The sequence below is a fragment of the Heteronotia binoei genome, chromosome 3, assembly GCF_032191835.1.
Source record: "Heteronotia binoei isolate CCM8104 ecotype False Entrance Well chromosome 3, APGP_CSIRO_Hbin_v1, whole genome shotgun sequence".
In the NCBI taxonomy this organism is placed as follows: Eukaryota; Metazoa; Chordata; class Lepidosauria; order Squamata; family Gekkonidae; genus Heteronotia; species Heteronotia binoei.
The window spans coordinates 43,746,077-44,034,434 of NC_083225.1; the positions used below are offsets into that span (position 1 = coordinate 43,746,077).

Below are 288,358 nucleotides of genomic sequence, written 5' to 3' on the forward strand. Positions count from 1 at the left end.
ATGAGTAAGACGCTAACAAAAAATTACATTTTGGATTGTCAGGGGAGGAGAGAAGGCTAACTGAAAATCAGCTCTTTAAACAGACATTAGAAAAAAATACAATCGTTTACATTTAGGAAAGAGCCCCATGGCACAGAGTGGTACAAGCTGCAGTACTGCAGTCGGAGCCCTCTGTTCACGACATGAGTTTGATCCCAGAGGAAGCTGGTTCAGGTAGCCAGCTCCAGGTTGACTCAGCCTTCCATCTTTCCGAGGTCGGTAATATGAGTACCCAGCTTGCTGGGGGGAAAGTGTAGATGACTGGGGAAGGCAATGACAAACCACCCCATAAAAAGTCTGCTGTGAAAACTTGTGAAAGCAATGTCACCCCAGAGTTGAAAACGACTGGCACTTGCACAGGGGACTACCTTTACCTTTTTACATTTAAGAAGACATGGTTGCATTTGCTTCTTTTACTAGAAATAAATTTGTTAGAGGAGAGATCCTGCAAAATACCACTCCCTAGGCTTTTGCTGTATATAAGCCTTCCTTTCACAATCCCCCATCCATCATAAAGGTGGGCATTTTACTAGTTGCTAATAAAGCTTGACCTTGTCTGGAGCCACTAGCCATACCCATCTAAAGGGCCAACTCCAGTTATTTTGCCACCCGAGCAGGCCTGAACCTGCTAAGGCTCACCTTTTCTCATGGGTAGTGTGGTTCTGCCACTTGCCCGACACTGCCATTGGCCGCTGGAAGTGGCAGTGCCAGGGCTGAAGCGGTAGGACATGTTTTGATGTGTACAATCCATCCCTGATGTGCACAAGCCATTCCACTTGGAACCTTTGTGAGATGAACCAGCTCAACCTGTCTGCTATGGAGCCAAAGAAATGAGTTTGCATCTGAGGAGCTCATCTGTGGTCTCTTGGCTTCAGTGACCTCCTGGACAACTGTCTGACTAACCTGTACTTTGATACATTCTGATATCTCTACCGACATTAAAAATCCAGAAAAAAATCCCATCATCTCTATTGGCCTCATTCCAACTCCATAATCAGATTAGTATTCATGCTTGATGTTGGGGTTTTAGCTGTTATAATTCATCATCTTGTAAATGTACGGATACCTAACATCCCTGTCTCTATGTATTATTTAGATTTTTCGTTCCATGCTGAAGGGACAATGCAAAAGATTAATTAAGTCCAGCACTTTGGGGTCTGTTTACTTATTGATGTGAAGGGAGATTTACATGCATAACTCAATGTTCATGGTAATTGACAGTTCTGGCATAAATAGCTTCAGTCATAAAGTAAGTATTTTGGTGAACTCCTTGTTAGTCACTTTCCTCTTGCTCAAAGGGCAGGGAATGATTTTTTATTTATGATGTCTTCTTAAGGTATTGCCTAGGAGTAATGGCAACTGAGATATTTTCAGGGAGAAAAAAACTGAAGTGGTGATATAGGTGGCTACACCTGAAATTCTTTTCTAAGTCTCTAAAAAACTACGTTAAGCATTAAGTATCACAAATGGCTTTCAAGCTCAGGAAACTCCTTCCAAATTATACCCTATATTTTTGGCCCAAATTAACCGCTTTTAAGTTTCTTTTTGTTTCACTGTAGAATATTGAATGTGTCCTTAATTCTCTACTTGCACAGGTTTGACAGGATTGTGCCAACAAATTTTATTCAAGGTTACTTTCCAAAACGAAGCTGGACATTTTGATTAAAGCATTTTCTCAGTAATCCTTACTTGGGTCCTTGAAACTGGGTTAACATTATGCTTATATTGCGTAGAGTAGAGTAAGGCATGAAGAAGTGGCCTCCTATGAGATATGAACTAACAACTTCTCAAATTAGACTCTGAGGTACTGTGGTACACTAACAGTTCCATGGAACTGGAAGCCATGTCCTCTGACCTGCCTCTTAAAGTAGGATGTCATTCCTCAGTGATAGTAGAAATTCCCTTTTTATATTTCTTTTTTACTTCCCCATGCTCCAGAACTCCATGATTATTTCTTAAAAGATGTATGTTCTGAGGCTAAGCCTTGGCATCAAGTCCTGGGGATGTCAAAGATATTGGGTGGGAGCCTGTGGATTTATTCCCCTAATGCAAGAGGCAAAGAAAGGCTTCTGGCACTGAGTGTCAAGCATGCAGTTTCAAAGTGCGTGTCAAGTGGATACAAAACTACGTTTATTGATAGACCAATATGCTCTCCTGGTACAGGTCGTTGAGAGTGATACTAGAAATACATTGATACAATTCTTTTAAGACATACTTCAAAGGATTCCCAAGGGAGGGGGCCAGGGATGCTCTCTAACACATAAACTATCATAAATGTCTACATTCTCACAATGTTATCAGTGTTTTGTCCTTGCTTTCCCCAGATGTCTCACACTCCCAGGCAGGAATGTAGATTAGATTAGATTAGATTAGATAATTTTATTTATATCCCGCCCTCCCCGCCGGAGCAGGCTCAGGGCGGCTAACAACATCATTCAATTTCCCTTATACAAAAGACAAGGTTACATTAACATTAAACATTAAAAATTCTGATAAGTTTAAAATCACTTAATTAAATTGATAAAAGTGCTAATGCTAATTGTGCTTTTATAATGGCGGTAATCATTAGCAATTTCTTTCTTCGTCAGCGAAAGCCAGTCGGAAGAGGAAGGTTTTGCAGGCCCTGCGGAATTGTTCAAGGTCCCGCAGGGCCCGCATTTCCTCTGGAAGTTGGTTCCATAGGTTCGGGGCTACAGAGGAGAAGGCCCGGTTACGGGTGCATTGCAGCTTCACCTCTTTCGGTCCGGGGGTGGTCAACAAGTTTTTTCCAGCTGACCTCAGTGCTCTCTGGGGTTCGTATGGGGAGAGACGGTCCCTAAGGTAGACAGGTCCTCGACCATGTATGGGAAGGTGTTGATTATTCTTTCTCTTACTAGTTTCATTTCTCACTACTCTACTTGACAAGCAATAAAGCAGGAAGGGAGAGGGGGAAAGAATAACAGAGCTAAAGTACTTTGGCCCTCCATGATGTTTCACAGACCAGCTTTATGGAGGACCCTAAAACAATTAATTACCATTGGAATTTTACCATGCTTGACACTGAGGAAAGGAACCTTGCACCAGAGGAAGGTGCTACTATTAGCAGAACAAATCCATGTGATCCAACCAATTATGAAATCACCACATAATATCTCAGGCAATCACCACAATACAAGCAGGAATGGGATTCAGTTCACATTTGAAGCAGAACTACACTCTTCTAAAAACATGTACTTCAATGAATTTAGAAGGGTGTAATTTAAAAGTTTCAGGAGAAAGCAGGTGGAAATTTAGTAGAAAGGTACAATACCATCCACTCTTGTTACCTGTTAATATCCTGGGCTTTAGAGCCATTTTAGTTATTTTAGTTCATGACATGCTCCATATTGGAAGAAAGCTCATGCATAATGCTGAGTTTAAAGTGATGTTTTGTCTGAAGGACTTAAGCATACATTGCTATGATAGCTTCTGTCATTCCTTTTCTTCTGAAGACATCTCTCTATGAAAGGTAACAGGAGCAGAATAGGAATGTATGTTTTCTGTTTAACTTATTAAATAAAAAACAGTGGAAAGAACACAGCTTTTTCCTCAGACAATATAAGACAGTTAGTTTTCAGTGTGGAATGTGTTAGCTTAGTCAATGTTTTTTTTCACAATCATCCAGCCAACTGTACTGTGAAAATCTCACAGCAGAAGGGTAGAATCTGATGTAATGAAAAATATGGAATCTTTTTGAGAGCATCTTGGAATCACAGATCATGATATAATACAAATAAAGGAAAGGGACAGGCAGCCCTAACCAGCAAAGCTCTGTTTATCATAAAACTGGAACCTTTAGGCTCACTTTAGTAGCAATATTTGAGAGAGGTTCTCGTCCAGTAAGCTAGAAGTCTTGGTTTACCAGTGTTGAGTGGGGAATCCACATTCTGTCTCGGACCAGAGTTATTTATTTGATTTGTATCCCGCCCTCCCCACCAAAGCAGGCTCAAGTAATTTTAATAGTTCAGAAGTAATTGATACAATTGTTTGATAGTTGACAAGTAATGATAGAAACTAACCCCCATCTCTGCTATATTGGGTAGAAGGCATGCATATACTTCCATCCCATTTTCCTCCTTCTGTTTTACAAATACAAATTTAAGTCATTTCTAGGAACTGGAACAAGTTCCTCCAAGAGTGCACTTGGTTGAAGGCTCAGAGGCTTCACAGACAGCCATTTACCTTGTTGTTGTTGTATGTATATATGAACCTTGAATCCAGAAGATACAGTCACCATTTATTTGCACAGTAAACAATGTTATTGTACAATAAATATTAAAGAGAAGGTAAATATCTCCAAATTGTTGGGAGGATATTATGGATACATGCTACTTATTGCTTCCTGGAGTGTGTTTGCCAATTGCCATGTGTCCCTCAATATTGGATTGATGCATTTCTCACCTTTACACTTCATGAGCTTTAGCATTGCAAATACTGGCATGTACAACATATGAATATTGTTTTGTTAGATGAGGTAAATCATCCAATGATAACATCTAATGAGATGAAATGACATTTATGGCACCTAATATTGTGCTATTGTTCCACGATAGGGCATTGTAATTAATATATATATATAATATATATAATTCATTCAAATCTGTGTCTGTGCATGTGCAGATATTTGTTTACAATTTATCATAGCATTTTTGAAATTATGAACTTTTTTACAAAGTGTTATCGTGGAGTCTGAAGTGATAATCTATTCTGATCACCATATATTTTCACTGAAGCAGAAATTCGCGGGAAGGTTCTAATTATACCCTTTATTAAGCTGCAAGAGAGAGGTCACTGCAAATAGCAAGCCCCGCATAGAAATAATATAAAATCAAGAACAAATTATAGCTCTAGGTTCACATACAGCGAGGCACTTCTTAATTTCCCTTAATTTCATTCTTTCCATCATTTTCTCCCAGGTATCACTGTTAGGTCTAAGAACCTACACAAATGAGTGTAATGAGTTTCCACTTCCCAGTGACTAATTCTAAGTAAAGTCAGCTTGGGGAGGGGACAGCTCAAGAAGCAGTGGGAAGGGGAGTAGTTAACACTTTCCCACAGCTGTTTTTACATACAGGGATCCAAAGAATTAGATCTTTAAAGCATCACTCACATGTGTCCAAATCCTCCTTTTTAGCCATTACTTTTTCAGGGCTTTTTTTGTAGCAGGAACACCTTTGCATATTGGGCCACACCTCCATGATGTAGCCAATCCTCCAAGAGCTTACAGGGCTCTTAGTACAGGGTCTACTGTAAGTTCCAGAAGGATTGGCTACATCAGGGTTATGTGGCCTAATATGCAAAGGAGCACCTGCTACAAAAAAAGCCCAGCTTTTGATCTTGATTTTATTAGTGTTGCGGTGCAATTGTGGAAGACCACTGTCATCTCAAGGTCTCTGCTGTTGTGCCACAATTTCTCCATTTGTGCCTGAGTTGCCTTGCAGCCCCAAACACTTGTATCTGCTTTGCACATAGCTTTAGTTGGTATACTGAACTCAAAATCATGTTGTTTGTATCTCTGTTCCCCTCATATGGGGTTAAAGGAAGTAGCAGACAGATGGAACTATCACTTATATTGGACACTTGCCATATACTACTGTGTCAAGGAAAGTTATGTATTGTTATAAGAAAAAGTGAAATTAATAAATCTTGGTGGTGGAAAGTGCCATCAAGTCACAGCCCACTTATGGAGATCCCATAGAGTTTTCAAGGCAAGAGAAGTTTGGAGGAAGTGTGCCATCACCTACCTCTGAGTTGTAACCCTGGACTTCTTTGATGGGTTCCCATCCAAATACTAACCAGGGCCAACACTACTTAGTTTCCAAGATCTGAGAGAATTGAGCTAGTTTGAATATCCAGGTCAGGGCTAATAAATATTAAAATAGTATATAAAACCTCAGAACCTCAGCACAGACTAAAACTACTGAACAGTGCTATGTAGTTTCCCAATTCCAGGGGATCTATCTGTCATCGTTTTGCAGGGGTTCTGAACAACTGAATGGACATAAGTATATTATTTTCTCGCATTGATTCTTCAATGCATGTTATTTTCTTCTGTAGACTACTTAAGCTACTTCATAAAATCTATTTCTCTTCACCATTGTTGTGTTCATTTGCTTCATATCCCTTAGAGCAGGGGTGGCCAACGGTAGCTCTCCAGATGTTTTTTGCCTACAACTCCCATCAGCCCCAGCCAGCATGGCCAATGGCTGGGGCTGATGGGAGTTGTAGGCAAAAACATCTGGAGAGCTACCGTTGGCCACTCCTGCCTTAGAGGAAAAGGACTATTGGCCCTTGGCAATACACAATGACCTCTAAGGATGTTGCATTGTTTGGGGAATGTCAAATGTAAGGAGAGTCAACAAGGAAGGGTCTGTTAAGGTAGGTAAAATTTACCAGATCTACTGACTCCCGATGTTCTCCTGTCTTTTGCTTATTGAAATTTCTGCCTAAGTTCTGGGTAAATGTTCCAGTTCTAAAGCTATATCCAGTTCTAAAGCTATATCTAAAGCTTATTGAAATTTCTGCCTAAGTTCTGGGTAAATGTTCCAGTTCTAAAGCTATATCCACACAGTTGCATCAAGATGAAGGTCTCTGGTCCTCCTTATTGATTGCTTGTGTGTTAGACCAAGATCAGGACACAAATGCTATCAATTTCATGATAAATATGTTCAGAAGTCAATGTTGCCATGTTTAGAAGAGCATGCTTACGGGCAGGAGAATTACTCCCCCCCCCCCCAAAAAAAAACATGGTTTTTTAGCCATAGCCATTGATTCCTGTTATTAATTTTCTTATCTCTTTTCAAAGAGATATTTATCTTCTATCCCTTTTAAAAGGAAATCAATGCACTTTTTTGTAACTGAAGCCTTATAATTGTATAAAGTTGCACACTGCAGCAGGTTTGCCAGTTCTGGGTTGGGAAATTCCTAGAGATTTGGGAAGATATAGGGAGAACAGGGTTTGGGGAGCGGAGGGATCTCAGTGGGGTATAAATAAAAATTCCACCCTCCAAAGCAGCCATTTTCTCCAGGGGAGCTGATCTCTGTAGCTTGGAGATCAGTTGTAATTCTGGGAAATCACCAGGCCCCATCTGAAGGCTGGCAATCCTACACCACAGTATCCTACCACTAAAGGGTGATGAAGTAGGAGGATAGAAAGGTTTAGGCAGACACAACCTGCCTCCAAAGTTCTACAGAGTGAAATTCTGATTTTTTTCCCCCCAAAATCTCCCCCCCCCCTTATCTCATGAAGTTTCTCTTTTATTAAAATGGAATTGATTAGAAAAAGACTCCAAATTCCTAAAAAGGGGAATGGAAACAGATTATTGGATGTCAGGAAGAAACTGAGTAAGGAGGAATTCAGAGAATTTCTCTTAACAGCCAATCACCCATCCTATTCAGCTCAAGTTGAAAAGCCATGAATGTCTGCCAAACAGGTTTATATCAGGTTTTTGCAAAATTGTGCATATGCAAAAATGCTGCCAATTCAAACCAATCAGCAGCCATTATCATCATTAAGAACTACTCGACAAACACCAAAGGCCCATTTATTTCTGACTGATTTATATGATCTGTGACTGATCTGCCTGTTTAAAAAATTGCTTGTTACACCGTATCACAACTCAGTTGAGCTGTATGAGAACGTGCATGTGTGAAACACCAGTTGTGCATTACTGCATGGCCAAGAAAGCATACAGTGAAAGCACTCATCAAACAAACACAAACAGGTAAATAAACAGTGAAAGCATTTACTGAAAAATCAGCTCCCTGTTCACAACTAATAGAGGATGTAAGGTGAACTAAAGGGATTCGCATTTCCACTTTGCCATGAAGCTATAATGACCTGATAAGGTTGTAGAGCAAGATGGGTAGCTGTGATAGTCTGTCTGTAGCAGTAGAAAACATAAGAACAGAATGACATAAGAGAAGCCATGTTGGATCAGGCCAATGGTCCATCCCATCCAACGCTGTCACACAGTGGCAAAACCCCCCAAAACCAGGTGCCATCAAGAGGTCCTCCAGTGGGGCCAGGACACTAGAAGCCCTCCCACTGTTGCCCCCCCTCCCCAAGCACCAAGAATGCAGAGCATCACTTGCCATAGACAGAGATCCATTTTATACCTTATGACTAATAGCCACAAATGAACCTCTGCTCCATATGTTTATCCAATCGACTCTTGAAGCCTCTTGTAGCTGCCACCACCTCCTATGGCAGTGAATTTCATGTGTCAATCACTCTTTGCATGAAGAAGTACTTCCTTTTATCCATTCTAACCCAACTGCTCAGCAATTTCATTGAGTGCCCATCAGTTCTGGTATTGTGAGAAAGGCAGAAAAGTACTTATTTCTCCACCTTCTCTATCCCATGCATAATCTTGTAATTCCATGTCACACCCTCATTTGTCATTTCTTCAGGCTAAAGAGCCCCAAGCGCTTTAACCTTTCTTCATAGGGAAAGTGTTCCAATCAATCAATCAATCAATCACACCTTTATTGGCATAACAAAAAAAGATATACAGAGACTTGTAAACCAAACAACAATCAGATATATCTGTTCAAAGCATAAAAGGCTAAACTAATATTAAGATCACAATAAAACCTGTTTAGAATAATTTTTAACAATTTCAGCCAAGAATTTGGCAACAGCTTTTGTGACATCTATTATGTTGTCATTTAATAGGAAACGGCAATCAATCCTATTTTCTTGAATGTAGGACGGTAAGGAAAGACTATCTAACAGAACCTTCCGGAGATTAGTATACAGTTGGCAGTTCAATAAAATATGCTGGATGGAATCCGGTGAGCTTGACCTACATGGACAATGTCTCTCGCTAAAGGGGGACTTAAAGAAATCTCCCATAGAGAACATTGGAGGGAAATGCATTCATCCTAGCCAGCATAAAAGCACTCCGAAGTTGCGGATTATCTAGTTCAGATAAATATTTGGCCATTTTCCTGGCTGTCTGATCAAGTCCAAGTGAGGCAGGAAAACAGGTATAAAATTGGACAGTTTATGAGATTCTAGATCTAAGACTCTCTGTTTGATAAATCTAAAATTATAAGATTCATCAGATAAAAATAGATCGTCAATTGCAATTCCCATGTGTTTGAGATTCAACATGATTCCATCTTGCCAAGAAGCATTATAAGGGTCTCTTTTTAGGTAGTTGAGCAAGCTAGCTGGTTCAGCCCTATAAAATATCCGTAACCAATATTTAAAAGTTAGAGTCCAAACTTTTGTTTCAATCAGAGATTGGCCTGTTTCTGAACAGATCACAAAATAAAGAACACAGTTGGGGATTCCTAAAAGTTGTCGCAGAAATACAGCCTGGATATTTTCTATTTTTTAGTTCAGAGCATTAATCCACAGAGGGATACCATACAAAATTTGTGATAGTGTTTTAGCATTAAAAGCTCTGATTGCAGCAGGCAAACTTGGTTACCCTTTTTATAATAAAACTGTTTAATCTGAGATGAAGAACAACTAGCTATATTTATTATTCTGTCATGGTGAACTGCCCATTTGAGATTGTAATTAAAGGTTATGCCCAAATATTTAAAGCATTTGGATTGCTGAATTTCCTGCTTGCCTTTATACCATTTTTGTGGTCGCCAACTTTTAGAAAAGACCACAACCTTAGATTTGGAATAGTTTATAGCAAGTGAGTTCAGCTGGCAGTAATTGTTAAAAGCTTTCAGGTATCACTGCAGGCCAACTCTTGTGCAGGAAAGTATAGTTGTATCATCAGCATACAATACTATTGGGACTGAGAGATTATTTAATTTAGGTGGGTGCCCATTTATGGAACTAAGATATTGTGCCATATCATTTAAGAAAAGATTAAAAATATGTGGGGCTAACACACACCCTTGTTTAACTCCTTTACAAACTGGTATTTTTTTCAGTTAGGTGTCCTATAGATGAGAATTTTATGTATGTAAATTCATTTAATATTTGTATGTTGTATTTGTATGTAAATTCTTTAATAGATTTAACAGATGAGGATCTATATTGAGATCCTTTAGTTTATTCCCTAGTTTGTTTCTGTCCACAGAGTCGAATGCACTATAAAAGCTACATAGATCTTCCCCTTTCTTGTATTCATGTATTTGTCGGTCAGAAAAGCCAATGTGACACAATGATCAATAATAGATTTTTTTTTTTGGAAAAACTTATTTGCTCTAGACCAATAATGTTTTCCGAATGTATTCAATCTGTCAGCCGATGTTCTAAATGTTTTGCATATAGTTTGCCCATAATGGATAATAACCTAATGGGGTGAAAATTCTCTGGAAGATTTAAATTACCTTTTTTATAGATGGGAACAATTATGGAGTTAAGCCAGGAATTTGGGACAGTTCCATAATGGTCAATTAATGTAAATAAGTTGGCCAAAGGTTCAGACCACCAGACTGCAATTTTTTAAAAAATCTCAGCAGGAAGACCATCAGGACCTGGTGCTTTGCCAACTTTTAAACCATCAATTAACTCAATAATTTCGTCAGGTTCAACAGGAGGCCAAACAGGAAGATCAGAAAATACAGAAGCGTCTATAACAGTAGTAGAAGGATGACTTGATCTTCAAAAATCTTAGAATAATGGTCAACCCATGTTTGTGGAGAAATGTTAGGGTTGGCAAATGCTCTAGGCTTCATGCTGTCTGCAACTAATCTCCAAAAGGATTTACTATCATTAAATTTTATGGCATAAAGGAGTTGGTCCCAATTATGTTGAAAATACTTTTTCTTCTTATTTGCAATTACCTCTAAGAAGGATTTCTTACATTTGAAATAGTCATATAGCTTCTGTGGATCTCTACCATAATGGGCTTCCTTAAATAAGGCTTTTAATTTCTTTTTCCAAGAATAGCAGTCCTGGTCAAACCATTTGGACATATTAGGACTACCTAATTTCACCACCTCATCTTTAGAGCTGCAAAGATTAATCAGCAAGGCAAGTTCAAATAGGGCTTCAGCAACTGTATTTGAATTTGTAATTGGCATTCCTAATTTTTTAAACCTCCCAGACTTAAAAAGAGCAATGAAATCTCTTTCTTGAGATAAAGACCACTTTATCCTTTTCATGACCTAACAAGAAACATTTTCATTTTGAAATGGTATAGAGTTAACTCCCTTTGGGTTCATCTTTAAGGAAAAAAACTAAGGGAAGATGGTCACTTTCAGAATGTGGTTCTATGGAAATGTTGTTAACACATGGGAATAGATTTGGTGAGCATAGACAATAATCTATCACACTGCAACCACAAGAAGATACAAATGTAAACTCACTGGCAGCTGGAAATTGGGGGAGTCCATTAACTATTTGGACATCATGTTTGATACAAAATTTTAGTAGGCTTAAACCAGCTTTAAGTAGTGTATCCTTGGAATGGTACGTTAGCCCAAGCTGTAGAGGTAAGATCTCTATGTCCTTGTAGCCCAAGGAGGAGTTCCATTTTTTATTATCAGAGCCAGTTCGGGCATTCAGATCACCCACAATCATAATCTGGGCTAAAGAATACTGCCTGGATATAGACAAAATGTATTCAGAAAGTTTCTCCCAATAAGCAGTTAACTCTAGTTCATCATTAGAGGATGGAATGTACCCATTAACCATGATTAGATAAAGTGCAGTAAATGACAACAACAATGCATGAGCTACAGGTGGACAGGGACTAAAAGCAGATACCTTGACTTGTAAATGGGATTTCACCAAAATTGCTAGACCCGATTTACATTGGCCTTTTGAGTGAATTCTGTAAGCAGGAAGATTAAAAACTCTAAAATCTGCAAAGTTTAGCATTTCTGTAGACCATGTTGCCTATAAAAAGATACAATCAAAAGATTTTAGGAAATTAATAAAATCTAAATCAGACAGTTTGTTTCTCCAGCCTGCTATGTTCCAGGAAACACATCATAAATTCCCAGTTCCTGTTTCCTTTGTTAGTCACTCTATCCTTGTTATCTGATCTAATGACTTCTACGAATCATTGAAGATACAGCCGTTGCATTGCAAGGACTGTGTCTCAGGCTGGGCCATCATTGTGTCCATGTTGAATGAGTCAGAAAAAGATGGTCGGGGTGAGGCATTTAAAAAATCTGGTTGCTCTGAATGTTCCTGTGCCTGCTCACTGGGAGGCTGAGTTAAATTTGTCTCAGTAAGGGAGTTTCCCATAGTAAAACTTTCATGTTCATTTTGGATTGGATTATCCTTAGAGATAAATGGGGCAAGTTGCTGTCTCTATAAGTGATTGGAAACAGTTTTTAGTAAGTTTCAATCTCCCAATAACTCCATAGTTGGTAGCTTTCCAAAAGAGTGTAGAAGATCAATACCAATAGAGTTTTCCAATGGGTCACAGTTGAGAGATAGAAGGGAAAGTGTTCCAACCCTTTAATCATTCTAGTTGCCCTTTTCTGGACTATTTCCAGTGCTATAATGTCTTTTTTGAGGTGTGGTGACCAGAATTGTACACAGCACTCCAAATGAGGCCTCACCATCGATTTATACAGGGGCGTATGATACTGGCTGATTTGTTTTCAATTCCCTTCCTCATAACCCCCAGCATAGTGTTGGCCTTTTTAATTGCAATCTGTCTTGACATTTTCAGTGACTTATCTACCATGACCCCAAGATCTCTCTCTTGATCAGTCTCCACCAATTCACACCCCATCTATAGTTAGAATTTTTTTGGCCCCAATGTGCATTACTTTGAACCTGGTCATGTTGAACCTCATTTGCCATGTTGATGCTCACTCGCCCAGCCTTGACAGATCCCTTTGGAGTGCCTCACAATCCTCTCTGGTTCTCATCACCCTGAACAATTTAGTGCCATCCGCAAACTTAGCCACTTCACTGCTTACTCCCAATTCCAAATCATTAATGAACAAGTTAAAAAGCACTGGACCCAGTACTGAGCTCTGCTGTACCCTACTGCTTACCACCCTCCACTGAGAAAATTGCCCATTTATTTTCACTCTCTGTTTCCTATTAATTAGCCAGTTTTTGATCCACAAGAGGACTTGTCCTTTTACCCCATGACTCTTGAGCTTACTTAGGAGCCTTTGATGAGGAACTTTATTAAAAGCTTTCTGGAAGTCAAGGTAAACAACACTTATTGGATCCCCCTTGTCCACATGTTTGTTCACCTTTTCAAAGAATGCTAACAGGTTAGTGAGACACGATCTTCCCTTACAGAACCTATGCGAAGTCTTGCTCAATACCTTTTGTTCATTAATATGCCTACTAATTCTCTCATTAATTTCCTCCAATGAATTAATTATCTCATCATTTCCTCCAACGAATCCAGTATTGAAGTCAGACTGACTGGCCTGTAATTTCCCTAATCTCCTCTGGAACCCCTTCTAAAGATGAGGGTGATATTAGCTAACTTTCAGTCCTCAGGAATGGAGGCAGATTTTAATGAAAATTACAGATTTTTGTCAGAATATCCACAAGTTCTCCTTTGAGTTCTTTCAGAACTCTTCGATTTATGGCATCCAGGCCAGGTGACTTATCAGTTTTTAATTTGTCTAGCAGTTGTAGGACCTCCTTCCTCATCACCTCAATCTGACTCAGGTCTTTCAACACCCCTCCCAAAATTAGCAGTTCTGGAGTGGGCAAGCACTTCTTATCTTCCACAGTGAAGATGGAGGCAAAAAATGCATTCAGCTTCTCAGCCATTTCCCTATTGTCCTTCAGTAAGAAGAGTAAGAGTCAAGTAACATCTTAAAAACTAACAAAATTTGTGGCATTATATGAGCTTTCACTGATCACTTCTTCAGATTCTTCAGGTACCTGAAGTGAGCAGTGAATTGCAAAAGCTCATATCCTACCACAAATTTTGTTAGTCTAAGGACTGGATTCTTGATCTTTTCTATTGATAATGCTGGGCTTGAAGATAAAATTTAGGGAGAGGAACCAGGTTTGTTTCTCTGAGCTCCTCAAAGAGCAGGATCATAGAATAAAAATACAATAGAATTGACATCTTTCTGGAATTCAATAGGACACAGTAGATCTTCTAGAAAAGAAAGATTTGAGGGACAGATGCTGCAATACTCATGTGGAACTATCACATGGAGGTATTCCCTGCTAACTCTCAGGAAAAGCTCCATGTGTGATTTTCTAATCATACCCCTAAATCATGTTTGAAGAGGATATTATGTTTTCAAGAGCAATACCCTGAGTTTCATTTCTGAATTCTAATTCAAAGTAATCAAAGTGGAATGTATATTTTTTTACTATGTTTATCTTTTCATTCTATCACAAGGGCACCTTTGGTACATATGTATCTTTACCACAGAATCACTGTCAGCAAGTAACACTAAAGATAATTTTCACACATCTCTCCCACAGCATCTTCCATACACAATTGATTTAGAGAAAGGATCAAATGTGGGGGAAAATGACATTTTTAGACTGATTTTCTAGCCAACAGAAGGTGGGTTTCAGAGCTGGATCATAGAAGGTAGAAAGGCAAAAAAGTGTTTTGAGTGTCATGTGTGAAGATGTTTTAAGTGTTCTAATTTTGTTCAAGCCATTTTTCTCTTCTCTTTTTATCCAAACATAAGTTCCAAGAAAGAAAAAATATATTTTGGTGCCTTAGTCAACTCAAATTGTTTCTGGATTTTATTAATTTTCATCCCCCCTCCAGTTTTCCAGTCCTTACTTCTATTTTGTCTACCATTCAGTTTTCTAATTATCTGTTGATAAAACATCCATTTTTCCCATAATACAGATACTTGTTACTATCCGACTATAGCACTCATTTTTTTAAAAAAAATCACAATATTTGTTCATTTTGGCTTTCTGCTTAGAAAGTGAAGCCTCTGAAACAGATGATCAATAACAATGTACATTACAATCTTTGCAGAAAGTGACATGGTCTCTGTTTCTTATGCTTAAAGGAACCATTTTGTATTCACTTATGATTTCTTCACTATATAACCAAATTCTTTGGCTATAGTCAAGTATAGTTTCACTATGGGACATCTCTTCAAACAAAACAATGGGTTTGATTTGGCCACCTACCTTTATTTAAGAATCCCAGTTGCCTCAGAGTATACTTGCAGACACTGGCTGAAGGAATTGGTTTAAAATACAGTCCAAGAGAAACCTGGACTGTCCCAAGCACTGCACATTCTTGAACTCCAGAAGGGAATAAAAGCAAAAGAGGGCTGGGGGAGCCCAACTAAAGTGGTCATCAGAAGCCACACAGGGGAGGACTGGATCCTGTCTACTAGGGCTGGAAGGGGGGACAGAACTTCAGGTGCCCCAGAGGAAAGGTATCCTTTAAATGCTTTGGGAGTGAGGGTTGGCACACACCTGCAATCCAAGCAGCAAAACTGCAGCTTGGAGTACAAATAAGCAAGCCCTCCACTCCCCTACATGAAGATGTCAGTTCTGCATGATGTCATCATATTTGGGCTGTCCTCACCCTCTCCCAGACCACCCCTCCAAGTCCTTTGAGGGAACTTTGAGGGATCTGGCACCCCTATATTAGTTCTAGCCTTGTAGCCTAACACAGTGAAGCACATTTGGCCCTTCAATACTGAGGGGTGGTAAGAAACAACTAGAAACATGTGATATTGGAAAGCAGGTGTCAGTAGATCGTTTATACAGCAAGAACAGGCTCTCTGAGCATGGAGAATTTGAAATTTCTCCAATGGTATTTATTGTGGAGGATGCATACTATTCTTACTTTGCTTGATGCTGGGAAGTTGGGGGAAGGGATTGAGAGATGTTGTTGTTGTTGTTACATGCAAGAGTATTTTGTGTCAATGACTTTAGTCCTATTTGTAATCTTTTTTTTTTTTTAAATGTTATTTTTATCATTGCAAGTATCATTCTCAGCAAGTAAATAGTTCTGCTAGTTCTACACATGACTTTAAAATAGTGTTGCTTTCATAATAATAAAAAAAAACCACAACTGGCTAGTTGTAACTCATTCAGTGATGTATTTCTTAAACATCCTAGGTTCTTTAATGCTGGAGAAATACACACACACACACACACACACACACACACACTGTTCACAACATATCAGCAATGAAAACATGGGCTGTTTGAAGTTAATAATATGGAATTACGAATTGCTGAGTTAATTGGTTCCAGTCTACTGCAATGTTTAACAAGATCAGATATAAGTACCCTAATCTTTGAAAATTAGTCTAATAATTTCTGGTAAAAATAAAAAAAAATCCACTGTACTAAACTAAGTCCTGGGGCTCTAATATTTTACCACCTTTTGCACTCAGCTGCTTTATAAATCTTGTTTTAGTTAAACATAAAAAAAAAACCTTGAGGATCTGCAGCAGACTTCTGAAGAACAGCAGATGGCTTCAATGACTAGAGTAAGCCAGTCAGCATCACAGAAGTTAACAAAATGTGATAGTTCTCCAACATGTGTCTTGCTAGGTTATGTTAGTATGAAAGTATACTTGAAGCCATGTTCACATAAGTATATACTTTTTAAAAAATGTGATAAAAGGAAATGTGATAAAAGATTTGCACTGATTTTATGAAACAGATTTGCACCCATTCTCCTGAAAGTACAGGCTTTCACACTTTCATAAGGTGTAATGTGAATATGTCTAGAGGGAGAATGGGAATGTGGTGATAGGTCCATCCTTGATCTGCTTGTGTTCATTGTAAGATTTATATATACTTTTTCAGTATGTGTACAATTTTTGCAGACAAGATTGATCAGGCTTCTTTCAGGTGGCTAATATGGTTGTCAGGTCTTCTGGTACAGTGGAAGGCCTCCTGCTTGCACCTCTTGTTGCTTGCCACCACTCTGAGAGGCAGGAGATAAAAAAAAAAAATTAGAAGCAGGTGTTGCATACAATGTGACATCACTTCTGGAGAAAAACCAGAAGTTACATCATGTAGCTTTAGCTTAACCATAGACTATCTGGCGATTCCTAGAGTGACATTGCATCTCTTCCCCAGAAGTGACATCCCATCATTAGGCTTGCATTGCTCTTAACAAACATAATAGGACTTACTTCTGAGTAAACATGCTGTAACTTTGCCAAACAACAGGTTTATTATTTATTTATTATTTATTAATTTCATTTATATCCCGCCCTCCCCCACCTTGGCAGGCTCAGGGCGGCTAACAACATTCCATAAAAACATACAATAATAAATAAAGCATTAGATTTACAATATAGAACAATAAAACATTAAAACATTAAATTAAAACCAGTCTAATAGATACAATTATACTGCGGTATAGATCTTTAGACCGCATTGGCGGATCTTTGATTACCATTTTTCTTAGCAGTCCGAATATGCTGATTTAAAAAGGGTGGTCTTGCAGGCCCTGCGGAACTGTTCAAGGTTCCGTAGGGCCCGCACCTCCTCGGGGAGTCGGTTCCATAGGGTAGGGGCCGCGATCGAAAAGGCCCGTGCTCTGGTGCTCTGATATTTAATTTCCTTCGGCCCAGGGATAGTCATTAGGTTTTTCCCCGTTGACCTCAGTGCTCTCTGGGGTTCATATGGGGAAAGACGGTCCCTCAGGTAGGCAGGCCCTCGGCCATATAAGGTTTAAAGGTAACGACCAACACTTTGTACTGGACCCGGTATATAATCGGCAGCCAGTGCAGTTCACGTAGCCCCGGCCGTATATGTTCCCGTTTCGGGAGTCCCAACAACAGCCTGGCCGCCGCGTTCTGCACTAGCTGCAATTTCCGGGTCTGGCACAGAGGTAGCCCCAAGTAGAGGGCATTACAGTAGTCTAGTCTTGAGGTGACCGTTGCGTGGATCACTGTTGCGAGGTCCCGGCGCTCAAGGAAAGGGGCCAACTGCCTTGCCCACTTCAGATGGAAGAATGCTGACTTGGCAGTGGCTGCTATCTGGGCCTCCATCGATAATGAAGGCTCCAGTAAAACACCCAGACTCTTTACCTGGTGCGCTGCTTTCAATGGCGCACCATCGAAGGCCGGGAGAGCTATTTCCCTTCCCAGAGCGCTGCGACCCACGCATAGGACCTCTGTCTTCGCTGGGTTCAACTTCAGCCCACTCAGCCTGAGCCATGTCGCAACAGCCTGTAATGCCCGGTCGAGATTCCCTGGAGCGGGGTCGGGCCATCCATCCATTAGTAGATAGAGCTGGGTGTCATCTGCATATTGATAACAACCCAGCCCAAACCGCCGGGCAATCTGGGCAAGGGGGCGCATATAGATGTTAAACAGCATCGGGGAGAGAACTGCTCCCTGGGGCACCCCACAATGTAGTTTGCGCCTCCGGGACCGCTCGCTCCCGATAGCCACCCTCTGTCCCCGACCTAGGAGAAAGGAGGAAAGCCATTGCAAGGCCAACCCCTCAACCCCAATGTCGGCGAGGCGGCGCGTCAGTAGCCGATGGTCGACTGTATCAAATGCAGCCGACAGATCTAACAACATCAGTACCGCAACGCCGCCCCGATCCAGTTGCCATTGGAGGTCATCCACTAAGGCGACCAGCACCGTCTCCGTCCCATGGCCCGGCCGGAAGCCAGACTGACATGGGTCTAGGACAGAAGCATCATCCAGAAACCCCTGTAGCTGCAACGCCACGGCCCTCTCAATAATTTTACCTAAAAACGGTAAATTGGACACCGGCCGGTAGTTCGCCAATTCGGCCGGGTCTGCTGTAGCTTTTTTCAGGAGAGGGCGGACCAAAGCCTCTTTCAGAGGTGTTGGAAAATGCCCCTCTAAAAGGGATCTATTTATGATGTCCCGTAAAGGGCATCTAAGCTCCCCTTGGCAAGATTTAATCATGGGAGACCAGGTTTGTAGTTGCGGTTTGGCAGGGCATACCATGTTGAGACATTCAGTTTCTTTTAACTTGTTCTTCCAGCACCTTCTCTTCACCAAGAGACAGCCAGGAATAGAATACCATGTCCTGAGAAGACCCAAAAGCAACCAAGTGCAACCCTGAATGTGAGGCTGGACTGTCTTCACATCTACTTCCTACAGATCATCTCATGGAAGTTGGATCATAATTATGGGTTTGATGTCCAAAGGAGAAATAAAATCAACATGGTAATTTTTCTGTTGAAGCAGAATAGATGACAAAACCCTTCCCTTCCATCAAGAACTGGAGTACTGTTGGTGGCTAAGAGGGTATCCTGGTATAAATCAGGCCACAACTATTAATCCACTAGGTGCCTTAGTCAAGCCATTATTTTCTCACACAGTGCCTGCATTGGCAATATGAGGCTGTTACTGTGGAGTGTTGTAATAATGTGCTAAGACAATATCTATTCTGCTTTAAATGCTCTAAAATACTATATAAATCTAAGAAGTATTAGTTACAAATATATGAAGACTCACATAGAAGAGGAAATCCCATCCCCCCACTGGCCCCACTTCCTCCCCTCTTGATCTGCCTATGGTTTAGTAACTTCCCATTCCTAGCCACATAATTCCATAGTTTCCTCCTTTTGTTTCTCTTCCCTTTGACCAGTCACCAGGTTGATTCGCCTTCCAAAATCCCACATCTCCAGCCACCCATTTTCCGAAATGTCAGGTTTCCTCCTCATTTCTCGGTCTTCCTAATTGCCCATTTTTTTTATCTCGTCTCCTTAAGCAATCTCTTTTTTCAAAGTTTCCATGCTGTTTTCCTTCCATGATGCCTTTGTATGCACCAGCATTACAATTTACTGTTTAAAAAAACAGGAGATTATCTAAGGTTTGAAGGAACACATTGAGAATTGTTTTGATCTGTAACAGAGAGGCCACCCACAGATATGTTTACAAATAAAACAGGAATTTCAATTCAAAATCTTCATTGGCCTTTGCATTCTTTACAAATATCAAGTACTCCCTTCCTTCCACTTGCTTCTCCGGCATCCCATCCACCCACAGTTTTCAGTATTAGTTACACCACAGTTGTAGAGAAACTGTAAGCCTTTCTAAACCTATTGATCTGCAGGCCTTCTGAAATTAAACTGCCAGGTGTCATCATGTTCTTGATATGTTATTGATTTTCCTCAGAATGTTTTGGAAAAATGTGTAGCAGTGAGGAAGGGGGTAACTGGAGTTGCCTCATTTTATTAACGCCATAATTTTATTATGCACCAGTACTTTTGCCTTTTTCACCCACTCTCCCTATGTAAAGATATATTTAGAAAAACCCAGTTCAGCAAAGATGGTTTTAAGTGATGAAAGATACAACTAAATCTAAAAAGACCTGGAATGTTATGTGTTGTTTTCAAAATGTGTATAACCCTCATGGTTTTGAAATCATTTGCAGATTTTTCTGGGTCTATTCAGCCTGCCTTTGTACTATTAGAATGGTAACCATCTATGTGCATAGAGCATCTATGCACATAGATGATACAGATGTTTTCAGGATAGTAAAAAGACAGCTAAGAGGGAACATGATGGAGATGTATAAAATATGCATGGTATAAATAAATGGATAGAGTTTTTTTCTCCCTTTCTCACAATGCTAGAGCTCAGGGGTACCCCAGTGAAGTTTTTGAGAAATAGGTGTGAAGACAGAAAAAAAAATACTTTAATCAATGAGTAATTACACTAAGGAAACTGCTGGTGAATATAGTAATGGCTATGAGTGTACATACATATATACATGCTGATAAATTGCAACTGACTTACGGTGACCTCAGCAAGTGACTTTCAAGGTAAGTGAGAAGTATAAGTAGTCTGCCATTGCCTTCCTTTGCAGAGCCTTCCTTGGTGGTCTACCCTCCAAGTACAGACCATGCTTAGCCTTCTAGATCTGACAAGATTAGGTTTTATACCATGCTGCTTTTTCTCCCAGTCATGAGCATATATGGCTTTAAAAGAGGGTTAGACACATTCATGGAGAATAGCTCTATCAATATACCCAGAATTAAATTTTATTGGTCTTAAAGGTGCCAATGGACTAAAACTTAGTATATTAAAGTTGACCACTGGTCTGATTCAGCAGGCTTTATTTATATACTTAAGCGAGCAGCTTGCCCTATGGAGATGTGGAATCATGTGTCCGCTTACATAGTTTCCCTGCAGCTCTCTCCAGCCCCATCTGGAGAACCAGGTCTGATTCTATCATCCTCCACTTGAAGCCAAGTTGGGGACCTTGAGTCCATCACAACTTTCCCAGCCCCGCCCCCCCCCCCCTCCGTAAGCCTAGCTTGCTGCATAATACTAAAAAAGAGCTAGAGCTTCAGGCTGCCAGAAAATCCTAGGATCTCTGCCTATACCACACATAATGCCATATGATATATATGTATATATACATGTGTGTATGTATGTATGTGTGTGTGTGTGTATATATATATATATATATATATATATATATATATATATATATATATATATATATATATATATATATATATATATATATATATGTGTGTGTGTGTGTGTGTGTGTGTGTGTGTGTGTGTGTGTGTATGTGCTCTCTTCCTGACACCATAACATATGGCATTATGTGTGGTATAGGTATATCTTCATTTACATCATCTTGCACTGTAGTTTTTTCCATTAAGTTCTGAGCATGTACAAATGTGAGCAGAGCCACTGACTGATCAGTGCCACGAACTGCACAGGTGCAGAGATAGTGCATACACCCAGACACAGCTGATTTTAAGTGATACTTGAGTTTGCTCAAGGATGACCTGTGGACATTTGGACTCCAAGCAAGGCCATACAGTGCGTGCACATGTTAACAGTGACTAAATGCCACTGCTATGGAGACACAAAAATGGATTTAAAATGTGTTCCTTTCACACAGCAGGCAAATAATCAAACTGATTAAATTAGTTGCTCCACTTGACGGCTTACATGGATTGTGAACAAGGTAAGCTCAGTTTTTGAAAACCAGTTTTATGGTTATTGATTCACCCCTAATACTGTAAAGGGGGAAGAACAGAGTATGAAATAGAGGGATCTCAAAGATTCGGGAAGCTACATTTGCAAAATGTTCAGTACAAAATTCAAATCAACAGAGCGTTCATAAGGCATCTGTTCAACTTCAGAAACAAAACCAGGTAATTCAGAATTCCAAAATCCAGGGGCAAATTTTGATTAGCAGAATCTTGGGAGCATCTCTAAACTCAACATGAAAGTACTTCCCCCCCTTTTTCCGTTTTGGTTTTTTTTTTTTGTTGGCAGCCTCATGTCTTCAGGAATGTGTATTTCCATCCTTACAGTATGTGAGGTGTATATATTTTCTCGGCCTATTTCTTCTATGTTGACAGGAAACAGTCAAGTTGATATCTTCTTGATTAAGCGTAACAGTTCGCTATGGGACTACCTCATCTTAACACTGTTCTGCCCTCTTTACAAGGGTGCCAGTGCAATCCAAATAGTGAACATATAGGACTTGTGTCTGGTTCCTCCTCTGCTTTATGCTCCAGTGCTGTCTGGCTTTTCTGAGACAGTTGCAAACTCACTCTGTGACTCTGCTAAGGAAATAATGCTGTCTGGACACCCAGAAAATTCATTCCAGACTAAACAGAAAGAAATCTCAGGTTTTGAACAATTAAGCCATAAACGTTTGGCTGTTTGTCTGGATCAACAGCACTCGCCCTCCCTTTTTTGAATGTCTATATATTCCTTAATTAATTGTGACAGATGTCAGAACAGGCAGCTTGAGTTGGTGCCATTTTCCCACTCTGAAAGTGTCTGAGAAAGAGACAACTGCAAGTGGGTGGATGTATTGATATCTGGCAAATCTACTTCCACTGGCTCTTCAGTTGTCAACACTTCTAGTGATTTCTCTTTTCAGATTGCATGGTGGTGTGTGGTTGTTGTTTTTCTTTTGTGTGTGAAATACTGCTATTTTTTAAAGTATGTAACCATCTTTGAGTATGTAACCATCTTCCTTTTAATTGGTAGCTCATTTGCAGTTAGGAAATGAGTCTACTGTTGTGTCTCAATCAGATGAGATTGAAAGTAGCTTATGTTTCCACTTCATTTTTTTTTCTCTGCTATCTGATCCAAGAAGTAAAAGTCAGCAGGAACGAGGATTCTGATTCCTGCTGCAGTGTCCAAAAAGATGGCTGCAGCTTAGGTGTAATTGGAAGATGTCAGTTCTTACTGCAGTATCAGCTTGCTCAACTCAACTTAACTGCCCATAAGGACAAAGTTTGAAATACAGGAGAAGTTAGGGGAAAGTCTGTTTATCCAAACTTTGTCCAAATTATTCCTAATCTTTTCACCTGGAGATTGGCAACCAGAGGATTGTTGTTAGTATTTCCTTGCTGCACAGTCTCTGTGTAAATATAGGATAGAAAACTCTGAGGGGAATGGGAGTCTGTGGGCCTCTTCACATATTGTGCATATACCTAATATAGAGTTCAGTCATCACCACAAAATCTAATGTGGGGATGTTACAAATGAGTGTGTGGTATATTTATTTGTATGCATTACAATGGAATTGTCTGCTTCCTCCCCACCCCAATATTTGTGGAATTTGGTATAGTCTCATGAGGTTCAGTTGATTTAGTCATTGCTTAGTTCTGTATGTTAGATAGGAGGGCAGACTGCATGAGCTGCTTTGTCCTGATACCATTTTCTCCTAATGAGGGATGGGCATGATAGGCAGTTCAGTTCAGGGTTCTGGGCAGCTCATGGACCCAATCAAACTGAAATGGTTGACCAAGTTTGGTTCTCTCTTCCTCCCAACTGTGGTGAGCTGCAGCCATTAGAAAAATGGTGGAGATTGCCCTGGAAAGGACTTCCCTTCCACTTTCTCCTGGCTGCAGCTCGTCATGGCCAGGAGAAAGGGGGGGGGGATCACCTGGGAAAGGAATGCCTTTCCCCTTCTCTCTTGGTCAGGATGACTCACTGTGACAGGAGAAAGGGGGTGGGGATTGACTAGGAAGGAGCTTCATTTAACCTTTCAGTTTTGCTCCCCCCCGCAAACAGTGGAGAGCAACAGAAGGGTTAAATGCCTGCCAGCCATTTAAACCTGACAGCTGAGCGGTCAGCTGTGCCACTCAGCTGTTAGTTTTAAATAGCTGGCCCTGAACAGCCGAACTGGCCAAAAGTCTGGTAAATGTTAAGGGAATGCACCTTCCCTGAACATTAGCCCAAGTTTGGCCTAAATTTTGGCTCATGAGCCAATTTGTGCCCATTCGTATTCCTAACCCCTGTATTTTCTTGCTAATAAATGGATATTGCCTTGAGAGTACCTGATACTGCTATATGAACATAGAAGCAGGAACCTAAGTAAGTACTCTCTTACTGACTTAAAGCAAACAGGAACATTACAAGGTGTTTAACAATGTGTACCCTATTGATATGCTGATTCAAGACATGACAATACTGAGGGTCCTGATTCATTGGCAAACTTGGGTTTATTGCTTCTTCATATAGGAATCAGCCTTATACATAGCTAGGTAGGTAGTAAGAGCTCTTTTCTCACTTTCTATAGCAACACTTATCAGCCATTCACTGCCTCTTGTGTCAGTCTTCTTTCTCTCTCGCGTGCGCTCTTAGATCTTCAAATTGCAGGAAGTCTGTGCTGGGTTAAAAGAGTCCATTACAAGCTTCATGAACCCTGAAATTTCTTGTAATTCACAGTAGTACTGAGCTCGTACATGCTGTTCATCTTTCAGCTACTGATGGTTTGACAGCTGTGTTTTCTTGTGCATGTGATTTGGCTCAGTTATATCAACCCATGATGAAAAAGGGCCTGTGGAGAAGCAGGTATCCTCTCCTACCAGGACACCTGGGTGAGTAAAGGAAGCCAGCATAGTAGATTTACATCAGCCATGAAACTTGCTACGACTCTCAGGCAAGTTGTACATGGGACGTATCATGTGAATTGTGAGTTTGAGCTGATGGTGCATAAGTGGAGGGGAAGCCAAAGTATTATCTTGAATTGGGTGGGTGGGGGGTGTCCCACAAGGTATGATTCTGTCTCCAAAGTTATTGTTTATTTATTGGACTTTTATTTCACCCTTCCCTGCACACAGGACTGAGGGTGGCTCACAACATTAAAAACACAGATAAAACAATAAAAAACATTCTACAGTTCTACCATTTTTTCCAAAATTAAGTACACCGAGATGGCCCTTAAACCTGGCAACATGCTCCTATGGGTCTACAAAAGTGCCCCAAGATTCAAAAAGGACAGCGGGCAATCACCCCCAGCAGCTGTTGAACATTACAGATCAAGGGGGTGGGGCAGGGGAGACTAGAATAACAACCACCCCAACCAAAGCCCCTGTGGAACATCCCCATTTTACAAGCCATATGGAACTATATATCTGTACATCTATATAGCTATCTATTTACACACATGCCCCTCTATTCAGAGCTCATTAGGAGGTTCCAAGTTGGATGCCGCCAATATGCAGATGACACCCAGTTCTCTGCACTGACAGATCTCTGTTGCCTTGAGGCCATAGTTCATTGATTGAAGCAGAGCTGGTTGAAGTTAAATTCATTTAAGATGCAGATGGCTGGGAAAATCCAGACCTCTGGGGGGGGGGGTCTTTAATTCATTGGGGCAGACTTTCCACTTTTGAAAAGAAGCCTCTTTTACTTTTTATAGCTTCCTTGACTTGCATTGTTAACAAGCAGGCCTTCTTTTAGACTTGGCAGTGTCTATCCTAACATTCTTTTTGGGATTCAGTTAGAGTGGTTTTAAATTGCTTCCAAACATCTTCTAGGGATTTGACTGTTTTGTGTTTCCCTGTGCTTGCTGCAAAGAGACATTGCACTGTCATTCACTTCCAACAAAAAGGACTTCGGGTCTGCCTGGGGAGAATTTTGAAGGTTCCTTCCTTATAATCAAAGAACAGTTGAGACAGGAAGCACTCACCTTAGAGAGCAACAGCTGGATCCTATGTAAAGGGAAAGAGAAGCTGATGCTTTTTCCCTGTGTTATCGCTGGTATTTCCCAGCATGAAGGTAATTTTCCCTGCTCCTTCTCCCCTCCCCAACTGCTAGGGAAGATTAGTCACCATAGACAGAGATAACTGAAAAACTGCCCCACAACCCTTCTTTCATTATGAATAGGACTCAGCTGGGGTTCTCTGAGGTGAGCGATTCAAGCATCTTAGACTGACTTCACTTACTGGGAGGAAGCCTTTAAGACTGCCGACAGGCAGAGCCTGACTGATTATACCTTTCACATCTATTCCAGATCTTGTCTGAATTACAGAAAATAGAAGTGTTGCTCTGCACAGTCCATTCTTGGTCTCCTGAGTCAGAATTATCTGAAGATCTGCTGTTGGTGCCTCTGTGTTTTCCTCATGTATGAGAAGGGTCACCATCCAGAGTATTACTTGAAGTGTTATCCCCCCCCCACCCTATCTTTTTTCCTGTGTGTGCTTAATAAAGAAAATGCACACATTCTTGTGAATGCCTGTGTAGAAGCTTGAAAAAACTTAATGTAAAATTATTCCATGTCCTATGATTTTCCTGTCCTTTCTACATCACCTCAGAGGAGAAGAAGAAGTAGTAGTAGTTTTTAAATCCCACTTTTTTTCTGCTTTAATAAGTCTCAAAGTGGCTTATAATCAGGGGTCGTTTTGTAGAAAAATAGGTGGTGGAGCTCATCCAGGGATTGTTATGCAGCTGCACCTACTATTCAATGGGCAAGGTGGAAAGGAAGAGGGGGAACCCTCAGAAAGGTTCAGGAGCTGTGCTCCTGTGAGCTCCTGCTGAATCCGAGGCCTGCTTACAATCATCTTCTTTTCCTCTCCCCACAACAGGCACCTTGTGAGATGGGTGGGGGTGGGGGATTTCTGAAAGAATTATGACTGGACCCTGGTCACTCAGCAGGCTTCAAGTGGGGAATCAAACTTTGTTCTCCAGATTACAGTCCAGCACTCTTAACCACTACACCATCCCTTCCCTTAAACCTGAGGCAGTGGTAATAGCAAAGTCCCCTCTCTTCCTCCTTCCTCCTGTAGGGCTCCTGTGCTGAGTCACTGGACTTGTGAATCATGGAAAAATTCATTTCACACATGTTTCTTATAGATGGAAGGCTGTTGTTTCAGAATTTGGGAAGGGAGGTGATTTTATTCCTGTCATGGCTGGCCACTAAATAAATTAAAGAGATGATAAAGGTGCCATGGAAGGGTCTAAAGGTAGGAACATCCTAGAGGGAAGCTGCCTGACTGCCCAGTGGGAGCTCCAATGCCAGCTAATGACTGTTTTTGGAAAATCTTGGCATTGCCTTTTTTGGGGGCAAAATGTTTTGCACCCAAATGTCTTTACATTGCTACTTATTGCTTCAAATGTTGAATGTGGACTTCTGTGCACCATAGTGCACAGAAGGAGCACCATAGTGCACAGAAGGAGGAAGGAAGATGCCGCTCTTCCAGCTACCCCACACTCATAAGCAGGAATTAGCCTTACAGATCTTGGAAATGAGAATTCCTTCATGTTGCATGTACTGTGAGTGAGGATAGGCATGAACCACATTTTTGTGGTTTGTTTTGGTTCATGGTTTGTGGCTGAACCACAAGTCAAAACAAGAAACAATATGTTGGTTCATGACACCTGCTTTCTACTTGCCGCCGTTTTTGGCAGGAAGCAGAAAGCAGGGTTTAAATGGCTCTGAGCTATTTAAATCAAGCAGTGGGAAGCTGAAAGCAAGGGTTTAAATGGCTTCAAGCCATTTAAACCCCAGTTTTCTGCTCTTCTCAAACTGCCATGAACTGCCTTAAAATTCATGGAAGTTCATGGCAGTTCTTCAGTTCACGAACATTGCTTCATAAACCATGAACTGGCCAAAATTTATGACAGACTTTAGTTCATGAGCTGGTTCGTGTCCATTTCTGTCAGTCTGGTCAGGGAACACTTGACCTGACTCAGGTCACATGTAACATATAACCCTCTGTCTCCACCTGTGGTCTCATTGTATAATTGTAAATCAAGCAAATACTTTGAATACACCAATGCTTGCCCTCTTCTTTGAAGGGAAGCAACTGTTTGGATTCTTCGCTGGTCTGAAAAGTAGGATGAGCATAACACTATGATGACAGAAACATTAAAAACTTAAAAGAGTCATTTCTGAAAATATGGTATCGCAAAATGAAGATACTGTAGTGCTTTTATCATACTAGTGGAAGACACACATTGCTACAACCAATATTACCCCAGAGGCAAATATATAACATAACATGAGGCCTTTATTGTAAAATAAACATTTCCACAGATATATGATGAGAATTATCTTTTTGCAAGTTGATATAACAACATGACATTCTTCCTGCACCTTGTCTTTTTTATGATAGTTTATTGCTGTAGCTGTTGGTTAGCTCTCCAAATTTGTTTTCAGTATCATCACATCAGCAATTCCAATATGATTTAGCAGCAATGTTATTTACTCATAGTCGTCTGTTTAAAAATCTATTGGGATTTCTGTACTTTGCTGGCAAAATGAAATCCATGTGGTTTAGTACTTTAAGTCTTTTCCTTCAAATGACAGTCTTGCATTGGGAATGAACTATATCAGGTTAATGGGCATTTGTTTGCTGCCTCTGCCCTTCAAAGTACTTTTTTTTGCTGTTTGGACCAATTATCAGTTGTCTTATTATCAAAGTTTTTAAATTACATGTCAAAGCTGGCCGTAGTTAGGACTGTCAAGAGACAGCAAGAGCCACTGCCATCCATTCCAGACTTGACCTCTCCCACTCCACCCCACAAAAATGAATAGCATGACTGTTAGGATTCCCAAATAACCAGAAGAAATTCCTGTCCCCTTTCATAGAGGCTTAATTTGTGGAAATTGTGGAGGTTTTTCAAGCCATTGAGGTAATAACATCACATGATATTTGCTGCACATAAATTTTATATTAAAGGGAAAACCAGCTGCCCCCAACATTGAACAGAACCCTTGGAATTTTGCCCCCCACCTCCCTCCCTTTCAGAGTTTCTGACAACAGTTGGGTTACTATCTTTGGCTCAGGAAATCCCTAAAGTTCTTTGAGGAGGGACCAGAGCTTTACTGCACATGCAACACGATAGAACAAGAGTGTCAAACATGCGACCCAGGGGCCAGATCAGGCTCCCAGAGGGGTCCTATCAGGCCCACGAGCAAATAAAAAGTAAGTTAGCAACTTGCAGATACAACCTGAAGAACACCTGAACAGCATACTCAAGATTGCTACAGCACAAACATTGTCTCAAGTTTTTGATGCAATAATCCAGAACAACAGGTGTCAGTTATCAGAGACTGTTAAACAAAATATTGCAGGAGTGCTAATGTTTCAAGCACGTTTTATTTTAAGTTTTTTTAAAAAATTATTAATTGTGTTTGTCTGTGTCTGCTACCTGACATTACATTTTATGACACACATGGCCCGGCCCAACAAGGTCTCATTTATGGCAGGTCCAGCCCTCATAACAAATGAGTTTGACATTCCTGCCATAAAGTCTTCTCTCTGAACCTGGCATTTCTGCCTGGAGAATGGTTGTAATTCCAGAAGAATGCCAAGTCCTACCTGGAGGTTGGCTATCAACTCCTAAATTCAGAAAATGATGTATAAGATGGGGCAGGAAAGTGAAGAGTGAGAGTTCTGTTACGGAGGTGGCAAGGAGTCAACTCCCATCCTCATCTGATGACTGTGGAAGGGAGGCCTCCTTGTGAACAATTGCCTTCTCATGAGTAAAGGAGTGGCTCAGCCAAACAGGAAATGTGTAGAGCTTGACAGCAGCAGATAAACGGCAGAAGAGAAAGTATGGGTGAGATCTAGCTTTATTGCGTTGGGACAACACCTTAGGGAGGGTGACTGGGATAGTTAGTGTAGGATGAGTGGAGAAGCTATGTTGAGATAACATGAATAACTATACCCTTTGCTGTGAAAATGGGCAATGGCATGATGGGATTTTGGCATAGGCAAGGAGAGAGACTCTTCTTTATTTTGCAGGTAAAGGCTAGAAGACTAGGTGAAGAGAGCCATGGAATTTTTTGAAGAGCTCCCTGTGTTAGCCAGAGAGTTGTAGAAAACTTATAGCTAGTTAACAACAAGCAGAATACTATATCCAACAGGCTGTGTTACTTTCTTTGTCAGGCGTTTAGGCCCCCAATTACATTAAAGTGGAAGTCTTTTATTAAACTGAGAAAAACTTGCGTCAAATGTACTTTCCCTGACGTTTCTCTAGGCGAAGAGGCATGCTGTGGGCTTAATGCTTATGATATTTTAAAAGTTCTTAGTAGTTACAACAAAGGAAAGTCTTTCTGCATGGGAAAAATATGTAAGCAGCCATTTTCATAAATTATTGAGTAGGTTTCAATAGCACATAAATTCTCAAAGAGCTTCATACAAGGATTACTTATTTTAGTAATCTTTACAACAGTTATGTAAGGTAAACCTTTATTATCATGGGGGGACTGAAGAGAACAGTGCAATCCTAAAAATAAAATAAAAAAATTCCTGGGAGTAAGTGCCATTAAACAGACTTGAAAAGGATTCTGAGTAGACTTTTTGGCTGGAATTTTAATAGGTACTCCAATAAAGTCCCATAAATAAATTAATTTACATCAATTCCCTTTAGAAATGGAGTATTCTGGAATAAAGTGGGTTATGGATTGAAAGCTTTTGGTTTCTGCATCCTTCAGCTTCATGCTTCAAAAACATTTTGTAGCAATAGTTGTACTTGATATTTGCAATGGTGCAATGTCACTTCTGGGGGAAACCCAGAAATGGTATCCAATTTCTCTAGGAAACACTGGAAATGCTATGGTTTTACCATAGTTTCCTGTAATTTCTAGACAGACATGGTCAGATCCAGTTTTTTTTTTTGCCCGGAAATGATGTCACAGCAATGGTCTGATGCCATTCTGAGCATGGCAGAAAACAAGAGCTGGGGTGTGGAGAATCCCCCTTTGGGACACTGACAACCTTAGTTTTTACTTTAGATTTTTGTTCTTGTCTTCAGCAATGTAATTAATCAGTCTGCTGAGCTGACAATATGTTTTGCTACTTCTGTGAGTAAAAATCTTAAAGAAATGAATCAACATTGAGAACTCATATACTTTCCACCAAAATAGAAAGTCTAGTCAAAACAATTCATTGTCTTGAAGTATTATATTGCCCTAGGATGTGTGACTATAAAATGACTACAGTTCTTAAGAGCAAAAACAGAAACAAAAAATGAAACAAAAAAACCCCATAATCATTCTAAAATTCCATTAGATTTGCTGTGGTGCTATATAGAAGATGGATTGAATACAGGGCTATATACTGTGTTGACTACATGGATTTGGTTTTTAAACCCTTTAACACTTATTTATCTCAACTGGAACTTGCTATATCTTTTTTTAAAAAAATAGAAAGCCAGTCACCTGGGTGGTTGTCGTACATTACACAATGGGGCAAGAAATGTGATTTGAGGAAAGACAGATGAAGATAAAGGGAGCATTCATAGAATTCTATCAGACAGAATTAGGGGTGCCATTCAATTTCAGAAGTTTCATCGTTCAATTTGAATGTCTCCTATTTTGTTTTGCTTCTTTCTCATGAGAACTGAATGATTGTCACATCATTTTTCTTTGGGGTCACATTGAATTGTGTGTGTGTGTGTGTGTAAAACCTACTGTCAAGAAGTTCTATGAGCGCTCAGGGCAGTTGCACATAAGTAACCTGACTGTTGATTATTCTTAAAAAAATCTTATAAAGTTTATTTCAGCTTCCATTAATACAATAATTAATTCTATAGCCAACACATTTCTCTAGAAAAATAAGAGAGAAAATTACAAGAAGAAAAAATAAGAAAAAACTAGCTTAACAATCTAACACTCTTTGTACTAGCATTAGACAGCACAAACCTTAGCTTCTTAAGTCAAAGGTGTTCTCTATGTTGCTAGCAACTGCAATTCAAGCAAGTCATAGTTTAGGCCTTTAGTCCATCAGTATCTCAACTAGTCACCCTTCTTCTGGGCCTTAACTGAATTAACTGGGCTAGGGTGAGGCTCTGATAACATGGGAGTCCTCAAGTTGCTTGGGGGTCAACCAAGACTCCATTATTCCAGATAGAGGAAGAAGGCATGGTAATTGCTGTGTGTAAAGTGCAGTCAAATCACAGCTGATTTATAGCAACCTGATCAAGGGGTTTTCCAAGTTATTGAGAAACAGAAGTGGTTTACCATTGTCTGCCTCTGCAGAGTCTTCCTTGGTGGTCTCCCAACAGTCCCAGAGGCATACCTTTACTCTTCAGCACCATGGATATGGCTAGCTAGCTGCATCCAATGTCATGTTTGCAGCTGCTTAGATTTAGAATTTCTTAATCTTGTGGGAGCTGAAATCAAGTAAACCCAGAAAAGAATCTTGGAAAAGAATAATACAGGTCTATATCTAAAGCCTGTGCGTGTGTTCCAGCAAATAGATTGTATCTGACAAAATAGTGGAATCCTTCTGGCACTCAGAAGCAAATTACTATGAGATTGCTAGGAGTAGAAATAAATGTTCTCTTTAGTCTCAAGGTTACTAAAATAGGCACCTATGAATCCTTCCCAGGGAATTCTCTGCTTCCATCTTTTCATCAGCTCTGTGGGAACACACCTGGATTTGTTTAGGTCATTGTACAGATTTGCTTTATTGACACAATAGGCCAATAATAGTGCAAGGAAAGACAAATGACAGGGTAAAATTCAATTGGGTAAACAATTTCATTTTTCAAAAATCTAGTCTTTTAGTGCCCTTTATTTGTGTAGCATTTCTCAAAGTCTGAGAAACAGAAACCCTTTTCTTCATATATTTGAAGGATAGTGTTAGAAAAAAAACTTCAGGAAGACATACAAAAGAAATAGCCCATGCTGGAATTTGAAATCTAATTTTGTCTTTAATTAAATGGCAAGTTATAAGTGTGATATTTCATACTACAGGGAGGGAAATACCAACTCAACTGCAGTATACAAGCCAACCTAAACATAATTAATGATCCTTGAGGGGATACGGATGGTAGAAGTGTAGAAAGTGATTATTTTTCATTCTGCTTATGCTGTTTCCGAAGGGCACACTAGTGCTCTTGAATAGCTCCCCTGCACTTGAGTGGACTTTGCACAGAAAATTCTCTGTGATGTTTACTTTGCTGAATAGGGTATTCAGTCAAGTTCTTGTTCTTAGGGTCACACTGCAAAGATGGGTTTATTCAAAATAACTTCCATTTATTAGCAAGAAGGTGGGAAGATGCAGGGATGGGAGTGACTGGTTCGGGACAAGGGAGCTCATCATGAAGTCTGAAATTCTAAGTAACAGAACTAACTGAGCAGGAATTTCAGTCTGTGAGGGCGTTTTCGCACTGACCTTCAAGTGGCGCGACCACCCTCTTCACACCGGAGGATCTACGCGGATTTTGCACAAGAAGCGCCGGTGCACCCAAAAGAGCCGGCGACTTCCGTCGCGAAACCCACTCAAACGGAAACCGCCAAGAAGCAGGAAAACGTTTGAGCGGCTTTTGCGACGGAAGTCGCCGGCTCTTTTGGGTGCGCCGGCACTTCTTGTGCGAAATCCGCGCAGATCCTCCGGTGTGAAGAGGGTGGTCGCGCCACTTGAAGGTCAGTGCGAAAACGCCCTGAGTCTAGACAATTGCCCCCCAAGTCGGAATAAAGAGACGGACACAATTAGATTGGTGAAACTATGGGCCACTTTTATTAAAATAAACAACAACAGCAAGGGCAACCGAACTGCGGCCAGGTCAGGGCCAGGGGTCTCCTCAGACCGCTCCCCTGCCTTTTCAGCGGGCGAGAGACCCGGCCCCCCAGCCGGAGCTGTGACCCACAGCTCCCGTCAGGCAGGCCCAGCAGGGAGGCTCGCACCGGAGGGCCCAAACACCAGACGCGAGTCTCAGCAAAAGGCACCCATCCAATCGAGTCTCCAGGACAGTCTGGATTCACCAACCTCAAGCCACACCCAAGGTTGATCCTGCCAGACCGCTAACTCCCCAAAAGGGGGAGGCTAACCGGTCCTCCCCAGGCCGCATGGTGCCATAAACCCCGTAGAACCTGCCACAACTAAGACCAAGTCTCTATTTAGGGCTTAGCACCCACAGAAAGCCCCAAAACCAACAAAAGCCCTTGCCGCAAATCTCTCAGGAAAAGCATATTACCCTTTTCCGAGAGATGCACGCCATCCCCTCTGTAGAGGTCGGGACATTCCTTAGAAATATCCGGATGGGGCAAATAATGGCCCAAGCCACCCTTCAAAACCTTGCTAATTTCTTTATTCGCTCGGTAACGAGCCTTTTCCAACCCCGCTGGATTCCAGGCACCGCTCCACACCAAGCGCGGAATCATGGCCGACCACACTATAATGGTCCCATGCCATCTGTTCCTTATGTACCTGAAATCATCCCGGGCCTGCAAGATCAACGCCTTGCCTTTAATCAGCCTGAGATCATTTCCTCCCAGGTGGATAATCAATACCTGCGGAGGAGGGGCCCCAGACCCCTGAAACAAGAAGGGGAGCAAGCCAGGCCACTGAAGACCCCGGCGCCCCCTCCAATTCTATCATGACATGTTTGCTGAGCCCCAGCTGAGAGCCAACAGCAGTTCTCCGAGCTTGATGTGCAGCCCAAAACACATAACTGTTCCCGCAGATGAGAACTCTGCTCCTCCGGCCAGGAACCACAGCATCTAAAAGGAAGAGACAGACCAGTTATACAAACCAAACGTCAAAGCACCCCCCAGCCCCTCACTAAAGCTCATTAGTGGAGCAAAGGGCGAATATAGCCTTTGTAAGCCTGGGAACGCCAACGGCCAAGGCGTTGGATGGCTGAAGCGGAATAACCCAAGGCAGCAGCCGCAGAAGCTGCCCCAATTCTAAAGGAATGGGTACCAAACCTCATTCCAGACAACCCAACAAGGCTAAAGCCTTCGAAGTCACAGCCCCAAATTAATGCTTTGTCAGGGGACTACTTCCGCATGACAAAACAGCAATCCCTCGCAGCGTTCCCGCACAGCCACATAGTCGGCCAATGCAACAACTGGGCAAAGCTCAGCTTCTGAACATGAACCCAACTCCAGCACAGTCCCCATGCCCTCCTGGCCCATTTTAGATAGCCGGATGGTAAGGACCACCTAACCCGCTGGCAACGTAACATCCCCCAACAACAACGCCCCACCTGAAACATCACCCTTGGAGCTTGCCACCAGCTCACTAACCCTCAGAGCGCCAAGAAAGGCCACTAGAAAGGCTGCGTGGAACAAAACTACTTCAAAATGAGATGCACACCCTGCGCTCCAAGCCCCTGTTAAACCCCGAAGGATCACAAGAGACACCGGGGCCCTAGTATCAAGCATAGGCCCGGCCTCCCTGGACCACCCCTCCAGCATCTTTCGAATACGAAAATCTGCTGTTTCCAACTTAAACCCCAAAGCCTTATGTAAGGGAATTAATAACATGAGCCACTGCCATGCTATCGCACCAAAATTAAACGGTGCAATCGACTATATCCTTCCCCCACAGCCAACCCGCAACTAAAATAGGAAAGAATTCCAAAAACGTAAGGTCCCTGCTCAAACCGGCCTGACCCACGACTCCGGCCACTCTTCCATGCGTCAATGTCCACGGAAGTAGACCCCCAAACCCAGTGACCCAACAGCCTCAGACATGACCAAAAGCCAGCCTCAAGCCTCATGTCCTCTCACCAAAAAGAAATCCCAATAAAGGATTCCAAGAACTCCTGCCACATCCGCAGGTCCTCCCTCATGCTGCTAGCAACCCTAGTCCTATGCTGCTGCGAGCGAGGGCCCGCCATAGCGTCACAAAACCTGCGTAGAAAAAGGCCTACCCGGGGCAACCACTTTGCGAGCAAAGTTAAGGTGCCCCACCAGCTGCTGCAGTTCAAGCAACATAACCTTCTTTCTACACAGAAAAGAATTAATTCTTACTTTCAACTCCAGCAGCTTGGCTCAGGAATCCTAGATGACTGTTCCAAAGTCTCTAGCTCAATCCTTAGAAAAACAAGGCATTGGGCCAGGCCCTCAGTTTTCTCCTTGGCCAATGGCACGCCCCACTCAGCGGCCAGCTCAACAAAGCCGGCTAACAACTGAGTGCAACGACCCACAGCCTAATCAAATGAGGCATACCTAACGGAGGAAAGCTCCTCATCTAGGATAAGAAAGGTGGTGAATCAAACGAAATTCACCAGATGCTTTCTTATGGCACAAACCCCCAACGGGTAAACCCTAAAATTACCAACCGGAGGACTGGCAAAAGGGGCCAAAATCCTGCCCTCAGCCAAATTCCTTAGCAATTTTCCTCACTATATGTTCCAAACCCACAACTGAACTAAGGTACTTGGACCAAGTTGGTCCCCAAGGACCTTGAAAAGGAATCCTAAACCTGAACGTGAAACCATTCAAAAGATAACGGCTGTCCTCCCTACGTGGGTAACTAGGAAGCCAATCACTAAGAGGCCCCACCCTTATCGGGCTGGGACCCTTTACCAGGCTGGAAAGAACCCTCGCCTGATTTTCTCTGACCCTTATAGGATCGAACTTTGGGGCAATCGTTGAAGGAGTGAGGGCCAGCACACAAGGGGCAATTGTGCTTAAAGTGGCAGTCCTTATGACTGCAAGCCCCCTGGGACCCAAACTCCCAGCAGAGCAAGCGGGGCTGAACCGCCTGCCCCGCAACACTGCGGGAGGAGGAAGACACACCAGAAAGAGAAGCGGAGCCCTTAGATACAAGGTGACCGCTGTCGGATCGGTCCCCCAAATTGGGCCGCGCTGGTGACATCACCTGCAGCCACAACTGCTGGTGGATCCGATCCCACGGGAGTGAAGGGTACAAAGCGGCCCTCATCCTAAACTCCTGGTTGTACTGGCTCCAGGCAGGGCCACTGAACATCGTATACCCTTTGTATATGATGTCCAAATATTGTATCAAGGCAGCAGCCCGCCAGGGCTGCGTCCGTGCAATCACTCCCGCATATATCAGAAACCCAGGAAGCCAATTGGCCCAGGTCCGGTCAACCTTCCTCTTCCTAAGCTTCTCTTTATCTTTGTCATCTAATTCCTCTTTATCCTTTTTTTCCAGCTCTCTATATAAAAGGGAGAATACGTCCACATATTCTCCCTTTAAGATTTTTTCTTTAGTGGCCGGCAGCAAGTGGTCGCCTAAAGGTAAGGCGACCTCACCAGAAGGCATGGCACTATATGGCACCGTCCCATAAGGAGAAGGTAAACCCCAGACGCCAGGCCAAGCCCCTCCCGGCCCCAGCTGCCCAGCCCCAGGCCAATGACCCAACATGCCCCACTGACCCTGAGGCCCAAACCAGTTACCTGGCTGCTCTGAGCCTGCCGAAGAGGCAGTCCCTACCGGAGAGCCAACCCCACCAGTGCCAACAGACCCCCAGGCACCCCACGGCCATGCAGGCCCCACATGAGGCAGGGAACCGTCCCCAGACTTACCGGAAGGCACAGCGGGCACCAAAGCAGACCCAGCACCACCGCCAGACGATGGTCCAGCACCGACATCAAGGCCAACAACCCCCGCAGCTCCACCAGCAGCCGCTGCTGATCTGTTCTCTAAAAGAGACAAGCGGGTCAATATATCAGCCTGTAACACCCTCTTGGAAACCTGCCCCTTACTGGGCATCTGGGAAGGTGGAAGGCCTGATGCCCGCTCTAATGCCTGCAGTCGCTGAAAAATGACTGCATTGACATCATCATCGCCTTCCTCATCTGAAGATGAGGGTGGCGGTGGACGTTTTGGTGGCGCCTTAGGGGCCCTAGGGGCCAGCTGCTTCCCCTTAGGTTTACCAGAACCCTTACGGCCCAACATGCTGTGCTGAAGAGCGCAGCATGAATCAAAAACCCCAAGGGAGAAATGCAAACTTCAAGGCAGCAAGCCCCAGAAAACAGCCAACCACAGAATAAAAAATGGGGGGGGGGGGGGGGTGGAGGGCAAACAGGCCGAATACCTACAATGGCTGCTGCTCCACACACCCTAAAATGGCCGCCACTCCACAACCTTCTAAAATGGCCACCACCTCACCCTAAAAAGATGGCCGCCAGGGATAATGAAGAAGGGAATCTAAAATGGCCGCCCAGCCACCCGAGGGAAGCAAAGAACAACCTCCCCAGTGCTAACATCAATGGCTGCCAATAAAAAAGGCCAACCACCCCTACTAGGCACCCAGCCCTTCTCAGCAGCCACCAAAACCTCAAGAACCTCAACTCTGCAATGATCCACACACACCCCAACCACGGGGAGGGGAGGGGGGGAGTAAAGCTCCCGCAGACAGGAGCCCCTGAAGGAGAAACCCCCCCGCCGCCCAGATGGCTCCCCGAATGCAATGAATGCGAAAGGGACAAATAATGTTCTTTTAAATGCCCCGGGAACCACAGGCCATCTCCGACGCTCCCCAGCGCACCAGCAATGATCAACCAAGTGCAGAAGCCACCAACAGCCCAGAAGGCACCACCGACCGCCAAAAGGCTTTTAGAGGAGCCCGATTAATAAGAACCCTTAGGACATAAAGCCCTGTCAAACTACAACGTCCCACGATGATCCAAGCCTCGAAAGACGATGCGCACAGCCTCCCGGCCCCAAAAACGGCCTCCAGGCACTCAGAGCGTGCAAGCACGCTCCGCACTTGCCGACAACGCCGTGAAGACTGACACGACGACGAGCGGGGCTTCAGCAACAGCGCTGAAGCCCCGCCCACTCAAAAACGCGCCACAGGAAGGCGCCGACGTTGCCGCTCTCCCTCCGAAGGGAGGCAAAAAGTTCCCTCAGCCACGCTGCGAAGCAGCGGGCTTGCGGAGACCTCAATCCACACAGATATCAGAGGAGGGAGCAAACTGTTTCATGGTCATGCCTACAATAAATACACGACAGTCCTGCTGGATTAGGCCCAATATTTTTATTCTGTCTTGGAAACATTTCTAGCGGATTAACACTGTGAAAACAGACAGATGCAAAATGCTTAGATTAGTGAGATGCAGCATAAGGTTGCCTTAAGCAGAAGTACAAATGAAAGGCATATATTTTATGGAACAGGAGAGGTACCTCAATCCAGCTTCTCTGCTTGTTCTGCTAGAGCCATATCCAATTTGAGTGACACAGTACTCTCCAGTGTGCTTCCTGGTGTCTGCTTGCTTCCCTCATCACACCATTTCCTGATCCCTTTTCTTTCTTATTTCTTTCTTATTCCTTTTCAGGTTTCCTTCTTCTCTTTATCCTCCATTCCTTCTATGATGGTCCCATTCTCTTCTCATCCTCAGAGGCAAGATTTTCCTTCCATTTCTCTTTCCGTTTACTGACTGAGCCACCCTAGTAATGTGTTTGCTGAAGAACATTAGCTGTTGGCTCATCCTGGCGACATGAGGGAAGGACCAGGAGCCCACTAACTTAAAAACTTAAATGGCACTTGAGGTGTTTTGAAATTAAATTTGACATTGAGGGGAAAGGTCAGATGAAATCAAAGGCTGAAATTTCTGAAGTAAAACCAGTACATGCACAGACTTTAGTTCTTATGCTTCAAGCTAATAAGAGTTTTTTGAACTATTCACAATGATTTAGATCTTTATGTTGAGAGGCTTTTGTTCCAGTGTATACTTTCTTTGAGTATTCTCTAACTCTTTTGGACCAATTCCTCATTAGCAGTTGTTCCACTCCTGGGCTTCCCCTGCTCAAGCGGTCGATTTCCCACCAGTTGCTGAGCAGATGCATTTTGACCTGCAGCTCTCTAAAAAACAAGACCAGGAAGCCATAAGGGAAATTAGAGTGAGCCACAAGTCAAAATGCACCTACTCAGCAACTGGTGGGGAAATCAACTGCTTGAGCTGGGGAAAGCAGAAGCCCAAATGCAGGGCAACTGCTAGTTACAAATTGGTATTTTGGTTTCCAGAAGGCAAGTACACTATTTTCAGTACCCAAACCACTTCTCTTGAAACACCAGCATTTGTATTAAGTTTCTAACGACTCTTAAGGTCTCCAAAGGCAGTTTCTAGCCACACCAGACCAGGGATCTGTTCACTCTTCAGAGCTGACTGCCTTTTTGTCTGGGTAGGAATTTTCTTCTCTCTTTAGAAGATCTGTCCCCTTTCCTTGGCCCAAATGGCCCAAACTTTCTTATCAACTTTCCCCAGTTCTCCTGTATGTGTTAAACTGCTCTCAGTCAGGGCTGAATTCTGAAACTGTCAGTACTCAACTCTTCTTAGCTAGCGCTGAAATCAGACTGAATTCAGTCAAGGCAGAACTCTGACTGAATCTCTCCTCAGCATGCAGCTCTCAAATCTTCCTCTGCTCAGTTGATGGTAACCAATCAGACTGCTTGGAGCAGCCTGCCACTCAAGGCTTTCCATTTCTGTGGAGAATTAACCCTTCACAGTCCTTCAGGTGTTTGTACAGTACTAAGCTTTTTAAAAGTGCACTCCATTGCAATCCTATTCACATCCTTATTCTCTACCCTGCCCACCACCCTTTAAAAAAAAGGGTGTGCAGACTCAACAAGGTTGAGGAACTTTGCTCTACTGACTCTAAACCTAAGCACATGTCACTGAACTGTACAGATATTTTCCCAATTTTTATATGCCTCTGCCTTGTCCTTTTGCTGTCTCTATTATGCCAATTTTTTGACTGTAAGCTCCTTTAGAGAGACTTGTCTGATTGCAGTCTATAAAGCACCATGCTGTGTTAATGACAAGAAAGGAAGAGAGACAGAAATATAAATGGAGCTCCGCCATGCCAAGGAGTTTCCCCCATTAATTTTAATATAGGGAGCATGTCAGAATGCACATCTCTTTCTTCATCCATTGAAGCAAATGATGAATGTTCACACAGGAGCTGCTAATAATGTAAATTTTAAGGCCTGCAGGTTTCTGACTCAAGTGCAGTTTGCATTGATGAACAGAAGAATGATTAGTACTTTGCAATACAGGTGCTTGAACATTGAACTTCGTTCACAATACCTGTTTGCTATCATGTATTCTTTTCCCTTATCAGCTCACAGTTCTGAATGAACAGCATTTCAAGCCATTTGTGTTTGCAGAGTGGTGGCATTCAATATGGGAATGATGAAGTAGCTGCTGTTGATAACAGGCCTACCATTTATTTGTTTTCTTTAAAAATGCTTATAACCTTTTCTCCCAGAAATAGGGCCCATGGTCTCTCTGGATTACTGAGATCCTAGGATTATCGTGAGCAAATGATGTGTTGCTTAAAATCAGTGTAGCTAGGAGAGGAGTCCTGCAAATTTCCAGCAGAGTGGGGGCCTCCAGAGGCTCAGCTGAAAAACTGAACAGCTGGGCTGATGTTGGTGGCCTGATGTCATTGGAGGGGTGGGGCCCATAGCCTGAGTGGAGAACTCTAAACTTACTGGCAAGGGGAAGGCTGTTACCAGAAAAGCTGGCGTCTCCTCTCTTTATGAAAGGGAATTAATAGAGAAAGAGACTTAGGAAGAGCGAATTTGGAGCAGTATCTAACCAGGTATCCACCAAGGTCCAGTTTCAGGAAAATATGTGTACAAATACAATCATGTGTACAAATACAATCACACTTGAAGTATTCAAAAATACACACAATCGAAAAACTAGGAAAATTAGGAGTGAGAAGTAGAGACTTTGAGGGATAGTTACAGAGGCAATATTACCTGTCCAGATGTGCAGACAACATATAGAAAAAATGGAGCTGGGGACATGCATGACCAGCATGACATGTCAAAGAGGTCCTAATTACACAGAGTAACAGGGGGTACAATTTAGCTTGGCGCCCACAGATTGCACGATGGAGCCAAGTTTGTCCTCATGTTTTATACTTTTTATATGGAGACCTGTAAGCTCTTGGAGGATTGACTACATCAGGGGTGTGTGGCCTAATATGCAAAGGTGCTCCTGCTAGATTTCCACCCTATGCACAATACTTACAATGTGGACCAAAAAACTGAACCAGCCACAAAGGTAGGCCAGAATAGAATCGACAGTTGTCACAAAGCTTCCTTCCCACTCCACCTGGAATAAAACACCTGGAATAAATCTATATTTTATAATTATTTTTAATGTGTAATGAAGATGATGGGTGGGAAATGGAGAAAGTAGTATTACAGTATTCATGTCCTGACCCAGATGTCCAGGTCTAATCTTATCAGATCTTGGAAGCTAAGCAGGGTTGGTCCTGGCTAGTATTTGGATGGGAAACCACCAAGGAAGTCCAGGATCCCTACATAGAGGCAGGCAATGGCAAACTACCCCTGAATGTCTCTTGCCTTGAAAATCCTACAGGGTAGATGTGTTACACTGGTCTGGGAAAATTAACTGAGAGGGGTTCATAAAGAATTCTGTTGACCTGAGGTAGTGTCAGTTAGGAGTGTCAGTTAGGAAGGAAGGTGGGGAGGGGAAGAAGAGAGAAGTGGAGGATTAAAGAGGGTCCTGAAATAGGGACATGGAAGTGGTAGTCCTTTACTGAAGGAAATAGTTCTGAGGAAAGATGCATGATCCCTATAAAGTGTTAAAGAAGAAAAATTGGAACTTGTATGTATATTTCTGCCTCCACAGACTTTAGAAATTCTTTTGTAAAATAAGTTTATGCCTGCTTACCTAAGGAGTGACAGCCAAGCGAACTCTCTCAACCGTTACAAGCACCTGTTGGTAGAACAAAATAGCTACAGTTTTGTGAGCAACTATTTTATACAGTTATACTAAGTTTTCCCTCACTCCTGTTGCCTTCTTACCTGCTGAGTTAAAAACTGTCACCTTTCTCACAGTTCCATAAAAATGAAACAAAACAGTTTATGTGTTGTGAATGTATACCAGCTCCTTGTGTGCTGTATTCAGACAAATACTTACAAAGGGTCTTTTGGTTCCTCAAAAACATACAAAGGGTTTTTCAGGTCCTCTCTCTTTAGTTACGGGGGGGGGAATCTAATGGTGGGGGGGAAGAAGACAAAAGAGGTGTTCAGTAAAGTGAAAAAAGGAATCAGGGAGCCATCATAGAAGCTAATCAGAAACTTCCATTTTAGGAAGGCTTTTAATGATTTGTTTGACAGGAAAAGACTCTCCCCTCCCCTCTCCTGCTGTTGTATCCTTTAATGTTTATTATTGTAGATTTTTAATTATTATTATTGTAAGCTGCTTCAGTTATGTTTTGTGGCTGAGAAGTGGTTGTATATATAATAGGTCAAAAATAACAGCAAACAAACAGAATCAGATTATGCAGTTTAGGAAAGAGTTGTTTAGTTTACTTCATTTATACCCATTTTTTTTTCTCCCCAAAAGGCACCCAAAGTGTCTTTCAGCATTCTCCTCTTTTGTATTTTTGTCGTGAGGTCGGTTAGGCTGTGTGACTGGCTCAAGGACACCCAGCAAGTGTCTATGGCAAAGACCTTTTCTGCATTCTCATTTTCCTCACTTGTGTGTACTCGTTGCTTTAGGGGATTTCTCTTCCCTGTTCTAAACATGTTTTGCTCCTTCTAGTAGTCGATTTGATATTACATGAAGCTTAAATCTACAGGGAGCTATGTCGGACATAGACTGATGTAATATCAAATGGACCACTAGAGGGAGCAAAATGACTGCAGAACTGACCTTTCCCCAAAGCAACAGGAACACACAAGTGAAGACAGTAAGAGTGGGAAAAAGTCCACAGTAGGGATTTGAATATGGGTATCCTAGATCCCGGTCCAACACTCTAATCACAAAGTGAATTAGAAGAAATTTCATTGTTCATTACCTCCTTTGTTTCCTCCCTTTTTATTGAGAGGTATGTGTTATTGTATTCTGTCTTCCACATTGTTGGCCCTATTGCTGTGTTTGTTTTATTATAGAGTTATGAAAAATGCAAGCAAAACATCTGGAGGAAAAAGTGATGTTCACTGCTTTGTATTCTTCATATATGATGTTCTGTCTAATTGCTTTTGCAATTAGACAGGACATCATATATGAATTTTGCAATTGAAAGTATTTTCCAGGTTAGGAATACAGTTCCTATCCTCAGGATATGTATTAGTCTGATTAAATATTTTGAAGGAAGATTAAATGATTATCTGTTCAGGTTTTGATTAGGCTTACTGACTTAGCCAAAAGGGGGGGGGGGGAGGGAAGCCCTCTGAAACAAAATAAAATCATCAGACACTTGTGTTTCAAGAACTTAAAGTGGCCTGACTGTGTGATTAAAACTATTTAATTTGCATTTCCTGAAATGAATATTAAGGAAGGAATCCAACTTACGCCAAGGGTGCCTGAATATTCTCAGAATAATTTTTGCCAACTTGATATGTGATGGATTTGTTTGATTGCATTTTGAAGGAACTAATTTTGAAGCTCCCCAGTTCGTATCTTTATAAAATAAAGCTATTCTTTAATGTCATTCTCCTGAAATACATCTCTTGGATTGTGACAGAGCTTATCCACAATCACAATTAACATATAATGATTGCAATACTCTGACTGTGTTGAACAAATACCCTGAGACATCTATGTAGGAGCTAGTCTTCCATTGTTTTGAGATTCTGGGAACACTTGAATACTGGCAAGGATCATGGATGATATCCTTGATGAGTATTATGTATCACATTCACTTTTTCAGGAAACTCAAAGGACCAAACTTGTTAACATTCAGAGGCAGGCGAGACCTGAAGAAGGAATTTCCCCCTGGCTAATTAGCATAGAGTGTTTTCACTACTGCTGCTTAAATTAATTGATTTTTGCTATTGTCTCATTGCTGTTATGAATTTTGCAAACCACTCTGAAGACGGTGTTTGGTGAAAGGGTGGAGCAGAATTTTTTTGCATAATTAAGTAAACAAATTATACTGATGAGAAGCTCCATCTGAAAGCCTTTCTTCTAGCTCATCAGCCTTCAGGAGCAAAAGCCAAGAATTGGTCTCTAGGTTGATTTAATTAACCAGGATCTCTGGCATGTCTCCCTCAAGGAAACAAATGATTCATACATTGTTCATTACTGTTCTCAAGAACTGCTTCCACATCTTGTTCAATCAAGCAATAACTGCAATGTCTGTTCACAGGGAAGATCAACCAATCCATGACTAGCAAGGCCTACTTGTATGGGGTATGCAAAAAAAAAAAAAAAAAGAGGGGGAATCAGTGTATTGACTTTAAAATGAGTTGGAAACTTCAATGTTATAATTAAAAATATCAGTATCAGAAACTCAAGCCAGTGTATAATGTGTCCTATAATGTGACCCATTGGTTTCAACTGGAAACACATTTTTAAGCTGAAACACGTTCACCATGTCAAATTGGGATGAAATTCTCCTGGATTGTATTGCTCACTCAAGGAAATCTCCCCCCAGATTTCAGGCAGACAGTTGTCACTAGGACTGCCAACTCCAGGTTTGGAAATTCCTGGAGATTTGGGGATGGAACCTGGGAAGAATAGGGTTTGGGCCCATCCTTCAAAGCAGCCATTTTATCCAGGGGAACTGATCTAGTTGTAATCTTGGGAACTTTCCAGGGTGCATCTTAAGGTTGGCAGCCCTAGCTGTCAGTGTTCTATAGCTGCTAATATCTTTATGTGAAAAATGGCCATAGGTAAGGCTTTAAAAAAAAAAAAAAAGCAGGAATGCACAGGAACACAGTTCCAGCTGGCTTGGCATCAGGCTGTGTGACCTAATATGAAAATGAGTTTTTGCTGAGCTGTTTCTACAAAAAGCCTTGTATGAAACAATATTGACATCAAGGGGTGTGGCCTAATATGCAAATGAGTTCCTGGTGGGCTTTTTCTACAAAAAAAGCCCTGCCCATAAGAAAGTATGTATATGAACAAGCTAAGAAGCACCATGCCTCTTTTGCACACATTCTAAGAGGACGAGCAAGAGGGGTAAACCAGCTTTCCAAGCAGTGGAGAGGGCTCTTTTTAGAATAGGTGGATCCCTTCTTGCACATGGAAGTTTTTTCTGGCCTTCTCAGCTGAGTTTGCATTGGCTATCTTAAGTCCTTTCTACACTAGCTGTTTGAACCTTTCTTCGTGCGTATTCCAAAGCAGCCTTCTACATTACCTGCAGCCTTCAGTTCTGTCTTGCCTCATGGTTTTTTCTAGGTCCTACATTTGTTTTATGCAAATGTGTACCAACACTGCTTCTACTCTGCTGTTGCCCCGCAGTTCTCAAAACTGGCTTTGGCCTGGACCTTTATCCAGATAAGGATCAATGGCTTCAGGCCTTTTTTTTTTTTTGTAGAAAAAGCTCAGCAGGAACTCATTGCATATTTGGTCACATCTCCTGATGGCAAGCCTGCCAGAACTGTGTTCCTGCTCAAAAATAAGGCCTGGAAGTCCTAATTGTAGAACTTTTCCTTCAGGCTTTCAAACTCCTCCCCAAAGCTCCGTCCCACTTTTCATTGTCTTTTCACCCTTTCACCTCCTGTTGATTATTTTCTCCAAATTTCCATAGTTTTCTTTATTTGAGAGTTGCTTTCTAACTCATTTTTGCTATTTTTTCCATCGCAGACATTTTCCTAGATAAAGTTATATGCTTTCTCTTTATTGTTTGGAGTGAAATCTCAAAACATTATAGAAATCAGTGTAACCAGCAATCCCACTATCCAGCTCATTCACACACACATCTTGTCCTGATGGCACTGGCTGGCACATCACTTTCTGATGATGAAAAGGGCTAGCACAGGCTCCCCCTCCCCCGCTACCACTCTCCCAATCATTAACACTCACATGCATCTTACCCTGATAGCGCTGACTGCCGTGCCAATTTCTGAGGGGGGGGGGAAAGACTCCCGCGGGCTCCTCTCCAGCTACCACTTTCCCAGTCATTCACACACACATCTTCTCCAGATGGCACTGGTTGGCATGACAATTTCTGATGGGAAAAAGGACTTGTGTGGGCTCCCCCCCCCCACTACCACTCTCCCAGCCATTCACACACACCTGCATTTTCTCTTCATGGCGATGGCTGGCACGCCAATTTCTGAGGGGGGAAAAGAACTTGTGTGGGCTCCCCTCTGCTAACATTCTCACACTCATTCACCCACACACATGCATCTTCTCCTGACAGTGCTGGATAGCTGGTTACTTGCTTAGGGGGAAAAGGACTCTCCCCTGAACTCTCACAATCCCAGAAGCATGTTAAACTACACAAATACAGAAGTAAAAATCCACAGACGTGTGTTAAAAACACAAATACAGAAGTAAAAATCCGCAGAGGTATGTTAAACAACACAAATACAGAAGTAAATATCCTGTGGGAAGTGCAAAGCAATATTTTAAATGCAGAATCAAGTTTAAGTGATGCAGATCTGAAGCAGACAGATTGAGCGCTCACAAAATCTGGAGCAGAACTTAAAGTAGAAAGAAGACGACTACAGATTTATACCTCACCCTTCTCTCTAAATCAGAGACTCAGGGCGTTTTACAATCTCCTATATCTTCTTCCCCCACAACAGACACCCTGTGAGGTGGGTGGGGCTGAGAGGGCTCTCACAGCAGCTGCCCTTTCAAGGAAAACTTCTGCAATAGCGATGGCTGACCCAAGACCATTCCAGCAGCTGTAAGTGGAGGAGTGGGGGATCAAACCCGGTTCTCCCAGATAAAAGTCTGCACACTTAACCACTACACCAAACTAGCTCTAGTCTGTAGTTGCCAATCTCCAGCAGGGGATCCCCTGGTTTGAAGGCCCTCCCCCTGCTTCAGGGTAATCAGAAAGTGGGGGAGGGAGGAAAATGGACTTCTGAGCACTTCATTATTCCCTATGTAGACTGATTCCCATAGGGTATAATGGAGAATTGATCCACGGGTATCTGGGGCTCTGGGAGGCTGTGTTTTGAGGTAGAGGCACCGAATTTTCAGCATAGCATCTTGTGCCTCTCCTCAAAACACCCTCCAAGTTTCAAAAAGAGTGGAACAGGGGGTCCAATTCTATGAACCTTAAAAAAAGGTGCCACTATCCTTCATTATTTCCAATGGAGGAAAGGCAAAAGGTGTACGGTCCCTTTAAATGTGATGGCCAAAACTTCCTTTGGAGTTCAATTATGGTTGTCACAACTTTGCTTTTGGCTCCACCCCAAAAGTCTCATGGCTCCACCCCCAAAGTCCCCAGATATTTCTTGAATTCGACTTGGCAACCCTATTAGTCTGTCAACGTGTGTTTTCAGTGCTGAGTTCCTCTTCCCACAAGGGAGATCATAATGCTGACTCCACATTTTCCTATAATGTGATTGTGATGCTGCTGCCTGATCATCAAAGATGGGTCCCAAGCCTGGAAAGGTTGAAAGCCATTGCCAAAGTCCTACGGATGAAGTCTCTGCACCTGCTGAATTCCTTGGAACTTGTTCTGATTGCATGAGAAGCAATTAAAATGGTTATTCCACTTCCTGATTTGTCAGCAAAGGGTTCATTGAAGTTCCAAAATGATCAGACTTGTCGTTGTTAAAAAACTAAGTTGCATTTATTGAAAACTACAATGTTACTCCTAGCATGGATTCATTGGAACTGATAACAGATAGCTTGAACCATTGGCATTTATGAGTACACTTCAAAGGATTTGGGCTTTAAACTATTTCCCATAATAAAACTACAGTTTGTCCCTGCAAGTCACACTTTCACATGCCCGCTTATCTTTTACAGTTGATGGTTACATCCCCCTCCTGGTGATGTCCTTGCTCTGCTCAGGAGGCGCCAGGAAGGTTCGCTGAGCATTTTGCACTTCAAAGGCCTCGCTAGCCTTTGGAACTTTGGTAACATCCATTCTCACCACCCCCACTTTACTATGCAGGGCACCTGGGTTAGTAGCATAGGAATTTATTAAGCATTCATGTTAGTAAGCAGTAATTAATAAGTTCAGAAAGCAAAGGTAACTTCAATGAAACATAGTCTGACGTGATTACTTAAAATTGAAAATCATCTGCTCTTTTTTATTTCTGTGTTGTTGCTATTAAGTAATAATTATGAAAAGCTAAGGAATTCAAAGGCAGTTTCCCATTTGTCAATACCTAAAAAGATGTACGGTTTCTTAAAAACTCTTTCCTCACTTTATTTGAAACAATGTCACAAAGCTTAACTATAGAGGCGCTATGCAGATTGCTGTAATAGGCCCATGGCACTTTTCTAAATGGGGTTTTGAAAATATACATACCTGTGTCAAAGCATTAAAATTAATGGCAGCGGATGAATGCTTCTAGTGAAGTGAAGGAGGCCTTTGAAATGGTAGAGCTATATTAAGAAAGATGAGGATAAGGGGCAGATGAATCTGAAATCTTACCAGTATTGTGAGATCAGAAACATACAGAGCTAAAAATAAGACAAAACTACATATAAAAATCAATGGCTGAATGAAGCTTTTTGGAAGCTTTTATTAAACACAGACAAAAACAAAGTCACTTGCCTTTTTTTAAAAAATGGCCATCTTTCATGTAGAATGATGGATAACTGAATATCATGTTTTTACTGTGTAAAATGAAAAAAAAAAAATGGAAGTCAGCATTAGGTAATGATAATCTCTGTGTACACAATAAACATATGCAAGCTAATTTCAATATATGATTATTGATGAAATGACTAATTTTGTACAGGCCATCATGTAAATAGAGATGAACTGTTACAGAGTTCAGTGTTTTCAGTTCTAACAGTGTCCAAATATACAGCAAATCCTATTGCGGCTGTATGAGTCTGTTTCTATCTGGATAATACACTTCTTTTTGTTTATTTCAAAATATGTACTTTATATTTTAAACTCCCCCTTTCTCTCAGCTGGTGAAAACAAAAAAATACATGTGCTAAGGCAGCACAAGATCTAGCAGTTTTGTATCTCTTTGTCGGGCCGTTTTTGCACTAGCGTTTGCTCCGGCGTAGCGCCCCATTTACCTCCGGATCTTCTCTTGGATTTTGCACATGTTGCTCCGGCGCTGCGCTTTGCTCCGGCGCTTCAGGGATTTTACGCCGGAGTATGTTTTTCAGCATGCTGCCGGAGTTTCCGAAAACCTCCGGATCCACTCCCGATCCGCTCAGCGGAGTTTGCTGTGCGAAATCCATCCACGCCGGATCGACTGCTTTGTGGGCGTCACCCTCTCCCTTTCCGTCCTCCCACCCCATCCACCCGCTTGGCCAATCATCAGCCTTTCGCGGCGCTTCCCCAAAGTGCCGGCACGGCCATTTTTTTTTTAAACTTCACAGTTTTGCGTAATAGCGATATTTCGAAATTAACAAATAGAAAAAAAAACCCCTCCTGGAATAGCCTTAATTGCCACTTCAATTGGTTTCGTTAGAATTTTTTATTATTATTATTGACTTTAGTTGCGTTATTTCGCTGTTGCGTTATCTCGATAATGCGAAAACGACCATTGTTGGGGGGGGGGGGAATCTAGTGCCGGTGCGGGCCAAAGCATTCATTTGTGTGTGTTTTAAAAAGGGAATGCCTCCCTCAGCTGTGCCACCAGGATTTCTGGACCTGCACAAAATCGCCATGTATAAAATGGGAAGTTGGAGTCCTGCATTCTTCTCCCTGGCTACATTCCGCTCGGTTAGAAAGTAGACGCGAGCGAGCTCTTCACACGCGCCACAGAAGGGGAAGGAGAGAATGGAGCGGGGGGGGGAGCTCTGGCAGCAGGAATCAGTCAGGTCCCCGTTGCAAGCGCCAGCCGGGGAGGGTAAAGAGAGCGGAGGAAATTTGGGGGGGGGGATCTAGTGCTTCAGAATTTGGGGGGGGGGAATCTAGTGCTAGGATTCTCCACTGTGAATGCTTCCGTTAATACATAAAGGGCTGTGGAGGATTCTACAGCTGCAGCCAATCCATAAGCAGCAGCAGCACACGTGATGCGGTTTGTCCAAGAAAAGAAGGGAAGGGAACAGCTCGATGTTACGTTAGTACGTTAGTACGTCATTACGCAACCAGACTTGCGCTTAAAAAAAAAATGATTGACAGGGCATCGAACTCAAGCCGATGCCAGTGGGAAAACGATTTGAGCCGGGGCTTCAGGGAAGGCGACTCCGCAAAGAGTCACTAGTGGGAAAACGAGAAAAATGATCCGGACATAATTGCGCCGCGGAATAAGGGGAGCAAACGCTAAGTGCGAAAACGGCCTCTCAGTATATTCACAATTTCCAGGAGGAAAATATCTTTTCATCAGTTCAAAATTTATGGAAATTTTAAAGCTAGCATAGGAGACCCTAAATATGCTCTATACAGGGGTGTCAAACTCATTTGTTATGAGGTCAAATCTGACATAAATGAGACTTTGACAGGCTGGGCCGTGTTGGGCTGGGCCATGTGCGTACCTATTCAAGACTAGGTAGCAGAGATATAAACTTTATAATGGACACAGACAAACACAATTAAAGATTTTTTTTTAATCAAACATGCTTAAAACATTAGCACTTGTTGGTCTTAAAGGTGCTTTATTTGTATTTCTCCCATGGGATCTGGGGAACTGGGCAAAGGAATCTCTGGCTCTTTCCCTCCTTTCCCAGGAGACCAGGAGGGGGAGGAGCCTCAGTAAATGGAGAAAATAGAGGTTTTGCTCTGCAGCTCCTGTGTGATGAGCAAGGCTTCCAAAGCAAGCAGCAATGCAGAATGAAGCAAGAGAGAGAGAGAAGGAAGCAGACAAGAGTTAGTTGCTTGGGAGCCTGATAGGAGCCTTCGGGGGCCTGATTTGGCCATTATTATCTCTACTCCATGATATGTACTCAACTCAGTAGGGATATCTCCTATATCATCTTTATGTGAAATGCTCTGATTTCAGACCATGACTAACTATAAGTCAGCCCTAACTCTGTGTGAAATGAAAGGAATCAAAAGCATCATTTAATCCACCACATAACACTTTCTGCTGTTTCAAACCCCAGCTCTAAAAGTTGAAGCCACTGTAGCTACCCTCAAGCTGATAGACTATTCTTCAGTTGTAAATTTGGGAAACATGGCAGGGAATTATGATAAAAAATGTATATGCCATTCTCAAAGACTGGTCTGAAAAGAGAATCTAATCCCCCACCCCCCCACCCCCCAAAAAACCTAGAGTGGCATAACCTTGAGCACTACAGGTTTAATAAAATGACACCAAAGTCTATCAGCTACCTATGAACTACCTGCGGTATTCTCAAGTAAATTAATCCAGTTTTACTTATATTCACAATGTATATTAAAAAAATGTGCCTTCAAATTAATTTAATGTTACAACACCCAGAAATTTAAAATTTGGTTCTCCTTTGTAAAACCCAACCAATGCTATTCACCCATTTCTTTTTAGACTAAATCACTCCTACTATTTTGACAAAGAAGATCTGTTTTGTTCTATTCCGCCCCCCTCCCCCCAACCACTTACTATTTCTAACTCTGTGCCATCAACTCTGTTGATTTTGGCTGTGGTATAATGTTGGCTCATCTCCTATTTCTTTGTTGATTTTAGATTATATTTTGTTGCAATTGTTGTTCGCCATTTTGAGAGTACTTGCACAATAAATTGCAAATTATCTAACTAACTCATCAGCACACAAAGTTACAGTAATTGAGTTCCTTGAATTCCTAACTCACTATAGGTGCTAATATCTCACCCTTTGCAACTGTTAATTTGTTCCACTATCTCATTTTGTTGTGCTTTAGAGTGTACTTTTATTTGTTGTTAGTTGGAAGAATCTTGCATAGGGCATGCACCTGGGGATAAAAGAGAGTATTTTTGATAGATTTCATGAAGGCCATAAATACCAGTATTTGCTAGTAGTATCATTTAGGGATTTGCATTCCTTTTTTTCTGGGATTCTGGAATTATTTGGGTTTCATTACTCCTCGCGGATGACTTTTGGGGAAAGGAGTGACTGTTTTTCAGGCAAGTGACACTAAAATTGCAGGGACGCTAATGCTGAAGATACACACCAAATTTCATGTGAATTGGACCAGGGGGTAGGGTTCCCAGGTCCAACTCAGGAGACATTGGGGGTCGAGTGAGCGGACGTTCACATTTCCTAAAATAAATAAATAAAAATACAGCAGTGCAGTTCCCCTGAATATGGTCTTCATTTCCTTGTCCTGCACCAGCTGCACTTCTGCTTAATGAAAACTCTCATAAAACAGCCAATATAAACACAGCATGCACACATTTTTGTAATCTCACTGAGGCATTTTACTCATGGGAGTTGCTGAATGTAATCATCTGCTGTATTTCAACCAACTTCTGCAGACTAACAAAAATTGATTTATGATTTATATCCCGCCACTTGGTGGGAAGGGCGGGATATAAATAATAAAATAAATAAAAACAGAGAAGCCCAGGAGGTGGAGTTTTCTTCCAAACAAACACAGGAACTGTGCTGGCTTCTCTTCCTTTCTTACATGCTTCACACACCAGGAAGATCCACATGGCTCTGCCTGCTCACCCTGCCCATTCAGCTTTCCTCTTGTTCAGATTTAAAGGCACATACAGAGTCCAAAACACAGGCAGTTTGCATGCTTCTTTTAAGTCTGCACAGATTTAATGGCACATGGTGGCTGTTGAGGTGGGGCTTCCTCCTTTCAGCCAGCTGGCTGGTGATGGGGAGGAGCCTTGAAAAGCAGGGATCCCCCACTGGCACGTGGGGGCTGGCAGGCCTACCGGGGGGTCCAATTTCAATTCTACAGGCTTTAAACTAGGTGCTTCTAGCCACCCTACTCCCAGAGGTGCAGACTGGGAGGAAAAAATGGCCTGGAAAATAGCCCCACCCTACAAAAGAGGGAGGAAAGGAGAAGAAGCCAGCTAGGCCCACAGCTCTGCTGGGCCCAATTGTGGCTCATGTTGGCCAGAAGTTACCTTCCCCAGGCTAAGTGAGACTTCTGCAGGAGCTACCTTCTCCAGGCTAAGTGAGACTTTCCATGGCCATGGAACCTTGGGGAAAAAACAGGGCTTGGACACTTAAAATGCCGCTCCCAGATATTCCTGAATATTTCTAGAAATGTACAAGACCTAAGTATCCCAAATACCACTTGAGATACTTAAACATACCCAAAGTGTATATTCATATTGGATATATCTGAACACATCCCTAGTCTCACAACTTATCTCCAGGCTATAGAGATCAGTTCCCCTGGAGAAAATGAGAGTTTCAGAGGGTGAAACCTATGGAAGTAAATCCCTGATCATTTCCCTGCCCTTTCCAAACTCTGCCCTTCCAAGTGCCATCCTCAAATTTACAAGATATCCAAAGCCAGAGTTGGGAGCTCTATCTTCAGCATACTCAGACACCATTTTCAGAATCCAATAAAGAAATATTAGGAATGAGTGGATGTTCCCTATTTTTTTTTTATGATTGCCCATGGCTTTTGTTCTCTACTTTCTGCTGATGTTTTTTGTAGATTCATGTACAGTAATTGTTTACATATACTATATTTTATACCCAGTACATAATACATGAAATGCACATCTAATATATACATAAAATGCATATCTTATATATCTAATAACATTGAATAATGAATACATTTTATGGGGAAAATTCAGTATAAAGCAATGGCATGAAACCAAGGTAATAATGGATTTAATTTGCTTAAGGATAAAAAATTTAAATGGAGATTTTTGAAGAAGAAGATGATGATGATATTGGATTTATATCCCACCCTCTACTCCGAATCTCAGAGTCTCAGACTGGTCACAATCTCCTTTACTTCCCCCTGTGAGGTAGGTGGGCCTGAGAGAGCTCTTACAGCAGCTGCCCTTTCAAGGACAACTCCTACAAGAGCTATGGCTGACCCAAGGTCATTCCAGAAGCTGCAAACAGAGGAGCGGGGAATCAAACCAAGTTCTCCCAGATAAGAGTCTGAGCACTTAACCACTATACCAAACTGGGTCTCTTTAGAAGAAGGGTTGGGTTTTGTTTTCCACTTTTTGCTACCGATAGGAGTATCAAAGTGAGTTACAATCACCTTCTTCTCCCCACAACAAGCACCCTGTGAGGTAGGTGGGGCTGAGAGAACATGACTGGCCCAGGGTCACCCAGCAGGTTTCGTGGGTGGGAGATGGGAATCGAACCCAGTTGCACCAGATCCGAGTCCGCTGCTCTTCTTCACTACACCACGCTAGCTTGAGGTTGAAACATTAGGGATGAGGTACTTGAATTTGTGACTGCCTATATGTAGCCGCCTCTATATATTCATTGTTACCCACATGTCATCACACATCAGTCTTCAGATGCATATGACCTCAGATACTGCATCTTTAGTAAAACATTTGGCGCTGCATTCAGCAGCTTCCTCCTAAACCACAACCTTATCATTATCCTTTCCATAACTTTTCTTATAGAAAATATTAAACATGAGTGAAAACTGAAGGGCAGTTGCCCAAGCTTTCCTACTGGGTTTATTACAACATGTTTCCATCCCTTTGGCAGTTTACCTGCCCTTCAAACAAAATTATATCAACACTCAACAGGCAACTGTCATCTCATTTAATAATAAACACAATCCTTTCCAGGAGCTGAATTTCTTCTTCAGAGTACATTGTTGCTCTTTTCCAATTCCACAAATTAAAATCTACATTAAACCACTTTGTTATCATAGGAAGCCCAAACATACAAAGCATTAGACTTAACATTTCTGTTTTTAGTCTGTAAATCTTCGCTCTGGTATTTTGCACACTGAATTATCAGTCAAAATGTCAGCCTTCTTAACAGCAGAAAGACCCAATCCATTACTGATGTTTACAAGGAAAGGAATAGAGCTCAATAGAGCTCAGTAGAGAGATCTCTGTTCCCCCTTTCTGTGCAATGGTGCCACTGATATTAAGGTTCTGTCTCTGGCACCTCCCATTAAAAAGGAACATGTAGTAGGCAATGAGGAAGGCCTCAACTTTAGATCTTGTACAGCTGTTGTCCATCAGAGGAAACAATACTGACCTTGATAGATCAGAAGTCTGACTTAATAAGGTGCTTTTGGGGGGGGGGGTATTTTTACATTGCGCGCGTGTGTGTGTGTGTCTGCACCTGGAAGTCATGTTGACCTTTGTTGACTGACTCCTACTGAGAGCCTGGAAGATATTCAGAGAGGTGACTGAATAAAACCTACCCCTGTCCTCCCAACTTGGTATTTCAAGGAGGTGTCCCATCCAAGTACTAACCAGAGTTGACCTTGCTTAGCTTCTGAACTCTGAGAAGATTAGGTTTGACGTTCTGGTCAGGGCAATTCAAGGTGCCTTTAATGTATTATTGTGCTGTTAACTGTATGTTACCTATGATGGTTGCAGGCCCGTAGCTATGAGGGGGCCTGTGGCGGCACAGCCCCCTGACTGCTATGCAGGGCCCCCTGACTTGGGGCCCCTAACCAGTCTCCAGTGCCTCGGCTGCATCCTTCTCCATTCTGTTGTCATCATACACCATTGCTTCTCCTTGCTTAGGGGACGTGATCATACACAGTTGCTTCTGCTTGCTTAGGGGTTGGAAGAATTCTCTGACCCCTCAGCAAGCAGAAACAATGGGGCACTTTTGGAGCCCAGGACTGAAACTTAAGCTCCGTGTTGCTTCTGCTTTTTAAGGAACTGGAAGAAACAATGGGGCACTTTCAACCCAGGACTGAAAATTAAGCTCCACCTTGCTTAGGGGCTGGAAGAAATCTCTGACCCCTCAGCAAGCAGAAACAACAGAGCACTTTCAGTGCCCAGGACTGAAAGTTAAGCTCCCTGTTGCTTCTGCTTGCTTAGGGGCTGGAAGAAATCTCTGACCCCTCAGCAAGCAGAAACAACGGGGCACTTTCAGCGCCCAGGACTGAAAGTTAAGCTCCACGTTGGGCTAGAGGGCGCCTGCAAGAAGAGGCCATTCTGGCCCTCATGTGGGGTGGTGGGGGTAGGGGACGGATGTCTCAATTGCAGACAGGGCAGGGTAGGGTAGGCTGGCGCACACAAGTGGAGGTCCCGGCTGCAGTCCGGGGCTGGGGATCAGTGGAGAGGTGATGTTCGCCTGCAGGGGTTTTCTGACCTGGTCTTGCTGGTCACCCAAGCGAGGGTGGGAGCTGCGCTTGGGCAGCCTCGGCTCACCCTCTAACAGGAAGAAATCCGAATTGGAGATTTTGTAGTCCCAGAAGTCAGTTGCAACTTGGTGGCGCCTTCCACCCCCCACCCCTTGTCCCTCCAGGCTTGCCTAGCTGGAGCATGCTACAGGTAAGGGCAGGAGACCATGCGGCACGTATCTAAACCTCTGAGTGGCTCCCAACCAGAGCTGCTGGAAGAGGGGTGGAAAGGGATCACCTTGGGGCAGCTGTGGGGAGGGGGGAGGCTGTATGGCAGTGAGCTGGCAGCTTTCCTCCTCAGTGGTGGTAGGAGAGAAGGCCATGGAGGTTGGGGTCACTATGTGCCCCCTGAAAAAAATCAGGACCCCCCAATTCTTTAAATCCTGGCTACAGGGCTTGATGGTTGCAACCCACCAAATGCCTTCAACACTTACCTCAAACCTTATCTGCATAAGCACTTTACTACCAGCCTGTTGCTGGTGTTCTCAGTTTGCCTGTTTCTTGCACAGTGCAGTACACATTATTTTCACTATTTAAAAGATAACATGTCATTTAAACGCCATGCATACACAGTTGTGTATTTTCCATATCAGTGTGAGAAAGAGAAACTCATGGGTTTGCTTCTCATGCAGGAGTCACAAAAAAACAAAATTGGGATTTTTCAGAAGAATGGACCATCCTTACTTTGTTGTCTTGACTCTTCAAGCCATTTGTTTTCTAATTTGCCTATGCAGTGGAGCTATATCTGCAGTAACCTACCCCAAAAAACTATTACCACCTCTCTCTTTTAACCCATCTAATAATCTGCTTGGGAAGGAAGCCTAGTATACCCGAAACCTGTGAAATCTCAGAAGCTGAGCAAGATCAGTAATGGGATGGGAGACCATTAAGGAAGACTTTACAGAGGAAAGCAACAGCAAACCATTACCATGTCTGCTTCTTACTTTTCTTGAAAGTCCCTTGCTGGGGTTAACCATACATTGGTTGTGACTTTCAGTCACACACTCACACACACACAATCCTATCAAATAAATTGCATCAATTATATTCCATGAAACCTTCCATATTCAATGCAATTGTATAAGTTCTCCAATTTATATAAATTCTTTGGGGAGGGCATATGACTGTGGCACTTATAGAATGTTGTGTAGAAGATACCATGTTTGTATTCCCTCCATTTCCCACACATTCAGGAATGCCTTGTTTGGTGCAGCTGCTCTGTGAGGAGTCATCTTCAGAGGACTAGAGAAACAAAACCAGTTTTTGTTGCTGTTAGAATTCAGGTCTAGCTCACAGCTAAGGGGCAAGATGAGTACTCAGAGCCCTTTGTCTTATTTGCCTATGTTTCAGTTTGGTGTAGTGATTAAGTGTGCGGACTCTTATCTGGGAGAAACAGGTTTGATTCCCCATTCCTCCACATGCGCCTGCTGGAATGGCCTTGGCTTAGTCATAGCCCTTGCACAGGTTGTCCTCGAAAGGGCAGCTGCTATGAGAGCCCTCTCAGCCCCACCCACCTCACAGTATGTCTTTTGTGGAGAGAAGATATAGGCGATTGTAAGCTGCTCTGAGTCTCTGATTCAGAGAGAAGGGCGGGGTATAAATCTGCAATTCTTCTTCATTGTATTACTGTAGGCAGCCATTTACAATACAGTGATATACCATCAAGAGCCCTGTGGCGCAGAGTGGTAAGCTGCAGTACTGCAGTCCAAGCTCTGCTCACAACCTGATTTTGATCCCAGCAGAAGCTGGGTTCAGGTAGCCAGCTTAAGGCTGACCCAGCCTTCCATCCTTCTAAGGTTGGTAAAAAATGAGTACCCAGCTTGCTGGGGGAAAAGTGTAAAAGACTGGGGAAGGCAATGGCAAACCACCCCGTAAAAAGTCTGCCATGAAAACATTGTGAAAGCAACGTCACCCCAGAGTTGAAAACGACTGGTGATTGCACAGGGGACTATCTTTACCTTTTTAAATTTACCATCATTAATGTCATGAGGAGAAGTCATTGGCGCCAATGACTATTTGATGATGATGCCTCTCACCCCACATAAATCTGCAACGAAACAGAAATCTGGGGAGCAGGAAGCAGAAGATTACTACTTGGTGATTCAGCCATGCATACAATCATGTCAAGATTGTATTTTTGCAGTACTTTATCAATGCACACATGCACATTGGTAATATACATGAGAAAGACAGGAACATACAAAGTTGTGGCAAACAAAGCACGCACAGTATTTTGTATAACACTTTGAAACAAAAATAGCAATGATGAATTCCACTGCATTTCTTCACTCTTGAGACTGGATAATTCTGAACTCCACAATCTAGGGAGCAATTAGGATGATGATAATTTCAGAAACAATCCTAAATAAAGCCAACTGTCTGCTTGGGTCATATACCCATTGTGATAAGTTATGCCTTTATTCATTACAGCCAGCACTTGCCTGCTACCATTTCACAGCAAGACCAAACCCTGATTGTTTCAGTAATTATGTAAGGAACACATGTGCTTTAATAATGTTTCAAGTGTGCCTAACTGTGCTCTAGCTTGTGATCATTCCAGTCAATCCACAAATTCTTTAAATATTATGACCAGGAGAATACATGAAATGAGAGCTAAGGATTGTTTTCTTTTGGATCAATGCCCTTGCGCATTGGGTTTCAGTATAAAGCAGTCTCACCACACAAGCATGCATACCCTACTGTGGTCAACAATAAAGTGACCTTATGATATTCAGAGTTCACAGTTTCAATGCAAGACATCAATCATGGCAATGTTCAAAGAGCAAAGTAAAGCAAATTGCATACTCAGGACTTAAGGCTATTTAGGATTAATTGTCGAGAACAGAATGGAGTATGAATGTATTTTAATCTTATTCTCAATATGTCATTTGTCAGATTTTCAAAGAGTCAATGTGATATTATAACGGTAAGAATTTTTCAGACTTGATATTGACATGCTGTGGACAAAAGTATATATACGCTAAGGCATAGTTTCCTTCTGATTGTATTTAAGGTGGGTTAACATTGATTTTATTCTTGGGTGGGTTAACATCGGAAACTCAGTCTTACAGAGTACCTTAACCTCTCCTCCAGAGAAAGAACAGCTAAGTACTTTATGACGAATACCCATGCAATGCAATGACATTAACCTGTTCAAGGCTAAAAATAAATCTACAAAACCCTAGGTAGGTAGTATTCCATACTGAAACAAGTTTCCTATACTGGTTACAAAACCGGTGGGGCACCCTAGAGCAGCCACCGCAGTTGCCTGCCTCCCACTTCCTCGGAGGAAATCACGGGGGTGGGATGAGCTATGCAGGCTCACCACAGGAAACCTGGCCAATCAGGAGGTGGCTGGCTGGCCAGGTCTAGTGTCGGCCGCCATCCTGTGAGCAATCTGGGCCAGTGCGAGCTCCCCATTTGCCCACCCTCTTGTTAAGACCAGGTGGGATTAGCTAGCTGCCAGTTACGGGGCTGAGCAGGAATTTTTTGGGCCTCGCTCAGATTGGCAGTAGAGGGGGCCTTTTTTCGCCTGCTCCACATGGTCAGAGGGGGTGAGGCATAAATAGACCTGTCACAGGGTAGGCCCTAACTGGATGGCGAAAAAGCATGGGTTAAAGGGGTTTTTGAACTGGCAAGGATCCGAGACAGCAGCAATGGGGGGGATAGTCCACAATAGGGCTACCTAGAGATTTGGCAGTGCGAGTGGCTTAGTTGGGGGCCCCTTCAGGGATGGGGAAGCATATTAATGGCCTTAAGGTTTCACAGTCATGGGCCAGGGTATGCAATCCCATCCCCTCTACGCACTACCATGCGGGACATGATGGAGCATTCCAGACCTTGCCCTGAGCTGGGGTGGGTTTGCCCTGTCGGGGAGCTTGCTTTGCACGCTCAATGCAACCCGTGCTTTATGATGTATGTTATGGTGCAAATAAGTGTAAATAAAGTCCCAGTTTAACCCATAACTTGTGTAGTGTTTTCATTCGAGGGGTGGGCAGACAAAAACCTTTGTCTCACCCTATTGGCTTGTCTGTCTTTCCAGCTGCAGGTGGAAATGGAGGGAAATGTTGGAGGGATGGAGGGATGCTGGAACACCCACTGGTTTGGTTCACATTCTGTTTGTAAGGAGGGAGTCACAAATCATGTATGGTTTAATAGCACTTACAAACACACGCACACTAACCTAGATGGCTCTGGCTAGCCCAGTCTCATTATATCTCAGAAGTTAAGCAGGGTCATCCCTGGTTAGTGCTTACATGGGAGACCACCAAGGACTCATTCCTTGGAAACTTTATGGGGTTGCCATAAGTCAGCTATGATTTGATGGCACCTTCCACTACCACCAAGAAAACAAAAATACATTTGGGCACAATCTTCATCTTAACAGTTGCTGTCCTGCCCAGCGCAGACAGCCAAAGTCGCAGTTTGGGAGCAACTTGAAGTCTGCTTCTTCTCACCTATCCAAACAGTAAAGTATAGAACAGTGCAGTTGACAACCTATAACAGTTCTAGTTTCCTCTTCCCCCACAGACCTGTTATTACCGCACCTCTCTCAGCAGCCAACTGTATAAATAAACAGTGAGCAAATCAATGAGGCAACTAGTCATTGTAAATAATGCTTTGCACATGGGCATTTTTACACCGTCTTATGGGAGATGTAGTTTCCCTACCATTAGTTAGTTGACCACCCACAACTCTGCTGAATACTGGGGATTTCGCCTCCTGCACAGATGCAAAAGCACCTGGCAAGGAAAATAAACTCTACCACCACAAGGAAATAAAACACCATTATAGCTTCTGTTCATCTGTGAAGCTGTTTGGTAACTGTTAATCTTGGGTGGCTGCAGAGTGAATGGATCTCAGGCTTATGAGTGATTGTGGCTATCGAACATGGTGTGTTCATCGCCCAAAAATAATTACAACACAGTTTGTGACATCCCTAGAAAAAATATTAACATAGTCACCATGTGTAGCTCCAACAATATTAAAGGCCTGGTACTCCGATAGGTATGGAAGAGCCTATAGATCTACATCTTGGGTCTGCATCTTGGGGAGGGATTCACCAGGCAGTTAGCCTACCCAAAAAGTGATCTTCAAGTGCCCCAGTCATTGGTTTGCCAACCTCTAGGAAGGACATGAAGGTGTTTTATTAGACTTGACAGCTCTGGGATGGGAAACACTTGGAGAATTTGGGGGTGGAGCCTGAGGAGGGTGGGGTTTGGGGAGGGACTTCAATGGGGTGTAATGTAATAGAGACTACCTTCAAAATGCTCATTGTTTCCAGGTGAACTGTTCTGTTGCCTGGAGATCTGATGTAATCCCAGGAGGTCTCCAGCCAGTACCTGGAGGTTATAGAAAAAAAAATACCATAGGTTTCATAACCTCAAAAAATGACATGATCTTCCACAGAAATTGTACGTTCAAAAATAAATTGTCCAAATTTTAGAATTTTATAAACTATACAATTATCATTCCAAAGAAACCCATGTGTCCATAACTCTTTCTTCAGTTTGTGCATAACTTGTAACAGGAATGCTGTAAAAAGGAAAATAATTTCACAGTCCAGTTCAATAATGTACAATAATGTATTTTCCTTCACTTTAAATGTACCATGTGCCCATCTGAAGAGAAGTCCAGAACAAGGAGTTGACTAAGAACTTGTTTTGAACAGCACTTTTCCCCAGAATTTTCCAAGAATTTGTATCCTATTTTCAAGCATGGCACATTTTTACAGCAATTTCCCATATGACTGTCATTTACAAACCAGCATCCACTCACTCCAGTCCTGGAAGTTGGCAACTCTATGTTTTAGGTTCTCATTTAGGATTCCAGTGTCCTGTGAAAGTGCACTGTTTTGGTACTTCTTGCCTCTTCATTTCCGCTCTAGTTCTTCAATTTCTGCATGACATATTCTTGTCAAAGGTTTGTGGGTTGATAAAAAACATTGGCAACCCTGCCTTCCAACAGCAAAGTGTTAGCAGGAAGTCTTCCCCCTGCCTCGAATGAATTATCTATTGTTTGGCAAGCATCCAAATCAAACCCGGTGTGTGTGGTACCTAAAAAACAGCACAAGACTTTTTTTTAAAAAAAAATCAGTTTTTGGCGTCTAATTCCAATTGCTAATTAAAACACCCTACAATGTGCAGTGAGCATTTTATTCTCAAAAAGATGCTAATGGGAGGAAAATCTCTCTATACCTCTTTGGCCTGCTGCCTTCTTGTTTTAACTCCTGTTTTCACAACCCTGACATGTAGCAGTGCATATTTTAACATTATAAAATAGCACGTCTGAAACCCTGCCATACTGCATATTTATTCTTGTGTGAAGCGAAAGATACAATAAATAAATAAATAAATAAGTAAATCCCATTTTCTTTTTAAGCACCAGGTTTATTTTCACACTCTTGGCTGCCAAAGAAGAAGGAAAGTGGAGAGCTGCGCATCAGAATTCAAATCCAGACATTATGCAATCATGATAACAAGGATTAATAAAGATGAATTTATGAACCACTTTAAAAGCCTTGGTGTTTCGGCACTACGACTCTCGAGCTGGTAAAAAGAAGACTTGCTGTAATTTTCTTTTGAAATTTGCCTCTCTGTTGTGGAGTTTATAAGAGGAGCTTCTCTTGATTGGAAACTTATTGTGCGCAGTTCTCTAGTGACTAAGTTAGCTCTCAAATAAGTTTCAGTCATTATCAAATGTACAATGAAGTTATGTAATAGGGAAAAGGAAAGGAAAGGTCCCCTGTGCAAGCACCAGTCATTTCCGACTCTGGGGTGACGTTGCTTTCACAATGTTTTCATGGCAGACTTTTTACGGGGTGGTTTGCCATTGCCTTCCCCAGTCTTTTACACTTTTTCCCCAGCAAGCTGGGTACTCATTTTACTGACCTCGGAAGGATGGAAGGCTGAGTCAACCTTGGGCCAGCTACCTGAACCACCTTTCTCTGGGATAGAACTCAGGTTGTGAGCAGAGAGTTCAGATCACAGTATTGCAGTAGTGCTGCTTTACCACTCTGCACCATGGGGTCACTTATGTAATAGGAGGGAAGCACAAAAGTTTTAGGGGAATCCAGGGACTTGATTAAGCTATTTCTTTTCCTAAAAGCTAGAATGGTTTTCTTTTTTAATATGCGGTACAAAGACACCCAGCAAAGAAATATGTGTTGTATGCTGTGACATACAGAATAGTGTGTTTTCCATATTAAATGCAGTGCATTGTTTCCATAAGTTTCCAACAGATGAGAAGGAGTTTTTGTGAATGAATATAACACTCAAATATTTGTTTTGAGATTGAGTAAAAATAAGAATGATTCCCATCCACACACCCATTGCTATGTGCGAGCCATGCATCAGGCAATATCATAAGTAGAAAGGTGTTTTGGATTGATAGGTATCATTATTATTTATTTATTTTCTATTTAATCAGTTATTCAGAGTCTTAAATGCCTTTTACTGCATCTTATTGCAAGACCAACCAATTATCTGTTAATTTTGATAAATCAGAAATTATGGTGTTTTCAAGGTCTGGGAGATGATTTGGCCGGCATGTTAAAGGTAACAACACTAAACATTAAAACATTGTAATGGACTGCCGTTTAAAATCAGTTGAGCAGAGAAAGACTTGAGAGTTTCTAGTGTGAGAAGAATTTCCCCTTTTCTGCCCTGATTGGGAGTCTTCACCTAACTACCACTCTTCCTACCAATCTTCCCAATACTCCATCTGTGTTAAACTGCTCTCAATCAAGACTAAGGACAAACCTGTCAGCACTAAATACTTCTCAGTCAAGGCTGAATTCAGACTCTGTCAGCACCAAACTCTTCTTCATCAGGGCTAGACTCAGACTTGTCAGCACTAGATTCTTCTCAGCAGGGCTTTTTTTGTAGACAAAGCCCAGCATGAACTAATTTGCATATTAGGCCACATCCCTGACATAGCCACTGTTTTGGGCAGGACTTTTCATATAGAAAAAGCCCAGCAGGAAATCATTTGCATATTAGGCCACACACCCCTGACACCAAGCCAGCCGCGTTCCTGTGTGTTCCTGCTCAAAAAAAGCCCTGCTTCTCAGTCAGGGCTGCATTCAGACTTAGTCAGCACTCAGTTCTTCTTTGCCGTGGCTAGACTCAGATTGAGTCTACAGGGAACTGATCTCTGCAGTCTAGAGATGAGCTGTAATTCCACAGGATTCCGAAGTTGAACCTGGAGGTGGAAATCCATATACCCCAATCATATATCTTTGGGAAGTTTTTGTCAAACAAAAAAATGGTTGACAAAAGATGATTAAAAAAAAAATCTTCTGCCACCCCCTTCCCTCTATGGAACATCATTCTATCTTGTCTGCAAGTTAGTATGTGATTATAATATTAGATGCTTTGAGAAATGACAATGAAAAAGTGGGATATAAATCACTTCAGAAATTATTCAAATGTGAAGACCAGATTTGTTAGCAAATAATTTTGACATTGTAAGGAGAGTTAACAGGTCACAGAAACTGACCTAATTAAAAACAAAACAATCCCATTTCCCTTTTTCTCCCACTTCAATTATCCATATCTATGAAGGTTTTTTTAAAATAAAACATTAACTCATTTTACAGAAAATGCACCCCAACTGTCCCCAATGATGACGCACTGAAGAAATGGACACACAATATGCAGAATATAGAATATATATACATGATAGGCAGAAGAAATGCATACATACAAAGCCAAACACCCACTCACAGTGCTTTGTGATAAATAAAGAGACTGTAGAGGCACACCCCACCCCCAGCAAGACAGTCCACTGAATTGGAAGTGGGTGAGATAATCTCACTGATAAAGCGGTAAAGGAGTATATGAACAGTTGCTGTCTGCCCTGTGATCAGATAGGAACTAGTGATTAATCATGGTCTCTGTACACGCTCAGTATAAATGAATAATTTTCATATATAATGTCACAATAATATTTCCCTCACAACTAGGGGGTTTTTTTGTAGCATGAACTCCTTTGCATATAAGGCCACCCACCCCTGATGTAGCCAATACTAAGAGCTTACAGTAGGCCCTGTAAGAAGAGCCCTGTAAGCTCTTGGAGGATTGGCTACATCAGGGGTGCATGGCCTTATATGCAAAGGAGTTCCTACTATAAAAAAAACCCCCTGCTCACATCTATCCCAGTCAGTCCAGTTGATAAGTTTAAAAGTTATTGAATTTTTGTAAGAATATTTGACCATATAGAATTTTCCTTCTTTTCCTTTTTTGTTCTGTATTTAGATAACTAATCTTCACAGTGTTGCAGTCCTATGTGTGTTCTGTCAGAATTAAGTCCCTTTAAAAAAAAGGGGAGACAACAAAAAGTATTTAAATGCTGAATCACCATGATAAATTTCAGAGAAAGCAAAATTTCAGTAATTGAGTCCATTTTATTTCATAGAGGCCAGTGGTTGGGAGGTTTGTTTCAAACCCCTGTTTGAAAATTTACTATTTGGGGGGATGGGGACGAGTCAGAATAAAGAGGCAAACAAAATGTTTGGGAATAAACAGGGCCACTTTATTAAACCTTTTAAATGGCACAGAGGTAACTAAGCCCGGGCAAGCAAAGGGGTGGACCCACCCCACCTTGCCTGGCATAGGGCGAGCCATCGTGCCCCAGGCATGAGCCATACTCGATGGCTAAGGCCTGGCAGCTGGGATAAGGGTATGTCCTCCCCCACCTAGGCCTTGCTTGCCCAGAAGGCTCACCGGTATGAATTCACATGCCCCAAAACTCCTGCCAAGTGACCGAATGTAGGCTCCACCCCTGAACATTCCACACCACTAACTAGTAGTGCAAGGTAGGCAAAAAACACCCTCAACATGGCCAATTAGTGAAGGTGAAAAAATTCCTACCTGGCCCCCAAAACAGGCGATCAGCAAAGCCTGCACTACCACAGAGTGGGAGGGTGAGCAAAAAACTCTGGAGCAACTGTGTGCTCTGTGGGCAGGGCCGGGGGCTTATAAAGCCCCATACCTCCGCCCTCCGCATATTCCCGGATGGCTGGGAAGGCTTGTTAGCCTCCCTTCCTTCTGGGGAGGCAAACCCGACCCCTGGCCTTAGCCGTGGAGGCAGCCAGGCTGGGGGGGGGGCAAATTAGTTCAGTAAGAGTTGCTCGTGTTTATAGCTTTTGCCTCCTTTTATGGGATCGACAATGAAGATATGCAGATCTGCTTTTCTTTCATGTTTATCTGCAATAATGTATGCATCTCCATTTCCACATCATGCCAGTGCCATCAAAAACTGGATCTGCCCCTAAATTCTGTATTACATTAAAGCTGTGTGTGGTGTGGTGTTGGGTTTTTTCTTCTACAACGTTTTCTATCTATAATGTGGCAGGGATCCTCTGGTGACTACATTATGTTTTTCTTTTCCATTCATTCCGGTATGTCATTGCTGATTTTTGTTTCATTTGATCTATGAGGTATTTGCTCAGGTGTTTCCCATTTTTCAGGCAGCATCAATTAAGCCCCCTTAAATTTGCCCCTGTAGCTCTCTGATTGTCTTGATATATCCTTTGAAGCTTTTCTGACCATTATGTCCCATTTTTTGGCATCAGGATTGACCTTTTCATGAGTGATGTTTCAGTCAATAAGCACTGCTCTCTTTGTAGATGTCTGCTCAAATGAAATAAGTAAAATTGCTAAAGGTCTTTGGTTGCATTCTCACACTATGTGGAACTCTAGGGTGCAGCAGACATCTCAGCTTGAATAGCAAACAAACAAATTAGAAGAGTAGAAAGAACCTCAAAAATAAACCATGAAGAATGCAGAAAAGACCATGAAAACAACCACTGAGCTAAATATAATGCAGTATGAAAGGGCAGTTAATATAAACATTAGGGATGAGCACAAACCAGGAAAATGTGGTTTGGTTCATGGTTTGTGGTACACCTGGATTCATGAACCACAAAGTGTCATGAACTTTTAGTCACAAAATGAACTGGTTTGGTTCATGAAGTTTGCGTCTCTCTAACCAGTTTGGTGTAGTGGTTAAGTGTGCGGACTCTTATCTGGGAGAACCGGGTTTGATTCCCCACTCCTCCACTTGCAGCTGCTGGAATGGCCTTGGGTCAGCCATAGCTCTGGCAGAGATTGTCCTTGAAAGGGCAGCTGCTGTGAGAGCCATCTCAGCCCCACCCACCTCACAGGGTGTCTGTTGTGGGTGGAGAAGATTTAGGAGATTGTAAGCCGCTCTGAGTCTCTGATTCAGAGAGAAGTGCGGGGTATAAATCTGCAGTCTTCTTTTCTACCTGCCCTCCAAGTTTGGTGAAGATTGGATTTATGGGGTTTGAGTTACAGCACCCCAAAGAATGTGCCCCAGGAAAGTGCCTCCTGAGGAAATGACAGGCACAGGTTCAGGTGTGTATTGAACAGATCCTGTGCAAGCTAGAGACATCAAAGTTGCAGAGGACTTCCCCCAGATGTTCCTCTGCATGCCCTCCAAATCGAGTCCCCCATTGCTTTGAAGTTTGGTAAACATTTATATTGAGCAGAGACGATCTGTCTGGAAATTTTTGTTCAAGGTACCAGCCATGAACCACTAGGATAACTTGAAAGTTCATGAAAAGTTCCTGCTGGTTGACATGCCATGAACTTCACTTCATGAACCACAACCTGGCCAAAATTCATTATGAACTTTCGTCTGTGACCAGGTTCATGTCAGTCCCTAATATATACATATAAGGTATCTGTCATCAATTTCTCCACTCTCTGATCACATTCCTCCCCCCCCCCCCCGAACAAAATAACAGATCAAAAGTTTGATCTGCAAAATGCTTAGAACCAGTTATTACTTGAAACAGACCTATGGTTGTCATGGAGGCCATGAAATCCTGAACTGAACCTGACAAGACAATTTTGACATTAGTGTTTAAGTCTCCTAAGGACAGCCAACTTAAGGGTCTTCAATGCCAATGGTAGCTCTCCAGATGTTTTTGCCTACAACTCCCATCAGTCCCAGTCAGCATGGCCAATGGCTGGGGCTGATGGGAGTTGTAGGCAAAAAACATCTGGAGAGCTACCATTGGCCACCCCTGGTGTATGACATAAGCTGCTGTACAAACATTATTATCAATGTGTAGCACTTGGGTATAATGGATGAGGCTTCCCTCCACAATCCAATAAATGTCCACATAGGTTCTGCATATGGATAAATTACATCGTTTATGAGACAAATGGAAGACCCTGTAAAAGATGAGTTCCAAACTGACATGCATTTTTTTTATAAGGGGTGTGTAATTCATAGCAAATGCTATTCATTTTGAACTTAGGAAAAATAAATGTATAAAATGCTCCTTAGAAATGTATGAAATGCTCCTTAGACAAGTTTTATTTAGCGCTCGTTACTTTTTCCCTCATGTATTCTTATCACAGAAAACTTCATAAAGGTGAAAATATGACATGTATACAGCCACATTTTCAAATGTTAATAGTTTAAATAGTCTTATAACACAAGATATAAACTAATGTGAATGTTTGAGAAGGTTTTTGTTTTTTTAAACCCACATAGAGGACTAAAAGGTGATTAGGAAAAATTGATCCTAAAAAGCTTTCTAGAGTGATGGGCTTTTGTCTGTAATAACTGCATTGTTGTAACTCAATTGTTGTGTAGGATTCAGATGTCTTTCCTAAAAGTAACTGTGCTGTTTTGAAACCACATATCACAGAACTCCAAAATGCTCTTTTGCTGCTTAGAAAACACAGTTCCCCTCTTATGCACATCAGACCTTGCTCTATTGCAATAATGTGGTGTGGTGTCTTGTGGCAACTCAAGTGCCATGAACATCTATCCATTACGCAGTGTATAGTTGACAAGTGACTCCTCCCCTGTGCTCATGCCATTTTATGAATTTTTAGAAACATTTGGGGGTGCCTCTCCAAAGTACAGATGCACTCATATAATCCTTTGAAATACTTTAAAATAAGTATCCCCTTTCTTCCACCCTTTCAGCAGCAATGTATCACAGTGTTTTGAATCTCTTGTTATTTACTTCCTTCTTTCCACCAACTCAATATTCTGTTTTAACTGTTTTAATCATTGCATATCTATTTTATTATTGAATGTGTAATTTTTAATACTCATTAATTTAATTGTTTGTGGAATTTTATGTTGTGAGCCGCCCTGAGCCTGCTTTGGCGGGGAGGGCGGGATATAAAATAAATAAATAAATAAATAAATAAATAAATAAATAAATAAATAAATAAATAAATGTTCAGTGCTCCGCATCTAATGTTGCAACATACAGTTCTGGCAGTGGCTTATTTGTTTAGATATTTAGACGCCACTTCTTTCCCCAATGAGGGCCCAAACTGACTTGCAACATTGTTCTTCACTCCTCAATTTTACTTGAGAACAGGTGAGGTCCAGAGCAACATTTGCCCTTGTGCTAGAGCTCTTGTGCAAATCGGCCCCTTCCCAGCCGCACTGGCAACACCAGTCATAGGCTGGGGGCCGCGCTTTGCCCTCCCGGAAGGAGGGAGGCTGACGTCAGCTTCCCGACCATCCGGGAGTTCGAGGAGTGGGCGTGGAGTCGAGGCTATAAAGCCCGGGCTCCCGCCCGTGTTGCGCAGTTCTCTCGTGGCTCTCGGCCTACCCACCCGCCCTATGCAGTACAGGTTTTACCGGTCGCCTTATTAGGGGCCAGGTAGGAATTTTTTCATATTCACGGAATTGTCCTGTGTGAATTTGTTTTTTGCCTACCTTGTACTGCATGATAGTGTAGGGAGTAGGGTGAGGTTAGGTAGATTTGGTCGCTTGGCAGGATGAGGTATTGGCTACAGCCTTTTCAGGGGAGCACCTATGGCTCTGCACCAGTGGGTGCAGGTGGTCTGTATGAACGGTAGATGGGCTTCACGGCTCAATGCTGAGAGTGCAGATCACAACAAAGCCTCACCTGGGTGGATCTTTCCTGAGTGATTGATGCCGACAGAGGTGGAGGTGGAGTTTGGGCCTGGCCGCTCAGCACCGGTCAGATGGTAGTGGCTGTGTGCTGGGGGCAGGGTGGCTTGCTCTTCTAGGACAAGGCGGGGTCCTGTGTTTTGACCCCAGGGCTTGTTCTTGTAGGCCTATACCTCTTGCCATTCTTATCGTTCAAGTTATGTTTAAATAAAGCGGCCCGGGTTTTTATCCAACATACTGTGTCAGTCTCTTCATTCCGACTGGGGGGGCAAATGGAAATCCAAAATAAAGAAATAACTAAAACCAAAGAAAATAAAGACAAAAGACTGTGATAGCCACTTGCACTAAGTCAAACATATTCTTGCTTGGATTTTTGCTTGCACACCATCTTGTACAACCTATTTCTGGGCACTGTAATATACAGGGAGGAAAGGGCTAGTATTGTACAAGATCTTGCATAAGCAGAACTGCACAAAGTCTGTGTTTCCACTTACATATTGATGGATTCAAGTCAACCCAAACCCTATGAGATAGGTTAGGCCAGAGCAGGATGAATGTGCTGGTGATTTGTTCTTTTTAAAACCAACCTGTAAATAAATAAACCTTCTTGTTATTTATATCCAACTCCTGCCTCAGTGATCTCTGTGTTCATTTTGTTCACAAAACGTACCTCTTTGCAGTGAACCCAAAACCTTTATATTTGCTACCCTAATAACATCTTGTAATTGACAGGAAGGTTTACAGTTCTAAATAAACCTGGTTCACCAATGTTTATAAGAGGTGGTGTCATTCCTCAGTTCCAAGAAAAGGCCCATCACTTAAAACAATGTAAGACAATAAACAGAACAACACCCAGAGTTTCTCCATCTATTTTCTGAGTTTTGTTTTTTGTTTTTTTGTTTTTAAAAAAGGAGAGACAACAAATGTGCTTGATACTATTTTTGTTCATGTTTTGCTGTTTATTTCCATTTTATTCCCCTGTTTTGGTACTATTGCCTTCTTGCCAAGACATTTCCCCTTCTTTCCTGGAATGTTGCTAACAATATCATGATAATGGCATGACATTTGGTAGCCCATCATATTGGAATACTTGACTATTTCACTGACAACAAGTAAACTACACAAATAATGAGGGCAGGCCTTCCTAGACTAGTCACAATTGGATCGCTCAACATGGATGATTAAATTGTATACCTTTTGACACAATCCCCCGTCTCCCTCCATCACCAAACTAAAGGGTACTTTTCAACACTGTCAAAACTGCTGTTAGATTCAGGTGGGTCGCGGTGTTGGTCTGAAGCAGCTGAACAAACTTTGAGTCCGGTGGCACCTTTAAGATCAACAAATTTTTGTTCAAGGTACAAGCTTTCATCCACACACACCCTTCTTCAGATACAATTAAATGGAAGTTACCAGTCCCCAAATGCTGTTAAAGAGCATTCATATATCCAGGGCTTTTTTTGTAGCAGGAACTCCTTTGCATATTAGGCCACGTGCCCCTGATGTAGCCAATCTTTCTGGAGCTTAGAGTAGCCAGTCTTTTTGGAGCCCTGAACTAAGAGCCCTACAAGCTCTTGGAGGATTGGCTACATCAGGAGTGTGTGGCCTAATATGCAAAGGAGTTCCTGCTACAAAAAAAAGCCCTGGATATATGAATGCTCTTTAACAGCATTTGGGGACTGGTAACTTCCATTTAATTATATCTGAAGAAGGGTGTATCTAATTCTCAATGAGACCAAATCTGTGGATACTTAAATCCAGTGACTTACATGACTCACCTATGTGCTTGCCACTCTTCAGCAGCCATCCCACAAAAGTCCATTTGATGTAGTGGTTCTGAAAGAACCAGGTTCAAATCCCTACTCAGCCATAAACTGTTGCTTGCCAGAAGATAATGGTGTAAGCTCCTTTGGGTCTTCATTGTGGAGAAAGGTGACTAAATGTATCAATAGATAGTTAATGTAGCTGATAATGGTGGTCAGATAAAAAGGTAGGTTGGTCTGTGGATTGAAAGGAAAGCAAGGAGATGGGAAAAGTGAGGAGATGCAGGTTGCCAGGAGGAGGAAAACAGGGAATAGTATGGAGAGAGCAATATGGGGAAAGTAATGTGCTAACCCACAAGTCCTTGAGGGTTCCCTACAATGCAAATGGGCCTGCTCAGTGACCAGCAGTACACAACTTGGCCTGACTCTTCACAGGGAATGGTTGCCATGGCATGGAAGAGAAGAAAAGTGGAGACAGGGGAGTAGATAAATGTAGGTTGGCTGGTGGATGGGAAGGAGAAAAGAAGGCAGGAAAAGAGAAGAGACTGTGGGTGCATTCACACACAATAATGAACTTTGCAACTGGATTTTTACTGTGTAAGAATAGCAAATCAAGTTGCAAACAGTTGCCATGTGAAAGCACCCTCTGGGAGCTTTCAGGGAAGGGAAAGAGTGGGGAAGAGAACAATGCAATGCCCTGCAAGTCCTTGCATGTATTCCACTTGTCTCCTTGAGATTGTTGCCCGTATTGGTTTATTTATGTCCTCTCTGCCTTACATTGAAAAAGGTGGAATTAAAAGGTCCAATTACAGTCTTCGTGGTGGCTTCATTGACTTGGCAGTAGCGCACTTTCCTGATCTTTCCCATCTTTTGCCTTGTCTTGACTTTAAAAGGAAAATGTTGCTGGCAAGAATAATACCTATTGACAATTACATTTCCAAACACCTAAATGTGCCTCACATAATGTTTGGCAGGGGGGTCTGAGTCCAGAACCCATGCACTGCATTAAACTGTTATTCTTTTGTAGATATATTTCTTATTCAAACAGCAACATTTTAGTATATAATGTTTAAAAATCAAAAGAACTGACAAAATAGTGTTTTCATGTGTCCTAGAAAATGCACTTCCAGTCCACTTTCAATGCACTCTGCAGCTTTTTGCTGTGTGAAATGGCAAAATCCACTTGCAAATGGTTGCTGACGTGGATTGAAACTGCATTATTTAGCATGTGTGAAAGTGCACAAGTGTTTAAGGAGAACTCCACAGTGATCTGGCAACTTTATATTTCACTGGTATTGTAGCTGCTGAGGTTTATCTAACAAAATTTCTTTTCTCCCTTGATATTTATTACTTCTAAAACAACAACAACAACACAGTTAATATTGGAAGATTGATTAAGAGGATATTGCACATTTACCCAAAACATGACACTGTAAGTCATTGCCTTTATTTAATTTTTAATTAAAGAGAAGACTATCTTGCCTGACACATTTGTCACTTTCAGGTGACGACAGTAATCTCTAGTGTTATGGATCCTTCCTTTATTGCCACAAGAATAAAGAATATTATGGCTTCTGCAATAACGATTGGCTGTACAGTGAAAGAACAGTGTCGGAGAACAGATGCTCCCTCTGTTTGCTAAGTAGAATGAATGGTAGACTAATTAATTAGGCAGGAAGACATGGGAAAGACCAGAAGTAATTTCCCACCTGCTACCTCAAATCAGATTTTTTCCTCTCTCTCTCATTCCTCCTCCCCATCATCTCCAAGTGTAGATTATCCTGGTTTTGCATGGTGTCCACTCTTCTTAATTTTGACAAGGAGGGCAGAAATGATTTTATTCTGTCCAGCCCGAATGCCAGATTGGATTGCTGAAGTTAAAGTTTATTTATTTAAAGACCCGTGCTGAACCTCCAAAGGAAAATTCCATAACTGAGGGGCAGACATGGAGAAAGTATGGAAATGAGCCATGTTCACATGTGCCACATGAAGAAAGGGTATGTTCAATAGGTATTGATCTATTGAGCATAGTTAAGAGTGCAGACATAAAGGAAAGGATGGTCCTTCAGCTATGTAAACCCCAAGGACATTAAAGGCAAATACCATCACCTTGAATTGAACCTAAAAACAAATGGTAAGATTTTGGCCACTGACCTTGGACCCAGTGTAGCTCCTGGCCTCTATAACTGCTGTGGGGCAGATGCATCACAGCTCCCAGCCTCTACTGCTGGGTCCAGAGCAGCTCCCAGTGACTGCTGCCAGGTTCAGAGGGGCTCCTGGCTTCCACTGCTGGGCCCAGAGCAGCTACCAGTCTCTGCCAAACATGCACCCACCCTACCTTAGCCTTCAACAAGGGCAGAATGGCTCCCACCCTCTGCTACTGGGCCCAAGCAGCTCTATGAGTGTCCTACTGTCAAGGTAGGTGAGTTGTCTGCACAAGCAAAGACAATGCTCTTGTTTGGTTGGAGAATTTAATACACACACACACTTACACAGGACTTCTTTTAGCAGGAATGCACAGGAACACAGTTCCAGCTGGCCTGGTGTCAGGGGTGTGTGGCCTAATATGCAAATTAGTTCCTGTTAGACTTTTTCAACAAAAAGCCACACACACACACACACAATTTTCAGATCTTTCAGAAAGCTACCTGTTTTCTGTCAGTGTGGCTTCAATCCACATTTTAAGTATTCAAAGATGATCCCACATTTAATTATTAAAATATAAGACTGAAGTGTGAAGTTTTGCCAGTTACTGACCCAAAGCATGCAAGCGTATCTGAATACGGTTAAGGCTTAATAGAAATCAGATACACAACAATGACCCTCTGTCAAAAAGGCCATTGCTGAGAATGGTTTAAATACAAACAATAGTGGTTATTATAGGAAACAAAAATTGTGTGCAAAAGTTAAGTGTCCATTATAGTTCCCAGACTTTGATGTGAACTCAAGACATCTTCCCTCGGTCCTCAATGTAAGAATGCTTTACCTCTGTTGCTATTCTGGGTTGTTACCATAACTACAAGATAGCCAGCTTTCCATGATAGGAACCCTCCTGCATATTTTGGAAAATTTGGTTACAAGCATGCAAAATAGACACTACAACACCTGTTGGAGAACTTTGTGAATACATGAGAATTATAACATACTGTCAGGGAACCTGACATGAAGTTGTTTTAGCAGTATCATTGCACAATGAAACTGGCTCTTCCCTAGGAAGAGACAAGCAGCTTCATTTTGAACTTCCTTAAACCTTTAGGTTGTCTTCAAAGACAATGCCACTCTATGATTCTCTCTGGTAATAAAAAAAACATTTTTTCTAGTTATATTGGAGATCCCCGGATTGTAAATACAGTCATGAGCCATGCTCTTCTCACATACAAAGTTCTCCAGACCATTGAAGGTGTGCTTTTATTTCTTTTAAAAATAGGGCTTTGGGCATGGGATCTGACTTAACCTTGCTCCCCAAAATGGAAACAGATGTAGAAAAAAATATCCCAAAACTGGAAGAAAGATCTTCAGAAGTGATTGGGGGTGGTGGTGGCTGGCAGACTGGGTCCATGTGACAGTAGATACTTCCTGGGTGTGTGTGCCTTGAAACAGGCAGTGGTGACCAACTACTCATTAAATCTACCGGGAACCCAGGAGACTTGAATGCTACTGTCTCAGCTCAAATATATAATTCTTGAGCAAGAAGATTGAACAAATGGCTCTGTACAACTCCAAGAACTCCTGGATAGAATGAATTGTTACATTCTGATTTCAGGCCTGGCTGAAATCTTTGATTGCCCTGATAGATGACCTGCATCAGAAGATGGACTGGGGAAACATGCCCATGTAGATCCTCCGGGGCCTTTGGGGGAACTTCTGATACCATTGATCATAATTCCGACTGAACATGATATCCATTGGTCATGCTATCCTTCAGGACTGGGAGGAATTGTTCAGCAGTAGTTTTTGTCTTACTCAGAAGGTAAGTTTCAGAGGGTGGTGGATATCTCTCGACAGTGGAGAATATAAGAATTAGAAACTGCTATGCTTTAGTACAGCACAGATGGAATGCAAATATGAACTCAGGATTCTTCCTCCATCCCAATGATATAGTTTCAGCTGACTTGATTTATTTGAGGTCAAAACAGTTCTGGAAATAACCTAGGTTATGGGCTGCTTCATAGATTGACATGGAAAGTACATTTGAACAGTGGAATGAATGGCTTGGATGGAGTGGTGCACAAACAGAAGTAGACTTCACACCATTCTGCGTGTGTCAGGTCTTATGCAACACCAATTGCTTTGCTCTCTCTATATTATTGTGGCCAGAAACTGGTCATACAAGATCTTGTGCAGGAGGAAACACATTTGGGATACAATAAGTTTGGCTTGGTATAAGCAGTTACTGTGGTCTTTTGTGTGTGTGTGTGGTTCCGTTCATGCAAGAGCCACAGCACAAGCAAAAATGTTGCACTTGATCCAACCAATAGCATTTTTTAATTTTCTTTTTATGATGTACAGTATGCATGATTAGCTGTGGAGTTGCAAACTGTACCATAAACTAACAATGGTTAAAGGTAAAGGGTAAAGGCAGTACCCTCTGCAAGCACCAGTAATTTCTGACTCTGGGATGATGTCACAAACATTAGTATTTTGCTGGTTCAGTGCTATCTTTGGTGATATGAGAGAATTAAAGAATTAGACAGCTTGTTATAGTGGTTAGAATGTCTGTCTAGGATCTGAATTCCCATTCTGCCATGGAAGTTTGCTGGGTAAGCTTGGATCAGTAACTCTCTCTTATCCTACCCTACTTATGGAGTCATTGTGAGGATAAAATAGAGAGGAGAAACAATTTTATAAGCCTTTTCAGGCCCTCATTGGGGCAAAATTAGGGTATGAATAAATAGTGGCTGCCATGTTTCTGTGGAATGAAATTGCAGCTACTGAACTTATTTGATTACTTACCAAAGATTCAACAGATCTATCTATCTATCTATCTATCTATCTATCTATCTATCTATCTATCTATCTATCTATCTATCTATCTATCTATCTATCTATCTATCTATCTATCTATCTATCTATCTATCTATCTATCATCTATCTGTATTGGTTGCTATTATGTTTGCATATATTTAAGTAATTTTTTAAAAAATATGCATCTCCACTGACTGAGTATTCTCTTATTATGCATGTTTACTGAATGGTTGTAAATTGATATATGAGAGCTCTTGGCTACGCCAGACCAAAAGTTTAGAAATATTTGGCTTAGAAGAAAGCACTTCACAGCTCATTTAGGATGCACAGGTTCGTGCATCCCTAGCAAAATAGCAATGAAAATGTCACACTAACCAGAGTTAGCTCCAGAAAATAAAGGATGGGAAGATTAAAGGAGAGGGTGTTGATTCACTGGTGAAACATTTGCTTTGTATCCAGAAGATCCAAGGTTCAATCCCTGGCTTCTCCAGTGAAAGGTGCTGGATAGTAGGCAATGCAAAAAACCTCCCTCAAAGTCTGTGGAGGGCCACTGCCAGTTCAAGTAGACAATACTGACTTTGATAGACTTTGGTTTATGTGTTTAGTTCATATATGAGAGGAGTGTGTGTGTGTGGAGGAAGCACATGAGCATGTGGAGTGCTCCTCAACTCTTAACTCCCAACTACACTTCTTCAAAGCATTTTCAGTCTCCACTTCAAAATAAAGCTACATTGGCCTGAAATAGCTTATGATATTATTTCGTCTATCTTTTGCATTGCTTCAAACTTTTCTGAAGTAAATACTTGACATTTAATAAAATTATGTTCTTCTGTCCCAGCCGCAGCAAAAGAGGAATTATAGCAAATTTATTTCTCTTTGATGTACAGCTCAAAATGCACATCATTCGCTGACAGGGATAACGTCTCTTGTCACAAAACGGTGTTTGCTGCTGTCTAAAAAACTGATACATAACTAGTGAAAATAGTGAAGTGGTTCAAAACTTAAGATATGTGATAGAGTTGTTGACCTTTTCTTTAGCTGAGGTAATACAGATATCATCATGTTTACCAGTGCCTCAGAAAAATAGCATATAACATTTTGGTGGAGCATAAGTAGCAACCTTTGTGTGGATTAAAATAAATCTATTGTTGTTGACTTTCTCTTCTTTTTATGATGCTTTAAATTTTAAATACGATCCATGAATAACTATGGGAATAGTGTGTTCTTTTAGCTCTCATGGGAAGTTCGTGGCGCTTTAGGATGAAGTTTATAAATATTCCTGTACGTCAACAGATTGAAAAGAATGTACTTATTCAGTTTATAGACTAGACGGATGTACAACCTTAACAAGATCAATGTGTGCAAAGGAAGAATGATGGCAAAGAGGAATTGGCCTGCATACCCTTTTATGCATTACAAGGACAAAGAGGCATTACTGTATTAGTCTGAAAAGCCACAAAAGTATAAACGATAAGACTCAAGCTTTTAAACTTTTGATATGGTACGTCATTGAAGTCAAGGACTTGGCTTGGCCCCCCTTCCTTTTTTTGATATTAAACACACACTGCAGATAGGGTTGCCAAGTCCAATTCAAGAAATATCTGGGGACTTTGGGGGTGGAGCCAGGAGACTTTGGGGGTGGAGCCAGGAGACACTGGGGGTGGAGCCAGGAACAAGGGTGTGACAAGCATAATTGAACTCCAAGGGAGTTCTGGTCATCATATTTAAAGGGACAGCATACCTTTTTAAATGTCTTTCTTCCATAAGAAATAATGAAGGATAGGGGCACCTTCTTTTGGGGCTCATAGAACTGGACCCCCTGGTCCAATCGTTTTGAAACTTGGAGGGTATTTTGGGGAGAGGCACTAGATACTATACTGAAAATTTGGTGCCTCTACCTCAAAAAATAGCTCCCCCAGAGCCCCCGAAACCTCCAGATCAATTTCCCATTATACCCTATGAGAAATATTCCACATAGGGAATAATGACGACGTTCCCCTCTCCTCCACACACACCCCCCGCTTCTCGCAAATCTGATGTAGGGGATTGGCTCTCTACTCACCAGCCAGCTTCTTCACAGCAACAAAGACACAGACACAGAAAGTTGAAGCCTTTCACCACCTCCGAAGGTGCAAAGGCACATGGTCCTTTGGGGCGGGGCAGGAAGCAGCCTGGGAAAGTTCCGGCTGCTGCGATGGAGCTGGGTGGGAAGGGGAGGGGCAAAGAGAAACTGCTGTGATCCAAGGTGAGGAGGGAAGGGAAGGGAGGAGGAGAAGCATCAGGGATTGGTGGGAAGGGGAGAGGAGAAGCTGCTGGGATCTAGGCTGCGTGGGAAGGGCCGCCATTCCCTCCGCTTTCTGGATTTTTGTCGAGCGGGGGGAGGAGGCTCCAAATCGGGGGTCCCCCACCTGGGGGACTTGGGAAGCCTAACTGCAGATAACACTAATTCTGATAGAAAAGCCAACTCCTGGATCTTGTCTCTTCAACATGCTTTATCATTGCACTCTCAATTTCTAAGTTGTTGGCAATCAAGGTACAACCAGACCTCAGATTCAGTGGGAGCTCACAGGAGCACAGCTCCTGAACCTTTCTGAGATTTTCACCTCCTCCTTCCCACCTTGTCCATTGAATTCCCTGGATGAGCTCCACCACCTATTTTTCTACAAAACAACCCCTGGGTACAACTGTACAGGTTAAGGGCAAAGGCTAGGTCAGTAGAAGTAGACTTGATTCTTACTAGACAATGTAAAGAGCCTGGGCCTGTACTATTCAGAGAGGAGCAAATCTATTCTCCTTGAGGCAGGGCTCATGAGGGAAGTTTAGTCCCTGCTGTAGTGGCAAGAATAGGATAAAGAGCAGTATACTTTGTGAGGACCAGGAGTGGATTCGCCTTTTACTTTTCTGGGGAAAATCCTGCTCCTAAGCTCCACCTAACCCCATGATAGAACTGGCAAGGATAATAAAGCATCTGGTGAAGATAAAACCGGCCTTCATCTCTATGGTGGGCATCCCTGCTTCCACTGACTAGAACCCTAACAGATTTGGGTTGGTCTGAAGCAGCAGAACAAAGTTCAAGTCCCGTGGCACCTTTAAGACCAGCAAAGTTTTATTCCTGGTATTTATTCATGTGCTGTTAAAAGTGCCTTTTGTGATCCTATCCTTTTTTTGGGGGGGAAATTCCATTTTCATTTATTTCTTTTATAGCATTAATATGTCATTTTACGTCATTTTACATAATTTACACTATTCTTTTATGAGGTTGATGGGGTAACCCAGGTGCCTATTTTTATATCTCTATTCAATTTCTTTAATATAGTTGTGGGGGTGGGATGTGATTGCAGTCTCCTCCCAGGTATAGAGACCATCAAAGAAATGTGGATGTTCAAACTGAATCCAGAGTGTCATGAAATCTCATATCTTGAATTGCAAAGTGGCATTTGTTCAATATTGACTTTAGCATCATGGATTCCCTCACAGCCATTTGAAGGTATGTAGCAGTGTTTGAAATAAAATTTATAATTCAATTAAACATCTATAAATGCATGAATATTATAGTGTGCTGCCATAGCTATGTTTAGCTGAAGGCCAATTAATGTGCTTGATAGGAAGGAAAACTTTTTTTTTCTTTTTTTTCCTCCCTGAACAGACCTTTTGTGTTTGTGTGACAGCAGGCAGTTTTGTGGTGGTTTATTTTATGCCAGAGAGCTACCCAATTTATTCATCTTATTCGTATTTTTTTTTAAAAAAACCTGCTTTTATATGAAAGTATAAAAAGCTGAGGACTAAGTTCAATTAACAAATATAATAATCTGGAGAAAATCTATTATTCATGTTATTGATCACCGGTGGGAATTCATTCTGTGAGTATCTTGCTACAGAGGAAAACAATATTGGAATCCACTGTTGCACATAATAAAGTTGTGTCTGCAGTGCCCCCCCCCCCACAAATAATGTTCACTGGGAGTCCACCAACCATGCAAAATGTGTGTGTGTACTACCTTCTGATACACGCAGTTCTGATAACTCCTTCTGATAAGTGCAGGGCTCTTTTTGAGCAGGAATGCACAGGAACACAGTTCCGGCTGACTTGATGGTAGAGGTGTGGCCTAATATGCAAATGAGTTCCTGCTGGGCTTTTTCCTACAAAAAAAAGAGCCCTGGATGTGTGCAATTGGCATGCTGTGTGAATGGGGCCAGTGTGTGCTAACAATATGTGTAAAGTCTTGTTATGCACAAAGTGACTGAGGTTGTACAAGTATTTCCCCTGTTCACACACTATGGAGGCTAAACATGTCAGGAGGATCATGGATAACATGCACTCCTATAATGCACAGTTGAGATCCTGGTACATGTTACTGTAATATCTAAAAAAGTGTTTATGCACACATTGTAAAACTAGGTATAGGATATGGGTTCAGGAGCAACTGGAGCAACTATTTGAGCACAATATAAAAAGAGTTGTGCATGACACACACAGCACGCTGCACAGGCAGATAGAAATCTAAAAAGCCTTGGGAAATTACTCAATGCCTTCCTTGGATGATCTGCTGGTACAGGAGTTGGAAGAAAGTGTGAGGTTGTTTTACTCCCCAACATTTGATCTACTGTCTGTCAGGGCCTGCAGTTCCTTACTCTGTCCAGCAGTCCTAGTGGTGCAGTGCATATTGTAAGGAATTAGTTCCAGACTATCTAAGACTCAGGAATTTAACTCTCCAGTGGTGAGACATAGTATGGAAATATCAGGAGATGAATGGATAGGGCAAATTAAATAGGATAAATCCATCTATACGAATATGATGATATGCAGAGAATCATATTTCACTGGCCAGCTGCATCTGATGATAGTCATCTGCATTTCCATCTTCATGCACATTGGAATTTAGAAGGAGGTATTTGTGAATTTCCTGCATTGTGCAGGGGGCTGGACTAGATGACACTGGAGGTCCTTTCAACTCTATAATTCTAATCCATTGGAGCCACTCCAGAGTCCACTCATATAGATTAATTTATTGATACATGTTTACACTTCATGCAGAATGGAAATAATCTCAGGGGGGAGGGTGTGTTGCCCATGCATAACAGGAATTAGTATAAGGTTCTATGTCTGGCTCAGCTGTTCTAGAGCCCTACCATATAAATAGGGCATGTTTTTTCAAGCTGCCATTTTCCTGCAATAAAAGGCTCAAGCTAACAATAGACCTTATTGTGCCTTATGACAGACCCCATCAATTGTGGCCCCTTGCCTGTGGAATGGCTTCCCCCTTGAGATCCGCCTGGTGCCTGTTCTGATTTTTGGGAAGTAAGTAAGTAAGTAAGTAAGTAAAATTTTATTTGTATCCCACCGTCCCCCGCCAAGCAGGCTCAGGGCGGCTGACAACATCCAAATAAACAATACAATAATAAAACAATGAATTAATCTTAAAACCAATCAATACTTAATTAAAAACATTACTAAATCTAACAGTATTAGGTCTGACAGTAACATTATTATTTGACGCTATGCCTGTCAGTTGGTATAGTGATGGCAGATCTCTAAACCAAACCATTTTGATGTTTCCTTTATTATACACTTATAGTTCAGCCATTCATGAATGCCAGTTTGAAGAGGGTGGTCTTGCAGGCCCTGCAGAACTGATCAAGGTTCCACAGGGCCCGCACCTCCTCTGGGAGCTGATTCCAAAGGTATGGGGCCGCAGTCGAAAAGGCCCGTGTGCAGGTATTCTGAAGCCTAACTTCTTTTGGCCCAGGGATGGTCAATCTGTTTTTCCCTACTGACCTCAGTGTTCTCTGGGGCTCGTACAGGGAGAGACGGTCCCTCAGGTAGGTCGGTCCTCGGCCATATAGGGCTTTAAAGGTAATAACCAGCACTTTGTACTAGACCCGGTATACAATCGGCACTAAGCCCAAAACATTTATTTTTACTCAGACTTTTTAGTAGTGAGTTGATCTAACTACTTTTGCAGTCTGTTTCTAGCTGCTTTTATGAGAACATTTTAAGCTGTTAAATGTTTTATGCTCTGGGTTTTTCTTGGCTAGGTTTTTAATGCTTTGTTAATTCTTTCAAAATATTATTTTAGTCACAGTAACATGAAATAACAATACAATATTACTGTATAATTTTACAATCATCAACAATTCCATTCAATCAAATGTCACATGAATAATACAATGCCGATAGCAAAGCAACCTTGACTCTGTTTAATCTTGACATTTATATTGCAACCAAATTCACATAAGGTCCAATCTTATCTTGTCTAGTATTATGAAAGAGGGAGGGAAAAAAAGGTATCCTCCATTCTATGAAAATGTTACACCATTTGTTCATGTAGTATTGACATTTTCTTCATACTTTTTCTGCTAAATTAGATATTGGCTTCACTTAAATTCAGCATAAAAGCTAAGCTTTTGATCAAAGTTAGAGTCCACTGCTTCAGAACAACATGTCTACCCATCTGGATGTAAGCTTTTGATAGTAACTCAGTTTATCTAGCCTTTACCTGATTATGCATGGTAAGTATGTTGATTGCATTGGGAATAAGTATATATAGCTCCAATAAATCATCTGAATACTGAATCTCTTTGGACATGACATCCACATGAAGTGGGAGCTCATGGACGATGCATATCAGAAGCATGTAGTCTTTCCCTGCAGTGTACCCAATACATGCAGTTAAAGTTTTGTGTTAATTGCCTGGATTTGCATTCAAGTACAGCTTCCATACATGGGTGGAGTTATTTGCGGGCATTTTTTGTATTTATCTATGCATGTGTTTGTGTGTGTGTGTGTTTGTGCATGTTTGAGCGCACCTGGAAGTTGTGGCAACCTCTGATGACTGACCCCTCCTGGGGACCTGAGAATTTTCAGGGAGGTGGCTGAATAAAGCCTATTCCCCACTGCTGGTATTCCCAGGAGGTCTCCCATCCAAGTACTTGCTAAAGCTGGCCCTGCTTAGCTTCTGAGATCTGATGAGACTGGGCTTGCCTGGGCTATCCATGTCAGGGCAGTTTCCATACATGTTTATTTGTCTAGAACATTGTTATGCCACCTCTCCAGGTATCTGCTCAAGGTAGCTTACAAAGTAAAAAAAAAATAATTATAACTATAAACAAAACATTAAAAGGTATTGATGATGCAGCATTTAAAAACTGAACCCAGTATAAAAGCATAGCCCATAGAAAAACAGTTTCCAGACTAAGGTAGCATTAAAATTTTTCCCAGGTTTCTACTGTTAGATACTGAAAATTGGGTTTCTTATGCAGATCTTCACAGGAGTGGCCTATACAATGTGGTTTCACAGGTTAATGCTGCCTCAAGATGAGGTTTCTAAGCTCCAAGAAAATATTCCCTCAGTGGTCAGTTACCCAAATGCAGCCTTCTCCTAGAAGGGTAGATCAGGCTGTTTCCTGAGAGCTGTGGAATCTTACCTTGCAGCTTCCCTTTCTCTCACAGAATCTCACAAAAACAGGCTCTAGTGGTCCAAAGCAGAGTTTATTCAGCAACAGGTGACAGAAACTGGGTTGCACCAGTGAGGATAGACAAGGGCACACACAGAGACAGCATAATCACCCAACAGAGCTCAGGTAACGCAGTTTGAAGCTGCTCAAGCAGGGTGGACCCTCCAGCATGTGGGGCAGTCTTTTATATCCTGTTATGAACTCTGTGGGTCCATTGTGCATCAGAATGATCACACAAAGTTACATGATCTGTCCATGTTGCATGTTTGGTGTGGTAAGACAGGCTTCAGAAACTCTATGTTCTCATCATACATGTCTTCTGAATCCTTGTTCTCCTAAAATCAACTTTCAGGGGTGATCATCCTGTCCTCTCTGCTGTCTCCCAGTTGTTGTTAGACAACTGTTTCTGAGAGAGCGAGGAGGGGGCATTTGCTTGTAAGAGAGTCAGAGAAGGCCTAGAGAACAATAGGAAAGGCATATAAAATACAGAGGAAAGCTCAGAAAAATCAAGGATTGGTTTTCATTTCCAGTTCTGCTTTGTGTGTACAGCAGCTGTACATTGAAAATCCATGTGTTGTCCAATTCACCTGAAGTGGCAACCAGACATCCTGGGTATGCATAATGTTTCATGTGCTATTCATCGTATACCAGCCAATTGTCCTGATGGGGCACATAATCATAGACTGGATAAAAGACTGCCTTTTTCTTAAACAGTGCTGTTGAAATGATTGTGTGTTATATCTGTCTGCACATTTGCATCATGATGAATAATGCTTAAGGCAAAGCCCAAACAAAACGTTTGTAAAGATCTGTTTCTTATTTCACATGCCATTTGGCAAGCAGGGCATGTTGAGAAGCAACAGATTTGATACAAACAGAAAGTGGATATGAGCCTCAGGGCAAAAGGACATATTCCATGTCATTTTGTGATCTTTTCCCATTGGTACTTCAGATAAAATGCAGCCAGCTTGTTCTTTTACAGAGTGAGGGTGATGGTGCTGTGATTTTAAGGGGAAGGCTGACATGGGTAGGAATAGAAAGGGGAATTCAACCCTCCACTCTCCGTTTTCCTGCTGTAAATCACCATCCACAAGCTCCTTTTATTTTGCTGAGGAATACTTACTGGTAAAGAGCAGTTTAGGAGTGGTAAATCATGCAAACAAAATGCAGGAAAGGTTAATTAATTCCTTTCCCCTCCCATTCTGGTTTGGTTCTCTAAGATTCTAACTACACAAGGTGTGTGATGGAGGCCATGCCTCAATGGTGGAGCATGCAGGAAGTCCCAGGTTCAATCCCCCACAACACCAGTAGATAGGACCAGGTAAAGGGTGATGTGAAAGACCTCTGCCTGAGACATGCCAGTAGGGTTGCCAAATCCCCCACGATGATGTCACCATAGAGTTTCCCCCCAAATTGCTAGAGCATCTCTGCACAAAACTATAGAGTTTTCTACAAATTCCTAGAGCATCCCCATGCGATGTGCCCGGTGTAATATGTCACTTCCAGGTGTCACACATGCCAAATGTTGACAAGACTCTTTGTGGGGGGCAGGGATCCCCTTGGCAGCCTCCTCCCTGCCAGTGGTTGGGGCCTCCCAAACCAGGGGATTCCCCACCCCTGGTGGGAACTTGGCAGCCCTAGCTGATGTTCTGCGTAGACAGCACTGACCTTGATGGACCAAGGGTCTGATTCAATATAACACAGCTTTATGTATTCATGTGATGCAACTTAGGCATGAAAAGAGCACTTGAGGGAAGACTGCAACTCCTCCCCCCCCATGCCATGCTGTGGAGCAGAATCAGGCCCCACAGCACACAGCACTTTTTAAGATGAGTCCCTCAATCAGATGTCTGACTGCAAGTCGGGTTGATAGATCCTTACACATAGACTCATCAGCTACATTCTGAGGGGGGGGGGGGTATCTCAATTCGGGTTGTATTCTTCCACTGCTTTTCTCTGGCAGAAGATCACTTCCTCCATGAAAAGGGGAGCAATCTTCCCACCCTCCCTGTGCCTCCATGTTGTTTGTGAGGGCCCTCTGAAGTAGAATTTCATGGGACTCTGTTCAGCAGTAAAAGGAGAAAGGCAAAAAAGTCTTTATTGCACAAACTGTGTTCTGTGTATGATTCATTAGATACACTCCTTTTGTGTTCTGAAAGTTGATTCCTGAAGCAAGAGCAGTATTTTAAAAAAGGAATGTGGGGCTACCTCTCAGAGATGTACTGTATTTACACAGAAGGAAGACAACCCTGATTTTAAAATGAGCAAGATTTGAGCATGGTAGGACTCTAAAGACCAAAAGATATCCAGGGTATTTGCTATCAAGAGTCAAAGGTCCCTTTGTCAGATGAACCTTGTTCTACTGAAGACCAACATGGTTACCTGCAGGGGTGGAATTCTAGCAGGAGCTCCTTTGCATATTAGGCCACATACCCCTGATATAGCCAATCCTCCAAGAGCTTACAAAAGGAGCCTTATAAGTTCTTGGAGGATTGGCTATATCAGGGGTGTGTGGCCTAATATGCAAAGGAGCTCCAACTAGATTTCCACCCTTGGTTACCTGCCTGAAACTGTAAGATGACTCCCCTCAATTATGTCAAACACAGCAAATGATTACTGAACATAACTTTATTTTTTACGTAAATGCAAGACAGCCCCTTCTTTCATTGTATGTTGTACTTGAAAAAAAAAAGCATTTGGATAAATACTGTAAATTACTCTGGTGTGTTGATCACAAGGATTGTCATTGTTGTCTTTGTGCTTCACTTGGTTTGCCAGATGTGCCATGACTGCTGGCTTTTTTTTTTTTTGAGTTGCTATGTGCTAAGTATGAGGATCAACACAATTCCCATGTGCATGAAAAAACCAGTAGCAAACAGATACAAAACTGATGATTATCCACAAGATGCCATTTGTCTTGGGGCACCTTCAAACTTCAGTTAAGCAGAAATGACCGACGGGATGAATATAATTACAAGATGCTTAAATACAATTTGGGTAAGAATTGTTTTAATTTAATAATGTGATCCATTGCAGTAAATATGTAGAAAGTTGTCTATTATGTGGAGTCCTAAAATATGTATTAGGAGAAACCCACAAGACATTGATTGTTTTCAGCTTCCATCTCCTCCAACCAGATTCTTTTATCAATGAAACCATGACAAATCTCTTTCTCATAAATTTGGGGTTTAAATGTTTACCATCATAGCATATTTACCATATAATTTCTACTGAAATACAATGCAAACAGAAGGATACATTTTCAGAGCACTTTGGCCATATGTTTGCAATTGACATTAATGGAATTCATACCACAGAGTCTCTAGATGCTATATCTGGAAAACTCTAGACTGTAAATACAGATCAGAGTCTTGCAACAATGTAATTACTGCTTTACAACAAATGTGGACTGTGCATCATCAGGGAAATTCGGTGTGTATTCATTTCACTTTCCAACAGATTGGAATTGAAAGGATTGTGGCATGTTGGCTTCCAAAAAGCAACAGTGTCCATATATTCAGTGGGAGCTATAGCAGTATTTCTGGCAGGTCAGCAACATCAATGCAAAAAAAAAAAATTGGACAACTGAATTATCTAGGAACAGAAGATCATTGTGATCCCTTTTGTTAACTATGGCATCTGCTATCCCTTAGTCAGGGCTTGATATTTGCTATGATTCACAGTAAAAAGAACAGGTCATAATTTCCTGACAATCTCAGCTTCCTTCCTTTCTTTTAAAAGATAATTGCATGTGTTTGTCTAAATGAAACATTTATATTCTACTGTTCCACCATTCAGTGCCCCCCTCCCATGGGTTACAGTCACATTTAAAATAGTCACAATGGACCAGAAACACTAGAATCCAAATTTAAAAAAGAGAGGCCAATGCAGAAAGCCACAAGCTACTGAAGTCTGGGATAAATAAACAGATCTTTAGCACATTGGAGAGATCAATAAGACAGGTGCTTGATAGTGTCATACTTCAAAATCCATTTTCTTCAAGGCCGCTGTGGAATTTAGATCCTGAGGAAGCACTGGAGTCAGGGCCGGCCCTTGACTGTCTGGCACCCTAGACAAGGCTAACTGCTGGCACCCCCCTCCGCACTGAAAATGTCACTGAGTCACATGGGGCACCCAATTTGGCAGAAGGCCAGCGCCCTAGGCAATTGCCTAGTTTGCCTAGTGGCAGGGCCGGCCCTGACTGGGGTTCCTGCTTAAGGGTCTCATGACCAGTCACTGGGAAAGGAGATCAGCTCCCTTGAAGAAAAGGGCTGCTTTGGAGGGTGGACTGCATGGTATTACACTCCAGTAAGGATCCTCCCCTTCCCAATTCTCATTCTCCCTAAACTCTGCCCCCAAATCTCAGGAATTCCCCAAATGAGAGTTGGCAAGCCTAGGCCAACTTCACAAGCTACTGCTAGCAAGCTTCTGCTTCTGTCCATTCATCCTTTCACATTGTTGTGTGGGATTAACTGGTTGCTTTGGGGTTGAGCAGGAATTTTTTCTAATTGTCGAAGAAAAGAGCCTTTTCTATTTCATGAATGTTGGGGGAGGTAACTTACACTACCATCTTAAACAGACATATACTTCCAAGTCTCTTGACTTCATTGGGTTTAGTAATAAAAAAGGATAGCCCTGTTAAATGGTCCTGGACCTGGGAAAACTAGTTAGGACCTAACTAGGCATTAACAGGATTAGGGTGGGTTTGGTGATTCAAGTGGATTAGTCTGGAATGCACTTTGATGGACCTACAGATGTGGAGAGCTGACCAAACAAACTTTGGAACCTGATCAGATCCAAGACCTGGAGAGGGAAATCTGTCACTGCTGATCATCTGTGCCTGAATCTATATACTGTCTGTCATTGAGGGATAGTATTGATGGTCTCCATCTTTGCAAAACCTTGTTTGAAAGCTATGATAAGTACAGGAGCAGCTAACACTCTGATCTTGGAGTGTATATGTGCATAGGGTAGCCTAAATACTTGCAAACTCCATGGATAGCCTTTTAGTAAAGTACAGGAATGAATGAATTTGTTGGAGTTCAATTGTTTATCATTTTAATAAACCCTAGTTGTACCTATGTGGGATGGAAGGCAGCACTGAATAGCCCAATCTTGTCAGATCTCAGAAGCTGCGAGTGTCAAGTCTGCTGTAATGTCTGAGTAGTTTAGGCCCAAACATTGGTTCAGGAAAGGGCTCCTGGGTAAAAAGCCATACTGTATTCATATGCTGCTAGCTCAACCTTTCCTTCCCCCCTCCTTCCCTTTGTTATGTAGCACAGCTTGGTAACGAGAACATGGGAATAAGATTGTGAAGCCTTCTCAGAGATAACGAGCGCTAAGGAAGCGCCCAAGGCCAACCAAGGCCTGAGAACGATAAAAGTAACAACGATGTGTGAATGTGCCCTGCATAGTGTGCCCCCCCTCAGGAATGCTTTTGATTTGTACCTTAAAAGTTTGCCCTTTGTGTATGCTCGCCAGTCTCGCAATCTTTTGTCTATAGTTCTGCAACATGTTACAATAAACCAGAAACTTCTTATCAAGAGAGTCTCGTTATTGAAACATCAGACTTGACAGCGAGGGTCAGTACTTGGGAGACCACCAAGGAGGACTCTGCAGAGGAAAGCAATGAAAAACCACTTTTGCTTCTCATTTGCCTTGAAAGCTCCTTGCTGGGATCACCATAGTCATATTTTCTCATATTTTCTGCCTGGTGTCTTTGTTTTTGGATGTGGAAGAAAGATCAACAACAGATGGCTTCAACATTGAAAGCATATAACGGGCAAGGGAAAAACAAATCATCTGCACTCTACCATGATGGCATTTAGCTAGGGAGATTTCAATATTCTTCCCCATTAAGAATTGTCCATGGAATGTTCTATTGCAAAATGCATTGTATGTGTATTCTTCTTACTTGTTATCTGTTGATGTGTCTATCACCCCCCCACACACACACACAAGTATTGAGGTAGTACAGCTTGCAATACATGTAGAATAGATATAAATACAAATGATGTGCAAATACATATTATAAGCATATCTACTCAGTGGATCACTGAGCGGATGTTTGCAGAATAGGTCACTTGATTCAGTAAATGCATACAAATAAAGACTGGAATGAATGTCCTATCCTGATAAACCTCCTGCCAGCCTCATTGGTGGAAACCTACATAGTTAATAGTCAATGATAGTCTTATAATAAATTGCAGGGAACCAGCATCCTAGTCAGATGTGTCCCTCTTGAAAAATGTAAGATACCAATGAGGCCACATTATCACTGAGGAATGTCACAAAGACTTTTATTTATTTATTTATTTTATATTTTATCCTGTACCTCCAGCAGTGAGATGGCTGTCATCTCTGCTGTTTCTCTCAAGCTTGTCTGGGTCCTTACAGGGGCTCTTTCTCAAAAGTTTTTTTTCAGTATTGTGTTTTTTTAATACCTCAAAGAACAACATACCTTCCAAAGGCCCAAGTTATTCTTTGCATGGTCACAGTGACAGGGAAACCATTTGGGTAGAAGCCTTTGGACTGGTCTGAAAGCAGTTGTGGAGGTGGTAGTTCCCACGTTCCTTGCAGTATTGCTCTGTATGCATCTATAGGACAAGGCTGATAGCTGTAAGATTGGAAGGCAACCTGTGATTAATTCCTTGGCATAAGATAGGACTGCTTAGCTATGATATGCTAATAAGTTAGACTTTCAAATCCATGTTTAAGAATGAGATGATGCATATCCAGAAGATGAACGAATGGTTTGCACTAGTCACCGATACATAACTTCAACCTTTGCATGCTTATATAATTCAGACATGTCCATATTTTCAATAAGACTTGGGCTGCCCCACAATAAATCATGTGATTGCCATTTTGAGTTTTGCTCTTTAATGACTGCACTGGCTGACTCTGCCCTGTCACTCCCCCCCCCCCCCCCGCCCAGTGGATATTATACATTGTTCATGTTCTCGCAGAAGGGAAAGAGGCTTGTCTTCAGGTACAGGCCTGTGAATTTAGTGTTGCACTGTAATATATGTGATTAATCTCCAAGCAACTCTAAAACTACTGCTCCCTTCACTGACATTTTCCTTCTAACTGATGGCACGCAGAAGCCACCTGAGGAAAGTGCTAGAGATAGTTTACGGCTGTACAAACACCATACTTTATGTGGGACATCCAGTTTATTGGCTAGTCAATATGAAGCGTTGGATGGCTCTGAAGTTGCCTGGTGACCGGATACATTTAAGAAATTACATCCTTCTGTTTATATTTAATGTATTTTTTAAAAGAGAGAGAATGAATGACATCTGCAAATTTTTATTTGGTGATTCCCAAAGACCATGATTGCCTCTGGGTGTCTTTTTCATTTCCTTAACAGATAGTTTAGTTTTAACATATATATTTCCATTTGCCAAGTGGAAGAGATGAAAAGCCTTCTGTAAAATTGATTTGGCCTGTACATACAAGAAGGCTTTTTATAAAGTGCCACTAACCAGGAACTCCTCTTCACAAGCATCTTTGTGTGTGTGTGTGTGTGTGTGTAAAACATAACAACTTCAGGATAACTTCCCTAAAAGAAAGGAATAAGCTTTAAAAATAACAGCTGAAAGTACTTTCTCGGTTTTTTTTTAAAAATAACTGTCATTGACATTTTAGTTGCAAATCCCATTAAAATAATGCAAATGTGAGTGAGCCGAATGCATATTCATCTGAACTCTCCAAGAGGCTTCTCAACAACCCCGTTCATCATCTTTTTTTTTAAGAAAAAGAATGTTAAATAACACTAGTTGTGACAGTAGTTCACACTTTGGCAGTGTGGTGTTCTTTTGTGCATGACAGAAAGAAGAGAGTGAAATGGCAGAAAGTGCAACGTTTTAGAATCTCAGTCAATCAACCGGAAAATGTCTTTGGAGAGATTATACTCAGAATATATAGCAAGTGAACAAAACTTTCCTTTCATATTCCAATGCCCTATTGCCCAAATGTATTGAAATCTCTCCTTGGAGAGGTTCCTGGCATTATGTAATTTAGAACTGAGGAGGAACTGTGTTACTATCAAAGGTATATGCCTGTCAAAAAAAAAAAAAGCAGTAAGGCTTATTGAAATAATGTTATTGAAATAAGGCATGTATACGTGAAATGAATTCCACGATGTATGAACAGGACTAGTCTTTTTTTTCTGTTGGGAAGCTATCAAGTTTCTCAGGTTGCTTCCTCCCCAGCGAGGAAGTTATTTACCTCAGTTCACACTTAGCAATGCCCTGTACATCTGCAGGCTGTCAAAATGATAAGACTAATTAATTTTTATCAACTGACATGACAGAAGCACAGAAAGTGTTCACCCCCCCCCCATTCAAAAAGATGGCCTCCAGCAGCAATCCTCAATTTTATCAGGCTCTTTGACACACTCTTCATATTCCTTCTCTGATAGGTAATGTTCTTGTCAGATGCCTTTTGATGAAATACAAGGCCCTGGTTGGAGACCATGAAAAGTTGCCATAAACCCATTTTAACTTGCAAAATCATTTCATGAAAACCTTGGAAAGAAATGTACAGACTGATAAAGTGGAGTAGATTATTTAAGCATATGCATTATGAGATGGGGATTCAATGTGCAAACCACAGAACAATTACATATAGGGCCGGCCCTGCCACTGAACAAACTAGGTGACTGCCTAGGGCGCTGGCCTTCTGGGTGAACTGAATTGGGTTCCCCCATGTATTCAGTGACGTTATCAGTGGGGAAGGGCAGAAGTTAGCCTTGCCTGGGGTGCCAGACAGAATAGGGCTGGCCCTGACTACATAATGACTAGGTAGCCTCTTAGGCCCTTTCTACAGTACCCATTTGATCCTTTCTTTGTGCACCGTTCTGGCTTGCCTTGCAGTTTCTTTGAGCTTCTACATTTGTTTTATGTGAATGTGTACCAGCACCTCTTCCACCCTTTTGTTGCCCTGCAGTTCTCAAAACTGGTGTTGGCTGGGACCTTATCCAGATCCAGATCAAAGTCTTAATTGTAGAACTTTTCCTTCAGGTTTCAAACTCCTCCCCAAAGCTCTGTCCCACTTTTCATTGTTGTCTTTTTGTCCTTCCACCTCCACCTTGAATATTTTCTCCAACTTTCCACAGTTTTCTTTATTTGAGAATTGCTTTCTGACTTGTTTTTACTATTTTTGTATCCCTAGACAAAATTATATGCTTTCTCTTTATTGTTTGGAGTGGAACCTTGAGACATTATTGAGACCAATGTCTCCAGCTCATCACACACACACATCTTCTCCTGCCAGAGAAAGGGAGGTATTATTCGTAATGAGGTAAGTTTGGAAACTGCTATTGGTTCATCAATATGTTGAGGGTACTACATCATGTTGTGTGTCACATGGACTAAGAGGTGGCGGGGCTTTGAGATAAAGTTTTTCTCCTTTGTCCTCATCTCTTAGTTCAGAGGGCAGCATAAATCACAGCATCAGTCTGGTCTAAGATATAGAGAAAATGGAGCTTAGAACTAGTTAAGATGTTATTTGCATTCCATGTACCCTTCCCTTTATTTTTCTACCAAACTTTTTAAAAGATAAATATATGTGTGCTGCACTGCTTTACTCTAAGTATACAACAAAATGTTTCCTTGTTAATTATTTCAGGTAGGCTGCTCTTACACATATAAAATTATTAACGTCATGTCTATCACAGAAATCTAAATTCAAATGTTTATGAAGTCCAATCAGCATGATTATTCTACATTTTTATAATCTTACAGCTGAACTCTTGTGAAAGCTGGCCGGGTGTTTTTGTGTCATAATCCCCCCCCCCCACTTCCCCAACTCTGATATTCTGATCAGCTGCATAATAATTGCTATGGTAATACTTGTATTTTCTTACAACTGAATAACATGCAGTTTCATTTCATTGTTTTTTCTCAATTTGCTTTTTCATTTAGTTCTTTCTGTTTAAATGTCCAATTAATTTTAGATAGATAGATAGATAGATAGATAGATAGATAGATAGATAGATAGATAGATAGATAGATAAAATATTTTCTTGTTAATTATTTCGGGTGAGCTGCTCTTACCCATATAACATAATTAACGCCATGTCTATCACAGGAATTTACATTCAAATGTCTATGAGGGAACATATACAGTATATAACAAGGACACACACACACGCACATGGATTAGAGCAACATACTGTCTTTTGGTTAGCTGATGACATATGGCTATTGTTGCAATTGTAAATCAGATAATCTTTATAATCTTTAGATATATTTTTGCAATGTAAGGTTGTGTATCACCCACAAAACTGAAGCAAACCATACCCATAGTTCCCAGCTAACATCACTTTCTGGATTGTGTCTCATTCAACCCCTTCCTGGCAGGGAGATATGATCAGAGAAAGAGCTGAACCTTCTCAGTAAATTGTATAGTCTGGTACTGGCAGCATTTTCCCAGTGGTTTTAGACATACATTGAACAGGAGGGACAGAGTCCCACACTCTGCTGGCAGTCTACATGTTACAGTGTTCAGGAAAGAGAAGCAATTCAGATCTGTTCAGTAGCACAACATTTCTCAAGGAGGAACTGGAGAAAGGTCAGACTCAGCACCAGTAAAACAGCCAAGTCTTTGATCCTTTTATTTATTTATTTATTTTTAAAAATACTCCTCAACAGAAGAGGATATGAAATTAATTCTGACTAAATGATTTGTACTGTGCAAAGAAGGGATATCTCCCCCCTACCTTGGATCTAGCCCTGCTAGAACTGTGGTCTGACTTCTCCCCAAGTAAGGGTAAGAAGGTTAATATTTCTACCTTACCGGTGGTGGCAAGGCTTGCCAAAGGCAGAAGCACCAATTTAAGAACTATGGTTCAGTAACCTATGGACACAATTTGTGATGGGAAAGATCCTCACTCTTGTGATGATATGAACAGCACCTGATGCTGCAATATTTATTTAGCTGAGAATGAGACTGTTCCATCTAGTATACACTTCCAGGACTAGATTTATATTTGAGTATGTGCTCACTAACAGTTTCTCTGTTTTGGTTATGTACTGGATTAATGCCCCTAATAGCAGGAGTATGGTACCTGCCTTCTTTTTACTATGTAGGTGCTATCATTTCTTTCCCTTGCCTGTTTTCCCCTTGATGATATGTGTTCTTTTAATGAGATTATATATATATTATTTTTTTAAAGAAGGGGTGACCAAGTGGGATTATTTATTTATTTAGAATATAATATATTCTGGAGATATGCTTGAGGAGACTCACAAAATAATATTAATAATAAAAAACCCAATGTAAAGTGTGTTTGTAAAGTGCCATAAAGTCATAGTCAAGTTATAGTGATCCCAGCAAAGCAAGTGAGAAGCAGAAGTGGTTTGCCATTGCCTTCCTCTGCAGAATCTTCTGTGGTGGTCTCTCTTCCAAGTACCAACCTTGCTTAGCTTCCAAGATTTGATAAGATCAAGCTATACCATGCCACCTTCCTTCCCAAAAAAGTACAATAAAATCACACAAACAGCAGCATGCAATTACTGCAGCAATCTAATCTAGATGTAATGAGGGCCTGCAGCACAATGGTACATGACTAGGAAAGGCCACAGCTGGCTAACCAATCAAGGCTGATAAATGGCGCTCTTGGCTACAGCTACCAACTCCTTGTCCAGCACTAGGCCTGGGACCAAGATTGCCCTCATATTGGTGGCAACTGACTTCAAATATCCAGATGTCCTCATCCTGTAATTTCATGTAGATGTTAAAGAGCATAGGGGACAAAACTGGAATCTGAACAGCAATCTCCCAGCACCATCTTTCTGAAACATACCCCTCATCTTTGACCAAAACCATCACAAAATGGTGCCTCCCAATCCCAGTCCAGATAGGCAGTCCAGGATTGATGGCATCAAAAGCTGCTGAGAGGTCCAGACAAATAAGCAGTCACACTCATTCTGTCCATCTCCTGGTGCAAACAATCCACATGGTGACCAAAGGCTTTTTCAGTCCCACGATCAGGCCTAAACTCAGACTGGGAGAGTTCTAAACAGAAATTATAGAATAGGGTCCCAGCAAGAGGTTCTCCCAGTTTTCAGAGTATTGCATCTGCTCAAAGGAAATTTTGAAAAGTGGAAAGGAAGAAAGTGGACTTAGATAGCAGCCTTTTATTTGGGGACAGTGGCAACCTTTACTGTTTAGGGTCTGCCTACTTTGAGGATGCTGGGTCTTGAGGCCTCCAAAGGCCTTTTCTCACTCCAGTTCTCAAGAACCTAAAGGCTAAGAGACCCACAAGGCTGCAAGGGTCCTGTATCTTCAACCTTCCTGGATCCTTAGACAGGTATCTATGAAAGTACATCAGTTTGCTTGCTAGGGAACTGACCTATAACTAGAAAAGCAGTAAGGGGGTAGGGTGGCAAATAATAGTTTAACTTTTTAAACTCGTTAACAATCATGCTTTTTCTCATGTTTTCAACTTTTTGTTTCAAGTGTATTTTGCACTGCCTAGTGGTTTAGTTGCTCACCTATTACCTATCATGTCTTCTACCAGGGACTGTACTGTAGACTCATGTTTTATCTGTTTATGCACTGCCTTGTCATGTATCCTTTATTGTGTGATGTAGCCATATAGGGTATAAGCATTTAGGGTATAAGATGTCATCTTTCTTATTGGATGATATATTCATGCCTTTTCATGTGCATTCATGTATTATGCATCTGCTTCAGTTTGCAATTTGTTTTTGTAGTGAATGTGTAATAGTGTCTTCTAGAGCTGAATTCTCATCATTACCATTTTGGAGCCTGTGTCGCTCTACTGGCGGTTGTGTGCCCACTGGGTGATAAGAACTCATAGAAATAGAGGCTTTCTGCATAAGGGGGCGATGTAAATATAGATCATGCTGACAGAATTGTTGTTCGTGTCAAGGAATAAGATTACGATTAGAACCATGCACTGTTGGTACAATATTATTCTTTTTTAGCGGTCAATGACATCAGAGGCCCATAAGCAGCAGAACACATGTTATGGACTCGGGGCCAGGGGCTCCATAGGTTCGCAGAAATTCCCCCAAAAATGATATGAGAGATCTTGGTTTACTTACAAGGAGAGTTTTAATAATGCATTAGATCAAAGCAGATCCAGGCTAAGCTTCAATCAGCTGGGCGCTGAGATGCAGTCAGTGACTCGATCTCTTGTTGCTCCTCTGCTGACTCTTACCTCTAGGAGTCCTTGCTTTCATTGGTCACAGGCTTACTTACAACCCTTAGTCAATCTCAAGACGAAGAGCATAACTAGAACTATGTATCTTATACCCTAAATGCTGGCTGTGAGCCCAATAATGATTATTTAAGCTCTCCCAAACACTTGGATGAGCCAGGCCATCTTGCATCTGACATCCAGTGGGGGGAATAAACAACCCTGGCCTTGAAAAGGAGGCTCTGCTAACAGCATAAGAGTTCCCCTGAGAACAGCTAAGACTCAGGACCCAGAGCAACTAAGCACCAGCATGTAACAAAGATGGAGTCACCTGGGCCAATACTACATAGCATATGAATCTAAATGCATGGCAGGCTATCACAGCACTCTGGCCCTGTATCACAAAAAATAAAGGGAATTCTGAAAATCTGTATGGTAGAGGGATGCGACCACCTCTCTATCACTTGATAGATCAGACCTCAAAAGCCAGTTGGTCTTGAAGCTTGCAGCATGGCTGAAGGCTACTTAGTCACCGTTTCTCTGTTTAAGTATTTCACATGGCTGTTGACATGATAAAATAGAAGAGGGAAGAACAGTGCTCTGAGCTCCTTGAAGTAAAGTGGGATGAAAATATGACAGATTCTGCATCTCTTTGGGTGGTACTCAGATCTGTAGCAGGAACTCCTTTGCATATTAAGCTACACCCCCCTGATGTAGCCAATACTCCAAGAGCTTACAGGGCCTACTGTAAGCTTTTGGAGGATTGGCTACATCAGTGGGGTGCAGCCTATTACGCAAAGCAGTTCCTGCTCCAAAAAAGCCATGGTGGTACTGATGGTGGCTAGCCAAGCTCTTGTCCTGTTTTGCTAGCACATCTCTTACAAGATGGCTTAATTGTGGGGCCTTGAAGGCTTAGATCTGTGAATAGATAGGGATGCCAGCCTTCAGGTGGAACCTAGGGATCCCCCAGAAGTACACCCCACCTACAAACTATGACGTTTAGTTCCTTTGGAGAAAATGGATACTTTGGAGGGTGGACTGTATGGCATTATACCCCACTGAGATCCCTGTCCTCCCCAGGCTCCATCCCCAAATTTTCAGGAGTTTCACAACCAGGATCTGGCCATTCTACCCCCCTCCTTATCCCACCAAGGGCCAGGGGTAACCTGGCAACCCTAATCATGAGAAACAATCAACAGATCACAGACTTACCTTCCAATCATATATGTACATTTACTCACAAATAAAATCAATGGAATTTACTCCCATGCCAGTGTTCATGGGAATGCCATCTTAAGAGGTTGCTCCCTTTTAAGTCCATTCAAAGGTTTGAAGTGTACCTCCGCTTAAGACTGCACTGTTAGCTCACATAACTTTGTATTTAAGTTCCGTGGATTCCAGATTCTGATGAGAAAGAACTGCTTCCACACTTAGGAGACATACTACAGATCTACTCTAGTTTCTTCCGCTGACAAAAAAGATATAAATCAATGAGTCTACATGTCTTTGCAAATAAATCTACAAAATTAAAAGTTGACTGTTAAACAACAATTTATTTAAAACTGTGCTGCTACCTGCCAAAACAGCAAGGAACCAGATGTAAAAAATCTGATATGCCTTCTCTTCTGCCACTGCCGGCTCCTTATACAACCCTACTGTGGAGTGACTTTCCTATTTATCTTGAATTGTGTATTTTTGTTTATAAATTCAAATAGCTGAAACATGATAAATTGATCTTAATTCAAAGACAGAATGTGGCTTGCATGTCCTTACAATCCACTGCAGAGATAAACTATTACAATCAGGGTTTCCAAAACTCAAGACAGACATTTTCAGACAAGCTTGCTGCTCTATATCAATAATTCAAAAAATGGGGCAGTAAAATAATTTGGTGAAAAAATCCTTCATAAAATAATTAAGGACTGCTGCAGACTCAAAGTTTCAACACGCATGGGAAGACTTGATTTACTGCTCTGTCCTTATGTCTTTTAGATCAGGCTGTAATAAGGCTAGACTAAATACTATATTGACACAAAAGGAAAATATTATACACATATACATTTGTATTATTAGATATAAGTGTAACTTTTGCGAATGTAAGACAACAACTTTTTTGGGGGGTGGCATAGCTGGAAAAAATCTAGTCTTGCATTGGAGTAAACACTTTATTTTATTTATTTATATTATTTAAAGTCCTCCTTTCTCACAGGGACTCAAGGTGGATTAGACAGAGTGAATCAGTACAGTCAACAGAATGGGAGGGTCAATAACCAATGCATTAGGAAACTAAAGCACTGCATAACTATCAACAGGGCACATTAAGCAGTACAGATATTACATAATAGGATCCTACTTAGACTAAGCAATGCGCAGCAGTATGGATCACAGTCCCACATAATTCAAATGAACAGTCAGCAGCAAAGGTTTATTATTGCTGATATCCATATATACATGAAGCTACATTACACTGAACCAGATCATTGGTCCATCAAAGTCAGCATTCTGTACTTAGGCAGGCAGTGGCTCTCTGGGGTTCTCAGACTTTCACATCACCTCATACCTGATCCCTTTTAACTGGAGATGCCTGGGATTGAAGCTGGGGACCTTCTGCAGGCCAATTGTTGAGCCATAGCCCCTCCCTAATTAGGCTGAAGTTCCCAGCTTTCGCTAATCCTACTTACTTCTGAGCTGTACCTAGAAACAAATATACTGTACTGCTATCAAAACAAGAAGCTGCCAGCTCACTGTTTACATATGGAAAATTTAAAAATGCGATGAAAAGGTGTGAAAAGAAAGAGAAGGAAAAACTACCTGGCAACAGATGAGCCAATGACAGTGGGGATTCAGCAGCCAGAAAGAGCTGCAGTTTGGGGAGCAGGAGACAGTTGAGGTTTTGATGGAGTATCTATGAGGTGAAGATGGGCAGCTGAGAAAAATGAGTTTGTTGAAAAGGTTAGGATAAAAGGAGAGTGGGTTAAGAGCCATGCCCTAGAACTGGAACTGTCCTGGAAGTGAGAGAGTTATAGCTGGGTGCTGTTGAGTAATTGTAACATTTAACAAGAGGGTAACAGTAAAAAGCCAACCTGGAAAGCTTTTTCCTGCCCCCCGCCTCAGAATGTATTATTTTAAAAACTGCCATCCCACTTTCTATGTCAACTCTTCACAGTTACTTCTCATTGTGTTTTATTTAATAAACTTCACCCCATCCCTCAGCAGCCACTTATTTGGGTGGGTTATATAGCCAGGCACAGATACTATCTCCCCAACTTTTGATTCCTGCTACGATTTCACAGTGCTGTGGGAAAGGTGGGAGAGTGATGGGGAATCTTTTGGGGTGATCTAAAGCTCCAGGAAACTATCATACAAAAATGATCCAGGTGGTCAGCTGTGTTGATCTGAAGCAGGAGAACAAAATTTGAGTCCAAGGGCACCTTTAAAACCAATAAAGCTTTATTTGAGGTGTGAGCTTTGATGTGCAATCACACTTCCTCAGATACAGTGAAACTGAATTTGCCAGTCCATACATATAGGCAGGGGGTGATCAGTAAATTATCATACAACATCATTAAGATGTTTATCAGATTCAGGAATAACAAGCTTAGTATATACAGTTACCAATTGTTTGGGTTCAATTCAGGGGGGGCATAATGAAGGAAATAAATATTTCTGATTTGGAGACTGATGTATCCTTAATTGTGGGATACTGAGAGCAATTAATTGAGAACCTGCCTTTATGTTCCATTTGTCTTCTCTCAAGTATGGAGGTGACTTTACAGCATCATCTTCTCTGAAGTGGGGCAACTGACTGTGTAGAGTTATCTCCCCATTCCTAGACCAGAGAAAAACTATTTGATCACACAAAATGGTTATAGAATACATACATATAAGAGACCTATATAGATGCCATTGGAAAATGGTAATCAGCCCACATTCTTATCCAGGAGCAATCCTGGGCAAGTTGTCATAATCCAACATGACAACATGTGTGGTGATGATGAAAATTTCCCCTGTGAAAGTGGAAGATAATTATAGCAGGCATAATATTCAGTATGAAAACATTGCTGAGTAATTACAGAATAGGAGCAAAAGTATGTAGATGTTTCTGGCCAGGAATAATACGCCAGAGGCCCCCAGACTGATAAACCAAAAAAGAAATCAGATTGCAGTGAAGAAAATACATTTTTCATTGTCAAAGTGCAGTACACTTATGGTATGACAAATTATATATAAAATCAAAATAAAGCAGTTCTGAAAATAATAATCGCTGGCTAGCAGATGTATACAGACTCATAGACTAATTTATTTTCTCCCTTGATTTTCCCAATAGAAAAGTTGAGAGTTCAGCTGAAATGCCGCCCAGCAATTACAGTGAATATTTCAGCTGCGAATCTGGACTAAATTTCCCATTCCTATAAAACAAGACTCATTTAAAGTGGCAATAAAAATTAATTCTAGGTTACATCTAACCTAGGAAATAATCTGTATCTTTAAAAAAAAGAATAAAATTCAGGCCATCTCAATGACAATAACTAATGGCTAAATCCTGTTTCTTAAAGAATCAATATAAAAATACATTTATTTTAATGATGGAAATGAGTAACCTAAAAATAGGGACTAGTGGACAACCCCCTTCCCTCTGTTCTGGAATATGATCTGTAATTTGAGCTGTATTCAAACACATCTATGCATCACAACATCTACAGTCTCAACCAGTGGAGGCTGTGACTTGCTGAACCATAGATGAGACTGCCAGTACAGCATGGTCCTACTACAGTTAATTGCCATACAATTCACCTAAAATTATTTAGGAATTCAGCAAACTGGTGAACATATCTGATATGCGAACATATTGGCTTGCTATCAAAAGGCTGGTAACTGGTTGGAGACTTACGAGGTGGTCATAATGATGTCACCAGCAAAGAGCTGATGTCATGGCACATTGCCAGGGACAAAGAGCTGATGACGTTGGCACATTGCCAGGGACATGCTAACATTTGGGCAATGGTCAAACCATAGAGTTCTGCCAAAATGCTAGAATGTCTCTGACAATGCACTTATTTTACTTCTGGGAGCACAGGTTCCAATATTCCCTCTTATTTTTCTCCCACTGCCCAGCTGAGCAATGGTAGGAAATGCCTTCTGGCAGCAGGAGATCCCTACAACCAGAGACGACCTGTCAGCCTATGAATGTTCCATGTTTGACAGTCATGTTCCCCTTTGAGTCAAATGTCCAACCTGTTCTCCTGTCTACCAAATCTCTGTCAAACAGTTTTGCATTTGTGTGATAGCTGCAGTGGTGGAGTTCCTTCCTTCCTTCCTGCCCGCCTGCCTGCCTTTCTTGTTGAAGGTTCTGTATCTGCACAGTAAGTTAAAGGAATCTTTCCAGCATCATGGATGGTGAGATCAGTTAACTACATGATGTGTGTGGTGGAGGGGAAATTAAGTTTCCCATAAAGCTCAGAGAAATAATGTTTACAAAATAATGTTGATAACATAGACTCAAATGAACAACAAATGGTAATTAAAAAAAAATAGCGCGGATTGGCATGTGACAACCACAGATCTCTATAGGAAAGGGGAAGATAGAACTCCTATCAGGATGCGTACGAATGGGTATGTGTGAAATAATGCAAATTGTGCTCTGCCATACCATACTGTGGTGGTTAAATATGCAGTGGACAAACAGGCTAGAACTTGGGTTGCCAAGTCCAAGTCAAGAAATATCTGGGGACTTTGGGGGTGGGGCCAGGAGACTTTGGGGGTGGAGCCAGGAGAACGGATGTGACAAGCAGAATTGAACTCCAAGGGAGTTCTGGCCATCACATTTAAAGGGACAGCACACCTTTTAAAATGCCATCCTTCCATAGAAAATAATGAAGGATAGGGGCACCTTCTTTTGGGGCTCGTAGAATTGGACCCCGTGGTCCAATACTTTTGAAACTTGGGGGGTATTTTGGGAAGAGGCACTAGATGCTATACTGAAAATTTGGCACCTCTACCTCAAAATACAGCCCCCCCCAGAGCCCCCGATACCCGCAGACCAATTCCCCATCATTCCTTATGGGAATTGTTCATGGAGGTGCATAATGGCTGTAGGGGTGGGGTTTTCCCCGCTGGCCAGCTGGCTGGGGGAGGGGGGGAGCCTGTAAAACCAGGGGATCCCCCGCTGGGACTTGGGGATTGGGAAGCCTAGCTAGAACTGTTCAGTAAAAAACTGCAGACTGCAATGAAACCATGAGTCAAACCAGTGCTTTTTCAAGCATTCTTACAATTAATTAGGTCATGTTCAAGGCGATTTTAACCCTTATAGCAAATACAGAATATGTGGTTTGTTGAAAAACAAAGTACATTTTGTGGATATGTTCTTAGGCTAAAATGTAGCATATGGTAAGATTAGGAACTCCTGGAAAATATTACAATTGATTTAGGAATTCCCTAGTGGAGAACAGGAAATTCTCTCCCACCAACTGTAGCTGATACAGTAGAGAATTCTTTGAAACTTGCCAAAGGAAAGTATAATTGAATTAGATATGCTCCTTCTAGGAGACACACTTGAAAGCAGAAAGGACTTGCTGTGAAAACAGAAGAGTGTTAATTACTGTAAATAAATAAATAAACAACCTCCCACATTGAATGAATCCATGGGACATTGTTTGCAGTGCTGGAATAGGACATATCCTTTTTGGGAGCCAGTAAATCTTGAGAGAAAATATGCATCATTTTTGCTTTGGAATCAAGTCATCTGAAGGCTTTTTTTGTAGCAGGAACTCCTTTGCATATTGGGCCACACACCCCTGATGCAGCCAATCCTTCAAGAGCTTACAGGGCTCCTCTTACAGGGCCTACTGTAAGATCATAGAGGACTGGCTACATCAGAAGTGTATGGCCTCATATGCAAAGGAGTTCTTGCTACAAAGAAGTTCTGAATGAATCTTGATTACTTGTTTGTATTAAACACTTTTGGAGCCACTAATATGGCCATTTTTTCCCTGTGAAATCCCCCAATGTTTTCCTTGTACAACATTAATGTTTAACCTTTTTGACAAAGGCCTATAGTTTGCATTTCATTTTAACCTTTAAGTTGGTACTTTAAAAAAAAAAGATGTGTCTGGTAGAAAGATGCTCCACTGTATTCCTTCCTCACCATGCAGTACATCACAACTGGCTTGTTGTACATGTGCATTCTCACACACATGCACAACAACATGACCTCACTCTTAGCCAGGGGTCATTTTGTAGAAAAGGGGATGCTAGAGCAAATTAGCACAACTCATTTGCATATGCCACACACCTCTGAGATCACTGGAAAGTGTACTAAATTATATCAGCTCAGCATCTACCTTAAAATGCTTCTGGAATTATAACTGCCATAATAAAACCTCACTCCCCTCATACTTTTAAAATTACTTTTTCCTATATAGCTGGCTCGAGGCTGACTCAGCCTTCCATCATTCCGAGGTCGGTAAAATGAGTACCCAGCTTGCTGGGAGGAAAGTGTAATGACCGGGAAGGCAATGGCAAACCACCCTGTAAAAAGGTCTGCCGTGAAAACATTGTGAAAGCAGCGTCACCCCAGAGTTGGAAATGACTGGTGCTTGCACAGGGGACATTTCCTTTCATATGGCCACAGAGGCATGATGAAAATTTCCATCTGCCTGCTTTATGTTTTGGTTATTTTCCCTTTTTTTTGTGGGAAAAATATTAGAAAATTTGTCAAATCTTAGAGTTCAGCAAAATTCTCACAAGGGGCTTGGACAATGGAGCCCAGAAGCAAGTATTTTAAGGGGGGGGGGAGTATAAAAGAAAGAGCACAATAAAATGCAGGGGTTCTGGAGCTCTGCTCCTTTGAGCTCCTGCCCAAAATGAGGCCTGCTTTTAGGCATATCACTCATTCCTCCCTTGTGCCATTTTGGAAGCAAAGAACTCCCCACCACAATGTTTTATTCATTGTCTTTTTTTTCTCCTAGAGGCTGTGTACTCATTTTCTGTTGCTCTAGCACCTTCCTTATGTCCCCAGAAAATGTTAAAATATGAAAGCTATTATGAGCAATGAAGCTTTCCTGAAGCAGTGAGGCAAATCCTGTCTCATCCATTACATGATGCTAGAAATATCTCTGCAAAAGTACAGCCCTAGCCATTTGGAGTATTACAGCCATGGAAAACTGCCTTAAAAAAATCCTATATCTAACCACTTGGGCTCCACTACATACAATTGTGTATTTTACATTAACTTAATGTTGTGACTTGTTTGGGGAAAGAAAGGTACTATTTAGCCCCCCCCCCTCCCCCAATGCAGTTAGATTTATCCACAACCTGCTTTGGTTTTTAGATGAAACTGTGGTTTGTTCTCTTTATGCAAAAAAAAAAAAAAAATGAAATTAGCTGCATAAGTAGGCAAAGAAGCAGCTGTTTTAAGCAGCCCCCAGGGGAAACAGCATCTTGTTGCTGTCTTAGCACATCTAAAGGTAAGAAGCAATGAGCTTTCAAAACAATTTTCTTAGGAGCTGACTCGGCAAAGCACTTTTCAGAAAGTCCTCGGGACTACAGAGAATTGGATCCAATGTCCTTAGCAAAACTTGAAATGTAAGCATCCTAAACAAAGAAACATAGACCTAGGAAGGACCCCAGGGGTCATTTAGTCCAACCCCTGTACAATACAAGAAATTCACAGTTATTCCCCCTACATCCCCAGTGATCCCTGCTTTATGCCCTGAGGAAGTTGGGGGGGGGGGACTCCAGGATCCTTGGCCCAATCTGGCTGGGAGGAAAATTCCTTCCTGACCCCAAAGTGGCAATTGGTATTACCCTTGGCATGACCATCTTGTGAGGAAGCCTGTTCCACCGAGGAACCTTTCTAACTGTCAAGAAATTCTTCCTAATGTTTAGCCCCAAACTCTTTTGATTTAATTTCAACCCACTGGTTCTGGTCTGACTTTCTGGAGCAACAGAAAATAACTCTACCATCGTCTATTTCACAGCCTTACAAATACTTGAATTTGGCTATCATATCACCTCTCAATAATCCCCTCTCCAGGCTAAATTTACCCAGCTCCTACTGCCTTTCTTCATAGGACTTGGTCTCCAGATCCCTAACCATCTTTGTTGCTATCCTCTGGACATGTTATAGCTTACTGATATCCCTCTTAAACTGTGTTGTTCAAAACTGAATACTACTCCAAATGAGTCTAACCAGAGCAGAGTAAAGTGATCTGATCTGGACACTATGCATCTATTGATGCAGCCTAACACTGTGGCTGCTAACAGACGGGCATTTGGGGGCTGTTGAAAGGCATCCCAAATTGTGCCTGCTCAAAAAGAGCCATCCCAAAGCCTCCGCACACTCCCCCACAAGCTGTCCCCATCCCGTCCACGGGACGACACTGGCATGATCAGACGGCTGTTGTGCACCATCCCTGTTGCTCAGTTTGGGGTTTTTCCCATACATTTTTAGTGATCATGCACATGTGCTAATGCATGCACACATGCGCACATGCACTCTGAACAGTTCTTTGTAAAATAAAAAAAAGAAAAGCTGAATGCGCCTTAGGGCATCTTGGCAGTTTCACACTGCCAAGGCACCTTGCTTGGGCTGTTCCTCTTCCAGACACCAAGGAGGCAACTGGTGTGTGGTTCAAAAGTTAGCGACCACTTCAAAAGTGGCAGCTTTTTGAGCCGCTCTCAGGATGCCAGAGAATGGGGTGAGTACAGGATGGGGATGAGTGGCAGATGTTGCTGTTTGGAGAGATTTTTCTGGTCAATTTCAGAGGTATCCCTGAGTCAGTCCAAAGTGCCAATCTGTAATCACCCTGCATGCGCCTTTTTAGCTGCTGAATCACACTGCTGACCCATGTTTTGTATATGATCTACTAGAACCCCTAAATCCTTCTTGCTACTATCAAGACAAGTCTCCCTCATCCTATAATTATGAATTTGAATTTTCCTACCTAAATGCCAAACTTTACATTTATCTCTGTTGAAATTTTGTTAGCTTTAGCCCAGTTTTCCAGCCTGTCAAGATCATCCTGTATCTTGACCATGTCTTCTACTGAATTTGCTACCCCTCCCAATTTAATATAAACTGCAAATTGAATGAGTGTCCCCTCTAGTCTTTCATCCAAGTCATTTATAAAGTTGTTGAACAACACAGGGCCTAGGACAGATCCCTGAGGCACTCCACTTGTCAATCCTTTCCAAGAGGATGAGGAGCCTCTAACTCTTTGAGTGCTATCTGTCAGCCATTTACAAATCCATCTAACAGTATGATCCAATCCACATCTTACCAACTCATCAACAAGACAAGTTCCTGTAATAAGACACCCTCAAAAACTCTCCCCAAACCTGCTTTTAAAGCTCACAACTTTTTAAAAAAATATTCGTTTATTCATGACTAATGTAGCCTACCTATTGGTGATGGATAGCACCATCAAGTCACAGCCAATTTATGGTGACCCTGTATGGTTTTCAAGGCAAGAGACAAACAGCGGTGTATTGCCATTGACAGCCTCTATGTAGCAAGCCTGGACTTTTAACGAACCAGGGCTGATCCTGCTTAGCTCCTGAGATAGGGCTAGCCTGTGACATCCAGGTCAAGGCAGTATACCTATTAGATGACCCTTAATGTTCTTTAGATGTCATTGGACATAGCATAGGCCTCATCTACCAAACAATCCAAACTGATATCCAGGAAAAGCTTTGCAAAGAAGTAACCAGACTGCTAAACTGGCAGCTAATCAGTGTAACTTGTCATATCCAGATATTCCGTCAAAAGAGTCACCCGTTAAGTGGTACTCATTAAGTAGTAAGCTGTGAACGGTTTGGTTGGCAAGGCCAGAACCCTCAGGAATTGCTGGGCACTAGATAGCAGGAGATGTCTGAGACTATCCTGGAATGTGCTGCTTTATTATTTGTAAATAAGACATGTTTTATTTTATGTTTTCATTATTATTTATTAGCATTTTTCTCATACATTACTTATTCATTACAATTATAGAGCTAATTATAATAAACACTGTAATCATCAAACAGAAATCTGACACATACATAAAAGTGCCTATCAATTTTTGAGCAAAAAGCACTGCAAGATCCTATCTAGACAGTCCAAATTTTAGAGTGGTCAGTCTAATAACCGCATAAGTTCCTTTACGTTTCATTATCCACTCTGCTAGATAAGGAATGATACTCTTTTCCCAATATCATGCATAAACTGTTCTTGCTGCTGTCATTCAATGCACTATCATGTTATGCGTGATTATGTTATGCTTTGTAAGCCACCCTGAGCCCTCTTGCGGGATAGCGTGGGGTATAAATTGAAAAAATTAAATTTAAATTAAATTAAATGCTTTGGGAACACAGGGACATAATTTAGCAAAACAACCTCTGGAGAATAGGGGATTTCTAAATTCAAGCCTTTTCCCCATACACTCTAACACTGACAACCAATACTTTTTTCTCTGATACACAACTGCCACACATGTAAGTAATCAGCATTGGTAGTACAAGAAATGTTTTAGAAGACGCCATCAGTGTGTAGGCAGACCTTAAAGGTACTAGTGAAAGTTAAAAGGCAAGGTGAGTGCCCCATTGTGAGAACATCTTTTAAGAGCTTCTCCTTAAAAAAAAAAAAAAACATTGACCTGTACGACACTGCATTACTTTCTCACTGCTTTTAAGTCATACTAATCCAGGTACTCATACCACTTAAAAACAACTCACCTTTGATCAATACCATGGCATACCATCTCAGATGTACATCTGGCTGCTTGTTGAAGCTGCTGTAGTGCATTAAATGTCTCCTTGGCTGGTGAGAAGAAGAATCAGTATACAAAGCCTTCCTCTTTCATTTTTAACTCCTTTCAATAGAGGACAATCTTTTGTTTATAGCTCTTTAAAAAAAAAAAACCTTTCCCTCATTTGATAGTATGTTAGATGCTGTGAAAGGTACAGTTTTTTTTCATGCAGATACGAAGCAACTAGGTTATAATGACTACAGATTTCTATATATAGTTTTCTCAAGAGTTAGGGCAAGTATACATTATTTCCCCCCAGAAGCTGGTACTATGTGCTTTTCATCTGTTCAGTGCCGCATTAAATAAATAAATCTCTGCAGTACACAGTTATGCCAGCAGGAATCTGGAAATAACTGTATTCACAATTGCTATTAATTTTAAAAAAACCTTAAAACAATGCCAAAATCTTTAAAATGTTGAGAAAGTGATGAAATATGAAATTAAGCATCTGCTGCTGCCCAGAGGATTGCGACTAGCCAGCATCTCAGTAATTTCCCAGGTATTAGTGATTTTGTTGGAAGCAGTATGGGTATGCATTGGATACAGAAGAGGAGGCATTATGCGTCCTTGCCCTATGACCACTCAGGGCATGCAGTTCTTCCTGAATTGCATTTAATACACAGTGCACATGCTGCTTACGCTTTAATCGGCATTTATCCTGTTCTTGCAAGTTCAAATGCTTTGACTCTAGGCAAAATTTCTCTCATCAGTGAAATCTCGTAGCTTCACCAAAGTATTTTCATGTCAGCAGGGCTGTGGAATGTCGATCATCACTTTCCTATTAAAAATGGATCAAATTTGCTTTCTATGCCCTACTTTCAAGGCCCACACTGTCTGAAACATAGCCCCTTGCTTGTGAGGCAGATAGTATATACAGATATTTCATCATGCAAAAGGGAAGGAAAAGATAAAAACCGAAAATGAAGAGAACATACTGTGGGGATTAACTTTTTAATTGGTGCTTTTTTTGAGTTGCTAATTTTGATAGCAGAATTGGAACTTTGATAGCACTTAGAATTTTGACTGGCATTTAATGGAATAGACCAGGTAGCCTTTCCTTGGCTTTCACTAACATGTTTTAATAATGCTTTGTACACTTTGATTTTAATATCCAAATAGCAATTCCAGCAGTTACACATTACACCCTGCCTCCAATCCTATTTGTATTTTGAATTGGGGATTCACTCATTAATATTAATTTGCCTTTATGATCTTTAAATTCTGTAGCAGATTCCAAAGCAAGCATGTAATACAGAATCATTTTAATGCTAGTTTTCATAGGACACAACTAATGCTCCCTCTAAGCTGTGGAGTCTTGTGAGTAAAAATTCTACTTTGTGAGCTACTGGCATTAAAGTTGTGGACTGCTGCATAAATTAGTGGGCTCTGGGGCCATTTTTCCTGAGCTAAGACAAAAATGTGTGAGCTAGAGGCTAAAAAACTGTAAGCTAGCTCACACTAATTCAGCTTAGAGGGAACACTGGACACAACCCTTTCCTTCCAAACTGTCACTCAACATCTATTCAATAGCAAATTCCTTCTTTAAATCTGATTTTTTAAAAAAGGTAATTAGGGATAGGCATGACCCGGCTCACAAACTAAAGTCCATTATAATTTTTGGTCAGATTGTGCTTTGCAAAGTGAAGTTCATGGAAGGTAAACTGGCATTAACTTTTGAACGATTGAAGCTGTCTGTGGCAGTTCATGTTGGTTTGTGAATGGATACATTTCCAGACAGGATTTCTCCACTCCGTCTAAATGTTTGGAAAATTTCAAAGCAATGGGGGGCAGAACTTGTAGAAGAGCATGTAGAAGAGCATCTGGGGGAGGTCTCCTGCGATGTTGATGTCTCTGGCTTGCACAGGATCATTGCATGTACTCCTGAGCTTCTTGAACATGTGCTTGTCAAAATGACTGCAAGTCATTTCGCCAGAAAGCACTTTTCTGGGGACACCTTCTTTAGAAGGGCATAACTTTGAACCTGTGAATCCAATCCTCACCAAACTTTTAGGGCAGGTAGAGGAGAGTCAGACTGAGATATCATGCAATTTTGGCATTTCTACCATGCTGGAATCTATTTAGCTTTTCAGAGTTCATGATGCTTCATGGTTCACAAACTGGGCACACCACAAACTGAACCACATTTTCTTGGTTTGTGCCCATCCCTACAGATAACAACAAGAGTTGGTTTTATACCTGCCTTTCACTACCCAAAGGAGTCTCAGGGTGGCTTACAAACTTCTTTTCTTCCTCTCCTTACAACAGACACCCTAGTGGGGCTGAGAGAGCTCTGAGAGAACTGGCTTCATATGAAGGGGTGGGGAATCAAACCCAGTTCTCCAGATTAGAGTCTGCTACTCTTAACTATTACACCATAGCCAGCTCTCTACTGTTGCAGTATTCTTGGCATAAACTCTCCCAGACCTCTGAGGCAATGTCCTTGTCTTTAAGGTGTATTAGTTTTCAATTAAGCATCAACAAAAGACAAGCAAATCTAAATTAGACCCACTCAGGATATGCATAATACATGTTAGTGTATGGGGCATAATGAAAAATGGCAGGTCTGTTCTTCATAGCTCAGTAAATATCTTCAGGGTTGGGTTTTTTTTTTAATGAATGCCCAATAAGATAAGTAAAACGATATGGGGACAACAGAAATCCCAACTGAATCTTCTCTAAATTTCCTCCCTTCCTATTTATTTTTGTTGCCAAAGTACAGGATGGAAATAAGAAAATTCTATGTTAAAATTCACTTCACCTATTTAGATTTTAAAGAAACAGAACAGACTACAGATATGATTTTGGACTTTTTATGAGAGTTTAGTCAACTTGGCCTGCAGATGGCTGAATTGAGCCAAAGCTTTTCTTCCTCTTGAAACTATTGTTTACTTACAAATAAGAGAGAGGAGTCATAAGAGCATGGATCAGCAATAGGCTTGCTGAAGCATCAGAGGATAAACTCTCTAGGGGGAAAAAAGATGTCACTGAGTCCAAGCAGCACCAAACGCCAACAAATTAGGAGAAACTGCCAGAAAGTTAATAGAACTGCCCAAGTCCACAACAATATTTCCTGTGAAGCCTGCCTGCCTGCCACTTCTTATATTGAGCAGGTGTAATCCTGTAGCAAAGATATAATCTTGAGCAAGCAGAATACAAAGTTCATTCCAGTTAAGTTTTTTTTTTTCTCTTGGACTCCTCTCTGAAAATCCTACCAAAACTTGTATGTGTTCGATAACATTTTCACATTTCTTTTCATATGAAAGTTGACATTTCTTGCTTAGGAATCATAGAATTATAGAGTTGGAAGGGACCTCCAGGGTCATCTAGTCCAACCCCCTGCAAACGCAGGAAATTCACAAATCCCTCCCCCTAAAATCACAGGATCAGCATTGCTGTCAGATGGCCATCTAGCCTCTGTTCAAAAACCTCCAATGAAGGAGAGCCCACCACCTCCCAAGGAAACCTGTTCCACTGAGGATCCGCTCTAATTGTCAGGAAGTTCTTCCTAATGTTGAGCCAGAAACTCTTCTGATTTAATTTCAACCCATTGGTTCTGGTCCTACCTTCTGGGGCAACAGAAAACAATTCTGCACCATCCTTTATATGTACTTGCAGATGGTGATCATATCACCTCTCAGCCATCTCCTCTCCAGGCTAAACATCCCCAGCTCCTTCAACCTTTCTTCAAAGGACTTGGTCTCCAGACCCCTCACAATCTTCATCACCCTCCTGCCTGGACCCGTTCCAATTTGTCTATATCCTTCTTAAAATGTGGTGCCCAAACCTGAACACAATACCCAAAATGAGGTCTAACTAGAGCAGAGTAAAGCAATACCATCACTTCAAATGATCTGGACGCTATACTTCTGTTAACACAACCCAAAATTCCAAAATTGCAGTGGCTAAAAAGGCAAATGCAGTTGACTCACAGTTGACTCTATTTTTTTTTTGTTTAAAACCATTTTATTTAGTAACATATGGTAACAATACCTATTTCTTGCATCATTAATAACTTCTTTTTATCTATCCCATATATTACTTTCTAACCACCCTTCCCCCCGTTACTTGACCCCTGCAGGTGTTATTTACTTAAGATACTAACATTTAAAGGTACCCTTAACTAATAAAAACAAAAATTAATATCCTTCTTCCTTCTAATACTTAATCATTATCAAAAATTGTCCAATGTCCTTTTATTTTCCACTCTTTTTCTACATATCTTCTAAACTTTTTCCACTCCATCTTAAAAACTTCTAAATCATAGAAGTTCTTGTTAACTTGTCCATTTCACTCCATGTCATAACTTTTACAATCCAATCCCATTTCTCTGGTTTTTCTTGCTTCCACAACTGCGCATACAATGTCCTAGCAGCTGAAAGCAAGTACCAAATTATAGTTCTATCTTCTTTTGGAAATTTTTCCATTTGTAATCCCAACAGAAAAGTCTCTGCAACTTTCTTAAATTCATATCCCAAGATCCTAGAAATTTCTTGTTGAATCATCTGCCAATACGTTTTTGCTCTTTCACAAGTCCACCACATATGGTAGAAAGAACCTTCATGTTTTTTACATTTCCAACATCTATCTGGCATCTTGTTGTTCATCTTTGCCAACTTTTTAGGAGTCATATACCATCTATACATCATTTTAAAACAGTTCTCTTTAATACTGTGACATGTCGAAAGCTTAATAGAATTCTTCCACAAATATTCCCAAGTTTCCATCTGTATTTCTTTATTTACATTAATTGCTCACTTGAATCATTTGAGATTTCACTACTTCATCTTCTGTAGACCATTTTAAAAAGTAATTTATATAGTTTTGAAATTAATTTTTTATTATCTCCAAGCAGAACTTTTTCCATTTCTGTTTGCTCTTTTCTTATTCCTTCAGTTTTTATATCATTTCCCACCAAGCTCTTTATTTGTTGCATTTGGAACCAATCATATTTATTATTCAACTCTTCAGCAGTTTTCAATTCTATTTTGCCACTTTGTATTTTTAATAGTTGATTATATGACAACCACTTTTCTTCACCCGCCTCAGCTGTTATGTTTATTACTTCTGCTGGCACTATTCATAACGGTTTTCTCTCATCCCCATATTTCTTATATTTCATCCACGTATTTAACAAATTGTTTCTTATATAATGGTGAGGGGAAAAAAAATCCGTCTTTTTTTTCCATAATACATATAAGCGTGCCAGCCAAATTTATTTCCATGACCTTCCAAAGCTAAAAAGTTTTTTATTTAACAAGCATCACCCATTCTTTTATCCACACTAAACAAACTGCTTCATGATATAATTTTAAATCTGGTTGTTGGAATCCTCCTCTCTCTTTTGCATCGGTTAAAATTTTCATTTTAATCCTTGGTTTCTTCCCAGCCCACACAAACTCTGAGATTTTTCTTTGCCATCTATTAAATTGTTTACTGTCTTTCACAATCAGAATAGTTTGAAACAAATGCATTATTCTTGCCAGAATATTCATTTTAATTGCAGCTATTCTGCCCAGCAATGACAAGTTAAGTTTATTCCATTTTATCATCATCCATTTTACGCCATAGCTTCTCATAATTGTTTTTAAACAAATCAATATTCTTCATCACACAGTTGACTCTAGATCCTTTTCACACATACTGCCAAGACAAGTCTACAAGGAATGTAAATATTAGTATTACTTAGCATGTCAAAAGATTTTGATCTGTTCTCTGAATTTATTTGGAGAATGATCAAGATGGGTAGCCATGTTAGTCTGTAGAAGTAGAAAAGAGTAAGAGTCCAGTAGCATGAACAAAATTTGTGCTTTGGTGAGTCACTACAGTTCTGGCAATTTAGGGAACAATGGCAATTAAACTGACAAGATATACTTAAGCATTATTATTCCATATTTACAGAAACTATATATACATCAGTGCTGCTATCGATGAGATGTCCCTTGCCTGTTGTCTGTCAGTCATATTCTTCCCTTCCTCCAAGGAACTTAAGGTGACATACATAGTCCTCTCCAACTCTAATTTATGCAACACACCTGTGCTCTACCCTACTTCCAAGTAGCTATAATGTCAAAGGCAGACAGATAGGCATTGAACCAAATTTTGTGTCCGTTGTAACTTTTTTTTTTTCAGTTTTAAAATATCTGCCGGAGGCTACAATCAGAAATAGAGGTAGTTTATCTTCTCCCCTTGAAGGAAATGTAACTGGAGACAAGGTGATTTTGCGCAAACCAGGAAAGAATCAATTAAAAGAAGTAGTTCAATTAAAAGAAATAGTTGACAGAAATTACGTAGGACTCCATGGAAGTTTGGCCCACAGACAGATAAGAGGTGGAATATAAATAGTCTACTTCAATAACCTAAGAGGATTTCACATCATCAGCCTCCTCCACTTCCTTATTAATAATACAAGATGCACCATCCAAACTGGATCTTAGGAGATATGTTGGTTATACTGTAAACCATCTTTCTACAGAAAATAATGCTGTATTTAGTCTGAAGACCTTCACACCTTGCCATGTGCCTGTATTTTAGGCTATCTGCAAGTCAGTCAGCCAGGTCTTACATATGTAAGTGAGGACAAGTCACATCCGACTCATGGTGACTCCAGCCACAGTTCTTCAAGGCAAGTGAGAAGCTGAGACAGCTTTCCACTGCCTTCATCTGCAGAGTCTTCTTTGGTGGTCTCCCATCCAGGTATTGACCTTGTTTGGCTTCTAAGATGAGTTGAGACTAGGCTATACGATATGCTGCCTTCTATCCTTTCCCACAAGATGTTAATACCCACTATTTTATTCATTTTTCCATCCCTGTCCATAGAGACTCCTGCAGCAGGGATGGTTGGTTACAACTATTCAGGGTTTGGCAACAGCTATTGATTAGCCTACTTAAGTATCCCCAGCAGATCAGTTATTGGGGACTGGCAAGTTCATGCCCCGACACTGTCCATGACTCTGCAGAAGGCCCATTTCTGAGCAAAGACATTGGGTAAATTTCTCATTTCCCAATGGGAGAAAAGTCTAGTAAAGTGGAACCAGCTAATCACAGGAGAATAATGTTATTTATTTTACAAACTTTATACCCTGACTTTCTGCCCTCATAAGAGCCACCAAAGTGGCTAAGACGTACATAATAAAATACATCTTAGAAACCATTAAAATCAATCAACCCTACAACATCATTATAACAATAAACAACAAATCATATAAATAACAATTAAAACAAATACACTCTGCAGCATCTTCCATGCACTGCCAGGACATATGCCCTAGGGCTTCCTGAAACAAATCCCCCAGTTCTAGGAGGAAGGACCACTAGAAAGTAGAGCCCTGACTCTTTCACGCACCCTTCAGATCAGGAGTCCCCAACCTTTTGAAGCCTACGGGCACCCTTGGAATTCTGACATATTGTGGTGAGAACAGTCATAAAATGGCTACCATAAAATGGCTTCTGCAGAAGGTGGCAATAGCCACAAAATGGCTGCTACAGCTTACCCTCAATCACACAGTGAAGACATTTGGCAGCTGCTGCCAAAGCAACATTTTTAAATATCTGCACAACTAATCAAATATCCAATGGCCAATCAGAAGCCTTGCTGAGCAAGAACCCCACCTGGCTCTCCCACTCTCTAAAAGCACTTGGTGGGCACCAGAAAAGGTATCAGCTATGCTATGGCACCCAAGAGAACTATTTTATTGATTTATTTTGTTTGATTTTTATCTCGGCTTCCCCTCAAGCGGGCTCAGGATGAGTCAAAGAGATAACAATATAAATTTAGATAATTAAAAACGTATTTCAGTTAAAACACAAAGCAAAGCTCGGTTTGAGCAGGCTAGTTCCATTTGGCCAGCATTGTCTGCATGGGAGGCTGAGGTCATGCTGAGAACCCCTGCTTTAGATTCTTGAGCAAACCTTGAAGTGGTGTGATGGAATCAAAATTGTGGGAAAGAAGGCATCATAGGAAGGAAAGAAGAAAAGAGTAGAATTTGGGGTGGGGGATGGAAGCTATGATGGAGAAAGGCCCATGTTCCCTATTGTTCAATGGCCTCTAAAAACCTGACGCTGGGTTTGGTATGAGATTACCTCAGAACATTTTTGAGAGAAACAATTGCTTGAGTCCCCTTGAGCAGCAGAACTGCAACACCCTCATTGAAGTAACCTAAGTCAATCAGCTGTTCCAGTACAGGATGGTGATGATGAGGTGTGAAACTTATCTTTGGAAGAGTTTCTTAAGCAGGAAAAAAGATCTATCTACACTTGAGGAGAAATGCTAGGTGCAAAGCACCTCTATCATCTTGCACTTGAAGCAATCTTGACTTCTCTGTGTCTTATTTCTGTTTTTCTTTTTGCAATGCATATTTTTGGTTTCAACTACTCACGACACTGCCTTAAAGGCATATTAGTAACCGAAGAGACAGGAATAACTTGGACCCTCCTCCACAGCTGCTGCCTTTTTACTGGTGTTGCTGTCTCAGCAACATATTTAAACAATCTGGGATGACAGCACTTCTGTTTCTTCCTTCTCTGCAGGTGGTATCCAACCTTGCCATCCCCCTCTGCTTGCCCATGATTAAGAAAATGGCTCCTACGTCAACAGCCCTTAAATCTGGGGCCGAATGCTCGATTTCTATGACAGCGGCCCCAGCCGGGAAGATATCATGGGATGAAAGCAGATGTGCGGTGATGGCATGTACAGCAGGAATGAATGCTGTAACTGTTTCATTGATTCAAATTCATAAAATAATTCTGGTTTGGATTTGGCATTTAATCTCCCATGCAGAGGATCTGCAGGCTGTGGATGCATAGCTGATGTTATTAATTACGTGGATTTGTTAGCACATAACATAGCTATCATGCTTTTTTATCTTCTAAGCAGTTTGCATATAGTACCTTGGGGTCTCATTGAGCAATATGTCACAGTTAAGATTCCATTTCTCTGGTTTGTTGCCTCCCCCCCCCCCCTTTCACATTTGCAATAATTTTTCTGTGCACTTTCTGCATTGTGGCTATCCAATGAGGTGTTCCAATTGCATGGTAATCAAGTGTAGCTGGTTTGAGGGCTGGTCTTGAATACTGGCAGATTTTAAAAAAAATCTGTACTAATACAAAAAAAATGAAAATGTCTCCCTTTTGATCTTGTATTATGCTGGGAAAGTGTTAACAGGGAAGGCATGCTGTTTATCTCCTTGGGCTACATTTTGATCTGTGTATGTCACCCATTGATCTGCAGTAGGAGTTCTTAGAATATCCCCAAGGTCAGTCAGAGAAGTTGGGCCAAAGCGGGTAATTAATAACATACAGACTATGTTAGCGCTTCCTAGCCACCTGGCAAGATAAAACAAAGTTGTACCGGCAAGGAGGTGAACACAGAAGCACAACAAATAGTTACTGGAGAGAGATTTGCCATAAACATTTTAGAGATGCTCTGAACACTTTACAAATCAATGTTTTGTTTTGTTTTACTGAAGAATCCTATGACCTGTGAGGGAATATCTCACTGTTGCAAGTGTTTGGGGGTTATGTTGTAGGATGCAACTCAGTTTGTGCCAAGGGTTAAATGGGCATTTTAGGCTTCTTTGCATTACAAGGCGGGATAGATGCACCTTTCAGGAACCTCAGTCCAGGCTGTCTTAATGCATGGGCCTAATGAGCACTTGTCTGTAGACCCCACGAGCATAGGGGCCCCATACTATTCTGTGTATGATGCAGTACTAATAACCATTTACATTTTTATTCCTGTGAGTAGTTGTCGTAGTACACTGCTTTGTCCAGGGCCCATAATGCTATTAAGATGGGCCTGAAGTCAGTGATGATCTTGTTGAAAAGTCTTGGGGCATGTTCTGGAGTACTTTGGAACACTATTGGAAAACCACTGCTCTAAAGGATGAGTGGATGATACTATTTTGGAGATAGGGATTTCTTATTCCAAAATTCACTTTTTAAAAGATAGAGCCATTGCTTCCTCTTATTTTGCTTCCCCCCCCCCCTCTTTTAAAAATGGAATTTCTATTCAATTTCTCTTCATAAAAAAATCAAATCAAATCATCATTTCTGCCCTTGCAGTTGTTTCATGATACACAGGATGGTGCTCTAGCAGGAGGGTAGAAGAGTTTCAGGATATATATTGCCTGCCTCCAAAAAGAATTTCATAGAATGAAATTCTGAAATTTTGCAAAGCCTCCTTTCCTGCTTCTCATCTCTTGAACCAAAAAAAAAGAAAAGAAAAAAGAATTTGACCAAAAAAAAAAAAAGGTTTCAAAAACCAAAGAGAGGAAAAGAAATGGATTGCTGGATTTCAGAGAGAAATTGAGCAAGGAGGGATTAAAGGCAATTCCTTTTAACAACACTAACAGATGAAGCTGCAGTATAATTGCAAATGACACATTTTGGGCTTGTATTCACATGAACAAAAAAAAAAAAAAAACATGACATATTTGTGACATGACATATTTGTGTAAAAGAAGATACCCTGCTTTCAATACCTCAAGGTGTCTCAGAGTGGCTTTCAATCGCCTTCCCTTCCTTTCCCCACAACATAATACCTGTGAGGCAGGTGCAGCTGAGGGAGCTCTCAGAGAACAGCTCCGAGAGAACTGTGACTGACCCAAGGTCACCCAACAACTGCATGTGGAGTCTGGAGTGGAGAATCAAACCTGATTCTCCAGATTAGGGTCCACTGCTCTTAACCACATCACCACACTAGTAGAGAGCAACACAGACACAGACAAATGTGGGATCAAGACAGCCAGCTGCTGAGATTCAGCAACCATGGGCACAGCACCTAAATGGGTACAGACTTTATCTGCATAGGCTTTAACCCTGTGATCAGGAATGTTCTTGGAACAGCACTCTTGATCATGGCAACCAGGGGTAGAATTCTAGCAGGAGCTCCTTTGCATATTAGGCCACACACCCCTGATGTAGCTAATCTTCCAAGAGCTTACAAGGTTCTTTTTTGTAAGCTCTTGGAGGATTGGCTACATCAGGGGAGTGTGGCCTAATATGCAAAGGAGCTCCTGCTAGAATTCCACCCCTGATGGCAACACAGTTTGCATGTGTGCAAATGCTGAGCCCTTGCTGAGGAGACTGGACAAGTGCACTCAATGCTGTACTGGAAAAGCCAGCATGCTCCAACCCACTCTTTCCACTACAAAAAGTATGTCATTTGCACAAGAGTATCTATGTATTTACTTACTTCAGTTATCCCCTGCCTTTCTCCCCAGTGGGGACCCAAAGCAGCTTATATTGTTCCCCTCTTCAAAGTTTTATGCTCACAATAACCTTGTGAGTGTGACTGGCACAAGGTCACTCAGCAACCTTTAAAGGCAGAATGGTGGGGGTCCAAAGCTGGGTCTCACAGATCCTAGTCCAACACCCTAATCACTCTGGCTGTAAGTGTGGTAGGCATAGGGACTTGAGTATGGCAAACTGAGGAAGGTGTGCCTACCTTAATCATTGGTTCATGCATGGTCTATGTACAGAACTATATTTTCCACTAAGAGAATTATGGCCAGTAAATCACACTAGCATGTTTCAGAATATTTTGAATAGAATTCTGTTGTATTTCTAGAATTAAAGCGTTGCTGCTTTTTGTGAAGGTAAAGGATCCATGAGTAGAGGTCCTTTTGTAGAAAAAAGAGGTTCCAGAGCTCATTAGTACAACTCATTTGCATAACTCATCTACATATGCCACACACTGCTGACATCACCGAAAGGTGTACTAGATTATATCAGCTCAGCATCTGCCTCAAAATGCTTCTTGAATTATAATTGTCATAATAAAACTTTACTCCCATCATATTTTTTAAATTACTTTCTCCTTTTTAAACATCCTCACATATTTTCAAAAACAAACAGCTAGTTACATCCAACATCACAAAATGAGGAAGTGATGTGAGAATAATTTTCTGTGCAGATCAGAAGCTGATCCCCAGTTGTAAGCAATACTTGAAAAAAGGGTATTTAAAAAAAAAAAAAAAACTGAGCATGCATGAACCACCATGCACAAATCACTGAATAATGTTAGACATACCTTCCTCAGTTAACCTTGCCTCAGCTGGCTCTGAATTTTTATTGAAAATGCTTTGTGAGGTGCTCCTTCCACCATCTTACCATCTGACAGAAAGAGGAGCTTAAGGACAGCCTCATATACTCAAGATGTACTGATGCATGACCTGCCCATGATGACACTGGTGCACATGTAATTCAAACAAGCAACTATATTTTGACCATGTGCCAAAAGCAGCTATTTACTCCAAAGCCACATGCTATGCTATATGTTGGCTGCACAAACACAAAACCAGTCCAAAAACACTCTCTTCACATTGCAAACAAATTAGCATTGCAGTCATGTGGGATATTCACCTCAAAGAGAAATGGCTAGCTGTGACCCTGCAGTGAGAAGTAATGACATCAGGGATTTATTGGCTTGGATCCACCAGATAGTTTTCACACGCAATAGAGTATCCATGTGCTAGCAGAAGTGTGCGTGTTTGGGGGAGGAATGCATACTGTTCCCATTTGCAAAGACAGAAAGAGAGTCTTCTGAGCCATTTTCCCACTTGTGCAAGTAGTTATGATACATCGGGAGGAAAACATGTTGCACAAGATCTTTCCCAAGAGGGAACTGCACCAAATCCATTCATGTTTCAGGGATCCCTGGGAACAGTATCGGCCAGCTTTACCATCTCACTGGGTGTGTTCACACTACACTAAATAATGCATGTTGCAACTGCATTTTCACAGTGTAAATACAGCAAAAATCCAGTTGCAAAACACATTATTTAATGTAGTGTGAACTGACAATTTTTTTTAACCTGATGTTTTACAGGTAAATTATGACATTGAAATTTTAAACTGCCTTTGGGTAAAAAATGTTGCATGGGAAACAGAGTTCTGTGTTTAAAACTTCATGTTAAGAACTTCTGCAAAGCGCAATGAAGGCCTAGCAAACAAGGATGTGGCCTGAAAATAGCACCATCTCAGATGCAAAGTGTCTGAAAAGTGTGGGGGATTTGCAGAGCTATTTTTTGTAGCAGAAACTCCTTTGCATATCGCATACCTCCTTGATGTAGCCTAGGGATGTCAAACATGTGGCCCAGGGGCTGAATGAGGCCCTCGGATGGCTCCTATCAGGCTCCTGAGCAACTGGCTGTCATCTGCTTCCTTCTCCCTCTCTCTTGCTTCCTTCTGCATAACAGCTTAGTTTGCAAGGCTTGCTCAATCACACAGGAGCTACAGAGCAAATACTCTATTTTCTCCATTGGCTGAGTCTCCTCCCTTGGGGAGGAAGGGGGAAGGGAGAACTTCCTTTGCCAGGCTCTCTCAATCATACAGCAGAGCTACTGAGCCAAGCCTCTCTCCCTTCTATTGGTTGAGGCTCCTCCTGGTCCTCTGGGGAAAGAAGGAAGGGGCCAGAGCCTCTTTTGCCAGCTCCCTGGATCTCATGGGAGAGATACAAAGAAAGTACCTTTAAGACAAACAAGTGCTTATGTTTTGAACATGTTTTATTTTAAGGTGTTTTTTAAAAAAAATTAATTATGTTTGTCTGTGTCCTTTATAAAGTTTATATCTCTGCTACCTAATCTTAAATAGGTACACACACAGCCCACCCCAACATGACTTGGCCCAACAAGGTCTTATTTACGTCAGATCTGGCCCTCATAACAAATGAATTCGACACCCCTGTAGCCAATCCTCCAAGAGCTTACAGGGCTCTTCTTACTGTAAGCCTACTATAAGCTCTTGGAGAACTGGCTACATCAGGGAGGTGTAGCCTAATATGCAAAGGAGTTCCTGCTACAAAAAAGCCCTGGGAATTTGCCAGGAATAGGAAGATAGCTATATATATATAACCTCCCCATCCTTTAGTCTTGCAGAACAGGGAACAGGCATGCTGTAGTTAACAATAGCCTTTCTGTCAAGTCCTTGATAGAAAAGAGTAGCAGCCCTATTGTAAGCACAGCATGCTTTAATAGCTGCATATCATACTGAAATTCAACAGGTATTGCTTTTTTCCAGCATGGAACCATTACAAAACTCGTCAAGCACTGTTAACACAGAAGGGGCTCCTTAAGATTTATAAGAGGTATAATTTTTAGTCTAATGTAGTCCTCTTTTCTTGTGGCTTTAAGCCCCATTCATTTCAATGGATTTGAGCTGGAACATTTATTCCTGTACATCTCTTCTTGTTTGTCAAATGCTCTTGTCCAGTGACATGCAAAAGAATGTGTGTCCTTCACCGAGAGGAATCTTCTTTTATTGTCAATTAGATTACATGGATGATCTGATATTGCTGTGCTCTTCCATGAGCAAAAAAGAGAGGGAAATATCTAGGATTAGAGCAATGTATTTTAAAAGAAAATAAATTATTCACTCAGCTATCCTGGAACAGTAAGATGGTATTGATGTTCCATAAATAGAAATGCCATGCTATTTTCTTTCAATGCTATGTGTAATTTTTTAAAAAACAAACTTATGTTGGAAACATCAGATCTTAAAACATCTGTAGAATTTTTGTTCAGATGTAATTCATTAATTTTTTTCTAACAGTATTATTATTATTATTATTAGTTGCATGTTAATTCGACCTTGGCTTGGACAGCCCAGGCTAGCCTGATCTTTCCAGAGCTCAACTGCTATGCAGGATCAGTCCCAGTTAGTACTTGGATGGGAGACCACCAAGGAAATCCAGGTTCACTGTGCAGAGACAGGCCATGACAAACCATCTCTGAACATCTCTTGCCTTGAAAATCCTATGGGGCCACCATAAGTCAGTTGTAACTTGAGGGCAAGCAAGCAAACAAAAACCCTTTAACATAAAGGCTGTTAGATTCTTACAATCAAGTTGTCATTTTTAACTGGCCTGCTCTTGAGCCTCTAACAACTACCTCATGTGGAGAAATTTCACAGTTTTTTGCACCCTTGACCCTCTACTCAAAGAGGTGAGGCTTTAGGGGTGGCATTTTCAAGCAGCTCCTAGAGAGGAAAGCCTGGATATAGGCTTACCTCTAAGGCAGCCGAAAGGAGACATTCTCCCAAACCTGGAGTATGCTCTCTTAATCCTCTTAGCAGTGAAGTCTTTTCTAAAACGCAGGACTTTAAAGAAGGTTTTGACCAACTCTCTCACCAAAATTCCTTAGTATAAGAACAAATAATCTCAGTGGTTCATGTGCAGAGTGCAAAACAGAGAACTGCTTGAAAGTAGACTCTGGGAAGAAATTGAGCCACACACCAGCACCTAGTATAAAAGTAGTGTATTTACAAACTATATACGATACAACTAGTGCGGTGAATAACATTAAACTGAGTGACAAAGTGCTATGCCAGGAACCAACTCTCAACAGAGAGAAATACTGTCTGGCACAGTAGTCCTTATATATACAGCTCAGCCAATCACGACAGTCCACACAATTGCTGATTCCAGCAGGTGCTTTCGCCTGGTTACAGTCCAGCCAGAACCAGCTCACTCCCAAGGTTGATCTGACCTGACCTGTCAGATGCTGTCACTGTAGATCCACGTGCTGCTCCATGCTTCTGTCATGCTGTGGACAGAGGACTCTATATACTGACAGACAAACCATCTCTGAACATCTCTTGCCTTGAAAATCCTATGGGGCCACCATAAGTCAGTTGTAACTTGAGGGCAAGCAAGCAAACAAAAACCCTTTAACATAAAGGCTGTTAGATTCTTACAATCAAGTTGTCATTTTTAACTGGCCTGCTCTTGAGCCTCTAACAACTACCTCATGTGGAGAAATTTCACAGTTTTTTGCACCTTTGACCCTCTACTCAAAGGGGTGAGGCTTTAGGGGTGGCATTTTCAAGCAGCTCCTAGAGAGGAAAGCCTGGATATAGGCTTACCTCTAAGGCAGCCGAAAGGAGACATTCTCCCAAACCTGGAGTATGCTCTCTTAATCCTCTTAGCAGTGAAGTCTTTTCTAAAACGCAGGACTTTAAAGAAGGTTTTGACCAACTCTTTCACCAAAATTCCTTAGTATAAGAACAAACACACTGTTCCCACAATAGAGAGTATACGCAATATGAGAATACACCATGTGAGGTCAGATGTGTGTGTAAAGGGCCATCAAAACACAGCTGATTTACAGCAATCTAAGCAAGGCGCTTTCAAGGCAAGTGAGAAGCAGAAGCAGTTTGCCATTGCCTCCTTCTGCAGAGTCCTCCTTGGCGATTTCCCAAGTACTGACCCTCTTCGCTTCCAAGATCTGAAAAGGTTGGGCTATACCATGCAGCCTTTCCTGCCATGAGGTCATGTATGTGAGAAATATGCTGCATTTTTAATGGTACTTGTTGATCCATAGTTAAATTTAGCATTTGACATTCAGATTGTGATAGCCCTTGATTGTCTACATGCTGTAGTCACCATTAGGTGCTAAATGCTTGCTATTTGGTATATAAAAAGTCTAACCTTTCCCGATTTCTTTTGGCAAGTTTATCATTCATTTCCATAATCATGCAAACAAACCTGCTCTCTGGGACTTTGTTTACAGAATGTAAATTATGCAGCAAGGCTGGAGAGATAATGTTATGGCACTTTTAAACATAATTGCTGTCAGTCATCCCAGGACAGTTTCAGCTAGGTTAGTGCATGGATCCAAAACATTCGTCCCTCCCTGCCTTGAGAAAAGCACCATCTTTGCTTGCCTTCTTTCTTTCCAAAGTCTGTGTGTGTTTAGAGCGGGTGGGGGGAGATCAGTGCTGCTTTTCACTGTCATTGCCAATAACCTACTTGGCCAGTACCAGGACTACAGAAAGTGCATGATGGTTGCTTAGCAATAATAAGAGTCCCAAATGCATCCTGATGAAGTTGAACTTTCCACAAACAAGAAGATGATGACTCAGCAGTCCCACATCCATCCAGATGATGTGGGACTTTCCATAAAGAGGTGAGTCAGTAACTAATTTCAATATCTATTTCTGGCTTCAGGCTCAAGGGGTTCCCACATAATGCCACCCCTGCACTTCTGTCTCTTCTTAGACCAGATATGGAGTCCTTAGAGAGGCAGAATTAGAATTAGAATTGGTGTGTTGTGTCACAGCCCTGTGGCTGTTTGCAGGTAGTTCTTCTCTCTCTCTCTCTCTTTCACATATTTCCTGCTCTTTCTTTTCCCAGTGTAGCCTCTTGACTTCCCTCATTTCCCTCTACTTCATTATGTCCTTCTCCTCTTACTGGGACCTGGTGCTATACCTCAGAGCTTGGGAAGTTTCCTCAGTTCGCCTGGCTTTTTCATTGGGTTTTGGGAAAAGGTAAGTAACACTGGAAGGTCACTGGCTCACAGATGGCTCTTTTAACCTGAAACTATGCTTGCCAGGTTGCCTACAGTGCCTTGTGTCTAGGGTTACAAACTTTGGGTTGAGAAATTCCTGGAGGTTTATAGGTGGAACCTGGGAGTGGTGGGGTTTGGGGAAAGGAGGGACATCACTGTGGTTTAATGGCATGGAGTCCACCCTTCAAAGTAGCCATTTCATTCAGGGGAACTGATCTCTATAGCTTGGCTATCAGTTGTAATTCTGAGAGATTCCTAGGCCCCACCTGGGGGTTTTGCAACTCCTCTCAGATCTGGGCTCCACATGCACTGGAAGGATAAAAACAGGGTGGGAATAATGTTAGGGTGGCTGGCTCTGGATTGGGAAATACCTGGTGATTTGGGGGGTGGAGCTTGAGAAGGGTGTGGATTAAGGAGGGGGGAAGAAGAAGAAGAAGAAGAAGAAGAAGAAGAAGAAGAAGAAGAAGAAGAAGAAGAAGAAGAAGAAGAAGATGATGATGATGATATTGGATTTCTATCCCGCCCTCCACTCCGAAGAGTCTCAGAGCGGCTCACAATCTCCTTTACCTTCCTCTCCCACAACAGACACCCTGTGAGGTGGGTGGGGCTGGAGAGGGCTCTCACAGCAGCTGCCCTTTCAAGGACAACCTCTGCCAGAGCTATGCTGACCCAAGGCCATCTCAGCAGGTGCAAGTGGAGGAGTGGGGAATCAAACCCGGTTCTCCCAGATAAGAGTCCGCACACTTAACCACTACACCAAACTGGCTTCTATAGGGACTTCTATGTGGTATAATGCCATAGAGTTCACCTTCCAAAGTGGCCATTTTATCCAGGTGAACTGATCTCTGTCACCTGGGGACCAGTTGTAATGGCAGAAGTTCTGCAGCCACCACCTTGAGAATGGCAACCCTAGCTGAGGAACAGCATTGCCCAATGATGTTTTCTCACTCTCCACCTCCAAATGCCTGTGGTTCTGGTAGGATTCTCTGCTTCGATGCTATTTCTATTACATTTGGAGCCTTTTGCCCAGTGGTTGCTTTTGTGTGTTTGCCAGTTGGCTTCTTTGTCCTGGAGAAAATATGGACTTTCCCCTCATAGGAAACAATGTAGATATGATTTCACCCACTTCCCTCCCTCAGAGGCAGAATTTTCCCTCCCCTTTTCTCTCCCTTTCTGACTGAACAGCCCTTTTTATCTAGTTTCTTCCTCTCAGTCACAGTCATTGATTCTCTCTTGACATCTTCCCAGTTCTCTGTCCAAGTTAAACTGCTCCCAGCTAGGGCTAAACACAAACCCTATCAGCATCCAACTTTTCTCAATCAGGGCTTCACTCAGTCAGGGCTTCACTCAATCAGGGCTTCAATCAGGGCTTCACTTCAGACTGAGTTCCTCTCAGCATTCAGTTCTGAAGTCTCTCTCTGCTTAACTCATGTTAACTAATCAAATCCCTTTAAGCAGCCTGTCACTCAAGGCTCTCTGTCTCTGTGAGGCATTAACCCTTCACAGTCCATTACCTGTTTACACAGCACTTATGTTATTTTAAAGGGCAGTCTGTCGCAGCAGATTAGAAGGACTGCTAGGGACACCTTGTTCAGAGTCCTACAGGTAATGGACCCCTTGATCCAGTTCACTTTAAATAGGGGTGGGGGAGTCTTTAGTGTGCAATTTACTTGAAGAAGCAATTCCACCCTCCCTAAAGAGTCCCCATAGGGAATAATGAACCCTCTGGAATTAAAAAGAAATCCAAATGCCAGAACAGTATTGAGGAATTGAGTAATCCAGAATTCCAGTATGAAAACTGTTCCTGAAATGCAACCCTCCCTCCTTTTTTTCAAATGCACATCCCTAGGCTGTTGGGTTTTCTAAGCTGCTTCTGTCCACTCTGCAGGGTCTCAAACAAATTCCTAGTCCTTGTTACTTAGACACTTCTCTTGAAAACATCAGAGGCTAGAACCTAGGACTTTATATAGATTGATTGATTTGTGGTTGGGTTTATATCTCACCCTCCCTGCAAGCATGCTCAGAGTAAATCACAACAGATTAAAATACACAACACACCTAGAAATAAATGCAATGCAAATACAAATTCATACAAGTTAAAATCCTTTATGCATGCAAAGCACTGAGTCACATCCAGTCCCAAACATGAAAGAGTATGCAACAAAGGATGATTTGGATCTCTCCCAATTGTGACTCTCACTCTCCTCAGCAACTTGCTGATTCCAATAAGATGGTGCTTATAAGAGAGCTACATAATGCCTCTACAACAGGTGTGTCACAAAAAGTGAAAGCTGCCTTAGGGTTGTATTACAAACTTGAACTGGAATATTTCCAGTTCAGTTCAGATCTTTCTTGGCATAAGAGCAATAATGATTCACAATCAAAAGTAAGTACAAAGAACAATAGTAAGAACAATATAGTAATATTGTTCTTACTATATAGAAGTATAGTAAGAACAATACATAAACAATACATTTAAATAGCAGCCAATAATATTAATCAAGAGTAGACACCCAGCAATTAAAATACATTAGTATGCCTAGATTTAATTTTCTAGGCTTCTACTAAGAAGTTCGCAACACATGTAGTAATGTGGGGATTAACATCTTCTAAAAGGTAGGATAGAATTTTCCTTTTAGTAAATACATTGTGTTGGAGATATTCAGCTAAAAATTGTCTACGTTGTGAGGCCAGAAGAGGACATTCTAAAATAATATGGGATATAGAATCAAGGACTCCTAATTCACATGGACATGATCTATTTTATTAAGCTGGAATATTTAAAATAAGAAGGAAAGGTAGTTTTCCTAGGAAATCAATCTCACAATTGTGTCCATGAATTTTAATGGATTTCTAACCTCCCTCCTCCACGACAGTATCCCTCAGTGAAGGTATCATCCCTCCAAAATTCAAAAAAGGAGCAAATATTCCTATGCAATTGTCAATAAAATTAATCTTATAGAGTGGGCAAGTGGAGGCATGAATAGCTTCTGAGTGCCATTTTCACTCCTTTTTCTGGGATCTTTAGATGGGGCAGGGTGAGTTTCTTTTTCATCCAGTATAGAGCTAGCAGGCACAGGGATATCATTTATTTATTTACTTCATTTACCTCTCTTGTTGAGATTGCAGGATATTACACAATATAAAAATCCAATCAGACAGCTTAAGGCATCCAATAAGCAATGCAATAGGACCAATATTACAGAACTGGAAAGCAGTGTTAGTAAAAAAAAGAAAGGCATGGCATGCTCTAGTGAAGAAATGGATTACAAAAGTAGAAGATCATGCAGTAAATTAAGGTGATACAGTGAACATTGCAACATACTGCAATCCTATTCTGAAATGAAAGTCACTTCTTGAGTTGTTCCATTAATATGCTACAGTTCTAGTCCCTTTGTAAGAATGCCCTCCTGAAAGTTTCTGTTTTGTACATTCTGCAAAATGGTAGAAGTATGGAGGCCTTCCAGACTTCCTTTCCATTCCACAAGGTGGGAGCTATAACAGAGAATGTGCATGAATGGGCAGTTGCTTACCTTACCTGTTTGCAGAAAGCTTTGCTCAGATAAGTGGAGCTGTTGTGGAGGAGCATAATAGGGCAGGCATTCCTTTAGGTATGAGGATTCGAAACCATTAAGGGCTTTGTAGATGAAATCTAGAACCTTGAATTGAACCCAGTAAGTGATCAGTAGCTAATTCAGTGACTGCAAAACAGGTTTGACATGTTATGTTCCACCATTTCACATACCATAATTTTCCTTGCTCATGCAAACTCAAGATCTGCTTATAGAGAATCAGACAACTTTCCATCAAACCAGTTAATTGGTGCAATGACTGGTGAAAATGGAAACACAATGCACAGAAATTCAAACTCTGTGTGTAATCTTCTTTTGTTGGAAGATGGACTAACAGTTCTGGATGGATGGCATCCTTGTCAGGCACATATCAGCTACATTGTTTTCTCTCCCCACCTTACCACCCCCTTTCTGCAGATGGCAAAGTTCCTGTAAGAGCAGAACATTTGTGACTTCTTCCGAATGTCAGACACATGTCAGAAAAAAATTCTGTTTCAATTTGGAAGATTTATTATATTTATGAATGGGCTTTATATTGAATGTTCAGTGGTAAATTTCTAACTGCACATCTATCCTTCCTATGAGGATATGTGCTATGTATTCCAAAGGTAGAGATGGCTCTCCTAGCTTCATATTGTACGAGCACAGTGGATGTCAAATATTCCAGATGCCAAAAAGACTACTTTTTAAAAAAAATGGTTCTGGATAAATCAAACCCAGATTTTTTTTTTGAAGGCCCAATCCATACTTATTTAAATGCAATGAAAAGACCTACATGCATTTCTGCTGAGTTTAGGTTGAGTTGTAAAGCAGCAGATGTTTCTCACACCTGTTTATCCCATCTGTCACAGTTCTTATGGATAGAATCCTTCTTTGCTGGCTGTTGCTGTGAGCTGTTTCACATTCCTTGGAGAAAAGGGCCTTGGAGGCTGGGCAAAAAGAGACAGAGAGAGAGAAGTGCAATTAACATATATCTACTGGAGGCATTTTATGATAATTTCTTAATGAGACCAAGTGGAAGTGCTCAAAGGATGCTGATTCCAAGCAAATGGGGACAAATGGGGAACAGACAGTTCAGCTCCGAATATGCCCTGGTATATCATATTTTAATATTTATATATGTAAGTTATGCAAAGCACTACATATCCATCTGAGTTATCCTTACAACAGGCATATATAGTAGACTGATACTAGTATTCACATACTACAGAAGGACTGAGGGTTATAGGATTTGGCTTCCATAGGCCTCCCTAATGAATCCAGGGCTGAGGTGAGATTTTGACTGTCTTTCTCCTGAGCATCTCAGGACCAAAGCACACAGTTCCAAAGATCTGGGAGCACTTCAATGAGAGGGGATGGCAATTTCTACCAATTCCCTCCTCTTACTGAAATGCATTGAAGTTCTTCCTTCCCAGATTTTGTTACTGAGGTTCAGTGGGCCCTCAAGAAGACCACAGGGAGTCTTCACTCCCATGAGGCATTCAGTGAGAGAAAACTGAAGTATATTTGAGTATTTGGAATGTGTGGTTGGACACCAGCCCTCAACTTCCTGTATGCATGTTATGAGCCTTTGGGATGGTCTGATGGTTCAGTGTACACATTGTTTAATCATATGCATACTTAACACAGGATTGGTCACCCCAAGGAAATGGAGGTGGAGTTTTTCTTTTTTTAAAAAGAAGAAGATTTTGGATTTATATCCCACCCTATACTCTGAATATCAGAGTCTCAGAGTAGTTACAATCTCCTCTACCTTCCCCCCCACAACAAACACCCTGTGAGGTAGGTGGGAGTGAGAGTGCTTTTACAGCAGCTGCCCTTTCAAGGACAGCTTCTATGAAAGCTATGGCTGACCCAAGGCCATCTCAGCAGGTGCAAGTGGAGGAGTGGGGAATCAAACCCGGTTCGCCCAGATAAGAGTCCACGTGCTTAACCACTACACCAAAATGGCTCTCAAGAATAATATGAACTTTTGTTAAGAAATTTATGCGACTTCAACAATGGTTGTTGTGAAAACAATAATTTGATACTATCAGTTCATAGAGAGGGGAGTTCTGCTTTTGGGCAGTGCTTTCCCTAATCCACTACTGGGACAATTTCTACCAATTCCCTCCTCTTAGTGAAGCTCATTGAAGTTCTCCCCTCCCCAGTTTTATTACTGGGGTTCAATGGACCCTCAAGAACACCATAGGGTGCAAATTGGAGGCTCTGCTCATCCATTTTAATGTATTTATTTCATTAGATTTATGATATCCCATCCTACTAGTTGGCTCAGGGCAGTTACAACTTATAGAAAAATGTAATAAGCATGAGAACATATAATCTAAAAAATGAGATTTAAAACAGAACTAGTTGGCAACTAGAACAAACAACTTCAGGTAGTCATTGTTCCTCATGCAAGATGTTAGATTAGAGCATCTTATTTCTACAGTCTTGGAAACAGAATAACATAAACTAAACTAAACTAAAGCAGGTGCTGCGAGCATGGGAGGACGATATGGATGAGCATCTGCCGCCTCAACCCAAAGGTCTAGCAAAATGACTCTGTTTTACAGGCCCTGCAGAACTGTAAAAGGTCCCACAGGGCCCTGATCTCAGATGGAAGCATGTTCCACCAGGCCGGGGCCAGGGCAGAAAAGGCCCTGGCCAAGGCTAAGTGTCATCTTTTGAGCCAGGGACTGCCAGGAGATGTTAGCCTGCAGACAGTAGGCCTCTCTGGGGTACATACAGGGAAATATGATCCTGTAGATATGCTGGTCCCTGGCTGCATAGGGCTTTGAAGGTTAGCACCTTGAACAAGATTCAATATTCCGTTAGCAGCCAGTAGCACTAGCTGAATGCGCGCCCACACAGATGTCACCATCAGCAACCACGCCATCACATTCTGCACTAGCTGCAGTTTCTGGGTCAGGTTCAAGGGCAGCCCTACCTGGAAGTGACCATTGTATAGATCACTGTAGCTAAATCCTGGGAGATGAGATTAAGAACCAGTTAGCTGATCAGCTGGAGGTGATAAAAGGCTGACGAGGCAACAGTGGTGACCTGGACCTCCATTGAATGAGGCATTCAAAATTACTCTGAGTCTCTTCACCCTTGGCACTGGCATCAACAGAGACGCACCAAACATTGAGAGCCGGCCAAGCATTGGGAACTGGATAATTATCTCCAGTTTTAATCTGATTGTGTGAAACCACTTCAAAGATGACAATATACAGATTGAAATCCGTGAATGTAAAGGGGGAGGCACACATGAGCCTGCTGGCACAGCCCCTTGCCTATGCTCATGAACCCATAACTTGTGCAGAAAGTGGGCATGTACATGCTTTCTCCCCATGATATGGAACATTTTTTTAAAGAGCAACATTTCTAGTCATAAAGATGATGTGCCCATATGCAGACTTCGTATATACATTCATGAGCCAGAAATTGCATTTAAGCAGCAGGTGGACCCATGCTGTTCATGCCTTCTTCCCATCAACATACATTAATTCCAATGCATGCAATGTCATGTGTAGAGCACTACTGGATATCTGTCTTGAGCTGACTGGAGAAAAAATAAGTTCACTTTGGTCACATATGAAGACATTTCAGAACTGTGGACTTAAAGGAATTATGACAACATCTCTATAACACAGTTAAGCAAACACGGTGGAAGTCAACAGAATGAAACTTCCTTATGTGATGTTAGCACTTCTTTTTTTAATTGAGCAGCAGATGGGGGCTTCAGTTAGAAAACCATTGATCCTCCTTTCTTTTGCATTTGTATTCATTTATTTTTTGCATGACCAAAGTCACACTGAGTTAATTCTAATTGCTATTGATCATTTTAGATGGTAAAGGAAAATAAGAGAAAGCAGGCATGTCAGGACTGGTACCCAAGTAGAGAAACAGCTGGAAACAACAGATACTTTTCTAATGCAATGCAAAACACAGCAAGAGGCTGTGTACTGAATAAGCAAACTCTGCTGCACCTTGTTGTAGAACAAGCAGAATGTTTCACTTGCATTAATACATTATAAGCTAAAAGAAAACATTTTACTTTTACACAGCTGGATCCTAACTCCTCTTCTGCTCAAGCAGATCACATTTCAGTTCACATTAGAATGGGGGATATCTGCTGACTCCCTCCTCCCACTACTCCACATTGTACCCCAAATTGTCCCCTAGGGTCCACTGTAGGCTTCCCAAATCCCCCGCCTGGGCGGGGGACCCCCGATTTGGAGCCTCCTCCCCCCGCTTGGCAAAAATCCAGAAAGCGGGAGGAATGGCGGTCCTTTCCACGCAGCCTAGAACCCAGCAGCTTCTCCTCTCCCCTTCCCACCGATCCCTGATGCTTCTCCTCCTCCCTTCCCTTCCCTTCTCACCTCCGATCGCAGCAGCTTCTCCTTGCCCCTCCCCTTCCCACCCAGCTCCATCGCAGCAGCCGGAGCTTTCCCAGGCTGCTTCCTGCCCCGCCCCAAAGGACCATGTGCCTTTGCACAGAGCTTTCCCAGGCTGCTTCCTGCCCCGCCACAAAGGACCATGTGCCTTTGCACAGAGCTTTCCCAAGCTGCTTCCTGCCCCACCCCAAAGGACCATGTGCCTTTGCACCTCCGGAGGTGGTGAAAGGCTTCAACTTTCTGTGTCTGTGTCTTTGTTGCTGTGAAGAAGCTGGCTGGTGAGTAGAGAGCCAATCCCCTACATCAGATTTGCGAGAAGCGGGGGGGTGGGGGTGGGGTGGAGGAGAAGGAAATGTCTTCATTATTCCCTATGTGGAATATTTCTCATAGGGTATAATGGGGAATTGATCTGGAGGTTTCAGGGGCTCTGGGGGAGCTATGTTTTGAGGTAGAGGCACCAAATTTTCAGTATAGTATCTAGTGCCTCTCCCCAAAATACCCTCCATGTTTCAAAACGATTGGACCAGGGGGTCCAGTTCTATGAGCCCCAAAAGAAGGTGCCCCTATCCTTCATTATTTCCTATGGAAGAAAGACATTTAAAAAGGTGTGCTGTCCCTTTAAATGTGATGACCAGAACTCCCTTGGAGTTCAATTATGCTTGTCACACCCTTGTTCCTGGCTCCACCCCAATGCCTCCTGGCTCCACCCCAAAGTCTCATGGCTCCACCCCCAAAGTCCCCAGATATTTCTTGAATTGGACTTGGCAACCCTAGTCCACTGACCCCTTTGTGCTTCACTTTGAGGGGGTTCTAGGGAAGCTTAGTGGCCTCTATTGAAGCCAGTCTTCCCTCCCATGTCCAGGGTTTTGCCAATTGTGGCTGCCAGTGAGAACAAGGGCAAGATGATGTGATGAAGCAGTGAGGCCTATAAGAAAAGCTGTGGAGAGCTGATACACAAAAGCACAGGCATAATCATGGTATTGCAGATTATAGCTGAGCAGCTGAAATGGCAGTGAGGCAGGTCAGACTCATTGCAGGTATTTGCATTAGGAATACCTGTCCAGAGACTGTGCTCCCCATGAGTTGTTATGGGTTCAGGTTTTTTGAGGGAAATGACTTGCTGATACTTTGATGACCCTTCCAGTGAAAATGCAGAAGTGACATCACTCCCCCCAACACTCTAGGAATCTCCCATATTATTTATTATGGGTAAATGCCATAGAGATCTGATCAGTTCCTTGGGCATCATGATGGAAGGAAGTTGGAGATCCTGGGATAAAAGGCTGACGAGGCAACATGTAGATCCTCATGTAGAAGTGTTGTCAAAATGTCAGTGGCATTGCCCTCATTTTCCTCACATAGTTCTCTTGAGTGTTTGCTAGGGTTGCCAGGCAGTGCCATAGAGTACTATAGAGTTTCCAGCAGTTCCCAAAAGGGAAAATTCACATGGGCATCTCTAAAGCAGCTCTTTGGATTCTGGTTTAAATCTACAATGCCAGGAGGAAACAATTATGTTGCTAGTGTCCCCCACACCCATAAAACCACTAAATTGGACATCTGGCCTAAATCTACAATATCAGGAGGGAAACAATTAAGTTGATAGTGTCCCCCACACCCATAAAACCACTAAATTGGACAAGGAGGATGACACCTTTCCTCACTCATGCTGGTGATCAGTTTTGTATTTGGCATTTTAAATTTTTATTTCACCTAGTTTTCCTAAGTCTAGACATTAAAGAAGATTAATGGCATATGATTGGAGTCAGGGCTCCTGACTTCCATATTCTCACAAATACCCAGGGGTTCCATTTGTTTGGTAGTGCTCTCTGCACGCAGACAGCCTGCGCTAAGCATTTTATTGAATTTGTAGTCAAGATGCCATTGCAATAATTATCATTTGTGTAATCTGCCTTCAGGGACAAAATTTGTTAGCCAAATCTCTTCCTTTCCCCCCATCTTCCTTCCCTATTAGTAAAATCAAACATCTCCGAATGAAAAAGCAAGCTGGAGCTAAATTATGCCGGAATTTCTGATGCTTTCATTTAGAGCTATTTTAGTACTCTCTGGCACTGAATATCTTAAAAAGAGCACACAAGAAAAACACTATGGGGATTCCTGCTAGCTACTGTGATGTTCACATGTGAAAGAAGAGAATAATAAAGAAGAAACAACTATCAGCTATAAAAGTAAATCTGAAAGGCTAGATGATAAATGACTGACATTCAAATAGTGGGCAGAAATTCACTTGCACCACAAAAGTCAAGCATCAGTTCTTTGCGGTCATCAGCAGGATTTTAATGATAAATGCCAGCTTTTGTATGAGTAGTAAGTGGCAGATCACATATTTTCCATAGCGAACCATTCTCTAAAATCCAGACAAGGAAAAAAAATTAAATCATGTAGATTTCATGGGGGAAAGTTTAAAGTGATGGAGTAGGTTGATTGTAAAAGACTGGTCTTGGACATATTCCAGCTTAATACTGGTGTATTTCAAGAGCATGGTCACTTCCTTATATCTAGTAGAAGCCAGAGATCAGAATTTATTTTATTTATTTATTTTAGTAAATTTTTATTCCACCCATTCCCCGTAGGGCTCAGGGCAGAGTACAACATATAATAAAACAATAAAATACAATGAAATATTTTAAAACAGACAAACAGCACTCAGATTACCATGACATCACATATTACCCAGCCTAGTCATCATGATATCTCATAGGGATGGCAGTTTTTTTTTCCATTTCCTAGCACAGATGACAGTGCTGGCTGAGAAGGCCAACCAGATCAAGAATAGACGCCTGCAGCCTCAGCTAAAAGCCTGGCGGAACAGCTCCGTTTTACAGGCCCTACGGAAGGCTAATAAGCCAGGTAGGGCCCTGATCTCAATAGGGAGCTGATTCCACCAGGTTGGGGAGCTGATTCCACCTAGTTGAGGTTGAGGTGAGGCGGGCATCTCTTGGGCTTGGGAGGCTGAACGTGACGACCTCCTGGGCATATATGGAAAGAGATGGTCCCACAGGTATGTTGGTCCCAGGCTGCGTAAGGCTTTAAATGTTAGCACTAGAACCTTGAAGCAGTACTTTATGGGCAGCCAGTGCAGACTGCGGAGCACCAGCCAAATGCCCACCCGTAAAGATGGTGCAGTCAGCAGGCGAGCCGCTGCATTCTGCACCTGCTGCAGTTTCCGAATCAGTCTCAAGGGTAAGTCAGCGTAGAGCGAGTTACAGTAGTCTAGTCTGGAAGTGACTATTGCATGGATCACTGTAGCCAGGTCCTGGGGCAATAGATATGGTGCTACCTGCCTGATCTGCCAAATATAACAAAAGACAGACCTGGCAACCATCGTGATCTGGGCCTCCATGGAAAGGGAGGCATTCAAGGTCACTCCCAAGCTCTTCACCTGTTGGGCTGGCACCAATGTGGCACTGTCCAATGCTGGGAGCTGGATGCCCATACCCATCCCACCCCGACTCAGGTACAGGACCTCCGTCTTAGCTGGATTCAGCTTCATCCTGCTCTGTTGTAACCACCCAGCCACGGTTCCCAATGCCTCAGACAACTGGTCATGGGCGGTGACTGGCTGGCCACCCATCAGCAGATAAAGCTAGGTTTCATCAGTGTACTGGTGGCAACCCAGCCCAAAACCACAGGCAATCTGGGCAAGGGGGCGCATATAGATGTTAAATAATATTGGTGAGAGAAAGGCTCCCTGCGGCACTCCACATATTTTGGATCATAACTTTATTTATGTGGAGTCTGGAGAAATCCATACCTGCACTGCAACTATGTGGGCATCCGCCTTGCTAGAAGATCATTTGTTTCATTTTGTCAGCTGACCTACTGAAGCATCATGAGAGTCGACTTTGAGTACTGAGGAAGACCATGGCATCTGTGCCCTGTTGTTGGCTCTCCAGAGTAACTGGTTGGACACTGTGTGAAACAGGATGTTAGACTAGATGGTCCACTAGTCTGATTCATAAGGACTCTTCCTATGCTCCTATGTATGGTCAAAGATCAAAAGGACTGTGGAACAAACAATGGCTCAAGGTGGGTTACAATATTATTTAAAAGCACAGTAAGCAAATACTCAGGCAACTCAGGCATATTCTTAATGTTATTCTGAAAAAAACCCAGACCATCAATCAACCAGCACTTCACCAAAATCCCCATTTGGATAACTTGGCTTTGTACATCCTCTGAAAAACAAGTAACACCAGTCTCTTTTCTAATATCATTTGGAAGGTCATTCTATCACATAGGGGCCATTACTGAAAAAAGCTCCAGAATGAGCAGTTAGTGTCCTAAGCTGGCTGCAAGATGGAACATTTAATAAACCTTGGTCAGTAGAGTGGAATTGTTGCAGCAGAGCATAACTGTTTTTGATCTCTCTGTCACATAACTGAGCTTCCATTTGGCTGGTCATGCAATAGCCATGTTGGGATTCACTTCACCGTGCTACTGAATGGAGTCTATGGCTCAGTGACAGAGCATTAGTTTTATATACAGAAGGTCCTGTGCTCAGTTCCCAGTTCCTCTAGTTAAAAGGATCAGGTAGTAGAGTAAAGCCCTAGAGAACTGCTACCAGTCAGAGTAGGCAATACTGACCTTGAGAGGCACCTGGCTTAACATGCCCTTAGATTGTTGTTCTATCAACATGGCCAGCGCGTGGGAGTAGGCAAGGCAGGCAGCCACCAGGGGCACCACCTCACCTGTGGAGCACCTTTGGGTGCCCCTCCCCCGCATCGCCGCTCTCAACTTCCTGGGTCATAGACCTGGGAAGCTGAGAGTGGCAGGATGGCACATCAGCATGTGCTCTTCTCCAAGTCAGGCTTCTCTTGTGAGGGAAGCCCGACTTAGAGGAGAACGCCACCGCAGTGTGGTCTCCAAGTTGCTCCGTACCTCCAAGAGTGCACCGCAAAGGCCCAACTCAGCCGGAGCCTGTCCAGCCCTCTTTCCATGCTGCCACTACTCCTCTCTCCACAGGTGGTGAGGATGGCAGTCAGGCAGGCATGGGTATGGGGGTGCTGGGCAGGTGCTGGTCTGGGGCGCCAGAGGCCCTAGCTCTGGGCCTGTCTATCAAGGTCAATATTGTGTACTCTGATTGCTAGCAGCTCTTCAGAACCTCTGTCAGAGGTCTTTCATATCACTTGCTACCCAATCCTTTTATAACTGGAGATTCTATGGATTGAATTTGGGACCTTCTGTATGCAATGCTCAACGATTGATCCATGGACCCACCCCAGAAGTTAATTGCATAATATAGCTTCATGTGTGAAGCTTTTTTGCCTGCTTGATCCTTCTGTGGCCGTAGGATGGTAGCAGTGTTGAGAAGGAAGAGCAGCTGTAGTCATCTCTCTGCATTGCCATACCATGGACCCAGAGAGAGGAAGAGCATACGCGTGTGACTGAGTGAACAGGGAGTAACTTTTGGAGCCCGTTTGGTGTAGTGGTTGAGCAGTAGACTCTAATCTGGAGAGCTGGGTTTGATTCCCCACTCCTCCACATAAAGCCAGCTGGGTGACCTTGGGCCAGTCACAGTTCTCTCAGAGCTTTCTCAGCCCCACTGACCTCACAAGCAAGAGGAAGGGAAGGCAATTGTAAGCTGCTCTGAGACTCCTTAGTGTAGTGAAAAGTGGGGTATAAAACCAACTCTCCTTCTCTCCTTCTTGTCACCTTCTGGTTGTCTCTGTCCATTTTCAATAGGCAGGGGTATGGAGGAGCAAGATCAGCAGACACTGCATGCTGCAGTCCCATTGGGTCCATAGAGAAGCAAAGAGTAGCCAGAGGGGTGGATTTTTTTTTTTAAAAGGATGAGTCCAGAAAAGGGCTGCAGGTGGCAATGAGGAAGCTGAGAAGCTCCATCCAGCAATTATGTTGGAGTGCCACTGGTAGGAGTCCCTGTTGATATGAGGAAGAAGACTGCAGATTAATACCCCACCCTTCTCTCTGAATCAGAGACTCAGAGCAGCTTAGAATCTCCTCTATCTTCTCCCCCCACAACAGACACCCTGTGAAGTGTGTGGGGGTGAGAGGGCTCTCACAGCAGCTACCCTTTCAAGGACAACTCCTGCGATAGCTATGGCTGACCCAAGGCCATTCCAGCAGGTGCAGGTGGAGGAGTGGGGAATCAAACCCGGTTCTCCCAGATAAGAGTCTGCACACTTAACCACCACACCAAACTGGCTCCCCTGCCATGTTTTATGACAGGTCTGATATTGCTGACCTCTGATTCCCTGCGTCATTACCATGCTATGTTGTCATTAGCATATAGGTCAGAAAAAAAACAGAGAGAGCATTTCAGAAGTATGTCCCTGCCATTTATGAGTTTTATTATAAGAATGTAAGAAGGACCCTGCTGGATCAGATCCATGGGCCATCTAGTCCTGATAGAAGCCCATGGAGGCTGCTTCTCTCCCATTCCTGCAGAGTATGTCAAAGCCTGTTCACTTTCTGAATATATATTTTTAAAGTACTTATAATTGCTAATAAGAAAACCAGATGCAAGGATCAAGCTGGCAATGATTCTTATCATTTTCATTTAAAGACAGGAAACAATTTTACTTTGGGAAGAAGCCAATTTCAGCTTGATTGAACGTCAATAGCTTGAGGGGGGGACCCAATCAAAACCTATTTGGTCCAGCTGAGGTGGAGAAGTTGCTTCTGTGTCACTGTCCCATATTGCTTTAGCAGATTACAGACACAGAGACCAATCCTAAGGAGCAGGACTCATTTTGGGCAGGAGCTCACAGGAACAGAGCTGCAGAACCTCTAAATTATATTGTGTTCTTTCATTCTTAAACCCACCCCACCCCACCCCCCCACTCCCCAAAAAAACAACCTTGCTTCTCGGTTCCATTGTTCAAACCCTCTGTGAGAATTTTGCTGAACTCCAAGATTTGACAAACTTTCTAATATTTCCCCCCACAAAAAATGGAAAAATAACCAAAACATGTAAAGCAGACAGATGGAAATCTTCATTATGCCACTGTTGCCACGTAGGAGAAAGTAATTTAAGAAGTAAGGTTTTATTATGACAATTATAATTCAAGAAGCATTTTAAGGTAGATGCTGAGCAGATATAATTTTGTACACCTTCTGGTGATGTCAGGGGTGTGTGGAATATGCAATGCAAATGAGTTGTGCTAATGAGCTCTGGCACCTCTTTTTCTATGAAATGACCCTTGCTAAGGAGGCTTGCTTAGAAGCAAGTCTCATTTTATTCAATTGGGCTTATCCCCAGGGCTCAGCCACAGTTACTTAGTCTTAAATATGACATCCCAAAGCTATGCTGAAGAAGGACTTTTGCCAAAGCAGTCTGTAACATCCCAGGTCTTGCAAACCAGCGTCTTACCTTTAGTACTAAGGAATCTCATTGATTTAGTAGAACCTTAAGGCTAAGCAGGTACAGAACGGTTTGCAGACCTCACCGCTGAAGGTCTGGAATCAAAGTAATGGTTTTGAAATTACAGACTTACAGGCCAGATCATGCAATATTTAAGTAACAGGAATCCCTTTGATGTCTTTCGGCGTCTGGTTGGAGTAAAGGCCACACTATGAGGCTGAATAGATCTGGGATGGGTTTCTTCTCTTTAGCATGCCATCATCCCAGTGCGTATGTGGATTTGTCACTGGTAGAAAGGATTTACAGCTGAATTTTAGAAAATGGAGCTACTAGTAGGGTTGAAGGTTCCTTTTTAGAATAAATTATTGAATAATGATAGCCTCCTTTTTTTTCTGGTGTGCATTTAATGGCTTTCCTCCAGCAGCCTGTCAGACTTAAATAATTGTCAGCAAGGGCTTACGGTTCCACGGGGAAGATCAAAGTGAGCCTGCATAATGCATAAAGCAGGCATGTTTATAAGACATCACAAACAATTCAAACAGTTGTGACTACAACACATTTTGGCCTAAGCCACAGATATGCAGTAGCTCTGAAATTAAACCTCTGGATTTCATTTGGGACGCTGATTTGCAAACAGTCTAGCACAGGTATTGGCAGGAGGAAAGTCGGTTTCAGCTTTACTGGAGGTGGAACAGGCTTCCTCAAGAGGTGGTGGGCTCTCCTTCTTTGGAGGTTTTTAAACATGGGGCTAGATGACCATCTGACAGGAATGGTGATTCTGTGAACTTAGGCAAGTCGTGAGAGGGAGGGCAGGAAGGGCTGCACCAGTGCTTAGTTCTCGTGGCTCTTTCATACATGCCCAGGAAATTGCTGATCGCCACTTTGGGGTCAGGAAGTAATTTTTCTCCAGGACAATATTGGAGGTTTTTGGCATCTTCTGGGCATGGAGCAGGGGTCACTGGGGGTGTGGGGGGAGGTATTTGTGAATTTCCTGCATTGTGCAGGGGGTTGGACTAGATAACCTTGAGGTCTCTTCCAACTCTATGATTCTAATCTATGATTTCATTTCAAACAGAGTGGACAGCTTCTGTATTTTTGAAGTCTTCTCTGTACTCGAAACAGTGTCCTCGGGAGTGGGAAGGGTAAACTCCATAGCAAATTTGGTACCATATGGCAGTAATGAGTTATGAAGTACATTCATTCAGGAGTTGCATATCACCTACAGATATATCAACGCATTATATACAGATGCTCGCAAATAGATGTAACATTAAAATGTGGAAGGCCTATTCAGAAATTCTAAATGCCTACTAAAACTGTAGCAGCCTTAATAGCCCTGTCCAGTCTAAGCTTGTAAGAATGTGGAAGCTAAGGAGGGTTGGCTATGGTTAGTATTTGAATGAGAGACCACCAAGGAAGACTAAAGTTGCTGTGCAGAGGAAAGCAATAGTAAACCATGTTTTCTCAGCTGTTGCCTTGAAAACTCCTTAAAGAATCATGGCTGTGACATGATGATGTATTATTTCTATTATTATTATGAATTGTCACAAATATTTGACTGGTTGAATGGTGTTTTGCAATTCAAGATCTAGCCAGTTTCTGAGAATTGCAGAGATATTGTCACAGGATTCTTGATGTTCCAAGCAACACTGTTTTCTGGAGCTGAGCTGGTGTCATTTGCACAATGCCCAGAATGTTTGGGTGTTTCTTGAGGCTTCTAGGCACTTAGGGGGTTCAAGTTATGACCTCCCCTCCCAAGAAGATGCCCCATGAAAAGAGCTTTTTGGAGAAATAGTGTTCCATCATTACATTGTGGCTAATAGCCACTGATGGACCTCTGTTTCATATGTTCATCCAGTCCTCTCTTGAAACTATCTATGCTTGTAGTCGGCACCACTTTCCATGGCAGTGAATTCTATGTGTTGATTACTCTTTGGGTGAAGAACCAATTCTTTTTATTTGTTCTACACTACTGGACTTTTCCAGTTTCTATAACACTCAAAATCAGGTTTCTTTTTTTTTTAAATAAGTCATAGGCAAAATTTCTTCAAGAACTTTGTAACAATTTGGTAAGATTAGTGGCCAGAAAACATTTAATTTTTTTTGGGGGGGGGTACTACATCTAAACCCCAGTTCTGTGCACAAAGAAATTGTGATATTACTTCCTAAGAAAGTATTTTTGACATATTGGGAAACTTTACAGAACAAATAAACATGAAAAGGATGGGAGAGGCTTACCAGGCAATTGCCGGAGGCTTTGCAGTAATTTTCAATTCATATGCATGGGTCCCAGGACGAAGCATAAATATATTTATTGCAAAATAATGTAATATGTATTTATTGCTAGCAAAACATGTGATTTAATGCTTCATGCTATGATGGAAGTGTGGAAAGCAGATTGCTCAGCAAATTCTTCAGGTTGCTTTATTCCCACTTTGAGTACCAAGAGCAGGGAAGAAAGAAAAGAGAATAATAATAATAAAAAAATGTCTGAATTACAAATTATGGTTTAATCCCAACAGCAGGGTTTATTTGCTCACAACAAATCCCTTCCCCAGCCCCTCAAAAAAGCCAATTATCAGCAAAGATTCCCTCTAGTGACAGTCATTACGAGATAGACACAAGCCAGAGTCTAACGTGGCTTCAGCTCAGCTCATGGGCCGCAGCTGCCTACCAGGCAATCTAAGGAGCTCTCAAACACTCCGTCTCAGATTGACCTTGTGGTAATTGAGGTTATGAAAAGGCTCTTGTTCTCTAAAATCTTGAATGAACACCTCTCCCCGAGGGAGAAAGCAGAAGAGATGTGGCTGCTGCAAGCGGGAATCCTCTGAACATCACTGAAGTCACACTAAGAAGGAAGTTCAGCTGGGTGGTGGTGGGAAGAGGTAAGGGGGATATAACAGAGTAGCAGGCTAAGATAGCATTAGGCAGACTTCACTCTGAAGGAGAATTTTTTTTTTGTTACTTTCTCCAGACTGCTGCTTATGAGTCCATTACAGGTTTCAGTGGACTCTTTAACAACTTTGGTCTGGATGTGTTGATTCAGTTTTCACCTGCCATCTCACAGGGACTCTTCTTATTCATGATGCATTCATGGTTCACAAATTGTCCCAGTGCAGATATTCTCCATGCTTCCTACACAAGAAGACAAACCCCAGCCATGTGGGAGGAGACATGGCAAATTGACACTCCATTCCCATTTTTAGGTGGGTAGCATGAGGACAAGCTAAGGCAAAGGCCCCTCTCACTTCAAAATCTACTTCATTCATCATCTCAGCAGTGCAAGAGGGAGCCACGCTAACAGCCCACAGCATTGCTATGATTTTAATTGTGAGTTTTAAATTGTTGCTTAACGTATGTTGTTATCTACCCTGAGCCCGTTCATGGGAAATGGTGGAATAAAAATCTGCTAAAAAAATTTAATTAATTAACCCCTCTATGCCATGTAAGATTCATTCAGCCTTACAATAGATGGCCTCTTTTCTCCAGGGTCGGGGACAAAGGGTGGTCATAGGGGAAGAATCATCTCGAAGGCACCCAGTGTGCCACAGGGTGCGGTTCTATCCCTGATGTTATTTAACATCTGTATGCGCTCCCTTGCCCAGATTGTCAAAAGGTATGAGCTGGGATGTCACCAACACGCAGATGACACCCAGCTCTATCTAATGATGGGTGGCCAGTCTGACTGTACCCTGGATAATCTAGACCTGGCTCTTCAAGCCGTAGCTCTTGACTCAGGCAGAGTCGGTTGAAGCTGAATCCGATGAAGACGAAGGTTCTCTATCTAGGTCAGGGTGGCCCAGGAAGGGAGATCCCTTTACCAACTCTTGATGGGGTGCCGCTGATACCGGCCCCTAAAGTCAAGAGTTTGGAAGTGCTTCTCGAGTCCTCTTTGACAGTGGAGGCACAAGTTGCAGCCACTGCCAAATCCGCCTTTTTCCATCTCCGGCGGGCTCGGCAGTTGGCCCCTTTCATGGAACACGATGACCTAGCAATGGTAATCCATCCCACAGTCACCTTGAGAATAGATCACTGTAATGCTCTCTATATGAGGCTACCCTTGACCCTGACTCGGAAACTGTAGCTAGTGCAGAATGCAGCAGCGCAGCTGTTAATGAAGCTCCCTCGATGGGAGCACATTTAGTCAGTGCTGAAAGAACTGCACTGGCTACCTATTGTGTTCTGAGTCCGTTTCAAGGTCTTAGTATTGACCTTTGAAGCCCTATATGATCGGGGACCTATCTATCTTCAGGAATGCCTTTCTCCACATGTTTCCCAGAGAGCACTGCGTTCAGGGACACAATATCTACTGTCCATCCCTGGACCAAGGGAGGCCAGGCTGTGTTCTACATGGTCCAGGGCCTTCTCAGGGCAGCACCTGAAATATGGAATGCACTCCTGGAGGCCATAAGGGCCCTGCGGAACCTCTCTCAATTCTGCAGGGCCTGTAAAACTAAGTTATTCTGACAGGCTTTTGGCACTTAAACCGGGAAGGACTGCCACCTACACTACTGAGATGTTGGAACTACTACGGGTTTAACTGTTAGTAAAGGACAATCCCGCCTAGGTAGTTATTTAACAGCACCGTAAAATGGTTTCAAAATGTTTTAATAGTGTTTATTTTTGAAGTTTGATTGTTTAATTTATATTTATTGTCTGAAATTTGAAACTGATTGTTAGCCGCCCTGAGTCCACTTGTGGAGAGGGTGGGGTATAAATTAAAGGTAATAAATAATAAATAAATAATTTTGTTTTTAAAAATGTGTTATTTAGAGGCCCCTCAAGATTTGAGTCCCTAAACTGTAGTTAGTCTGTGCATAAGTCCAGCTCTGCATGGAACCTTTCCTATACTATGCTGGTAGTGTGAGAGCTGCAGTTAATACAGTAGGAGAGGTGGGGGATGAAAATACATGTGGCAGAGGGCATTTTAAGTGGTTTTGTGTTTCTTTTTCCTCCCATCCTCAGGATGAAGTTCTTCCAACAAGGAGGACCCAGGATGTTGAGTATACGTGTTTGTGAAATCTCTCTTGTCCAGGGCTTTTTTGTAGCAGGAACTCCTTTGCATATTAGGCCACGGCCCTCTTATATAGCCAATCCTCCAAGAGCTTACAGGGCTCTTCTTACAGTGCCTACTGTAAGCTCTTGGAGAATTGGCTACGTCGGTGGTGTACATCAGCTACAAAAAAAAAAAGCCCTGCTCCTCTCTCTTCAGGTTTCACATTTAGAAGAAACTTGTAGAAATCTATGGGCAAAAAGAACTGGCTTCAAGCACGTATCAATAATGTTTTGCCCATTCATAATTCTTGCATAAACACGGACTTCTCCTCTCACTATGCAGTCTGTCATGCTTTGCTGAATCACATAATTTCTCCTAATTAGTGTAAGCAATATGGAGCTTTCCTCCTTTCCTTTTTTAGCTGGCCAAATGCCAGTAATTGCACTTTGAGTATCCTAAGTGGACATCTTATTAAATATTAATTCCGAAGCTCTTTTCTGCTCTCATGTACTTTAATTCCTGCTGTTGGCCTTTTTAGCATGCAATGGATAGTTTCACAGAGCTGAGGTCATGTTTGGTGATGTCCTCTGTTTTGGAAGGAGGCAGTCAGATGGTGTTAGTCTGCTGGGTAATCCAGAGGATTTAGCCATTATATTTCGTCTTGCCCTCTGTACACATATCTTAGAACCAAATTTCCTGCAGTGTTCTAGAAGGGTTTAAGCTCTTCATCAAAAGCAGAAAAGTTGGTTTTTCTTCTCTCAGATCACTGACTTGCTCATTTCATACATTATTTGCTTTGGCATCCTTGAAAATACTAATCAAAACTTTATCTGAAGGGCAAAGTGTTTTAACCTGATAAGTAGTTTTAGGTCTGGTTATTTTGAAGATGTTATTTATTATTTATCTTTCATCTTCCTTTGATTGATTGTAATGTCCTTTGGCTACATGCCATTGAACCTATCATGGGCTTACTGGGATTTTTGCCTTGCCCACTGCCAAAATTGTGAGTTTTCCCAATCTTGCTAAAATATGTGATGTTAAAACCTCACAAGTTCTTATAGCCAAATGTTTTGAAAATATGATTGCCAGCTCCAGGTGTAGAGATTTCCAGAGATTTGGAGGTGGAGTTGGGGGAGGAGAGAGCAAGTTATGGGGAGGAGGAGGATGACCTTCTGGACCTACCATTTAATCCAGTGGAGCTGATCTCCACTACAGTCTGGAGACCAGTGGTATTTCTGGGAGATCTTCCAACCCCTCTTGGAGGTTGGCAACCCTATTTGAAAAATGAAATTATCTGATGGGTTTAGATTTTCAAATACCAAGCACTGCTATCTCAGATTTTTAAAAGAGCATTTCAAATAACTATCTTTCCATGTGCAATGAGAGTACACGGAGTTTCTAACAGTGCAATCCTGAACAGAATTATGTATTTCTAAATTAATTTAAGTCCAAGGATTTAGAAGGGTATAGAATTGCAGTGAAAGAGGTACACCTGCAAGATCCGAAAAGGTGCTCAAAAGCTGCAGTTAGACAACTGCTTGATCTGATGTCTTCGCTGTTACCCTGCAGATTTAAAGATCATGCTCAAACAGTATCATCAGCATATTATTGCCCAGTTGTGTCAGCCCCCCCCCCCCCAGTCTCACCCCTTCTTGATTGCGAGTTTTCTGACACTGGGGGAGTCCAGGGTTTACAGATATAAGTGGTTTCAACCCACATTTCAGATGTCAGAACTCCCTTGTAGCAAAGTCAAGCTGTTTGGAATGCCTGAACTTCCCTTCCCTTCCATTTTCACTTTTTTTTAAGCAGTTAGCAATGTTCACATAATCACATCTTTGCCCAAGGATTTTGAATCACTTTCATACTTCTTTGTTGCAATATTTTGTTTTGATCAAGAGCTGATGGAGGGTTGTGCTATGTCAAATACTCATGGACTCTTTATACTCTTATGTGTTATTTTAGAGTGACAAATTCAAGAAAAAAAACCTCTTCTGCCATTTCTTGGGGTGGGACAGTGCTGGAAATAGCTGCTATTTAGACTCCCATATCAGCTCCCAGGAGTCCACCCCTGAAACTTTATTCCAAACCACTTCATAATATTGCTCTGGTAGGAAAGCTCTATGGGAAGAGGAAAAAGTGCACGATGCACTCAGGCAGTGCCACAGAAATATACAGAGCTCTATGAAATGAGTGGGAAAGCAAGTAAGATTAGGTGGGAAAGGGAGTGATTTCTGGTGGAAAAACACAGTTGTATAGGAACCAATGGTCACAGCACTTGGTGGAGGGACTGTGGAGCAGTCAAAAAGGTTCTGGTGTTTTGCATACATGTGTGAAAAGCAAACAAACAAAAAGGATGGCAACTGCCTGAATGTTCCATGGTTACTGCAAAGCAATAATCTGAACAGTCAGCCACAGGATGAGCGTGGAGCAGTGGGCTAAGGGTGAATGTTTACACAAAATTCTCCAGCACACTCACAAAAAGGATCCAATTAGAAGCATGGCTAAAATGTGCAAAGTCTGTAATCTGACATGCAGCCAAAAGCAGGAAATAAAGGTGAAGTTTGGTATTGTCAAGAGAAACCAATGGTACTAGACTAGCAGTGCTATCTTAATGAGAGTTTTACTCTTCTAAATCCACTGACTTCAATGAACTTGGAAGGGTGTAACTCTGTTTAGGAAGGGATGGCAGATGGACTCATAGTTCCAGCAGTCATCAGCTTCATTCGTTTTTGGAGCACTCAGTTCATAAAAATCAGTCCTGGCAAATTTGCACAGTCGCAGTGCTATGCTATATTAAATACTTATGGCCTCTTTATAATCCTATGCATTATTGCATTCACATATTCACATGTTTTGACCATTTAAAAATGAGACTTATCAGAGTTACTGTAAGAGAAGTACAAATGAAAACAAAAAGCTCTTTACCACAATTCACAAGCAACGTATGCAGCCACTTTTGCATGACCTTGGTGTACTGCTATTTTTGTGAACATGAAAGGAAAGGTCCCCTGTGCAAGCACCAGTCATTTCCAACTCTGGGGTGACGTTGCTTTCACAACGTTTTCACGGCAGACTTTTTACGGGGTGGTTTGCCATTGCCTTCCCCAGTCTTTTACACTTTCCCCCCAGCAAGCTGGGTACTCATTTTACTGACCTCGGAAGGATGGAAGGCTGAGTTGGCTACCTGAATCCAGCTTCCACCGGAATCAAACTCAGGTCGTGAGCAGAGAGTTCAGACCACAGTACTGCAGTACTGCTGCTTTACCACTCTGCATGAAACAATCAATCAAAGAGACATTTGTGAATTCATGGCTTCTTCCCCCACTTTTCTTCATCTGATGTCCATTTCAGTCCTCCACCCTCCCATTTCTCCCTCCGCTGGCCTCTGTCATCATGCAGTTCAGATGAATACTGTAATTCTGTAGCGCTTTAAGGAAACTGCAAAAAGTCAATAAAGCACCAGTTTGTTTTGAGGGCGGGGGAAGCCATACAGTATTTTCACTTCATTACTTGAACATAAATCATGTGAGGACGTGCATATGTGATTGGAGCCATTTTCAGTAAAATGAAAACATGCTGAGGAAACGTTAAGTGAGTGTTGACTTAATGAAGGTGGGGACTGAGTCATATACTCTACATTCTTCCTGTCATTATTAAGATTTAGACCACATTATTACCTGCTCTGTTTTGTGCACCAACCCAACAGAGCAAGAATGATAACACTGTCAGCTTAGTGCATTATTGGATAGGGCTGGAAGGCAATATTTTGAGGAAAGGCGGCAGTAAACATACTAGGGTACTGCAGTGTTTTGTTGAAGCTGCACGTTGTCTATGTGCTTCAAGTACTTGCTATAGTTATCCTTTGAGGGAGTTAAAATATACCATACTGCCTCCTCCTCCTCTTTTTTTTAAAATCCATTTGTGAATGCATAGCTTCCAACAGAATTTCATTTTCAAAATGTTTTAAAATCACACTGAATTCCATTACATAAGAACATAAGACAAGCCATGTTGGATCAGGCTGATGGCCCATCCAGTCCAATACTCTGTGTCACACAGTTGCCAAAACAAACAAAACAAAACAAAACAAAAAAACCAAGTGCCATCAGGAGGTTCACAAGCGGGTCTAGAAGCCCTTCCACTTTGCCCCCACCCCAAGCACCAAGAATACAGAGCATCACTGCCCCAGACAGTTCCAATAATATGCTGTGGCTAATAGCCACTGATGGACCTCTGCTCCATATTTTTATCCAATCCCCTCTTGAAGCTGGCTAAGCTTGTAGCTGCCACCACCTCCTGTGGCAGTGAATTCCACATGTTAATCACCCTTTGGGTGAAAAAGTACTTCCTTTTATCTGTTTTAACCCGACTCCTCAGCAATTTCATTGAATGCCCACGAGTTCTTGTATTGTGAGAAAGGGAGAAAAGTACTTCTTTCTCTACTTTCTCCATCCCATGCATAATCTTGTAAACCTCTATCATGTTACCTCTCAGTCGACGTTTCTCCAAGCTAAAGAGCCCCAAATGTTTTAACCTTTCTTCATAGGGAAAGTGTTCCAAACCTTTAATCATTCTAGTTGCCTTTTTCTGGACTTTTTCCAGTGCTATAATATCCTTTTTGAGGTGCGGTGACCAGAACGGTACACAGTATTCTAAATGAGACCGCACCATCAATTTATACAGGGGCATTATGATACTGGCTGATTTGTTTTCAATTCCCTTCCTAATAATTCCCAGCATGGCGTTGGCCTTTTTTATTGCAACCGCACACTGTCTTGACATTTTCAGTGAGTTATCTACCACAACCCCAAGATCTCTCTCTTGGTCAGTCTCTTTACATAGAAAGGTGTGTTTCTTTTGTCGCTGTCTGCTGAAGTGAATGTTGCTGGGTCTAAAATGTGATCATCTGAGCTGCACTCTGCCTAGAGATAATCTGGTGCTTCTGTATAAGAATCAGGACACAGTTTCATCATGTTCATCACATCACATTCATGTAGATACAGTGTGCTCTGTGGAGCATGGCAGATTGAAAGGGATACTACTGTACTGAAAAGGATGCAACGATATTCTAGGGCCTTGAGGTTTTTGATAATACATAGAGACTCCTAACGCTAATGCCCAGTGAATGTATTTATTTCATTTATATGGACCTAAAGTGGCTTACAGTGTTCTCTTCTCCATTGTTTTATTGTTATAATTCAGTGAGGCTGAGCATGTGTGACTGGTTCAAGGACACCCAGCAACTTCCATGGCAGAGTGGGGATTCACACCTGGGTCTCCCAGATCCTAGTCCAACACTCTGACCACTACATAACACTGGAATAGTGGAATTAGAGGTTGCTGAACACAATGAACAGAAGCAGAGGCCTCGCCTACATGGGATGTTTGTGACTTGTAGTGTTAGAAGAGTAGTTTTCGGGATGCCAGTCTCCATATGGGACCTGGGGATCCCCTGGAATTGCAACTCATTCCCAGACTCAAAGATCAGTTCCCTTGGGGAAAATGGGTGCTTTGGAGGGTAGACTCTGTGGCATTGTACCCCCATTGTACCTCTTTCCTTGGAGGGTTTTAAACAGAGGCTAGATGGTCATCTGGCAGCAATGCTGATCCTGTGAATTTAGGGGGAGGTATATGTGAAGTTCCTGCATTATGCAGGGGGTTGGATGAGATGACCCTGGGGGTCCCTTCCAACTCTATGATTCTATGATTGATGTCCCTGTTCTCTCCAGGCACCACCCCCGAATCTCCTGGAGTTTCCCAGTCTAGATCTGGCAACACTAGGCCCTCCCACCCCCCACCTCCATTGGCTGGGGAGGACCTGGCAACCCTAGTAGTTCTCTTAATTCCTCTTTATCCAACTCCTCACTGAAATCCAACAATCTATTTCTTTCCCTATTTTTTCAGGAATCTGGAATCTGATTATAATAAATTCTGTTTTGGTCAAAGAGAAGTTGGAAGAGAGGAGGAGCAGGGAAGGAGGTTCTGCAAAAGTTCACCGCTTCATTCACCAGATGCTCAGAGGCAGGCAGCGTCTTCCCAAACCTTGCCCTCCTCCTGCTTGAGCACCACCCTGTGGCATGTTTCATAAACCAACTGCCAGGGCTGAAGTGACAGGGTGCACTGATTTATCTTCAAAGGGAAACCAAAGAGAAATGGAAGAGAAATCCCACCTTTAAAAGAGAAAAAAAGAGCTTAAAAGGAATCAGTGGCAATATCTAAAAAAGTGAATTTAGGAGAAAAAAAATTCTCCTTGCCTTAACTAGGCAAATTGGGAGTTCCAAAAACGAAACTTCCAGCATTTTTTTTTTAAATATCATCTTTGGGGTCCAATCTGGAGTTGGACTACAATAACAAAAAGGGGTTTAAGCATTCCTTCTTGTGCTGGTTTCTTGATCTGAACTGGCCAAGCAGGTACAATTTACCTCACTGGGATTAACAAATAAGTAATTTATTTTTAGGCTGAGAAACTGTGACTGGTGCAGGGTCATCTTACAAGCTTGCCACAACACCACACCAGCTCTCATATGACAATATCTGTAGAAATATCTGCATGTTCTAGGGATGCCAGGCTAGGGGAGGACATGATGTTATGCTAAGTATCAGTGTCATGTCCATATGAAAACCTGGACATGATATTGGTGCTATAATACCTTACCCAGTACCTCAGGTGAACCAAAATTGTACTTGTCAGCAGGGCTTTTTTTAGTTTTAAAACAATTTTATTGATAACATATGGTAATAATTTCCATTAATAACTTCATTTCATCTATCCCATATGCTTCTTTCTAATTACCCCTCCCCCCGTTACTTGACCCCCGCCAGTGTTATTTACTCAAAATACTAACGTTAATTTTTAAGAACTAAAATTAATATTCATCTTTCTTCTAAAGTTTAATCATTATCAAAAATTGTCCAATGTCCTTTTACTTTCCGCTCGTCTTCTACATAACTTCTAAATTTTTTCCACTCCCTTTTAAAATCTTCTAAATCATAGTCTCTTAAAGTTCTTGTTAATTTGACCATCTCACTCCATGTCATAACTTTTACAATCCAATCTCATTTTTCTGGTATTTTTTCTTGCTTCCATAACTGCGCATATAGTGTCCTAGCAGCTGAAAGCAAGTACCACATTATAGTTCTATCTTCTTTTGGAAATTTTTCCATTTGTAATCCGAACAGAAAAGTCTCTGCAGCTTTCTTGAATTCATATCCCAAGATCATAGAAATTTCTCGTTGGATCATCTGCCAATACTTTTTCACTCTTTCACAAGTCCACCACATATGGTACAAAGAACCTTCATGTTTTTTACATTTCCAACATCTGTCTCGCATCTTGTTATTCATCTTTGCCAATTTTTTAGTCGTCATATACCATCTATAGATCATTTTAAAACAGTTCTCTTTAATACTCTGACATGTTGAAAGTTTCATGGAGTTCTTCCATAAATATTCCCATCTATCCATCTGCATTTCTTTATTTACATTTATTGCCCATTTAATCATTTGAGATTTCACTACTTCATCTTCTGTAGACCATTTTAAAAGTAACTTATAAGTTTTTGAAATTAATTTTTCATTATCTCCAAGCAGAACTTTTTCCATTTCTTTGCTCTTGTCTTATTCCTTCAGTTTTAATATCGTTTTCCACCAAACTTTTTATTTGTTGCATTTGAAACCAATCATATTTGTTATTCAACTCCACAGCAGTTTTCAATTCTATTTTGCCACTTCGTATTTTTAATAGTTGATTGTATGACAGCCATTTTTCCTCACCTGTCTCAGCTGTTATTTTTATCACTTCTGCTGGCACTATGCATAATGGTTTTCTTTCATCACCATATTTCTTATGCTTTATCCAGGTATTCGACAAATTATTTCTTATATAATGGTGAGAGAAAAAACTATCCATCTTTTTCTTCCCATAATACATATAAGCGTGCCAGCTGAATTTATTTCCATGACCTTCCAACGTTAAAAGTTTTTTATTCAAAAGCGTCACCCAATCTTTTATCCACACTAAACAAACTGCTTCATGATATAATCTTAAATCTGGTAATTGGAATCCTCCTCTTTCTTTAGCATCTATTAAGACTTTCATTTTAATCCTTGGTTTCTTCCCAGCCCATACAAATTCCGAAATCTTGTAGTTTGAAACAAATACATTATTCTCGGCAAAATATTCATCTTAATTGCAGCTATTCTTCCAAGCAATGACAAGTTAAGCTTATTCCATTTTATCATAATTTCATCCATTTTACGCCACAGCTTTTCATAGTTATTTTTGAACAGGTCAATATTTTTCATTGTTATTTCCACACCCAAATATTTTACTTTAGAGGTAACTTCACATCCTATTAGTCTCTGCAACTCTTTTTGTTTGTTTATTTGCATATTTTTACATAAAATTTTTGATTTTTCTTTATTAACATAAAATCCAGCCAGTTCGCCATATACTTGTATTTTCGCTAACAACAAAGGTGTTACTTGTGTAGGATTTTCATTTATAAAAATTATATCATCTGCAAATGCTCTCTATTTGTAAATAAATCCTTTAACTCTCAACCCTTCTATTTCTTTATCTTGTATTTGCATCAATAAAATTTCAAGAGTCATTATAAACAACAAAGGTGAAAGTGGACAACCTTGTCTTGTACCTTTGCTGATGGTCATTTCATCTGTAAGATCTGCATTTATACATAACCTTGCACGTTGTTCAGTATATATTGCCTTTATCATTCTTATAAAGTTTTCACCCAACTCTATTTTCTCCATTACTGCAAACATAAAGTCCCAGTTCAAATTATCAAAAGTTTTCTCTGCATCCGCAAAGAATAATGCAACTTCCTTCTCTGGATGTCTTTCATAATATTCTACAATATTTACAACAGTTCTAATATTGTCTCTTATTTGCCTTTTAGGGAGAAATCCCGGTTGGTCTTCCTTTATGAAATTTATCAAATATTGTTTAAGTCGTTCTGCCAAAATTCTTGTATATATCTTATAGTCATTATTTAGTAATGAAATTGATCTATAGTTCTTTACATTCGTGACACCTCTATCTTCCTTAGGAATCAAAGAAATTACAGCTTCCTTCCATGTATTTGGTATTTTCCCTTTTATTCTTATCATATTCATCAATTTTTGAAGTTTCGGTACTAATTCTTCTTTAAAAATTTTAAAATTTTTTGCCATATATCCATCTGGCCCAGGTGCTTTTCCAATTTTCATTGCATTAATCGCTGCGTCAATTTCTATTTTTTCAATTGGATCATTCAATTTTTTTTTTTCATATATTCAGTTAAGGGTGCTATTTTAATCTTTTGCAAATGCACTTCCATCCTTTCCTTCTTTACTTTAACACCTTTAAATAAGTTAGCATAGTACTTGAAAAATTCTCTCTTTATTCCTTCTTGATCTACCATCTCTCTTCCATCAACCACAATTTTATTAATAATTTTACTTCCTCTCTTTTTCTTCAGTTGCCAGGCCAAATACTTTCCAGGTTTATTCGCTCCCTCAAAGGACTTTTGTTGTAATTTTTTCAAATTCTATTCCAATTCCTTATTTAACAAATGTCTCATTTGTGCTTGTAATATTGTAATCTCCCTTATAATTTTCTTTTTCTCTGGCCTTTTCTTCAGTTCTCCTTCTTTTTTCTTTATTTCATTTCGAATGTCCAACATCTGTTTTTCTTTTGCCCTTTTGTCCTTATTGTTTAATGTAATCAATATTCCTCTCATTACAGCTTTATAAACATCCCACACCATCTGAAATTCTATATCATCTTTATCATTTATTTGGAAGAAAGCTTTAGTTTCATTTTCTAGAGATGTCACTAATTCTTTATTTTGTAGTAAATCTTCATTTAATCTCCATCTTCTCACTTTTTTAGACAATTTTGTAATCTATAATATTGGGTTATGATCTGCACCTATCTTTGGTAAGATCTCTTATTTTTTTAGTTATAAGGCCTAAGTCCTTTGTACCCCATAACATGTCAATTCTGGAAAAAGTATTATGTCTTGGTGAAAAAAATGTATAATCTTGTACTTCGGGATTAAATTTTCTCCACATATCTTCCAGGTTTTGTTGTTTAACCAGTTCAAAGAAGGATTTTGGCAATTTTCCTTCTTTATTATTCTTTTTTTTCCCAATCTGTCCAATGTATTCTGAATTGTTCCATTAATGTCTCCCATAATCATGACCTGGTCATATGTCACTTCATCAGGTTGTTTTATAATGTCTTAAAAAAAAATCTTTTGCACCATTTGGTGCATATAGTCCCCTTTTCTTCTGTTCAGCCAATGAAAAAAATTCCAGTCCCAATTGTTTATTCCATAAAAAAATTATAATCCTTTTGTTTAATATGAACTTCTTGTAAGCAAATTATATTACAGTTTTGTTTTTTAATCCAATGAAATATTACCTTTCTTTTTTGTGGTGAATTTAGTCCATTTACATTCCATGATAATAATTTATAATCCATCATGGTGCAAATTCTTTATTTTCTTCATAAAATTTACACAGCTCCTGTGTATTTGTAATTGAAATCTTTCTTCCTTGTAACTCAAAGCTCAAACCTTCAGGTATTATCCATCTATACCTCATTCCATTGTCACGTAGTTTTTCTGTTAATTTCTTATATGTTCTCCTGTCATTTATCACTTGTCTTGGCAATTCTTTCATTATTCTTACTCTGCTTCCTCCCACTATCAATGTCTTTTCAAAAATTTTATTCAGGATTTCCCCCACCATATCTTTTGTCATATATCTTATAACCACATCTCTTGGGGATCCCTCAAAGCCTCAAAGGAGCACCCCCCCCCGGAACTCCCTTTTAGCCAAGGTAAATCACCTCAAAGTTTCCTGTGCATATCTTGGACTAATCTCTCACTGAGAAAAGTAGGCAGAAGGCAAAAATTTGCCCTTTATTACCCCGAACAGAAGCTCCAGTCTGCCCCCCTTAGAGAGGCAGGTCAGCTCAGCATTCTCCAAATCCCAGAAGTCCAGCAGGGCTTTCTTTGAGAAGGAACACACAGGAATGCAGTTCCAGCTGGCTTGGTATCAGGGGTATGGGCTAATATGCAAATGAGTTCCTGATGGGCTTTTCCCACACAAAAGCCCTGTGTGAAACAATGGTGGCACTAGTAGCATTTATATAACAAAAATGGAATAATATTTATTTTAAACATTTATTTATTTTAGGCTGGGAAAGGAGGAAATAGGAACAGAAATTTGTAGGATTGGAATTTAAGAGCAGACAGAGAAAACAAAATTATAAGACCCTTTTTCAGGCAAGTTGTTGTTTTCAGACAGTGTTCCCCTCAGCTGGACAACACTCCTTAATATTGACCTTGATGGAGAAGGCTTTTGACTTTTAAATATTCACACTAGCACTCCCTAAGGGACTGACTGAGTCTGTGTCAAAACTCCCCCCACCCCCACCTCAGACCCTCTCTCACTGGCAGGCTAGTTATCCCCTTCTCAGGAAGAGCTATAACACTGGACTTTGGTACCTTTGAGGGCCCTTCACTCTGACATCTCAGTCCCTTGTGCCTAGTCCCCTTTTCTCTGCTGGGATATCAGTTTGTCTCCCAGGATTCCAAACTGACATTGGAACCTTTGTCCCTCTCACAGTGTGACTCTGATTTCTCTTTCAAATGGAGTCTGCCCATTAGATATGGGATCAGACCTCCACACAGAGCCTTTGAACTCTCATTCCCTATAACACTCTGTGCCACAAACTGAGAGCCTCCTCAAAAGAGTGTCTGCTAGCTGTTTCTCTCACAGACTCTCACACAGACTGACTGAGTCTCACACAGACTACAGCTCTGTCCAAACTGCAGCTCTGTCTCAGACTGAAGAGATTTCTCTCTCACTACCCCTCTCTCTCAACTGTTACTGTTGTTACAATTAGAGGCTGTCAGGCAATCACAGTGAGTTCCTCCAGCTGTCACTCACTAAGAGTTCTACCCAGTCCATCACAGGTGCATCTGCTGATACTTCTGTGGCAGTTTCCAGCATGTTGAATGACATCACTTCTGGTTTTTTGTGGGATGTGACATCAATATGTGTCAAAACATTCTCCCATCAGCCCAAGAAGCAAAAACCAGGTGGGAGGGTAGCATGGCTGGTGGATGGGAGTAGGCTAGATAGGCAGCTGCCTTGGGCACAACCTCACCTACAGGGCACCTTCAGGCACCCTCTCCCACTGCTTCACCACGCTTGGCTTCCCAGGTCACAGACCCGGGAAGCTGAGAGCAGCAGGACTGCGCACCAGTGTGTTGTCACAGCTAGGCAAATAGCAATCCCCTTGGAACCATTTCATATTAGCAAAATGGTAGAAGGGGAGGATTAAAATGTATTCCAGCCACACTGCAGTTCCAATCTACGGAGATAGAAAGCAACAAACTGTAAGTGTAAAAACACCCTGTCAAGCATCGGTATTTCGAATAACCAAGCACTTGTTTAATACAAAGAATCATTTTATTGATAATCCGGTACTTGCTCCAAGGTCCGAAACCTTGGAAGTGATACAAAGTTTCACAAGGTATAGATTCTTAAAGACTACTTCAAAGGCAAACAGAAAAGATAGCTTCAAACCATAACACGCAGATGTGAATTGCTCCAGAGGTTCAAAGGGTACTACCAGACATTCATGTCTTTCTGATAAAATGTATGTATGGGAACAGATTGGGGAAGGTGCCTTGCTTCTAGCATCAAGGTTCCTTGCATATTCTAAATCTTCTATCAAGAGGTGAGGAAGGAAGGAGAGAGAAAAGGGAGGGGGGAAGCAAGCTTTGAAATGCAACTAGGAGAGAGGAATTTTGAGGCAGCTAGGAAATGGCTTCCAATACTCACATTGATTCAATACAGAAATAGCATGCCTGACACACCGATTGGGAGTCTTCATTCATGGGAGTTTGAGCTAAAGAGTCAGTGTGGAACTTCTAAACATCTTGCTTGACCACGTGTAAATTTTGGGGAAGCTTTTACCTGATGGACTTCTGCCTGTAACTCAGTGTTCAGAGTACAACAGCCATGCAAAATAGGCTTAATGCTTAATCAAAGCAACAGTGTCATCATTAAGTCATGAAGAAAGAAAGAAATCTTTCTCTGACTCTTCATTTTGATAAATTCAGTCTTGACCCTGCAGTACAATTACACTTTCATTTTGATCCTATGTGGTCATCTTTTAAGTTTATCCGCTTTTTGAAAAACCTTTCTCATTTTCCACGGAGAGCAATTTAACAATTGCTCAACAGCTTCTCTCCAAGCCCACTCTAAAGGGTTGACTTTTGGTTAAAAGGATGGCATGGTATAACTGTAATAATCACAATTAGCAGTTCAACAGTGCTCTATGAAGTAGCCTTCTAATTACGTGAAAAATCCTCTTTTCTTCCTCTTGTATTTTAATTCTATTCTATTTTGTTTCATTTAATGTACCTCTCTACCACTTGTGCCAGAGAATGCAGTTATGTAATGGAAGGCATAACTGCACAAAATAAAATTGAAGCCATAGGTTAGATAACCATATCTGGCTGATTATGCAAGAAAAATTTGTTTAAAGATACATGTTTACTTATAGCAGGGGTGGCCAACGGTAGCTCTCCAGATGTTTTTTGCCTACAACTCCCATCAGCTCCAGCCAGCATGGCCAATGGCTGGGGCTGATGGGAGTTGTAGGCAAAAAATATCTGGAGAGCTACCGTTGATCACCCCTGATTTATAGCATTCCAGAATGAAATTCACCTGAATTAAGTGATTTTTTAATTTTTAGGTGCATTTTCTTTAAAATAATTGCTAAAGAAAGTATTTTAATGTTTTAAATGGGCTATGTGAATCTTTTGTTTTATTTTGTTTGGGTTGTCACAAAAAGTCTGAAATTAGCAGTTTGTCTGATAAAAAGGAAGCTGATAAACCTAAACAGGGCAGAAAGGGGGGGAATATTTCTGTCAACTATAACATCTAAAGGAGCCCCGTGGCACAAAGTGGTAAGTTGCAGTACTGCAGTCCAAGCTCTGCTCATGACCTGAGTTTGATCCTGGCAGAAGTTGGGTTCAGGTAGCTGATTCAAGGTTGACTCAGCCTTCCATCCTTCCAAGGTCAGTAAAATGAGTACCCGGCTTACTGGGGCCAAAGTGTAGATGACTGGGAAAGGCAATGGCGAGCCACCCCGTAAAAAGTCTGACAAGAAAAGTCATGACGTGACGTCATCCCATGGGCTGGTAATGACTTGGTGCTTGCACACCTTTACATTTATAACATCTAAGCTAGCCTTTGTTTGCTGTCTCCAGGTATTTATGTGTATGGCCAGAGGTGACAGCCAAATGGCAAGAACCAAAGGTCCTTTAACAAGCTAGCTTAAGATACCTGGTTTTTTGTTTTATTTACAATCTAAGGTAGTTTGGTTGTACGTAGGGTAATTTGGTTGCATGTAGTTTGGGACCTGGGAATGTTCAGTCCAGAGAAGAGAAGGTTGAGGGGGGGGGACAGGTGATTGCCCTCTTTAAGTATTTGAAGGGCTGTCACTTAGAGCAGTGGCCCCCAACCTTTTTGGCATTAGGGACCGGATTTTTGGAAGACAATTTTTCCACGGACCAGTGGGGGGTTTGGTGCCCCCATGCCCACACCCCATGCCTGCCCCCCATGTTGTCTTTAATTGAGGAGAAGGCAAAAGTCTCTCCCTCACTCCCTGACCCGGTTGCTAGCAGGCCATGGACTGGTACTGGTCCATGGCCCAGGGGTTGGAGACCCCTGACTTAGAGGAGGGCATGGAGCTGTTCCTGTTGGCAGCAGAGGATAGGACTTGCAATAATGGGTTTAAATTAAGGGTAGGAAGGGACTGGTTAGATGTTGGGAAAAACTTTTTTAACAGCAAGAGTTGTCCAGCGGTGAAATTAGGTACCAGGGTGGGGGGTGAACTTCCCCTCACTGGCAGTCTTTAAGCAGCTGCTGGACAAACACTGGTCAGGGATGTTCTAAGTTGATCCTGCATTGAGCAGGGGGTTGGACTAGATGGTCTGTATGGCTCCTTCCAACTCTATGATCATTGTTAACTAGCAATGTACTCATAGAGAAAGCTGACCTGCAGGAGCATCACATGATCCACCTATTTATTTTTATTTATTTAAAACATTTATTAGCCACCTTTCCTCCTTAAGGAGCTCAGGCTAGCTTACAATATAAATGGGGGGGAGGGGGGTTCTCATGGGTATGGATCTAGCCAACTGCTGGATTGGAGCCTTCACAAGAACTTCTATGCATGCCTTCTTCAGTTCTGCAAAGGAAACTGGCTGGCAACAAATGAAATGCAAGTTAGACCTCCACAGTTGTTATTTCCAATGCATGCTTTTCTCTAAAGGAAGACCTCATCAAGATATATTTCTGGGTACTTTAGACCCCTGGATTGTGAATGATTGGCACCAGTTGCTCACCAGCCATGTGCTTAGGATAGAGAAGAGTAGCAAAGTTCATCTAGATGAGCCTCATTATTCCTGTGTGGTGTTATGCAAGTCAAAGAAAGATTATGAGGGCATTTGTTAATTCCGCTAATTAAAATCTTAATCTTGTATATTATCTGTATATGTTTCAATTTCTGACATGGGGCTGTAGGCATATAATTAATTTTAAGCTCAAAAATAGTCTACTTTTATATTTAGTTTATTTTGGTGAAGAGCACACAAGTAGTAGTTGGATTGTGACTAGAAGCGAGATATTCCAAATGTCCTTTGGGAATAATTATGTCTCTCTAATTAATACAAATTCTTTTTTTTTTAGCAATAAAACATGGTCTGTTTTCTTGGTCCTGTCACCATTAAACTAAAAATCTGCAAATCACAGCTGGTTCCATGGCAGAAAGTTTGGGTAGACTTTGGACTAATTCTGCTCTGTCCAAACTTCAGAATGGATTGTGGAATTATACAGCCATAGATGTGGCCATATGGTTAAAGCCTGTTGGTTATTCAGTTATGATGTTTTAAAATTCTATTCATCATGACATCAGGTTGATTTATGCCATTAGTCTAAAATGTGGCCCAGACAGTATATTTGAAGGCAGCTTTAATCTAACCACCTCTCAGAAAAAATCTCTCAAAATGCTGCATGTTTTGAATTTTTCATTTAAACAGAATAATCTTAGATTTTTAGATTCTGAAATCTGCTCTAGGTATGTGCAGACAGGCCAGCTGCAATTAGGGAGATGTTCTCAAGAGATGCAGAGCTTGTCTGCATATGATACAAGGCCTCCATGAAGTGAAAAAAGGCCTTGTAATGCTTCGAGTCTGGACCAGAACTAGGGTTGCCAGCTCTGAGCTGGAAAATACCTGGAGATTTAGGGACTGGAACCTGGGGAGGGCAGGGTTTGGGGATGGGAGGGGCCTCAGCAAGGTACAATGCCATAAAGTCCACCCTCCAAAACAGCCATTTCCTCTGGGGAAACTGATCTCTATTGCTTGGAGGTCAGTTGAAATAGTGGGCAATCTCTAGAACATAAGAACAAAAGAACAGAAGAGAAGACTAACACTCTGTCACACAGTGGCCAAAAAACCCAGGCGCCATCAGGAGGTCCATCAGTGGGGCCAGGACATTAGAAGTCCTCACACTGTTGCCCCTCCCAAGTACCAAGAATACAGAGCATCACTTGCCCCAGACAGAGAGTTCCAACAATACGCTGTGACTAATAGCCACTGATGGACCTCTACTCCATATGTTTATCCAATCCCCTCTTGAAGCTGGTTATGCCTGTAGCTGCCACCACCTCCTGTGGCAGTGAATTCCACGTTTGAATCACCCTTTGGGCCCCACAATGAAACTGACTTTCATAAACTGGCTTTGAGTAAACTGCAGGAATCTCCGGATAGACATAGACTGCATGTTTGTTACTTTTTGGGGGGGACTTCAGTTATCCTGAGGACTGTTATATATTTTGTATGTGCAACGTGATATTTGTGATTTTGAATGGTTATGCTTCTTTAGCAAATCTGTATTTGGGTCTATATTTTAATACTGTTATATTTGTGCAGTGGTTTATTTCCTTGTTTAGATTTCTGTCTGCTGTAGCCCAGTTTGTTGTTAGTCCCACCTGGAGGTTGGCAGCCCTAAGCAGAGCTCATGAGAATGCAGTGAGTCCAAGACACGTCCAGAAATCATTATGACCCAACTGGCATCCTAACTTCCACACTGAATTCTGGTTGTGGTGGGTGGCAGTCTTGCCTTGTCCAAAAATACAATGTATTCTTTTTGTTAAGAAGCAGGATCCTAAGCAGCTCCTGTCTGCCATGGCCAAAGGCTCACTTTACTTTTCTGTCTTCTCACTGACCAAACCTCAGGCCATGAGAGCAGTGTCCATCCCACATACCATCTGCATTATCAGTCAGATACATTCCATCTGTTTGCCTTCCTTTAAAAAAAAAAAATGTTTCCCTGGGTGGAGCCCATCTGTCTTCTTTGAAGGGTGTGTCTGCTCTTCAGTTAATCATAATGCCTCATTAGGATTTATAGAAAGGAGGGGGAAAATAAAGTATGAGCACACCTGTAATAAATTCATTTGATACATATTGGGTTGGATTGTAAACCTTCCTTCTGACTACTCATCTTTGTCCATTTTGAAGTAGCCTTCGGGTGTGGACATTGTTCTTCTAGTATTAGGTGCATTTAGAGGATTTGGAAAATATTAGTCTTGTGTGGGTGGAAGTGCTTAATGCTGAAGGAATGTGCTCCCTGGTGCAGGACTGCCTCGAAGAGAGCTATGCAAGTAGAAACAAAGTTTAAGACTTGACTATACTTTGGTGTGTTTATTCCTAGTAATTCCTAGTAAGAGCCATCTTGATTTGGACTCTAGGTCAATAAGGCAACTTTAGAACTAGAATTTCCTTTTGCCCACCTTCTTATTGAGTCAAACAGCATCCTTGTTAGAGAAATAAATTTTGCTCACTGGTTTTCCAGTGACAAATGTTTTGAAAAGGTATACAGGCAGGGGTGGAAATAAAACACTTCCACAACAGTGTGTTGCAGAATTCTGAGAAGATACCACTTCAAAATCTGTCATATTAATTATCACTGGAAATGCAGAGTCAGAGTATAGCAGTTCAAATGCACTATTGAAATCATCATTCCGTTAATCTTTATAACAAAGTTTACATTAATTTTACGATCAGAGATTATTAAAGTGATATATAGTGCTGAATTTCTGATTCAATTCTTTCTCACTCTTCATTCAACTTAAAAGTGCCATTATTTTCTTGTTTACTATGGAAATATATACAATCAGGAGTGGAATTCTGGCAGGAGTTCCTTTGCATAATAGGCCACACACCCCTGATGTAGCCAATCCTCCAAGAGCTTACAAAAAAAGTGCCTTGTAAGCTTTGGGAGGATTGGCTAAATCAGACGGTGTGTGGCCTAATATGCAAAAGAGCTTCTGCTAGAATCCCACACCTATATACAATATACTTACAACTAAAAATTCTTCATTTGGTGTTATGCTCAGGTGATCCATTATGGTGGGAGACCTCCCACTGATTGCTGCTGTTGCCCTTCACAGGTCTGTGCAGCAGCAGGAGGAAAAAGTAAAATGCTGCTGGCCTCTGTGCTGACATGCCACTTCTGGGTACAACCTGGAAGTGACAATTAGTAGCTGTAGGAATCGCCAGAAAACCTATAGTACCTGCCCACCCTAGACCTACCACTGGCTGGCACTCCTCAAGATCCCATACAACTTCACTCGCCCTCTGGATGTGGCAATAAGGACTGCTGGCTGTCCTTTCTGCCGGCAAAGTTGGGGTATAAAGTTTAAAATACAATAAAAAGTCCTGATAGATCAGATCAAAAATAGTTTTGTTTCCAAAAGTAACCAGTTGAATTACTCTACTCTCTAAGAAATAAGGACAAATGGACTCACATTCTAGTCCATTTGTATCTGAAGAAGTGAGCAGTGACTTTTCAAAACTCATACCTGCCCAAATTTGGTTAGGCTTTAAGGTGCTACTGGACTATTGCTCTTTTCTTCTGGTAAGATTAAGGAGGGCATGACAGCAACAGGAAACACTTGCTTTGTCTTCAACATCTATTTTTTCAGAAATATCCTCTCTCTGAAAATTGAGAGTACATTGAGCTATTATAACTAAGAACCATTTATAGACTTTTCTTCTGTACATCTATGTAATTCCTTTTAAAAAGGCACTGCTAGAAAGTGTCCTTTGTATTGCTGGTGGGAAGTTTTTCCTGCCATGGTAATACAGAAAGATTGTGGGATCTGTCTGCCAGGCATGTTTTATGAACCTGATTGTCGAAAGGCACTGGATCATTAGATTATGAAATAAATCCCATCTAACTAAACCCCATGTTTTCGTCAGCCGCAATTATAATCCAGTTCTCACTTTCGAACTTGAGGAAAGCCTGAAATAATTTGTATTTCAGTCATGGATTTAATTTTCAAACTTACATTCAATATTCTAGCAAAGGAAGATAGATACCAAATGGTTTACTGTGATAAGTATTTATAATAACATAGCAGAAACTGTTTAGAGAAGCTTCATCAAGAAGTTGTTTCATCATGCACAAAATAATTTTTATCTACCTTCTTCAGAAACTATCTGTTGAACCTGCTGCCCTGCATTCAGGAAATGGTTGCATTTCTTGGTAACACAGCTTCACCCAAAGAGAAGCGTTCCGGTCAGTCACAGTAAATCGTAGGTTCTTGTGATGATTTCTTGTATTGCTGTGTTTAAATGGGATGGGACAGAAAGTGTCAGTGAGCCATGAGTCTTTTTTTTTTTTTACTCTATACCAGTGATACTTACTCAGTCACTCAGGAACCACATATGGCTCTTTGAAATCCCACCTGTAGCCCTTCTCAGCAATGTTCCCCAACAAAGAACACACTCCATGTTCAGGGAAAGTGAGCCAGTCCTGATAGATTAGATCAAAGATATTTTCTTGGAGAATGGAGTAATTCAACTGGCTACTTTTGGAAACAAAACTATCTTTGCATGTCCCTTCAACTGCCTGAAGGGAAAACAAACAAGCAAACAAACCACTAAACTACCCAGAATGGGGTGGTAGGACTTTTGCTCCCTTTACTCCATAACCAGCTTGCCTCCCCTGGTACCTTGGCAAGGTTACTCCCTCTCTCCTGTGCCTCAGGCTGAGGAGAGAGTGAGAAGGCCAAGTGGGAGATCATTTCCTCATTCCAGATACCTGGTAATTTAAAATAGTATAGTAAATAAATATAAATATATTTAATACATTTAAAATATTGATATACTTTAAGGGAATGCTACTGGAATCCATTCCTAGGCTACATGTGTGACTGACAAAAACACTGATCATATTTGGACAGTAAGATAATAGGTCAGTCTGTGGAGGTAAGATAAACAGGTCTGCCTTAATATCTCACTTCTAAGGAAAGGTATTCAGAAGCTACTACTCAGGTCTACCATTTCTAGTTCTGCAAGTAGTATGTGCAAAAAGGATCTAGGGTCTTAGTGGACCATACACTGAACATGAGTCAACAGTGTGATGTGGTGGCTAAAAAGGCAATGCAGTTTTGGGCTATATCAACAGAAGTATAGTGTCCAGATCATGTGAAGTGATGGCATCGCTTTGCCCCCATGGACCGAAGGAAGAGACAGACACAAGGGTTTGGGTAACTAAGGGCCACTTTCTTTCTTTATTAAAATAACAAGGGCTGTAAACATGACAAGCAGCACGGCAGGGCCAGGGGACGGAACATCCCTCCCCTGTTGCAAGATGGGTGAGCCACCCTGCCCCTAGGTATAGCCAAATGAATGACTCATACCCAGCCAGCCTAGCAAAGGTTATGTCCTGGAGTTCCAACCCCCATCCGCATGACTGAAGGGCGGATCAATCCATGCAAACCCAAGGCAGTCCGCTTCATCACTCAACCAATCTGCACAGTCCATGAATTATTTAGCTAGACCCCGTCCCCAAAACTGGGATGCTATTGGTGCCCCTCCTCCCATAATGCCCTGACCACTCTTCCTCCTTACAAGGACGCAAAATGGCCCCAGGAGACAAGGCTATTCAGTCTGCCTTCTAATGGGAGCTGCACTGCCCGCACAGACAGAAGGAAGGGACGGACATGAGGGTTTGGGTAACTAAGGGCCACTTTATTTATTAAAATAACAAGGGCTGTAAACACAACAAGCAGCATGGTAGGGCCAGGGGATGGAACACTCCTCCCCTGCCGCATGACGGGTGAGCCACTTTGCCCCTAGGTATAGCCAAATGAATGGTTTGTACCCGGCCGGCATTGCAAAGGTTATGCCCTTGAGTTCCAACTCCCATTTGCATGGCTGAAGGGCAGATCAATCCATGCAAACTCAAGGCAGTCTGCTTCATCGCTCAACCAGTCCTCACAGTCCAGGAATGATTTAGCTAGACCCCATGCCCCCAAAACTGGGGTGCTATTGGTGCTCACCAAACTGCATAATGGAAGTTTAGGCAAAACCCAGCCACCGTGAGGCCAAACCTCTGCTTAGGCAGCTGCGCCCACTAGACACCTAACACTTCCCTAAGCCCCAGTTTCAAGTCCTCCAAAAAGGCAACATTTCCCTTATCGGAAATATGGACACCATCAATCCTGTATAAATTCGTGGCCTAAACCACCCTCAAGGGCTTTTTTAATCTCTAAATTGGCTCTTTCTATCGCCCGTGGGTCCCATGCCCCACACCATACCTGGCGCAGGCTCATGGCCAACCACACAATCAAAACTTGAGGTCAATGACTTTTGGTGACTCTAAAGTCATCCTTGGCCTGCAGCACAAGGGCTTTACCCTTGAGCAAGCCTAAATTGTTTCCTCCCAGACGTATCACCATAACGTGCGATATAGGAGATATAACCTGCAGCCACAACTGCGTCTGAATCTGATCCCATTGAAGGGCGGGGTTCAAAGCCACCCTCATCCTGAACTCCTTGTCATACTGGAGCCAGGCGGGGCCACCAAAGCTGGTATAGCTTTTGTATATGATGTTGAAATACTGAAACAGGGAAGTAGCCCTCCAAGGTTGTGACATGGAAATAATTCCAGTGTAAATAATGAACCCGGGCACCCAATTTGCCCAGGTCCTGTCAACCTTACGCCGCTTGATTTTCTCTTTCTCCCTATCATCCAGGTCCTCTTTATCCTTTTTCTTCAGCTACCTGTAGAGCAGAGAAAACAGGTCCACAAATTCCCCTTTTAGAATCTTATCCTTGGTGGCTGGCAACAACTGATCTCCTAACGGTAAGGCCAGGTCACCAAAAGGAAAAGCCTTAGTGGGCACTGCAGAATATGACGGGCCCAGGGGTAAGAAAAAACCCAGCCCCCATAGGGTGCAGAAGACACTCCAGGGAACTGGCCAGACAGGCCTCCCCAAGCACCCAAAGGGCCAGCCAGGTTAAAGCCCCAAGCCCAAGACTGGGGGTTATTAAAGGCTGCAGGTTGTCTATTGGCAAGCTGCCTGAATACAGCAGACTGCCCCCATGGCCAAGCTGTGTTATTGTGTTGTGCGAACTCACCCCTGTTCAACTGCAAGTCCTGGGAAGTGTCCACATCAGGCACCTCTGCAGGAAGGGGCGACACTCCAACTGTCTCATCCATGGAAGACCTGCTTTCGAGGGAAGACAAGTGATTAAGGATCTCTTCCTGGAATCGCTTTTTGGCAGCACACTTGTTTGCCTTGGAAGGCACACCCATTTTACCCACCGCAGATGGTGCAGGCAGCCTACCCCCAGAACCCTCTAAAGCGGCTAACCTAGCTAAGACGGACCACTCAAAATTCTCATCCTCAGAAAAAGAAGGCTGAGGCCCTGGGCGTTTAGGTGGAGGCCTCTGGGGTTTAGGTGCAGGGCCCTTGCCCTTTGATTTGCCCTGTCCTTTAGGCATGACTGGCCTGTAACAATCACAAAAGTGACTGCCTCCTGTGATCTCTGAAAGCCTCCGTCAAAATGGCCACTCAGATAATCGGCACAAAATGGCCGTCAACCTCGCCCATCAACAAGGGGAGAACACCCAAGTCACTCAAAATGGTTGCCCAAGATTAGCTCAAAATGGCCGCCCGAGATTAGCACCAAGCTGGCAGTAAATAAAAAGGAACACAGGCCAGCTAAATCCTCACACACACACACACCGCAAACTGGCAGGGGGATGTGCAAATGCATGCAAAAGGGGTTAATAATTCCCCCGTAGAATGGAGGCCAAAGCCTAAGAAAGCTGGAGCCCTGAGCTAAAAAAGGTGGGGGGGATTAAATGCTGGCGTGTGAAAGCGCTGCTGCTAACTGCTACCCTCCCCAGAAGAATAAACCCCACATAGCTGGAAGCCAGTTGGTGATCACTTCAAATGCTGGCCATGTGAAGCACAACGGCCAGCAAGCAAGCCCTGTGTCAGCGGACACAGCTGCCGATGTTCCCGTGCTCCCTGCTATTCCCCGACCCACCTCCCCAAACACGACCGCAAGCAGCTGCCAAACCAGCAGTGGTGTGGGGGCAGATGGGGGGGTATCCAACACCGGCTGTGCTAAGTGCTGCAGCTGGCAGCAAACCGCCATTACCAAGATGCCTCCTTCGATGAGCTGTCATCCCTCGGCGCTCCTCACTCCGCCGCTAACTCGCCCGCCACTGTGGGAAACTGCTGCTCATCATGCTGCTGCAGCAAAGCATGAACCCCAGGAGGTAAGAGCCTCCCCACCCAACTGCAGGTGGGCTGAAAGCCTCGCGCCGAGTAGGAGCAGACCAGTTAGCTCTGCCCTCACCGAGCATGAGGCGAAAACTGAGAGGCAGGAAAGGAGCCTACCATTAAGGTGTGCCTGCTCCGCCCCTCCTCCCACAAAGCCCTGTCCGCTCCTCCTCCTTATGAGGAGGCAAAACGGCCCCCGGAGATAAGGCTATTCAGCCTGTCTCCAGATGGGAGCCACATTACTCTTACGTGGAGTATTGTGTTCAGTTTTGGGCACCACATTTTAAGAAGGATATAGACAAGCTGGAACGAGTCCCGAGGAAGATGACAAAGATGGTGAGGAGTCTGAAGACCAAGTCCTATGAAGAAAGGCTGAAGGAGCTAGGCATGTTTAGCTTGGAGAGGAGGCAGCTGAGAAGTGAAATGATCACCATCTTCAGGTACTTGAAGGGCTAGCATATAGAGGATGGCGTGGAATTGTTTTCTGTGACCCCAGAAGGTAGGACCAGAACCAATGGGTTGGAATTAAATCAAAAGAGTTTCTGGCTCAACATTATGAAGAACTTCCTGACCATTAGAGCAGTTCCTCAGTGGAACAGGCTTCCTCAGGAGGTGGTGGGCTCTCCTTCTTTGGAGGTTTTTAAACAGAGGCTAGATGGCCAACTGACAGCAATGAAGATCCTGTGAATTTAGTGGGAGGTATTTGTGAGTTTCCTACATTGTGTAGGGGGCTGGACTAGATGACTGGAGGCCCCTTCCAATTCTATGATGCTATGCTTCCAGCTCTCTCTCAGCTATGGTACATGTCCTATCAGAACCTGTCTCTCCAGCTCCACAGAAAATGGAAGAGTGGGTGTAAAGGGTAAATTAGAGCTAACCAATTTCTGTCAGCTATGAGGCCTAAGTACAGGGTGGCTGAACGTTCTGAAAATGGAGACGTTGTCTCCAAGAGCGGGGGAACAGGGCTGGAATTGGCTAGGCTGGGATTATCACATGGGAATTTAACTCTATGACAAGCAGGGGGTGTAGATTGTGAACAGTTTTGTCATATCTTATATGTTAAAAGACTCTAAAGGGCCTTTGAGAGCCTACTGTCTACATTCACTGTATGGTGTTTGTATGTTATCTTTGTCCTGTGCTTTTAGACATTTTTGAGTAAGTCTGTGTGCATACTCTGAAAGGAACTACTTCATCAGTTTGACTTCAAGTGAATTTCAAAACTATTTCCCCCCAAGATAACATGAGTGGGTTATAAGGTTTCTCAGAGCTTAAAGCTCAGTCCTCAGCACTGATATAAAACCTAGTAAAATTAATTGTTTTTTGACAGGTTGAGCACTTTGGGCAAAAGTTAGTGGTCAGAAGTGAAAAACAGATAAGAGAACCTGATAAAGGCATCCATTAGCTACTACTTCATTTATTTACATTGTTTGATAGACAAAAATCTGGATCTTATTTTGCCCCAGTCAGTGAACACTTACCAGTAGGGAACATGCACAGATGCCCTAGTTTGACTAAAATGAATTAAAGCAGTTTACTAAGCACAATGTAAATCATAAGGAAACAAAAGAAACTTATAAACAAGATATAATAATGGAAAACAGTAAATGTGAAAAATGGACAGTGAAAAGAACTCCTCAGGAGAAAGTTCCATAACGACAACACACACATGTTGCTATCCTAAGCAGATCTACTCAAAATTCTACTCAAGTCTACTTGATGGGACTTACTCCCAGGAAAATGTCCACTGACTTACTGGGGAGCGGCTATTTTTCTGTGGTCCCAGGTTCAGTCTATGAGATTTCCATTTAGAAGATCAGGAAAAGGGTGATGTGAAAGACCTGTCACTTCAGACTCAGCAGAGCCATTCCCTGCCAGAGTAGACAAGACTGACTTTGATAGACACTCTGTAAAGATGATTCATGTGATCTTGTGTTAACTCCTAATCACCTCCAGCCTGAGTAGTTAAAAGGTAAAATAAGCCCCTCAATAACTCTCAAGTCCAAAGCAATTCCTAGCTGCCATTCTGAATCCTATTTTGGGGGAGGGGAGGGGGAAAAGACAATATGCGTGTTTTAAGTGCTGTCAAGTTGCTTCTGTCTCATGGTGACCCTATAAATTAATGACCTTCCTTGATGTAGTCAATCCATCTCATGTTGGGGTCGTCTTCTTTTCCTGCTGCCTTCCAGTGGCTCTTATCTTCTCATAATGTGATCAAAATACAATAGTTTTAGATTAGCATTGAAAGAAAAAGGAGACAAAAGCTTGGTTGAACAGAGACCAAGAATGAAGCATGGAAAAAGCAGAAGCTCCTGCTAAAACAACATGAGAAGTTGCTGTTAGAGGAAAAAAGCAAGGAACAAAAGGGAATTCTTGTAGCTAATTTTTGTTGAGAGTGAAAGCCACATCCAGGTCTGCACTTTTTATGACTTTTCAGAGGTAGCCCCTCCCACTATGAGTAGAAAAGACAAACTTTTCCTGCTAAACCCCAGTATCAGCAGTTACCATCTACTTATTTTGCAGGGGCAAATCTTCCAAGAAAGCTGCCTTCCCTGTCCCTCATAATCTCAAAGAACCCTCCTAATTGGCCATCTTTATAATCAGCATTAAGACTGGGAAAGCCATTTTGTTTCATTACAAGTCAACACTCCCCTTCTGACTGTTCTTTAACTTTATTACACTATTCCATCAGTTCTATTGCAGGAATCTTCCACCTCTGCTTACATTAACAGATCTCTTAAACTGAGCCATCCCATATTCAAAGTTATCTTCTTAACTATGTCCTATATGTATTTCTTTTAAAAATATATCCCTAGGGAAGTCATTAAAGGTATTCCAAACTTCTTGCAGTGCGGAATAAAGATTATTTAAAATCCTAAAAAAAAAAAAAAGGTATATGAGATATTGATGGACTCTTGAGGGAATGGTAGTTCATTGTGGGAGGAAGCATCAGCAAGCCTATTCAGAAGTAAATGCTATATTATTCAATGGAGAAGGTGCCCATAGGATTGTAGCCTGTACGGTAGCAAAAATCAGGACATGCTTCCAGAAAAATGGTTAAAGCCATCCATTATAACAAAATTATGCTAATGGCTTATCATTTGTTTGTAGCTGAAACATTATGGTCTGATGTGCAATGAACTTATTTGTGCAAAAACACATTCATTAAGGTCAGCTAAACATTTGAAGAAAGATGTTTATTACAGCTGTTTTTCATGTGTACTCTTTGTACAGATACTACTGGATTTTGCAGCCCCACCATCTTGACTCGAAAACTGCCACTCCATTTTCACTTCTTGTGAGCACGTTTAATCCATGATTCTTTATTGTTGAATAATTTTCTTGAATCAGTTTTGGCTGGTTTGCCAATTGCATAAATTCCCCAAAAATCTTTTTGTTTGTTTGTTTTAGCAGGAACACATAGGAACAGCTGGGTTGGCATCAGAGGGTGTGGCCTAATATGCAAATGAGTTCCTGCTGGGCATTTTCTACAAAAAAGTCCTGTGTAAAACAATGGTGACACCAGGGTGTGTGACCTGAAATGCAAATGAGTTCCTGCTGGGTTTTTCTACAAAAAAGCCATATATGAAACAATTGTGACATCAGGATGTGTGGCTTAATATGGAAATGAGTTCCTGCTGGGCTGCTTTTTTTTTTTAAGAAAAGCATTATTTGACTGTGGTTTTTTATATTGTTATTTTTTGTATTTTTATGTGCATGTGTGTGTGAGTGTGTATGTGCACCTGGAAGTCATGGTGACCTCTGGTAACTGACCCCTATTGGGGGCCTAGAGGATATTCAGAGAGGTGGCTGAATAAAGCCTGCCCCTACCCTTCTGACTTCTGGTATTCCAAGGAGGTCTCTCATCCAAGTATTTGCCAGAGTTGACCCTGCTTAGCCTCTGAGATCTGATGAGATCGAGCTTGCCTTAGCTGTCCAGATCAGGGCATTATTTAGCCATGTTGATCTGTCTTGTCACTTCCAGATTTGATTACTGTATTTTTTTTATATGGATCTAGCCTTGAAGATAGTTTGGAAGCTTTAGCTGCTAGTTTGCAATGGCCACAGTGATAGCCAGGGCAGACTACAGGAAGCATATTTCTCCACTGTTGAAAGTACTTTGCTGGCTGCCTGTTCTTTTCTCACCTAAATTCAAACTGCTGATTTTGACTTTTAAAGCCTTATACTGCTTAGGACTTGGGCATGTTAAAATGGTGGTGTACCTAGCCTATTTGGCATTGAGGTGAATAATTTTTAACACCTTCATTCCCTTTGTTTTTTTGGCCATCAAGTCACATCTGAGTTATGGCAATCCTGTAGAGCATTAGTGTACCTAGCATATTCAACACTCAGAGCAGAACATTTTTTACACTCCCTCCTCTATATAACAAAATTATTTTCAGAAAAAATCATGAAATAAATGCACTTTAGAGACCAAAAGTTTCAGAAAATAAGTTTTCATGAGTCAAAGCTCCTTTTGTTAGACACAGATAGGAATTTTACTAACACTAGACAAAGCATCACAATGTAGTGATTGCAAACTTCACCAGACTGGATGTTAAGAAACACGTTACTCCAACCCCAAAGAAGGTGCTTCCAAAGCACTGAAGTCAAACCAGAGAATCTCTGCAGTAGAAATGGAAGGGGGCATTTACATAGGAACATATGAATATAAAAGAAGCCATGTTGGGTTAGACCAATGGCCCATCCAGTCCAACACTCTGTGTCACACAATGGCAAAACAAAGCAAAACCAGATGCCATCAGGAGGCCCATCAGTGGGGCCAGGACACTAGAAGCCCTCCCACTGTTGCCCCCCCCACCAAGCACCAAGAATACAGAGCATCATTACCCCAGACAGAAAGCTCCAACAATATGCCATTTCTGCAAGCCCAGAAGAACCAGTGCAATGTACTGCCTACCCAGTGGTAGCAGTGCAATCACAGAATGCCTAGTAGAACCCAGTGTCATTGTGGCAATGCCAACTAAACAGGACTGATGTTTAGTACAGAATCACAGTCCAGGCAAGGTGTGTGTGTGTGTGTGTGAAAGCCCAGCAGAACCAGTGTAATGTTAATGCTATAGTTGTTTCAAAATCGGTTTGAAAACATGCTGAATATATTCTTATTTATATTGATTGCTTGTATCATAGTATTGATTGTGTTCTATTTTATCTACTAATATTTTTTTACTCCCATGCACTGCCTTTTGTAGATTAATGCAGGCAAGGAGATAACACAAGACAGGATTCTTAATGTCAGGCTTTATTCTTCTGTCCCTCCTACAGCCCCTATTCTACTTTCTTCTCCATCTTTCTTTTTTCACCTTCCTCTACTTTCTCTTTCAGTATAGAGGGCCTAGTCTGCCCAACAACACACTACATTCTCCCTAGTGGGACACAGTTTAAAATATGAACAATGAAATAATGTGCGAAACAGCTGTTAAAACACTCAGCCTCAAGCACTTTAGTAGAGAGTTGGTGTGGAGATATTTTATCTAAATAAATAAGAACAATAATTAGCATTTCTGTACTTCCCTAAATATGTGTTAGTGGTTTCACTTAAGATGGGTAAAATCTGGGTGATGACCATGAAGGGAGATTAGGTCTCCTGCTAGAAATGTGTCTGCCCCCCCCTAGGCATGAGGAAAAACCTGAAAATTCAATGTTGCAATATCTCTTCCAGCAAATACCCAGAAGTGACATTACTTCACCAAATATATGATCTAGAATTTGCCCAAAACTCCATAGTTTTCTTTTGATGAATTCTGGACAAGTTGAATTTGCCTCAGTGACATCACTTCCAGACAGGGTTTTTTTCCTGGAAAAAGAGTTGCCAAAATTTTCAAGAGGGAAATGAAGGAGAAACACCCCTCATGAACTTTTAAACAGTTTTTGGAAAATTTTATTTCCACAAAAAGGTTCTGAAACTCCATTCCACATTCCTCCAGAAAAAAAGCCTTGCTTCCAGGTATTTCCTGGAAGTGATGTAGCACCATCAGCATTACATCATCCTCTGTCCCCTTCCCCTCCCTCTAGTTGGCAGCTGATAGTTGGCAACCCTATAATCACATCACAGTTTCTTAATGCATAGGTGCTTCTGACTTTTTCTGCTACCACTATCCTTAATTCTTTCCCAGATTAAGACATGGCCATTTTAATAGCACTATGAAGAAAATTTGAATAATAGGAGGTCTAGTGATTGTTGATTAAGGAAAGTATCAGTTTTATTGCTATACCATCTGGAGATGAACTATTACACTCCAATGATATGCATGTTTACTCAGAAGACTTACTCCCAAATAAATATGTCTGAAAATACAGCCTAAGCAAATTTTGCTTGGGAATTTTTTTGCTGATCTTGTAGAAACTTCCTTTGACATTCCTTGAAACTTTAGCCTTGGGGGTAACCTCTGAGTTGACTTTGGAGCCATGTTCAGCAACTATGTTGGTGAAATCCATTGACAAAATTTGTGGCTTTGACATTCCAAGAGCTTCATGTTTCTGGCAGCATCCAGAGTGATTTTCAGTCCATGATGAGGCATGTGGGAAACATTATTTGATTTCTTGCGCACTGAAAATCAATTTGACTATGTCACAGAGGAAGCAGATAACCAGCTTGCCAAGAGATCCATCTGCAATATGTATTGAACCCACCATGCAGCTAGGATCAATCGTGCATCGTTCATTAGAAGCTGAGTCTGTTCAATGAACTAAATCTTTGCTGAACATTGATATTCATGCATTTGCATTCCAGCGAGTCCTTTTAGCATGCTGAAATTTATTCAGCCATATTGAGTCAGAAAAAGAAACCAGATGGCCTAGCTCAGTGATTCTTCAGGGTGATGCGATGGACAGGAAACTGTCCTAAACCTGAAACCATGTAACAGCCAATCAATTGTTAAGACCCTAGTGCTCTAACATCTAATGGTGATCTAACATCCATTCACCTTTGAGACGAATGAATGAATGTGAGGAGAGATGCAGTAGCTAACAGTCTCAGGTGCTGCCTCAGGAAGAGAACTGACAGTTGTATCTCTTCCTGAAAGAAAGTACAGAATAGGGTTCAGTAGTCTACCTCTGGGTTTTAAGGCCTGTCACTGGTGATGTACAGACCTGTAATAGTTTAGTCTGACTCCATCCTGGAGGTCTACCTAATAAACATGTCTATGTGCCACAGCTGGGCTTTTCTGGACTTTGTTAGAAAGCCAGTGTCTGTTGAAGTGTTCTTTTCAAAATTCTGTACATAAATAAACCATCTTTGTTACTGTTTTTCAGCTGTTGCCTCAGAGATCCCAGTGTCCAACTTGCACATCACAACACAGCAGTGAACCCTACAGCCTTTACAAGTGTTACTCATGTATTCTACATGAGAGGAAGAACTGTGAGGAAGGTTTAAACAGGCTGACCCACCAAAATCTTAGAAGTACCCTCTGTGTGATAAGAGCCCGACTGGGGTTTTAAGTAAATGGAATTATTTTAGATGGTTGTTATCTATTTAAGAAGTGATTGTAGGAACTAACTGCATGATTAGCTAGGTTCAAAGGCAGGCACCTTTGAACCTAGCTAGGTTCAAAGGCACACTGAAACTCATAATTTGTGAATCTCAGCTTTTTTTAAAAAAAATGTCTTTACCATGTGTCTTTTAAAACTGGAGATGTTGGCAGTTGGTGTTTGCCAGGGCTTTTTTTTTGTAGAAAAGCCCAGCAGGAACTCATTTGCATATTAGGTCATACCCCCTGACATAACCATTGTTTCACACAGGGCTTTTTTGTAGAAAAAGCCCAGCAGAAACTCATTTGCATATTAGGCCCCACCCCCTGACACAGGGCCAGCCAGAACTGCATTCCTGTGTGATCCTGCTAAAAAAAAAAAAAAGCCTTGGTGTTTCCATATTTGAGGCAACTGACGGCTTTGCTCACTATTTGTTCATACCTTTGATTGGGATGGCAATTGGCCTGTGGGGGAGGGGTGAAAGTAAGTAAAGATGCTGCAAGAATGTGCATTCATGAAATATGGCAAACAGCTGATAAATTTAGAGAGCCAGTGGGGTGCAGTGGTTAGGATTGGCAGACTCTAATCTGGAGAAGCTGGTTTGCTTCCCCACTTCTCCACATGCAGCCAACTGGATGACACTGGGTGAGTCACAATTCTCTCAGAGCTGTTCTCTTAAAAGCAGTTCTCTCAGAGTTCTCTGAGCCCCATCTACCTCACAGGGTGCCTTCTCAGCCAATCAGCTCTCTAGTGGGCAATCAGAAGCCCTGTACAGTAAGTGCCTGACCTGCCCCCTGACTTTCTAACCTGACTTGATTTTCTAACATCTGGTGGGTGCCAGAAAAGGGATTGGTGGGCACCACACTGCCCAAGGGCACCACATTGGAGACCCCTGATTTTTATACCTCCTCATATTGTAAGGATGACACTTCACATTCTCAAACCAAATTAGTTTCCACTAATGCTTTTGTTCTTTTTTCTGCTAATCCTCTTTCTCCCACTAACCATCTCTTAGGCTGCAATACTATGCACATTTACCTGGGAGCAAGTTCCACTGATTAGTGGGAATTACTTCTGAGTAGACTTGCATAGAATTGCACAGTCACTCCACTCTTGCATTTTAACCCGTGTTCTAATCATGGGAATTTGAGAAAGAAGGAAGCATCTCTTAGACTTTATCTTGGTTCAGTCTGTTGCATAGTCCCAAAGGTAAAATAACTTCCAGCAAGCTCAAATATCAGTAGGAACAGGAAAGTGGTGAGGATTTCCAAAAATTAAACAGAAGTCTACAGCTTATTTTAAAAAAGAGCAACAACATAAAGAAGACATTTGTTTCATTAAAGTGATGAACTGACTTAGTAGGAAAGGCATGACATGTTCTAGTGTGCAGATATCTTCATTTGCACTCGAGCTGTGCAAGCAACCTATGCGGCTGTGAGTCTAAACAGCTACTTAAACTTCATAACTGCATCCACAGGAGGGAGCAAACTCGCCCCAGAATGGAATCAAATTACAATGCTCCACAGCTGCTTCTGCTGATTGTCAATTAAAAATTGCCCTCTGGCTGTATTTCCATTAATGTCCCATATTGTTGTTTCTGAGGAATTTCCCACTTGTTTTAATGGGATGGCTAGAGAGATTAGCTCTTGCCATTTGAGAACTTGATATAGCGCAGCTATAGCCAAAGACTCATGCAGATTTCAACATGTGTTCACAGCATTATTCCACATTACAAAGATAATTACTTTCTTGTTAACAGTAACCAAGGAAACCAGTTATTTATTTATGCATTGTCTACTTTTGTCAACTTTGAGCAAGTTGGGGAAGAGTGTGGTGTTCAGTGGTCATAAATGGGCAACCCTAAAAGAAGTGTTTCAGGGGTAAATGTTTGGTTAATTGGCATAGTTTGGCAGTAAATTCTGGAGTTTCATGTACTGCAAATGATACATTTGATGAATGGCTGTATGCTTAAGGATTAGGGCTGTATTCTGGGACAGAAGAGGAAGTGTGTACATCAGTTTGCGGGTTATATGAATGCATTTATTTGTTTAGAAAATGTATGTGCTGCTTCTTTAGAAACCTGCTCAAGGTGAAGTGTGGAAGGATGGGAACTGCACAACTGGTGACCCACCAAGGGGAATTGTAACCCAATACTAGCCGTGTATGGCATCCAGCAAGGGACTTTAAATTTCCTCTTTCTCTTTTTGCTGCCTGCCTGGAATTGCAAAAACAAAGGGTGGTCAAACTCTTGGCAACACAGTACAAGTCTGATAGACTGCCCTTAGGTTCATGGGTCACAACTTGTGCAGACCAGCTGTGGGGTGAAGACAGATATCAATTCTAAATAGGGATATTACTAAATGCTGTGACAACAGGTCTGGTTTGTTGGGGAAGCTGAAATTTCTTTTACAGAACCCCATATACATGGGGACATGTGCTTGGGGACAAAATTGCTTCTGTCCTTTTTCTCCTGCGAGTGTTAAAGAAAATTTGATAGAAGTATCGCCACTACAAGTGACTCCTATTTTTATATTCGTTGCATAGAAATGAGCAAAGTTAGCATGTAAATAGAGTTAAAACAGCATTACTGCTGTACAAGAAGCAAACAGAAGTACTGCTGTACAAGAAGGAATGGGAAATTTGCCAGAGGAATAGGCAGCTGGAAAAAGATTCTCCAACCCTGCATATAACCCTAATTCTAAAGTTCTATGCAGACTCCATAGAGTCTGCAAAGTCGTGCCCAGCCCAACTATTTAGAATAATTTGGTCATTAACAGTTTTGCCATCGGGCAATCAAAATGATAGAGAATTGGATATTGGCTCTGAGGCATTTGTGACATATTTCGCAGATAAAATCCTGACTCTCCACCAGGACCTACCCGCCACGATTGATACAGTATGTGAGCTGGAAGCCCCTTGGCCATCTTCTAGTCCTCTATTGGACTGCTTCAGTGGGCTCTTGCTGGAGGATGTGGACAGGATCCTGGCTGCAGTGAAGCCTACCACTTGCCCCCTGGATCCCTGTCCATCCTGCCTGGTGAAAGCCTGCTGGGATGGTATCAGAAACTCTCTGGGTGATATTGTCAACTTGTCCCTTTCAACAGGGACCTTCCCAGAGAAATTGAAGGAGGCAGTGGTTTGTCTGCTCTTGAAAAAAAAACATCATTAGGCTCTGGGGTCTTGGCCAACTACTGGCAAGTTTCGAATGTACCGTTTCTGGGTAAGGTAGCTGAGAAAGCAATGGCACAGCAGATACAGGTTTTCCTGCATGAAACATCCACCTCGGACCCATTCCAGTCCAGCTTTAATCCAGGCTATAGAACAGAGACTGTCCTAGTCACTCTCACAGATGACCTAAGATGGCATCTGGATCAAGGCAGGTCAGCGCTGCTGATACTTCTTGATCTGTCAGCAGCATTTGACATGGTTGATTATGACTTTATGACCCACTGCCTTGCTGTTGCCAGAGTTCAGGAGTGGCCATACAATGTTTTTTCTCCTTTCTTCGGGGATGGGGACAAAGGATGGTGTATGGCAAACAGACTTCATTGCAGCATCCACTTATATGTGGAGTGCCACAGGAAGTCATTCTCTCACTAATATTATTTAACATCTATGTGCCCCCTTGCCCAGATTGCCCAAGGTTTTGGGCTGGGTTGCCACCAGTATGCTGATGACACCCAGCTCTATCAGTTGATGAGTGGCCAGCCAGTTGCTGCCCTGACCAGTTGTCTGAGGCATTGGGAACCGTGGCTGGGTGGTTACAACAGAGCCAGCTGAAGCTGAATCCAGCTAAGACGGAGGTCCTGTACCTGAGTCAGGGTGCAGTGGGTATGGGCATCCAGCTCCCAGCTTTGGACAGTGCCACACTGGTGCCAGCCCAACAGGTGAAGAGCTTGGGAGTGACCTTGGATGCCTCACTTTCCATGGTTGCCCGGTCTGCCTTTTGTTATCTTTGGCAGATCAGGCAGCTAGCACCATATCTATCCCCCCAGGACCTGGCTACAGTGAGCCATGCAATGGTCACTTCCAGACTAGACTACTGTAACTTGCTCTATGCTGGCTTACCCTTGAGATTGATCTGGAAACTGCAGCGGGTGCAGAATGCGGCAGCTTGCCTGCTGACTGCACCACCTTTATGGGTAGGCATTTGGCCGGTGCTCCATAGTCTGCATTGGCTGTCCACTGAGTACCAGATCTGCGTCAAGGTTTTAGTTCTAATGTTTAAATCTTACACAGCCTGGGACCAACATACCTGAGAGACCGTCTCCTTCCCTATATGCCTAGGATATCATTATGTTTAGCCTCCCAACATCTGTTGGCCATCCCCGGCCCAAGAGACACCCACCTTGCCTCAACTAGGGCCAGGGTTTTTTCAGTCCTGGCCCCGACCTGGTGGAATCAGCTCCCTACATAGATCCAGGCTCTACCTGACTTATTAGCCTTCCATAGGGCCTATAAAACGGAGCTGTTCCGCCAGGCTTTTAGTTGAGGCTGTGGGCATCTATTCTTGATCTGGTTGGCCTCCCCTATTGGTAGTCACCTGTGTTATAAAATGGATTATCATCTGCCAACTCTATGAGATATCACAATGTGAGATGGCCAGGCTGGGCAATATGTGATGATAGCCGCCCTGAGCCTGCCTTTGGCGGGGGAGGGCGGGATACAAAAATAAATTTATTATTATTATTATTATTATTAAGCTTCTCTGAGCGCTGTTGAGTTGTCTGTTTTTTAATTTTTTTATTGTATTTTATTGTTTATCATATGTTGTACTCCACCCTGAGCCCTACGGGGAATGGGCGGAATAGAAATATACTTAAATAAATAAATAAAGCATGGCCAAAGCGATCTAAACCCATTTTGCTGCCTTCTGTGTCATTTGATTCTGGGCAGAAAACGTATGTTAATTTAAAGATGCCTCAACCATACTTCAAATGTATGTCTTTCTCTATAAAGAGACTGGTTGGATTAGATCTTGACTACCTGGAGAAAAGTGGAGAAAGATGTGAGAGAGATAGTGATATTGTCTGCTGTGAATGTAATGGGAAATATTCAGTGAAATCAGAGGTGTGTGTAGCAGATAGTCAAAAGTAAGTGTATCATGGAAGTTTATTTATTTATTATATGTTACTCTTCCTTCAAAGAATGGTAGTATTCTTACAGTACAAACTAACACTTTTCAAATCCATTGAAATTAATAGCTCAGAAGGACATAATTCTGTTTTAGGATCTGTGATCTGAGTCATGGTTTCACAGCCATAGTTGATAAAGCATAGTTTCATCTTATGTTTAAACCAAGCCAGAGCCTTCTGATGAATTTCTAGAGGCATCTGGCCAGCTATCATAGGAACATAATACTGTGCTAGATGGGACCTTGTCTAATCCAGGAAGGGAATTCTTTGTTTGTAAATCACTCCATAACCATGGAATAGTCAACAGAGATATTATCTACAAAACTACAAGAAAACAAACTGTGCAAATGAATCATATCATTCCAGGATGGAACGTGGGTATTAAAAACAGGTTCTGGATACAAAGCTATGTACACACGTGAAGCTGCCTTATACTGAATCAGATAATTGATCCATCAAGCTCAGTATTATCAAAGATTTCAGGTTTTCACGGCTGGTAACACCACTGAGGATGTTCTCCGCAGCTGAGAACGAAACGTCTGGAAGAAAAACTTTCTCCAGTAGAACACGGCACTTGAGCCCGAAAGATTCTACAAACCCTAATGAAGCTCAGTATTGTCTACTCAGACTGGCAGTGGCTTTCCAGGGTCTTGGGTAGAGATCTTTCACATCACCTACTGCCTTGTCTTTTTAATAGGGGATGCTGTGAATTGAACCTGGAACCTTCAGCATGAAACCCAGAGGCTTTTCCACTGAGCCGCAGATGTGAAGACCCCTTTGTAGTCTTAATAGACAGGACTATGGTGATTTTCTAAACAGAAGAAAAAAGAAAGAAAATGATGGAATTACTTAGTTGCATAGAAAGTCCTTGAGACAGTGATCATTCTTAAAGTACTGAAAGAACAAGCAAAACCGTGTTATTGTGGCATCAAGGAAGGCATCTAAAGCATTACTATTTTATTTCAGATGATAGCTGTTAGATTCTTGTATCAGAAAAAGCAACTTAAGACATTTTTTCCAAGCAGAAGCTTCAAAATTCCTGCACATTTTAATGCCTTGCACTTTGAGAGGAGAAGCCAAGCTTGTTCAGTCTAGCTGGGACCAAGCTGTTGAGAAATCCAAAGACTGTCACCATCTAGGGTGTGATGCAAACAATGGATGCAGGGTTTTTGGAGGGAGCTGTAGTAAAGAAAATCTCTTTAATGAACTTCCCTAGAGACCAAGTTTGCGGTTATGTAATATCCTCTATTGCATAGTGCAAAATGAAGCCCCTTTTATGTCTGGTGCATTCCAGAGGTTAAAATATTGTCCAGCTGTTTCCTACCATATAAAGAGCTCATAACCATAAGATGTAGTAAACTGCGAGCAAATTATATCGGTTCTGTATGACTGCTGCTCTTATCCGCTAGCTGCAGTGACAGCAATTATAACTGATAAAAGGACAGTCTCTCTCATGCAGCTGCTTTCTAAAACAAGCCAGTGAATTACATGTGTTTAAATATCAAGGCTATCTCAAATTGTGTCCAATTTCATTTTTTTAAAAAAAATAGACCTGTTGATGCAGTGGAATGTTCTTGTTCTTATTCTTTCACTGCCATTTGGTGCTCTTTTGTTCCCCTACTTGCTATTTTTCCAGAGTACCATTTCCCTCTCCTTCCCTTCCTAGGTATCACCCATCTTTGCCCACATTTCTTTGGCTATGTCATTCTACTTGATTTTGTATGTGAGGGCCCATGGAGCCATGACATCAGATGTCATGATATGTCATCATAAAAATAATGGAGGTCACCACAGTCCAGTTCAGTAAGATTTCATGGAGCCAGTATGAACATGACAGTGCAGTGTAGTTCTTTGCTTAGGAATGGGCTTAGATCTGCACTCATCTGTGCAGCTGATCTAATGACCTTGAGCCAGTCACTGGGCTGGATCCAAACAGCATCCTCTATGGTGAAAGGGGAAAGGAGGGGTTTCCTTTGTCGACATAAAAAGGCTTTGCTGGAATTTATGGGACATGCACAGACAATAATCATATGGGATGGGGGTAGGGCTGCCAAGCTCCCAGTCCAGGTGGGGAATCCTCCCTGCCTGGGAGGTTCCCAACCCACCGGCCCACATGATGACATCACCCGGCGTGATGACATCACCCGGAAATGGCGGCATCAAAATGGCGATGTACCATGCGGGGCCGCTCTAGGCGTTTCTGGGAAAACTCTATGGTTTCCTGGATGCTCTAGCCATTTGGGAGGGAAAACCCCATGGTATAATAGGTCCCATAGAGTTTTTACCTCCCAAATTATTAGAGTGTCTGGGAAAACCATAGAGTTTTCCCAGAAATGCCTAGAGTGGCCCCGCACGAGTGCCACCATTTTGATAACTTCACTTCCAGGTGACATCATTGCAAAGCACGCACAGTGTGCACGCAAAAGTCCCCCTCTATGGGAAGTTGGGGACTTGGAAACTCTAGATGGGGGGTATAGTAAGGGGGAAAATTGGAGCGCAGGAATGAAGGAAATCTATATGTAGATCTGCTTCTTTCTGCAGTGCAAGGGAGAAGGAAACCTGCATTTAGGAGATCCTCACCATTAGTTATTTGCAGTTTCACTTATTTTCTTTCCATGGTCCAATTATATGATATTTATTTAATATTTATTTATGATATGCTTCCTCACTGAGACTTGAGGCAGATTAAAGTGTAAACTGATCTGATCAGTAAAATGAAATATCTAATAAGCAACATAATAGGATTAGATTTACAGAAATCTGAGACAGAGTGTTAGACATGATATTTTAAAAAATGTAGGAAATAGCATTATATAAGTAGAAAACAAAGCAGTGAGACTAGGTATCTGAAGAGGTGGGCAATGACTCATGAAAGCTCATACCCTACCAAAAATGTTAGCCTTTAAGGTGCTACTAGACTCTTACTCTTTCCTGCTCTGAGACCAGGATAATACATACAACAAACAGGTCATGCATTCTTTATACAATGAATTGTCCACAGTCCTATTCCCTCCCTTAATAAAAGAACCTTTCTGACACATTCTTAGTACAGCCCCATTAACTTTATAAAAACACTTACCCCTGATGTAGCCAATTCTCTAAGAGCTTACAGGGTTTTTCTCACAGGGCCTAATGTAAGTTCTTGGAGGATTGACTATATCAGGGGTGTGTGGCCTAATATGCAAAGGAGTTCCTGCTACAAAAAAGCCCTGGTCTTGTCCATGTGCAAAGTGGCATCCCCAGAAGGCCCTGCTCAGATGAATGAAGTTGTTGGGACAGATCACAGGGGAAGAGGTGGTTCAAGGCCAAGCAAGGCTTTTTACATGATAGCCAGCACCTTGAACTGAACCTGGTAACTGATAGGAAGCAAACTGAGTGACAATAGAATGGGTTTAACATGCACACTCCGCACTGTTGCCAGTCTGTTTTTACTTCTAATACACCATCACTGCATCACTAAAAGTTTGCAGGAAATTTGGTTGTTTTGCTGCTGGGAGGCAGCAGAACCCTGCTACTCAGTTATTTGCTGTTTCTGCCATTTGTGGTGCTCCGGAGAATGGATTCCATGTGAATAGCAAGAGTCTACTGTATGTTGTCCTGATCTCCTTGGAAGAATAAAAGAATGAGAGATAGATAGATAAATGTGTTCGCAGCAAATACTCTAAGTTGCTTTTGGGGGAAGCATTTTTTAACAGGTGATAATGAACATCAGATGAGGTACACTGTTTCAGCTCACTCCTATCAAATACAGAAGCCAGCTTAATAAAAGATGGCAAAACTATAATCTCATGTGAGTTTTGTACATGAAAGGGTTTGGCCAGTTGCTCTACAGCTGCAGAGTCCACTCCCTTCCATAACATTTTCCTGCCTGATTTCTTATGCTTCTGAATTTTTTTTGAGGAGAAATCCATGGGTGTCAGAGATGACAAAGAACACAGGAGGTAGGTGCGCCCCTCCTCCCTGCACAGGCTACAGAGAATACCTTTCTTACAATCATTTGAGTCATGACTTCTATTTCCACAGTCTGAGCAATGGCTGGGGGCGGGGGAGAGAAAGTTTCGCCTGATATGGTCATACTCCCTGCACTGAAAAAGGCAAGTGGGCAGTTGACCACTATAGCGAATTATGCCCCTGTTGTTACCCGAAAAGAAACCTCCTCATTGTGAGACTGAGAAGCCTCTAAAACATTTGAGCCCCCCAAATTGTCCCTGGGATCTCCAAAGTCTCTTGCTCACACTCTTCTGATCAAAGGAGTGATTCCTCTGCAGAAAGGGAGACGTTCTGAGTCAAAACTAGGGAAGGAGAGACAAATAAATGTGAAGAAGCTCTGGAACTTCTATGAGGCCTAGTGTGTTCAAAGGACAAGGCCTCCTCCTCCTCCTTCACCTAAAAAGGATTCTGCCTCACTTGACACCTTTTGTATTTCTTTTAAATCATTTCCTGTTGTTTTATCTTTGGGGAAGGATCTCTCTTTTTATCCAAGGGGGTGTAATAGTTGTAAAACTGTAGACTCACCCACTTTTGCTTCCCTGTGGATAAACTCTTCCAGCAGTCCCTGCTCCCATTCTTGTTTTGCTACATCTCCTCTATCCTAAGTTCACTGCTAGCTGCATGATCTCTGTACAACACTTCAAATCTGTTTCCCTGTTCTGACCCTGGTGTCCTGTCCATTCTATTAATGACTGTCCTTCTTGAGGATTTTGAAATTTGGTTTAGTCATCAATGCCATCAATGCCACATCAATTACACATCAAACAGTGCACAGTCTATTTAGTCTATCCTTATGAACTGCTTCCCTATACAGGGATAAATAAAAATACACTGGCCAATAATATATTTGTTTTCTAAAGCACTTATATAGGATTTCAGGAGGCATTTTCCAAACATAATTGACCAACCCTCTCATTGTTTTAAAAGATGCCTTGTACACAAGATCATGGATATCATATGTGAGCTGATTACTTGGTCTGTTTGGTTTGCCATGGAATGACTCAAATATGTCACCTGATTCCCACCCACCGACCCCCCGCCATCTGAGCATGTTTAAAAATGGTGCAAATTCAAACAGTCCTTAGGTTTTCCTGCATCCCCTCTGTGCTGCAGCCTGCTTTGCCCCCTCTATTTTGTTAGGGAAATTCTGTTTGAAATTCTATTTATCTCAAACAGTTCAATGGATCGCTGGATCAAACTGTCAAGCATGCGGGTTCAATGACGAGTCAGGTTTGATACAAAACTACGTTTATTGATAGACCGATAACTTTAGTGTAACAGATTCTTGAGAGTAATGCTAAAGATACATTGATACAATACTTTTAAGGCATACTTCAAAAGGATTCCAAAAGATGGGGGCGAGGGATGCGCTCTCACACATAAACTATCATAAATGTCTACATTCTCATGGCTTTATCAGGACTCCGTCCTTGCTTTCCCCAGATGTGCCACACTCCCTAACAGGAAGGTATGGGAAGGTACTGATTACTCTTTCTCAAGTTAGTTTCATTTCTCTCTACTTCTATTTTGCAAGCAATAAAGTAAGAAGGGGGAGGGGGAAAGAATAACAGAGTTAACAGACCTTGATCCTCCATGATATTTCACAGGCCATTTTTATGGGGGACCCTAAAACAATCAATTATCAATGGAATTCAACCATGTCTGACACAAACAATCATTGAGAAACATTTAATATGAAACAAAAAGCATATTTATTTCTACAGGGAAAGGGTACTGGGAGGTGAAAATAACAAACACTAAAGAACTACACCCTCACACTAGAAGATCACATGCTTAAGGGAAGACACTTCCTCCTTCTTCTTGACCTCTCTGCCTGAACAAAGGAAGTGTCAAGCATCAGATCTCAAAATAACCAGTCCTTGATTTTGAAACAAAGTATTGGTTTATTGATAATCCATGTTGCTCGAATAGGAACAAGATTGGAAGTGATACAATGTAACTCAAGAATACTAGCTTTAAGGGGCACATCAAAGATACCTTAGGAATTTCTACCCGCTATTTTATCTACCATTGCGGTTTGCTACATCCTGGGTTTAGACTCCCAAAGTATTCCCGGAGGCCTTATCTTCAAAGCGGACATTCCTGCATTTGCTGCTAGTGAGAACTAAAGAAAGGTTACATGGCTTTGATGTGCACTACATTATAATAACAGTCAGTAGTACAGGCATAGTAATAAGGAAACAATAAAGAGACAAAATGCTTGACAGGAAGTCACCTGACTAACTGCACAAACAAAACAGGTTTTCCTGCTTCTAGACCTTGATTGGACTGGAACTTTAGAACATTGCAAAGGACATACAGATACATAGTTCCAACATATTTTTCCTAGTCATCAGTGTTGGGCAACATGTGGGACAATGTATTTAGGACCCTCCCCACTAATTCTTGTTGGATTTAAGGGCAGGCCCATAGCTATAGTGAGGCCCCCATGATCCCAGCCATATCACTTTAGCACCAATGTAAGGTTCCCAGCCCCACCACTTACCACTCCCAATTGGCCTCCTTGGCCTTCCCTGCTGCCAGCCCCCCTCTTCCCTGCTGCTGGTCCTGATGGTCCTATGGATGTGGCCCCATGGATGTGTGTCATCTCCTTCTTCAGGTGGTGCATGGCACTCAAGAAGGTCTCCCTGCCTAAGCCCACATAGCAGAATGTGTCTACCATCAGAGCCAATGGCTGAAGAGCCTGGCCCATCAACATTGCCCCTCATCACACCATTGCCATGTCAGCCCTGCCACTGCAGGCATGGGCGGGCTGGGAGAAGGAAGAGACTGCTGGTGCTTGTGGGACCTCTGGAGCTGACTGCCTCAGCTTCAATAATCCTGCAAGCCAACAAGCTGAAGAGTCCAGACATAAACACTATTTTTAAAATAATAATGATGATGATGATAACAAGAAGCAAAAAAAAAACAAGGATATAAATTAAAGCAAGCAAAGTCCCTCAGGAAACCCGGAAGAAGTTTGCAATTGATTTATAAAAGACTGTTTACAAAGTTAGGGAGTGAAGTGGAGGTAATCTCTTTCTATGTGTGTGTGTGTGTGTGTGTGTTACAGGTGAGTGGTGGCTGAAAAGAGAGTTGCTTCTCTGCTCTTTGCATAGTGTGGTAGGGAAAGCGGTGGTTGTCCTCTGTTATTTACTTGGAAGTATCATTTTTTTATTGTTGTGATTTCATTTTGGGCCCCACGGCCCCCAACATTTCCCCAGTGGCCCCCCCCCATTAAAAATTTCCTAGCTACAAGCATGTTTAAGGAGCGCTTTCTTTTTCTGCTCCAGTGACATGATGCCTGGCAGTCTGAAGCACTCACCATGAAATTTCACTCATTTGTCAAATTCTTTTCAATTACTGGAGCAGAATCCTCCAAATTTGTCATTTTTTCCTCCTTTTAAGTGAATTCCAGTCAACTTCAGTGCTAACCACTGGGAAGTTAAATTCTACCATCCTGACATGATGGGTATCCTAATCTCATCAGATCTCAGAAGCAAAGCAGGTTCAGCTCAAGTTAGTATTTGGATGGGAGACAGACCACCAAGGAAGACCTATGCCATTATGCAGAGGCATGCAATGGCAAACCACTCTCTGATTCTGATCCTTCAGCAGAGCACTGTGCTCTGCCACATAGGCAGATTTCCATCTTGGACACTCTCTGAACACCTGAGGAGCAAAAGAACTGAGACAACTATTTCTCCAGAGGTATTTTTCTTCATATTGGAATGGCAAACAGCTTAGCCTAGCTCAGAAAACTGCTAAAACCACCATGCCTGTTTGCACTGCAGCTGCTAAACTGGCTGTATAGAATTGGTCTGACTGTTGCCAATTCCACTAATCAATATACCATAAAAGTCTTATTGGAGCCACAAGCCACATTTATGCTGTCTGATGCTTTTTTAGAAGTGTGTGTGTGTGGGGGGGGGGGTGTCTTGGTTTGTAATCATTTGGCTCTAAACCCTGGGGTGATTTGACTTGCTTATTTTTGTTCCAGCGATGATCCTCTCTCACCACTCAATTCAGAACAGAAAGTCTTGTGAAGATGCTAGTCCCAGGATGTGGTAACAGCTGAATCCTTCTGGGATATTAGTAACATTTGTGCAGACTTTGCTGAATATAAGATGAATTCAAGCTGTCACACTTTGCAGCTACTTTAGCGCCTGTACGACTTGTGTGTTGTTTGATTTTATTGCCGTAATGATGAACAGAGGTTGTCTTAGCATTGCTGTCAAGCTCTTTTCTCAATATGTTCTGCTTCCCCCCCCCCCCCACTGGTGCAAAAGAAGAGAATGGGAAAGACATGGCTGAAAAGGAAGTGGGAGAAGGCGGAGAGGGGCCACATTGCAACAGAGCTTGTCAGATGCGTTGCCTTCCTTGATAATGAATAATATGTTTGCCAGGGGTTAAAAATAAACACAATTAGGAGGTGGTAAAAGTGATAGAAAGTGAGAGTAAAGTTTATAGATTCAAGTAAGTGGGGTTGTCAAATATTAACTGAAGCACTTACTGAAAACCATCGAGCTATCATTGGTGCCATTTAATTGAGTTGCCCTCTTTATGGGTCTAGAGTTCAAACAAGACCTATATTTTATGCGTTTGTACTTTTTTTCCTACTAATTTCTACAGTGATGCTCTCCAAAGCAAAGTGAATATTTTAGCAGAGAGTGACCTTCAGTGTACTTTTCCCATTCTGCCTGGGGATCAAGTAAGATCAGATTGCCTGACCACTAATCATAGTACGTCCAGAGTTTAATTGGAACAGCACTCACAAGCCTTCATTTCTGTTTGTTTGTTTATTTAGAAAATATATTTTCCTCTTCTTCAGATAGCTGCCTGGGGTGGCTCTCAAAAAAAAAAAAAAAAGTTAAAAACCATGAAAACATAAAATCATTAAAATGACCGAACTATTAAGAATCCAGACAATAAAAACCTAAAGCAGCCTAATCAATCTTGCTGTCTTCTTGTCCTCAGGCTAAAAGTAGATATAGTTTTTTAAAAAAAAAATTAAAAAATGCAACCCCTAGTTTGGATGGTACAACTGTTAGATTAACAGCCAGGAGACACTCAGTCATGAAGCTAACTGGGAGACAATGGAGAGGTTTTGTTGAGTGGACAAAATGGCCAGTAGAATCATTCATACTATTCTGAGTTTCCTGAAGGAAAAAAAGGGTAAAAGTAGTCCCCTGTGCAAGCACCAGTCATTTCCGAATCTGGGATGATGTCGAATCACAACATTTTCACGCAAGACTTTTTATGGGGTGGTTTGCCATTGTCTTCCCCAGTCAGGGTGGTCTAAAAAGAGATGGAAAACTTGTAGAAGATGTAGCAGGGAGAATACATAAAGAACTCGCCCATTACTGACAAATAATGAACATTCTGGTCCTTTACCAAACTTTGCATCACTGGAAGAAATGGCATTTCTGTGTTCATCTCTGCCTACCTCTACTAATGGAACCACTGTGTGTAGAGATCTGTTAAAGCACAGCCCCATGAATTCCTTTGTGTGTGTTCTGGGAACCAGAGAGGAAGCTGTGCATTAAAATACAGAAAATCTGGTAACTTCTCTTCAAGTGTACACAGAGGCCTTAATGGGACATTCCATCAGTTTAGATTTTACCTGGTCATATATGGCTTACAGTTTCTTTTTGCAATAATGCATGACGGTTCTAAGAATTTTTTTTTAAATAAAGAGTTCAGTAAACCTTCTCCTCAGTTACTAGATGTTTGTAGGGTAGCAAATATTTAAAATTTTCATCCACCATGAGGTAAATTTAGTGGCAATCAAACAGAACCACAGAGGTCACTGAGGCAGGAGTTTTATGTAAATAACAATTAAGATTTATTTATTTACAGGTTGGTTTTAACGACCAGATCAGCAGCAGAGATCTCCAGATAATCAAAGCAGAAACCTGGGTGAGGCACATAAGTATAAGCTAGTTTTGGCTCAAAGTGTGGTTTGAATTGTCTTTAATGCTTTCAGGTACTACTAATAGGCTTTCACTGATTAGCCACTGGCCAGCTGCAGTACAGCAGTCCAAAGCTCTGCAGACAACCTGAGTTCAATCCTGGCAGAAGCTGGGTTCAGGTAGCCAGTTCAAAGGTTGACTCAGCCTTCCATCCTTCCGAGGTTGGTAAAATGAGTACCCAGCTTGCTGGGGGGGTGGGGGGGATGTAGAAGACTGGGGAAGGCAATGGCAAACCACCCTGTAAAAAGTCTGCTGTGAAAACATTGTGATGCAACATCACCCCAGAGTTGGAAATGACTGGTGCTTGCACAGGGGACTACCTTTACCCTTTTAAAATTTCCTTTCACCCACATGGAATTCCACACCACCCACACCAGCCTGTCGTTTCCCAAGAGTCAGACTAAATGGTGCAAGGTCTGCTATCACAACAGGTAGGTCTCATAGTAATATATTCTATCCCAGGGCCAGACTTTAACCATTCTGCCATACTAACAGACAGAGTTACCCTTCAAATTGTCTGCTCTCATGCTAAAGCAGGCCTGAACTATGAATGCTCTGTCCCTGAGGCAGATGTGAACTAACTGCTAACTAACTAAGTAAGTGCTTAGTGCTAACTAACTAAGTGCTTCAGGGATCTGTCCTGGGACCTGTTTTGTTCACTATCTTTATAAATGATTTAGATAAAGGAGTAGAGGGAATGCTTATTAAATTAAATTTGCAGATGATACTAAATGGGAAGAGGTAGAAGTACTGTAGAAGACAGAGTAAGGATACAGGATGATCTTGACAAGCTGGAAAACTGGGCTAAAACCAATAAAATGAATTTTAGCATGGATAAATGTAAAGTTCTGCATTTAGGTAGGAAAAATCAATTACATAATTATAGGATGGGGGAGACTTGTCTCAGCAGTAGTATCTGCAAAAAGGATTTAGACCATACACTGAACATGAGTTAACTGTGTGATGTAATAGCTAAGAAGGCAAATGTGATTTTGGGCTGCATCAACAGAAGTATAGTGTCCAGATCACATGGTGATAGTATCGCTTTGATCTGCTCCGGTTAGACTTCACCTAGAGTATTGTGTTCAGTTTTGGGCACCACAATTTAAAAAGAATATAGACAAGCTGGAATGTGTTCAGAAGGTAACAAAGATGGTGAGGGGTCTGGAGACAAAGTCCTAGGAAAAAGATTGAAGGAGCTGGGTATGTTTAGCCTGGAAAGGTGACAACTGAGAGATGATATGATAATCATCTTCAAATACTTGAAGGGCTGTCATATAGAGAATGGTGCAGAGTTGTTTTCTGTTACCCCAGAAGGTTGGACCAGAACCAAAGGGTTGAAATTAAATCAAAGGAATGTTCAGCTAAACATTAGGAAGAACTTCCTGACAGTTTTAGTGGCTCCTCAATGGAACAGGCTTCCTCAGGAGGTGGTGGGCTCTCCTTCTCTGGAGATTTTTAAACAGAGGTTAGGTGGCCATCTGACAGCAATACTGATTCTGTGAACTTAGGAAGATCATGAGAGGGAGGGTGGGAAGTGATGCATCAGTGCTTAGTTCTTGAGCCCCTTTCTTACACACCTAGGGGAATGTCAGTTGCCACTTTGGGATCAGGAAGCAATTTTTCCCAGCCCAGTTTGGTAGGGGGGTGCCATCTTCTGAGTGTGGAGCAGGGGTAACTGTGGAGTGTGGGGGGAAGTATTTGTGAATTTCCTGCATTGTACAGGGGGTTGGACTAGATGACCTTCCAGTTCTAGAATCCTATATGCTGCCGTGCTTCCTTCCAATATTTCCTCCCTCACCTCTGAAAGGTGATTGGATACTGAAACAGCACTCCTATAGGCTCAGCTGAGTGGTTGTTCCTCCTTTCAGTGGCAAGCCATCCTTCTCTCTGTCAGACACATATGTATGTACAGCCTTTATTAGTGTAAATGTGAATTCTGAAATAATCCACTCGTAGTTCATGTATACCAAAGCATGGTGAGTTTATACCTGTTTATACAGCCTGACAACTGTGCATGTTAAGAGGATATCTGTAAGCAGGGCTTTTTTTGTAGCAGGAATTCCTTTGCATATTAGGTCACACACCCCTGATGTAGCCAATCCTCCAAGAGCTGACGGGGCTCTTAGTACAGGGCCTACTCCAGGAGGATTGGCTACATCCAGGGAGTGTGGCCTAATATGCAAAGGAGTTCCTGATACAAAAGAGGTCCTGTCTGTAAGGTTAGTAGACTCCTGGAATGTGCTAGTGGGATGCATGGAAAGGACAACTTATCATCTAAATGAGAAACTCCTAAGAAGCTTCGAGGGAGTCCAAAGTTTCCTTGAACACTGTATTGAAAGCGATGAATTACAGAAATGGTAATGCAGACAGAAATCCAATTTCCCTTTGTTGTATTTGTGACTGAATGGATCTCCCATGAAGAATATAATGTAATATTATCTATGACTTTCATCCATGTACCATTTAACTCTTTCAAATAAACGTTTTCATCCTCAGTTAAGTCAGATGACAGGTGAAGCTCACATCAGTGGTGTAAGCTTCCAAACATGTCGCTTCAACTGATCAGTTGTCACTCGTTATTAACTATTGTTTATACTCATTCAGCCACTTTTATGCTGTATAATAGTGTTTGTATCCAAATCAATTTGATTTTACAGAATTAGTCACTGAGCCACCGTATCTAATGCTCTACTAAGATGGGGATGTATCTGCTACAGTATATTTGGTTTCAAAGACTTATTTTGTTAGCGTACTCAAGAAAGCAATTTTTCCTCCATTCCTATGGAAAATCAATCTTTACAATAAACTCATGCTGCTCTATTGTTCCAAATTCTATTATCTTGACTTAAATTGAAGGCCCATACTGAGCAAAAACCTAAGTTATTCTGTACAGGAAACTCATGTAACTGTAAACAGATACATAGATTTTTAAAATGTTTAAGTAAACCAATAACCAGGCACAGAAGGTATCTGAGAGCTGAAACAAAAGCATTCATCATGCAAATGGTCTCTTATTAATTTATAGTATCATCACTTGCCTTCAACTGAAGTTGACCTCATTGCCCCTGGTGATATTGCATAGCCAAATCTTCATTGTAATGATCCTTCAAGGATTGGGATCATCTGTAGAAAAGGGAAGGGAATTATGCCAAAGTAATGGTGAGCATAGCAAAGGGACCAAACATAATAGTAAAAAGTTGAGTGTCTGTAGAATCTATGTTTTTCTGTTTATTTGTAACATCTATGACTCCCTTGTTAGCAGAAACAATGGTTTCAAAATATGATACATAAAAAAAGCAAAATGCAATAGATTTGTAAAGCTAAATTACCCAACTAAAAACTAAAATGCCCAAATAAAAACCAAATACCTTGATCACCCAAAACCTGGTGAAATTATTGAGTATCTGAGGTTCTCTTAAAATTACCATGAGGTGGCTCTGCAAAACCACTGGTGTAAGTTTATACACTATGGTCCACCACCAAAACAACTAGTTGGTATTGATTAATGATGTACAACCGGGTTGTGTGTTTTTTTTATTTATTTGTCACTGTTCCTGTTTCTCTTTCTGTTCACTTAGAATGAATATGACATTCTGTTTACATCCCGCCCCCTTGAATTAAAAAAAAATGTGCACAAACTATACACACATGGAACAGTGTGAAATCATTGCAACATATGCACAATCCACTGACCCATTAGTTCATTTAAAGATGTGTATATTTCTTCATGGAAAAAATTAAAAACAATACAGAGTTGAAAAAAAATGTTCTCCATCATATTCCTTCTGGCTTGGTGCAATGAAAGAATGCAAAAAAGTACTCTGTGTGAAATCAGAAGCATTAAGAAATCTGAAAGCATCCCTTAATGATAACCTCTAGTCTCCTGCTGAGTGAGATGACCAGAGATTATTTTGGAATAATTTCAGAAAGCAGGATACAAGAGAAGGTACCACTTCAAACACTGTGGGCTCAGTGAAGCTCTTATAAATCCATTGTTATAAGTTGTTTGCAGCTAACAGATAGTGCTGCACTCTGGATCAAATTTTGTTACTGGACAGCCTTCAAGGACAATCCTATGAATAATATAAGTAAGTTTTATGTAAAAACTCCCACCCTGCTGAAATGGGTAGTTTTTACCTGAAAATTGAAACAGTAGACTATTAGGCACAACTCCACTTTTAGTGCTCAGGTTATCAGCTAATCTTTTCTTTTGACTTGTTAAGAAAATGAGGTCATTATGTTTGCTGATCTAATGGTATGCTATTATCACATGCATAAGCAGCCAAAAGTGCTTGTCTGTTTCCACTGAGAAGCTCTGAAATTGCTCAGCCATCTGCACCAATATGGTTTCAGTCAAAAGCATATGCTGTCTGGACAGAAATAAATGATTTTACAAAAGTTGCTCAAATATTTTTGGAGTCCAATGATCAAGACTCTCTGAATAACCTCATTTAAAGCACACTGGCCTTGCCTCAGGCTGCAAAGGTCCTCTGTGATCTCAGGGCAGCTGAGCCACTAGCAGATAGCTAGGTCATGACCCTTCTGCCAACACAAGCTCCCTGTGACACCAGAGCAGAACAGACAATGACATTGAGGGAGGGAAGAAATTAAGAGATTGCCCAGGGACTAAAATGGGGGCGCAGAACTACTTGGAAGGTTTTGAAGTAGGGTTGCCATGTTTGACTCAGGAAATATCTGGGGGCTTTGGGGGTGGAGCTAGGAGATATTCCAATTCCCTAAATAAATAAATAAAAATACAGCAGGGCAGTTCCCTGGAATACAGTCTTCATTTCTTCATCCTCTAATTTTTGCATACCCTGACAGCTACACTTCCACTAAATGAAAGTGAAATTTGTCATACCCCCACAAGTTCCCTTGTTAGGCTTTGGAAGCATTTCCAAGCATGGCTTTTTTAAGGGACACATGCACACACACTCACAAAGCAGCCAAAATAAACAGAGTTTGCAAGCCCACACTGTTGTGATCTCATTGGGGCAATTCACTCATGGGAGTTGCTGAAGGTAATAATCAGCTATATTTCAACCAGCTTCTTCAAACAGGAACAGGAAAGGAGAGCAGTCTAGGGGGTGGATTTTTTCTGTATCCCATAATCAGGTTCTAGATAACTTTTTCCTATCCATTTACTATAGAAACAACTTCTAAGGTGAATGGAAAACAGAGGGACTCTGCTCTCAGCCTTTCTCACAGCTTCACATACTTGTGGCTCTGCCTACATGCCCCACCCCCTGCTTTCCTGCTGCTAAGATTTAAAGGCATACACACATTCCAAACACAAACAGTTTCAATAGTCTTCTAAGCCTATTGAGGTTTGAAGGCACATTGTGGCTGTTGGGGAAAGCCCCCACCAGGCAGCTGGCTGGTGGAGTGGAGGAGCCTGCAAAACCAGGGGATCCCCTGCTTGGACCTTGGAATTGGCAAGCCTATTTTAATGCCATTCACTGACCATGGGCTGTGAACATGTTGTTTATGTCCAGGAACACATGCTGTTACATCTGACAGACAGTTTTGCATAATGGTTAGCATCCTGCACCACAACACTGGAAATCTGGCTGAGTTTGTTCCTCTTCTTTCCACAGATACCAAAAGCTTACATGTGACCAAGGGCATGAGCTAGTCTGAAGTTTGGTCTGAAGGCCATAGCCCGGAGCTAGCAAGATCTGTTTGGAGAGAAAAAAGAGAGGGGGGAAATCTGCTCTGTGAGTCTGCATTTGTCTCCTTTTTTCCTATTCTGTCTGTTCCTGTTGTATTGTTGTACTTTATTTTTTTTTCTGTTGTAAACCACTTGCAGTCTCCATTGGGGAGAAAAATGGGGAATGAATGAATGAATGAATGAATGAATGAATGAATGAATGAATACAGAAGACAGTATGACCGCCAAGAAAGACACACCAAGTGCTCTCAAAGCAATTTCAGGCCTGGCATTGATCCAGGGAGATTGGAAGCACCTATGTCAGAGTTTAGACTGAACCATGGAATAGTCATTTTCTCATTCCTAACAGAACTTTTGCATTTCTGAGAGATGGGGAGTTTTTATGGAGAAGTGGTGTGAGAATACGAGATGGAAGGCCCTTCCGTCAACATCCCATTCAAAGCTACGTTCTGTTCATGATACTTTTTCTTCTTCAATTCCATGGGCTGAGACTAATGACAGGGTTTGGGTTTAGAGGCATTTAATAAGCCTTATCTCTTTTCTGTGCCACTACAAAAGCAAAGGATTTTTTCTCAAATCACCGCTGTCTTATCTACAGTCCTTAAAGTGTCCTATTTTCCAGACAAAAGAGCAGGGCAGAAGGGAAAGATAAATGTCATTCACTTTATGGACTCAATGCTGATATTCTTTAATTTTGAAATGCTCAAAATGTCTGCCATCATATACAGCATAGTAAATGGGATATCCCTCCCCCCTAAAAAAAAACACACACACCATTAACCATATGTCTCATCATATTACAGGTGACAATGAGGAGGAAGAAGAAGAAGATATTGGATTTATATCCCGCCCTCCACTCCAAAGAGTCTCAGAGCGGCTTACAATCTCCTTTACCTTCCTCCCCCACAACAGACACCCTGTGAGGTGGGTGGGGCTAGAGAGGGCTCTCACAGTAGCTGCCCTTTCAAGGACAACCTCTGCCAGAGCTATGGCTGACCCAAGGCCATTCCAGCAGGTGCAAGTAGAGGAGTGGGGAATCAAACCAGGTTCTCCCAGATAAGAGTCCGCACACTTAACCACTACACCAAACTGGCTCTCACTTTCATCATTGTAGCAGTGGCAGTGTTGTAGCTGACTTCCACAGGTTTTGAAGGCAAGAGACAGACAAAGGTGGTTTGCCATCGCCTGCCTCCGTGCAGCTTTTGGCCCTGATGCTGACCTGATAGAATTCTCTGCCAAACAATATTCGTGGTTTGCAGGATCTTGTTCAATGCTATAGAATTGTAATTGTTTTAAAGTGTAATTATTAAAATGTTATGAATGTACATTGGAAATGTTGTTGAGCACCCTGAGCTCCGTGCATAGGAGAGGGGGATCTATAAGTAGAATATATAAATAAATCCTGGACTTTCTTGGTGGTTTCCCACCTAAATACTAACCAGGGCCAATCTTGCTTAGCAGCCAATATTTGACAAGATTAGGTTAGCCTGGGCCATCCAGGACAGGGGCTCTTGCATACTTGTAGCTGCCCTTTCCCACACCAAACTTTATTCATATTGCGGAAGTCTCTTCTCTACCTGCTGTACTCCTGCATTGTGCCGCAGCCTGTCTCACCCGGCTTTAAAAACAGCATGTTTGTTCTTTTATTTGGAGATGCACTAGTGAAAGATAGTTGCCCTATGCTATGGTACCAGTAGTTCAACATGAGCCGCGTCATCTGCAGTGTGTGAACAGGAAGGTTGCTCAGCACATACTGCCTTCGTATATGCACAAGGGACATTCCCTGCTCTGATATTTAATTTCTCAAGAAAATGGCCAAAATTTGAGGAATAGCAAGTCTACCAAGTGATATTCATTTTTGAAAAGGCATTTCCACAGTTTTTCCCAAAGGCAAAATAAAGACCGTATGGAGACTGGAGTTTACCAGATACATTTCTCGAGAGAGGTAGCTGTATGAGTTTGTTGCATCAAAAACAAGGAGTCTTGCAGTACTTTAGCCAATTTATTTTTATTTATGGTTGCTTATGCTACAATATCTTGGAAAGCTAACTGAGAATCCTGTTAAAATGAAATCAGATATACCGTTTATTGAGAGGAATAATACCTTGGCAGGGGAATTAGCAGTCTCCTCAGAGTAATACCTGGCATTCAATGGTAATATCCAATACTAGAATGCCATGTAATGAGCCAGGAAAGATTCCAAATAAAGTGAAAGAAGGAGAGTATCCAGGCAGGGATAGTTATATTTGGAGGCAGTTTCAGCCACATCTGTAATGTAGAGTTTTGGCAGACGGTTCATATATCCTAAATTGTAAGGTAAGTATTTTTCTCTCAGCCCCACCTACCTCACAGGGTATCTGTTGTGGGGAGGGGAAGGGAAAGGAGATTGTAATTCACTCTGAGACTTCTTTGGCTAGCAAAGGGCGGGTATACATCCAATCTCCTCTTCCTCTTCTTCCTTTAAAAATTGCTAATGTGATAGATTCCTGATGAGTAATACTGAATGTCTTTTTCTTTTTGGGGGGGCTATTTTTGTATTTGTGTGTGTGTGTGTGTGTGTGTGCGCCTGCACCTGGAAGTCATGTCAATCTGTGAGACTGAGGTCTACTGGGAGCCTGGAGGATATTCAAACAGGTGGCTGAATAAAGCCTGCATCTGTCCTCCAGACTTGGTATTTCAAGGAGGTCTCCCATTCAAGTACTAACCAGAGTCGACCCTCCTTAACTAATGAGATCTGATGAGGTCAGGCTTGCCTGGGCTATCTAGGTCAGGGCATCACTGAATGTCTTGATGACCATATACTGGCTCAGGCAAGGCTTCCTTTGGAAAGTCTGTTCTTCTCTGGTTAATATGTTCTAATGGTTCCCTGCCTTATGTCTTAGAAATGGCCAGAAACCTGTTTAAGGTGTCATGGAGAAAGGAGCCAATCTTGCCATCGTATGGGCCATGGGGAAAGAGATATGAGCAAAAATAGAGGCACTGGGAACAAGATTAGTGAGGAATGAAGTAATCTTCAAATATTAAAAGAAAGCCCAAAGAACCCAAAATCAACAGGTTTATGCAATTCTACAACTTAGACTGGCAAATTATTCCTTATTTGAAGGGCAGGTAAGAAATTAAACTTCCTCATTAGGAACAGGTAAAATTATCATATGACAGGTTGGGCAGATTAAAAACACTTCATTTTCAATTCTCTGAGAACTAATTTAGATTCATAATTAAAGTTTCCACATTATTAAAGGCACCCAGTGAACGAAACAAGCTGCTGAGGGGTATCAAGAAACATAGCCTCTGTTTATTTTATTCTGACAGGTCAGCTTCTTAGCAAAGGAGGTTTGTAATTAGCATCTGACTCCTGCTGAAGACCAAACTTAATGGATGCATCCAGAAATTGATTGATGGCTGAGTTAATCCATGTGATCTGTGAACAGAGCCCTACAGAATACAATCTTTAGTTACCGGAAATCTTTTCCTTTTAATTCTCACCTTACTCCCTTCTGGAGTTTTCCATTAAGTATAATTTGAAGTGAATATCCTTCACCTCCTTCAGGTGCATATCGACTCTGTAAAATAAACCTTTGCCTTTCCATAACGCTCAAGCCCTTTTCACTGAGAAATGAGCCTCATTTGCATCAAGTTGTTGTTGCATAAAATTATTCTATTTGTGGGAGACTTGCAGCAGGTCCTGAAATAAATCAGCATGGATCATTCTGGATGGTTATTAGTTCCACACATTCAGTCTATAATACAAGTTACCTGTGCCAGGGAATCAGCACAGGCATCGAAAGCATTCTAGTAACAGCACTTCTCTCCTTGAAACGGGAAACTGAACATAGCAATCAAACACACCAGGACTGCGCATGACGTGTGAAGAAGTGTGAAGTCCTGTGTAGCTGTCTTAGCGAATTTCTCAGTGGCTTGTATTCAAAATGGTCTAGGGATCTATTTTAAAATGTGATTTATGAAATCCACATTATTCATCTACTAAGGATACTTAGCACAGTAGATACGGCAGCTTTACGCTCACTCACAGAAGTCAGCCACTGGAAATATTCATAATAGTCCATTTTATACCAAAGAGTATTGCAGTATGATTCTGCCTTCCTCTTGCCCCTGGTATATTGATTTCTTATCATAGCAGGTCAAAATTGAATGGGCCCAATTCAACTCTTGGATTTGTCCCCCGCTTCCGGATTTTTGGTGAGCAGGGGAGGAGGCTCCAAATCGGGGGGTCCTCTGCCCGGGGCGGGGGATTGGGAAGCCTAGTACCTCTCTAGCTAGTGTGCTAGTTAGGACTGCAGTTCAAGTCATCTGTGTAGTCCCACCTCTCTACCATACTTTAAAGCCCACCTCCAGACTTACCTGTTCTGTGAAGCTCTTGTGTCGACCTCCATAGTTATCATTGAAAACTGTCCTGTTGAATTCACCAAATGAATACATTTGCTGTTACTGTGCACATCTCAGAACTGTTAGCCTAAGAGCATACTTACTAGGGAGTGAGCCTTATTGAAAATATTGGAACTTACTTCTAAGAAAGCATGCATAGGATGGTGCTGCCACCTCATCTCAGGATGTTAGCCTGAACACACTTACTAGAGAGTAAGCCTCATTGAATATATTGAATTCTGAGTAAACTTGTATGGGACAGTGCTGCCTATCAGCTTTCAGTGTCTGCCTGACTTCTTTTTCCCTTAAAGCTAAGGAAGCTAAGGAAATTCAGATTGTAAATCTTTTGGGGCAGCAACTTGTCTTCTTTTTGCTTCGATGTAGAGAGCCAGTTTGGTGTAGTGGTTAGGAACGGTAGACTCTAATCTTGGAAACTGGGTTTGATTATCCACTCCTACACATGCAACTGCTAGATGACTTTAGGTCAGTCACAGTTTTGTCAGAGGTGTTCTCTCAAGGGTAGTTCTTACAGAGCTCTCTCAGCGCCACTTACCTCACAGGATGTCTGTTCTGGGGAGAGGAAGGAAAGGGAATTGTAAAAAACTTTGAAACTCTGAATGAAGGGCTGGGAATAAATCCAATCTCTTCTTCTTAGGTTGCAGTGCACATTGTACACTGATGGTACAAACAGGCATGGCTCATCATCACCCCTTCCTTATTAACCTTATTGTGTTATGGCTTTCATGTGGCTGTTTTTATTGAATGGCACTGTATATAGAGTTTCACCATCTTTCAGTTCTGATACAAATATAATGCCAAAATATAGGACATTATGATGCTGTATATGAAATGGATAACAGATATGGTACAATTGGAAACCGAAGAAATTGCAGTCTTCTTGTACTGGCTAAAAACAAAACAAACAAACAAAATCTTATCTGCTGTTAAAAATGGCAAAAGTGGCATTGAACAATGTATAAACTGAAATTAAGGCCTCAGAAATTCCATATTGATTTTAACATCACTGGGTAACAAAATTAATTTACAGCTTATTCCTGCAACATTCAAGAGGTGGACCAAGTAAACAGAAGCAATAAATCCTATTATTAATTTAAAACTGCCCTATGGATTTAGAACTTGTTGGATTAACCATTTAGCTGAATAGTGGCTGAACAAGTGAATTCAGACACTACTTCACAATGATGAACATGGTTCTTGCTCATACAAACATTGGTGTGCACAACTACAGATCCATTTCCTATAAAATGGCTCTTAATGAAAATGCCTAATACAATTTATTTGCAAATGCTTTTTTGTCACAGATATACAGGGCAATTCTAAATTGCACCACAGAAATTGAGAGTTGAAGCAGGCCTCATGGTGGTTGCCAAAGATTTGTGGGAGGAGCTATTTGCAAACACTAACCTACTCAGGAAGCAAGGCCCATTTCAGAGCAAAAGTCTACTCAGGGGTAAGATGAAAGGCAGAGGAAGAAGGAGGCAGGTATACCATAGCCTATGAAAAATGGAAGTCCTAGAATGGTGACAGAGGGTGGTTGCTGTTGGACTTCAACTTTTCCTATGGTATGCCTTGAAGAAACTAAGAGAAAATGATGGATCATTGCCAGAGGCTGGAGACCATTTTAATTGAGAGAGCGATGCGATTGCTGTTGGCTGACATCTTCTATCCATCTTCTGAGTGCATTTTTCTCCTTAACAGATCTTCCAGGGATAAATAAATCCTCTACTTCTTTCCCTAAAGGTGCCAGGCAGAAGACTTTGGAAGGGGGGAATTGAACAAGACTGCAATCTCTTCCTCTATTCCCCCCTCCCCGTTCCCATGGGGAACAAGTAAGGCATTTGCTTGCTTTTGCAATTAGAATAATATTTGATAGCTGGAATGTCTCCCCTAAAGCACTTTGCTTATAGATCATGAGAGCTCTCTCCAAACCAATGAACCAGGAATCAGACTGAGATAAAATGCTTCCTGCAGAACACCAATCAGAAACAACACTGAGTGCTACAGACATGGACTGACAGTGTTCTCTGACTCCTACACAGAATGTTCCAAATGATTCTGGTCAGATATAGGTGGGGACTTAAGAAGCCTTAGGCATCTAGTTTTCTCCCTATGTCAGGTCAGTAATCTCCTGCCAAGAGGTACACTTCAACAACACTTTGGGTTCATTTGGGAGTATAGTGCACAAATAAAAATATCACTAGAGATTTTTTTCCTGCTTCCATATTATCCTTTCATTAAAACATAATGATTAAGTTGATCTCCAACTTAATGTAGGAGAATAACTACTGAGAAGAAGCTGATAATGAGCTCAGATTCCCATAAATTTTCAAAACCATCATATAGCTATCCCAACTGATAGGGATCACATTCTTGGCCAATTAATTAAATATAACTTCAAACACCATACAAGGTTATCTGTATTCATATAAAAACATAGAAATGCTGCGTTAATACATTCTTATGACTTCTAATCTTAAGAAAGAATATTTAAACATGGTGATTGCATGTTTTTGTACACATTTTATTTATTTGTTTATTTATTTATTGAACTGAATTGAATTTTTGACTGCCTTCCCAAAACCAGGCTCAGGGTGGTTCAGAGCAAAATAAAGTTATAACAGAAAAAAAAGACTAAATAGCATTAAAAACATTACAACCCCCCCCCCCCCAGAACATATGAAGCTGCCTTATACTGAATCAGACCTTTGGTCCATCAAAGTCAGTATTGGCTTCTCAGACTGGCAGCAGCTCTCCAGGGTCTCAAGCTGAGGTTTTTCACACCTATTTGCCTGAACCCTTTTTTTTTGAAGATGCTAGGGATTGAACCTGGGACCTTCTGCTTCCCAAGCAGATGCTCTACCACTGAGCCACCGTCCCTCTTCAAAGATGGCATCATATCCTGAAGGTGCTGCTATCATGCAGATGGGATGAAGTGAGAGTGGGAATGACAAGATGGAGCTGTTCAAATGCCTGGTAGAATATCTTTGCCTTACAGACTCTGCAAAACAGTAGTAGTAGTAAGCAGGACTGCCAATCCCCAGGTGGGGGCAGGCGATCCCCTGGTTTTGAGGCTCTCCCCCCACTTCAGGGGCATCAGAAAGCGGGGGTGGGGGAGGGAAATGTCTGCTGGGCACTCTATTATTCCCTATGGAAATCAATTTCCATAGGGTATAATGGAAAATTGATCTGCAGGTATCTGGGGCTCTGGAGGGTTTTTTGAGGTAGAGGCACCAAATTTCCAGCATAACATCCAGTGCCTCTCCCCAAAATACTCTCCAAGATACAGAAAAAGAAGGTGCCACTATCCTTCATTATTTCCAATGGAGGGAAGGCATTTAAAAGGTGTACAGTCCCTTTATACATATGATGGCGAGAACTCCTTTTGGAGTTCAATTATGCTTGTCACACCCTTGCTCCTGGCCCCACCCCCAATGGCTCCTGGCTCCACCCCCAATGGCTCCTGGCTCCACCCCCAAAGTCCCCAGGTATTTCTTGGATTGGACTTGGCAACCTAGTCTTGCAGGACCCAGATGGAACTTGGCAAAGAGTTCCACCAGGTTGGGGGCAAGGGCAGAGAAGGCCCTGGCCCTAGTTGAGGACAGTTGGCTATCTCTTGGACCGGGGACCATATAATTTATCTGTTGCCCCCCCCCCCGCCACCAATCTTTGAATTATATCTTGACTTTTGTCATTAACTGGACATTTTTCACCATTCTCAGATATTTCTTCCGTCTGGACCCCCATACATATTATATTTATTTATATGAACTATACTATTTCTAATCTACTAGAAGCCCTGACCTGGATGGTCCAGGGTGACCCGATCTCATCAAATCTCAGAATTATCCAGATCAACCCTGGGTAGTAGTTGGATGGGAGATCACCAAGGAAGCCCAGGATAGCTACGCAGAGGTAGGCAATGATAAATCACTTCTGTTAGTCTCTCACCTTGAAAACAGATTTTCATTGGTTGCTATGACTTGATGGCATTTCCCACCACCAATCTACTAGAGGCCATATTAATCTGTACCACCTTTGTTCTTTCTCCCTTTGGAGATGGTGCTAATCTAACTCTTTGGATCCTATCCGATATGTCTAAATGAGAGACCAGGCCAACTTTGATTCTGGCCTATAAAAGCATCCTCCATAAGCTTTTTTGTTAAGACCAGCAACTGCTATATTTCTGGCTAAATCTATGGCAGAAGTTACAACCTTTAAAGGGTTTGAAGTCAATGGGATGTGATTCAATTTAGGACGGCACTTCTAGTGTTCTAGCTGGGTGTGGGGAGGAATGAATGTTTCTTGTTTAATGTCTTTTTATATTCATTTATAATTTCTCATCGTTTTGCTGCCGGCATTGTAGATAGATTTGTATTGAGTACATGCAGACTTCACATTTCTGGGATCCAAGATCACTGCAGATGGTGACTGTAGCCATGAAATTAAAAGACGTTTGCTCCTTGGGAGGACAGCTATGGCGAACCTGGGCAGTATAATAAAAAGTACAGACATCACCCTGCCATCAAAAGTCCATATAGTCAAAGCAATGGTATTCCCAGTCAGTAGTAATGTATGGCTGTGAGAGCTGGACCATAAGGAAGGCCAAGTGCAGAAGAATAGATGCTTTTGAGCTGTGGTGCTTGAGAAGACTCTTGAGAGTCCCTTGGACTGCAAGATGATCAAATCAGTCAGTCCTAAGGGAAATCAACCCAGACTGTTCCCTGGAAGGTCAGATGCTGACGCTGAAGCTCAAATACTTTGGCCACCAAAAGAGAAGAGAGCACTCCCTGGAGAAGATCCTGATGCTAGGAAAGACAGAAGGCAAAAGAAGAAGGGAATGGCAAAAGATGAGATGGCTGGACAGTGTTACTGATGTAAAACATGAATTTGAGCAGACTTCGGAGGATGGTGGAAGACAGGAGGGCCTGGCGTGACTTTGTCCATGGGGTCACAAAGAGTCAGACTCAACTGTGTGACTGAACAACAACAAGAACAACAACAACATGTATTGAATGGTTTTTATATGCAATTTATAAGATATCTATGCATAGAATGTATACCATGTATGCTGGTGATTTATTGCCCCTGTATCAAAAATGCCCCTGTATAAATCGATGGTGCAGTCTCATTTGGAATACTGTGTGCAATTCTGGTCACCGCACCTCAAAAAGGATATTATAGCATTGGAAAAAGTCCAGAAAAGGGCAACTAGAATGATTAAAGGGTTGGAACACTTTCCCTATGAAGAAAGGTTAAAACACTTGGGGCTCTTTAGCTTGGAGAAACGTCAACTGCGGGGTGATATGATAGAGATTTAAAAGATAATGCATGGGATGGAGAAAGTAGAGAAAGAAGTACTTTTCTCCCTTTCTCACAATACAAGAATTCGTGGGCATTTGATGAAATTGCTGAGCAGTCAGGTTAAAACAGATAAAAGGAAGTACTTCTTCACCCAAAGGGTGATTAACATGTGGAATTCACTGCCACAAGAGGTGGTGGCAGCTACAAGCATAGACAGCTTCAAGAGGGGATTGGATGAAAATATGGAGCAGAGGTCCATCAGTGGCTATTAGCCACAGTTATATATATGTGTGTGTGTGTGTGTGTGTATATATATATAAAATATTTTTTTTGGCCACTGTGTGACACAGAGTGTTGGACTGGATGGGCCACTGGCTTGATCCAACATGGCTTCTCTTATGTTCTTATTGCTGCAGAAATAATACTGAAAAATGTGCACATTTTATGAGAAAACATGTTGCAATGAAGCAGAAAATTATGTGGAAATAATCACTGTTTTGTCTCAAACAATGGGTAACCAAAATTGAAATGGAGATGTTTTGGGCTGAAATATCAGGATGGGAATTTTGAAAACAGTCCATAACTGTCCCATATGCCTACCAGGGATATATCTGCTGGATTGCTCTCTTTTCTCACTGCCCTTTCCTTTACACCTCACTATCCCAGGAAAGGAGCCCCATGGTGCAGAGTGGTAAGCTGCAGTACTGCAGTCCAAGCTCTGTTTAGCGGAAGTTGGGTTCAAGTAGCTGGTTCAGGGTTGATTCAGCCTTTCATCCTTCCAAGGCCAGCAAAATGAGTACCCAGTTTGCTGGGGATAAAGTGTAGATGACCGCGGAAGGCAATAACAAACCACCCCGTAACAGAAAGCCTGACAGAAAATGTCACGATGTGACATTACTCCATGGGTTAGTAATTACTTGGTGCTTGCATAGGGGGACTATCTTTTATCCCAGGAAACATGAGAGCTGTCAAGTGAGGTGGGAGAGCTTGTGGTAAGAGACACGGAGCTGGTCTGAAACCCCCCCCAAAAAAACACATAGATGCTTTTGGATAGCAACTGAGGATTTTTGTCTCCAGCCTTGCAGCACTCATTTCTTGGATGCACCAGAGGTATTTCAATCCTGTGAATCAGGAATTTCCCCTCAGGAGCAGCACTGAAGTCTCCTGCTAGGAGAATGAATCATCTTCAGATGTGAGCTTTGTCCTACACTCACTCCTGTTCACAGGGGTCGCAGGCTGACTGTATGTGTGTGTGTGTGTATTGGGGGGGAGTCTTCCACAGAAGGGTTAGTCCAGACATGGGATGATGGGTCCACTTATCCAAGGGGAGGCATCTTGAAAGGCTTTTGATGGGTTTACAAGGGTGTGGTGCCTCTCTTTAGTCCTTACATGCACCAGGAGACATAGTAAGACAGTCTTCCTCCTGTTTCCCAGTCTCTTCCAGCTCCATATAATTATATTAATTTATTGATATGAAGGAACAAGAGAAGAGACCATGACTATTTGTCCAGCTGGGCAGGATTCTACAGACAGTAATTTGTGCATATCACATTATAGGAAGGCAGAAATTATATTGAAACCATTGATCATACTTGTTCCTTAAAATGTATCCTACCAGATTCTGCTTTCAGTTGTATCTAAGTGATACACAATGAAATCTTCTCTCTCAAATACAGAAAACATCTAGAGAACATTCAGTGTGGTATACATGACCATTTTTGAGGGTGCATCTACATTCACGCTGGAAGGGATGTTCATTTAATATGCAGTCTAACTTTTCTAATCAAGATATACTGCCTGTTCATATAACCAATGGGAATATTACAAGCCCAACATAGGCTGGCTTTCAGCTACTAATGTAGACTAGCTTAGTTTTATAAAATAGGGTTGCCAGGTCCCTCCTGGGGTATGATTGCCAGATTCAATTTGGGAAACTACAGGAGATTGGGAAATGGAGCTTGGGCAAGACAGAGACCTCAGTGGGGTACAGTCTACCCTCCAAAGCATCCATTTTCTGCAGGAGAACTAATCTCTGTAGTCTGGAGATGACCTGTAATTCCAGAGAATCCCCAGGTCCCACCTGGAGGCTGGCATCTCTACAAAAAAGAGGCATAGCTGCCTAGGATGCTTCCTCATCATCTAGTTCATAAGAACATAAGAGAAGCCATGTTGGATCAAGCCAATGGTCCATCCACTCTGTGTCACACAGTGGCAAAAATACCCCAAGTGCTATCAGGAGCTCCACCAGTGGGACTAGAAGCCCTCCCACTGTGCCCTCCAAGCACCAAGAATACAGAGCATCACTGCCCCGGACAGAGAGTTCCAACAATACGCTGTGGCTAGTAGCCACTGATGGACCTTTGCTCCTTATGCTTGTCCAATCCCCTCTTGAAGCTGTCTGTGCTTGTAGATCTATGTTCAATGTTAAAAATGTAGTTCAATGTTCATTGTAGTTCAATGTTAAAAACACTGGACTGAGGATGGAGAAAGCTGTTCTACTTGTACAAATCTCATACCCCTCTTCCATGGAATTTCATCATCATATTTACTGGGAGGAAAACCAGAAATGTCAGTGTTCCATTTTGTGTGTGTGTGTGCGCGAAGACATCATTCTAAAAAAACCCAACTCAACTACAGAAGTTCTGTTGTTGCCCCTGCTTCTAAATTACAGAGAACTGTCAGAATGGATAAGATTCCGTATTAGATAGAGCCCTACATCTTCCCTGTCTGGTTGATGAGATTTTATCTATTGATGTTCTTCATTTCCTTCCCCCCTCCCCCTTAAAGTAGAAAATGCAATGCCAAGTCTCTGAGCTAGAAATAGTGTTACTGTAACTGAAACTTGAAGAGAGAAAAAAATCTAGATTTTTTTTGTTCTATATCAAGTTAGCAAGTTTGTTCCCTAGAGTTTTCTCTAGGCTGAGATAACAACTTTTACAGTTATAAAACTCATTTGTAAATCCAGAGGTCTACATTTTTTTTGATCTGGTCACCTTTTGTCCAACATCATAGTCTTCTGTTAGTAAGCAAAATCAATGTATTTTACAGTACGCTGCTACAGTGCGCAAGTTTTGGCTAGTGATATAGGCATTATTAATAGTATGGAAATTGATTTTTTTCCCCTTGAAGAAGAAGTACTTCTTTCTTTGGGACTGAGAATCTTCTGTTTAATGTTAGATGCATATAATAGTTGATCACTGCTCATTTTTAAACTAGTGTTGGCATAAAAGTTGTATGCAGTGTTCAAAACTGTATGCCTACACTGTTAGTATTTTTTTTCCTTCTGTTTTATCTCAGATGAGCCAGTGTATTGTATTGACTAGAAACCTGCACTAGAACAACCTGAGCTCAAAAGTCTTTGACAAGGCTTTGGTATCACTGTCTACCAGCGTGGTGTAGTGGTTAAAAGCAGTGAACTCTAATTTGGATTTCCTACTCTGCCACATGAAACCTGCTGGGTAACCTTGGGCCATTCACACAGTTCTCTCAGAACTCTTTCAGCACCACCTACCTTACAAGGTGCCTGTTGTGGAGAAAGATGATTGTAAGCTGCTTTGAGACGCCTTAAAATAGCAAAAAAACCCCCAAAAAACAGAGTATAAAGATTTCCTTCTTCTGTTTCTTTTTCTTTCAATGAAGCCTACATTTTCTTGCATGTATATTATATATAAGCAAATGGTTGGATTTTACCAACTTGCTGGACTGACTGATTGTTGTATGTATTGAAATTTCATTGGTTGTGGTCCTTCCTTTTGAGCTACAGTTCTCAGGTGCTTGTGTAGTCCAAGGCATCTCAACTATTAGATCTGGCAATATCTTCCTCTTGCTGCCCAAACCAGTAATTTTTCAGCTGGGCCCAAAAATATACTACCATACCATTTCTGGAGGCGGAATGATGTCCCATCATAATCCAAGACATCCTAATCAGTGTGTGTGTGTGTGGGGGGGGGGGGTTAAGAGGGGACCTTTATACATTTTTACCTTCAAAATATGCCCCCAAATGGCTTAATTCTAGGCCCCTCTGAAAGCTCAGATTTGTCACAGACACAAGACTTGCCATACTTAACTTGAGACATGAACTTTACATCATACATTAGCATTCCAGCAGAGCCAGTCAGACTGCAGGTGGGGCAGGAGGTTGGATAATGGAAATAGCATTGCCTCCTTCAGTCTTGGTTTGGGAAGAGAGGACACTTCTAGCCTGGTGTATCTGGGATTTTTTTTAATGCAACATTTTAAGATCTTTTGCTGCTTAGCTGCCAATGAAGGCAATAAGGGAAGCTGCAGAATCTCCTGACCAAATATTACGTCAATATGATGACTGGCTTTTGCCCTGACCTGCGTAGCCCAGGCAAATCTGACCATGTCATATCTTCAAAGCTAAGCAGGGCTGACCCTGGCAAGTACTTGATGGGCGACCTCCAAGGAATACTAGGGCTGGGCTGCTGCTTAAAGTTTGCCGGTGAGGGGAAACTCATCACTTCCCTTCGTAGCTGATTCCACTGTCAAACAACTCTTACTGTAAAAAAGTTTTTCCTAATATCCAGTTGATATCTTCCCATCCTTAATTTAAACTCATTGTTATGAGTCTTCTCTTCTGCTGCCAACAGGAACAGCTCCCTGCCCTCCTCTATGTGACAGCCCTTCAAATACTTAAAGAGAGCGATCATGTCCCCCTTCAACCTCCACTTCTCCAGACTGAACATTCCCAAGTCCCTCAGCCTTTCCTCATAAGACTCTGTCTCCTGGCCCCTGATCATCCTCATAAATCTCCTCTGTACGCGTTCCATCTGTCCACATCGTTCTTGAAGTCAAGCCTCCAGAACTGCACACAATACTCCAGGTGTGGCCTGGCCAATGCAGTGTACAGTGGAACTATGACATCTTGCAATCTGGAAGTTGTGCCTCTGTTGATATACCCCAAGATAACATTTGCCTTTTTTGTTGCTGCGCCACACTGACTGCTCACATTTAATTTATGGTCCACCCATACCTCAAGATCTTGTTCACACACTCTGCTACCCAGTATGTGTGTTTCTCATTTTTGTTACTCATCACTTGTTAAATTGGATCTTGTTCACTTTTGCCCTCTTTTCCAGATGATCAAAAGAACATCTGGTTATCTGAATCATCTGAGTGCTTCCATTACGTTCAAGCCACTTTTTAGTGGCTTCAGTTTTGCACCTTATTTGAAAAAGAACAAAGCCATAGTTTTAGTTCCAAGAGTGCTCGTTTCGGAGAAGAGGACCCAGCGAGCATCAACCAACCTCACAAAAGCACGTAACCTTAATTGCCATGATGATTCCTCACTTTTAGTAGAAGGTCTAATACAGAAACCATGGCTATCAAACACACAGCCAAGTGACAAGTTTGAAAGGGCACAGGCTCTGTTTGGACTTCAAAATAAGAACTTTGATTATGAATAATGGTCTAATCACACAGTCCTACTGAGCAGTGTGCTTTAGGTCTAATTGTAATCATTATTTTTAAGCAGTTAAAATTACTTGGCCTTCACCTCCATGTCCTACAAAACTAGCAAAGCCGGCTGTCAAATGCCAGCGATACAAAATATCTGTCACGTTGATTAAGAAGAATGAATGTGTAGGATCTGAGTACAATGTGTATGTTAGCCTACCACTTTTATGTCTACATATGATTCTTTTTTCCCCTCTTGCTAACTTTTTTTTAATGGTTTTATAGTACAAAAGGAACACATAGTCGACCATAAAGGCTTGTCTTTGTTTAAACCAGCATGGCAAGAAAAATCTTCCTAACAGAAGGCTTAGTCCCTTCTTATGCAAACCAAGCCCAGCCACACCAGTATATCTGTTCACTGAGCAGGGACCACTGTGCTTATGGCTCTCTCAGGATCTCAGAGCCAGCATGGCATAGTGGTTAAGAGTGATGGACGTTAATCTGGGGAACTGCTTTGATTCTGCACTCCTCCACATGAAGCCAGCTGGGTGACCTTGACTCAGTCATAGCTCTCTCAGCTCAAAAAAAATAAGTCCGGCTTGCCACCTCATGGTTCATAATGCGAAAAAAAGAAAGAACCTCAGGCTACCAGACAATCTTAAGATCTCCTGGCTATAATTTTCCTCCCTCAGGATCTCCACTTTGTCAATAGATCATGAAGAATCCATTGGGCAAGACTTGGAGGGAGAGGAATGGAGGGAGAGGAATGACTAATCAGAACTTTCTCTGATGGGGAAAGCAGGACTTCCAACTCCCAAACTGGAAAAATTTTGGAGATTTTGGGGTGGAGCCTGAGGAGGGCTGGGTTTAGGGAAAGGAATGACCTCTGTGGGGTATCATGCCATAGATTTTACCAGAACAAACACTGTGATATACAGGCTGCAATGTTTAGTAACTTTAGGAGTCATATACATCTGTTGTATGTACTATATTATAAAGAAGTGCAACTTTACAAAGAGGGTTCATCCACAACAATTACAAGAAGGGTCAATCCCAATGAGCACCCAGGTATAAGCTCATTTTGTCATGTCCAAGGACTTCCTCAGGAATATTCCTATTTCCTTCAAGGGTTGTCAGCCACTTTTTACAATTCATTATTAATGTTTTCTAATGCTTTCTGCAGCATCTTTAGTTTCTTCAAAAATTCTCATCCTGGAATAATAAATCATGGTAATTATGAGATATAACACCAAGCTGAATGGAAATGAATAAGTCTTAGTAATTTTTAAATTTATTGTAATCAAAAACTTACCTCTCAGCCTCAGCACCACTTAAGTGTTTATATTTATAGTGGAAGCAATGTTCTCTGCACTGTCTATAATGTAAGAGCCAGCCGTTCTTCTGGATGGCAAAAAAAGCTCTTTTTGGAGCAGCCAGTTTTAAACCTCTTTTCTTACCAGATGCATAGGCCTTCTGGATTTTCTGGCTAAATGCTCTCTACGATTTATATATGGAGCAAGCCATCCCTGTTTGACAGTCTTAACACTCTCATTGGACACTTAAGTGTATAATATTGGAGCAAGCTAGTCCTTAACTTCTTTTCTGGCCCAATGTAAAGCCTTCTGAAGCCTTCTGAATTACGCTAGCAAAGCTCTCTACTAAACCTGAAAACTGACTCTACTTAAAATGTGCTGTTTCTAGGTAATTCCATGCAGCTGTGCGTTAATCTCTTTTTTAAAGCTATAAACCACAATGTGACACTGATCAAAATTCTTATGGGCTGACACCCCATAGATGCTTCACTTCAATTAGACTTTAGACATAATTGTTTTAGAAATGAACTGGACTTTATTCCTTACATTTACACTTTAATAAGAGGGGTTTAGATAAAAAATATGGAGCACAGGTCCATCAGTGGCTATTAGCCACAGTGTGTGTGTATATATAATTGTTTTTGCCACTGTGTGACACAGAGTGTTGGACTGGATGGGCTGTTGGCCTGATCCAACATGGCTTCTCTTATGTTCTTATGTTGGTTATAGATTTTACCAGGGCTTTTTTTTTTTAGAAAAAGCCCCGCATGAACTAATTTGCACATTAGGTCACCCCCATGACATCACCATTGTCTCACATGACTTTTCATAGAAAAAGTCCAGCAGGAACTCATTTGCATATTAGGCCACACCCTCTTATGCCAAGGCAGCCGTAACTGCGTTCCTGCGATTCCTGCTCAAAAAAAGCTCTGGGTGTTATCCTCTAAAATAGTCATTTTCCCCATGGAAACTGATGTTTGTAGTCTTGATATCAGTTGTAATTCCTGGAAGCTGGCAAAGCCTGGAAAGTTTATGGCTACCAAAACTGCAGCAAACCAGTGTACGGTCTCTTTAAAGCCTCCGTGTTGCTTTGCTATTTCAGAACTAGGCCTATATAACATAATGAATTCAGGGTGTTGTTTTACACATGCCCCTTTCACTCAGGACATTTAGTGCTCTCTCTTCCAAATGGCAGCTCCGTTGAGTTTGCAAGAAGAGAAAATGGAGAAAAAAGGCATCTATCTCACAATGAAATTTTGATGCAGTAGCAGTTTATGTCTTAGCCTTTCCTTTGGCTCTGAAACATGGTAGGGTGAGGAAAGGTAAACTCTTTCAGTAACAGAACTGTTGAATATAAAGCTGGAGATCCTCCAGCCCCCAAGCTAAAGAAAACCAAACTTCCCTCAGACTGCATTCCTATACACGGCTGGCCCTAGACTGTCTGGCACTCTGGGTAAGGCTAACTTCTGGTGTCACCCGCCTGCACTGATAACATCACTGAGTCACATGGGGGTGCCCAATTTGGCACTCCCGGGAGGCTGGTGCCCTAGGCAATTGCCTAGTTTTCCTAATGGTAGGGCTGGCCCTGTTTTTATACTATTACAGCAAGTCTGACATGATTTAAATGCATAAGAGTGCACCATTAGACACCATTAAGGCGCTCTGCACGTACTGTCATTTTGTTACCAGACCTTGTTATAAAATATTCACCTCTGAAAGGAAAAGTTTGGGAACTTCTGAAAGTCTTGTTTCTGACACCAGCAAGCATTATGCTAGTTTGTCCTATATATAGTTGCAGTAACTTCTGCAGGCAGCCAAAGGCCTCTTTGCTTTGTGCTACCTTACGATGTGGTAAATGAATACTTGCGTTTGGGTTTTGGTGACTTTGAGATCAGCTAGAGACCTGCAGTGCACTTCATAACCTTCTTTATCTCTTAGATTTTACTCTTCTGATTTGGTAGTGGGTTATAGGAAGGGGGTGGGACCATGTGGCAAAATTTCCTTCCTGGTCTTGGAGTTCTTGCAGTCGTTGCAAAGACAGTAGCAAAAGGAGAGGTTGCAATAAATTTGCACTTGCAAACCTAAGTCTTAATCTGGGGTAGAATTTTAGGAGGAGCTCCTTTGCATACTAGGTCACATACCCCTGATGTAGCTAATCCTCCAAGAGCTTGTAAAGTCTTGGAGGATTGGCTACATTGGGGTATGTGGCCTAATATGCAAAAGAGCTACTGCTAGAATTCCACCCCTGGTCTTAATGAACTGTATTATAGTGCATAAATGCTTTCTAGTATCATTGCAGAAAATCAGGCATCATTAGGCAAAAATAGGACTAGTTGGCTCCACCTTCCTTTGGGTCTGACTCTAGCCCACCTGTCCTAGGTGTAACCAGGCACCACTCCTGATTTACAGGGTTATTGGGCTCCCAGTACTCCTGACTGTAATGACTGAAAGGGGTTATTTTGTCAGCTGTATGGCTAGCCTGGTTGGCAGAAAGGAAATATCCCCCCCACCACACCCCCAATTCTTTAAAGTGTTGCTTTTTACGGGATGTTGCTCTTCATGTTGAAGAAATGTGTTGCTCAGCTTGGTCATTGCTTTGGCACAGGACTTCAAAATGACAAATGGAAGTGTAGCTGCTTGATTTCTTTAGAAGTTGATGTCAGTACAACTTCATGCTCTTATACTGTGGTGCTGTGCAAGGTGTGAAATGGTACTGAGGCAGGAGGGTCACATTTATTTCACAGCAGGTTAAGTATATAGAATTTAGTGCACAGAGTTGTGGAAATTGGCTTGCGAAGGGCAAGCAGGGAACGCTTGCCTATGGTATGTGTGTCAAGGTGTCAAACCTTCCTGGGTTAAAAAACAAAACCAAAACCCAAACCCTGAACGTTCTGTGTTCATGGCAGCTTAGAATTTAGCTCACGTTTCTTTCTACACTACAAATATCCTCTCAAAGGTTTAAAAGAAGCATGTACAAAAGTTCCTTTAATAAGGCTGCAGATTCCCCCTCTCCATTACAATATTTGTAGAAATTGGAATATGCACTTAAAGTTACTGTCCCATGTTTTCTTGGGAATATGTCTGAGAGTCCAAGGCTTAAAATCAAAGATGTGCAGCCCAATCCAAGGTATGTTTATTTGGAAGTCTTATCGAGTTTAAGAGAACATACTCAGATTTCATTATGTGTATAATTGTGGCCATAGTCTAGTGCAGGGATGGCCGATGGTAGCTCTCCAGATGTTTTTTGCCTACAGCTCCCATCAGCCCCAGCCATTGGCCATGCTGGCTGGGGCTGTTGGGAGTTGTAGGCAATAAGCATCTGGACAGTTACCATTGGCCACCCCGGTCTAGTGCGCTAGATTTTGGGAAAATATTGGGGGAGTATGAATGAAGTCCCTCATAAAGGGGAGAGGCAGTGATCAGTAGTATAGCATCTGTCTTGCATGCAGAAGGTTCTGGGTTTGATCCCTTGCATTTCTACTTATCATTTGACAAATTTACTTCCAAAATTTATGTTCCGCCTTCCTGCACTCATCAGGGCCACTGAGGTGGCTAAACTGGTTACAATAAACAATAAAAGCCATTAAAAACCAAACAAGAGCACATCATTAAAACAATTACAATCAAGTTAAATACACATGCAAGTAATAAAAAACACAACAATGAAAACATAGAGCAGGAAGGAGGGATTCCTGAGGATACACCAAATGAAACAACCAAAAATTACCCGCTGATGGAGGACAGCACAGAAGGGGATAGGAAAGTTTCTCTGGGGAGATTGTCCTACAGTTTTGGGGCTGCAACTGAGAAGGCTCTCTCTTGGCTTGCTACTAGCCTGGTCTCAGCAAGTGAGGCCACCTGAAGCAGGGCCTTGGAAGATGACAACAGTGCTCAGTAGGCTCCTAAGGATATAAGTGGTCCTTCAGATATGCTTGTCTCAAGCCATATAGAAAACAGATGGGGAATCAGGGTAATGGTAATGGGTCAAGGCTGCCATGATATGCAGAATGTTTTAATGTTAAATATTTTAAGGTTCTTTAGGTTTTAAATGTCTGTTTTTAAATGTAATAACTTTGTTCCGATTTTATTGTTTTATTGTTTGTTGTAAGCCGCCCTGAGCCACTTGTGGGAAGGGCGGGATATAAGTTATCAAATAAATAAAAAAAATAAAAAAAATAAGAATGCTGCAGCCAGCCAATTTCCTGGCCACAGCATTCTGCACCAGTTGAAGTTTCCAAACACTTAAAAAGAGGAGTCCCAAGTGGAGACCACTGCAGCAGTCTAATCTAGATGTAACCTGGGTATGCGCAACAGCACCCAGATCTTTTCTATCTGGGAAAGGCTGTAGCTGGTTAACCAGCCAAAGCTGGTGAAAGGTATTCCTGGCCACAGCTGCCCACCATCTTATCCAGCAGTAGGTCCGTATCCAAGAGCACCACCAAACAACAAACCTGTTCAGGGCTTTTTTAGTAGAGAAAGTCCAGCTGAAACTCATTTGCATAGTAGACCACACCCCCTAATGCCAAGACAGCTGGAACTGCTTTCCTGCTCAAAAGAAAACCTCGGACCTGTTCCTTCAAAGAGGGTGGAGCCATTCCAGAATGGGCAACTTTTGAAGTCCTAGTGAGACCTTCCACTCACCAGTAACCCTTTTGTCTTGTCATGATTAAGCTCTAGTTTATTAGTTCACATTTGCTCTGAAACTGCATCCCCTTAATATAAAATCAGGCTTTAGGTGATGCATGAGTTCTGGGCGGTCCACTGGAAGTCAGAGTAGATAATACTGATTTTACTAGACTGATATTCTTACTTGGCATAAGGCAATTTAATTCACTTGTCTCCATTTTCAGATCTTGGTGTGGTATGGGGCTGATATGGATAGAGTGATGTTGTGCCTAGTCAGTCTCTTATGCTGTTTTAGCGGAGTGGCAAAAAGACTTACTTCAAGAAGATAAGAATATAGCAACTGTGCTGGAATCTGTGTAAGAAGCTTGGAAGGATGTTAAAGGAAGTTTGAAGGCAGGGGGATAAATCTGCACATCCACAAAAAAATGAATGCAGTGGCAACTCATACTATAAATGAGGGTGTCATTATCCAGCACTGGATGTCCTTCAGAAAGTACAGGGCTAGACTGATTGATTGATCAGACTGAAGGGTGCAATTGTATTCATGTCTAGTTGGCAGTGAGTCCCACTGAACACAGCAGAGTTACTTTCAAATAATCACATGTGGCATTTAGCTGCAAAATGAATACTGATGTATTTGTCATGATTCACTGGAATACATTATGCTTGAATTCATTATGCATTTGTGATTTTTCGACAAAGTGACCTAAGAGAATAGCTTTGCTTGTTACAAACAAGCAACAACAGTTATGCATGATGCGAAGGACTATGAGAGTTGAAAGTATGAAAATTCAGAGCCTTCAGTGTCCTGGTAAACTGGAAGGGAACATTATTTTTTAAAAATGTAATTGCTTCATTCTTGGAGAGGGAAGAAGGGTGAAGGTAAACAGCAAACATACAGTTATTAAAACAGTCTATCATAAAACGACATGAGTGCAGTTTCTCACCTAAGCTATTGTTTTCCCTTTTGTCTCTTTTTCTCTGTTTCTTTCATTCTTCCTTTTTTGTTTGCAAGTGATTTCTGTGGTTGTTGTTGTTTTTTGAATGGGCAATGGTATCCTTTTAAGCAATCTGAAAGCTCTGGAAGCCTTACATGAATTTTGGCAGTAGAACAAAAACCTGCCTAGTTCTTCTCAAACTCTGCCTGGCATATATCTTTCCCACTTTTCCAAACCATAGTCCTGATTCTCTCTCCATCATTATAAAAAGACATCTGTTAAAGTGCTGTTGAAATAACCCTACTGCTTTATCTATCTCCTTCATATCCAGCTCTGTTGAAAAACTGGGAAGCTACTAATCTAGCATAAGTCCCCCCCCCTTTCCTAAGAGGAAACAAAGCTGTATGGGTCAAAATGCATAGGACAGGGGGTTTCTTTGTATCACATCTTCTTGGGAGAAAATGGGACAATTATTTCAGCTAGTTTGAGAATCCAGTGGGCCATGTAAGAGTTAATGGGTAGAATTATTGGGAGATCCAAGGTAACTTTAAAAGATACACTGAGTTCAAATGCTAACTAGGGTTGGTGCTTGCTGTCTTGGCACAGCAGAAGAGAGAACTGGTCTCCTCTCCCATAACATCTCATATGAACCAACTGCTTTATCCTGTAGCACAGAGCCCCGGGTTGCAAAATTTGTCCCTCAAGAAAGATGTGTGTATTGAAATGGCATGGATGGGCTTCCATAGGATGGGATCTTATCTATAAGGTGGTGTGGAAGAGAAGGAGGACAAAAGAGGCTGAGGTGGAGCCCATGGCCAAGTCACATGCTATAAAGTCCTTGTTTTCTCTATCTGTCCTATTGGCAGAATTGTTCTGGGAGTTTCATGCTCAGACTTAATTCCCAAGGATTCACAAGATTGGTCACAACCTCTTCTTCCTTTTGCTGACCTAAAATGGCTATAGGGAGTTGCAGTTTTTCCTTCTGGGCAAATTTACATGTGCTGATGGCTGCTTGTAAGGTTCCCCAACAGGGCACGTGGCATCTCCCTGGAGCTGTTTCAAGTCAGCAAAGTGACCCCCCTCTCCATATATGCCACAGTAATTACCAATCCAAATTGGGTCCCCATTTATCTGGAATTGATTTCTAAACACAGAACTGCTAGGGCAGAATACAAGCCTACTAAAATAAATAAATTTTAAAAATCAACTGTACCTGTGGCAGTCACATGGGGAACATAAGGATTTCTTAACATGTGAATCAGCCCTGAGTCTTTTACCATGAGGCTGAGCACAACATTTGTTTGAACCTGGATGTAGACTTTCTGGAGAGTGGAGACTGGCAATGTACAAATTAGCATTAGCTTCTAATTAGAGTTCGGCCCCACCCCGGCCGCGCCGCAACGCGGCTGCGCGCCGTGGGGCCGTTCTTTGCGGCCCCGGCAGGATAAAGGGGAAAGTTTCCCGGGCATCCGGGGAATTGCGTGGGGGCGGGGGCGAGGCTTTAAGTAGCCTTGGCCCCAGACCTCTCCACGCAGTTTCAATTATTTTGCCATGCTTTTCTGGGTGCATTTGAGACTATACCTGATGAGATTTAGTGGTATCACTGAAGTTTGTAATTTTCTGGCTAGAAATTATGAACAGCTGCGATTGATAATGCTCGCCTTCGATATGAAGTCATCACTAGGACCCCTGAAGTCCTTCACTGGATTGTATTGTAATCCAAGCCGAGAAGGTTCATTCCTCCCTCCATTCTATTCTACCTTCCCCAGCCGCTTACCAACTGGCTATTTGCCATTTTTAAATGCTACTGTGACAGTGTTTGATCCATAAAGAACTTAAGGGAATGTATGTTTTTCAGAGCACATAGAATCAGTGAAAACTGATAATCCACAAGATTTTCAGCACCCTAAGTTGGACTTTCTTAAAATTTGGGTGGTGTAATCAAAAATGCAACAGGACTTAAACTGGATTTGAAATTGAGCTGGAGGTGAATTATGTGTGTGTTTCAAACAGCTCAGTTAGCCAAGTACAGTTCTAAAGTTGAACCAGTGCAGTGCAGTATTTCCCTGCCACCCTACACTATGAATATGCTCTGTTCTGTTGCCTGATCCTTTTAATAAGCCATCAATTGAAGGCTTGTTTTCCAGCTGAGTTTATTGATTTTTGCTATGGCCGTCTTGATCTTACCAATCAGCACTCAAAGAACATTGCAAAACATGTTACTATAGAATCATATTATAAATCTTCAAGAAAGAAAATGAGAAAGAAGAAGTTCATTGATTATTGTTAAAAATGGTTATTGGTAGGTGGTGTCCCACAGCAGTGAGCGTGTACATCCTAGTACTGCAAAAAAGTCTTTGAAGGTCAATAATTATGAAATGATGCCCTCTGGTACTCCTTACTCCGGACTTGGACAGTGAATTTTTAAAGATTTGACTTCTGAGAAATGCCATGGTTGGAAACCCTCGTGAAAGACACTTTGAAACTGCCACAAGCATATTTGCATGACAGCTTTTTTTTTTTGTCCCAATCATTATAAAAGAAGAGGGCCTTTCTGTGTGTCCCTGTAAATAAATCTGGATAATCTCTAAGGGAAAAGAAGCAACCCTGCTGCATAAATGGCACCCTGTGTGATCTAAACAATGCTTTCCATCTCATCTCCTTAATGGGACTCATTTTACAGCAGACTATAGCTGTGATTGAAAATAGGATTCCAATATACCAATGAGTTGTAATTAGTGTAATTCATTTATTGCAAGATGCTATCTTGGGGAAAACTGAGGTGAAGGTACAGAATGGTGCTTGAAAACTTGGTAGTCCGAGAAAGCAATTCACTCCACTTTTTTTTTTCTTTTTTCAAGCCAGTTATCCCAACTAAGCTGGGCTACAATGGGCCTGTCTGTCAAAGCACCTGTGGTTTTGCAAAGATTCTTCCAGTGGCTAGAAAGGGGGCCAAAGAACAAACCACAGTTTTAAACCCTTGTTACTACAATAATTTCAAAAGCAATATTTTGAAAGCAATTACCACCTGCTCATTCATTCTGAATTTTACTGGTTCCACTGGAATAGTATCATTTTGACCAATCACTGGAATAGGAAAATGACAAGCAAATAAATATTCCATCTCAGCAAGGTTTGCCAACCTCCAAGTGGGGCCTGGAGCTCTCCCAAAGTTAAAACTGATCTACAGACTAAAGACACCAGTTTGCCTGGAGAAAATGGCTGCTTTGGAGGTTGGACCCTGTGGCAATTACTCTGCTGAGCTTCCTCCTCTTTCCAAATGCTACACTCTCAGAGTTCCACTCCCAAATCTCCAGGAATATCCCAGCCAGAGCTGTCAACCTCAATCTCAGCCATTTCTGCTGTCAAAGTGCATACCTGGTGCAATAGACACACGGGGGAATATTTGCAATATAAAATGATTAAGTACGCATAGTATACTTTGAAGGCTTAGTTTACTTCCTGGTTTGTATCCACACAAAGAAAGCACACGGTTTCAGATTATATTTCATTCGACCAAATTTGCACATGCTGCAAAATGTGGTGGTAGAATCCTGAGGAGGTAGATTGAAGTGTACCAATTCAGGCTGTAGTAGATTTGGAATATTCCTTCAGATATGAAATTTACTTGAAATAATAGTAATAGTAGTAATAATAGTAATAATAATAGTAACAAAAACAATAATAATAAAATGACATTTATTACCATTGAAGATCATCCAATAATAATATAAAGCCACTTTGTATACCTTTGGGGAGAAATGCAGGTACAAATATCTAAATAAATAAATAGAAAACTAGTTGGGACTAGGATTGAGAATTCCTGAATTCACATTCCTATTCAACATGACATTTTGCCAGTCACCCACTCTTCTAGGTTTGTTGTGTGAAGGATGAATAGAACCCATGCATGTCACCCCCCCCCCCCCCAGGGAATTAGCTTTCAGGAGTCAAAGCTGCCCTCCTAAGTATCTGACAAAGGGAAGTTTGACAGTTTATATCCCTTTCTTCTTTAAGGGAGGGTGGCCCTGTCCAGCCTAGGTCCAGCCTCTCTGGCCAACCCCTTGGAATACTAGGAAACCTATGTCCCCTCTGATTCTTAAGGGCCTGAAGGGGGTTTGGGGCATGGTGTGTGTTTCATATTTTGAGGCATCTTTGTTTCATGCGGCGTCTTTAGTAGCTTTTTCCAGGGCCCTTAGAGTCAGTGAGCTAGTGGCATGGTCTAGAAACGATATTTCTGATAATGCTCTGTTGCTAAGGGATTTGAGGTTATCTGAGAGTAAGGCGGTAATTACTGTCCGTCACTCTAAGACGGATCAGTATCAAAAAGGTACCACATTTGAGCTTGGCAATTGTTCAGAGCTTGAGCTGTGCCCAGTTGCCGCATTGGCTGCTTATTTGGCAGTTCAGGGGCACAAGGAGGGGGTTTTGTTCTATCACTATAATGGGAACCCGCTGATGAAACATCAGTTTTGGGCTGTGATGTCACGGGCTTTAGGTGAGCTGGGGTTCTCTGGGATGCAGTTTGGGACCCATTCTTTAGAATTGGGGTGGCCTTGACAGCTGCCGCCCTGGGGTATCCTTCCTCCTTCATTCAGCGCTTGGGCCATTGGCGCTCATCTGCTTACAAATCTTATGTTCGACCTTTGCTCAGTCCCTAGTTTGGCTTGTTTGGCTAATATGTTACTGATTATGTTCTTGTTTGACTGGTTTTTTTCTTTTTAGATGCTGTTGTTCCTGGCCAGAGGAGCCGAGTTCTCGTCTGTGGCCATAGGCATGTGTTTTGGGCCGCTCGTCAGGCGCAGAGAACTTCGGTTGGCTCTCAGCTGGGACTTAGCCAATATGTTTGTATCGAGTGGCAGGGGCGCCGGGGCCTCCAGTGGCCGGGCCTGCTGCCTTTGTTATTCCAAGGGAGTATGGGCCTTCCTCCTCAGGTTTTAATTATTCACCTGGGAGGGAATGATCTTGGGCTGATAAAAGGCAAAGCTTTAGTCTGGCAGGCCCTGGAGGATTTTAAGTACATTAGGGAGCGATGGCCTGGGACCACTATAATTTAGTCAGCCATGCTTCTTCGCCTTGTTTTGCACAGTGCATGGGACCCTGCAGCTATTGAGAGGGCACGCTACAAAGCTAATAAGGAAATTAGGAAGGCATTGGAAAGGGGGTTGGGCCACTATTTGCCCCATCCGGACATTTCTACGGACTTTCCTGGCCTCTACAGAGGGGATGGGGTACATCTCTCAGAAAAGGGTAATATGCTTTTCTTGAGAGATCTTTGGCAAGGGTTGTGGGTGGCCTTGGGCCTCCTGGTGGGTGCTAAGCCCTAAGAAGACTTGGCCTTAGTGGTGGTAGGTTTTTCTGGGTTTAGAGTACTATGCGGCTAGGGGAGGACCATGAAGCATCCCCTTTTGGGGAATTAGGGGTCTGGCATGATCAACTTTGGGGTTTGGTGACCCGTGGTGGGGAGAATGCAGACCATCCTGGAGGTTCGACTAGAGGGTGCCTTCCATTGAGACGTGCGTCTGGTGGTTGGACCCTCTGGGGCGTGCCTCCCTGCTGGGCTGGCCTGGCGGAAGCTGTGTTACAGAGCTCCGGCTGGGGGTTGGGTCTCTCACCCGTGAATGGCAGAGGAGAAGTCTGTTGAGACCCCTAGCCCTGACCAGGCCGCAGTTTGGGTGCCCTTGCCATTTATTATGATGATTAATAAAGTGGCCCATTATTTATACCAATTTATACCATTGTGTCCGACTCTTCATTCCGACTTGGGGGGGAAATGCATATTGGTTTTAAATATGTTAATTTATTATCTACTGGTTTTAAATACCTTTTGTGATCCCTCTTGACTTGAGTCTTTTTTGAGAAAGGTGGACTACAATGCTGTAAATAAGCACTTAGGTTTCATATGGGATATATAGTGACAAAAAAGGGTATGAAAATAAAGAACCATGCTATTCTTTATATGCATGATTATTTATTTTACACAATGAAGAATGAAATCCAAATGGGGACTGCCAAAGAAAGATGGATGGGGAATTTGAAATCTTCCCTCAACTGGATGAGTCAAGTCAGACCTATGGGGAACCTGAATCCAGACCTGATGTCAGTGATTGAAGACTTGAGTTAATGACTTAGCTGGTCCTGCTTACACCATTCCAAACCCAATGATTTATAAAAGTGCAACTTCACTTAGGCTGGCACTAAGTAATCATATTGTCTGGGCTTAGTCAGGAAATGATATTCCTTGTGTATCTGAAGATAGATATGAAGTTTGAATCCACCCAGCCTTACCCTCTGGTCATGGGTTTATTGTTCAAGACCTGGATTTCCTGACAGTGATAGCAGAAAGGAAAAAATATAAAAGATTTCAGGCAACCCCAGGCATAGATTTCAAACAGAATTTTACAGCCACATCAACCTGTAATTTTTAAAAGAAGAAAATCTGCATTCTGCTATATATTTGCAAGCATTGGTATGTTGCCCTGGGGAGACACAAAATAAGAACTCTCTATGTATCTGTAGAAAATGTCTCATTCTCCATGGAACCATGAACTGTGTGCATGTGTGTGGTATAGTCACTACTTCCTGAGGAAAATAAAGATGTCAAGAGCTCCTGCTCTATTAGAGTCTTAAAATCATCTTTCAAGGAAGCAACATAATCCAAAAGACTTTGTTCAAGCCCTGTGCTGAGTGTTTAATTTCCTTCTTATAGACTGGTTCAAAGGGTAAAATGTCATGTAGGAATGGAAGAGATATAAAATCCTCTGTGCTCCAGGGACTGCATTCCCCTGTCTGTCAACATCTGTGTGCTGAAAGGGTATCTTGAAGCTACATAAGTAGACTTGTAGCTTTGCAACTCCACCCTGCTATGCAATTTATACAGCAGATTTCACAGCAGTTAAATAAAGAAACCATTTGTCTATCTGTAAGACTGGAGTTGAAACATCCTATCACAAATGTTGTAAACTGGAGCCAGGAAGAACTGTTAATATATATGAGGCCATACAGAGGAGAGAAAATGAGTGAAGGGCCCAAAGAAGAAAGTTTGAGGTGCACCTCATCAGCTTTGAAATTATCGTCTTCAGTAGACCTACCAGTTCTCCAGTGGGGTGGGGGATCCCCTACCACTAGCTCCCATTTCTCACTGCTGTTCTGAGTGGTGGTGGGAAAACATTAAATTAAAAAATGGCAGTCCCTCCTAGGTGTTCCCCAGACAGCATACCTCTCAAGGAATGGCCAGCAACTCTATAGTAAAACCTTAGAGTTTCTAGTGATTCCTAAAGATGACTGATGCTGTTTCCAGGGTTTCCCCAGAAATGACATCATGCCATCACAAACAGAAGTCCACCCATGCACTTCTAATCTTCCTCTAGTTGCCAAGCCAAGCTTGGCCTGGCAATGTTAATTCTTAACTCAGTAGGCTGGCTCCAAAAGTGTTATCGACAATGATCACAAGCATCTGATTTTACTTAAGCTTCTTGACTTTATTGTGGTTTTCTAAATATGAAAGCTATTTCCACATAGTTTATTTGCTTTGGATTTGATGCTGTTAGGAGGCAGGGGTGTCTTCCTGCTTCCTCAAAACATTGTAGTATGTTTGTGTACTTTCTAGGGTTTTCCTGGGTTTTATTAGATCTTTCCCAGACCTGCTTGCTATGAAGTTTTGGGAAGCAGTGCACCAGAATCTGGATGGCTGCTGTGTAGGTAGAAAAATTTAGATTTTTCCAACCCCTCCCACATGGCAGCCATCTCTAATATCCATTTCCTTCTCCAGCCACCAGGGCCCTTTTTAAAGCAGCAATTGAATATTATAATAGTATTATTGTTGGAGAAGCAACAGCCTGTGAAGAGTCTTGCTAATGTAAATACTGCTAAAGGAGTAGTTTAGTCCACTTGTACCCAGGGGGAGCTGTAGTGCATTGTCTGGAGTTCAGCAATTATTGAATGTTTTCTATTGCAGTTCAGCCTTCCTCTTGCAGTTTGTCTCTGCTGTGTGTTAGTATGTGCTAGTGTTTGTACTTTGATGGCCTGTCTATTTTATTGGTGACCTTCAGTCAGTTATTTATTTTTTTTTATGATTTTTTATTTATTTTATGATTTTTATCCCGCCCTTCCCAACAAGTATTTTGTATTTTGCAAAATTTTGTTGTAGTAGAAGACATAGAAAGCAAACTCCAAAATTAAATTGTATTATTTCCTGAACTTTGCCAACAAGTTATGAGCCCTGATCCCAGGATAAATTGCAAGAAAGCTGTAACTGTGAGTCAGTAAGAGAAAGGAGGAGCACAGCCAATCACAGGAAGATGGCAAGCAATGCAGAGTTTGCAATGCCAAATGGAATAGTAGCAATTATCAGTTGTAGAAATTCAAACTGGAAATGCCGCTGTGCAAAAATGGCCTCTGTGATGTTCTAAGCACAGACAGACCAGCTAATGATCATGCAGAATCGGACAAGAAAAAGAGGCAAGCAAAGGCAACAGTAAGCCTGTTTGCCCCCCCAGTTGGAATAACGAGACAAACACTATGTGTTGGATAAACAAACAGGGCAACTTTATTGAACAACCATGGCATGGGGCAACCTAAACCGCCATAAGCCGCCCTGAGCCACCTCGGTGGGAAGGGCGGGATATAAATCAAAATATAAATAAATAAACAAACAAACAAACTACCGGACTACCTGTCCGGTGAGGGCGAGCCACCCAGTCCCAGCAAACTACCTGTCCGGTGAGGGCGAGCCACCCAGTCCCAGCAGTAGCCAGTTTGTACTGGCTAATACCATGCCGGTGAAGGCCGGGTATACCCTTTACTGCCCAGGCCCCACACCCAGGAGCAGCCTGACAGAGGAGGGAACCCTATGGTGGGCATCACAGCAGAGAGCCGTACAGCCCAGCTGCTGTTCCATCCCAACACTTCCTCTGAAACAGGGAAAAACCAAGGGTGCTCACCGGTGACCTACATATCCCAAATCACACTCCTGCCAACTTAACATTACCAAAAATCACAACCTCAAGTAAACAGTATAAGGTAGGCGAAACACACCCCAACTAGAGCCAATCGGTTGAGATGAAAAAATTCCTACCTGGCCCCAAAACACGGTGACCGGAGAAGCCTGTACTATTGCTGGGTGGGAGGGTGGGCCGAAACCACAAAAGGACTGCGCCACTGGAGACATGGCTGGGGCTTATAAAGCCCCCAACCACACCCCTTTCAAACCCCCAGATGGGCAGAGGTTCATTTGCCTCGTCTCCATCCGGAGCGGCAAATACGGCCCCTGCCCTATGCTGCCAAACGTCAGCGCGGGCGGGAAGGGGCTGCATAATGGAAGATGATCAGCTGATCTATGTAAGGAAAAGGTATGTTGAATGCACTCCAGAAAGTGAGAATTGAAACCTAAACAGCAAGCCATACCTGCTACATAAACAGTGTAAACTGTGACTTGGCAGAGAGCAGGATATACATGAACATGAAATGCTAGAAACTGTGGGACAGCTGTGTGGGCTTGGAGAAGAAATGAAAGACAGTCACATAGTGGCACTATCACTATGCAGTCTTCCACTTCTATGGTCCACTCATCAATGCCCTTGAAACAAATCCACTTGTCAATGACCAGAAGCAAATCTGACACTAAAATTTGTTAATGGAAAATTAATGGACTGTAATTGCAGAAAGGAACTATAAGCAGGTGAAAATGCTGAAAAAACAGAGATAAATGAGGCAATAAAGTACACGACAGAAACTAGGGTGTAGTATTGCTGCAAAAAAGCTGGACATCTGAAAAAGAATCATTCAGTCTAGAGAGCTAAACACAGAAAACAAACCACAGAATTAACCAAAGGCTCAGAAAGCTGCAACTGAATCTGTAGATAAAGAATGGGATGAATGTCGAATGCTATGAAGAGCAACATGTCAAATGGATGGTACATTGATTCTGGTGCCTCAAGTCACATGACAAGCAACCAGGAATCCTTCATGGATCTTGATCTCAGCACAAAGGAAAAGAACTACCTTGCAAATAGAAAAAAAGCTGACCACAGAAGAAATTTGGTATGGATTCTTCAAGTGCTGTGAGCCATCTAAAGAACTATGCAGTTATGAAAAATGCCCTGTATGTTTCAGAACTGGAGGGAAGCCTTCTATCTGTGAAGCACCTCACCAGTAATGGTCTTACAGTGAAATTTTAAAGACACCATTGTGAGATTAAGAAGCAGAAAGAGGTTATACTCAGAGGAACTGTGAAGGAGCATATGTATACCTTTACACTACCAAATGAGGAAGCTAGAATTTCTACACAAGTTTGTCATGGTAACTGCATCCACCTGTTGCACAGACGTGTAGAACACAGACAAAACACAATCCATAAAAGAGCTTAAAAACTGAGACTTAACCAAGGACATGACGATCGTGACATGTCAAACATATAAGAAGTGTACGTGCTGCATAAAGGCAAAAGCTACATACATACCTCACTGCCTAAAGGCAGTGAAAGCAAGTCTGTAGGGGAAGTGTAGCAAGTTCAAACTTCCCCTACAGATATTGACATTTGTGGACCCATGAGAGCTGTTACACCAGGAGGAAACAAATACCTGATGGCTTTTGTTGATGACTATTCCAGATACACTGTCATGTATCTCTCTCAACAAAAGAGTGAAGCGGTTGTGAATAAGCCAGAGCTCAGTGATAGTGAGGACTCCTCAGGAGAAGAGGAGCCCTGTGTAATCAGCCTTGAGTTAACAGAAGTTGATCAGCAGGAAAATGAGCTGCAGGCATGTCAGGATTCACAGCCAACAGCTAGTGCAGAGCCACCAACACCTTCCAGCCCAGATTCAGCAGGTGAACCTCAGTTGGCCATTCTCAGACGACCAGTATCACTTGCATCTTTATAGCACCTCAGACGAAGGCTGAGAACAAAGCTGCAGACAAGACAGCAAAGTGCATGCTTCCTGGCCCACTGCCAGCTGCTTGCTGATAACAAAGAAGACTGGTTGCAGTATTGCTTCTGAGTAACTGGTTGCAAGTATGATCCTTAGAAATGGGACTATAAAACCAGCCAAGAGAAGCTATTAGGCATGGATACAATGTGTACAATAAACACTAAGTGTCCAGCTCTCCCTTGCCTGTCTTCCGGATCCCTGATCTTGGACTGAATGACTCTGCTTTGCCTGACTTCTGAAACCCTGACCTTGAATTAAACAACTGTGCTTTGTCTATCTCTAGTGCTTGATACTCATTGTCTGCAAGCCAGTACAGAAGTGCTTGGGAAACTGCAAGAGTTTGTGGCAGCAGCAAGCAATAAATTTCAAAGGAAGCCACAAAGACTCGACACAGACAATGAGTGGGGTATACAAGTAATGAAATGGAGCAGTACTTAAAGTAACAGGGTACTGAGCACCAGATAATTGTGCCTTACACACTTGAACAAAATGGAACAGCAGAAAGGAAGAACCACATCTTAGCTGAAATGGCAAGATGCAAACTTCTGGATGGTGGATTGCCAAATAAGTATCGAGGTGAAGCAATTATGATGGCAATATATCTATGAAATAGATTACCATCAAAAGCAGTTGACAGCACTCCTTTCAAATTAAGGTATGGATAAATGCTGAGCTTCAAATAAATTAGAGTGTTCAGGTACAAAGCCTAAGCCTTCATTTGCAGTGAAAAACACTTGAAACTTGACAATAGAACCACAGAAGGAATACTAGTGGGTTACAGTGATTGCTGTAAAGGCTACAGAATTCTATTCCCTAAGACAATGGTACAATACTAAGTGGTATAATATTCTTCAATGAGACCCTAGGACTAAATCTGATGCAACCTGCAGACTTTTTTTTTTTTTACCCATTAACAAATGAGCAAGACACAGGAAGACCAAGTGAAGTATAGGTGGAATTCAGCACAGATTTTTAAGGGTTTCAAGAGGAAACAGGATTTAGCAAAGTTACAGCCCTCAGACACTCAACCCAAACAACGAAAGGTATACCACCTCACTTGGAAACTCACCAAATAGTCACCTGAATGTAAAAAATATAGGATGTCCTCACAAAACCATTTCATATTGAGCACTGTCTGACCTCATGAAATCTTTACCAGGAGGTTTTAAAAGTTTTTCTCTCTCTGCGCAGAGAACAAATAGGAAGGGGAGAAGTCAGTTTAATTGCTTTCCAGACTTACCTCAGCCCACCTTCATACAAATGCTAATAGGACCAGACCATGGGATGGTTATGCTCCGTCTCCCAAGCAGGGAACTGAGATTTGAAGAATTTAAGACTAAAAGGACTCCAGGAAGAAACTCCTGGAGATTTCAGGAAAGATAAAACTCTTGAAAGCAAGGAGGAAAGTCCCTTGGGGCTGATTCTATCAAAGCAAACAGAACACTTAACTGAGGTCTGGAGGATGAGGTCATTGCCATGTGCTGGCCTGAACAAGGCTTGAAGTTAGTCCATAAGCTATTGAATAGCACATATTGGAAGCTACAATAATCTATACTTCAGGAGAATATTACATTATTCTAAGACTCAAGCTTGATGGCTTAAGATCCAACACATGATGCATTGAAATTTCAAGTCTGCAACTTCTGAGGAAGAGGTGTTTATTGGAATGTCTGTCAAATTATTTGCAACTCTATATCTGGGGGGGGGAGGGTTATCTTGACATCTATTTCCATATGTTGGATTGTCTTATAGAATTCTGAATGGCAAGTTATGATTATTCCAGCAAAGTTCTCACTGGTACAATCGATCGGTATGCAATTTTTTTATGAATTGTGTATTGGATTGACTATGAACGAGACACTGACACTTTAATAGTACTTGAATATATTTATTGGCTTTCTGAATAAATTAATTTTTACATAGAAATTCCTTTTGGCATTGATTTTTGACATGTTAAGGTTTTTTTTTCTTTCCCTTTTGGTTTTTGTCTCAAGAGAAAGAGGGGCAGAAAGGACTGAAAGTGGCAAAGGCAGTAGTAGAAAAGGAGAAATGTGAAGAAAGCCAAAGAAGAAGGGGACTTGGGAAAAAGAATTTGAGAGTAGTGTGGGAAAAGTCAGGGAAAATATTGACTGGTGCCATAGCAGCCATCAGCTCTACTTTGTGGGTAACTGAACGGCATTATGGAGATGAGTGCCCTTGCAAATAGGTTAGTCGTATGAACAGTAAAACACTGGAAACAGATCTTGCCCAATATTGCTTCTCCTGCTGAATCACAGAGAACAAGTACCTTTCTTAGACATTATACTGTTCATACAGGACTCTGAAACAAACAAGGAGCTATGGGATGTTTGCTGATCTGTCTTTTATGGATTAGTATAAATGCTTGGAAAATATGACCAATTTGTCCAAAGGATTGGTCCACTCGGGGTGAGGGGAAGGGGCATATAAAACACAATTTTCTATTACAGTTCTAGCAAATACTCAGAAATACCTTATTTTACTCCTACATTTGCTCAGCGGATAGTCCTGATTATTATGGCTTTGAGAAAATAAATCGGACAAACGGAAAGACTTTTAATACAAAAACACCTGTATTCCTTCTAATTTTGTCCTCTTCCATTGTTACCTGCAACACAGCAGAACAATAATGTATTTGAAGACTCAGACACAAATTATACCAGTAAAAGGTGAATAGATGAAGTTGCCTTATATTAAGTCTGGCCATTGGTTTGTTAAGATTAGTATTGTCTATTCTGACTAAGCAGCTGAAGTAGAGCACTTTCATATTATCTACCACCTGATTCTTCTAACTGCAGATACTAGGGATTGAATGTGGGGGGCACTGCATACAAAGCAGATGCTCTATCCCAGAGCCACATCGTCTCTCCTAAGTCATAGCCAATTTTCATTGCTTCATTTGATTCATAGGCAAATAAAAGTCAACTATTTGCACAGACAAATCATGAAAAGACAAGTTGGACAAATAGTGAAAAATCTTCCAAGACAAGTAACTGGATGGAATTTCCAAAAGTGACATCAAAACTGTCACCAAGAATTTTAGGGATGCAGCCAATATCAGTGCTTTCCCCCCTTCGGTTTCTAACATAGGAAATCACCTCTGAATGTCTCTTGCCCTGAAAACCCTATAGGGTCACAATAAGATGGCTATGACTTGACAGCACTTCCCACCACTAACATGTAAAATAGATACTCACTGTGTGAGTTTGTTTGGGGCTCTGGCCAGGTGCTCCAGGTGCACAGAAATCTCATGGAAATGATACATAAGATCTAAGTTTGCTTACAAGGAGATTTTAATAAGCTAATTCAAGCTTACAGAAATAGCAGGCTAAGCTCCCACTTGCTGGGTCTTGAATGCACACACACATATAATGGAACTTAGCCAGGTCCTCAGACAAGATATAGAGCTAAAACCAAGCATTTTATACTCTAAATGCTGCCTACCAGTCAAGGAACCATTAACCAAGCTATGCCAAACTTTGAGGCAAGCCAGGCTATCTTGCACCTAGCATCCAGTGATGAGAGGAAATAATTCAGACTTGGCAGATAAGGGCTGCTAACCAATGTTCCCTCTAAGCTGTGGAGTCTTGTGAGCAAAAAGTCTACTTTGTGGCATTAAAGTTGTGAGCTACTGCATAAATTAGTTTGCTTTAGGGCCATGTTTCCCGAGCTGGGAAAAAATACGTAAGCTGGAGGCTAAAAAACCTGTGATCTCACACTAACTCAGTTTATAGGGAACACTACTGCTAACAAGCATGAGAAAGAGAAATATTCCCTTGAGAATGACCTGGTGGCCATTTCCTCACAAATCTCAAGGGAACTAAAAGGTCATTAGCACCAGCCTGTAACAAGGATGGCCTTACCAAGGCCATACAGAGTTGTCCCAAATTGGACAGTAGCAGAATTTTGATGTTTGAGGGTAATTAGTAGTTTAATTATTGGTTGTCTAGTCATTTAATCTGCTGTGTAATTAGGGCTAAGTGATGAGTTAGATTAGTAGTAGATTAACCTTACTGTGACCGATTTCCCACTAGGGTTTGTTCCGAGTGGAGAGCCCTTTTGATCCTGGCACTTCACTCCATTTTCGCACAAGTTGCCCTGGAGCTGTGAGTTGGCACACTGTTCTCCTGTGGCAAGCAAAAATTGCTTGGAAGAGCACCGCCCCAACTTGCAGCTTCGGGGCAACTTGTGCGAAAACAGAGAGAAGCCCTGGGAGCAAAAGGGCTCGTCACTCAGAACAAGCTTCATGCAAAATCAGTCTGTATGTCTTGAAAAACTTTTAAGTACATTCCTTACTGATCTATTCTCTGGGTTGCTCTGTGCTTCCTAACTTCACCAGTAACACACTGAGCAGGCAAAGAAGGGCAAAGGCAACATACTGTTCCGTGAAGACTATAAGAAAAGCTTTGGCTTGCTCTAGTACAAATAAAACAATAGAAATTAGCTTTCATACTGGCAAGTCATCAATTAAAAGCCGCATTTTTTGGGAAAAAAATGAATTTTTTAATGTAAATCCGTATGTTCGTGTGCAAAGAAATGTTTAGTAAATGATACGGAAAATAAAATGATTATCTGCCTGTACCTACTAGTAATTTTTATGTTCAGGCAATTATAGCCGTACAAAGAACTGTCAATTTATCTTGAGTGAATTAAGGCTTAATTAACCTCACATCCCCTTAAGACCATTGATCTGGAAACAGCAAGCCAGTAATTGGAAGAAGTTACTTCTATAACCACCCAGTTTCTTGGAGTATGCAAACAATCCATATTGCTAAGATCTATCTGCAATTATTAGTTCAACTCTGGCTTGCAGTAACATGTTGTGTAATTTTTATGCACATTGTTCATCCAGGCTATTTGTTTGCCTGGTCCTGCATAATCTGCTCTGAATAATTCTAAAATTTATCCTACCTTCTGGCTGATGAGTAGTCAGAAGTTTAGCTGCTGGTGAAGGTTTATAAAATAATGTTCCAGGGCATACTGCCAACAGACACTTTTAATCAAAGATTTCTTAGGTTGCTGTGAGCTGGGCCAATGAAAGGCAGTAGAAGAAGACCACTAGGCCCCAAGCTTAAAGGGGGCTAAAATCTAGATGCTTCTTGTTTGCCATTTGGTAAATGTTTTAGCTTCCAGTTTGTAGGGTTTTTTTATGATATCTTATATTGTTTTACTGTGTCATCATTTTGAATGACAGCCAGGGACCTCCAAATCTGGAAATGCCCTGGCCCTCTGAGAAGACTTGGGTAAGAGGTAGGGTTGTGAGCAGGCCTCAGATTCAATGGGAGCTCACAGGAGCACAGCTCCTGCACCTTTCTGAGAGTTCCTCCTCCTCCTTCTGAGAGTTCCACCTCCTTGTCCATTGAATAGTATGTGCAGATGCATAACAATCTCTGGATGACCTCCACCACCTATTTTTCTACAAAACTATCCCTGGTTGTGAGAGACTTACTGGTGGGTATGGTTTTAACCACAGAGCTTTGGGAAAATCCTAGAGTATTGCCCAAGGTGATGACATCATAGGCTTGCCATTGTAGAGTTCAGAAATACCTGGAGATTTGAGGATAGAGCCTGAGATAGTGAGGTTTTGGGAGGGGAGGGATTTCAGTAGGGTATAATGTCATGCAGTTCACCTTCTAAAGCAGCCATTTTCTCCAGGATAAGTGGAATAAATATTTTAAATAAATGAACAGTACATAAATAAGTGATTTATGTCATCTAGAGATCAATTGTAATTGATCCCCCACCTGGAAGTTGGCAAACCAATGTCATTACCTTGGCCTGATGTTGATCTCCTCCCCATTTCTCCAAGCATTTTGCCCTCAAAACCCAGCTGGATAGTGATGGGCAGAGTACAGCTGTCGATCTCACACCCCAAGTTCCCATTGCCTGTCACCATATGGATTGGCAGTGGAAGATAAATTAAAAATTAAAATTAAAAAATGGCAATAGGTAGTTCTAGGAAATACTGGAAACTCTATGGTAAAATAATTGCTTGTGATTCTGCTCTCCCATCTCTCTGTCGGTTGGCAGTCAAAGAAGCTTCTCTGAAATGGAGCCCTTGGGTTAAGTAACTACAACAAATTTCTTCTCGTGTTTGTCACAGTGCAGACCAAGAAATGGAAACAACAAGGAGTTCAGAATGTGCAGAGTTGTTTGGAAGCTGGAGATGCTGGGATGGAACCTGGGGAACTCTGGGAAGAACCTGCTGTATATGAGGAGTAAAATTAAGCCTTTTTTAAATTGGTATAAAGAGGATGTTCCTTGTGTTAGTATCTGGGTGGTATCTGGCTGGGTGCTGTTTGAATTGATTGCTATTCTGTTACTAGTTTTAACTCTACATTATGAGCTTATGGGAGAGCAGGGTAAAAATGTGTGAATACATACGGTTAAGTGAACACTTGGTGGACAGGGGAATTACAAAAGGCAAGGTCTCTGACTGCATAAATAAAGCGATACGCCCTAAATGTGTATGTTTTGTTCAGCTCTTACGCAGAACAAACATGCAGAGGTTCAGCAGGGCTAACAGCCATGATTCTGCTTCCTTTTTCATGCCTTCACTGATCACACAGAGACTGTGCGAAAAGGACTAGGCTGAACTGCCTGTGCTTTCCTATATTATAGTACAAAGTTGTTGCAAGAAACTTGACCCACTCTAATCTCTAAAAAGGAGCTTGCCTGGCAAAGCTATCGGAGTAGGCATCAGGATTATGCGATACTATGATATAACTCAGGTTGCATTTTCCAACTAAGGTATTATTTACTTACTAATTACAGATGAAATCCAGTCCATGCTTATGTAGACTTGAGTTCCATCAGTTTCAGTAGAGCTTAAGAGTATAGGCTGAGCAGAGGCCTACAAAATGTACTAAGTGGTTTCCTTACAGGAGATATAGAACAGGCCTTCTTAGAGGAAAATGGAGAAATATAAATAGAAGGAAACAAATTCCCCAGGGTGGCACAGGCTAATCTTGAACATGATTTAATGGGGAACTACCATGAAGGGACTGGCAGAAAGAAATGAAGGTATGGATATTGTTTTCAAAGGAGTGAAAGAACACAGGACAACATGACAAACTCTGAGATAAACTACTAATTCAATTAGGAGGCATTGGAAAAGGGGAAGTGCCTCCACATCCTGTAACCTCCCCGTGTCTTTCCTTTGTCACCGCTGTTCCTCAAAAGAATTTGTCAGTTAAAGAGCTCCTTTAAAGTGGCTTATCATTTCCAGAATTCAAGAATGTGAGTTTGTCATGTCACAAGCAATTCACTGCATCTATAGCACCCAACCTGAAGTTAAATGGGGGGGGGGGGGGATACATGTAGTAATTAACATGTGAAATTCACTGCTCCAAAAAGTGGTGGCAGCTACAAGTACAAAGAGCTTCCAACCGGGATTGGATAAACATATGGAGCAAAGGTCAGTCAGTGCCTATTAGCCACAAGTTATAAATACAACACTGTGTCTGGGGCAGTGATGATGTGCTTTCTTAGTGCTTGGGAGGAAATGGTGGGAATCATAGAATCATAGACTTGGAAGGGATCTCCAGGGTCATCTAGTGCAACCCCCTGCACAAGGCAAGAAATTCACAAATGCCTCCCCCCCACACCCCAAGTGACCCCTGTTGCATTCCCAGAAGTTGGCAAAAAAACCTCCAGGATCCCTGTCCAAACTGGCCTGAAGAAAAATTGCTTCCTGACCACAAAATGACAATCAGCATTTCCTGGTGCATGTAAGAAAGAGCCATGAAAACTATGCAACCCTTCCTGCTCTCCCTCTCATGATCTGCCTAGGTTCACAGCATTGGCTTTGCTGTCAGATGGCCATTTAGCCTCTGCTTAAAAACCTCTGAAGGAGGAGAGCCCACTACTTCCTGAGGAAGCTTGTTTAATTGAGGAGGCACTAAAACTGTCAGCAACTTCTTCCCAATGTTTTGCTGAAAACTCTTTCAACTCATTGATTCTGGTCTGACCTTTTGGGGCAACAGAAAATAACTGTATGCCATCCTCTGTATGACAGCCCTTCATGTACTTGAAGATGGTATTCATGTCACCTCTCAGTTGTCTCCTCTCCAGGCTAAACATACCAAGCACCTTCAACCTTTCCTCATAGGACTTGGTCTCCAGACCCCTCACCATCTTTGTTGCCCGCCTCTGGACACATTTCAGCTTGTCTATATCCTTCTTAAACTGGTGCCCAAAAATGAACACAATACTCTAGATGAAGGAAGGCAGAAAGCCTTCATAGGCCTGCTTTCTCCCATTTATGCATTATTTATTTATTCTTTGAAAAATATAGCGAGAACAACAAAGTTATTAAGGATCTTGTAGAAATGCTTATTACACATGCACGTGGCTTGCTTTTTCTGTGCAGGCTTAAAGTTGTAAGTATATGTAGCACCTGATAATAAGTGGAGACAGATGCCATACCACAGACAGTGCATTCTTCACAATGTATGCAACAGGTGTCTGAAGAAGTTTGGGGAGAGGGTGTTTGCGTGCGTGTAAGCATGTGTCTAGGAAAAACAACACCAAACACTAAAACCTGACAGACATATAGGAAGTCACCATGAGATGGGTATAATTTCTAGGTTCCTAGCTATCCTGTTCCAAGCAACTGTCGAAAATGAATCAGTCTGCAGTTGGACTTCAGTGATAATTTTCTCCCCTCCACCCCCAGCCAATTCTACACAACTGTTGCTGAAACCTAGACTTGACTTTTAAGAAGGAAGATCTGTTGGAATATGTAGCAAAAAAGGGAGGAAAAGAAACTCAGAACCTTAAAGAAATGTGACATCTCTTAGAAACAGGCTCAGTTAATGGCCAATTAGACTTGACAGAATGTTTTGATACCTGAATCTGACCCCATCACATAGATGCCCAATCATTCTAGAAGTGTAACCCTGTGAATTTAGCCCTCTGTTGGAGTTTGGGAGGAAAGGCCTGTGGAGAGTCCTGAGGAAAAAGGGAGTTCTGAGAGAAAAGAGCAGGAAGGGAGAGAGAAGCCATCTGGGTTGCAGTGCAGAGAGCAGAGTGACTTAAGAAGGAGCCCAGAAAGAGCTATGGTATGTGGAGATCTGCAGCAGCAGCACAGAAAAAGCAATCAGGCCACTGCAGAAAGAGTGCAAGTGACTTGTAGAGAAGGCCTCTGATAGATGCTAAAAGACTCTAATCACCTGGTTTCAACCTTACATTATGCTGTCTACTTTTGTGGTTTGTATATGGGTATCCTGTTCTGTTTCCCCATCCTTCATTGTTGAATTAAACCCTAGCTGCATTTTAAATTCTATTATAGGTTATTGGAATAGGATTGCCAGCCCCCACCCCTAGCCACCAGCGGGGTATGGGGGAGTAGGGTTGCCAACTTCAGGTTGGGAAACTCCTAAAGATTTGGTGATGGAGTCTGGGATGAGCAAGGACCTCTGTGGGACACGGTGCCATAGAGTCCCTTCTCCAAAACATCTATTTTTTCTAGGGGAACTGAACTTTGTAGTTTGGAGGTGAGCTGTAATTCCAGAAGATCCCCAGGTCCCAACTGGAGGCTGTCATCCCCATATTGGAAGGTCTGGAAGTTGTGTTTTGAATTTTTCTTCTTGTTTTATCTACTGACTATCTTCTTGTCAGGAAGTGGAAGCCAGTGGGCTGGGGGCACCACTGCTTTCTTTTTCTGTCACTCCCACCAATCCCATAACCAACCCAGGACCTATAATTTCCTTCCTCAGCTGGGGTTGGTGGGAGAAACTGGTGTTACAAAAGCAAAATGAGCATCTCCCCGTCTTGATTTGACAGTTCTCCTGCTATCACATTTTCCTGCAGGGCTCTAGTTCAACTACTGATTAGAAGTAGTTAGGGAGAAATTAGTAGATGGGTATAGGGTTGCCAAGTCCAATTCAAGAAATATCTGGGGACTTTGGCGGTGGAGCCAGGAGACTTTGGGGGTAGAGCCAGGAGACATTGGGGCGGAGCCAGGAGCAAGGGTGTGACAAGCATAATTGAACTTCAAGGGAGTTCTGGCCATCACATTTAAAGGGACCACAAATTTTAAATCCCTTCCCTCCATAGGAAATAATGAAGGATAGGGGCACCTTCTTTTGGGGCTCATAGAATTGGACCCCCTGGTCCAATCTTTTTTAAACTTGGGGGTATTTTGGGGAGAGGTACTGGATGCTATGCTGCAAATCTGGTGCATCAACCTCAAAAAACAGCCCCCCCAGAGCCCCAGATACCAGCAGATCAATTCTCCATTATTTCCTATGAGAATAAGTCTCCATAGGGAATAATAGAGTTCCCTCCTCTCCCCCCCCCCCCCCCGTTTTCTCTCTCTCACTCACACACATGCTTAACTGTCTATGGTGCAAGTGGGCAGCCTGTTGGTCTGAAGCAGTAGTAAAGCAGGAGTATCCGGTGCCTCCACAATGAGGTCTGGAAAGTACAGGGGCTATGCTGCTCTTTTACACACACACTCAATTGTTCTAAAGGAAAGCAAAACAAACAGAGGGGCTGCACTCTCACGAGGTCTGCTGTTGTTAACCCTTCCCCATGAAGTACTTCCTGCTCCAATTTAAAGGCACACACACATTTTAAAATTGGAACCGTTTGCAGTTCCTGCCCAAGATCTAGAGGTACAGGGTGGCTGTGGGGGAGGAGCTTCCTCCGCCGGCTGGTTGACTGGGGACAGGGGAAAGTCTATAAAACTGGGGAATCCTCCACTGGGACCTGGAGATTAGGAAGCCTATATGGGTAAGTTGTGGGTGAACTGTGAGTTATAAACATTCCTTGTCCATCTTGTTTTTATTCTTAAAAAATGACCTCCCACTTACATTATTTTGGCAGACATGGATTTTAAACAGAAAGCTCACTCTACCTGTATCTTGTTGTTTTATTGCTGTGCCTCAACTAGAATGGAAAGTTCCTCTAGCATTGCTACTGCTTCCATTGGCACCCTTGCCTGCATCTAATAGCAGAGGATATTCTTAGGTTTGTTTAGTTGATCTCCTAATTGAAGGTTGGTTAACTTTTTATCTTGGTGCTGGCCTGGGAAATTTGACAAGTAGTGGTCCTTAAAGAAGTGAGCTTTGTGCACGATGTATAGCAAGGGTACTTTGTCAAAAAACCTGGTTACTTGTGCAACAGAAGCATCATTGGCATAGTATCATTCAAACAGCTGCTGGGATGTATAACCACTGAGAAAAATCAGAATGTTGGTGACAGCACAGAAAGGGCTAAGAGACAACGAAGGACATACGCATGTGAGAGAGGTATTAAATAATGAATAAGACCTATAAATTATACATGCATACAGCAGCTAAATAGGAATAATACCACAAATCTGATTTTTTTTCTTTTTTTGGTCACTGCTGTAGTACGTGATGTTCTGTGCTGAAAGTGGTAGGAGTTCATGAGGTGGTCTTAAAGTGGCTTACCTTGTTTCTCCAAGGTCCAAGACAGAGGGTAGCACTAGGAGAGAGGGTGCCAAAAAGATATCCCTTAGTATGTGGGGTTCCTCAGGGGATAATCCTCTAATTGAGAGCCAGTTTGGGGTAGTGGTTAAGTGCATGGACTCTTGTCTGGGAAAACCAGGTTTGATTCCCCACGCCTCCACTTGCAGCTGCTGGAATGGCCTTGCCCTTGGGTCAGCCATAGCTCTTACAGAGTTGTCCTTCAAAGGGCAGCTTCTGTGAGAGTTCTCTCAGCCCCACCTACCTCAATCCAATATCCAATATCTTATTCTTCTCCAAAATTCTGTATGGCCAGCTGGTGTGGAACTTTGGGCTGGGGTGTCACCAGTACACTGATGGCACCCAGCTGTATCTTTTGATGTGTGAATGCCTGGATACCCCCCCCCCCCCAAAAAAAAAAGAACTGGCTGAAAGACTGAGACTGTAGTTGGATGGTTGAAAATAGGGTTGCCAAGTCCAATTCAAGAAATATCTGTGGACTTTGGGGGTGGAGCCAGGAGCAGGGTTGTGACAAGCACAACTGAACTCCAAAGGGAGTTCTGGCCATCACATTTCAAGAGACTGAACACCTTTTAAATGCCTTCCTTCCATAGGAAATAATGAAGGATAGGGGCACCTTATTTTGGGGCACATAGAATTGGACCCCCTGGTCCAATCTTTCTGAAACTTGGAGGGTATTTTGGGGAGAGGCATCAGATGCTTCGCTGCAAATTTGGGGCCTCTACCTCAGAAAGCAGCCCCCCCCAGAGCCCCAGATACCCGTGGATCCATTCTCCATTATTTCCTATGGGACTACATCTCCATAGGGTTCCCAGCAGATATTCCCTTCCCCCCGCTTTCTGATGACCCTGAAGCGGGGGAAGAGCCTCCAAACTGGGGGATCCCCTACCCCCATGTGGGGATTGGCAACCCTAGTTGAAAAAGAGCCAGCTAAGACTGAATCCTACAAAGATAGAGATTCTTGTGGCTGGGGAGGGATTCAGGGGTGGGACGCCAACTCCCTACTCTTGGTGGCATACCCTTAATACCAGTACCAACTGTCAGAGGTTTGGGTATGGTTCTGGATGTCTCTTTATCAATGGAAGCTGAGATCACAAATATTGCCAAGCTGGTGTTTTTCCAGCTGCGCCAGGTCAGGCAACTCACCCCATTCCTGTCTCGCCCTGACCTAGCCACAGTAATACAGGTAATGGTCATCTCCACACTGGACTACTATAACTCACTCTATGCAGAGCTACCCTTGAGACTGACCTGGAAACTCCAGCTGGACCAGAATGCAGCAGCTCAGGTCCTTACTGGAACATCACAGACTGCATATATTCAACTAGTGCTGCATCAGCTGCACTGGCTCCCAGTGGAGTTCTGAGTTAGGTTCAAGGTTTTGGTATTAAGCTTTAAGACCTTAAGTGGTCAGGGAGCCATGACCTCCAGCAGCATCTGGATTGAGGCAGCTCAGCGGTACTGATGTTGTTGGACCTATCAGCTGCATTTGATACGGTCGACCATCGGTCGCTGACCCGCCACCTTGCCGACGCAGGGATATAGGGGTTGACCTTGCAATGGCTTTCTTCCTTCCTTGATAGTCGGGGACAAAGGGTGGTGATTGGGGGAGAATTGTCCCGGAGGCATGTGCTTAATTGTGGGGTGCCTCAGGGGGCGGTGCTTTCCCCAATGTTGTTTAACATCTATATGTGCTCCCTTGCCCAGATTGTCTGGAGGTATGGGTTGGGTTGCCACCAGTATGCTGATGATACCCAGCTCTATCTACTGATGGCTTGCCGGCCTGACTGTGTCCCAGAAAATCTGGATCTGGCGCTGCAAGCTGTGGCAGGTTGGCTCAGACTGAGTCGGTTGAAGTTGAATCCAGCGAAGACAGAGGTCCTTTGCCTGAGTCATGGTGATCTGGGCAGGGAAATTCCCCTACCAGCATTTGACAGTTCACCACTGACAATGGCGCACAAGGTCAAGAACTTGGGGGTGCTGCTGGAGCCTGCCCTGACAATGGAGGCCCAGATAGCAGCCACTGCCAAATCCGCTTTCTTCCATCTAAGGTAGGTGAGACAGTTGGTCCCCTTCCTGGAGCGTGACGACCTGGCAACAGTGATCCATGCTAAGGTCACCTCGAGGTTGGACTAATGCAATGCCCTCTACTTGGGGCTGCCCCTGTGCCGAACCCGGAAACTACAGCTAGTGCAGAATGCAGCAGCAAGGCTGTTATTGGTGCTTCCCAGGTGGAAGCACATACAGCTGGGGCTGCGGGAACTGCACTGGCTGCCAATAGTGCACTAGATTCATTACAAGGTACTGTAATGAATCTTTACCTTTAAAGCCCTATATGGCCTAGGACCTGCCTACCTTAGGGACCGTCTCTCCCCACACGTTCCCCAGAGGGTACTTCAATCTGGATCGCAAAATCTATTGATAATCCCTGGGCCGAAGGAGGCCAAACTAAAGACCACCAGAGAGAGGGCCTTCTCGGTTGCAGCCCCCCACTGGTGGAACCAACTGCCAGAGGAAGTGAGGGCCTTGCGGAACCTTGCTCATTTCCGCAGGGCCTGCAAGACTGCTCTCTCCCGGCTGGCCTTTAATTGACACGCAGTCAACAGCGTAGGAATCTGGAGAAATGCTGTCACCACCGAAAATATACATCTAATGAGATTAGCACCAAACCAATTTTGAATTGTTTTAACCTGTAGAACTGTGACTTTATAATATAAAATTATTTAATTGCTTTAATTGTTACCATGATTTTATACTGTGAGCCGCCCTGAGCCTGCATCCGCGGGGAGGGCAGTAAATAAATAAATATCTCTGGGACCGTCTGCTCCGGTATGTTCCCCAAAGAGCACTATGCTCTTCATAAAACAACCTACTGGTGATCCCCAGCCCGAAAGACATCTGACTGTCTTCGACCAAAGTCAGGTCTCCTGCTTGATGGAACTCTCTGCAGACTAAAATCCATGCCCCCATGGAGCTTAATGAAGTTCTGCAGGGCCTGCAAGGTAGAGATGTTCCACCAGGCTTTTGGTTGAGGACAGAGATGGATACCGCCTCATCTGGCACTCCCTCCTCCTGTTCTTCTCTACCATAATAATAATAATAATAATAATAATAATAATAATAATAATAATAATAATAATAATAATAATAATAATAATAATAATAATAATAATAATAATAATAATAATAATAATAATAATAATAATAACAACAACAACAACTTTATTTTTATATCCCGCCCTCCCCCGCCAAAGGCTCACAAGATACAAGTTGATGGGGTATGAACTGGTGGAGAGTGACTTAGAGATCTTGGGCTTGTGGTAGCTAACTCACTGAAAATGTCGAGACAGTGTGAGGCTGTAATAAAAAAAGGCCAATACTATGCTGGGAATTATTAGGAAGGGGTTTGAAAACAAATCAGTCAGTATAATAATGGTCCTGCATAAATCAAAGGTGCGGACTCATTTGGAGTATTGAGTACAATTCTGGTCACCACACCTAAAAAAAGATGATGTAGCATTGGAAATAGTCAGAAAATGGCAACTAGAATGATTAAAGGGTTGGAACACTTTCCCTATGAAGAAGGGGCTTTTTAGCTTGGAGAAACATAGACTGAGGAGTGACATGATAGAGGTTTACAAGATTATGCATGGGATGGCACCTGGCTTTTTTGGCCACTGTGTGACACAGAGTGTTGGACTGGATGGGCCATTGACCTGGTCCAACATGTCTTCTCTTATGTTCTTATGTTCCTATTTTTTGGTGATTACAGGCATACTGGTATCACAGGATGCCAAGGTTTTGAGGGCAAATTGTTGAAAATCATTCCCCTTTTCATTAGAAAAAGGTTTATATTTTTAGTAGCTTAAATCGATTTCAAAGGTTGTACTTGTGAGACTGTGAATTCCCACTTTATAGACAGGTGTGTTCCAAGTAATGGAGCAAATCTTCCTCTACAGTTGCGTTTGCAAATTATGCATAATAGTTTCTTCTGAATGCTCAAAAGTGTTATAAATTGTATTGTTCATGCTTTGTTCTAACAGTGCTTTCCTGCACTGATAGCTTCATGAGATCTCAGAGGTTCAGTTTTCTTAAAGAAGCAGGCATTACTTCCATGTTCTTTTATATTTTGCCCCTCCCTTTTCTTTTCTTTTTTTTACATTTCATATTTTCTTCAAACCTTTCTCCCAGGCTTATAGGAATATCCCTTCTTGTCTATTCCTGACCCCATTTTTAAAATCCACATTATATGCCTTGTTTTAGAATTAGATACAACTGTGTTTTGTATATTCCTGCAGTGCCACCTGGAAACTCTTGTTTGGTTTAGTAAATTGGGAGCATGAGCCAACATGAAGAATGCCCCCTCCCTCAACCGGTTAATGCCATCAGCTGTGGACATGGAAAAACAATGCACATAATCACTTTAAAAGATTGTATGAGGTCCTTTTCTCAAAAGAAAATGGTCATTGTGAATAAAACCTTATTGCAGAAAATAAAATTGTCCCAGGTTCAAGTTCATATCAACCCACTTATTAAAGATTGCAGGTACATGTAACGTAGCAAAGGACTGCTTGATGTTAAGGTGAGATCAGGGAAGGACAAATTAGTTCAACTCAGTAGAAAATGCTCAATATATTTTTGTCAGATCTTTGAAGTCTCAAGGTGATATGTTCATTTTTTTAGAAAGTTGAAAGTGGAGGCAGTTGGGATTTTAACAGAAGTCAATGAGCTGGCCAAAAGAACTTTGGAAGTCTGAAAAGTCCTACAGAATGTAAGTTGATTACCTCTAGGGCTGGTTTCTTTTTAAATTGTAGATGAAGAAAAATCTCTTGCCAACAAGATTATAATTGCCTATTATATGCTGGCCCTTTAGCAGGGCTAACTTGAAAACTAATGATTTCTCTGATGTGATATATATATTTTTTTCACCTGGAGAATTCTTTCAAAACATAGTTCTGGTAAAGGAAGGTCTTACCTCCCAAATTTCTGGGAGTATCAACAAAAATGCAAATAGGGCAACCCAGGAGATACTACATGGTTAGACTTGCAAAAAGCATTTTACTGAGTCCTTCTCCTCTTATGGACTGAAAACTTGTTCAGCAGGTGGTTATTAACTAACACTTTACATAGTACTGTCAGACAAATGATATGTGTACAAGTATTATTGTGAACCTTAAAAATAATGGGCTTAAAAGCTGCTTGCATCCATTATTTTTCTCTTGAGCAAATTACTGATTTTTTTCACAGTAAACTATACAGTGGAGTTACGCCTGCAAAGCTATTGGTATTGGTGGGCAGCTGGTTGGTTGTTGCTGATCTGACATGGTTGCTGGGATTGGTGGAAATTATAGTTTTCTTAGCCTTCCAATCACAGGAACTACAACTCCCATCCCCCCCCCCCTCTGGCAGAATGTTATGCTATAAAAGACTAATTAATAGAATTGATATTCAGAAGCTATCATGTTTCAAAAGCTTTCTTGCTGCAGGTTACTCTCTGGAAAGGTTAGCGTTGTGGCTTGACAGAGGGAGGGCTGTAGAGGGGAGGACACCTCTGTGTGTGTGTGTGTGTGTGAGAGAGAGAGAGAGAGAGAGAGAGAGAGAGAGAGAGAGCAGAGTAACATTGTGGTCTTGTATTTCCTCCTCTTCTATCATCCTTTCTCGTAGCATTTAGAAAGGCAAAATACAAGTGACACAATCACACCTTACACCTTTGATTGTTCCCTTACACTTTTGGTTGTTTTTGCCATGCTTGAATGTTGGCTTTCAGTGGGGCCCCTGTGTTTAGTCATAATGCTTTCTAGCTGGAGAGAAGTTCTTCAAACAAAACACAATTAACAGATGGAGTTTATTGTTGAAAAAATACGACAACAGCCACTAGTTTAACAAGCTTTTAGAAAGAAATAAAATATATCAATGGAAAGTATCCAAAGGTTTTTATCCATGACATCTAAAATGGATGCTTTCATCCAACCCTTCCTCCAAAAGAGGTCAAGACACAACACACAATTCTCATTTCTCCACTTTTGTCATCTCAACAGCCCTGTGAGGTAGGTTAGATGAAGAAGGACTGATTGGCCCATGTTCACCTTCTAAACTTCATGGCTGAGTAGCGATTTCCACCTGTGTCGTGTCTCAGACTGTCATTTGATATGCTAAGCACTGCAGCCCACTGGCTGGTACAGGCAATGTGGACAGCATGCTGAACTAGATCGCCTGAAGGCCCTTTTGTTTTTGGGTTTTTTAAGATATTCATCACTTCTTGTAGGAAAATGTGCAAATCCAAATTCTTTTGATGGATCAGCCAGTAACACAGCTTTGTCACTGTTTTAAAAGTAATACACGTAGTTCTTGAAGACTTCCCCCCCTAAGATGTCTATTCAGAAGGTTTGATACAGTATAAAGTTTTTATTAATGAGAGGATTGTAAGTGGCACTGATTGAGAAAGGTAACACTCTTACCCCAAGTTCTCCTGTCTCCACATCTTCTGATTACTGTATGCAGTTTTTAAAAAAGATTTCAGTGTTAATTATCCTATTGAGTATAGGAAAAGTAGACTGAAATACTGCTAAACAAACTACGCGAAGCTTTTGAAGTGACACGGTAGGTGGCTGAAGTGAGAATTTGAGCTGACATATTCCCTAAGTTCACACAGTTTTAATATTCTACTTCAAGGCAGCCACTGATGGAAGGATCCCTCCAGTCTTGTGATATAATTAATTGCTTTAATTTCAGACATTTCAAAAGCAAACAAGTCCTTCATTCTTTGTTAATGAGGAGCCTTCACGGGAGCTAAGCATTATGTTTGCATAGAGCTATGGAAAATATCATTAAAGATCCAGGGTACCAATTACTTTTACATCTGTTTAGAAATAAAGGGTCACACTTTGACCTTCCCTCACACCCTTTCAACCCCACTGACACCAGCTCTCTTAATTATTTTAAACAGCTCTTGCGCTTTCCAGCTCATCGAAGCTTTAAACATTCTCAGAATCTTTCCATTGCTACATTGGACAAAAGAGCTGCTTAAATGCAAAATTCAAAGAAAATTCATTATCCTTTGTGCAGGGAGAAATGAATTCAGCTTCACGTCTCTGGTTTTGCAATCTAAGGACTGATACGGAACGATCAGTAGGATTACTTAGTACCTGGGGAGGTTTCATGAGAGTTATATTTTAACAAGTAAGAGATCACTCCACAGTTCTCGAGAGGAGCCAAACATTTCCAGTTAAAAGGATTTCAGGAGTCAAGACTTGGAAGTTCCTCCCCCTGAGCCTCTGCTGAGCTGCTATTGGCAATGTCTGAAGAATTTTCCTCATCCAGATTTCTACCTGAATTTTGGCATTTCAAATTACCTGGCTTTGTTTCCAAATTGGAAAAAATGCTTTAGGAATTACATTTCCACTTTTTGTACACTGGGCTGCACAACTCCACTTTGTCCAGTTCCTTTAACATAATATACTTACATATTTTTCTTTCCTCTCAGAATCAATGCACAATGTACACTGATAAAACATTACAGCAAAGGAATCTTAATCTGATTGTGTATACTCTTGCAGCAAGATTTTCCAATATGTTTTTTTTTTACCAATCTGCAGTATTGCAGGTGTGAATCGGTTAAAAGAAGTTGATACAATCGTGTGGATGGCCATGCAAAAACTATTTTTTTCTGTGTTTTATATATGTGTTTGAGCTGGTTGACAATGTAGAGTATTAAAAACACTTCCAGTTAAACTAAAAGCTGTGACAAACTGGAAATTGCAATTGGAAGAACTCATATTATTAATATTCAACCATGTAAAAATTCCCTGCAAAAAAGAAAGATCGCATCAGAAAGATGGAGATTGTAGAGTACATAGCTCTTCACATGCAAATATCCTTGTACAAGGAATTATTAATTTGAGGATGAAAAATGTAATAACTCATCTGCTTTCTAAAGTGGTGCAGAGCACTCTACCACCTTGTTTTGTTGCATGTGTAAACCAGACTTTAGTTAAACTAAAAATAAGGCTTTAGTTAAACTAAAAATAAGGAAGTGTTAAACACAATGGTTCCATGGTTCAGAGTGGTAAACTGCAGTACTGCAGTCCAAGTTCTACTCACAACCTGAGTTGAATCCCAGCAGAAACTGGGTTAATCAGGTAGCCAGCTCAAGGTTGACTCAGCCTTTCATCCTTCTGAGGTTGGTAAAATGAGTACCCAGCTTGCTAGGGGTAAAGTGTAGATGATTGAGAAAGGCAATAGCAAACCACCCCGTAAAAGTGTGTCAAGAAAACATCCTGATGTGACATCACCCCACGGGTTGGTAATGACCTGGTGTTTGCACAGGGGACTACCTTTACCTTTAAACACAATACAGAGCAAAAATCTGTAACAATACAGGGACTAAGAAAATCCACTCATCCCAAACTGCTAACTGTCCAGTTGGATGATACTGGCAGTGCCATTTTAAACAGAGAAAATGGGCACAGGAAGGAATAGGATGGCACCAGAAAGTATGTGGTATGATTCTAAGATATCTGAATTTTTGCAAAAACTGAAGCTTTAACAGTCCACCTGGTTTTCTGTTCATTACCTTGTGCACAGCATGGAAAATCTGTGGAGGCCACTTGAAATGCTAGGAGTAGGAGATTTTTCAGAGTTATCTCCTTTTGAGCGTTTCCTCCCCTCCTCTATCTGGACAACTATATGCGGATTTTCCTTTGCCACTATGCCCTGAGAGATCAACTGTGCAATCCTCAACAGAGTTAAACCCCTCTAAGTCAATTGAAGCCAATGATTTTGGAAGGGTGTAACTTTGCGTAGGATCACAAGATTTATCAGCAGCAAACTTCTCAAGAGTATCTTTCTCAGCTCATTCATGCAGAATGACTGGAAGTTGTGCTGGTGAAGAATGAGGTCAAGTCCCGTCTGGGTCACATCATTGCCTCACGGCTGTTTTGAGAATGCTGTGTTGAACATAATCCCATTCCAAGAAAAATATATCGAGCATGCTTCTTGCACTACTTTATCATTCTCTGTCACCACCACAGTCGTTAAGACATCCTAATTGCCTGTGCTTGGATAGGGTCTCTTTTTAAAGGACAAAGTCAGGCCCTTGTCTGGTTCATTTAATTGTTTTTGTGCCAAGGCAGCTGGGGGGAGGAGAACTTGGGTTGCTGCATCCATTAATCACAGCAGAGAAGACATTAGGCTGCCTCCTACCTTTACCGTCCTGTAACCTGATGGGTAGGTTACCATGCTGTCATACAGGAGGTAAGGGAGCGTGAAAGAGACATTAAGGATGTATCATTGCATCAAGCTAAGGTTAATCTTACTAGGGCCTATGCTTTCCAGCCTGTTTTGCATGCTTTACTTCGGCTGCTCAGCGGAGAAAGTGAGACTCCTGTAGGCAGCGAAACACTGGCTCCAGTAACAATAGCAGGACGCAGCTGATTATAAAACAGCCTCGATGAGATGTGACTTAGGACTGGGATCTCATAGCACAGGGCAAGGATATGAGGTGCTACTAATATCATGCATTTGTATGATGACTATCTGCACACAGAGACAGGGTCTGCCTTATGGAAGGCATCCCATTTCCAGCTGTTCCCAGGAGAGCTGTTCTGCCGCCTGCCTCACAACTGCATCCAAGAAACAGCTAAGTGAAGGTGATGGTAATCAAAGGGGAAATCCTCTTTTTGGAATTCTAGCTTCAGAGGGAACAGGAGGAAGCAATTACATATTCTTTCTATTTTTTCATTTTCTGTTCAGTTATTAACAGAACATGGTTTTGGTTATATCTTTCATGAGTTTTTTTTAATTGGTTATTTATTAGCATACAAAGAGAATTAAAGAAGATACACTACACTTGCGAGGAAAATGCAAATGAATTCTCCTTCAAGTCTTCCAGTGCTGCTGGTTGATGATGTCGAAGTGTGTATAAGGTGTTGTAATTTCTGTGGGCTCAGTCTTGGAATGCATCTGTAGAGTCCTGAAACTCATAATGAAAGAATTTGTATTAAAGATAGTTTCAGGAGAGTAGCTGTGTCAGTCTGTAGTAGCAGAACAAAAGTCTGAGAACAGCAGTACCCCAGACACCAACAATTTTTTTTCCAAAGCATAAACTTTGATGAAGAAGGAGATTGGATTTATACCCTGCCCTTCACTCAGAGTTTCAGAGCAGCTTACAATCTCCTTCCCTTCCTCTCCCCACAACAGACATCCTATTGATGGGGCTGAGAGAGCTCTAAGAGAACTGTGCCTTGCCCAAGGTCACCCAGCAGCTGCATGTGGAGGAGCAGTGGGGAATCAAACCTGGTTCTCCCAGATTAGAGTTCACCCTCTTAACCACTACACCAAAGTGGCTCTCCAATCAGATACTAGAGCTTTGACTCACAAGCACTTGTTTACGTGTAAGATTTTTCTTTTAAAAAGCACTTCCATGCTTTAAAAAATCACTCAGAGTACTGTCTAACAGAAAGGGTAACTGAACAATAATCATAACAATTCAACGGTCACAATTTCCACACAACCAAATTGACTGAGTCCCTCCAAAATTAACAGCCATAGGAACTGAGCATTTCAGCAGAAATACATACACTGTGGTGGTTCCACAAACTCCTTTTGCAAGTAGAAAGGCAATTTCACTCACTTAACATTGGTGGCCCTGAGATCTAAAAATTGTAAATATAAAATAAACACATTGATTTTAAAGAGATATTTTAAAATGTGGTTAGCAGTCAGTTCTCTCCTACTGACCAGCTATTTTTGGTGTCTAAGCATGAGGCATGTTTTTATTGTATAGTAGAAAAGAATCTCTGTTTTTAAGTGAAGAAATATCATTCATTTTATGATCATATATAAGCTCATTGCAAGACATTTAGTCAGATTAATGGGAAGAAGAGGACAAGGGGGGGGGGAGAGCTACTGGTATAGAAAAGCCAATTTACCGTTTGACTTCAGAAGTACCAAATGGATTTAAGATGAACAAGCCCACAGTTGTATTGAAAGAACTACAGTGGAGCTTAATTTAATCTAATTTTAGACACATCATAGACTTTTTGGGAGAAAAGAGGTTAGAGGATGCCTCTTCTGGACTGTCAGGACAAACTGTCTTAACATTGTTTAGAATGTAGCTGCCTGACTAATGGGGGCCAAATTCAGGTTCTATATTGAGGTTCCAATTGACCCATCTTTCTGTTTGTTCAAAGGTTAGACTGACAAGGCACTGTAGCCAAGTCTAATGCCCCTCAAGTCTTTAACAGTATAGGATAATTTGTTCAGTGCCATGACACTGTGGCTGCAATATATGCCTCAAGCCTTTTAGTCTTTGAGGTGTTCAAGTCAGCCCACATCACCTCTGAGTTCTGCCATATAAAAGTTGTGACTGCTATTAAAACAATTCCCAAAGTCTAAACTTATTGCCTGTAACACTATGGTTCCAGTCTTGAGTTACCAACTACAGCTTGGGAAATTCCTGGAGATTTTTTTTTTTTTGGGGGGACACCTTGAGAGCACAGAGTTTGGGGGTGAAAGAATGCTCAGTGGGGATGTGATGCTATACAATTCTCCCTCCAAAGCTTCCATTTCCTCCAGGAGAACTGATCTTTGTGGTATGAAGATCAATTGTAATTTTGGAACAACACTAGGTCCCACTAGGGTTGTCAGGTTCCAATGGTGTGCCATTGGGGTTGGAGGGGTGGGAGGGACTTTTCTATGAGTGGAGAGGAGCACTGCAATGTTCCTATGTCAACTGGAAGTGATGTAGGCATGTTTGGGACATCAGGAGACAATGTTCTGGTTTTGGGCAAAATCCTATGGTAGAATTAGCTACAAATTATAGAGTTTTGCCCAAAAAACAGAACATCAATGCCCAATGTCCCTGACATGCCTACATCACTTCATTGAGACCTGGCATGGTTATTTCCTGCTTCTGTGAAGTAAGAGGGGTAATTGGGGGGGGGGGGCAGAGGATTGCCCAAAAGTGGAAGACACCCACTTGGACTAAGAGGTCTGGGAACCCAAGGTACCACATGAAAGTTGACAACTGTATTCGGGGCAGAGGGAGTACAGAATGGATGAGAACACTCCATTCCCCGACAATCTTGAGAGTGGATGTAAAGGATCTCACGTGTATAAAAAACAAACAAACAACTATTAGACCCAGGAGTGGCCAGTCACTCTAAACATTGTCTGTACTTCCTGGTCAAGGATGGGATGGATGGATAAGCTGCATCTTGCAAGACATATAGAGGAGTTTGGATCATTCCTGGGTCTTAACTGCCTTAGGGCATCAATCTGCTCTCTTTGAATGAGAGTATCTAGTTGCATGCCAGTTCTGACAGCTTCAGCAAAAGCTCTCCTCCACCAGAAAGATGGGAAGGAAAATGTCCTAGTATTTTGTTGCATTGATCCGAGATGGTGCTTTCTTGGAGGACAGTTTCCTCCTGCTGTTTCCAAATAGAACAACAATGAAAAGCAGAAAGGCCAGTGCTCTGAAAACAGATACAAAAGATAACAAGGGGGAGAAGGCAAATGCTCAGTCTACACCAGTGTTCATTTTCTCTGAATTGTGAGTTTGCTACAGGAATAAACGGCATAGGCATAGATAGTAATTCATACAGTCCAGCTCCATGAAATGGTGTCGTCCTCTCTAACATTGCAGCTTTAATAATAAAACACAGCTAAATGTCTTACAAAACGGACCTTCTTGAGAGAACAATCCTTCTTCCTGCTCTGCAAACCACACTTCATTTTAGGATGAAGATGGTGAAACAAACCTCATAATTTTCTATAGTTTGCTGTGTGCTTGAAGATTTAGACAGCAGGCTTACATTTTCTCCTCTCTACACTTCAGATTATAGACTACATTTTTTTAAAAAAGGAAAATTATTTGCGATTGCGATTGCTTCTGTATTTGTTCATGGTAGGCTAACCCCATTTATCTTTATGGGTAGATAACAAAGGATGTTCTGCATTGTATATTAGATCCTGTTCTTTGATTAAACACTGTAACGTGAATTAGAATGGGACATTAGTCTTTTCACCAAGTTCAGCATATTACAGGTCTAAACAATGAGAGATAACAGTAAATAAATCGGATGAATTTCAAATCTCTTTGAAACAGAATTGCTCTGTTGTATGATTATCGTTAAAGATTAGGTAGCTAAAACAGCATTAGCAAACTATATGATTTACATTTTGCATTTATTTCAGGCACATACATCTTACACTCTTAATATTCAGTGCTGGAAATTATAAACAGATTATAAAAAAAAAAATACTAGCCAGATTTTTGTTTAACCATAAAATTTTCAAAGGGCTATGGTAACAAGCAGAAGCCAGACATTGATTTATTATCATTTCTTATGCTATTGCCAATGAAAGCTATATATGGAATCTGCACTTGTAGATAGCTTTGTTATCTATGCTAGAGAGTACAATCCAACCATAATTTAACACTGTTATGTCCCCTGATTTTAGTCTGCTTAAAGCTAGAACTAACATGTTTGGTGGAAACACTAAACTGGTAATACAGATTGGTGGAAACACTAAACTGGTAATACAGATCTTTATTGAAAAGTGGATATGAATGGATTCAGGTGGGTAGCTGTGTTGGTATGAAGCAACAGGACAACATTTGAGTCCAGTGGCGCCTTTAAGACCAATAATTCTGGTGTCTGAGGCTAGCAGCAAGGCCATGGAAGGAGAACATCCAATGTAATGTGGGCCTGCTGACCTCAGCCCCGCCAACTGTCTCCCCAGCCCACTTACATTCAATCCCTAGGTGATTCTGCTGGCCCTGACAACAAAATGTACAGATGTGGCAGGAGACAGCAATGGCCAGGATGAAGCAGTGGGAGCCAATGGAGGCAACACAGCCAGTGAGAGCAGAGGACTTGTAGCCAGCAGCAGGGGCAGAATTTACCTGGTGGCAGTGGATGACAAGGAAAAGGGAGACAGCCAATGCTGAGGCCTCCAAAACCAAGAAGAAGGAGGGGAGGCTGGAAAGATGGCAGGTGGACCTGAGGAATGCAGGGAGAGTGACTGTGGCAGTGGTGCCACTCCACCCTTTGCCAGTCAGGATACTGCTGGGGATGAAGGACACCTGGTCCAAGGGAGGAGATGGGAGGCAGGAAGATGGAGCCTTCTCTAACCTGAGAGATGGCCTCAGTCAATGGAAATGGCCTGAGGGTGATTGGCAGGGACTGGCTCCACTGAAGGAAAGTGAATGAGGCCCACATCAGGGGGGGGGGCGGATAAAAGATGGCTCTAGTGAAGAGGCCAGGGATGAAAAATGTTGGACACCAACGTTGTGGCAAAGGGTGCTTCAGCTGGGAGGAGGAGGAGTTGGGTGAGTTAACTCTGTTCCATCCCATTCTAAGGCCTCTGAGGGGCATGGCCCAATGTCAGGAGCATGAAGGTGGCCTTCTCCTCATAGGGGCAGGTGGGTCATGACAGCTGGATATAAGCTTTCATGTGCATGCACACTTTGTCAGACAAAAGCTTATAAAGAGAATTAAACTTTGGTAGTCTTAAAGGTTCCACCAGACTCAAACTTTGTTCTAAGAATGAGGCTTCACTTTGAAATAGAAACATTGCAAGTAGAAAAGGGGGATTCTAAATTCTTCCCACACCCATCACTTTACTCCTGAAACCCATTTTCCCAACTAACCAGTGATGATTCCAGACTTGTGTTTGATTCTAGAAGAGCAACTGCAGTGTGGAGGGAGGTGGGAGAAGCATAAAGAACACATCTATTGCTTCTCTGAATCCACTGACCTACCATTTTCTCCCCAGAATATTTATATGCTACTTTGGACAATGCCAAAGACAGTTTGCAAAAAGGTCAAATCTAATTATACATATTAAGAACAAAATTATGAAACACTAAAATCTTGCCCTATGTTTTAATTGTTGTTTTTATGTATGTATTTTATTACGCTGTATTCTAGCTTGGTTTTAATTGTTTTAATGATGTGTTTTGTTTGATTTTAATGGCTTGCAAGATGTCTTTTTGTTATGTGTGTTCTTAATCTGTTAGTGGCTTTGGTGGCCCTGATCAGGACAGAAAGGCTGGGTGCTAGTTTTCAAAACAATAAATATATGAAGTATGCAGATCGTTGAAGTTGTACTTAAAATAAATACTAAAGTTCTTTAAAAAAATGGTGAAAGACCAATGGTGCAATCCGAAATATACATTCCTGGGAGTAAACCCCATCAAGTAGATTGAGTAGGATTCTGGGTTATACCTGTTTAGGATTATTCTGCAAGTGTAACTTCTAGGAGAAAGAGTCTGGAATTCTAGGCATGGCAGCTGAGGCTTTGGCATAGTTCCCTACCAATTGTGTCTCATACCTGTGCTGTTTTAGTCAATGTCAGAGCATGGACAGATATATATGGGTCAAGGAGGTTCTTCAGATAACTTAGAACCAAACTATTTGGATCTTTAAAGAGCAAAAACATTAATGCATGAAACTACTGAGAAGTCAATGTAGTTTTGCCTCACACAGGTGCTATCTGCTCATTATCTCAATTCTCTGTTAATATTCTGGCAGCTGTATTCTGAACAATTTAGATTTTCTGGACCACCTTCAAAGGCAACACCATGCAAAGGTTACTACTGTACTTCAATCTGGATATTAGTGCAGTGTGTGTGCAGGGGGCCAGATCCATATTTGTAATCAAAACTAGTAAAAAGCACCTGGATATCTAGATTCAGAGAAGAATCTAGGGGTACTCCAAACTGCAACCTTGTTTTTTCAAGGGAAAAGATATCAATCCTGAGCAGGCTACACCTCTTCCTGGATTACTTTTACTGTCAAAACACGGCATTTCCATTTTGTTTGTCTTGTGTCAATTTGTATATTTTCATCATCTAGACCAGGGGTCCCCAACCCCTGGGCTGCAGACCGGTACCAGTCCATGGCCTGTTAGCAACCAAGCCATGGAGCGAGGCAGAGACCTTCCCCCTGTGGGGGGCAGGGGTGGGGTGTGGACATGGGGGCATCCTGGGGCAGCAAAATCCCTAGCACTCCCACCCCCACTGGTCTGTGGAAAAATTGTCTTCCACAAAACTGGTCCCTGGTGCCAAAAAAATTAAAGGCCACTGATCTAGACACCTGTTAAACCTGTTCATCAATTTTCTGCAGCTGAACAGAAAAATAGAGAGACAAAGTTGAGTATAATCTGTGTTGATAGATACTTGTTTCAAATCCCCTTGAGGGGAAGACTGAACTTAATGGAACCCCCTTGACCAAAACTGAACAGAAATCCCTCAGCACCACCTTCTAGGACCAGGCTTCCATTATCAATTGAAATACTCCAATACTTTACCTCAGTGACCCATTCCAGCAAGGTAGTCCAGAAAAAAATATCATGATTAATGGTATCATTAGCTGCTGAGAGGCCTAGGAGAACCAACAAACTCTCAGCTAGTAGACTGGTTTAAATCATCTATCAGGTTGACCAAGGTGGTTTCTGTATCAGGCCCAGGGTGAAAACTAGATTCAAAAGTAGGCTTCCCAACCCCCCCCACCCTGGTGGGGGACCCCCGATTTGCAGCCTCCTCCCCCGCTCTCCAAAAATCCAGAAGCGGGGGGGGGGAGAGAACATACGTGTAGGCATCATGTTGTTGCAGAGCTCCTGATCCGTTTGTAAAATGTGTGCCTTTTTAAGGCTTCACAGGAAACAGGAAACAGGAAGGGCTTCATTGGAAAGGATCAGTAACAGTTTCCATGGAGAACAGCCCGTCCCTTTGTTTTGCTTTCGTTTTCACAGCAAGTGAAGTTCTGCAGGAAGAAGACCCAGTAAGTATTTGTGTGTGTGAGAGAGGGAGGGGACAGGGATTCCCTGGTTTGGAGGCCCTCCCTCCCTTTAGAAAGCATGAAGGTGGGAGGGAAATGTCTACTGGGCACTCTATTATTCCCTATGGAGAATGATTCCCATAGGGAATAATAGGGAATTGATCTGCGGGTATTGGGGGCTCTGGGGGGGGGGCTATTTTTTGAGGTGGAGGCACCAAATTTTTAGTATAGCATCTAGTACCTCTCCCCAAAATACCCCCCAAGTTTCAAAACGTTTGGACCAGAGGGTCCAATTCTATGAGCCCCAAAAGATGGTGCCCCTATCCTTAATTATTTCCTATGGAAGAAGGGCATTTAAAAAGGTGTGCTGTCCCTTTAAATGTGATGGCCAGAACTCCCTTGGAGTTCAATTATGCTTGTCACATCCTTGTTCCTGGCTCCACCCCCAATGTCTCCTGGCTCCACTCCCAAAGTCTCCTGGCTCCGTCCCCAAAGTTCCCAGATTTTTCTTTAATTGGACTTGGCAACCCTATTCAAAAGGCATTATTTGGCAGAAACCTGGATTCTCAGGTTGATTAGCCTTAGTCTCCCATTCAGCTCAATGGGGCATTTTTTAAAAGTTTTGCAAAACTGTGCTTTCAGAATTTAAACTCAGGTTCAGGAACATCCTTGCTAAATTTTGATATCTGAATTCTGAATTTATTTCTGAATAGTCTATTTCTTCAAAACAGATCTTTACTTTTGTCTAGATTTCCAGCTTCAATGGACATCCCCCTTCCCAAGCACAACTGTCACAGAAGTCACAGAGGGAAAGAAAGCTAACTGTGTGTGACACCTACAGACTTCTTTCAAACACTTACATCTGGTCTAGATTTAGTTATACAATCTCAGTTGAAATAGTTGTGAAGTAGCATTTTCTTTAATAAGTTGTACTAGAAATTCTTTGAGTCAAAACTCACGTATGGCAACATCTGTTTGGAAAGAATAGTGCTGCTGACTGATTTTGCTGCCTCAAATGCACAAGGAGGCACTTTAACATACTCTGGTTCTCAGCTTTCAGCATCTAGCTTTCCATGTCAAAAGAGTTAAAGCCAGCTTGCCATTACCAATGTCCAACAAAGTATTGTATGACAACTGGGAGTTGTCAAAGAAACCTTAGCGGTACCAGGCAGAAAGTGGTGAAATACCAGAGTTCAGTCATTACCATTCAGCTATCTACCTGCCCAATAACTCTTAATTGGTAAAGGGACTGACTTTATAGTTACTTTTTTGATAATGTGCCATAATTCATAACAACACATAGAAAGGAACTCATGCGCCAAATGTGGAGTTCCATGCAAATATCATCATAAACATGTGCTGGCAATAGATTTAATTGCTCCATGAAGAATAATAGTAGCACGGCTTATCTTGTAGAAAAAGCCCAGCAGGAACTCATTTGCATATTAGGCCACACACCCTGGTGTCACCATTGTTTCACACAGGGCTTTTTGTAGAAAAAGCCCAGTAGGGACTCATTTGCATATTAGGCCACACCCCCTGACACCAAGCCAGCTGGAACTGCATTCCTGTGCGATCCTGCTCAAAAAAAGTCTTGGATAGTAGCAATGAGGAGGGAGCTCTTGGGTTCACAACTGGCAAATACAACATTTGATGGCAGTTTTTCCATAGTTATGTAATCACGTTGATTGATAACTCTGAAGCACGGGGGAGGGCCTCCAAACCAGGAGATTCCCAGCCCCCAACTGGGGATTCAAAACCAAAAGGAAAAATTCAGCAAGAAAATTTCACTAGAAATGTCTCTACTGAAGATAAACTATCAATTTTTAAGCATACAATAAATCATCATTTTAATAGTAATTCTACACATAATTAAGGAAATGTTCAAGGAAATATTCCTACACCATTCCAAAGAGCCAGTGGTCACAGCTCCAGCAACTGCATGCAGGTGCATAAACAAGTTTGAATGTACACATAAAGTAAAGACTGGATAAAGGGTTCCAATTCTATGAGCCCTAAAAGAAGGTGCCTCGATCCTCCATTATTTCCAATGGAAAAAAGGCATTTAAAAGGAATGTGATCCTTATAAATGTGATAGCCAGAACTCCCTTTGGAGTTCAAACATGCTTGTCACAACCCTTCTCCTGGATCTACCCCAAAGTCTCCTGGCTCCACCCCCAAAGTCCCCAGATATTTCCTGAGTCAGACCTGGCAATCCTTCTTCAATGGGGTATAATACCATAGAGCTCACCTTCCAAAGAGGCCATTTTCTCCAGGTGACCTCTCTGTTGCCTGGAGATCAATTGTAATCCAGCCATGTGGATGACAGCAACCCTACCTAAAGTGGTTAATAAATTTTAACACCAAAAGTAGACCCTTCAAAGGCTGACAGCAGAGTAAAACTGTGGCAATGTGTTAATATGTAATTTTTATTTAAAATGTTAGTAATAGAAGATGATCTGGAGAAAGACTGCTCTAAAGGCAATGTTTCCCAATTTAACTCTCATTAGGTGTTTAATTTTATTTGATGGATTGGGTAATCTGCTGTGATTTTCATATAAAGACTACTATGCTCTCCTCACCTCCCCTTTATTTGTTCTTAATAAACTGTATTCTGAGCATTTTTTGGATTTTATTTTGGACCAACAGGGATTTTTTATTTGTTGTTCAGTTGCACAGTAAGGTCCAACTCTTTGCAACCCCATAGACTAAGTCACGTCAGGCTCTCCTGTCTTCCACCATTTTTCAAAGTCCACTCAAATTCATGTTGGTTTCATCAGTAACGCTGTCCAGCCATCTCATCTTTTGCTGTCCTCTTCTTCTTTTGCCTTCTGTCTTTCCCAGCATCAGGGTCTTCTCCAGGGATTTTTGATACAACATTCCAAATGGAAGCAAGGGAATGAACTAGAATTTAGGCTACAACAGCATCTTATTGAAATTGATGGCTAGTTCTTTCAAATTCTAGAGAAGATTTCCCAAAGTTATAAGACAGAAGAATATCAGAGAGAAGCATCTGTCTCTATTGCCACTGTGGCAGAAATAAAAAGAGTATAACTCTTTGAATACTGTTTTTATTTTTTTTATTTTTTTAATGTTCAGCTCAAACCCTAAATGTCATGCAAAATTCTTCTGGAGAAAAGGGAAATTCTTTAGTGAAATCCTGCCACAGTACACCAATGATGGATATTACTGAGCAACTGTTGATTGGTTTTAATGGCCCTCAATCATGATTGCTGTGGAACAAGTTAGCAGGAAATACCACAAGGCCTACCATGGCGGTTCTGAGGAATGAAGTCCTTTTTTGGGGGGGGGGGGGGTGGAGGGATTCCTCATTTCTGCAAGCCCACTAACCCTGTTGAAATTAGTTTCCAAAAACCAAGACGACTTTATTGCTCAGAACTGCCAAACAGACACCTTCCTTAAATACAAAGTATAACAAACTGCAACTGCCTCAGCTAATGAAATCTGGTGATTATGTGTTCATTACTCATAGAATGTAACTTGAAAAGACCCCAGCCAGTTTAATATCTTTATTTTACCTGCTCTCTTTTCGTGGAATTTTTTTCCAGTTGACTTTTGGTAGTTTGGGAATTTTCCCCCCTCAGCCCCCAGTTTATAACTTTTACTGCCAAGTTGGAGCCAGGAGGAAATTTTTACAGCTGTTATAAATGCCTAAATATTGGCACTTCAATGAACTTAGCCTTGCTGCTAGGATCCCATCACTATAATATAAAATCCTGAGGAAGGGAGGATGTTTTTAAAAAAAAAAAAATCAGTGAGTTTAAAATTAAATTGAACATTTAAGGGAAGACCTCATATACACAGCTGCCTTTGAACTGCACTCTTTGACATCACTCTACTTACCTCCGTTTTGAGATATTTTCAGCATCTTAACAAACAATGTAAACAACAGTGAAAATATGATTTCAAAAGGTGTGCAGGGAGGGGGTACTCTATGGATGCCATCCTCCAGCTGAGATGTCTTTTTCAAGGTAAGTTCCCCCTCACCAGCCAGCTGATAGATGATGGAAGGGGCCTGGCAGTGGAGGGATCTGGCAACCCTAGATCAATAATTAGTGTCTGCTAGCCTTGCTGATTAAAGAAGACTTCCATATTCAGAGACAGTAAACTCTAAACGGCAATGGCAGGAGGCAATATCAGGAAAAGGCCTTGGCCTCTCTGTGCTATTGTTGACCCTCCGGAATAGCTGGTTTTCCGTTGTGTGAGACAGGATGCTGGACTAGACAAACCTCTGGTTCTTATCCAGTATGGCTCTTGTTATGTTCTTATGACTTGAATTTAAAAGGACATAATTATAAATCAAATGGGTATGATTATAATCAGGGGTTTTTTTTTGAGCAGGAACTCACAGGAACACAGTTTCAGCTGGCTTGGTGTTAGGGGGTGTGGCCTAATTTGCAAATGAGTTCCTGCTGGGCTTTTTCTACAAAACAGCCCTATGTTAAACAATGATGATGTCATGGGATGTGGCCTAATATACAAATGAGTTCCTGCTGGGCTTTTTCTTCAAAAAAAGCCCTGATTATAATGAACGTATTTGACTCCTCCTTTTCTAAACCTTCAGCTAGAATGCATGTGACATTTTATATCAATCAACATCTTTAGCTGCAGCTGACTCTTGTTGGGTATAAACTATCCGTATTAATGTAATAATTTCTTTTTAACAATACATTTGGCTGTAGGCTTGGGAACAGGCCTAGAAAGTTAAACTGATGCAATGTGGCTGGAATCTACACTTGGACAAAATGTGGAGATTTTGTCTTACCAGCTGCCTGAAACCCCCAGTTCAGTAGTTAATTATAACCACCCATGTTCAAGACAACTATGCATGCTAGTGACAATAGAAATAGTTTTCAAAGAGCTAGGAAAATATGTCAGGCAGAGGAAGCTTGCAAAATTATGAAACATGAATCATCCTTGGATGCTTACTCAAATGTAATTAGTAGAATGTAATTAGCATCTACTTTTCAGTATGACAAATCTTGGCTGTGTTTTGCCTCGTTCTAGCCAGAGTGTAGTTACAAATACACTGACTCCTGAATATTTTCGAAGCAATTTTTGAAGCACTGGATTATTTTATTTTAGGACCTTATCATTAATTCATCCAAAAATGCATATTTGGGTTGACATACCTGTACCAGAGAACGAGGGTAACCACTGGCAGAAGTGGGGCCCTCCCATTAATATTGTTAGTTTCAGTACTGTTGAATTAGTCTGGTTGAGTTTAGAAATAATGCTTGAGGGCAGGCCTGCAAGAGAAAGGGGTGGTTAGAGGAACAATAATCTAGGGGCCCCAGTCATCCCAGGCTTTCCATGGACCTAGGCAATTCAAGAGACTGCATTTCATATGATATTTGGTTTGCAGTTGAATGGTGTGAGAGGGGGAACAGGATTTTTTTGTCTGGGGTGAGGGGAGCTGGAATCTCTTGGCAGCCCTACCTGAGAGGGTCTCATTAGGTATGTGCAATATTTGAACCATAGTAGTCCATTTTATTTATTTATTTTATATTCCGCCCTCCCCGCCGAAGCAAGCTCAGGGCAGCTCACAACATAAATCGCAACAGACAATTAAAATCAATAAATATAAAAATTACACATTCAACAGTTAAAACAGAATATTAATTTAGTGCTATTTCAGTGGTGACGGCATTTTTTCAAATTCCCTGAGATGCAGGCGTCAGTTCAACGCCAGCCGGAAGAGAACAGTCTTACAGGCCCTGCGGAACTGCACAAGGTTCCACAAGGCCCTCACTTTAGAATAGATAAAACTATGTAATAATGAGTAACTGACATAGTTATGGTGGATTTTGACAAAAGTGTATTTAGTAAATACCAATGAAGCTGATGAATTTGAAGATGGTGGTGAAATTCAGGGTGGTTGTTCATGAAGTGAACTCCTGCACCTTCCCAGATAATATATCCATTTTCTGCTGCATTAGAATATATAGCGCGTTTTCCCACAGAGCTTACCGCGGAGCGACGTCCTTCTTCACCACGCAGCGTCTACGCGGATTTCCTACCAACTGCTCTGCAGAACCAGGAAGTGCCGGGCCTTTTGCGTCACAAATGTGAACCGCTAAAAACCAGTTTACGTTAGCGATGCAGAAGCCGCGGCTCTTCCTGGTTCTGCGGAGCAGTTGGTGGGAAATCTGCACAGATGCTGCGCGGTGAAGAGGGACGTCGCTCCGCAGTAAGCTCTGTGGGAAAATGCCCATAGTTATTTAAGTACCTTGTTCTCTAGAGTAATCTAGAAGTATCTTACCCACAAGAAGTTCTTTGTAATGCACTGGAAATCTTATTGGTCTTTCAAGATCAAGTGGACTCAAATATTCCTCTTCTGAAGATCAAGATGGCTAAACACATTAGACCACCTTCTACCTGCCTCACACTGTGATCTATACTGCATGGGTTACATTGTGGAGGGGATAGGGTAGGCTGATGATCCTGTTCTAATAACAAAATTGTTCAGAGTAACCCCTGCTTTGAAGGGTCTCCCTGTGGGCTTTGTGTCTTTGATATAGACTTGTCAGGCCCCCACTCTGGGACCTCTCCCCAATCTCAATCAGCTGTCTGGTAGGGGATTTACAAGCAGGAAAACTAGGCCCAGGCCTGTGTTTCCACTCCAGCAATGTGACAATGCCATTTCCAGCATGCAACAGAAGTGACACCATCACATCACTGGTGACACAGGGGCACACCGGTATTTGTGCAAAAAATCTTTGACAAAACATGATGATGTCATTTCCAATGTGTGCTAGAGGTGACATCACTGTGTTGCCACTGGCACAGGGCTAGACCTAGTTTTCCTGATGGTAAGCCCCTGCAAACCTTCTGTGGTTGACAGGTGGTATCTGGCAACCCTGATTTGATGACGTGAGCTCAGGCTCACAAGAGTGTTTACCATGATATTTGTTATTCTTTAAGATGTCACAAGATGTCTTTGTTGTTTTGGTTGCAGCAGTGTTAACAGAGCTGCCTCTTTGAAATCCAAGTCCCGATTTAACTCTGGTCCTCAGAAACAGCAGCATTAAATTCTTTGTGCTGTTGACTTTGTTTTTCGCCCTTTGTTGGTAGTATTTTCCACTGTTTTATATCACCTTTATATGATGTACATAGAAGTGTGTTACTTCTGAGAGTAAGTGGGGAAGATTTTTTTTTAAGCTTGTGCAGGTAGAATGCCATGGAGGCTCTAATACAGTTGTTCTCAGGATGTGGCCGTTAGGCTTTCAGCAAGATAAAAGCATTTCCAGCTGGTCTGTGAAGCTCTGCTATGGAACTGAAGCGTTTAGATTTGTAGAAGTAACATCACCTGGAGGCTCAGAACTGTTCAGGAGTTTCAGGAGGCTTTTAAACCAAATAACTACTTCTGCAAGGCATCTGTTCCTGAAAGAGGAATGCTTAAAAAACCAGCAATTCTTGAACTTCCCCATAGCAAAACTTGTGACTCACCAATCTGAATACAGTTCACAAGCCATATAAAGTGGCCTCCCAGGCGCTTGACAACTCCTTTATTTTTCAGACCCAAGAAGGTAGGGTGAGTGGGTTGTCACATGGGAGGCGTGTTGCAAGTCCCTGTGCTAGTGCATGATTTTATCTAAAGCAAAAATTGGAAGGATACAGCAATATGTCAGACATTTCAAGAGAACAATAAAGGGATTTTGATAGGGCTATCAAAATATCTTGAAGAGGTTAGATTTTTCCTCTTGTTAGGGTGCCTGTTGTATTTCAATTTTATTTAAAAAATGGACAAACCCTTCACAACTAAAAGCTGCCAAGGGGACGAAGTATACTTCAGTTGCTCAATGATGCCACTGTATATCATGTTTGTATGTCAACATGCCAATGGTTTTAAAGCCCTTGAATACATCATTTGGAGGCACTATATTAGGCTGCATGAAAGTTTGATGTGTGATGAAATGATTTGGATATGGTTGTTTCCTGTCTATTGGCCTTTACCATCCTGTGGGCCCATCACTAAGCAACGAGTCCTAACAGCTGCTAGAACCTTGTGGTAGTTACTTTTACAACCCTAGCTTCCATTATGATGTGACAGAGCTTGTGGAACAAAAAAAATGTGGCTTTGTGCCAGCACTAATATTCATTCAAAGAAAGCTCTCAAGAAACAAGGATTTGGGCCAGATTCACTTGGGAAACATAAATAAGAGAGTGGAATGTCAGCACACTTGTTCGTATCAGAATGGATAAAGTTTGGCATGAATTTATTTGAAGCTGCTGCTAACATTTTTCCCTAGAGATACTTTAGTTATATTACAACACTTATAAGATTTTTCTGCATAATTTTGAAACTAGAAACAACCCAACAATCCCATAAATTTAAATTTTTGAAGACTTTAATCCTGAAGAGGTTTGGCAATTGCACCAGGTGTGCCATGCTGGGGCATCAGTTTTCAAAGGAAGCAAAGGATTTCAAGCCAATCCTGCAGGGTAGAGTTGGCACTGACAGTGCACCTGATATGAAGTTATTTGGGACTTTTCCACTTTAAAGAATTTTCACTATAGTCAAAAGAGTTCAGAGTAACATTTTTTTTTCCAGGGAGGATTACACATCTTAGTACAAGGACTGCACAACTCAGTATAGTGGGAAGGGTAAGATTCAACAAATGCAGAAAAGGGCAACTATAATGATTAAAGGATTGGAACACCTTCCCTATGAGGAAAGGTTGAAATGCTTGGGGCTCTTTAGCTTGGAGAAATGTCAACTGAGGCATGACATGATAGAGGTTTACAAGATTAAGCATGAGATAGAGAAGGTAGAGAAAGAAGTACTTTTCTTCCTTTCTCACAATACGAGAACTCGTGGACATTCAATGAAATTGCTGAGTAGTCGGGTTAGAACTGATAAAAGGAAGTACTTCTTCACCCAAAGGGTGATTAACATGTGGAATTCACTGCCACGGGAGGTGGTGATGGCTGCCATCATAGACAGTTTCAAGAAGGGATTGGATAAATATATTGAGCAGAGGTCCATCAGTGTCTATAGCCACAGGGTATTGATGGAACTCTCTGTCAGGGGCAGTGATGCTCTGTATTCTTGGTGTTTGGGTGGGGGGGGCGTGGAGCAACAGTGGGAGGGCTTCTAGTGTCCTGGCCCCACTGATGGACCTCGTGATGGTGCCTGGTTTTTTGGCTACTGTGTGACACAGAGTATTGGACTGAATGGGCCATTGGTCTGATCCAACATGGCTTCTCTTATGTTCTCTTATGTGAAGCCTGCTTTTGGACACTTTCGGATACTTTCAGCTTATGATTTAAGAATGCTTGTTGTCATTTTCTGTCTGTTTATATCTCCTTTAAAAATCTATGGTAGGTCCCAGAGTATATCTATAGAAGGTATAAAAGGCTGCCAATCAATTCCCCAGTGTGTGGAGTTCCCCTGCCCCCAGATTCAATAAAATTTATTTATATATGGTGGGGCTGTGGTATCATATCGCTTTCAGGAAGGACTTGAAAGTAATATCACACCACTCTAAGAATTTCCTGAAGCTTTGTGATGAAACTGTGGAGTTTTCTCCAATTCCTAGAGGGGACTTTTCTCTGAAGTGGCATCAGTCCTCACACAGGATCACACAAAACTGTAGTTTTGCTATATAGTTCCCAGAAATTCCTAGAGAGGCATGATGTCATGCTGTCACAGACAGACAACCTCCTCATGTCCCCTCCTAAATCTCCTGCTTGTTGCCAGGCCAGGCAACTCTAGATGAGGCTGCAATTGTAACCTTGCTGGAGCTAAGCTCAGTTCCATGAAGAACAGTGAGAGATAAATATAATAAATATAGTAAGGCTATTGGCACGGGTTATATGAATATTCTTCTTAAAACACTGCTATTGGTGTTCGTTGTAAATATTTATTAACTTGGACCATTTTTTATAGCAATGAAGTTGCCAAATCTGAGCTGGCCGAAGGTACATGTGTTTTTGAGGGATAAGTCACATATGGTCTGAAAAACCTGTCCCTTCCCTCCTCTTCTCTCAGATGCACTTGGGTGATAGTGAGGAAGTTAAAAAGTTCTTTGTTCTGCTTCAGCAACTGCAACATGCTTTGCTTGGCAAGCAAGTCAGGAGATTGGATAATGAATACATTCCAGCCAAAGACTGAACAATATTAGAGCTTATTTTTGGCTGCCGAGGCTGAGAGCATGTGACCACACTGAAAGGAGTTTTTAAACAGACATACTGAAGCAAAAAGACGAAGGCCTATGAAAACATGGATTGCAGGGCATTAAAACAAAACATGCAACCCCTGTATTTTAGTGAATAGATTTTTATTGTGTATTTAATTATATAATTATCGTATCCTGCCAGGGCTACATGGTTCCTCCAACCTCCATTTTTCCTCCACCTCCATTTTATCCTCAAACCAATCTCCATTTTATTATCACCACCTCCATTTTATCCTCACTATCCTTGAAGCTGAGAGGAAAATGGCAAGGTGAGTGGTGATTTGACCCCGGGTTCCCCTAGGCCTAGTTCAACTCTAGCCACTATGCCACTATATTTCTCCACAGTGAGCTCTTCCCTGAAATTACAAGCATGATGTTAAAGGAATGGGTTCTGAATGGCTTGAATACAGACTCATGTTTCCACAGATGTCATAAATCTATACTATGTGTTAGTCTGAAATGACCCTGAAATCCTGTTTCTGGGACTGAGAACAGGATGTCAGAGGAGGGGGTTTCAGGTTGCTGTGGTGGGAGTGAAAGAGGAAAGAAAGACATACTCTATTGGTGGAAATCCTTATGCTTACATAAACATTAATCTGGACCAAAGCTATAATATGGAATTGTGTTATATACTAACCATACCCATCAAATCATTAACCTGCAGCTACCCTGGTCTATTGAATGTATACTAAGTACTTCAATGTACTGAAAAAGCCAATCAAGAAAGGATGGGGAGCATTGCTGTGCTCTCAAGATGATTTTCAAGACCCTCAGCATTGAAAACAACAATAATAACAAGAAATCTATTTCCACAGTCAGGACATGTTACAAAGCTATTTGAAGAAATTGCATGTTCAAAGTTCATCTGAGGAGGAGATTGAATTTATACCCCACCCTTTACTATAAATCTCAGAATGGTTTACAATCTCCTTCCCTTCCTCTCCCCACAACTGATACCTTGTGAAGTAGGTAGGGCTGAGAGAGCTCTGAGATAACTGCGCATGAGAGAAAAGCTCCAAGAGAACTGTGACTGGTCCAAGGTCACCCAGCAGGCTTCATGTGGAGAAGTGGGGAATCAAACTAAATTCTTTAGATTAGAATCCACTACTCTTAACCACTACACCAAACTGACTCTTTGGCTTTGAAAGTTGCTCTGAAAGAGTGGAAAAAGTGTGCCCACCATAGAGATCATGAGAATATCCATCACATTTTTATTTTGTTCTCAGGTTGTGTGCATACGTTTCCCTCTCCTCATTCACTACAATCCTGTGAGGCAGGTGGAGATGCAAGAGGGCCAATATTATATCAGTTTGCTACAGTATCTATTTGAATCTGGATCTTCTCAGTCAAAGCCATCAAACTTAACATTCAATATCTGCTCTGATTGATTGCTGTGTCCTAGACAGGAGATTTTGATACCCAGGGTAAAAAATACAATGTTGATAAAAATATAATAAAATAACTGACATTTATTTGCCATTATCTCACCCTGCCTAATAGCAGGACTTGGCAAATTGCTCAGCTACGTTCACCAATTTCCTTTTGTGTGAGAGGATGAATTGTCCTTATATTTTTAAAGATTGTCATTACGAAGTTATTTTTTCTACCACTTTATCTGAGGTTCAGGTATGAATAATTGTCTCCTATTTGATAACTTTTCATATTATTGTTTCTGGTTTCAGTTATCGGGGTGTTGCTGTTCATTTTGTAGATTCATTTGTCATGGATATGTGTGTGACTTTAATACATATGTGATTTACCATGTTTCTCATCCTATGCACCTACTGTAATGCTGATTTGTTGAATGAAATAATGTTGGAATACGCTTACATTACGTGCACAACATTTGGTGCAAGGAAACTGAAAATGGCAGAACAATAAAGAATCATGGGTTTGAATCATAAAATGGCAAAGCAAAATCAGAATCTGGATTTATGCATTGAAACTGCTGGGAAATTTGAAATCATCCTTGGAGTTAACTTGGTGGTGAATTTTATTTTCACATTGTTAGAATTTAAAGAAAGCAATTTATTTTTCCCCCTAGAGTTAAAAAAAAAAAAACAGTTTCAGAAACAAAGAGCTCAAAGATGAATACCGCAACAGTCTGCTATATATCCAAAATCAGAATGCAGCTGAATGCAGAAGTTGAATATATGGATGTAGCAGTAAATGCTTGGTTGAGTGTCCAAACTCAAACCCATCTTTATCAGCATTTAAGATAAAAGGGAACCATGTGGACAGGATGTTGTAATGCAAGAACGATGTATTTCATCTCTTTGATATAGAATATGTCTAATAAATACAATACACAGATTTGTATGGTAATTTTTTTTAAAAAAAAGACTGATCTAGACTGTCTTGGACAAGTTCTTTCAAGATAGTTTAATGGAATCATTTGGAATCAATCATTTATATATACTGCCTCAAAGCAATTGCATACATTTTATTTTTTTAACCTTTCTCATAATTTCAATTAAAATGAATTAATGGTACTAAAATGTTATTCATTGGGTTCCTAGTTTCTAATTAAATCGATAATGGCCTTTAATGTGAAATTTTGTATGTAAATTATTTTAAAAGGTTACGTTCTAGAGTTCCATTAAACAAAAATCTCCCCCTATTCTAGTGTTGATTCATTGGATTTTTTTCTCTCTTTTGGCTGCTGTGTACAGTTTAACAGTCCTATGAGGGGAAGTTCAAAGGGATTTATTTGATGGCAAATGATACCCATAAGCTATTATACGAACTCCTCCATGAACCAAATAAATATATTCTTCTAACGTTGATACCTGTCTTAAGACTTAAGAAGCAAGAATATTCTCTAGCATCTGGCAGGTAACAATGCACTATCTTTAAATGCTATTGTTATCATTTGGATGTTACACACAAATGAAGGCCTGTCAGTGAAGCAGGCCTTCCTCATTGTTGCATTGCTGCCCCAAATGCCCCACAATTCTGATCTCAGGGGACCCCTGAAATCAGTATGAACAGAGAGGTGGAGGTCTAGGATGGGAGAATTAGGGGGAAATCTTTATTTATATTATTTATTCTCCAACTTTCTCACCGACACTCAACGTGGATTACACAGTGTAAATTAATCCACTCAAGAAGATGAGACATCCAATTGTCAGTTTTTAGGATTAGGATTGCAGGAATCTGAAACCAAACAGAAATCTGAGACAAAACTGAAACAAAGCCTAAGTATTAAAATGACATGTTAAATTATAAAGCAATTACATAGTAGGATAACACATATAGCAATAGATAGCACATATTATACATGATGGTATAGTATGGTTTTAACATCTTTGGGAACCATTCTATTATAGTATAACCCTGTTACCTGTGTAAGAATGCCTTCCTAAATAATTCAGTATGGCACAGATTCTGGAATGCCAGGAGATCTCATGAGGCAGACCATTCCATAAAATGAGGGTGCAACTGAGAATGTACCTATACGGGCAGTTGTTGGTCTTGTCCATTTGCAGAGTGGCACCTAAAGTTGGATCTGCTCAAATGGGCAAAATTGTAATGGGGCAGCATGGAGTGATCCAGCCGATATAAGGTTCAGAGGTCATGAGGGGACTTCATATGTGATAGCCAGTATCTTGAACTTGATGGATGGACATTGGTAAGCTTGTAGAATGGAAGTCATATACATACTTTTCATAACAGCTGAACTGTGGCATTCTGAACCAACTGGAGTCTCTTGAGTTGACCCTGAGGGCTTGATATAGAGGCTGAATAGCACAGGAGAACAGGATTGCATCCTGTGTAACCCCAATGGTGATAACTGGTCATCAGTGGCAACTTTTGATTCCAGACCATGATAAATTATTTGAGCCAATCCAAAGTACATCCCCTGATATATACTTCTACCTCCAGATGCCTCAGCAAGAGGGCATAGCCTACTGTATCAAAGGCTGCAGAAAAATCCTCCATAGGATCCAACCTACTGACTCAAGATGGTTTATTTCCCTCAAAAGAGAAATAAAATCAAAATAGGGATATTTCATTCAAAGCAGACAGCTTTCAAATTTCTTCTTAAAGCCCAATAGACACCAGTCAGCTTTAGAGAAGAGTCACATGTTGTCGAGGCTTGTCTTAATATTAAATTGTATTGAAGTCTTCTCTAAATTAATAATTTTTGAAAATTAATTTCAATCCTTACCTCAGTAATATGTTTAATATTAACATTGATTTTCCCTCCAAAAAGATCTTTTAATTATTAAAGAATTGTCACATAATTTACAGCCAAGTGATCTCTACCGTCTCTCCTTTGTTAAATGGAGTATGATGGTTAATTTTAATCCAGTGTCATCACACCTACATTTATCATATTGGGGTGCTTACCTCCTTTCATTAGGTTACTGTCCGAAGTCTCTTATAGAGGGTAAAAAATGGAGTTATGATCCTAGCTGTAGCCAAAATTAGGTATGGCTTAATTCCAAAGGAAGCTATGGGACTAAAATGCATCATGTTTGATTTGTCCCATCAACTGAGTTCAGAGCCTTCCTTCTGAGGAAGAGAATCTTTAGGTCTCAGGAAGGCTCCATACTTAGCTTACTGAAGTGGTAGGATCCAACCCACTGTGATTGATTTGTTGAACCACAAGTACAACAGAGGTCCTTTGCTTGGGTCGCGGTGCCCTGGGAGGGGAAATCCCCTTGCCAGTCCTTGACGGTGTGCAGCTTAAAGCGGCGCATAAGGTCAAGAGCTTGGGGGTTCTTCTGGAGCCTTCATTATCAATGGAGGCACAGATAGCGGCTGCTGCCAAGTCCGCGTTCTTTCATCTTCGACGGGCAAGGCAGTTAGCCCCCTTCCTGGAGCGCCGTGACCTAGCAATGGTGATCCATGCTACGGTCACCTCGAGACTGGACTACTGCAACGCCCTCTACATGGGGCTGCCCTTGTGTCGAACTCGGCGGCTGCAGCTAGTGCAGAACGCGGCGGCTAGGCTGTTGCTGGGGCTCCCAAGGTGGGAGCACATACGGCCGGGGCTGCGTGGGCTGCACTGGCTGCCGGTGGCATACCGAGTTCGATACAAAGTGCTGGTTATTACCTTTAAAGCCCTATATGGCCGAGGACCTGCCTACCTGAGGGACCGTCTCTCCCCATACGAGCCCCAGAGGGCACTGAGGTCATCTGGGAAAAACCAGTTGAATATCCCTGGGCCAAGGGAGGCCAGACTGAAGGCCACCCGGGATCGGGCCTTCTCTGTCACCGCTCCATTATTGTGGAATCAACTTCATGAGGAGGTGAGGGCCCTAAGATGTTTAGATCGATTTCGTAGGGCCTGTAAGACCCACCTCTTCAGGATGGCCTTCGACTAGTGACAGAACTAGTGGGAAAGCTAGATATGCTGCTGAAAATGTTTTATTCTTGAAATGTTTTATTCTTGGAAGTCTACTAAAAACTTGATGCTATAACGCCATATTATTATTATTACTATTGTTATGCTAATTTTAACAACCTATAATTGTTTAACTATGTTTTTATAATATGAACGGATGTAATATGTATTTTATGCTGTGAGCCGCCCTGAGCCTGCCCTGGCGGGGAGGGCGGGATAGAAATAAAAAATTATTATTATTATTATTATTACAAGGTACTCATGGAGATGGGTTGTCTCAGTATTTCCCCTCTCCAGTGGTCCCTTACAATGCTTGGAAATGTCATAGTCTGGGAGTGAAATGGACAAGCTGACAAAAATCTTAAAAGAATATGATTTAGAAAAGTTTAAAAATGAGTGGGGAAAATTTCAGAAGTATGTTGAAAAACAATGGAAGGTGAAAGGACATTTAGTGATTTTTGACAATAGTTAAATGCTAGAGGAAACATAAATCTCTCTTGGCTTGACTTTGCGAACAAAGATTTAAGAAGGGTGCAGTAGTCCACGTCTGCTGCAGGCTCGCTGGTGGCTGACAAGACCAATGCGGGACAGGCAGATCCGGCCACAGTGGCTGCAGGGAAAAGTCTGATTTGGGGTTGGTGCTGTAGCAGTGCGATTCTTCCTCAATCTCCTTTTGTCCTCAAGACCAGCTATGCGTGCGTTCTCAAAGGAAGAGACAGCCTGGTGGATGGCGTGCCTCCATGCTTTGCGATCTGAGGCTAGGTCAGACCACTGGTGATGGTTGATGTGACAAGTGCCAAGGGATTTCTTCAAGGATCCTTGTACCTCTTCTTTGGTGCCCCTCTATTCCAGTGGAAAGTTCGCCATACAGAGCAATCTTGGGAAGGCGGTGGTTTTCCATCCTAGAAATATGCCCTGCCCAGCGCAGCTGCATCTTCAACAGCAGTGCCTCGATGCTTGTAACTTCCGCCCTCTTGAGGACTTCAGTGTTCGTCACAAAGTCACTCCAGTGGATGTTGAGGATGGTGCGAAGGCAGCGCTGATGAAAGCGCTCAAGGAGTCGCAGGTGATGACGGTATAAAACCCACGATTCAGAGCCGTAGATGAGGGTTGTCATCACAACCGCTTTGTAAACATTGATCTTTGTGCCTTTTTTCAGATGCTTGTTGCTCCACACTCTTTTGTGCAGTCGGCCAAATGCACGGTTTGCCTTTGCCAGCCTGTTGTCAATCTCCTTGTCGATCTTGGCATCTGAGGAGATGATGCACCCCAGGTAGCTGAACTGCTGGACTGTCTTCAGAACTGATTCACCCACAGTGATGCAGGGAGGGTGATAATCTTCCTGGGGTGCAGGCTGGTGGAGAACTTCTGTCTTCTTCAGACTAACTTCTAGGCCGAATAGCTTGGTAGCCTCTGCAAAGCAGGACATCATATGCTGCAGAGCTGATACCGAGTGGGAGACGAGTGCAGCATCATCAGCAAACAGTAGCTCTCGGATAAGTTTTTCCATTGTCTTGGAGTGAGCCTTTAGTCACCTCAGGTTGAACAGGCTGCCATCGGTGCGATAGCGGATGTAGACACCATCGTCATCATCTAGATCTACTGCGGCTTTTTGAAGCATCATGCTAAAGAAGATCGTAAAGAGAGTTGGCGCGAGAACGCAGCCTTGCTTTACACCTGTGCCTATTGGGAAGGGCTCCGAGAGGTCGTTGCAGTGTCTGACTTGGCCTCACTGGTCTTCATGTAGCTGGATGATCATGCTGAGGAACCTTGGGGGACATCCTAAACGTTCCAAGATTTGCCACAGGCCTTTCCTGCTAACGGGATCGAAAGCTTTGGTAAGGTCGACAAAAGTCACATATAGACCCTTGTTCTGTTCCCTGCATTTCTCTTGGAGCTGCCTGAGAACAAATACCATGTCAGTGGTGCTCCGGTTAGCTCTGAAGCCGCACTGGCTCTCTGGGAGGAGTTCTTCTGCAATGGTGGGCACCAGTCTGTTCAGGAGTATTCTGGCAAGGATTTTGCCTGCGATGGAGAGCAGGGTTATCCCCCGGTAGTTGGAGCAGTCTGACTTTTCCCCTTTGTTCTTGTGTAGAGTGATGATGATTGCATCGCAAAAGTCCTGTGGTAGTTTGCCTTGTTCCCAGCAGGTGACAAGTACTTTGTGAAGTGTGCTATGTAGTACTGTGCCCCCATGCTTCCAGATCTCTGGTGGGATTCCATCAACTCCCGCTGCCTTGCCACTTTTTAGTTGCTTGATGGCTTTAACAGTCTCTTCTAGGGTGGGGATCTCATCCAACTCTGTTTTCACTGGTTGAAGTGGGGTGAGGTGGATTGCTGAATCTTGAACTACGCGGTTGGCACTGAAGAGAACCTGAAAATACTCCGACCACCGGTTCAGTATGGATGCCTTGTCTGTGAGGAGCACTTGGCCGTCTGCACTGCGCAAGGGACTCTGAGCCTGATATGATGGGCCATATACTGCCTTCAGGGCTTCGTAGAACCCTCTTAAATCACCAGTGTCTGCACACAGCTGGGTTCTCTCTGCAAGCTTGGTCCACCACTCGTCCTGAATGTCTCGAAGCTTGCGCTGGAGGTTGCTACATGCAGCGCAAAAGATTGCTTTTTTACCGGGACAGGAGGGCTGAGCAAGATGTGCTTGGTAGGCAGATCTCTTTTTCGCTAGTAATTCTTGGATCTCTTGATTGTTCTCGTCAAACCAGTCCTTGTTCTTCCTTGTGGAGAACCCGAGGACTTCTTCAGAGATCGACAGGATGGTAGTTTTTAGGTGTTTCCAGAGTGCTTCTGGAGAAGGATCTGTGGGGCAACTGGGGTCCTCAATTCTTGACTGGAGTTTTGCCTGGAAGGCAGCTTTAACTTCGGCTGACTGAAGGCTGCCAACCTGAAGCTTCCTCCGAGGGATACCTCCTCTCCTGGGTGTGGGTTTAAAGTGACGACGGAAATTGCAGCGTACAAGACGATGATCCGTATGACATTCCGCACTGGGCATTACTCGGGTGTGTAAGACATCTCGAAGGTCTCTCTGGCGCACCAGAATGTAGTCAATAAGGTGCCAGTGCTTGGACCGTGGGTGTTAAAAAATGTGATTATGGAATTACAACCTTTCTTATTTTTTTTCAACCTAACTTGATAAGGATTATAGTTAAAGTGAGATTATGGGAATTTATATTTTTTCATTTTTATTTTTATGAAAAAGACTGTGGACTAAAGGATAATAACGAAGATGGATAATAATCATAGTTAATGGGTTTTTTTCCTTTTTGTTTTGTTTTTTCCTTTTTGTTTGTTTTGTTTTGTTTACTATAGTTATAAGGTCTTTTTTTTAATGCAGATTCTTAAAATGTCAACTACCTTTTATTTCTTTTTAGTATTTTAAGTAAAATGCACCGGTGGAGGTCACGAAAAGGGGGGGGGAGGAGGTGGAAAATGTGATGCAATGTATTGGTACTAAACATTTAATAACAGTTGAATATTATTATAATATGTTGCAGAATAATAAAATTGTTTTACATCAGAAATGTCATAGTCTGTTGTCAGGTGAAAAGTTTGGTGCAGTCTGGACATGCCTCCAATTGTACCAGTTTAAGTTGTAGCAGGAATGTTTTATCAGACATCCTGAGTTGGCTTCATTGTGTGTGAATGTTCTGTGTTCAATTGTCCAGATTTAGTGAGGCTTTTTAGTGAGGTTCCATAGGTTTTTTAAGTGTTATAAGTGCATATATGCATATGTTCTTATGTGCACATCACCACCAACTCAAAAACAAACAAACAAACAAAAAGGCAGATACAGACCTGAAGGTTCACACTTCCCAATTGGCTTCAGTTTGCAACAGGAAAGTTCAGATATCCAGAAATGTGGGATGAAAGCACTGACATCTGTAAAGACAGGACTTTCCCTAGTGCCTGATAACTCTGATTCGACAGTGGGTCAGAATGGGGTGCCAATGACTGTGGAATGGGTGGCAGATGTCACTGTCTGATTGTGCTGTTTAAATCCACAAGGGAACAGTAATGACATCTGATCAAACTGCTTGTCTGACTGCAGCCATAATGTAACATGAGAGCTATGCAGTTAAGAAAAGGAACTAGGCAAAATTGGTCCGTTTCTATCTTCCATTACCCAGAGCATTCTCTTGGTTCCTTTGTTCATTGATGATGAAGGAATTTTCAAAATGGAAGTTTTGCCCATTCCTTACCATAATTCATCCCTTCATGTTCTGCCCATGAGTATCTGCCAGTTTTGGCACCACTATCCAGGAAAGAAGCAGTGGCACACTAGGAAAATAGGAAGAGAATATCCACCTCCTTTGAGTCCCTTAAGTTTTTAATTCAAATGGTCCAAAACACAGCATGTCTACATATCACTATTGCTTTCACTTTCTCCCTGATTGAAGAAGAAGAATAAAAGAAGAAGGAGGAGGAGTTGAATTTATACTTTGCCCTTCACTTGAAGTTTCAGAGTTGCTTACCATCTCTTTCCTTCCTCTTTCCCCAACAGGCACCCTATGAGGTAGGCGGGGCTGAGAGAGCTCTGAGAGTACTGCTCTTGAGAGGAACAGCTCTGAGAGAACTGTGACTGACCCCAAGGTCATCCAAACTGGCTTCATTTGGAGAAGTGGAGAATCCAAGCTGGTTCTCCAGATTAGAGTCCACCACTCTTAACCACTACACCAAACCATAATTTCCATTGTGACTAATTTAAATTCCTTTAGTTTAATAAGATTCAAATGTGTTGTGTTTTAAGTGGTTTGGAACATCTATGTATGTCATATTATGGGTATTCTGATAGCTTTAGTAGTTTTCTGAAGAACATTTAATATCTATTTCTTTGTCAGTCTAAGAAGAGGCTTTCTTGTGCTGATCAATAGGTCCACATGTAGTTTGTGTCCTGTAATATTTAATATGGCATTCCTTGTATTGACTTAATAGAGCTCAGTATCTCAGACCAACAATGAGGTGACAAATCTGTGAAGGGAACAAACTTGAATAGTGGCATCTGGTTTACTTGATTTTTTTTTTTAAATTAAAAATAACAAGGGCTGTGTATTTTAATACATGTACAGTAAAAAAATCCATATCTAGTCAATTCAATAGGACATCATGGACATGTACATCATGGAGAGTTTAAGGCTGGGATTAAAGCAGGGTAGATAAATAAGGCTTTGGTACAACAGTCTCAGCATTGGGTACTTAATTATTTCTTCCTTTCTTCCTTTCTTGTTTGCTGGTTGTCTGGGCAACTGTTTAATAGAGGCACACACTTATCACCCACTTGACAATTTTGCCTGTTGTTGCATTCTGAATCCTGCTCTCTGCTTTTAATGCTTTTTTTATTTGGAAGTTTTATCTCATTTCTTTGGGAAAAGAGTATAATTTTTAATGGTCTTTGATGTGGAGATCTTAGACCGAGCTTTGCCCTCAAAATTTGTTAGAACTGCTAATGCCATAGATTGTTTGACTGCATTGTTCAGTACTTGCAAAAACTCGAAATGATTCTGTGCAATACTTGTGACTGTCTTGTAATGTGGACTTGGAAAGGAAAGGTCCCCTGTGCAAGCACCAGTCATTTCCGACTCTGGGGTGACATTGCTTTCACAACGTTTTCATGGCAGACTTTTTATGGGGTGCTTTGCCATTGCCTTCCTCAGTCTTTTAAACTTTCCCCCCAGCAAACTGGGTACTCATTTTATCAACCTTGGAAGGATGGAAGGCTGAGTCAACCTTGGGCCAGCTACCTGAACCCAGCTTCTGCCGGAATCGAACTCAGGTCATGAGCAGAGAGTTCAGACCACAGTACTGCAGTACTGCTGCTTTACCACTCTGCGCCATGAGGCCCCAATGTGGATTTAGATTACAATAAAATACCAAGGATTTAGAAGATTGTTTAAGGCCACCTATACAGTCATAGATATCCTTTAATTATGGGCATAAGCCTCATGTTCCTAGCATAGGACCATTCTCAGTATTACCATCTTACTTCAGCTTATTTACTTCTTGTTTGTATATTTAATTTTCATGGCATGGTTGTGGAGAGGAACTTGAATGTGTAGAAGTAGAGACCAGACAGCAAGCACAAATCAAATATATATCTTTATTGTTTTAATCTTGCGTAATATTTATTAATTTTAATTCTGGCTATTTTAACCATTCCAGAGAAAAGGATGTAACAGAATAAGTAGGGTATAATTTATTTATTTTTTCACCTGAACAGTATGCAGATTATTATATATGGATCTGGAGTGAACAGATCAAGACTTTTGATATTTTTTTAGTACGGTGAGTTTTCTTGTGTGGCCAGTTAGAGAGAAAAAGGCCCTTCCAGACAGCCCCTCTGTGCATTGGATGTTTGTACATCAAGCACAAGTACAAAACTTTCCATCTGGAAACACCCTAACATTTTCTTACATGTCTGGATGATAAGCAGTTACCAATTCCAAGAGCTCTGATAAGGCTTTTTAAAGCAATTTCCAACTCTTGCATAATTTTATCCTTAGATCATGAGAAATTTTTACCGTTTGCATTGTTTGCAGAAATAAAGTTAGTTTCTTTGGAAAGGCTTCTGTTTTGGAACAATGAAGTCAAAACACCCCAATTGTTTTCTGCTTTCAGATGTTTGAGAAACAGACAGTGCTGAGGGGTAAGAGATCTTCATTCTTCAACAGCTGACTATAAAATGGAGATGTGGGGGGGAGATGTTAATCGTTGCATTACAAAGGCCAAGGAAAACTCTAACATTAAACCCGGGCAGATAGAGCTCGTTAATGTAACACCTACCACCTAGAGGACTCGCTGCCGGCGTCCCGGCTTACTGGGCCATGGCAGATGACCCCAAGGTGAAAGGGTGGAGCCAGTACTGCGCACACTGTGCTTCACCTAAAAATTCCTCTGCGCAGGCCTGAAGGGCATATCCACATCCACAACCCACAACACACCAAGTCCTGCAGCGATGGGCAAGGGCTGAAACGGCAGGTGGAAGATGCCACTGGAAGCCGCAGTCCCGATCCTGCATGTAGGCAGTTCAGGGTATTGGTCGCCTGATGCTGACCCGGAGACGAAAGCATTTTTCGGCAGCACCCTGAACGACCAAGCAGCCTTATCTAGGGACAGCACTGCTTGCTCCACACAGAGAGGGGCCTAGAAAATGTGGCCTAAACAAAGCTCGTCACCCCCACCCCAGTTGGCTAGCCGCGGTCAACGGGCATCCTTACTTGCGGTCAAAAAATAACAACAAAGAAAAGGCATGCACCTGCCTCACAAAGTGTGCAAAGACTAAAGCTTGCATGTTGGAACATCAGAACCATGCTTGACACAGTAGACAGTGGTCGCCCTGAATGGCGCTCTGCTCTAGTTGCCCACGAACTTCTCAGGTTGAATATTGACATAGCAGCTCTCAGTAAGGTCCGTTTCCCTGAGGAAAGTAGTCTTCAAGAACATGGTGCTGGCTATACCCTCTACTGGTCGGGTAAGTCAAAGGCTGAGAGCTGCCTTTCTGGCGTTGGCTTCATGGTCAGGAACTCCATTGCCTCCAAACTTGAAAACCTGCCAACAGGTCACTCAGATCGCATCATGTCCATGCGCCTCCCACTTCAAAACAAGCAGCATGCAACACTCTTCAGTGTGTATGCCCCAACCCTTCAAGCAGATCCTGCAGAAAAGAACAAGTTCTATGCTGATCTATGCAACCTCGTACGGAAGACCCCAACAGAGGACAAGGTGATCATCCTTGGCGACTTCAATGCCAGAGTAGGTAAAGACTCGAAAGCCTGGAAAGGAGTACTTGGCAAACACGGCACTGGCAACTGCAATGATAACGGGCGCCTCCTGCTAGAATTCTGCACGGAGCACCAGCTCACCATCACCAACACTATCTTTCAGCAGAAGAACAGCCTGAAGACAACCGGGATGCACCCACGGTCCAAGCACTGGCACCTTACCGACTACATTCTGGTGCGCCAGAGAGACCTTCGAGATGTCTTACACACCCGAGTAATGCCCAGTGCGGAATGTCATACGGATCATCATCTTCTACGCTGCAATCTCCGTCTTCACTTTAAACCCACACCCAGGAGAGGAGGTATCCCTCGGAGGAAGCTTCAGGTTGGCAGCCTTCAGTCAGCCGAAGTTAAAGCTGCCTTCCAGGCAAAACTCCAGTCAAGAATTGAGGACCCCAGTTGCCCCACAGATCCTTCTTCAGAAGCACTCTGGAAACACCTAAAAACTACCATCCTGTCGATCTCTGAAGAAGTCCTCGGGTTCTCCACAAGGAAGAACAAGGACTGGTTTGACGAGAACAATCAAGAGATCCAAGAATTACTAGCGAAAAAGAGATCTGCCTACCAAGCACATCTTGCTCAGCCCTCCTGTCCCGGTAAAAAAGCAATCTTTTGCGCTGCATGTAGCAACCTCCAGCGCAAGCTTCGAGACATTCAGAACGAGTGGTGGACCAAGCTTGCAGAGAGAACCCAGCTGTGTGCAGACATTGGTGATTTAAGAGGGTTCTACGAAGCCCTGAAGGCAGTATATGGCCCATCATATCAGGCTCAGAGTCCCTTGCGCAGTGCAGACGGCCAAGTGCTCCTCACAGACAAGGCATCCATACTGAACCGGTGGTCGGAGTATTTTCAGGTTCTCTTCAGTGCCAACCGCGTAGTTCAAGATTCAGCAATCCACCTCACCCCACTTCAACCAGTGAAAACAGAGTTGGATGAGATCCCCACCCTAGAAGAGACTGTTAAAGCCATCAAGCAACTAAAAAGTGGCAAGGCAGCGGGAGTTGATGGAATCCCACCAGAGATCTGGAAGCATGGGGGCACAGTACTACATAGCACACTTCACAAAGTACTTGTCACCTGCTGGGAACAAGGCAAACTACCACAGGACTTTTGCGATGCAATCATCATCACTCTACACAAGAACAAAGGGGAAAAGTCAGACTGCTCCAACTACCGGGGGATAACCCTGCTCTCCATCGCAGGCAAAATCCTTGCCAGAATACTCCTGAACAGACTGGTGCCCACCATTGCAGAAGAACTCCTCCCAGAGAGCCAGTGCGGCTTCAGAGCTAACCGGAGCACCACTGACATGGTATTTGTTCTCAGGCAGCTCCAAGAGAAATGCAGGGAACAGAACAAGGCTCTGTATGTGACTTTTGTCGACCTTACCAAAGCTTTCGATCCCGTTAGCAGGAAAGGCCTGTGGCAAATCTTGGAACGTTTAGGATGTCCCCCAAGGTTCCTCAGCATGATCATCCAGCTACATGAAGACCAGCGAGGCCAAGTCAGACACTGCAACGACCTCTCGGAGCCCTTCCCAATAGGCACAGGTGTAAAGCAAGGCTGCATTCTCGCGCCAACTCTCTTTATGATCTTCTTTAGCATGATGCTTCAAAAAGCCGCAGTAGATCTAGATGATGACGATGGTGTCTACATCCGCTATCGCACCGATGGCAGCCTGTTCAACCTGAGGCGACTAAAGGCTCACTCCAAGACAATGGAAAAACTTATCCGAGAGCTACTGTTTGCTGATGATGCTGCACTCGTCTCCCACTCGGTATCAGCTCTGCAGCATATGATGTCCTGCTTTGCAGAGGCTACCAAGCTATTCGGCCTAGAAGTTAGTCTGAAGAAGACAGAAGTTCTCCACCAGCCTGCACCCCAGGAAGATTATCACCCTCCCTGCATCACTGTGGGTGAATCAGTTCTGAAGACAGTCCAGCAGTTCAGCTACCTGGGGTGCATCATCTCCTCAGATGCCAAGATCGACAAGGAGATTGACAACAGGCTGGCAAAGGCAAACCGTGCATTTGGCCGACAGCACAAAAGAGTGTGGAGCAACAAGCATCTGAAAAAAGGCACAAAGATCAATGTTTACAAAGCGGTTGTGATGACAACCCTCATCTACGGCTCTGAATCGTGGGTTTTATACCGTCATCACCTGCGACTCCTTGAGCGCTTTCATCAGCGCTGCCTTCGCACCATCCTCAACATCCACTGGAGTGACTTTGTGACGAACACTGAAGTCCTCAAGAGGGCGGAGGTTACAAGCATCGAGGCACTGCTGTTGAAGATGCAGCTGCGCTGGGCAGGGCATATTTCTAGGATGGAAAACCACCGCCTTCCCAAGATTGCTCTGTATGGCAAACTTTCCACCGGAATAGAGGGGCACCAAAGAAGAGGTACAAGGACTCCTTGAAGAAATCCCTTGGCACCTGTCGCATCAACCATCACCAGTGGTCTGACCTAGCCTCAGATCGCAAAGCATAGAGGCATACCGTCCACCAGGCTGTCTCTTCCTTTGAGAACGCACGCATAGCTGGTCTTGAGGACAAAAGGGGATTGAGGAAGAATCGCACTGCTACAGCACCAACCCCAAATCAGACTTTTCCCTGCAGCCACTCTGGCCGGATCTGCCTGTCCCGCATTGGTCTTGTCAGCCACCAGCGAGCCTGCAGCAGACGTGGACTACTGCACCCTTGTTAAATCTTCGTTCGCGAAGTCAAGCCGAGAGAGAGAGAGACAAAGGCCAAGTAGTGATGGGTTCTCACAAATGTTATCACAGTTAAGAATAACATCACCAGGGGCTAGCCCACAATACAGCAAATGACCTGAGAGCAGCCTTCCACTGAACATTACTGTCTATCACCAATTTGTCAGGGAGAGGGGCAAGAAGCCAAGGACAGCAAGCTCTGCATATAAAACCTCTTGGGAAATGCAGAGTTGGGTTAATTTCCTGATGGCCGTGAGAGAACAGTTGTCAAAGAGCCTGGAAGATGACCAGCAGACTGTTGACTTAATTAAGCCAGACAACAGAGCCAAAGCTGTGAAAGACAGCAATTTTTCATACTCCTCCTTTCCCTTCCACATCACTACTGTCAAGACTGCTCAAGACCGGTTTATTGGAGTCATCAAAAACAGAACAGGATGTTGCCCATCCACAATATTTTATTGGTGCTTTTAAATTTTAGATCATTCTCCCAACCAATGAAACTTTAGAACGTTTATAGTACCATTTTGTAGCCTCTTCCTTGGTAGATTAAAGCATACCAGGCCTGACAATTTGCAATATACAGCCTATCAGCAATATATAGCAGTCTTCCAAAGGTCTGGCAAATGTTCTGTTTCTTTTTTTTAAAAAAATAATAATGTTATATTGCACTGCCTGTGAGCTGTGTTTATCTTGATGGGTCATCAACTGGGTAAATCATTAGTGACCTCTTTCACCATACAGATTTATATGTTGCTTAGATGGATCTACTGAGCTGATTTTTCTACAAGCATTCCATTAATCTTACGAGACAGATTGAAAGATTTCTAGTCAGTTCTGTTTTGCCTTACTTGAATGTTAGACAACACATAGAGCATCCATATACAGTAAGCAGCAGGTTTAGGCACTCTTAATCTGCCTTGATATGCATAATGGATATACTATTCCATAGTGGATGGAACTACCAAACATGATAGGCCCAACTGTGTAACATCACCTGGTAAAATGGGGGGAGGAGGGACATTTGATCACATATTATTTGATCCACACACTGTTGTGCATGGTACGTGATACCATTCTGTAAGTTGTTCATTCATTCATTCACTTTGTACCTCACCTTCCTCCCTAGTGGGCACCCAAAGCAGCTTAAATCACCATGTTGCTCTGCCGCCACCACCACCACCATCCACCCTGCTGTCTCAATATAAAAAGAACTTATGAAGGTATACAGGTAGCCCATAAAGATACTCTGAAAAGGTGAACTGGGGCAGAGCTCTTTGGACTTGGAGGGTTATTAGAATGCACTACAAATGAAAGATGTGTGGCTGATTTTTTTTTTACTTAAAAAGGGAGGCTTTGCTTAACCTATTTTGGCAACCTCCAGATCTGGTGCTTAGGCAATATATATATAACTGGGCAACTGTGAGTGTGGGTGGCATGTCAGGCTTACTTTTCAGGATTCTAAGTCGTTATGCTTAGGACACTGTTTGCTAGTTGGCATTCAGCTGTGGTCTCGGAGCAGCAATACAATATGAATGCTTTAAAAAATTCCATGCCTCTGCCTGTGATAACATGAAGGAATATGCTGTGATTAATGCAGCATTCTCCTAATGAAGGCTTGAGCGAAAAATGGTGCATGTCATAAGAAATGCCAGCAAAAGGCACTGTATCATTGACTCCCACTTACTTCCTGAAAACAGATTAATTGTAACTGGTAGCAAT

The 288,358-nt window shown here is 41.9% G+C and overlaps 1 long non-coding RNA gene across 1 annotated transcript; it reads left to right on the forward strand.

Moving 5' to 3' along the window:
* Positions 1-18,894: 18,894 nt before the first annotated feature.
* LOC132568901 (uncharacterized) lies at positions 18,895-118,631 on the forward strand. Its single transcript, XR_009555223.1, has 2 exons — positions 18,895-18,964; positions 118,409-118,631. It is a non-coding gene; the product is annotated as an uncharacterized LOC132568901 (long non-coding RNA).
* Positions 118,632-288,358: the final 169,727 nt, after the last annotated feature.